Genomic DNA, 268,444 nt, shown 5'->3' on the forward strand with positions numbered 1-268,444 from the left:
AATCTAACTCACTGAGCTATCCACCCAGCCTTTGGCCTTCTTTAATGTATATTAATTGGTATAATGATTCTGAGCCTTTTTAAAAAAAATCTCATGTACCATCACTTACTTTGTCAAAGAACCTGGATTCTGCCACATCAGAAAATAAAACCTGTGTTTTTCCAAGAAAAATATTCACATGTTTACAGCTATTCTGTTGCCATACTTGGCTTTTAGAATTAATTTCAAGAACTTAAAAACCAAAACAAAACTGCAGGACATTGTTCAGAGTAAACACAAATAAAATTAATTAATTACAGATTTAAGCTTGCAAGCAGCTATTTGTCATTCTATGAGTGACCCATATCTTCATCTGCCTTTTTTTTTCTGTAGCAGTAAGAGCCATACATTTGAAGTCTTCCTGATGCCAGTATAAAAAATCTAGAGAAGGAGGCGCAATGGAAGTATGCGGGGTGGGGGGGTTTGAGGAGCTTGAATGCAGCTTTTCATTACGATTACTCAAATTACAAGCCGGATGAGTATACGGGAGACTTCTTAGCAGCAGAGGCAGAATTCTACAAAGCTGTTGTAATCCAGAAGCCACTGATCTAAGATCTATAGCCAACTGACTCAAGAGTGACTGGAAATAGTGACAGAGCTACAATGTGGCTTCCTTGGGAAGAGTGACGCTCTCCAAACAACGAAGAAAGATGTGATTTTCAAGGATATTTTAGGTCAGTTCTCTTAAAGTCATTGCAAGTAAGATGCAAAGGAAATGGCTGAGTGTGCAAGTGAGCCTGGGTGAAGTGGAAGGGAAACACATTTGCAATTCAAAGGGGAAACTATGGTTATCTAAGCTCAGGCACATGAAAAAAAAATAAGTTATTAAAAAAAACCCATCAATTCCATAGGAAAGGACTCTTGATCTATAGCATGCAAGTCAAACAGAAACAAAAAATGATTGTGATGTGTGGGTTTTGGGTTCAGAAAGTGTTTATACCCATTTGGGAATTTATGAACTGAAACACATTCAGAGGTATGTTTCAACTTTTTAAGGTAAAACACTATTTTGCGCTTGGCAACTAGGGTTCATTTTCCAGCTCCCATATACATGTGAATATGAGACCTCTTGAAATCAGAGTATTTTTGTCCCTTCCCCCTCTCCCCCCCCCATTGTCCCTGATACACAGACATATATTTTGCCCTTATCCTTCAAAATGTTTTCAAAGAGAGTTTTGTGGATACCTTGGACAGCAAGATAAAAGGGTCCTAGATCAAATCAAGCTTGAACTAAATATCTTGAGACAAAAATGTTGAAACTGAGGTTGTCCTACTTTGGACATGTCATGAGAAGGTAGGATTTTCTGGAAAAGACAATAATGCTGGGAAAAGAGGAAGGACATGGGAAAAGAGGAAGACTGAATATGAGATGGATTGACTCCCTAAAGCAGTGGTTCTTAACCTTGGGTTACTCAGGTGTTTTTGGACTGCAACTCCCAGAAATCCCAGCCAGCACAGCTGGTGGTGAAGGCTTCTGGGAGTTGCAGTCCAAAAACACCTGAGTAACCCAAGGTTAAGAACCACTGCCCTAAAGGATACCACAGGCTTGTGTATACAAGAGCTGAGCAGGGCTGTTGAAGACAGGATACTTTAGAGATCTATCATTCATAGGGTCACCACAAGTCATAGGTGACTTGTAGGTGACTTGTCAGCACATAACAACAACAATCTAACATTTGAATAGCACATCTGAGTGTTCAACAAAGTATTTTCCATCTCTTCTCTGTCACTCTACTCTTACAGCAACTTTACAGGTAGGGTAAGACAGTATTATTACCACCTATATTAGAGATAGGGAGACTGAAGCTAAGAGAGAAAGCAACTTGCCTAAGGGTATATTGTGAATCCAAGGGGCATGGTATATTTTTCTCCACAAATTTCCTGATTCATAGTTCTGTTCCTTAGCCTGGGTTCTATACCACATGGCAATAAGCCATTCATAGCAATGGTTTGTTAAACCATGCCCTCTCTCATAACTGTCTCTGCTCTCTTTCTTGGTCATACGGCCTTTACCAAATTCTTCTTCCATCTCCTTCCCAGTATGTTGACACAGCCCAGTTCTTCTTTTTCTGAACACTATAATGCTCCATTGGCTTCCTTCCTGTTTCCTTTGCTGACATTTAAAACATTTTGACTCTATTACCATGTTTCACCGAAAATAAGACTGGGTCTTAAATTATTTTTTGCCTCAAAAAAACACGTTAGGTCTTATTTTCAGGGGATGCTTTTTTTTCATGTAAAACCATCTACAGTTATTCAAGTACAGTCATGTCATCTTCTGGTTGCTGCACAATGGTGGTGGGCAGGGCTTCACTTCACTGGGGCTTATCTTTGGGGGTAGGGCTAATTTTTGGGGAAACAGGGTATTATCATTAGTAGTGGTGGTGGTGGTGGCATTCTGATTTGTCCATCCTTTGCTGTGACAGGAAAAACAGAGACATGAATGCTTGCAAAGAGGCAACAAAATAATCCAGTGCATCTTCTTTCTCAAATTCTTGCAAAAAGGAAATGAGACACTTCATTTTGTAGTTAGACTACATAGTAATTAAAGCAACAATAAAATGATTTTTAAAATGACCAAAATACATAACAATTTAACTTACTACAAATGTATCTGGAAAAAAAGTATCTGGAAACAGAAAAACACTGGGAAGTTGGTTCCAATGAGCTTCCCTGGAATGGACATTCTATAATAGTAAATAGCAGGTGTCATCCAGTTGATTCTGACTTCTTTTTAGACTCACTTCAACAGTGACTTCTGGTGGTGCTCCAGGACTATGCTGCTTGCCCAAGGCTACACAACCTGGCTCTTCTGTTGGGAGGCACAGTGAGGAATCAAACTCCTGACTCCTTGCTTGCATTCTATGTGTATTGCAGTGGCCAGTGGCTTTAAGCAATAAAACTGTTCACACTTTCCTGGTGTGTGCACACTGGTATGGACTGTGCAAGCCACATTAGATCACCTTCTGTGGCCACAGCCTTTGTGGCAACCATGCCATTCATGCCACATGTGGCATAGGTTCATGCCAGTTTGGGTGGTCTTTCCTTGATATAACACTTAAAATAAATGCAGATGTTTCTGGTTTATTTAGAGCTTATCTACAGACTACTGTGGTCAGTTTGGAATGACTCAAAATTATTCAGTATTGCCATTAAATATACATAAACCTAAGTGCTAGGTAAAGGTAAAAGTTCCCCTTGACAATTTTTGTCCAGTCGTGTCCGACTCTAGGGGGCGACGCTCATCCCACTCTTCAAGCCATAGAGCCAGCGTTTTGTCCGAAGACAATCTTCCGTGGTCACATGGCCAGTGTGATTTAGACACGGAACGCTGTTACCTTCCCATCGAGGTGGTTCCTATTTATCTACTTGCATTTGCATGCTTTCGAACCGCTAGGTTGGCGGGAGCTGGGACAAGAGATGGGCACTCACTCCGTCATGTGGATTCGTTGTTACGACTGCTGGTCTTCTGACCCTGCAGCACAGCTTCTGCGGTTTAGCCCACAGCGCCACCACGTATTGCCATTAAATATACATAAACCTAAGTGCTAGGCAGATGCAAATTCCTGCACTACCCAGCTGCTGCAAAAGCATTTCCAGTTACACCTTAAATAAAAAAAACCAAAGCCCAGGTGCATTGGACTCATCGGAAATGCTGTAGCTTGATTTTCCAATTTGGTGACTGTTAAAAGATATCAGTTTAAATGTTTGTTCACTCTTCATCTGCTAGGCTTTGCCACAAATAAGCACATTAAAAACTCTCATACAAGAGAGTCTCACCTTCACAAAGATGAGCACTGGAGACTCCTTGTACTTGTAAGGCATGGGTGGCCAACCATGCCCCTCCAGATGTTCTTGGGCTGTAAATCCCACCAACTTTTACCAGCATATCCAGTAGTGACAATTCTGGAGAGTTGCAGTCCCACAACATCTGGAAAATCACAAGTGGCTCACCCTGCAATAAGGAAATTGTAGGGAGCCTTCAAGTGGGGAGCCTTCAGGTCATACCAATGGCAAAACAGTGGCCCAGGTAGAAGAACAGAGGACCTAAGAATTAAGCATCAGAATGTATCAGAGTGTCCACTTAACCCAAGAATCTGTTATTAGTATCAGGGCCAAATGCACAAATCCTTAAAATCAGACATCTGTTCCTGGTTTCCCTCCTAGTGTTTCCCTCCTACCAACCTAATTTAAGGTTAAGAGAAGTTTTACTCTACTACAGTGGTGCCTTGCATTACGATGTTAATTTGTTCCAGCGAAATCGCTGTAGAACGAAAACATCGTAAAGCAAAATTAAAAAGCCCATAGAAATGCATTAAAACCCGATTAATGCGTTCCTATGAGCTTGAAACTCACCGTCCACCGAAGATCCTCCATAGTGCGGCCATTTTCGCTGCCCGTGCAGTGAGGAATCTGTCCCAGAAAACAGCGGAGGGTCACTTTGTTTACCCAGTGGCCATTTGAAACCACCGATCAGCTGTAGGAAAACCGTCATTTTGCAAGAATCGGTTCCCGAAGCAGGGAACCGATCATCGCAAAGCGAAATTCCCCCATAGGAAACATTGTTTTGCGATCGCAAAAACTTCATCGTTATGCGATTTCATTGTAAAACGGAGCGCTCATCTTGCGAGGCACCACTGTATTTCTTTATACACCATGGAAAAACAGAAACCCTTGCAGATCAGCTGCAAATCATCCAGGAATCTATCAGTACATTCCAATCAACCTTCTGCCCCCTTCAGGTGTACGAACCTCTGGGTCAGAGCATTGTTAGAGTTGGCCACAACTGCAAGGTCTTGGTAGCACCAGCTTTTAATCGGGCCCAGTGACACTTTTGTTCACTCGTTTGGCTTCCTTTCAATAGCTTCTTGCTTTCACAGCTACAAGGAAGAACATGAAAACTTTGTCTGCTCCCTTGTGGTCTTGCCTATGGAGGAGAAGGGGAAGGGAAAATGGCAGGGGGAAGCATTATTCCCATTAATAAAAATTTACAACTCCCGTTCTCACATAAGGTTGACACAGTTAGTTAGTTAGTTAGTTAGTTAGTTAGTTAGTTAGTTAGTTAGTTAGTTAGTTAGTTAGTTAGTTAGTTAGTTAGTTAGTTAGTTAGTTAGTTAGTTAGTTAGTTAGTTAGTTAGTTAGTTAGTTAGTTAGTTAGTTAGTTAGAGGACCCACTTCAGGGACTCAAGGTGGCTTACAACAGATAAAGCAACATATTTAAAAACACTATACATCATATTTATTTTGCTTGACAAAGATCAGTACAGTACTTTATTTATTTAAAATATTTAACACCACCTTTCTTCTCAAAAAGGACCCAAGGCACCTTACATCATTAAAAGACAAAATTTAAAGCTTAAAAACAGTAAGTATACAAATACTTAAAAAATACTAAAAAGATCAATTAAATACCACATTAAAAATGATAAACAAAAGCAGCAACAAAACCACATTCAAAGCCGTAAAGCACAACAATCCATTTAAAAACCCTACTTATGTAGGCAGTCGTTAAGGGAAAGCTTGCCTGAAGAAGAAAGTATTTGCCAGCTTGCGGAAGGACAGCAAAGATAGGGCCAGCCTGACCTGTGGGAGGGAGTTCCAGAGTCTGGCAGCAGAAACAGAGAAGGCCTTCTCTTGTGTCCCCACCAAGTACACTTGTGAAGGTTGTGGGACCAAGAGAAAGGCCTCCCCTGATGATCCTAACACCCGGGCAGGCTCATAAAGGGAAACACAAACCTTGAGATAACTTGGACCCAAGATGTTTAGGACTTTATAGGTTAAAACGACCGCTTTGAATTTAGCTCAGAAACTGAGCAGCAGCCAGTGGAGCTGCTGTAACAGGAGGGTTATGTGATCCCTGTGACCAGCTCCAGTTACATCTGGCTACAGCATTTTGGACCCACTGAGGTTTCTGGACATTTTCCATAGGCAGCCCCATGTAGAGAGTAGAGTGTATTACAATAATCCATCTCTGATGTAACGGTCACTGTGGCCAGAATAGACCTCTCCAGGAACAGGCGGAGCTGATGCACTTGTTTTAATTCCGCAAAGGCAATCCTGTTCATCACCAAAACCTGGGCATCAAGGCTCAAAGATGAATCCAGGAGCACACCCACCCACCAGTATTGGAGCCTCTTTGTATGTAAATAGAGCAGCAACCGCTATTTCCAGGACATGTAGGTTGTTTGATAGCTAGGCAGAAGAGGAAACTAAGGTTCAGATCCTAGCTGGGATGAAAATTATTGGGCTCCTGTATGATGCTCATTGGGTAGCCTTGAAAAATTACTCTGATCCTAATCATACTTCAGAGGGCTGTGAAATGGAGCTATAGTTCCCAAATTTGGGGCCCCGGATATTCTTGGACAAAATCTCCCAGAAGCCTTCACCACTAGCTTTGCTGCCCAGGATTTCTGAGAGTTGTAATCTAAGAACATCTGGGGACCCAAGGTTGGGAAGCACTGCAGAGAGACATGGATGCAGAAATCAGTGAGTAGGGTAGATATGTAGCTGGTCCTCATGAATATTAGGAGCTTAGAAATGTATTTTTAAAAGACTGCAAGCCTCAGAATTCCTCACCCAGCATAGCTCATTCTGGGAACTGCATTCCAAAAACAATCTTTCCAGGTTTTGGTGCATAGTCACTTGATCTGAGTAACTGGTGATATATATATATAAACCTTTATTGGCATTAAAAAAAGTATGTGTACATCAGTAACAGTTGGCACCATACTATAGCAAACAGAAGGAAAGCAATCCTGAAGGTACGAACTAGGGAGGTTATGCAGGAGGGGATTGGGGAAGGAGTTGTGGCTTGGAGACCACTAGTAGAAAATCCGCTACCAAGCTGGAGATGGTCGCCGAGTAGTCACTTAGAAGGATAGGAAGAGGGTCAACGAATGAAACAAAGAGAGAAGACAGAAGGGGTTCGAGGATATTGTTTCGTAGGTATTGGTGAGCCGGGCAACGGAGTAATATGTGATCTAGAGAGTCTGGCTCTGATGAGCAAGAGGGGCAGAGTCTGTTATTGCGTGGTATGTTAGCAAATCTGCCAAAATGAACAGCTGATGGAAAGATGTTTAGCCTTGCTAACATAAATGCTCTCCTTTTACTGGGATTAATTAATTTACTAAAATAATTGGAGGGTCTACCGAGAGAGGGAGAGAGACCAAAAAAAAGGGGGGAACAAGTAGGATTTAAATTGGGAAGTAAAAGGTTGAGTTCCTGTTGCCAGAGTTTGGATTTGATGATTTGGTGCGCTCTATAAAGGTTGATGTCTGCGAGGGATTCGGGGGAGAGGTCCAAAGGTTCGAGCTTGGCATCGAGAAGTTTAAACCACTTGGATGAGAAGGGATCTTTTAATAGATCATTGAGTATGGAGTCTGGGTGAGTATTGAGGTGGAGTCTAAGCCAAAACTTGAAAGTTAGGGACCAAGCGGTGGTAGAGGGGAGATGAATGCCTAATTCAAGTATCAATGTGGATAATCTAATTAGGTTAGGGACCCCAAGAATCCTTCTAAGGAAGTGGGCCGCTATTTTGTCAAGGTCTTGATTTGCAGCCTCAATCCAGATTGGGGCTCCATATAGCAACTGGGAAAGAATTTTAATTTGAAATATATGGAGAGCAGCGGGGATGTACTGGTTGCCGCTGTTGAAGTGGAATCAGGCAATTGCATTTAAATGTGGCAAGGCTAAGGAAATGGCAGATTTACGGTGGTGGATCCAGCTATGTCGAAAGTGGAAAGTGATCCCCAAATATTTAAAGGTCTGGACTTGCTGGAATGATAATTTACCAATCTTCCAGACAGTCAGGGCCCAAGATTTCGAGAAAACCAAAATTTTTGTTTTCTCAGAATTAATTGATAATTCATTGGAAAGACAGTATTCTTGGAATGAAGAAAGCAGATGACGAAGGCCAAATTTGGTGACTGACAACAGCACCGTGTCATCTGCGTAGAGAAGAATAGGGACGGGGACACCATTAAGAGAAGGAGGGGAGTTTCCTGGACTAGAAAGAAAGGAAGGCAGATCTGCAAGATATAGGTTGAAGAGGGAAGGGGCAAGTATACAACCTTGGCGGACTCCTTTATTGATGGGGATTTCATCAGTCATAGAGCCTGTGCCATCCAGGCGAATCCGGCACGAATTGGAAGAGTGAAGGCATTGAATCAGAAAAAGAAGGCAGGGGTCGATCCCCCAGTTGGCCAGTTTCTTCCACAGTATGTCCCTATTGATTGAATCAAACGCTCCTCTAAGGTCTATAAAGGCAGTATACAGTTTGACTCCATGGTGATCGGAGTATTTTTCAGCCAAAAAGGATAATGTGAAGGCGTGGTCAACTGTGGAGGCACCTGGGCAGAAACCTAATTGTTCTCTGCCCGGTAGGTCTTTTGAAAGTGCCCAAGATGTAAGTCTGTTAAGTAGATATTTAGAATAGAGCTTCCCAATGAATGAAAGGAGGCTTATTGGCCTGTAGTTGTTCGGGATAGCAGGATCACCCTTTTTGAAAATGGGTACAATAATTGAAGACAGCCAGGAGTGGGGGAAAAGACCTGAGTGGTTGATTAATGTGACCACCATGAGGGGTTGCTTGTAAGAATTTCAGTTGGCATATCGTCTGGACCTGGGGCTTTCCCAGGTTTCAAGGTATTGATGAGCTCTTCCACCTCATCCGGGGTGACTGGTGGCCATTCCGGTGGGTCTGGCTGATGCAGGGGAGGATCTTTATGTGTGACTGGGGCTGTAAAGATTCTGGAAAAGTGAGTAACCCAAGTAGGAGCAGGAATGGGGGAAGGAACATTACAAGCTAGGGGGGAGTTTGTGCGAGAAACAAGGGTCCAGAAGTATTTGTGGTTGTTGGAAATAATTCCATCATGGAGTAATTGCCAGTTATGTTGGGCGAATGAGTGCTTCTTTTCTTCTAGAAAGGATCGGCATGCTTTCCTCAGATGGAAGTATGATTTTAGAAGGGCCGGGGAAGGGTCACGGCGGACTAAAGAAAAAAACTGTCTAACACACTTCTTGGCATTCCAGCATTCTGTATCAAACCAAGAAGGAGCATGTTTATGAGTGTTAGTAGAAAGAGATGATCTAAGAAACTGAACTAGTGCCTTAGAAAGGGACTCATAAGTCGCAATGGCAGTAGAAGGTGAGTTGGTCTCAGTCAGTTTCAGAATTAGATTGGTAGAGTCTTTCATTCTAGACCAAGCATTGAAAGCTTCCTTGGTCTTAGGGGACCATTTGAGGCGAGGTATAAATTGTGGTCGGGGGTACTTGGATATCATGTTGGGGAAGGGAAGACTTAGAACAAGATGGATGGGCAAATGGTCACTATCAGAGCGAGAATCAACAGTGAAGTCTGAGAGGAAGGGCAGGACAACTGAAGAGGTGAGTGCGTAATCTAAGACGCTTGTCCCCCTAGAAGAGAAATGAGTTAGTCTACCTGGAATGTCGTTAGCGATGGAACCATTGAGTATATTTAAATTGAATTCCAGACATAAGTCTACCAATTGTGAAGTATAGTTATTGAATGCAGAGTCTTGAGAGACTCTTGGACCTTGAAACTCAGGTGGAATCAGTTCTTCAGAGTCCCAGTTCATATATTGGGACAGGGCTAAATTGTTGGAGCCCAGTCTAGCATTGAAGTCGCCCAAGAATAGAAGGGAGACAGATGGTTTGGACACCAGGTATTCCGTTGTAAAAGACTTCACCTCATCCCAGGGGGAGGGGGTAACTGTATGGGAAGGGGGGATGTATATATTAAGAACTAATATCTTGGAGTCTTTACATGAAAGCAGAATAGCTTGGAAAAACCTGGATTGGGAGACAAGGGGAGTTAGAGAGTACCCAGAAGAAGGTCTGGACAGACAGCAGAGACCAGCGCAAGGGCGGCCCATTTGTTTAGATTTAAAAGCTGGGAGATGGTGGGAAGTGAACCCTGGTATGTATGGAGGGGTTAGGGACCAGGTTTCTTGAAGAAGAACGATATCAAAAAACGATAGATAGTTAATGAAATCGGAATCAGTTGTTTTTTTCCCCCACCCCGCTATATTCCAAGAGACTAACTTAAGGCAGGATACTGGGATTGAAAGGGTCTGAGGGGGTACAGATAGTCAACCGGAAAGATTGGAGTTGATTGAGCAGGAAAGGGTATCAGTATTAATTGAGTAACTGGCGGCCCCAGAGGAAGTTTTATTGTTAACTAGAGAGGATACTCTCATGGTGTTCCATCTAATTGGTGGGGGAGGGATTTGGCAACGGTGGCCGGCAGGGAGCAGGAAGGGGTTAACGATGGAGGCTCCATAATGCAGACCAAATTATCCCCCTTGGTGTCGGGGTTAATGAAATTGAAATTAAGGGGGGGAACAGGTTGTTTTGAGGCATCCACTAAGAGAAAGGAACCATCAGGGGAGTGTCTATCCACAGTGCAGATGGGGAATAAAGAAGAGGGGAAGCTGCTGTTATCAGGGATCAGAGAAAGGGTTGGGTTTTCACAGTCAGAGGGTATCCCTGGGGAGCAATTGGGGACCCTAGGTTCAGAGACGGGTTCCAAAATAAGGGGGTTGCAATTGGAGGAGGTTCCAGTGGATTGATCAGCTGGGTTCATCTGTAACTTTTTCTGACAGTCAGAGTTCGCATCAGCATCCATCAGAGGAGGAGGAAGGTCAGTTGGGGGTGACAAATCCAAAAGGCAATCCTGGAAGGCGGGGAAAGTATTAGGGCTCTGGCCCATATTGGGGGAAGATACTGGTGCAGGGGCCGCCGTCTTGAGGTCTTGCAGATTAGGCTTGGGCGGTAGGAGGCTCACGATGGTAGTATTCCTAAAATGTCTTTGGGGGAAGATACCAGTTCTTCTCAGAATACCTGCACGTGAAAACATCAGTCCCGGGATGCGGTTGGAGGTGAAGTGCATCAAGAAACGGTCCATAGAGTAAGGAGAGGTCAGTTTCTCAATTTTGTATAGATCAATAGAGGAGGAGGCTACTTTAAGTAGTATAGCCAGATGGATTTTGGCATGCTTTATTCTTGTCCAATCAGAGTATTTCCCTCTGCTCAAAGATACTGAAATTGCTGCACAGTTGGGTTCGTAAATTAGATGAGCAGTTTTAGGAGCATAGATGGGAGTAGAGAAATTCGTACATGAGAAGTTAGCAGCAGTCTTCTGGGGTAGACAGGAATTAGAACCTGCATGAGGACTAGGGTTGATTGGTTGCATTGCAGGAATTATCCGGTAAAGACCATTTAGGAGTTCGACTACCGTAGCTAATTGGGTAAATATCTGGTTAACCGTCTGGGCAGTCAAGAGGGAGTGTTTCATTAGCAAATTGTCAGGCTCCTGGTCCAGGAAAGTTCCCTTGTCAGGCGTGGGAAGTTGTTGTTTATTCCCACAAAGGCTGTTGAGGGGAGTAACAGACTCCAGGGAGGCCAGTTGGGAGGAAGGAGAGGGAGGGCTTGGCAATAGTTCGTCAGACGTTAGGGGTTGAGACAAAGGGAAAAAAGCCTCCAGTTTTGTCTGTTTGAAGTTGAGGGTCACATCGACTTCCGAATCCCCAGGGGATAATGCTCTTTTCTTCCCCATTGGGCCAGGGGAGAGAGATAAGGAAATTTGCTAGAGATACTCACTCACAGTTCAGAAGAAATGGCGTCTTGTAAGAGCCGGCCAGCTGGTCCTGATAAAGCCCTTGTTTGTCTTATTTATCTTGAAGGACGAGCAAGTTAGACACAGCAAGTTTCCACGAGCTGAGGAATTGTTCAGATAAGTTGTGATAGACACAGGAGAGAAATAATCAGTCCAAAACTTAAAAGGGAACAAAAAGGGCTAAAAGGGTGGCGGAGCTCCAACTCCTGCGTCTTTCGGCTTGGACTCTCCTCCTCAGTTCCTTGATCTGAGTAAAGCAAGGGCTGAGTTGTCACCCACCACTTCCAAAACAGAACCTCTGGTGCAACCTTGTCCTGGTGGTTTATTACATTTAGACACTTAGAATCATTTCATTGGAGAGCAGCAAACAGCCAACTGGCAGCACTAACAAAGAGGAAGATGCCGAATTGATTTTTGTTGGCTATAGTGTGTGCCTTTTAAAGATGGTGTGAAACTCAGTTGCGTGAGATCAATAAATCTAGAAGCAAGCTTTTCCAGCTGACATATCAGTCAGGCAGAAGAGGGTAAATGGGGATACTTACTTTAGTACCCTGCCTGATGGCTGATCAACCAGAGGCTCCCAAAGACCTCTTATAATATTTTATTGATAGGATGATGATACTGTATATGAAACAAGAGTATTTTAGAAAAGATGAGCAAAGTGTGGCTTGGATCCTGATGGCTGCAAGTTAACTTCTACTCATGAAATGGGTCTAGTTGCCTATGTTTTGTTTCCCTAAACAACCCTAAACTACTGATGGGCATGAATCAGAAAATGGTGATTCATTTTGACAAATTACAAATTTATGATTTTTTTCTGATGAATCAATGAAGCAATTTGTCAATTCATTTTTTACTTTAAATCCCTATAAAATGCCCTTTTCCCAAAAAAATACCTAGAGACACCAAATGGGCAGAGAAACTCTTCTCTACAAGCCCTGCAATTTTGGTGAAGTTTGGGTTTCTAATATCTGTGTTATACACCCACAAGAAGGCCCCTCCCAGGAAGTTTCCTCCAGGCATCTAGAGATACCAAAATTACAGAGAAGCTTCTACAGACTCTCCTCTACAATCCTTAAAAGTTTGGTGAAGATTCCAGACATCCAAATTATAAACCCACATAGTAGATGCCCCACCCCCCAAAAGTGCTCTTTAACAACTAGCTTGGGGAGTACCCAATTGTCACCAAACATTTTGAGTTGATTCCATCCATTAAACCCTGACCATGGGTTTAATTAATACTTCAATGTTGCGTGAAAAGAACAGTCTCCAAAATAGCCTGCTAGCATGTGTATGTAATGCCTGGATTGACTGCTAAGGATCTTACTAAAATTAATAAAAAAGCATAAGATGAGGAAGGTTTATTTTGGACAAAATAGAAGGGATTTTTTCTGAAATAACAAATAGCTACAGAGAAGGTGAAGATAAGTTTTTGGATACAATAAAATATCTAGGAGCAAAAATTAACTTTACTTTTTTATTTAGCTACAGAGATGAAGGTAAGTTTCTGGATGTAACAAAATATCTGGGACCAAAAATAGACTTTACTTTTATATTTCTTTACCACACAAATGCACACACTGTCTCTCTAAACAGACCACTCCCTATTACACAAATACCCATCTGCCTTTAAAAAGACTCTCAAATCAACTGCCATCAACTGTCACTCATTCTTTCCAACCAATCAGCACATATACCAGTGTTCCAACATTCTTTCTCTGTGCGCAGTCCCAACCCGCATATACACACATCAAACCCAAACTGAAATCCTCCACACTAGAGATGAGGATAACATTGCCCACCGCATGTTGTTGAACTGCAAATCCCACAATCCATCTTCACTGGCTATGTTGACTAAGACCATTGGAAGTTGTAATCAGACAAAACCATGAAATATTACACATTCAACTCTGCATTATGCCAAGTTTCCTCATGAATGTTCATGAAAGTGGTAGTGATAACTATTGATATGTTCAAAATAATGTAAACAAACAGGAAATATTCAAGGAAGAATTATAGCAATGTTTAGTGTGACTTATAACAACAACAACAAATCACGTTTCACTGTCCAAATTAACATCCAACTTGAATATATTCACACAGATTTCTTTAAAAAGAAATTGCCAATTGTTTCATGCTGAAGTTGCTGCACCTGAGCCCTAGAAGAGGCTGAAGTAACTCCACTACAAAAGGCTTGGTTCCAGGATGGAAAAGCTGCTGGGAACAATGCCAGGGGCTGGCTCATGGTTGCCCAAAGCAAAGTGACTGCCTAAGATGAGAAAATGTGCACATACAAATTCTCCTAGGTTGTGTAGCCTAGCTTGTCGCTTCCAGTGTGGTGCAAGATGCTATGCCAGCCTAAGCACTGAAGTAAATGTAAGACCCACTCCAGACAGTTCTTTGGCACCTGCCCTACTATTAGACAGAGCAATGCAGCTGCCTCTGATAGCAGGGTGCTCGGAAGGACAAATTGCACTGCTTTTCCTCCAGGGTCCCTCCTAGTCATATTTTGCACTGTTGTCATGTCCACTCCCATGTATGGCACCCTTTGCCATAGAGTGGCAGCTGCTTTTTCCTCTCTGGTACTGCTGCCACTATGACAAGAAACCGGGCCTACTCAGCGGTGGCGCCTTCCCTGTGGAACCAACGACCGGTTGAGCTGTGCCTGGCCCTCTCCCCGCCTCCCTTCAAGAGGCTGCTAAAGACAGAACTCTTTGCCTTGGCATTGCTGTTTTGATTCTATTTCATTTCATCATTTCCATTACTTGCTTGTTGATGATTTTAGCTTGTTAACCACCTAGAATAGTGCCCTGACACTAATGAGGCAGTATACAAATGAAGAAAATACATTAAAAAACAATTAACAACAACCCCCCTGCTTCCTTGCACCAAAGAAGCAGTCATTATAGCTGACACTGGTCTCTCTCTCTCTCTCTCTCTCTCTTTTCTGCCATCACTGCTACCCTCCCATTGGGAAGGACACCCTATTTACCTCAGAGAGCCACTGGGAGGAGGGAGGGAGGGAAACAACCAGAGGGGAACAGATGGCAGAAAGGGGCTGTCAGGTGGGAAAGCGCAGAAGGGGTCGAAGGTGAGGATGATAGCAAAAGGGAACCCAAGGGGCATCAAATATAAACTTGGTAATGTTGTAGTAAGCTGGGTGGTGGCAAGGAAAGCAGCTGCAGTGTGTCTCCCCCAACCCCATCTCTCCTCCCACCAAGGAGGGGAGAGTCAGGGTAGTGCCTCTCTTCTCTGTCCTTCCTCCTCACAAAGGAACATGCCATGGTCACGGGCTTTGAGGAGACCTCGGACAGGGAGCCGCCCTGAGGTACACAACCAGTTCCCTGGCAGAATTCCCAAGGGTGGGGCTCCCCGGGGGAGGAAGCCAGTCAGGGAGGCAGTGGAAGTGGCAGGCCATACACAAGTGGCAACAGTGGTGTTGCGGCTTCTGTCTCAGATGGCGAGGGGGGGGAGATCTTCCCTTCTCAGACAGCAAAATCTCTTGGGTCAACCCCGACAATGACCATGTTTGCCTGTCCATCTTTGAGTAAAGCCCACATAAACCCAAGCATTTAACTTTGGTATATTTGATCACACATCATGTGCTGTGCCCCAGATGTGTTTGCATCTGTGAAATTCCTGGCTGAAATAAATGTACTTTTTTTTTAGTGCAGTGGTTCCCAAACTTGGGCAAGGCTAGATTATTCATAAGGCTGACTAGACTGAAGCCTAAGGGCCCCACAGGAACTAGGGACCCATCTTTCTTTCTTTTTCTGAGATGCCCCAGGGCTCCAATGATTAAAGGCATTTTGCACTCTGTGCCATAGGAATACATGTACTGTACATACATATTTATCCATATAAACATGTATATACATATAAATATGTATGTTGGATTAACAACATTGTCATATAGTATGCTTAAATAACAGTAATAGTGTAACAGTAATAACAGTAATACAATAACATGCATATATAATAACATATATATGTGTCAGCTGTAGTGAGGTAAAAGATTTAGATGCCAAAATGGGGCTGAATTACCTGAAAGCCTAGGGGCCAAGCCATGAGTTAATATGGCCCTGACCTTGGGTAAATCCAGGTGTTCTTGGACTGCAATTCCCAGAAACCTTCACTACCAGCTGTTTCTGGGAAAGGGAATCACTGGTACAGCGGATGGAGTAATGGACTAGGACTTAGGAGACCTGGGTCTGAGTCCCGTCTCTGCCATGGAAACTCACTGGGAGTGTGGAACCAGTAAAGCCGCCCCTTAAATACCTCACTCACTTTGAAAGACCTATTATGGTTCCTATAAGTCAGTTCTGACTTGATGGCACATAACAACAAATCAGAAGAACTTGTACCTTGTGTGTACAGACAAATATGCACGTGAGCACACACTCTTATATTTTAGCTACGAACAACGTAAAATACATGGATATTTTCCTGAGGGTTTCATTTCCGGATTGACAACAATATTTTGCAGTAAACAGCCATACAGATCACTTCCAGGAGAAGAGGGAAAGGCTTGGTGAAAAATTTTCTTGTTTAATTACTCCTGGTTCTGTTGCTTTGCTACAACACAATCTTTTTTTTTAATGCATCAGCTCAGAATTTGGTGCATTGAAGCCAGTACCTCAGTTAAGTGGTTTCAAGATGGCAGCCAAATCATCTCTCTCTTGCCACAAATTGTTTGCACTGTAAGCAAGTGTGATTCAGGAAAGACAGTAGCATTCTCTGCCCCCGCCCCCATACACACCTCTGTTGTCAGGAAATACTTTATTTCCCAGAGCAGAAGATGACCAGTGTGCTAATATATCAGTTATACTATGTCCGCCACTCCAAAAATTTAAAAAATGTTACTTACTTGAACAACACTTTCCTGAATTTCCTACCTCACATAGCCCAATAAGTCATGTTTCCAAGTCCTGTCACTTTATGGGTGCTGTCTGAATAAAAACATGCTGAAATAGAGACAACACCTGGAAAACAGCAGTACTGAGAGGAGTGTAGGAAGCTGTTTTTATACCAGGTCAGATTATTTATGTCTCTCTAGATGTGTGATTTCCAAACAATGGGTCCCCAAAGGTTCTTTACACAGCTAGTGATGAGGATATCTGGGGACCCAAGTTTAGGAACCACTGCTGTAGACCAGTGTTCCCCAACCTTGGGCCTCCAGATGTTCTTGAACTACAACTCCCAGAAGCCTTCACCACCACCTCTGCTGGCCAGAATTTCTGGGAGTTGAAGTCCAAGAACATCTGGAGGCCCAAGGTTGGGGACCACTGCTCTAGACCATTACCGTGTACTTTTGACTCATCCTGGCTCTCTCTCCAAAATGTTAATTTTCAAGTGGAGTTCTTCACCGACTCCTGTCTATTCTGAACACAGGAAACTGCCTTGTATCAGGTTGAGCTATCTGTCCATCTAGGCTAGCATGGTCTATTCTTGGTTGGCAGTGAATCTCAAAGGTTTTGAATGGGGGGGCATTTCCTCTCACTTGCCACCAGGTTTCTTTTCATTGGAGATGTTACAAATTGAACCTGGACCTTCATGCAAAGTATATGGTCTGCTATTGAGCTGTATTTCCTCCCTCAAAGAGAGCTGCTATATTCTTTTTAAAAAATTGGCCACTCTGCCACCTGAGATGATTATCTCATTCATGGTAGAACCTGCCCTGCCAAGCTACTTGGACTAGTATAGTAGTTAAATCTGATTCAAGCAAACACATAAACATATCTGTCATAGGTTTCTTCATGTGGATTGATCCTCTTTACTGCAATGGCATCATGAACATTAGGTCCAAGTCAGGAACACCAAACTTCTGCCTGCTTGAGTGAAGGTCCCATTTTGTACCATTTCCCCTTTAAGACAAGTGGAAATGGTTTCATGCAGGAGAATGTTTATGTTTATAATGTTTGCATTTATAAGAAAGTCAAAAATTCAAACTTCCTTCCCCCCCCCCCGCCTTTGAAATATATATTTTCAAAGTCAGTACTGGAGCCCCAGATGCCTGGATTCCTTCCAAATTAAAATTTAAAAAGTAGGGTTGGGACTAACCATTCTCTTTCAAGATATGATGTTGGGGCATTTGATCTGTTTTAAATTTGCAGACAGCAAAGGGTGCCAGTGTCTACTTGGGGTGGTTGTGGTAAAACAGTTTTACCTTTTAAAAAAATCATAACTCAAAAAAATCATTTGCCCAAACGTCCCCAAATTTGGCACAGAACAAGAGCAGGCTGTCTGCTGATCTGAGGTCCAGTTTAAAAGTTATAATTTTTTTTAAGTTGGCTTATCGAATGCAGAATTGAGCTGTCAACACAATATCTATTGCTGCACTCTCATGCAACAATAATGCAGACGGTTAGGCATAATGGAGAATTTCTCCATTCTTTCTCATCCTGAAGGCATCTAAGGGAGGTGACAAGCTGGGGTGGGTCATCAGCAAGGTCTCATTAGAATAGACAGGTAGTTGAAATCATTGTAGCTTTTATTGATCATCCAGCAGAGTGAGTTTTTAAGCAACACACGAGCTTGCATGGCTGGGACATTCTGGGAGCTGAATTTTTTTCAGGCTAACATAAAGACTGGCATTGTCTCACAGGGCTCCTGTACCTGAGAAATCTGCATGGCTAATACAGGAACACAAGATTCAGCTCCTCTTGTTGTTGGATCTCCATACTGAGTACTGTTCCCCATGTTCCATGACTCCCTGACTGAAAATATGCAAGATCTCTTCTAGAAAGAAACAACCCCACAAAAGGAACCTATGGCTTTTTGTCATCCCCCTCCCCGACTCTCCCCTCCTGGCCACTTGGACATTGCTGCTCCTTCTCTTGCAGGCTTCCCTTCTGTTTCGTATAGTACTGAAGATTTCTCCTCTCTGCATGTTCAGCGTCTGCCTGGTTGCCTGTGGAGAGACAGGAAAAATAAGGGGTGGGAAAGCGTAGCGGCTGCCATGGATAGCTCTAAACTAAGGAATTCTTGTTGAGTGAGAGGTCGAAGGAAGGCCCTAGGCCTTCCATTCCACATGCTCCCCAGTCCCTCTCTGGTGGGCCATTTGACATAAACATTGGAAAACCAACAGCGCTCACTATTCACTGGCAAAAGTGCCTTCTCTGTTTCATGGTGGTATTGGAGTGGGTAGTGACCATACTGCACAGGGACATGCCTTCCACGCTGGAGACGACGCTGCTTCTTATTGAGTCAGCGCCAAGGGGGAGTTGTTAAGGCAATATACAGTTACCCTTATCTGTATGCGGTAAGAGAGGAAAGACTCTTTGTGACCATGACTTTTGGAGTACCCTGCATATCCATTTCTTTCTTTAGAGGGCTTGGAGGAGATATGGGGGTGGTGATCATCAGTCACACACTTCAAAGCACCACATTCTTATGAGCACCCCTTTGCTGTTGGAGTTTTATCTGCAACCTTGCATGGTGTCTGCTCTTTGCGTGACTGGGAGGGACATTTCTCAACTGAGTTGATTATCTATTTATCCAGCACTAACCAATCATTCTTTCCAGCCTTGAATTCAAAGAGAGACCTGCCTTTCTCCTGAGAGCTTTTATTTCCCTCCCTTTCCTCTGCTGGTAGCAGTGTTGTTTGTTTGCTGTTGACTGGTTCAGTTGGTTGCTAACTATGTGTGCAGTAAACAAAGCAACATTCACAAGTTTGTAATTGAAGCTACTGTAAGTGTTTTTATGCTTTCTCTTACAAATGCCTCAGAGTGAGTTATTGAGACCTTAAGTGGCAGTTAATGACAAAAAGATGGACTCTGTGGAATTTGACACTGTTCTCCTCTGTTCTTCTACTGCAGGGGTGGGCAATTAATTTCTATAAGGGGGCCACATGAAAAATCTGAACTGTGTTCGGGGGCCAAACCAACTTTACTTCAAAATAAAATGAAACAGTGATGTTATGATTGTTTTTATTTTAAACTTGTTAATCTTCACAAATACTAAAGAGGTTATTTGCGGTATGTTAAAGATAAGCAACTGATCAACTTTAGACAAAAAAACTATAAATGGTTTTGATGTTCAACTTGTTCAGTGAGAGAAATCCAGTCTGTCTTGGGCTTGAACAAGTGCTTGAACACTGGATTGGAATGACAACCGGTGGGCTGGGCAGAAGCGGCTCGCGGGCCGTATGTGGCCCTCGGGCCGCACTTTGCCCAGGTCTGTTCTACAGTGTAACAAAAGCAATTTAACCAGAAGTTCAAAATTCTACAAAATTTATTCACCTCTGAACTTTGAGTTTGTCCTTCTAGCAGAGTTGCAAAAGTCAAGCTGGGGTTCTTGTTATCTATGAGTAACTGAGATAGCAGAGGACATTTTAGGTCTCCGAAGCAAGGTAAACGTTCTTTATCTACCTGCTACCTGTGTGGTTCCCTTTCATGTTGGTAGCTTTGCCTGCCAGTTGTTTGTGCTCATCTTCATCAGAGTTTGTACCTGTTGTTCCCAGAGAAACATAGTCCCAGGTTTTCCATTTCTATATGACTTGTGTGTATCTGGGACTGATAGTGACTTTCCAGGATTTCAGATAGGACCCCTCCTTAGTCCTATCTGGAGATGCCAGGGATGGAACCTATGGCCTGTTGCATGCAAAACACAAACTCTACCACCAAGCTATAGCTGCTCCCTCCAGCAGGAAGAAGAAAGCAACTTCATAATGTCATTATGGTATGCTGCAGCAATCAGCGGGGAAAAGTCACTTATTGGAAATATGAAAAAATGGGGGGGGGAGGAAATAACTGGAAATTCAACAAGACATTTTTTTAAAAAGATTATCCTGCATTTTTTTTCAAAATCTTCCTTAAGAATGCAAGATGTATGTGAAATGGTATGTAAAATAATCCTCACTTTGTAATAAAATCTTAAGCAGTTTAGAGGCTTTTTAAAGTTTCAGTAAAATGACTTTAACAGGAACATGCACATTGGAGATACTGTATTTAAACTGATTGATAGTGGAGATAATGTGAATACATATACATTATTATATTCCCTTCCCCCCTTTTTTCATCTAAACACTAAAATAAAACCTTAAATAACACATACAAAAACACATACAAGAAATCTTTCCTTACGCAACACATAATTTGACTTGTCAGACTCATAATCTCAAAACATAACAAATGCCACAACAAAAGACTTTTAAAAGGCTAATATTCCATATTCAACTAATTCCCAGCAACCAACTGCTGACCACCATTTCAGTCCATCTTGAGCTTCTTAGGGCCATTTGTGTGGCTTATTGTCACCAAATACATGGACTTTTGAAGGCAGATCTCAATCTGCTTAGAGCAGATCCAATGAAATCAGTGAAAACTTAAATTAGTCGTGGCGAACTGAAGTCTCATTGATTTCAGTTGGTCTACTCTGACTGTGACTAAGTCCGAATCCAGCCCTATTCCTGTTCCAGGGAAATTCTAATTCTCGTCTCATATAATTTGTTACTTACATTTAAGAAAATACTCACAGTTATATATAATATGAATTAATTTTTTCCCATTTCCAGATTTTGCAGTTGGGGCTTAAGTTCTTCTTCAAATGAATTAATAGCTTCCTAATTTTCACACCTGGATGTTAAATTGTTCTCCAAACAGATTTCTCTTTCTTTCTTTCTTTCTTTCTTTCTTTCTTTCTTTCTTTCTTTCTTTCTTTCTTTCTTTCTTTCTTTCTTTCTTTCTTTCTTTCTTTCTTTCTTAGCCATTTACACTAGTGACAGACTAGGTAAGACATGAAAACACGATGTTGACTGGATACACAATTTTACCCAGTAGCAAAAGTCCATATAGGTTGCCATCAAATAAAGCCAAGCCAAATAGCAATGTTTCTTTTTCCTTCTTTCCTTGGTGTTTCTAGCAGATAAAATGCCAATGTATTCTAAATACTATAACTAACAATCCAGGAAATTCTCAGGTGTTTATCTATGGAAAATAATTAAGAAAAAAACATCCATGCTAACAAGAATAATTGCCAGAAACATAGCCAAGTCACAATTGCACATGGTTTGCAAGGGCACACAAACCTCTGTTGAATGTATTCATTTAAATTAGCAAAGCATGCCTACACCAACACAACGTCACACAAATGACTTTCTCTAGCAGTGGTACATTTACTTGCACTGTTCTGGACTATTTATTTAACCATAATTTAGGAAATTCGGTTTCAGAAAAAGCAAACCTGACCTTCATTCCCTCCTCCTCTGCCTTCTACTCACCACCACGAGAAACACAGGCAAACAGACCTCCTTCCTGACTTTGTGTCAACGTTGCTCGCGCTAGCGATGGCGATGCGGTTCTTGAGACAATGTGACACACATCCTGTGAGGTCCACTGTAAGGGACAAATGCAGCATTTGACATCTGCCTGGTGTTTCTGAGGCTCCTGTCTCTCCTGGCCATTCGTTCCACAGGAAGAAAGGCACCAGCTCTTTCGAGCTAAATCTTGCCTCTTCTCCGAGAACCATCCGAGGGGGAGGGGAGAGCCAGAGAGACTGAGTCCGTGATCTTCATGCAAACTACCAGCTTGCTGCCAGCCCTTGCGCTACTACTGCCGGGGATGACATTCAGGATAGAGCACGGGCTCCTCATTATGTAAGGCAGTCTAGGTCAAGTGTAGGAGAGAGACGACCGGCTTGAATGGACTAGTGAGGTTCCTGCTTCAGCGTAAGGCTGCATGGGGGCATGGAAGTTGGATTATGACCTTTTGCTGCATCTACTTGGGTAATCTCTTTTCTTTGCATGATCTAATGGTTACTATGCTGAGCGATTTCTGCACACTCCCCCACCCCCCCACCCCCCACCCCCATTAAAAATGACTGTCAGCCATGCAGTAAAATGTGAAGAGGAAAACTAGTTTGGAAAGAAGAAAATCGGATCCGATAAGCTTAGCGTTTCGGAGTTGTCTTTTCAGCTTTTCTGAACACTCTGCAAACTGATGAATAATATATTAGGGTTTGCTTAACAAACATCTTCTCTCTCCATTGGGGAAATTACCATTGATTTGACTGATTAAGCATTAAAACAAATCCATTTCCTTTGAGGTGTTGTGGGGAAATGTTTTTGGGGAGGGCTATTAACTGTGAAAGATTTACTGCAATTTGTGGCTCTTTTCCCTGCCTAGGACTCAAATGTATAAATCTGCTTCCTTCGTTTAGACAATGACCGCTTTATGGGTGTGTATGGGTGTACGAGTGAGTATCTTTATTTGTTGTTTCAAACCACAACAAAACTGAGAAAGAGACTAAATACCAATCACTATCTGCCTATGTATATCTGTATGCCTAGAATATACATGGTGGTGGCAGCGGCGGCGGTGTGTGTGTGTGTGTGTGTGTGTGTGTGTGTGTGTGTGTGTGTGTGTGTGTGTGTGTGTGTGTGTGTGTGTGTGTGTGTGTGTACTGCGGACAAGATTAAGTACAATGACTGCTCTGCAGAGGTCCAGATAGACTATTGGTGGTGATTACAGCAGGTGATTTCTATAGGAAAGGGGATTCAAAAAAATAGGCTGAACTGAATTCGAACAGCCCAGGGGAGAAAATATCGATCCCATAATGGGATTTTATTGCTGAGTATGTTGTAGGGGATGAGAAGTGGGGCTGAATGTTAGTCGTGGGTTGCAGCAGAAAAGGCCTGGGTGGGAAACAGCACAATACTGATACAGCTGTCTTGTGGAAGGGATTTCAGACCAACGAGCTCATTTTGTCAGAGTGTTACTACTTAATGAGGCAGTGTGATATGTTTGAAAATACCCTGAGGCTCGGAAGCTCTGTACAGTACCATGGACAGCGATAAAAGAACTAGCCCATTGTAAAATTTACAGTTCAAATATACTGTTTGCTCAAATGTCTGGTTTATTTTTTCTGAAATTATTTTTTAAAACATACCTACAATTGCCCATCTTGGAAGGAGAAATGTCCCTGGTCAGCAGGCTGACTGATTACACTCTGCTAACTAGCTACCAGCTTCTAGAAAGGATACTATATTCACATACCACTTTTCTCATACTAAGAAGCTATACAGATATGTCAAGCAGGGTGCTTCTAGCTCAGATAATGCATCTTCATTCAGATTTGTTTCTTTGCTGCATTGCTCTCATATTCATGGGGTGTGAGAGAGTTGTTTTATTGACTTTATCATTTCGAGCAGAAAATGATCTATTGTGGCCATATAGAGATCCTTGTGTGCTGGAGGGAATACAAGACAGAAGACAGAAAGTGCACAATGCAAACAATTAGCAAGGGTTCCGGAAGTTAAACTTTCACTCTGATCTTCAATATTTCTCATTATGTGATTTTAAAAGGGCGGTTTCCTCTGTCTGGAATGTATCTGTTAAAATAACTGATTCCAGTGAATCCCATGGAACGTTCTCCTTAAACCAGCATGCACAGAATAGCAATTTTAAGACAGAACAGGAATGCGGCTCTGTACAGCTCTACCTGTAAATCCAATTTAACTCAGTGGAGTTTATAATAATAACCATCGCATGCCATCAAGTCAATTCTGGCTTATGGTGCCTCTTTTCAGGGTCTTCTAAGTAGAGCATATCAGAAGTGGTTTGCCATCCCCTTCCTCTTGGGTCATCCTCCAAGTAAATGGTTATAGGATTGTAGTCTGAACCTTTCTAAGTCAGTTTACATGCAGTGCAATTCTGTGCTTGTGTAAGCAGAACCAGTGAGCAGAATCCTATTGTCAATGTACACTTGTATAACTGAAAAGGAATAGCTGTGGTGAAAAAGTCCAGCCAATTAACAAGGTGCTGGTTACTTTCCTAGAAGTGCACTCAATTGATTGGGCAGTTAACCTTGCTAACTGCCACTAAGATTTCCCTTATGCAAGTGCAAATGAGCAACAGGATTCAGCCCAATGAGTTTAATGAGACTGACACCTAGGTAAGTATGCATAGGATTACCTAAGCTAGTTTTTCAGTGCAATTCTATACATGTCTTGTCTGAAATAAGTTGTCTTCAATGTGGCTTACTCCTTGCGAAGTGTATATATTGAATGCCACTGGTGGTTTGTGCAGAATAGGTCTGTACTTCGGATTCACTGAAGCATCCACTTAACAATTCACTAAAGGAGTGTTTCTAACAGTGTCCTGTCATTTATTTCACATGTGTTAAACTTTTTGCATTGTAAAACCTATATAAAACAGGACTTTAAATCTAGTTTAGGGCAACAAAGGCCCCAAACTTTGTCAGCCATTCTCCTAATATCTTGCATGCCATACACACCAAGGAATCATTTTGGAAATTCAAGTGACTAATACAAAGGGGAAAAATCTTTGAAAGTAAATTTTATAGCCCATTAAAAAGAGGAAGTATGTATAATAAACAATACTGTAAGCAGGGTAGAAGGGAATGCTAAAGATGAAGAAAAAATGCCTAAACCTGGTAGGAGTGATGGGAGGTGTTGCTGTAAGATATCCAAAATGGACCAGATTGAGTGGATTAAGACAGTGCAACTCCTATTCAGCCACTTTGGCCTCTTCCCTCATTACCCATGCCTCGCACCATCAATACAAACAAAAAGAGGTGGCCAGTCCTGTCTCCCACTCACTTTTCTTGTTGAGTTGCTCAAATAGGTAGCAACAAGTCTGTAGAAGAGAGGTTCTCAATTGCAGGTAGGCTCTACGTATGAGCGAGAAGCTTGAAAAATCTGGGTCTCATTCATGAGCCCACTCATGACCCTTTTCCTCTTCAGATTTGTCTCTGCTCAAGCAAGAAGGTGTGGGACTAGACACTTTTCATCTGTGTTGATGGTGGCAGAAAAGGGCATAGGGCTCTACTATCTGTAGTTCTGTAGGGGGCTGACCAACATCAGTGAAACTTAAATGGCAGGAGAAGAAAGAGCCTGCTGTTAGAGCACTCGCTGTCCCTTCTGCAGAATTTAAGCAGAGGGTTCTGTTCCCTGTTTATGTTTTATGGGTGCACTCTGTCTCTAGAAGGAGAGAAAACAGAATACTGGTTGCTTAGTCCTTCCGTTGCTTCTTAAGAGCCCAGAGCAACACATATGAAGTTTGTGTAGCCCATGTGTGACCTGTGCATGTGAAAGAGTGGGTCAGATAGGGTGCTAGGTGCTCCATGAAGAATAGGAGGGAGGTGGCCCTACATTGTTAAGGGCTAGAAGAGGAACGATGTAAACGAGTTCTGCAAAAGGTTCCATAGTTTGTACTAGGCATTGCTAAGTGGGTGCCCTACAGATATGTTGATAGTAGCTCTCATCATCCCAATGGCCATTCTAGCTATGGATAATAACAGCAGAGTATAACATACTTGGAAGGTGCCAGGTTGGGGTAGGGCTGGTCTGCACATATACACAGTTGGATAATAAAGAAAGACATGCACCATAGTTATAAGAGATGTGCACCAATCACAATGTAGGGTTTAGACTTTAATTTGGCACATTGTAAAACTGCCTGATTTGGCTCCGACTGTTTCAGAGACCTCCAGATTCACCCTGGGTCTGAATCTGAACTGTGATTTGGAAATCCAGATCTTTGCATTATCAAATGACTCTCTCTAGAAATGAACAAATGTTTAACCTTTCCTCTGCTTATCAATACCAAATAATACTTACAGGAACATTAAACCTTTTGAAGGGGGCTACTTCTGCTAGCTATCAGACCAACAGATGCAGGGACTTTTATATTTTATACCTTGAAATGTTGCTTTTACTGAAAAGGAAACACCCAATCAGCTTGGAAGACTCAGCTGATTTTTGCAAGAAGAGTTGTCTTTCCTAAGAGGGTCAGGTCTACAAAGATTTGGAAGTAAAAACACATAGAGTTTTGTGACAGAGCAGCTTTTACAGCTTGGGTTTTTTCGCAGAGGATGCATTTATTCCCCTAGAAGTTTTTGTGTGCAGTCGTGAAAAATCATGGCACTTTACACAGACTTAAAGAAACATTTTAGGATAGGTGCAACGTTTTTTGACAGTCTGTCGAGCTCAGAGTTTGAAAATAATTCAGAGGCCAAAATTCTATTAGTTATGCTGGTCAGCAGAACTCAATCAGTGTAAATTTCAGCAGCAAATTGCCACAAGTTAAGAAGTCATTGTAGGCTTTTGCTGTCACACACTGAGGCTGTGACTACATGGTCAAATATTGCAGGATTTGCTGCAGGTGTAAAGTTGATGCATTTGTTGTTGTTTTTACTGATCACATGAACCAAAGGCCAATTTGAATCATTCCAGCCCTTTGTGCTCCCAACAGAGTGTTTTTCTCTGCCATTGGGGCTTCTACTGTTTTCAAACTGGAACAATTTGAAAGGACTTTACCCCCTGTGATCAGTTGTTTCATTCTCTAAAACAACGGTGGGAGGGCATGACTGTGGGTGACATTCTGGTGATTTACTAATTGGGCATAATATTTTGAACGTCAGGATCACCCACCCTCGCAATCTTTCTCTCTAGTTTCCCTTTAAAAAAAAACAACTACCAAGTTCAGCACTAGGTCATTTTATCACTACACTGATATACTAGTTTAGCACTAGAGCATCTTTGTGCAGACAAAAAAAAATAGAAATTGATATGAAATAGAAACAGCAATGGAATGTGGTGGCACTGCGGGTTAAACCACAGAAGCCTCTGTGCTGTAAGGTCTGTAGATCTTCAGCTGTAAGATCGAATCCACGCGACGGAGTGAGCGCCCGTCGCTTGCCCCAGCTCCCGCCAACCTAACAGTTCGAAAGCATGCAAATGTGAGTAGATAAATAGGGACCACTTTGGTGGGAAGGTAACAGCGTTCCATGTCTAAGTCGCACTGGATATGTGACCAGAAGATTGTCTTCGGACAAATGCTCACTCTATGGCTTGGAAACGGGGATGAGCACCGCCCCCTAGAGTCGGACACGACTGGACAAAAAGGGGAATCTTTACCTTTACCTAGAAACAACAATGAACTACAGCAGTCTACTATTTTTCCATGGTGGGTGTGTTTGTATGTGATGGAGGACTTTGAAAAATTGTTCCTTTTCCCTAGTGCTATGCCGCACTTTAAGCAGCCCGCTGGCTTCACAATGAAATGTAAATGGAGAGCTGGGAGTTGGCAGAGGGCAAGGTCAAAGGAAAGGGGGCTGTGGTGCTGACCAAATCACATCAGACTGAGGGCCCCGTGTGGACACTGGCACCGAAACAATCTCCAGTCTCTCTGTGATCTGTAATCCAAGCGGAAGAATAACATAGGATGAAAATCAAGCCACAGCAAAGCCAAACTGCTCCGTTTTGGCTCAGCAGTGTAGTCACAGCCTATGTCATCACTGGAATGTATGCTCATGGAATTGGGCTCAACTCAACTCAACATGGTGGGATCTTTAAGGCTGGATTTTAAAGGTGAACCTAGTCATGAAACCTACACTTCAGAAGCAGAAGTGCAGGTGCTAGGGAATAATGAAGACTTAAAGGCAGTGTAAGTCTTTCTTTTCTTTTCTTTCACCTAGATAGCACTAAAACCACAGAAAAGGCATCGGGGAAGGGCTTGGTGGTGGGTACAGAGCATGCTGTGTGAGCCTAAAGGACATGAACATCCAGCATTTTCAAATCTGAGGCACACCCCAATTTGTTATGATTGTAATGAACAGGAACACACAGTATTTCATTCTAAAACATCACAGTGAAGGTAAACATAATGAAATGAGTGTGTAATCAAGGGAAAATGCAATTTCCACTCAGTGAACACAGAGATGTGGATTATTATCTCTTTGTTCACCCATTCTTCATTCGCAGCCCCCAACTCCACACTTCCCGTCAGTCTTCATTTATATTTTTATTGTAGATTTCTACATATGCTGGTTTGGGGGTAAGCTATGTTAGCTGTACTTAGCTCCCATGACTATAAAGGGAACATATATGAAATCATGGCTATATTTCCTATGGATTTTAGTGGGAGCAGGCTGCAAGTAGCCTAGTCTTCATTCAGCCCTTTCCAGAGGGCAGTAGCAAAATAACGGGTAGTCCATTAGTCATTGTATATTTTATCCAGTATAATAGAGCCTATGTCAAGATTTGCCTTTCCTTTAAAAAGATGAAAGTAAAACTCAGAGCCCAACTCCTATTTTATCTTCACGACAATCCTGTGCGGTAGTTCGGGCTGATATACTAAAGTAATAGTCCAAGGTTACCCAGTGATCTTCATGGATGTTTGAAATTCCCAACTTGGATTTTGCTATCTTAGTCTGACTGTGTAACCACTCTATCTTACTGCCTCCTGGAAAGAATGATGCTAACTGGGATTGGGGGAGAGAAGTCGTAAGTTTACCCCACTTAGAAGGGAATGCTAGCAAAGCAGAAAGGATGGGAGAGGCAAGGAAATGCACTTCTCAGTCGCACCCACCGTATTTTCTGCCTGTTTTCACTCCTGTCATTTCCAGTGGCAGGGGTATTCATTATGCCCGCTTGTCATGGGCTAGGTGCTGAATCCTGCTGCCATGTCCCCAGATGGAAGGCCCTTGGATCCAGCAGATGCAAGACCACCTTAGCTAACTTGATTGGTTCCCACAATACTCCACTTAGAGGCCTGTTGCCACTGGGAACACTGAGCAAAATCCTGTTACTGTAAAGTTACATTATGTAAATGAGATCTGCTGCCAGGAATATTTACTTTAAATGAATCGAAAGCTTCCTATCCTGCCCCCTTCAGGCTCCAAGGCACACAAAGGAAGGCTTTGTGAATCTCAGGATGGGGTGAAGGCTTTAACAGTTTAAAAAAAAAATCTGCAGCCAGATCACCAATTGCTGTCTCAATCCCAGCAGCAGTAATCTGGTGGCTTTTTTATTTTATTTTATTTTATTTTATTTTACTATTAAAAGCTTCTTTCCCATCCCATGGTCCCCAAAGGCTTCCTCAGTCAGGGCAAAAGGCAGCCCAATGGTACCTCAGAACCTGAAAGCATTGGGGATAGAAATTTTTCAATTAATTAAAATTAAATATTACCCACTATTGCCAGGGCCAGATCCTGTTTATGGTGCCTAACTTTACAGTGACATGACATGCCTACCATTGGCCATATATATTATGAATTTGCCGTTGTCGAGTATAGCCCAAGACATTTTGCTGCCTGAGGCAGAGAAACCAAAGGAGCCTTCTAGTCAGCCAAGTCAAGGTGCCTACTGTCAAAAGCCCAAGAAAGGGGTTTTTGTTTTGTTTTGTTTTGGCACAAGAGGGAGAAAAATCTCATAATCACGCCTCTGCATCTCCATGTGGTAAGACCACTATACAAAAGTAAATAACTCACCATTTGCTGTCCTTTCATAACACTGGCTGCCTGCAATGGCTTCTTCGTTCTGCCTCTTACTAAGAGCCAGCCCCTAGCCATAATGTTTCGGCCTAACCTATCTTTCATGGTTATGATGTAAATTCCAATTTCTAATGGGAATGTGGGTTGTGTGTGCTGTCAAGACAATTTTGACACGGCCAGGATTCTGCAGGTATAAAGTACTGAGAAGGGGTTTACCATTCCCTTCCTTTGGAGGGCGCTCTGGGATGGTGCAGCTTGCCCAAGGCCAGAACCGGCTGGCTCTTCTCTCAGAAGGCACAGTTGGAGAATCAAACTCCCAACCTCTGGCCCCGCAACCAGTTACTCCGACTCACTGAGCTATCCAACCAGCTACGTATATGAGATAGGAATTGAATAAAATAAAAATAGAGAGGACTGGCAGGATATAATGATGATGGTAATGACAAGGATACCTGCAGACTCAACACAACCAGGTAGTGTTTGGTGGCAGGCAGAGATCAAGCAGATGTGCGGCCACCGCTGATAAATGGCCTGCTGGGACTGTTTCTCTTGCTGGGGCTCTTGGGACCAACGCTGAACACCATCCTGATTACTCATGAATTGTGCAGGGTGAGGCAAGTCTTCCTTGCCTACATGCTGCCGCACAAGCAAATATGTGCTTTCACAATAGGCACAGAGGGTGACATTGTGTTGATTCTCCTGGAAAAAATTCATTTGATTGTCCTGCTCCTTCCTACAGTTCAGAAGGGGGGGGCGTGTAGGTGGGAGGATTGTGGCCTGCGGAGTCCAGCCATTCGGCAGGGTTTCTGGAAGAAGGTGAACCTGACTGATCCAGCAAGTATTTTTGGCGGGTTTACAGTGTTTGCTTGCTTGCTTTAGCTATGAGACCCTTTCCTCAGCAGTTGTTGCATGTAGAGCTATTGGTACTTTGAGGGGAGTAGGCACAGAAATATAGTGCTGCCTGATGGAAGAAGATATTATATTCCCTGTAATGGTACTGTAGTGGATTTTCCACCTATGCACAATCTGCCATGCTAGCCCCAGACTTTGCCCCTGAGAATCTGGATTCTCACGGTGTCAACCTTTGGACCTGGAAGCTCAGCAAATGGGGTGCCACAAACCTGGCAAACCTCATGGCTTCAGGACAGGTCACTGAGACATGCTCAGAAGCACCCTTGTGGGTTTTTTAGGTTTTTTTTTTTTAAGAGCTGCTACTACTACTGGAATTTGCATGCTGACCTTTACATTCATTGATCTCTATGTTTTCTGTCACTCATATACTATTTTGCAATTGTTGCTGAAAGATCTGTTCTCATGGCATCCCAGGGACCTGCCCCCATAAGTGTGAAATGCTGCAGACTTGGTAAACCTGGGAACCGGCGCATGTTTTCCCTCATGGCGGACATGCCCCCCCACAAGGTAAATTGGCAGGGAGCTCATGCTGATGGCGATCAGGCTAAAGGCGGCAGTGGGTGGGGCCAGAACCACACATTGCTGTTTTGCTTTGTGCCACCTCTTTCCTCTCTGTCCCCCCCCTCTCTCTCACCTCCAATCTTTCCCAGCCCCCTTCCTCTGAATGCAACAGGCTTTCTAAGAACGAGAAATCACTCCTGCCAGAGATTAAACTAGTTGTTTCAAACAGTTTTGAAATTAGGCAGAGAAGAGCATAAAATTAGGCTGAGGGCTGCATCTGGCCCAAAAGTCCATACTCCTGCTCTAGCAGGCTTACAACAGTATATCCTACCCCCCAAATAGCTGTATTAGTCAGTCTCGGCATGGAAAATGAAGACAAAATAGCAAAATACTGTGGCCCATTGAAAACTGTCATATCTATTTCAATGTGAACTTTCACTTCTTAAGATACACAGAGTGCAAATACGATGTCCTCTATATTTATCTTCATGGTGGTGAGAGAAAAACAATAGTGCAGCAAATATGTTTAGTGATACTGTACTATAATAAATACGGTGCAGATTTATGGTTTTGGCCTACAACTCCCAGAATTCCTCAGGTAGCATGGCCAGTCTGCTCACTTCTAATAACTACTATTTCACCCCCTATAATATAGCACTATCAATGCTTAAGGGAGGGGAATATTTGCCAAAGACCTGCTGATGGTAGGAATTCAATGCAGTTGGGTTAGAATTTAAGCCAATCATCTTGACTCAGTCAAGATGAAGAAATTGATAAACGTGTTTTAATTTTAAATTAGTCTGTCACCTAGGATGTTTGACCAGGAGAAGGGTTCTGGATTTAAGAAACTAAACTTCTGTGTTGAGTCTCATAGGCAAATTGTAGCAAGGCCTGGTGAGTTGAACTTCTGGTATCTTATATATATATACTGCAACACACAACCTCATGATTACCCTTCCAAGGTGTTTTTGTCCTCCATAAAAAGGATAAGATACCTTACTTCTCTCTAAGACAACTGCAAGCGGGTGACAGTGGGTGAAGCAGACTGAAACAGAAATGCCTCTTCCAGGGCATGAAAGGCAGGCATCTATCAAACCCTACACCCCAGCGGTAGGGGGTGGTCCAATTCTCCTCCTTCCCACTGGTCCCTGTAGAGCTAGCTGCCTTTTCTCAGCATGTAAGGAATAAGAAAAAAATGAGAGAGAGAGAGTAAGAGAGAGAGAGAGAGTCTCTAATTTTTGTACCTTCCTTCTCTGGACAGTGATATGTATAACCCTGAGGGAGACAGTAAGGAAATGAGCCATGGTGATAGGATCAAACAGGAAGGCCCAGAAAGGGTATTCTGTCCAAAGCCTGCCCAAAATCTAGAGATAGGAACACCATCTCTACACAGAGTAGCAAATAAGTACACTACGGGGCTTCTAATCCAGGGGCAATTCATCCAAACTAAACAAACTTTGGTCTGATCAAATAAGAGCATTTACAATGGTGAGTCAAACCCTCAGTGCTTCTCCTCCCTCAATCCTTGCTTGCTCCCTGATCTCGATCCATTTTTGCTCCCTCTCCACCATCTTCCTTCCCTTTTTTTTGCCTTTCCTTCCTGCCTCCTTTCCCTTCTTAGAGCCAGGCGTTACCAGCGTGTTGCTTAGTGAGATTGCCCATGATCGCAGGCACCTACAGGCTCTGGGGATCCTTCAGAAATGGGAATTAGGGCCTGGTCTCAGTCAGAGAGCAAGGTTAATCAGAGTAGCTACGACAGCTGCCATGATGGACCTCTAGAGGTGGGAGTAGAACGGCACAAAATTCCACTCCACCACCTGAGATGGCTGCTTCTGCCCATTGTATGGGCTAGTCCTGGCCATTTGGTAGTTCTCATGACTGTTATCACTGACAACTTGCTAGACATTGTGGCCTAAACACACCCTGATGCTTGCATCAGCATCTGGGTTTTTGGCCTTTCTCCGTTGCCGCCCTAAACACATGCTGTGGGCTAGTCCACGGGCACAGTGACTATAAAGCCCTTATGTTTCTTTTTCTTTCCTGTCTGAACACAGAACATTGACAGAATATTGTCAACGTCTAAGAAGCTAGACAAGAACTTTATTTGTATATAGAGACTCTAAAGACCAGGATAACAACAGGAAACTCCTGACTCTACTTAGATGTAACTAAATCCAGTGGCCTGGATCAATTTGCCTTGTTACGTTGGTGTAACATTTGCAGGTGAACTGCCTTAAGGTATCATCACAGACATTACTGGTTGTATTGCTTTTTAAGAAGGCTATTCAGGACTGTACAGTAACAGAATATGCTTTAGGTCATGAGACCTTCACACCAGCAGTAGGGTACTTGTGTTGATGTTGTTCAGCTACAACTCCCGTTAGTCAGGATGGCTTGTCCTGGTAGGAACTGGAATCCAACTGTATACCCTAGCCTTGCCTCATGCCATTCAAGTTGGAACATGAGGAGCTTGTCTTGTGAGCTGAATGGCTCCGGGGAGGAAAATATAAAATGCTGGGTTTTCCTCATGCAAACCAACCTCAGCACTAGGGCCCCCAAAGCATTATCTGAGCACATAGGTTGCTGACGCAATGCATATGGAAGGCAACCCATACATTACTTCCTACTATCCAGTCAATCTCTACCAGGGCCAAAGCTTATCATGCTTCTTGATATCCCACAGTTGTCGCATACAGATGCAAAAAAGTGCAATATTGGCCAGGGTTTTCAGACATACTCAGCATTCAGTCTTGGAGGAAGAAGCAATGTGAAAAGAAAGTGGAGAATTTAAAGTAGTGCTGATAAAATTACATTTCCTCTCAGCGTGGTAGCCTACAGGAGAAAAAAGGACTAAATCTCATTTTCACAAATCCTTTTCTTTCTTTTTTTTAACGTAAGTGATACATAAAACATATTCATGTTATATTACCAGGCAGCAATATGGGAGTTTGGAAAGGTGAAATAAAAGTAACTTACTCCAAGCAAGGATGCATGATACACATAAATCGGTCTCTACATTCAGAGTACTGTTCTGAATAATCTAGTGCACAGTCAAAAGTATGGGAAGGGGGAGAGCATATGTAGACTATTATACAGATGATGTGATGCTGATCCATTTGTTGCAGGAGGAAGGAACTGAGGCCAGATAAGTGCTTTTCCTCTCTAAGAAAAAACACCTGACATAATAATCTATAATGGTGATATTCTTTCCTGTAACTGTGAGTGTGAATTTCCCAGTTCTTGCCACTGATTTCTGTACTTAGTGTGCATTTAGATGCTTTGATAATTATCAGATATACAGTACAACTGTTTGTAACTTCTCAGTTTGACAAAGGCCTTGAGTACAATGACAGACAATTTGATAAACTGATGGAAGCACAGATTTTTTTCCTCATGGAAACCTGAGGCCTGGCTTCCAATTGGAAAATATACATTTCTAAATATATTAGGGGAATTCTACAAATGTCTACTGAGACATAAGCCACTCAGGGTCAATGGGGGCTTACTCCCAGGTAAAGCATTGCAGCCTGCATAGTGGGATTATGCAAGTGGCGCCCTGGTTCTTCATTTCAGTTTTTATGTTCTCTCCATAACTTAATAAATGTGCAGGAATCACACACTGTACGCGTATTCTCCTTGATACAGCCACAGGCTTTATGTTTACAAAAGAAGCCTTGCATGTAGACATGTAGGAAGCCAGTTGAGGAACGGTATGTGCAAATGTGGCTTTATCCTTCTGGCTCACCTGCTAGAGCTGTGCACCCGAAGCCTTTTGGAACAGCCATAATAGTACCAATCTACTCTTTGCACAGGATTTCACAGAGATTGCAGATGCTGTACATGTGTTTACATATTGTAGGGGTACCATTCCAAGGTTGCTAAGCCACATGGGTGTTCTAGTGAGGGAAAACTCTCCTAGCATCCTGTGGCTGCTTCTGAGGGAAGGAGCTGCCATCATTCTCCCTCCTTCTCATTATCATAGAGAGCTTGCCATAGAGGCCTTTCCTTAGGTCAATCAGAGGGCTTGATTAATTGCCTTGCTCCAGACCAACCCTAATGTAACCATTGTCCTATCTGGACCCTGTCTACTATCTGTAATGCTGTGACTACCTGTGACCTTGTAATGTTAATAAAAGGACAGTCTCCTGGGGGCAGAGAGTCAGAACGATCCAGATGACTTCTCATTCTGCTTCCTTGCTGAGTCGCCCACCAGGAGTACTGCTGGCAGACATCAATCTGTATGTGTGGCTGACTTCTATCTATTGCTAAGAAACTCTTTGCCATTCTATTACCTACCATGTGGTGATCACCACAAAGCCCATTAGCCTGCTCTTTGCCTGAACCCCAACAACATATGTATCATTTTGTGAAAGCTTCCAATGTATGAGGTGCCCCAGGAAATTATTCAGATATCACTGATATGCAGGACAGCCAGTTGAAACAGTCAGGATACTTTTGCAATAACTGCACACACCAAGTAGTGGTGGTATTTGCCCTACCTGGTGTTAACACAGAAGTGGCTGGAAAAGTTTCAGGTGAAATTCTATGGTCCTGGAACTAAATCCCATTGAGCTCAAAGCCAGCTAAAGTGTTTTTTTTTAAAGAGTCCTACAGCCCCTTACAATGCTAACAAAAGTATGTTAAATCTTTAAATTGGGACAGTACCCTGTTATTTTTGCTGCAACAGACTTAACACATTTAGCTTTGCCTGCCTGCGTTTGGAAAAGCATATTTTATGTATCTTTTGCCACATAATTCAGCCATGGGAAATCTATTGTTAGCAGCAGATCTATATATGTAGCGGAGCCAGGTTTCCTGGACTGCTGTTGAACTGGGGGGATGTCATATGAATGTAGCCAATGTTCTCCCTGGATATGAAGAGATAAGGTTCTAGCCTAGCCTCCTTTTCAACCCGCAGAATACTGTTTTTAAACGTGGCATTCCCCCACCTGCAGTCTAATGTGGAACAGTCCAGAAAACACAGCATTGCATGCTTCCACTGCCTGTGCTCATTGGTTCTGATAGAGAGCCAGCAGTCCTAAATGAAATAGAATGGAAGTACCGTGTATATTTTTACAGAGAGCAAAAATTCTTAAATCATCTGAAGAGTTAATTTCACTCATACGTACTTGCGGCATTGAAGTGGTGAACAGAATCTCTTCAAATAATGGAAATGGGGGTGGGGGGGAATCCTGAAAAGAGAAATGCAAAGACTCTGGATATGTTATGGTTTAATAACCGCTTTCAGTTTGGTCTCTTCCTAATTAATCTGGATTGTGGCCCACTATGGCTATTCATAGACTTGGTAAAAATGCTGTTCTGCTGAAGAAGCTTTTATAAATAAATATCCAACACAGAGAGTTTGGTTCATTTGACCAGTAGATGGTGCTGTCTTGTAGAAATGATGGGCTCTCTTCCCCCCCCCCCCCTTTTTTTCTCCCCACATTTTCTTCTCAAGCTATTTGCTGATTTGTATTAGATACCATGGAGTGAGCCTCAGAACAGGAAGCCGAAGCCCAGGCTGAAAGCTGAAAGGATACTGCAGAGGTCTCTCCCTCCTTCCCTCCCTCCCTCCCTCCCTCTCTCTCTTTTCCCCCTTCCCTACAATGAAAATGCAGCAGTTTTGAATATTTAGAAATATTTTCGGGACTGGGAATCAGAAGAAGTGGATTAGATGGCATTTCATCCTGACTGCCCACCTTGGATCTTTTCCCTTCTTTCTTTGCTTTCTTTCACACAACACGTTTATAATGCTTTTTAAGGACCAGGTAAGGCAGCTGAATGTTTCCTTCTTACAGACTTCATCTGTTCTGATTTCTTTGTAATAACCGTACGGAAAGGCTTGTTTCAGGCATAGAAGAAAAAAGATGATTGATTTGGTCAAATCTGACAGAAGCTGAAATGAGGTTGGTTTCACAGCAGAGCATTTTCTTGCATACCTTACGTTTTCTGGGTGCGTGCCAGTTCCTCAGGTTATTTGCTTATTTTTGTTGTTGTTGTTGCTGCTGCTGCTATTGTCACATTCTAGATGCTCCGGACTGTCATGTAGGAGTGCTCTTCTTTCATTTTTGAGGTCATATTGTTCCTCATTGTAAAGGATATTCTGGAGACTTATTTTGAAATCCACCAGCTAGGCAGAGCCTAGCACTGCAGGGGTGAAAATCTCTCCTCACCCTCATTTCTCCCCCCCCCCAAAAAAACAGGCTGTGTTTCACAGGCCCAATGTCTTTTCAAGGTGCATTCGTTGCTGTTGTCCCCTCTCCTTTTTTCTAGAGGCACCCACTGTTTTCCTGGGGTGTACAGAGGACAGCCTTTATTTCAGCATACAGGATGTTAGAATACAAAGTGCCGCAGATGCAACTGTTCATAATCGGGGGGGGGGGGGAGAGGCTCTTTTAAACAGTGCAGAAAAACTGGCAGGTGAACCTCAAGCCCTCCTTTCAGCATCTTTGCTAAAATGGATTTGTCCTCTGCTTCTTGTCTAAGGTATGTGCCTAAAACTCACAACTCACAAATGTTTACCTTGACTGTATCTCCCTCCCCCCTACACACACACTTTTAGCCTGGCAAAAAGGTATTTTTCGGCTAAAATATGTAGATATTTTGATTAGCATACTGCTTTAATGTTGTAATTTCACCTGGACGTTGAGATCAGGATTTCAGACCTGTGTCCAAAGTCATTGATTTCACAGGTGTGGTGTCAGTCAGTCCTATAAAACTGTCAGCACTTCACCTCTGAAAAGGAGGGTCTTTTCTCCTGGGATGTGTCAGTTGCTGATGCTGTGGCCAACAGGGCCGTCCCTCTTGTTAAGCAGAGTGAGGCAAAGGCCACAGATAATAGCAGGTGCTGGGACAGGAACAGCCACCACCATCCCGGCCATTTCTTCTGAATCTTCCTCCTTTCTTACAGGGCAGAGCTGTGGATCCCACACAGTCTCCCTAGTACCTCCAAAGTAGTCTGCTGCCCTCAGATATGTCAGAAGACACTGCTTTGTTGCCAGTACTGAACTGGTAGTCCTCTTCATTTCTGTACTTGGACCAAGGCTGGTGCCATTATGTATTTGCTCCAAGCGGCAGAAAGAAAAGAAGAAGAAGAAGAAGAAAGGCTTATGCCAGCCCTGATGGCTAGTCATGTACATGCAAAGCAAAATAAACAAACACAGACTGTAGAACCTTGTTGAGATTCATACCATTTAAACAAACAAAGAACACCTTCTTGCAAACCTTTAAAGAAAAGGATGATGGGTCTTCCTTTGCTGCACTAATGTACAGATCTAAGACAGGCTGCATCAGTGTCAGTCACTCACTTGAGTAGACTTTATGAGTTACCTAATGCTTGGATTCTAATGTCTTCTACTATTGTATAGCTTAGAGCAGTGGTCTCCAACCTTGGGCCTGCAGATGTTTTTGGCCTTCAACTCCCGGAAATCCTGGCCAGCCAAAGTGGTAGTGAAGGCTTCTGGGAGTGGTAGTCCAAGAACATCTGGAGGCCCAAGGTTGGGGACCACTGGCTTAGAGCACTTCCCTTTTAAGTCCCAATAAGGCCTGCTTTACATATCTTATGCCTACGGCAATCCACTTCCACATCGCACATCTTGTTGACTGACAAAATGCTCAGTATGAGTTGCCGTTTGGAAGTTGCTGGCTGTATGGAAAGTTTCCTCTGTTCTGCCAGATGTTTCTAAGAATATACACTGCTGGCAAAACCTCTGTCTGACACTGAGTTTCCACATGGTAGGTCACACTAGACCAGACTTGGGCAAAGTGCAGCCCTCCAGATGTTGCTGAACTGTAAATCCCAACACTCCTCACTATTGGCTGTGTGGGCTAGGATTGCTGGGAGTTGCAGTTCAGCAACATCTGGAGGGCCGCATTTTGCCCAGGTCTGCACTAGATCAGGGCTAAACAACTTGTGGTTTCTTCCGCTCCCCCTATCACTGATTGTGCTATCTAAAGCTGAAGGAAGTTACAAACCAACAACATCTGGAGGGTCACACATTGTCCACCACTCAACTGGCCACTCACAATATGGTAGTTATACATAAGGAAACATCTTGCATGGGAGTAAGTGAGGCCAACTTTGTCTTTCAGCTTGATCAGGAAGAAGTGTATAGACAAGTAGGGTTCATACTACCATGTGTTATCCCTTGATAAAGGCCTGTTGATGTGAAGGTGAAGCATTATAATAGATGACAGATTGGTCATATGTAACTGACCATGCATTTGGATGACTGTGTACTGTGACATTCAAGGCATGAAACTATTTTATTGCATATTTTCTTAACTCAGCTGGCTATAGAACATTGACTTCGAAGAGTTTTTAGGTGTTTTCCTATAGGTGTTTCTTTTTTGATCCTTGATTTTAACTTCCTAAAATTATAATAAAGGAGGTATTTTGTAGGTTCAAAACATCTGATACTCATTATGAGCAGTGACATCTCTGGATCAAACTTGCTCAAACTTCTGCCAACATCTGCTTCTCTAAATTCTCTGTATTCCTCTATATCTAATGACTTGATTTTTAAAATATAACAAATACAGTATTTCATTTCAAATAAAACAGAGAAAAAAGAATGCTTGATTAGCCTTACAGTTTTGTGTGCAAATAAGGTCTTCATACTTACTCAAATCACTCTTATAACATCTTCTGTAGAAAATGTACCCATGGGGGACTTTACTCCATGGACAAGGTTTTTTAAATGCTTCACACTGTGTTACTGGTGATTCCCTTGGGATAATCGAGTTGTTAATGCCAGCTGGAGTTCTTCCTGTTTGTCTTCTCAGGAGAGCTTTTCCCCAACAGACTTGTCTCCTCACTCCTTTCACCAGTTGTGTACTCAGCACTTGCAAATGGTTCTCTTGGTCCACATTCCTTGATTTCAGGTGCGTTTTGCTACCTTTCTCCTACATTCTCCCTGTCTCCTCACTTGATGTGACAATGGACTTACAGCTTAGTGCCCTTTCAACTCCCTCGTTTCCCCACTTCATCTCCTCAGTCTCTGTTAATGTCAGTAGCTTCCTTCTCAGGAGCAGGAGCCTCTGCCATCCTTTCTGTTTTCTTTCTGTTTCTCCCAAATAAATGTATCCCTGTACAGTGTTGTTCTATAGCTACTCCTGGAGAGGCTGCAGTTCCCACCATCTCTCACCACTGGCAATGTTGGTTAGAACTGTTGGGAGCTGTAGTTACATGGCATCAGGAGGGCCACACACTCCCCATCTCTTTGCTATAACCTCCCATTGGCCAGCCACTGCAACAATATATTTTGAAACTGCCACAGTTTATGGTCATTTTCTATATATATTTTAAGTACGATTTCAACAGAAGCATGGCCCTCATGACTGAAGAAGGGTCATAGGTCTCTTTGCTATTTAGGTATTACTTATATTTCTATTTCACCCTTCCTTCAGTGAGATGAATGGATTCCCTTCCCTTTTTTATCCTCACAACACAGGTCAGTGGATCAGAGCTCTTAAGAGATACATGTAGGCAGTATTAAGCCAGATGGATCATTGGTCTAACTTTTCATATGATTGTTTCCTATGTTCCCTCATGTCCAACCTTAATGCATTATAGATATTTATGGACGAGAGCAGACCCATTTCCATTGAGGAGTGGAAGGAATTCATTTTTGAAAGATGGATGAGGTTTCCTTCTGGAGAGGGCTGCTTATACTACATATCCTGGCCCTTCACTAAAAAAATCTTATGATTGGAGGGGGGGAATGAGGGGTCTGCCACTGAAAGATTCAGTGTAATATAGTAGTCAGCATTTTGGACTGAGACTTTGGGAGATTCAGGTCCAGGTCCTTGGAGGCCCATGAGATTTACTGAATGACCTTGGGCCCCTCACTTTCTCAGTCTGATTTACCTCCCTGAGCTGTTGTGAGGAAAGAGGGAAGGGGAACCATTCAGCTCATTAGAGGGAAGATGGGATATAAATGTCCCTAATAAAGAAAACCTGAAAACCCTTACGTGTAAGCAGAACACAGCAGACAGTGATTGGTTCTCAGACCTGGTAAATGTCAGACTAATAAGTAATATCTTTCAATACCCTCCTGTGTTGACATAGCCTTCATTCTCCGAGCAATGGAATTGTCTGAGATGGCAGATTTGAACTAATACAGCACTAAATGTGGTACAGTACCCCAAGTCAGCTTCACATATATATTATTTTATTTTCTCACAGTTCATTTTGAATTTTGCATAACAGCAACAAAACAGACACAAAGGTAATTCTGCCTATGCAGAATTTTCTAACTTTACAAGAAAGATACAACTGGTGCAGAAGTGACTTCTATAAGGCCTAGACAATGTACATTTTCACAAAATAATCCTATGCATGTCTACAGAAAAATTTGTTCCATTCAGTTTCAGAGCTCTTCCTCCCAGTTTTAGCAGGTATAAGACTGCAGACGTATAGAATTCTGTAACCACTTAGCTGGGCACGCGTCCCACTGAATTCGGTGGGGTATGCTTCTGAAGAGGCATGTACAGGGTTGCAGTGTAGGTCTATTCCATTCCAATAGACATTATCTCAAACCAGTAAGAAAAAAATGACCCGTCGTGATTGGAAAAAAAAAGAAACGTGGAAAGATAGTTGCACATTCAGGTTATAAGTGATAACTCAAATTATCACATGAATAATGTAATAGGTGAACTTGCTCTAAAGTCTCTTTGAAGGTATTTAAAAATGCATGGTAGCAGAATGGATTCCAAGTCTCCCATAAGCATCCTTTCATGTTTTTTTAGCACTTCTTGGTAACACTTGGCCCACTCTGTAAAGGGATCTTCTGTTTTGCATTTTTAGTTATTTTTTACACACTTCAGTCTAATACAAATCTATAACAGGACAATGATTTCTGAGGATGAAACAAAACATGAGGAGAAAGGTGTTGCAAAGATAGCAATCTTCCCTTCTAGATTAAAAAGTGCAAAGAGATGGAAATTAGTAGGTAATTCCCAATGGCTAGCATCCAAAGAAGCTCATGCATAGGTTTTGCCTGTCTCTTCCTCTTAAATGCATCCTCTGGAAAGCCATTACTGAGAGTCAGAGTAGTGTTTTGGCATAAGGTGTGGTGCAAGGGTCACAATGGCGGAGAATTAAGTGGACAAGCAGGAACAGTTTTTGGGGAAACTGCAATGGGAAGATGTTAGGAGATGCTATGCGCACACAATTGTGAGCGCTTCAAAGAAGATGACCCAGAACTTGGGCACATTACTTATTTTGTATATCATCCAGAATTCCCCAGTGAGTGACCATAAATGATTGGGGATTCTGGGAGCTGTACTCCAAAAAATTAAAATTTTTGCAAGCTTTGAAACGGTCGCTTTTTCTATTGGAAGGATTTCTGCACTGAGTCAGAGGCTTCAAGTGGGGAAAAAAACTTTCAGAGGAGAGAGGCTTTGGATACAACCCATTGCTGTTCTTCTTTTGAACTGCCCTATCCTAAAAGAGAATGTTCCTCCACAGAATTATCAAAGTAGATGTTGCAGACTAACATCATGCCCTATAAGAAATTACCAAAGACTCTATTAAACTGTCATGCACACACACTCACACACTTTAAAAGATGCTTGGCTAGTATTACACTATAGTGTATGTGTGTCTGTTCAGTTGTATATACAGTACTTACTTTATTCCTGCAGCATGGCAATTAACATGAAAGCTCTTCAGATGTCAGACTAACCAAGCATCTTGTAAAGGCAACTATAGTACTTTAATAGCTAGTAATGTGCATCGATGGGAAAGCATACAGTAAAGAGCTTTCCAAGTACTGCATAATTATTTAACTGAGAAGAGGACATTGCAAACAGAGATTCTCATATTACTGTACCCATCAAAGCAAAAAGGTAAACATACAGAAATACATAATAAATGACTGTAAAATTATCTTTTTTCAGATTTAAGGGAAAGTATTACATGTATTATATTTCTCTTTAACCTGTAACAATATATATATAAAAATATAAGGAATGTAGGGAAAATGGTAAATTGTAGAATCAGGTCAGATGGCTACATACAATAAGCTCTGAAGAAAAATAGAAACCTATCTTAGGGACAAGGTGTTTTGAAAGGCCTCCTTATACAGTTCTGTTTTTGCAAGTTTGTCTGAAAGCAACTGGCAAATGGCACCTGGCATAGCTCTGATGGTAGAGAATGGCAGAGGAACAGGGCCACTACAAAGACGGCCCATTTCCTGATTGATGGCCTCCCTCAGTTTTGGTACTCTAAGAAGCCAGACCTGTGAGGAGTGGGTGACACAAGTAAAAGTTCTTTAGGAGAGACAATCTGACAGGTACGAAGATCGCAAAACATTGAGGGCTTTCTAAGTCAGCATTAACACCTTGAATTTGGTACAGAAGCATTTTCCTAATATATTCCCTTTAGAATAATCATGCTAAATGCCTAAATAAAGAGGATCAAAAGATACATTGCAAAAACCAGTTTAGCTCTGTGTCATAATCCACCTTAAATGCATTAGGAATGACTCTTTACTTTCATATAACACCACACTTTTGAAGAAGACCTTAAAAGAAACAAAAGACCACTTGAAACCAAACATTAAAGGTAAATACCAATCTGGATTAGAGGCAGAACTTCAAAAATTTAAAGCACATTGGAAATCATGGAGTAATTTTATTGATATGTAGCCTGGTGATGGGGATATATCTTTAAAAATGCTCATAAAGTGGGCCCTTGACTGAATGGTTGAGGCAGACCTGTTTTATCTTCCCAGATGCCTTTGCTACTTCCTCCTTCTTTTGGCTCCAGCTTCCTCTCCATCTACAGTATCCTTTATACATCTTGTCTCTCATCTTCTTAGCTCAGGCTTAGGACTACTTATCTCTCCTCTCCAGTCTCAGTTAGATATAGCCTATGCTTTTGGCCATGTCAGTAGATGGCATCCAAACCGATAAGTGTGTGTGTGTACAGAAGTAGGGCTATTTCTCTTTGATCAAGTTAATGATATGTTCTTATTTTTCATGATACAGTCTCACCTGCTTTCTTTCTTTTTAAAAAAAATCTGCTTTTTTATGGATACTATTTCCCACCCCACAGAATACAGGTTTGTATAGGTTGCTATCAGAACTGTCATTGCTGCTGGCTTTCATTTTTACTAAATTCATCAGATTCTGACTTAAGTGTTATCAAGCCCAGAACTGGAGTTCAGACTTTTCTGTCATCCTAATGCAAAGAGGTGAATTGGTTGGTATATTGGCTAGTGATGTCACAGTCAGTGTTCTTGGCATTAGCACCTGGCATCCTTGAGAAGCTGCCAGGGCCACAGAGCCCCGTGTGCAGCCTATGTGCAGCCGATCACTGATGGCTGGCTTGATTTAAATCCCTTTCTCTCTCTCTCTCTCTCTGTCTGTCTGTCTGTCTCTCTCTCTTTCTCTCTCTCTCTGGGTCCATCTTAGTTTTTGATAATACTCCCAGAAAATGACTCAGGTGTGGAAACCAAGCCATGCAGCCATTGAAAAATTTGGCAATATGTCTCTCTATCCACTCCCATGAACCCACTTCCAGTAGAATCTCTTGTGTAGAATCCAAGGCTCTCATCCAACATAACACCGAGCAGTTGGATTGTGCATGCTGTTGCTCGCTAAAAACATGAAAAGAAGCAAAAACCAGCTGTTTGGCAAGAATAGGAACCAGGCTCTGCTGTCCCTCCAGAACAGCTGAAGGATGAGATTTAAGCTTTGTTTAAAACTCCAGCTACTGGGTTGGCAAAGCAAACTAAATGCATGGAACCTGATTTTGCAGGCCTCTTTACCCTGCTGTGAACAGATACTGTACATGGAAAAATCTGCTTTCACAAGCATATGTTCTCTTTTAGCTGGATTGGGAATCGATGCCTAGCTCTGGAGCATTACATCAGTTTCTAGTGCTGTGTGTAAAGAAACTGATGAAGAGTTGTTATTGAAAAAGACAACCAAGAGTTTTGATGCACATTAATGTATAATACGTTTTATGCAGCATAGGCTTTCATAAATTGCAGCCCACATCTTGAGATGCAATTTTTCTTGTATCTCTCAAGCAATAACGTATATCAAATAAAATTTGTTAACCCTTAGGGTACCAAAATACATTTTTTCGTTGCTGCAGTTGAACTGCAGTTGGGTCCTTTTAAGGAGAAAGGCAGGGTAAAATGTTTTAGATAAAGTAAATAAATCAATAAACATGGCCACCTTTCTGGAAATTATTGAAAAAGAAATTTCATTTAACTGATGTGACAAGCTATCACCTGTGTGCTTTCTTCTGAATCTATGGAACTTTATGCTATTGTATACCAAGTCCTTAATCTGACTCATTTTCTTTAAAGGTTCTTGATAGCCTTGTACAATACAGTTTGCCATAAGATGGCACATTATCATTTGGAATGTTTTTTAACAGTAATTTATAACATGAATAATACCATGTTTCCCTGAAAATAAGACAGGGTCTTATATTAATTTTTGCTCCAAAATGCATTAGGGCTTATTTTCAGGAGATTTTTTTCATGTACAACAATCTACATTTATTTAAATACAGTCATGTCATCTTCTGGTTGCTGCACAATGATGGAGGGTGGCGGGGGTTCACTTAGCTGGGGCTTATTTTGGGGGTATTATATTATGATATATTATGAGCATCTTGAAAAATCATACTAGGGCTTATTTTCAGGGTAGGTCTCATTTTCGAGGAAACGATATCTGTGGAAAGAATATTGTTAGTTAATTTGTTGCTCTCTTGGGGGGAAAAGTTTACAGTAACAGTTTCAAAGAACTGTATAAAAGAAATGGCTGCAGTCAGAAAGTTCTGAAGGGCTTTTATTTGCCTCAGCCAAATGTTTTAAGTACATTCTGGCAAAATTCAGATTTCCTTATACCCATCCTCAAATTATATTCATCACAGTTACCCAGTTATCACCTCAGCTTTTTCTCAGTCGTTTACTAAGACACCTACACACAACCAACTATTTAAACTAGAGATGGGTGTGAATTAAAAAATGAATCACCAAATTTGTTCAAAAAATCACTAATTTCTCCATTTGTCTACGTACAAAGCAATGCACCAACAAATAAGTATCAATGAATTTTTAGTGATTTTTCATTTGTTGATTCATTTGGCTATAAAATGCCTCCCCATATGGTTAGAGACACAAATATTGCAGGGAATCTTTATCTGGCTCTCCTCTACAGTTCCTCCAAGTTTCGTGAAGTTTGGGTTTCAGACATCCAAATTATATACCCACAAAAAGCCCCACCCAGGAAAGTTTTTCCCCAGGCCCCTAGATACATCAAAATTACAGAGAAACTTCTACTGACTTTCCAAATTTCCCTGCAAATTTGGTTCTCTATGTGCTGTGGGGGGCTTTTTAATGGGTTTTAAAGTAAAAAAGCTAATTGACAAATTGATTTGTCAGTTCCTCGGGGGGAATCTTAATTCATAATACCTTGACGAATTTATGAATCCAAATTAATCACAATTTTTCTAATTCATGTTCAACTCTAATTTAAACTGTAAAATCTTCAGCCAATCAGATTCTAAAGCTTCTCAGAACAATCACAATGAATTTTCCCAGTTTAGGCCTCATCTAGGAACATGAAAACAATTGTCTGTCTCCTTTCAGAACTGGTCACCAAGCAGTCAGTACCACATAAACAACACAACAAAAATAAACATTTCTCCACAATCACTTATTATGCTCCAGGTTTTCAGAGCGTGTGACTTAAATTGACTTTTTGTGTGTGTGAAGAAAGGATTCAAGAACAGCAAGAGAAAAAAAAATGAAGGTTGTATTCATGTATATCCCAGAAGGCAGAGAGACAGGGATTCAGGATCTATGGAGGTTACCTTCTGGGCATTTCACACACAAAACCCTATTCCCTCCCAATGCAGTCATATAGCTAGCTATAAATTTACGTATAAACATAACAGAGACTGGAGTATTGACACCGGCTTTTTTTTCTTACGCCATAAAGTCTGAACATTAGAGCTCTGATTTTCATAAAACATTGAAGCAGCTTTAAAATGTTGTTGTTTAGTTGTTAAGTCGTCTCCAGCTCTTTGTGACCCCATGGACCAGAGCATGTGAGGCCCTCCTGTCTTCCACTGCCTCCCAGAGTTGGGTCAAATTCATGTTGGAAGCTTCGGTGACACTGTTCAACCATCTCGTCCTCTGTCATCCCCTTTTTCTCTTGCCCTCACACTTTCCTAACATCAAGGTCTTTTCCAAGGAGTCTTCTCTTCTCATGAGATGGCCAAAGTATTGGAGCCTCAGCTTCAGGATCTGTCCTTCCAGTGAGCAGTCAGGATTGATTTCCTTTAGAATTGATAGGTTTGATCTCCTTGCAGTCCAGGGGACTCTCAAGAGTCTCCTCCAGCACCACAATTCCAAACCTTTAAAATACTTGGTTTTAAAACTAGTGTTTTCCAACTCAAGTCCTTGTGTTACAAATCTAAAAAGATCCCAGAAACAGAGATAGCAGCAGGAAGAACAAAAAACAAATACAGTACCTTGGTAACCATCTTTTACCTTCCAAAAGTAATGAGAAAAATACCTGAAGTTCAAATGTTATCAGACTAAGGTTCCTGCACCTCCATGTGGTAGGCCTGCCATCCTGCGCTTTTCCTGAATGGCTGCTGATCTAGCAAACCAGGGGAGCAGTTTTCTTACACACTACAATTTTATTTCCTTGCTTCCGATCCAGCAGCTTATTCTGTGTATCTGTCCACTGAATCTATGGACTGAATTTAATCTTCTATGAATTTATAGAAATTGTTGGGGAGTTCAGCATGTCAACTGGCAAGAGGAAAAATTCACCCAGAGTATCCCTTTCTTCCTATCTTTCAATTTATCTATCCAGCTTAACACTGCTTATGCCAAATTGTTTTTCTTTGCTTATTTTCTGCATTTTTTCTCCTACCATATGCTCCTGTATTTCACAGGAATTTGGAAATAAGACAGGTTTTTAAACTATAAAAAGGACCTAGCAACTAAGTACTGTATGTGTTATCCTGTTTGGAAAGCCTCTTCCTTTGAGAGGGCCATGAGTCTGATTTGACACTTTTAAAACATTTCATTTACGACCAGTTAGTGTAATGGTTAAAAATATGAGAAGCTATACTTTGTTAACAGCTTATGGTAAGCTACTAAATGGAGCATCATTCTAGCAAATATGCTGCTTTCTTTTGTAAAGAATGAGACTCATTGATTGAAGGTCAGTAATTCTAAACAATTTTCACTGCATTTCTTATACAATAACAGCTTTATCCTGTGCCACTTCATTGTGACTCTTCTCTGTGTTTCATATCTTACATCTATATCACATGTCTGGCTTATCCTATTAGATTCCTGTGACATATGTGTACAGTCCCCACCCCCAAAGTGTTAAGACACATATGACAGTTGTTCACATCTAAAACTTTGGTAGTCTAATGCAGTACTTTCCCGGAGTAAGGTGACTCCCTCAGGCAGCTGATTTTAGGTGTCATAAAAGGACAGCATACTGATAATACATAATTTATTTATATTGCATTTTTATTCCCAGGTTTCAGAAGAAGTTCCACAAGAGTGGGTATTTTGGTATTGCTTCAATACCCAAATAACATGATCAACAGTGGGGACTAGAAACTTTGACTTTAGGGCGTGGAACCATTTTTTGTTCTAGTACTGGTAGCAAGAGATCTCGGGCTAAACACTGAATACCAAAACAAGCAGCTAATGATTCCTTCAGGCATATAGATGCCATCCTGGCTGTGACAGTGTGGCAGTGCCTTTTGTGACCACATGGAAGCAACCAGGCCATATAGTTTCAGCCGTTCTAACTCCCAAAATGATCCCCTCACTTTTCCAAGTTTGTGCCACAAAAACTGGGATGGCTGCACATACTCAGTCCACTTGGATAATTGTACAGAATGTCCATGCCATCTTAGTGCTGTTCCAATATGTTCCAGTGCGGGTGATCATATCAAAGCTGGCACATCTTCAGAATGACCTGATCTGATTTATTGATTTATTGATTTATTTGATTTTTATACTGCCCATCTGGCCAAAGGCCACTCTGGGCAGTTTACAACATGAAAATAATAATAATCACAACACAACTAAAAATTTTAAAAATATCAAAATAGTACATTTTAAAATGCAGTTCATGGTCTGTAATGCTTTCATATTCATGGTCTGTAAAGTTCATGGTCTGTAATATGGGGCTAATGGATGAGGGACATTTATTTATTTATTTATTTATTTATTTATTCATTCATTCATTCATTCATTCATTCATTCATTCATTCATTCATTCATCTTGTATGCCGCCCGCACTCTGCAAGAGTTGCTCGTGCTGTCTTCACCATTTTCGGTCTCCCGGCCTTTCCTCAAATTGTTGCAGCTGCTCATGGAATGTCAGATGGAGGCATACCTCTGGATGAACCTCAGCAGTTGATATGCTTCAGAAAGCCACAGGCTGGTATGCATTATAAAGAATGTCAGGCAGAGCATGGCTCAGTGGCTCAGTCCTTCCCCCACACAGTGGAGAAGGACCACACTGCTCTTCTTGGCCATGTGTTCAGTCTCACCAGCCACTAGGGTGATATATGGGCTAATGTCTTCCTACCTGGGAAATGGCAGACCTCTACATACTGCCTCATCCAGACCTTCTTCATGGCATGGATCACACAGCTGTTTTGCTTTTCTAGGATCAGCAGCTGGTTATTGGCTGTGGTGGCATCCCTGATGTACACAAAGGGAGTGAGCTGCACCATCTTGCCCCTTTTCTTGAGTGGCTGGACAGTGAGGAATGACATCAGGAGAAATGGGTGGCTGAGGTATCTCTCCGCCCTCCATTGGCTGCCAAGGATGCTCCTGTGGTAATCTGTGCACCCTGGGGGGGGCTGTCTCAAAAGGGCAACAGATTCCCATCTCTCTCCTGACTAGAGCTTTAGGTGTTGAACTCAGGCACCCAGGATATGTGCCGTTTGGAACCCCTGCAAGTGAGGGAGAGAGAGTCCATTGTGGATGTGGGTAGGTGAGTTCTGCTGCCATAGCAACTGTGGAGCAGCTGCCATTTTGTCCTCATTGGTTCCAACCTAGCTCAGGCTGCTGAGGGAAGGTCGAACCCTCCCTTGTTCATCAGGAATGGGCTCCTGAAGCCTCCATCTCCTCCTCCAGCTGCCCGGCCATTTTGTGCCCATTTCCAGGCCTGCTTGACCTTTAGAGTATGCCATGAATCGCCATAAATATGACTTGAAGAAGCTGTCTTAGAGGGTCCATCTATTTTATGCGTCTTGCCCAAGTTTATCTGCTCTGACTGGTAGCAGGGTCAGCCTTTGTCATCACTTTCTACCTGGGATCCTTCTTAGCTAGAAGTGGTGGAGACTGAATTTGGAACTTTATATGTACAAACTGTGTCATCTGCCCCTAAGATATGGTCCTTCACCACAGAACATAGTGTTGTCAAATGTACAGTATCTAATTTCCACTATGTATATTTGTGTCCTTTTTTTTGTTCGGCAGTGCTAATCAAAACCACCATGAGATTAGCATTCTGAGAGAGACCATGAGGTAAAGGAAGCATAAAGGAACATGGCATTTATCTAAGACCGTTGTATTATTGTTAGTAGACAAGTCCTATATGAGATATATTTGCCTATCCACATTCATAAGGAACTATTTATTTATTTATTTATTTATTTATTTATTTATTTATTTATTTATTTATTTATTTATTTATTTATTTATTTATTTATTTATTTATTTATTTATTTATTGGATTTTTACCCCGCCCCTCTAGACCATGTCTACTCGGGGCGGCTTACAAAATAAAACAAAACATTATTTTATATGTGTGTGTGTGTGTGTATATATATATATATATATAACATCATTTAAAATCATAAAAATTACAGTTACAGTTTCAATTAGAACAATTAATTTAAAGAAAGGATTACCAAAATGGAATAGCATAAGAAAGGAAAAAATAAGAAAGACTTAGTTGACTGCTTGAATAGACAAGTTTTTAACTGGCTTTTAAAAACACCCAGCGAGGGTGCCAGCCGGATTTCTGTTGGGAGGGTGTTCCACAGCCAAGGGGCCACCGCCGAGAAGGCCTGGTTTCTTGTTTTTTCCTTCTGGGCCTCTCTCGGCGTCAGGCCCCTCAGCCGTCCCTGCTGGCTATATAGTGTTGAGCTGTGCTATTTATGACTTATCCTAAGCATTTATCCAATAATAAAATTTGTTTCTTATTGTTCTTTTGTTTTATATATATAAAAAGATGCTGTTCTCTAATTTATTGAAGAAGAAGAGATATTGGGCTGGATCCAGATTAACTACGGGCAGAACTCTGCTCACAGATCTCCCTTGCTGGAGGAAGGGAGTGATGTGAGTTTCTTCCTTTGAAGCTCCCTATGTTCACTTTAAACCTGCTTGGAGGGGCTAGGGACTTTCCAGAACACTGTGAGTGTGATTGGGGGGGGGGGGGAGTGGCACTGGACTACTATCTTGGCAAGAGTCTATCTTCGAAGCCCAGCTTGATTGTCCAAAGCATGTTTAAAAAGAAATGGCTTTACCTGTTGCTGGAAGGACAAGAAGGAATAAGCCAGCCTAGGCTCCCCAAGGAGGGTATGCCACAATGACGGAGCAGCCACAGAGAAGGCACTTCATCTTGTTTCCACAAAATGTTCCCGTGAGGGCAATGCCTCCCCTGAATATTTTAGGAGTTGAGAAGACTCATAGACAGAGGTAATGGTCTTTCAGATAGGCTAGTCTCTGTTTGATTTGGTCAAAGTGCAGCTTTCCAGATACTATTGGACTACAACTCCCACCATCTTCATCACTGGCTCTGATGTCTGTGGCTGATGAGAATTACAGTCCAATAATGGGAGAACCACGCTTTGTTTATCTCTGTCTTAATTCCTCCATAGATTTTCCTAGGAGTCCCCTTGGTTTTTGTCGCACTTTCAGAATCACATTTTAAAATTCTGAGTATTTAGAATCTGGAATACCAAACAAGACCTCCCTCTATTCTCTGTTGCTGGTGGTCCACCTACTCATTTACTGCTATCTGGTCTCTTCCTTTCTTTCCTAATCTGCCCCTTTGGGGCACTTACCGAAAGCTGAAGCTTTCCTATTTTGGAGGTGTCATTTATTTGTTTTATTTAATTAGAATATTTATAGACTGGTATTTTAGGGTATACAGGTAACAGCTGTAAATCTGCAGCCAATAAATAAATAACAAAAATCATAATAAAATGTACCATTCTTTTGGGAAGCCTAGTCTCAAACCATTTAGAACCAAAAACAGAACCTTACATTGAATTGAGAAATGTGACCGAATCAATTCCTTAATAGAGCTATTGTTTTCAGACAAGGTAAAGTCCCAACAATCACTTCCACCTGTGTTTTCACATATAGCCCCACATCCAAGAGAACCTTGAAATGCAAATATGGTCTTTTAGGGGAATTGCAGCTCCATTTAGGACCAATTGTGCACAACTACCCAGATTAATCTTTTTCTCCATCTACAGCACTTCTGTCTGTCTGATTAAGTTTCAGCTAGTTTGCCCTCAGTCACCAAGCTGAGAGTTCTGCAGTTTCCCAGGGATGAGTGGATGCCCACCTGTATGTCATTCACCTATGGTGATCAGAGTTTGAATGATGTGTTAGGTGTAAATCTTTTTAAAATGTTATTCTTTAGCTGAGTCAGCCTGGAAACAAAAGTAATGATTTTAACATTAACATGTTAATTTCCATATTGTGTCAGTGACACTGCAGCCAAAATCGCTAGATGTCTCCCAGTGGTTTCATGAAAATGTTGAATAGCATGGAAGACAAAACAGAATCATGTGACGATACATAAACCAGAATCCTTTGGCTGGGACAAACTCTACCTGCACCACTTTCTGAGACCAGGAAAGACCAATACCACTCTTGATGCCATGATTAGGTTGCTCAAAGTGATCTTATGATGTGTGGTATCAAAAGCTTCTGAACTTTCCATGAAAACTAATACAGGGACACTTTTCGTCCCAATTTTCTAGTATAGCTGAGGCAATTCCTGCCACAAATCCAGGCCAGAATGTGCCTGAAATATATCCAAATGATTAGCAGTATCCAAGAGTAGTTGGAGTTGAGAGGCCATCAGGCACTCCGACAGCTTGCCTCAAAGGAAGATTAGAGAATGCCAACTACATTTTTCCCCTCTTGGAGTTTGTCACTCAGAACTGTGCCCAGATGTGGCAGACTCTGCAGTTGTCATTCTTTTATATTTTAGGTGCTGCCCACATTCCTCTGTCTACCTCCAACATTTAATTAGTTCCAGGACACTACAGGCTACTCACATATGCAGGTAATGCCCTGCACATTCCCACTTCTGCCTGCTATGGTACATAGTGGCATTTTGCTAACATGCTCCTGCTTCAATTACAGAGAGATTGACTGACATTGCTAATACTGAGTGCCTTAAGAAAGACACTGATCATTAGGACTTCATGATGATGATTCCCAACAGAGAAAAAGAGGAAGTTACTACTGTGACTTCATGCTACCCAGATGCAGGACTGGTCTGCAATATGATGCCATCATAATAACTTTTTCTGATTTGAGCTGATCTGTGTGAGTCTCTAGCTGAGACCCACTTGAAATTGTCCATGATGCTGGCTTAAACCTGAATGAACATCTCATCTGCTGTGACAAGCACCTGGAACAGAGCAAAACTAAAGCAGAGAGATCCCCCTAAAACTAAAACCACAAGTAGTTGGTAATTAAAATGTTGCCTCCTACAGACACCTAATACCTCAGCAGACTTTCTAGAGGGACAACAGGCCGTTTATGATCCCCCAGATGTTGTAGAACTGCAACTCCCATTACTGTTAATGAGCATATTCAATGGCAATGGATGGTGGAAGCTGCAATGCAAAATCTGGAGGGCCACAAGTTGCCCATTGCTGTTATCCAGAATATATGAACTTCTGTTTTGCTTCTGCCTGTTTGTTTGTGAAACAGATATTCATTGAAATTTACCTTGGGAGTTGCACTATTAGTCACACAGCTCCTGGATTATCACAGAAAGAAAGCAAGATTGAGTTTAGAGCAGTAATGATCATCATGGCAGTTCCTACAAGAAAAGAGAATGGTTCAAAAGCAACTCATTAACACAACTTAGGTCAATAAGTTATTAAGTGTTCATGAACTGTTATCTCCTGCCCAAAGAAACAAAAATAACTTGTTGGCTGAAATCCAATAGTAAGTCACAACACAAGTAGATCCATAGAATCAATGGAACTTGTGGTGGATTTGACTTACAAAATGCCTGTCAATTCATTTGATCTACTCAACTTGTGACTTACTGCTAAATTTCAAACATATAATATATATATCAGAAGACTGTTCTCGAGACACATTTTCCAAATACCATCTCTAGATAGTGTGACCATAATATTGCCTAACAAGTGGCTTTATATTAACTGGCTTCATAGATCAAAAGCTATCCCATTTCTTGGTTTCCTTTTCTCAAGACAGAACCTATGGATTAAAGGAACCATTAGTGAGGTTGCTTTATATTCTGCAACTCTTCATAGTTGTCACTTTGAATTGAATACCACAGCTAAACCGAGGGGGAAGTAGGCTGAATGGTATTTGACAGCCATGAAAACTCAGCATACACATCATAGCACTGATTGACAGTTTTTAGACTGAGATTGAAGAATTCAGCTGGGTTTTTCTTAATAAACATCAATGTCCTATTTTATAGCCTTTATCAGATTTCATTGAGTATTTCTTAGTTCACCATCTACAAAATCAGAACTTATTTGCAAGCTGCAGGCTGACATCAGATAGTAATCATTAAGAGGTTTCTGGAGACTGAGTATCAGATCTAAAATTACTCTGAAAATCCAAACGACATATCAAAGCACAATTTGTATGGTTTGTAAATCGATTCCAAAAAGTGGGTTCTAATACTGAAGTGATGATGGAAGCATGTTGTGTTTTGTGATGGATGCTGGCGAAAATAACAGCAATGGAAATAAGTACCCATTTGCTGCCCTTCCATGAAACCCAAAATCTACTACCTGAGGTGGTTGCTTCCATCTGCTTAATGGCAGAGAAGCAAATCAGCATCCAGCACTGTGAATTGCATACCATGATCTGTGAAGACAACATCACACTAAATCAATGTTTAGTTTCATTAGCCATGATTAGGCATAATAAGCTAATTTGGTCACTATATTTGTTTCCCTTTCCCCCCAGGTATTCCTATAAATAGGGTTTTTTGAAACAATCTAAAATTAGTCAGCCTGATCTTATCTTCTCCTATAATTGCTGCATTGCTTACAAATGCTTGTCTTCTTCTTCATCATCATTCATATCAGAAGCAATACAATGGTGCTTTTGGAGTGGAAGTATCAGTCGACAGACTTTATCATTGACCAAATGTCTTCACAATCTTCAGGGAGGCTCCATCTGTGTCTGCCATCCTTGAATTGAAGATCTACGATAGTAACTTTCCTTCACAAAGCAAATGAATCTAGTAACTTTCCTTTTCTCTATCTCTGCATTTTCTGAAATGTACCAGATTCATGAGACAAAATCACTGGTAGCTACCAAGAGAATATCCTGAAACTTGACCTTCAGAGAAGTCAGAACAGAAATAGCTTTGTAATGCTAAGAACAATGATCACATATAATGCAACTAGAGGGAATAGAGCCGCAGACAGCTTTGTGCGCTGGGCTCCCATAATTTATCCTGAGCAGTTTGTATACTGTATCTTGATACAGGATTGTATTCTGATGCTTGTGGTAAACAACATTATTTCTGTTACGTTTGAAATGTAATTAGCACTATAATAACTTTACTGAGAATACCAATTACAGGTATATGCCATCAAGTAGATTTCAACTTACAGTGATCCTTCCAAGGTTTTTCTTTCTAGGTATGTAGTACTCAGAAGTGGCTAACCATTCCCTTCTTCAGAGTACACTCTGGTATTGTGCAGCTTGCCCAAAGCCACCCAGGCTGACTCTTCTCGCAGGAGGCCCAGTGGGGAATCGAGCTCCCAACATCTGACTCCACGGCCAGATACCTAAACCACTGAACTATCCAGCCCTACTGAAGTAGTGGGACATATGTCCTTCATTGCATGCATTAGCATACCGTTTCAATGTGAATCCCAGAATCAAAATTTGAAGTTATTCAAAAAATTCTAAAACATGGTTTCAATACCTTGGGTTCTGCCCCTCACAAGCTAAAGGTACAAGTTAAAGTCATATTTTCAGCTTTAAAACACCTTGGTCATCCATACTTGAGCAATGTTTTCTACTGCCTAGTAATAAAGGCTATGTCATTCTCCAGTATAAATTCCTGAAATTTAATTTAGTCTTGGGAAAACTCCTGCAGTTAACTCATGATAATTTGCAAGTGTGCATGTGTGTTTGTTTTTAATGAAATGCCTTATCAATATCCTTGGGAAAAGTTAATTTTTGGAACTGCTATACGCAGAAATCCCAGTCAGCATGACCTTGTTCTGGTTAATGCTGATCACCCGTTGTGAGTGGAGATTTGGCTCAGGCATCTTTTCTAGTTTTTCTAAGAGTATCAACATTGTAGGGACTTTTCTGAATCATGATAATGAATAGAATACTGTTAAATAATCAAAGCACCTATGCCATTAGAGAAAGGAAGTACTCATTAGCCATCTAATTTGTCAAATGTCTGACCAGATAGTACAGTACTTCATATAAATAAAAAAAACATATTACTGTATTCTGATATACATTTTGGGAAATTATATCATTTAATGTCTATTTCTTATTTATTTATTTATTTATTTATTTATTTATTTATTTATTTATTTATTTATTTATTTATTTATTTATTTATTTATTTATTTATATCCCACCCATCCAGACCAAGGGTCTACCCTGGGTGGTTTACAAATTTAAAAATAATAAAACCAAAAACATGTAAGTCCAAGATGGTGAAGTATAAGTAATTAAGATATGGCTGTTAAGAAATGGCAAGAGGGAAAGCCTGCCCAAATAGTCAGGTTTTAACTTTATTCCTGAAAACACCCAGAGAGGGAGCCAGGCGGATCTCCACTGGCAAGTTGTTCCAAAGGCAAGGGGGCCACTGCTGAGAGGCCCTACTCCTTGCTCTTTCCTTCTGGACCTCCCTTGGCATTAGACCCCTCAGCTGCCCGGCCTGGCTGGAACAAGTGACTCTGGCAGAGCTGGATGGGAGAAGGCAGTCTGCCAGATATCGAGGTCCTAAGCCAATTAGGGCTTTACTCATATATGTAATCATAAGAACTTTGAAATCAATTCAGAAGCAGATGAGAAGCCAATGCAAGGTAGCCAGCATGGGGAAAATATGATGGTACCTTTTCACCCCAGTAAGAAGTCTGCCGCATTTTGTACCATCTGAAGTTTCTGTGTCAGTCTCAAAGGCAGCCCCACATAGAGTGCATTCCAGTAGTCTAATCTTGAGACTATGAGCGCATGGACCAACGTAGTGAGCGTCCCCACATCAAGCTAGGGATGCAACTGGGCAATCCGCCAAAAGTGGAAATGTGCGGAATGGACCACTGATGACACCTGGGTCTCCATGGTGAGCGCCGTATCCAGATGTACACCCAAACTGCAAACCTCACTCTTGGTGGTAAGAGTCATCCACCCAAAGGAAAGGGAGTTTCCCACACCACTGATATCTGGGACACCCACCCGAAGGACCTCCGTCTTGCGCTGGAGAGGGCGTTTAGGTACAATCGTGTCAACAGCCCTGGTGGCAGCGACCAACCAGCTATAAACCAGAGCCTCGACAGGAGCGCCAGTCAAATTGGCCGGAATCCCTATCATGGTGTCTTGGAATCCTATAGGATCCAATAACCTTCCAGGGCGAACTGTTAAAACAGGTTCTTGCCCCCTGTGGGGATGAGCCACTGCGAGGTTGAATTTATTTAGGCTATGATCCAACCACGACTAGGGGACAGACACTAGGCCAGTCACCATCGGAGCACACTCACTCTGCTCAGTGGAGAACACCAGGTCCAGTGTATGGCCACCCATGCGGGTAGGGCCGCTGACATGTTGGGACATGTCCAAGGAGGCCATGGTCTCCAAGAACTCGAGAGCTGGACCAGGCATTCTTCAAATGTTCATTTCTTGTATCTTCAATTTTTAGGAAATGGACATACCAAACATTGTTGAAAAGCAGTTGCAGTTATTTCTCAGATTTTTAAACGTATATTGCTCCTGAAAGACAACTGACAATTTATTGGGGAAAAAACTCCTGTGCACAATAAGATTTATAGTCTTCAATATACACTGCAGATCACAACACCAAGACTCCTTATATTTGCAAAGCTATGTCTTCAAAAACAAAGTCAGCTTACTACAATACACACCACACAGGCTAACACCACAGTGCATTGCCCAAGAATAAACTCAAGTATAGCAAAAGGAGGTATTTTGCTTTGCTTACAAAAAGCTGAGAGCCGTCTTGAGTCAACAGCTGCCAAACTGATGCATTTGCTCAAGCCAGTTCCAAGCTACCTTCTTTCTCTGTAAGCCTGATGCTTTTTGAAACAAGGCATCCACAAGGTGTTTTGTTTTTTTCAGTCCAGGGAAATAAAGAGTTATGCAAAGCAACTGTATCACCCAGCATGGCTTCCCCACTACTAACATTGCAGCCAGCAATGGGACATCTATGAATGAAAGGCCTCTTAGCTTATTCTGGACCAGATATTTTTAGTATGAATTAATCATTCATATCTAAGACCGAATACTAGCACCAAATTAGGTAGTTAAAGCTTTTCACATCATTGGTTATCTGGATGAAGATGAACTTAACTGATAGAGCTTGCTGTTTAAAGACACAGGAACTGGGCCATATGGATGGAGTGGCAGCTAACATTTGCAAGGAACAAGAGTGTGTGTTTAACTTTGGAATCTCAAGTTTCTTTCTTTCTTTCTTTCTTTCTTTCTTTCTTTCTTTCTTTCTTTCTTTCTTTCTTTCTTTCTTTCTTTCTTTCTTTTCTTTTCTTTTCTTTTCTTTTCTTTTCTTTTCTTCTTTTTTGTTTTTGGTAGATCCAGAATAATTTTCTTTTTAACAAGCCCTTAATAAGACAGACTTGACATAATCAATTGATTAGTCCTAGTTATAATTCTTGTAGTAATAATAATACCTTGAAATGAGTCAATTGGACTAATGGCAGGGCAAAACTCATAGAAGAGGTACTGAAGTCTTCTGGCTCAGGTGAGGAGGTGCAGCTGGGAACACTTGAAGATATGGAAGTAGCACTACATGGTTGCTATTCAACGGAAGCAGGAAAGCAGAAGCAGACTAGAGATCACATGAACATTCTCCTCTTTGGTCATGTCCTCTGTGAATTGAAAAGGCACAGATATGCACAGGAGTAGCAATGTAAAATTCAGTAAGGTAGGGATATTCCTGTCTGTCAGATCTATACATAGTGGATGGAATTTTACCATCTGAAATGTGGTAGAGAGTTTTTGCAAGTCCTATCTGTACAGAGATTACCTGTTTCATGGTACCTGTATCTGTACTTTGCTAAGATACTAATCCATACAGGAACAGTAGGGTATGCTACTAGTTCATACAGGTCTGTGATTAGGTGTGCAAGCGCTGTCAGGTCACTGAATTCAAGTTGATTTAGCTAGGCTTATCCCTTCAGTCTCATGTGTACTTTGGTTTAGTCCAATAACAGAAAAAACATTCCTATTGACTCCACTCCTTTTTATTCTGAAATTCAAGACATGATATACCAAGGCAGACCGCACCCAGTATTATGTATTCTCACTGACTATAGTTCTCCAGGCCCCAAGCGGATGGGCCTGGTCCCATATCTGAGACATTGCTTAATACTGGATGCCAAGGGAAAAAAAACTGGGACCTTTCCACATGGAAGGTGTATTTTACCACAGATTTTTCCATTTTAATTATGACAGCATAATTAAACACAAAGAAAAGATATGTAGCTATTGGATGGTGAGAATTGCAGCTTAAGTCATAGAACAGTGAAGTTGGAAAGGACCTATAAAGCCATTGAGTCCAACCCCCTGCTCAGTGCAAGAATACAAATCAAAGAATATCTGCCATGTGGCTGTTTAAAATTCTCTTAAATGCCTTCAGTTTTGGAGCACTGATCACCTCTTGAAGTAATTGGTTCCATCGTTGTACTGCTCTAACAGTAAGGAAGTTTTTCCTGATACTCAATCAAAATCTGGGCTCCTGTAACACGAGCCCATTGCTGCATGTCCTGCATTCTGGGATGATCAAGAACAGATGCTGTCCCTCCTCTGTATGACAACCTTTCAAATATTTGAAAAGTGCTATCATCTCAGTCTTTTTTTCTCAAAGCTAAACATGCCAAATCTTTCAGTCTTTCCTTATAAGGCTTGGTTTCCAGCCCCCTGATCATCCTTGTCACCCTCCCCTGGACTTGTTCCAATTTGTCAGCATCCTTCTTGAAGTGCGGTGTCCAGAACTGGAGACAGTACTCAAGGTGAGGCCTAACCAATGCTGTATAGAGGGAGACTAGCACCACGTGGGCTTTGGAAACTATACTTCTATTAATGCAGCCTAAAATAGCATTTGCCTGTTTTGTAGCCTCATTACACTGTTGGCTCATATTCAGCTTGTGATCTACAATGATTCCATGATCCTTCTCACTCGTAGTATTGCTGAGCCAGGTATCCCCCATCTTGTAACTGTGCATTTGGTTTCTTTTTCTGAGGTGCAGTACTTTGTACATATCCCTGCTGAATTTCATTCTGTTGTTTTCAGCCTAGTGCTCAAGCCTATCTAGACCATTTTGAATTTTGTTTCTGTTTTCCAGGGTATTAGCTATTCCACTCAGTGTTGTGTCATTTGCCAATTTGATTAGCATTCCCTGTATCCCCTAATCCAGGTCATTAATAAAAATGTTGAAGAGCACTGGGCCCAGGACAGAGCAATGGGGTACCCCACTTGTTACTTCCTTACATACAGTTGGGGAAGGCACCATTAATAATCACCCTCTGAGTACAATTCTGTAGCCAACTGTGTATCCACCTGACAGTTGTGCTAGAAGGAAACCAACATAGTCAAATGAGCTTTGGCCCCTTTAAACTTGTTAAACAGACTGTAGGTTCTGGAACAAAATGTTGAATATTTAGGAACAGCAAGAATTAAAGCAAAGCCAGTGGAAAACAAGTGCCCCATCCACACCCTTGTTTCACAGTCATGGTGAATCATACTGAGAAAACTGCATTTTGGGCAGCTACGTAGAATGTCCAGAAGCCTACCGGAGTCATGCAACACAAGCAAGCAGTTGGGCAAGTGAGCTTGTCTGTGTTGCCAGATGGTCATAGTGCTTCTTTGTTAAAGCAGAAAGTGTCTATTTGGTTCTGCTAATAGATGGCAAGGCAGAAGGAAAAACTACTGCCCTATCGCCCTTGTGTGTGGAGTTTTTCCTAGTAAAATGTTTCCTAGGTTTGTTTTCTTTTGTTTACTTTATTCACTCCTTAGCCTTGTTCTTTTTCCTTCTTCTTTTAAAAGCATATGCTCTTGTCTGGGATAGAATTTTCATTATATTACAAATTAGTAATGTAGTTCTGTAAACTCAAGAGCTTTTTCTGTTTTCCCCTAAATAGACATGTTCTCTTTGCCGGTCCTTAAATGGGTAGTGGGAGGAGGAGAAGAAAAAAAATCCCTCTGTCACTAGTGCTGTAAGGCTTGTTGGGGGTCAAAAATACAAATTGTACAGCACTCGCTGAAGAGCATTACAGTGGCAATGAAGTTGCATGCTTGCTTGTCTTTATTCGGAAGAATGCAAGCATCGCTACCTTGAAAAGCTCTCAGGCACAGCTTCTTTCCACTGCAGTCATTTACTGCAGGAGGAGGACTGCAGGGAAACGCACATCAATCTGGCGGCGGCAGCAGCATCAGCAGTAGCCCAGCCCTGGGTAAATGCAGCTGCTCAGATGCATGAATGCTGGTGCAATGTGCTCTTGCCCACTAATGCATTTTTAAACATAGCTAATAGTAATAACACACTTATCCGATGAAGGGTACTGCTCCATGTTTTTGGCACCATTGCACATTCGGAAAAGCACACTTGTTATATATATTAAGGACAGATTCTCGTAGATTTTTTGATGGGGAGTATGTTAAGACATGCCTAAGACATAATTTCTTGTTTTCATTTCTACAGTGCTTTGCAATGCCTTCATTTTCTTCAGTGCCCTCAATACATAGACCGTGGCAATGCAATGCATCCAAACAAGTGCCACAATCTTGGCAGCAGCGAAAGCTGTGCCGGCAGCCAAAAGCGGCCCCTATAAGCATGGCTGCGTCAGTGGCTGCCTTCTTTGTCTGACTCAGCACAGCATCATTCACCTCTGTTCCCTATTAATGTACCAAATACAGCCCTTCGTTTCTTCTGGTTCTTGTCCGTGATAACTCGCTGTTCTTATTTTTGTCTTTTGGCTAGAGTTGTCATTTGCCAAGGTTCAGTTCTGTCCCCAGGGTTTTTAAAAGTGACATTTTTGTGTGGAGAGTTGGCGATGCATTTTGTTTCTGATGTGTAGTCATCAACACTATGGAGCACGGTGCATAAGACCAACTTGCAGAAGCTGAGGGACATTTTGAAATGTGAACGCGTACGGGCATGTTTTGCAGTCGTACCTAAACAAAGAGTCAACTGAGCTCAGCACAAAGCAAGCCATGTAGATCTTTCATGAAATATAAATTGCTAAATTGCTGAATTAGCACTACTGAAAATGCTGTGCATATTTATTTGGAGACAGTTATCACTGCATTTTGTGGGGGCTTTCTCCCTAGCAGGCATGTTTAGGACTGCAGCTTAAGTGATATAATTAATTAATTAATAAGCAAGTCTTAAACATACTTTTATCCTTTTGCTGATAAACAAAATCATGTCCACTCCTGCAAGTGTATCATTTGTGCATGCACGGACACATGCACGCATGCACGCGCGCACACAAAATAGGGTTTTTAGTTATGGCCCACTTTCTTTGCCAGAAATGAGTGGAACAGAATTACCTTTTGACCTGTGCTGTCAATCTACAACAGGACTGCAATCCTAAATGTACATTCAAAAGACTTGGCCTCATTGAATACAACTGGATGTACTTCTGTTTAAGCAGACATAATGAACTATAATGCTGCAATACTATGATAATTGTGACAAACCCAGACCTACTGGGATCTGCCACACGTTAACTAAGCTGCCACCAACCATTCCCTATAAGAAGTCACACAGACCAGGGATGGATTTTTAACAAATAAAGGAATAAGGTTTATTCAAAACAACACACAGGGAAAATAAAACGATCAGGTGAATAAGATATAGTAACGTGGCTTAGTCTCATTCATACATGCATACAGTTTGGTTCACACAGAACCCTTAACTTGAAGCACAGACCCTGAACCTATCAGTCCTGGCTAACCAACAGACACCTGAACCTATCAGGTTGGTACTCTGACACACAGTAGTACCCTGTCTGACACACAGACTCCCACACCAGCTTCTTCTTCCCAGCTGCTGCTTCTTCACATCCCAGCGTCTCCACTTCACCACACAGGCTTCACATATATATACAGTACAGCCCCTCCTCCTGATGTCCCGCCTTCCACTCCCCATAGGATGGAACTTTCCCTCCAAACCCATGACAGACAGGTAACATCAGTGCTGTATGTAACACCTCCCCTCTTTATAAGTTCTTTTGTAGGGGGAAAGCTAAGGTGCTTTTTCCCAAAAAACAACCTGGATAAAATACACAAAACCAGTTATACATACCATATCATACTTACTTATACTTACATTCTAAGTTAACCATAGCAATTAGGCATTTAAACATTTACCATATACATTACATCAATTTACCTTTATTCATACAAACCAAGTTCAAAAAACAGGTACATTTAACTTTTTGTCATCAATATATATACATAGTCCATGTTTCTTTCGCCGTCTTCATTCTTCAGGTCTTCTTGACAAGGCATCAGCAACACAGTTCACTGACCCTCTGACCACCTTCACTTCAAAGTCATAGTCCTGTAGGTTTAAAGCCCACCTCATAAGTTTGCTATTGTGGGTTTTCATTGTCTTTAACCATTGCAGTGGTGAATGGTCAGTGCACAGAACAAAATGTCTTCCCCAGATGTAAGGCTTGGCCTTCTGGATCGCGTAGACTATGGCCAAACACTCCTTCTCCACGGTTGCCAAATGTCTCTCACCTTTTTGAAGTTTCCTACTCAGGTAGGACACTGGATGCTGGTCACCATTCTCATCCTCCTGGCACAGAACTGCTCCTACCCCGCTGTTAGACGCATCGGTGTAGATGATGAACTCCCGGTCGAAGTCTGGAGCACGCAGCACTGGATACTGGACGAGCGCCTCCTTCAACCTCTGGAACGCCTCCTCACAGTCGCTGGTCCACGGGATGCGGTCATCAGCCTTCTTCCTCGTCAGATCGGTCAGCGGAGCCGCAATCTCGCTAAACCTCGGGATGAACTTTCTGTAGTAGCCCACCAACCCAAGAAATGATTTGACTTTTTTCTTGGTGTTGGGTCTAGGCCAATCATGAACAGCTTCTATTTTGGCCTCCAGGGGTTTTATCACTCCTCCCCCTACCATGTGACCCAAGTCTTTTGTTTCTGGGCTACCCAGCTGCAGTTTGCTCTTTTTGCAGGGCCTGGGCCAAAGCACTCCCTCCCCTGGGTCAAAGTGCCTCTCCCTGGCTTTCTGGTCATCCCAAGCTTTCTTTCTGACCTTTTGAGCTTGCAGGGTCTCTGCTGCTAGCTCTAGGTTTCTCTTTAGGTCCTTCCTTAAAGAGTCTATATATGTCACAACGTCTTGTGGGTCATCCTGGGTGATCTGCTCCCAATCTTGTTTGACCAAATCAAGGGGCCCTTTCACCCTTCTCCCAAATAAAAGTTCAAATGGAATGAACCCGGTACTGGCTTGTGGCACTGATCGATAAGCAAACAAAAGGGATTGCAGCTTCTGGTCCCAATTGTTTGGATTCTCTGCCAAGTAAGCCCTAATCATGCGCATTAGAGTCCCATTGAACTCCTCAGTTAACCCATTACTTTCAGGATGATAGGCAGTGGTTTCCTTGTGCTTAATTCCACAGATTTGCCATAAGCGTTTCATGAGCTTTGATGTGAACGATGCGCCCAAATCTGTGATTATTTCTGAGGCAAATCCCATCCTGGACATATACCCCACCAAGGCATCTGCCACTGTGTTAGTTTCAATGTTAGTCAAGGGAATGGCTTCAGGGTACCTCGTGGCATGGTCCACAATGGTGAGAATGAACCGGTTCCCCCTCTTTGTGGCCTTGGGCAAAGGTCCCACTATATCCACCCCTATGCATTTGAACGGAGTGTCAATCACAGGCAAAGGGCACAACTTTGCTTTGGTCCTGTCGCGGTTATTCCCCTGCCTTTGACACACATCACATTGTTTACAGAACTCCCTGATCTGCTTCCCTAGGTCAGGCCAGTAAAAATTCTGTGTGATTCTCTGCTGTGTTTTGTTCACCCCTAAGTGTGCAGCAAACATGTCAGAGTGCCCCCTTTGTAAGATCATGGGGCGATACTTTTCAGGTACCACCAGCTGACTTCTGATCCCATCTCCCCCTTTTGAGATATTCCTCAGGGTCTCTCTATACAAAATCCCCTTTTTCTCCAGAAATCTCACTGGGGTTTCAGGTGTTAGCTGGGCGTCAGTCACCTGTTCAAAACACTTTTGGAGAGTGGCGTCTGCCTTTTGCTCTTGTCCAAATCTGCTGTCTGTGGTTAAAGTTTCCACCACAGCTTCTGAACTCCCCCCACCTGCTTCCGTCTCGGGCTCATCATTACCCCCCTGAACTGTCCCCGTGGTGGCTTGTGAACGTGTAATCACTAGCACCCGTTTCACATGTTCAGCCAGGTCATTTCCCACGAGCACGGCTGCTGGCAGAGTCGATGAAATTGCTAGCCGCCAAACTCCCCTCCAGCCTTGAAAGTTGACCGGTACCTCCGCTACTGGCAGAGAGATTACCTGCCCCTCAATCCCTGCCACCTTCATGCTCTCATTTGGGATTACATACTCCCTAGGAATAATATCTGGATGGCACAGGGTCACCTGGGAACAAGTGTCCCGCAGCCCCCGATACTGATGGCCAAGTATTCCTACGTCCACCCCTGCTGTTTCAAACAACTGGGAATCTGTTCTCACCAGTAGGCAGCGCCTGACCTCTACAAGAGGACCATTTTCCTCAGCCTGATCAGCAGATGTAGCTGTTTCAGATTGAGTAACCATGGCAACAGGCTCCCTCAGTGACAATGAGCCTTGCTCTTTCTGGACACAGAACACAGCTTTTGGCTTGGTTCCCCTCGAATCCTGAGGCACCATTCCTTTTAGCTGCTTTAATTTCTCACACTCTGAGATTAGATGGCCCTTTCCCTGACAGAAATAACATTTTCTGGTGTATTTTGAGTCTTTCTCATCTTGTTTTGGTTTTCCCTCCAAAATCTGAGGTCTTAGTTTCATGTCTGAGGGCTTCCCTTCACCATGGGCCCCTCCCCCTTGCTGGCTTTTCCCTGGTCCCTGAGAGTACTTGCTGTAGGTTTCTTTTGGTTTCAGAATAGTTTGTGGCTTTATCTTTCTTTCACACTCATAAACCATATCCACTGCCACTTTGGATTGTAAATCTTTTCCCTCAGAAAACTCATCTATGCCGTATGCATCCTTAAAAACTTGCCTTAATAGAGTAAACCCAGACCTCTGTTTCTCTTTCAGTTGTTCAATATATCTATTTTCCATTTGCTTAAATATATTGTCAATATTTTTCATCTCTTCCATATACCTATCCCAGTCATCATCCCTCTTGGATTTTTCCTCACTATTTATTTTCATTTGGCAAGTGGTGCAGCTTTGACAAAATTCTTTTATTTCTTTTCCCATTTTTGGCCAGTAGTACTTCTGGGATATTTTCTGCTTAGTCTTTGCCATCCCTAAATGTCCCGATAGGGTGTCTGTGTGACATTTTTCCATTACTTTCTTTCTATATTTAGAAGGAACTGCAAGCAATTTTTCCTTCTTGGAGTTTATTAAGATCTCCCTACATAAAAGGCCTTCTTCTTCACAATAATATCTCTCACGGTTCTCAGGGGTTACTGGACAATTGCTAACCATCTTAAAGCACTGCTGCAAGGTTGGATCTAGTTGTTGATCCCATTTGCTAAACTCAATAGAGTCCTCCCCCTTTGAGTTCTCCATTTCTATTTCTAACTGCCTCATTTGAACTTCATGCTGTTGGGCTATGAGCATTTTCCTGAGTTCTGGGTTCTGCTCTCCCGTGCTGTCACCCTGCACTGAGCCAAATTCATCCTCAGAACCTTGGTCAACCTGGGGGTCTTTCACTTCACCCATTTCTGCCATCTGGCTTCGAGTCAAGGGCATAATCCCCCCTCAGAACAGGCTGCTTTAAAAAGTCAAGCCTCAAAATAAAACGACCACTTTTTTTTTTCCTTCTTTTGCCTCAGAACCAGCTTTCCCTCTAGATTGCTGCTGTCCTTCAGCACTACTTGCAACTGTAGCGAGTTAAAGTCTACCCCCCTCTGCTGGGCCTCTCAGCAGGCAGGCTAGATCACTGCTATTACACAGTTTTGCCTCAGCTTTTTTCCCGCCAAAAACAGGCTGCCTCAGAGCACCCTAATCTAGTCTCCCCAGTTGGCACGTTCTTCTACTAGCGCACCTCCCCGTGAGGTACACCTAGAAGATTACCTACGCGCCTCAGATTGTCCCTGACTAGACCCCCCTTGCTCTGGGCACACTTGCCAAGGCTTTGCTGGACCACTGGACAACTGGACCAGTCGTATCCCACACGCTGGACACCAATCAATGTGACAAACCCAGACCTACTGGGATCTGCCACACGTTAACTAAGCTGCCACCAACCATTCCCTATAAGAAGTCACACAGACCAGGGATGGATTTTTAACAAATAAAGGAATAAGGTTTATTCAAAACAACACACAGGGAAAATAAAACGATCAGGTGAATAAGATATAGTAACGTGGCTTAGTCTCATTCATACATGCATACAGTTTGGTTCACACAGAACCCTTAACTTGAAGCACAGACCCTGAACCTATCAGTTCTGGCTAACCAACAGACACCTGAACCTATCAGGTTGGTACTCTGACACACAGTAGTACCCTGTCTGACACACAGACTCCCACACCAGCTTCTTCTTCCCAGCTGCTGCTTCTTCACATCCCAGCGTCTCCACTTCACCACACAGGCTTCACATATATATACAGTACAGCCCCTCCTCCTGATGTCCCGCCTTCCACTCCCCATAGGATGGAACTTTCCCTCCAAACCCATGACAGACAGGTAACATCAGTGCTGTATGTAACAATAATTTCTTAGAATCATAGAATAATGAAGTTGGAAGGGGCTTATAAGGCCATTGAGTCTAACCCCCTGCTTGATGCAGGAATACAATTGAAGAATATCTGCCAGGTGGTTGTCTAAGTTTCTCTTCAATGCCTCCAGCACCGCAGAAATACACAAATTTGGTGATGAGCCCGTGGGTCCTGGTGCTGGTTGGGAAATGGGTGATGGGCCTGAAGCCACCTCATATACAAAAATGAAACTTTTCCCTTTTAGTGCTGCTTGCCCTGAGATTTGCCTCTCTGCCTGGGGACCCCCCAAAGCATAGCATTTTACTGAGACTTCAGCTATTGCCCTGATGAGATCTGGTAAATATTGACCATAGTTGGATTTACTCCTGATTAAATGTATGTAGATTTGCACTTTAAGAATTTACTGTTAGAATCTTGGCTTAACATAGTTGTCAGTACCTTGTGTTTTCATTTTTATACTTATAGATTAAAGGGGCAAGCACATCGGCATTGCACTGAGTCACACAATATAAGAGGAAGTGTTATATATTGTAGGATTCCTGTTGGACACTATTATTGATGTGGATAGTGCATTATGGTCAAATAACCATGATGAGCTAAACATTTTGTGCTTAGCAGTGGTGCAGAATGCAGGAGGAACAGTACTAAACAACCTTAGTCCCAAAGGGATGATCACCTTTAATAATGATCAATGGCAGGAAGATTTTCAGTCCCCTTACTTTTCGTGAGACTTGCAAGACTGAGGTGTGTGTTTTTTTCCATTTAGTATTTGGGAGGAGGAAAAAAAAACACATGCAGATACAGCAGGAAAGGCTCTGTTAACTCTGGCACCGGGTTTGGTCTTCTAAGAATTCTTACTGTTGTTTTCTCGGAGGGTAGCAAAGCAAAAACAATAGACAGTCAGAAATGGCTTTCTCTACTGGGAGAGATGTTGGTGATCTGGGTGTGCATGAACTCTGTAGTTCTGCTGCCATGGACAGATTACTACCTGGTGGCGTTCAGACTAATTGGAACTCATAGCTTCTACGGGGCTGTGGGATTTATTAAGATTGACGGATCTGGATTAGAGATGGGGGCATTCATATTCATATACAAATACCCCACACAGGTGGACATAAAAAGGGTCCAGCCTCCTAGAGCAGGACTGTCCACTCACCTCTCTGCTGTTCCGCACTCCCTTCCAGTCATTCCGGAGCTCGCAGTTGACTAGCCACTCGTTAGCCTGGTAGGAAGCCTTGTCTTCCCTCCTTCTACAAATACCCCCATCTCTGGATGCTTGCCTGAAGGCTCTTGGGGGGAGTTTCCTGTTACTTCAGCAGGCGATTCTGTTGAAGTCCTGGTCAACTTCTGGAATGGAGAAATGGCCAGGGCCATTGACACAATCATTCCAAAGTGTTCCCAGCCACAGAGTGGAGCCCAACTAGCCCCCTGTTGTACAGTATAAGGGAGATGACAAAGAAGAAACAGGTGGGACAGACTAGAACAACAATGGCAGAAAACTCTGAACGATTGTAACTGAATGCATGCTAGACCCCATTGGAAAGCCTGTTGGCAGTGGTGATGGCGAAGAAGTCATTCTTCTGTGCCACTGCTGCATCTCCAGAGAGTTGTCCTGTGGATATCTCTTACGTGGCCAAGGGTGCTGTCCCACTGGAAGGGAACAAAGACCGCTCTGTAGCCAGCTAGTTGGGCAAGATTTCAGCTTGCTTGCAGGAGGCAATAGTGAGACCGTTGCTCAAAAACCCTCCTTGAATCCCATGGATCGGATACTTACTGGTCAGTTTCTAATGTTCTGTTTCTGGGTAGGGCATTGTAGGTAAAGGAGGCTATTTTAAGGCCCATTCCAAACAAACCAAATTTAGCACTGGATGATTTTAATAACTCTAGGCCCATTGCTAATATACCTTTGGCAAGTTGATTGAGAGGGTGCTGGCCGACCAGTTGCAGGCATTATTGGAGGGAATGGATAGTCTAGATCAGTGTTTCTTAAACTGGGGTCCCCAGATGTTCTTGGTCTGCAAGCCTCCACCACTTGCTGTGCTGGCCAGGATTTCTGGGAGTTGCAATCCAAGAACATCTGGGGATCCCAGTTTGAGAACAACTGATCCAGGACTAAAATTCCCAGAAGTCTTGTAGAAGCTAGTGGTGAAGACTTCTGAGAACTTGAGTCCAAGAACATCTGGAGGGACAAGGTTGGGAACCACTCGTCTAGATCCATTTCATTCAGGGTTTAGGGAATGCCATGGAACCAAAACTACATTGGTTGCCCTGCAAGAGGACCTACTAAGGGAGGCTGATTGTCCTGGATTTTTCTGTGGCCTTTGATACTGTAGACCAGCGGTTCTTAACCTTGGGTTACTCAGGTGTTTTTGGACTGCAACTCCCAACTGTGCTGGCTGGGGTTTCTGGGAGTTACAGTTCAAAAACACCTGAGTAACCCAAAGTTAAGAACCAGAGTGCTATAGAGCACTGTATCTTTCTGAGATGGTTATTGAGTCACTTACAGCACCATTCTTTGGTGGTACCAGTCCTTCCTCAAGAGTTGTCCTCAGAAATCACAGCTTGGGGTGGTGATTTCTATCCCTTGGGATGTCTGTCCTGGAGTCCCTTGGAGATTCCCTGTTTATCCAATGCTTTTGAACAACTATATGAAGCCACTGGGAGAGGTCATACAGAGATTTGGAGTTTGTTGTCATCAATACACAGATGATACACAGCTCTGTCTCTCCTCTTCATCTACAGGTGATGCAGTGCAGGTCCTTCAGTGGTGATAATAAACTGGATGAGGGCCAATAAATTTAAACTGATTCCAGACAAGATGGAGATTCTACTATTAGGGGGATCATCAGATTGGTTTGAGGGACATTTTCCTGGTCTCAGTGGGGTTACACTTTCCCTGAAGGATCAGGTTCCCATTTTGGGTGTACTCTTCTACTAGCTCTCTATGGAGGTGCAAATACCTGCTGTAGCCAAGAGTGTTTTTCATCAGCTTCAATTGATTGCCAGCTGTGCGCCTACATGCAGGAAAAATGCCTAACAACAGTGCTTCGTGCTTTTGTAATCTCCAAAGTAGAGTACTGTAATGCTCCCTACATAGGGCTGCCCTTGAAGTTAGTACAGAAACTTCAGCAGGTCCAAAATGTAGCAGTCAGAGTGATCTTAGGTACCAATAGATATGACCACATATCTCCTGTCTTGGCACATCTTTATTGGCTTTCTGTTAGTTTCTGTGTTCAATGCAATGTGCTGGTCATCACCTATAAAGTCTTAAATGGCTTAGGACCTCGATACCTGTTGGAATGTCTCTCCTACAAAACAGTTACCCATCCCTCCCACCCTTTGCAATTCAGGATGTAAAATAAACAGTACCACCAAAGGAGGCCAAAAGAGTGAACATCAGGAACTGGGCTTTTTTGGTTGTAGTTCAACATTTCTAGAATAAACTTCTAGCAGAGGTTTGCCAGGCACCTTCCTGCTCAGTGTTTAAGAAGTTAGTTGAAATGGGATTGTTTAGCACATCTTTTTGTTAGTGGTGGTTATCTGTGATGTCCAAAGTCATTTTGAGTTGTTTGTTTTTGTGTCAGTCAGTTTGACTAGTTCAGTGTCTTTGTTGATTGGTAATTTTTATTGTTTGGTGATATATGTATTTGTATTGTGCTGTGTTATTTTCCAAAGTTTGTATGTTAATGATGTGAACCATTAAGAGAGTATTTTGCACTATGGAGTGGCATGCAAGTTGAAATAATAAATTAATGTAGTAGCTTCTCAACTCCAAGGATTGTTGGATTAGATTAATTATGTAGATCCATTTCAATCCATTTCGGACCTGGTTATGCTTTGATTTCCTTAGTGGATGGCCTATACTGGGAACTGGACAGGAGGAGCACTTGGTTGATTGGTTGTGCTGGTCCTCTTAGCAACTTTCAATACCACTGACCGTGGTATCCTCCTGGGCTCTCTCTCTCTCTCTCTCTCTGGGATAAGACATGGAAGCACTGTTCTACAGAGCTCAGAAAGTGTTGCTGGGAAACTCTTGTTGGATGCCCTGGCCATTGGCCTTTGATGTTCCTCAGAGTTCTGTTCTGTCCCCTATGCTATTCAGCATCTACATGAAACCACTGGGAGAGGTTTTCAGAGTTTTGGGGTTTGGTGTGACTAGTATGTGGAAGACAACCAACTCCATCTCTCCTTTCCATCTAAATCTGAGGAAGCTATTTTGGTTCTAAATTGGAGTCTGGTATCAGTAATGGATTGAATGAGTGTGAGTAAACCAAAGTTCAATCTAGAAAAGACTGTCAGTCAAAAGATAAGAGCATGGAATTGGTCTTCAGTCTGTGCTGAATGAGCTTAGGTGTGTTTCTAGATTTGGCTCTGAGCCTGGATGTCCAAAGCCCTAAATGACTTGGGTCCGAGTTATCTCAGAGACTGCATCTCCTTTATAAGTCTGTCCAGGTTTTAAAATAATGCAAGGGGAGGGGGTTGTCGGACTCACCACCTTCACAGGTGTATTTGGTGAGGACATAATAGAGGACCTACTCTGTTGCTGCTCCCAGGCTATGGAACTCCCTGTCACAAGAGGCCAGACTGACCCATTTGGCTTGCCTTCCACAAGCAGGCAAAAGCCTTTCTTTTTTCCTAGTAACTGGCTGCCTGTAAAAGGGACTTTTTAATGTTATGCCATTAGATTTTAAATGTGTTTTTAAAATTATTTTAAAACTGCTATGTACTAGTTTTAAATTGATATTGATCTGATATTGGTATAATTTTTAATGTTATTAACACTGGATTTTTAGCTTCTAAATATAGTCTATTTTAATATTGTAGGCTGTCTTGGGTTCTTTGGGGAGAAAGATGGGGTATTAAACAAATATGACATTCTTCAGTTTGAACTGAATTCCCATGGTAGAGAGGAACTGTGCTAAACTAGAAAAGACAGTGGAACACAGGGAGTTACTTTATACCATGTCAGACCAGCTGTCAAACCAACTTAGCATAATCTGTTTTCTGGGTTTGAGATAGGAAGAGTTTTTCTTAGCCTGTCCTCCCAATTTGAATCTGGGACTACAAAGCTACAACTCTTCCACAGTAATTCAAACGGGATGTACCTAAGGCATTGTCCTTGTGCAAAGGACAACAGGAAATTCCCAGGAACAATCATGATTTAATAGGAAATTTCCTATGGTTCAGATGATGCATCAAATGAAATCTAGGAGCAGAGGCTAGTAAAGCATGCCTTGGAGAAACTGTGGTCTTCAGCACAACGTCTGCCTCATTGCCTTTTGTGTTAAGTCACAAAACGATTCTGCTGAGTAGTGCTTAGAAGCACCAAGCCATTTCAGAATGGAGTCATGTGGGCCACTGTATGAAAAATCAGATCAATGACTTTTTTGACTTTTCTACTTTGGGAGCTGTGATGTTAAGATGGTTTGATTTGGACCTACTTCCTTAAAAAGGGATGCTTTGCAGTCTATTATAGTCCTACTATTTTTTTTCTAGAAGAGCAAAGTTTTGAAGAGCACAGTTAATGGACTGTTTGACTTTTGATGCTTGAATGCATGTTAGAGAAATGGCATAGACTTCTCTAAGTAGACATCTGAAGTGGACAGCTCAAAAACCTTAATAGTTTTGGTGGTACATCCGAGAGCACATCTTGGTTGTTGATCAGAATACTGCTCATCTCATGGTCAATGGGAATGACAGAACTATCCTCTGCCTCATTGTCACCTTTCATATTCAGTAGTGTGATGCTGTAGTGCTGTTTTTAACTGCATGATGATTTTATATGGTTTACTAGTATTGCCAATTTCTGTACATTGATCCAGTAAAGAGAACAATATCTAGAAGCAGGCCTTTCTGCATACAAATGATGCAGCAGATGCACATGCATCATTATGTGCACCCAAATCTCATTGTATTGGCTGGTTGCGTCTTTTAGTGTACACAAGAATGCATGTGCCCTATTCAGTTATTGTGTACTAGGTAAAGGTAAAGGTTCCCCTTGACAATTGTCTTTTTGTGTCTGACTCTAGGGGGCGGTGCTCATCCCCATTTCCAAGCCATAAATCCAGCATTTGTCCATAGACAGTTTCCGTGGTCACGTGGTCAGCCATGTGCATTCCAACTGTTCATCTTACAACCTTGCAGCCCAGAGGCTTTGCGTTTTAACCCGCAGCGCCACCCTGTCCCTATTGTGTACTACTGGTTGCTTATGCCTAGACTTGGGTTTGACCACTGTTCCTATCTAGTTGCTATGATCCTCTTCAAAGACCAAGAAAGGACGGATTACAGCATAGGAATGCAAACATTTCTTTAAAAAAATAATAATCAAGAGATGAAGGTGGAAGGAACAATATAGCACAATATTTAAACCATCTGTATGATATTGCTTCAGAAACTAATTTCTCTTGACTGAAAGAAATACAGCACCCTCCCCCCCCCATACCGCTCTAAGCAGAGATAACCATCACTTAGGAAATGGCATATATGTCTTTATAATGGAAACAAGACTTCAGTATGGCTGTGCAGGACATAACATTTTCCACTTGCTATATTTTAGCTTCAGTGCTGATTTTTGTATGATTTTGAAATGTTGGTTTTCTTTCCCATTAGTTTCAGTTCCCATTTATTATCTATGGGAGTAATTCGAACCTTTCTCTGTTTCATCTCTTAGCTTCTTTCTCATCCTTATATTGTTGTTGTTGTTGTGTGCCATCAAGTCATTTAAAACCTACGGTGATCCTAATCGTGTGTGAAGGTGCATGAGCTGTTCAAGAAGTCATTTACCATAGCCATCCCAAGTGAGTTTCCAAAACTCAGAAAGGATTTGAGTCTGTCTCCCAAGCCGATGGAGGAAAATACTTCTAGAAATGACTGGCAGGTTAACACAGCACAAAGACTGTCACTGAGTAGAAATTAAAGGCATTTGAGAGGATGGGTGAATAAGAATCATGTCTGCTCCAGAACAGAAAGGATGCCTTTCCCATTCCATCTACAAAACCTGACGAGAGGAGCAATTCACTCTTTAACATCGCTGGGGGTACCATGTCTGTCATTGCATCTGAAGACAAGAGACTAGTTTATGGGACAAGGGGCAGGGCATGTAGCATGCACATAGAACTTTGTTCACCAACCACCTGTCACCATCTGTTGTCTGCTCCTTGGCATCTGCTGCCAGAAGCAACCACTTCATTCTGCTTTTTACAGAGCCACCCTGTGTGTTCACATCAGCATTAGGTTACAATAACTACTCTCTCTCTCTCTCTCTCTCTCTCTCTCTCTCTCTCTCTCTCTCTCTCTCTCTCTCTCTCTTTCTCTCTCTCTTTGTGAAGTAGCATCAACAAGACATCACAACGGCCAACCTCTCTTTTTGAGGCATCCAAAATTAGCAGGTCAAGTCTCTATCTGTGTTGAGCAGGCAACAGCAGGAACATTCAGTGCTTTGCCTCCAGACTGGTAGCACTAGCTTATGGTCGTTGCTGTGAAGAGGACAGCAGCGTGCAGTTAGAAACATATCAGAAAGCCCTGGAGGAAAGACAACAGTTGGAACCACACTTGTTACAAGGTTTCAATCAATAGACCCCAGGATGGCCTGGCACGAGGTCAGGTGGATATAGTAGAGGTGGCACATAAATGTTGGCACTATCCTAGATGCAGTGGGATATGAATGTGCAACGCCTACTGTGCTGAGCATGGTTGGAGAGACAGGTTTCTGTCCTCTTTTGCCTCCATCTTCCGCACCTCCTCAGCAGAATGTTTGGACAATCACAAGCAGTGTGGTGCATTGGGAACAAAGTCTTCCCAAGGGTCACCACACTGACCGTAAGCACTTGACAAGACCCCAGTTCCCAATTAATACCACTTGCTCATTCCTGGTACTCTGTCTTGTGACTGCAAATCATCAGGGTTATTATTTCTCCCCCTTCCTCTAGCCAAAACCCTTGGTACAAGTTTTAAGAGTGCAAAGAAGGCTCTAAATTCAAATTTAAGTTTATCTAGGTTTGATGGCACATAGGCCATGGACCATGTCAAGTTTTAGAAGAAAGCTCCAGGGAAAGGTTCACTCCTCTTCCGATTCCACTGCCAGAAACAGTACTGTCAGTAGGAAGACATAAATAGATATCAATTGTACTCAGTGGAAAGAAACAGATGTCATTTGCTGCTTGGAGTGTATATGGAAAAATTCTCTCTGTTTTGGAATATATTACTGTGTATTATCAGAACACAGCACATTTAAGTAAATTAATTAATTTTATTCCCTAATGCTTTCGTTTAGAAATATGTACAGTCGAGTATAATGGTAACAATATAGCCTTGGAACTTTCCTTCCTTCCTTCCTTCCTTCCTTCCTTCCTTCCTTCCTTCCTTCCTTCCTTCCTTCCTTCTCCCCAAAGCCTCTTATATATAAAACACACCAATAACATATACTATTAAAACAGAACATAAAAACTAAATGGGGAGTATTCTCGAAGGCTAACGCGGCTGGGATCTGATGGTGGTTGTGGGTTTTTCGGGCTCTTTGGACATAGTCTGAAGGTTGTTCTTCCTAACGTTTTGCCAGTCTCTGTAGACAGGACAGTGGACTGTGGACAGTCTCTGTCCTTCAGAGGACAGGAGTCAGAAGTCTCCCTCTGCTCTGGTGCAGTTTGTTAGGATAGTTGAGTATTTAGAGCTGTGGGATCAGCTTTTGTCCTTTTCAGAAAATGGGTGATTGTGGTGATATCTTGCAGTCGTGGCCAGCAAAACATTATGAAGAACAACCTTCAGAACATGGCCAAAGAGCCCAAAAAATCCACAACAAGCATAAATGGGGAGTGTTTCTTATCCTAGGGAGAGAGAAAACCTCTGCCCAACTTCATGATGTTAGCACTTTTCACTGTTTATTTTGACATCATGTTGGGTCAGCAGCTATTGTTTGCTTTTCATTAGCCCTGATTTATTAAGATTTAGCCAAAAGGGGAAAGTATGTTATCAAGCAAGGGCAAAGCAAAGGTTAGAGATTAAAATCTTGTTTTGTGTAACAGATTTCTGCTGCTCAAATAAACCCCCAGTGATCAGTTTCAGGTGCAAGAGACACTGGGAGTGTGAGGTAAGGGCAGGTGAAATGATTCTTAGAGATAAGAATGAGAGATGAAGTTATGTGTATACTGCTGTAGTTTATATTTGTGTTGTCAGGGAACATGTCCTTGTTTTGTATGACTAGTTTCCTCCTCTTTAGATACATTATTTTAAGCTTGAATTTTGCACTGGGAGAATGGAGGAGAGAGCTAAATCAGGCAAATCAGCAATTATAGTCACTTTTCAAAGGGAATGAGTCACATGAAACAATTGTGGGCAATGGGAAGCAATTAGCAAAGGATCTCATACTTTGTTAGACAGCAAAGTGCTCATCCATACAGTGGTATCGCCTTTATCTTTCTGGAGTTGCTCTGGGTCATTCCAGAAATTTTTGTTACAGATTTCAATAGATCATTTGTATCCACATGGGGGAAAGTTAGTTGTTTTTCAATGTGCTGGGAATCACTGGGTTGTCTCAGTATCACCTGTCCATACACATCCAGAATTGCTCCTTGACATCGCTCTCTCAACACTCCCCTTTTACCTGTCTTTTCTGTTCCAACCCTGGGTGAGAACAAAGTTCTCCTCCTCATAACTGTCCTGAGAATATTTGAAATAGGGATAGGCAACATCCAGATGTCCAGGAGCCATAACTGCCCATCCCTCGAATTTGGAGAGCTATACTCATGACCTGCCTCGCCTGCCAAATTTTTTAAATATAGAAAGATTTGACCCAATCTTTCTCAAACAAAAATATTTGGGGCGTGTGAGATGGCTGGAGAAACCAGCGCAATTTGAAACCATTTTAGAGCCAGTCTTAAGTGTCCTTCCCTGATTTAAAACAAGCCTCTACTTTGCAAAGTATTTATGAGCAGACTGCTGCTTTCAAATCTGAAACTTTTGCCATAAGGTATTCCATCAGGCTCCAACTGAGAGGACGATGAGAAACAGGACCACTCCATCTGCTCTGCTGAGACACCGGCTCCATTTGGCTCCTCTTCTCCCTGAACAGTTTCAGTTCAGGATCGTCATCACAATATGAACGCTGAAATTTTAAGAACCAATCATTGGTTTTCATCCTTTTCTTTTCTTTTTTCTTTTCTATTTTGTGTTGTGTCCTTTAGATCATGAAGCCTGAGGGCAGAGGCTGTCTTTTCTTACATATTGATGTTCTGTTACATATTAATCTTAAGGAAAGTGCTCTGAGAGTTTTTTCAGCTGAAGATCAGGACATCTTGCTAAAATATTATAAGTAAGTAAAACTTGATTAATGTCTAGTCTGTGGAAAAGCCTCAATGGCAGTTAAAAGGTGCTGTTCACATCCTGCATAAAAAGATACAACATACCCTATTGGTTGACCAATAAAATGTGCAGGTGGCTTTTTCACAAAAGGATATGCTTTCATAGGAATTCTGAGAATCAAGGTGGTAAGTGCACACTGTGTGTCCTAGATGTAAGGAATAACAATACATTTGGCAGGTAATTAGTGTTCAGATGCCAAGTATCCTGTAGATTTTTCTGAGATCAGATACTTCACTATGACTTATTCTTAGCATCAGCAATGATAGGAGTGGAGAGCTGAAAATACCATGAAAAAACATAGCATTGAATATTTGCTTCATTGTGCTTTACTGGAGCCTTAATTAACTCTAGCATAAATGGAGTTTAATAGATTAGAATAGGTTAGAAAAGTTTATCAGTTTCATTCTTCTGGGGCAATCTACAGTTAATTTACTTTTCCTCACTTCTGTACAATGAGGAAATCTATTCCTGATATTATATGTAGATCTTTTCTTCAGGTTTCATAGAAAATGCTGCTTATAGTACTTGGATTATGCTATTTCGTAGTCCTTATGTTTATGGATGTATTTACTACGTATGCACTTAGGATTCGAATGAATCCTAAACTAGACAAGACTGATGGTGAGAAATTCAAGAAATGTCCAAATCAAGATGCGCCTTCTTGGGTGGACTGAATCTGAACACATCTGTTAGCAATCTGAATCTGGAGGGATAGAGAGACTAAGACATTGTGGAGAGAATCCTATTGTGTTGCTTCCATTGTTTTTCTTGTAAATAAAATGAAAACATGAATGCTGGGGTGGTGGAGTGGATCTATTTAATTAAATGCAAGCCATATACAAGGTCATATCTGGTTATGATAAATCATACAACCAGCCCCTTGTTAGTTAGCTTCTGTTAATCATCACTGCTGCCATGTTCTCACTTACACCTATATGAAAAACCAATAGGATTCTGGCCAGTGTCTCAATAGAATTCTGGTCTTATGCTCAAAAATTAATGTATTTCAGACCCTCCATATAAAAACAACTTCTGGATGAGAAGGGAGAAGAAGAGGGTGACATTTTGTCACTAGCTGATCTAGTTTATAATCACAGGGAATAATTTTACCAAGGTTTTCCATCTTAGTGCTTAAGGAGAGGGCTTGGGGGAACATATCATATGACTGATTTTGTATCCAGTGCTTTTTGATGTTTTTCTGAAATAGTGGTAAGGCTATTCTGGTCAATGCTGGCCACAGAGACTGGAAGAACGTTAGGAAGAAAAACCTTAAGAACATGGCCAAACAGCCCAGAAAACCCACAACAACCATATTCTGGTCAAGTCTGTGAAGCTTGTGAAGGATGTAGCTTTTGGTCCTTGCTTGGAAAATGGTGGTTCTTTAAGTCCTTCTGTCTTCGCTGCCATATGCCCCACATCCATCATTCACCTGTGCCCCACTGTGTTCTCAGTGGTTTAGGCAACAACTGAGCAGGGGAGAGTTAATTCTTCAGTTGCTTCTTAGTCATCATAAACTCTTTCAAACATCTTTCTGACACTTTGCAGATTTCTCACCTAGGAACATCTATATGAAACATGCAGTTTCATAGATGTCACTCAAACAAAAATGTGGAAAGAGTGAAAGGAAGCAAATTACATCAATTGAACCTACTTTTAGCTCTTCATCACTTGTTCTGAAATTTTGCACAGTTTTTAATTAGGTTATATTCTATCTACCATTTTTTGAAGCAATTGCTTATAATAAACCTACAGAGAAAAGTGCATCCTTAAAAATAAAATAAAAACTCTTATACCAAGCACCCTGTACCTAAATGAAACATGCAACCTGAATTCCTTAGAAGAGGCAACAATTCTTACAAATGTCGTCCAAATCTGAAAGTTGTCTGTAGTTCTCTTACTTTAAAAAGTCAGGATTTAAAGGTGCATAATCTAAAAAGCTTTGCATCTATTTGTTTTGAATTTGCCAGGTATAATCATTTCCTAAGGGACTACTGTGCCTCCAAAATCTCCTGTTCTGCCAAGCAGAATAAAATGATACCCATTTTATATAATGGGTGTCAATTCAAAGGTTGAAAACATTTATTTGCAAACCGTGATTCCAATTTAGACTCTTAATTGAATCTAGTGGCCTCCAAAATGATGGGAACTGAAACAGATCATTTTCTGAATCATCTGCTCAGAGTCTGACTACATATTATGATCAGTTAGCTCCTCTATTGTTTACCTTAGTATATGCCAACTTCTAAGTCATTTCTAAGATTTTCTAAAAATTCAGTAGCAAAATAATGGAAATGGTTGTAGAGCTTTGAATTCCTGGTAAAATTCCCTTTTTGCTATGCAGCAGAAATACAGAGATTCACAGAACATAATAGTTAGTCTCCCACGAGTCCATTCCTTTCCTATCAACGGGCACTTAAAGTCTCAGTAATTCATTCCGAGACATTTGTAGAAGTAAATATATATATATTTTACTTAAGTTGCTTGAAATTACAGACTTGTGTATACACACATATTTAGCAGCCAATTGAACAGATCAACAGCAAACCACCAACAGACCAAACAGAAGGAAAAGAACACTCAGCAGAGATCCAGGGCTCTTTAATCTCAAAGGCTGGTAGGAAGTATTGGCTAGTGCTCGATAGAGAGGCAATCACCCCAGCCCAGAAAAGTCCCTCCTGGTCACACAAACCATAAAAAGCATGTGAGGTTGCAAACAAAACTCAAACACCCCTTTTTCAAACTCACATGGAGCGACCCTCGTGTAGCCCCGTCTTGCTACACGATTTCCAGAAGCCATCCCTCAAAAGAGGCTTGGTCAGGATGTCTGCTGTCATCGTGTGACGGTAGTCATCACAAAGACACATTTCTCAATCAGGCCATGCACCAAGTAGTAATTTCACACTGGTGTACGATTTGGTATGTGCATTCATTTCCTTACTTTGTGATAGAACTGATGCAGCTCTGGTTGTTTTATGATCACCTGGATTGACATCTGTTCCTTGATCCCAGAGTCATTCAACAGCTTCTCCAGCCACAGCTGTTCTCTCATGCTTCAGCTGCATTAATGAATTCAGACTCTGTGGAAAATAAAGCTCTAACATCTTGTCTTTGACTAGCCCATGAAATAGGATCATCACTATACATAAACAGGAAACCAGAAGTGGACTTACAATCTATACGTTGCTGTACCATCCTCTGCCCAGTCTGCATCAGTGTACTCTATAAACTTGGGGTTTTTACTAGCTGGCAGTCTTAGGTTAGAGTCCATGGTCTCTTTCAAATATCTAGCTGTCTAATCACTCTGTGTTGGCCAACTAACAGGGGTGGGGACTTGCATCGTGGGACTTGCTGTCAAGTTGGACTTAAAGTCACACCAGCAACTTGACTCAGACTTGACTTGGGCTTTTTTCCCAATGACTCAGACTCAACTTGCAACTTGGAACCCAACCACACCCTCCCTTTTTTTCTGGGGAGAAAGCTTATTTTTAATAAGGACTTGGACTTGGAGCTTGAGACTCAAGACTTGGTACGAAAGACTCAAGACTTGAGACTTGGACTCAATGGCTTGCCAACATCCCTGCCAACTGACTCTTCTGCTTAGTATTCCTACAGCAGTAGTCTGGTAGTGGCTGTGAGGTACAAAAGCTTACCTACAGCTTTTCTGTATATACTATTATTTAGTGGAAGTTTACTTCCCTCCTTGTTTTTCAGAAAATCTGTTTCCGTGGGTATTGTATCACTGTTGGCATCCTAGAAGCCTAATGTCTCAACTGTCTTTTGTTTCTGATTTAGCAAATATGACCCATCTGCTTCCTTTTGATTTTAATGCTCAAATAATGTGTTGCATCCCCTAACTCTTTGATTTCTACCTCTTTGTTATTTCCCTTGAAGAGCTAAAATTAAACCAAGTACGTAACTGTTTATTTTGATTTGATGTTAGGGTTGCTTGTTGCAGGGGACTAATTACAGTATTTGTTGGTTTAAATTGTATGTTGGCATTGTACTGTGTATTATTTCAGCAATTTTGCTGTTGTAACCTGTTCAGTGAATGTTATGTACTATGGAGTGGTATACAGGATGGATGGATGGATGGATGGATGGATGGATGGATGGATGGATGGATGGATGGATGGATGGATGGATGGATGGATGGATGGATGGATGGATGGATGGATGGATGGATGGATGGATGGATGGATGGATGGATATACAGTGAGAGATGGGCATGAACAAAAAAAGAACCAGGAAATTTGTTCAAAAACATTGGTTTTTTGGCTTGGCTGAGTTCGGGTTTGTCAAAAGCAACAAAATAAAACAACAAATATTTTTAGTGTTGTTTGTTTTTGTTCATTTACCCATTTTTCTCCCCTTGCCCCTGGCAGCCTGCTTCTGTCCATCAGAGGCACTAGGCAACCCTGGGAGGGACCTTGAGACTATTGGATTAGCAGGCCAGACAGCCGAACATGTGGTTGAATGAGCCTTGTGACACAGTGGTTAAACCGCTGTACTGCAGCCAAAACTGTGCCCACGACCTGGGGTTCAATCCCAGGTAGCTGGCTCAAGGTTGACTCAGCCTTCTATCCTTCCGAGGTCGGTAAAATGAGTGCCCAGCTCACCGGGGGGGGGGGCAATGTGTAGCCTGCATAATTAACTTGCAAACCGCCCAGAGAGTGCTTGAAGCGCTATGGGGCAGTATATAAGCAGCACACTTTGCTTTGCTTTGCTCTGGAAGAATTGCTTGTTCTTATTTATAAGACCGATTAACAGGAGCTATTATCACCTCAGAGCCACTTCTGCTAGTCAGAGCAACCTTCTACCTTGGAACCAAGTTAGTTAAGATCTCCAGCAGCATGTTGCTTCCCTTGTCAGGCAGCCTGTCTCTCCCTCCCTCCCACCACTGACCACACAACAACTTTCCTACCTCAGCTCAGACCTCCAGCGTGGCATTGTCCGAGGGGTGTGGGTGAAAGGTGTTGTCCTTCCCCCGTCCACCTCCTGATGAGCAACACCCTGTGTCAGGTTCCCTGGCATGAACTACTGCTGAATTTTCCCCATGCCAGCTACTAAAGGGACCTTCCCCAGGGGGGATCTGCTTTGAGGCTGTATAACTCAGATGCTTGAAATCCAAAACTGCATCAAACTTGGAGGGGGTATAGAGGAGAGTCAGGAGACACTTATATGCCTTTCTGGTCTCTCTTAGTAGTGGTGGTGGTGGGGCTCTTCTGAGGCTCTGGAACTTCCAAACCAAACCAATTCATGGTTCATTTTTTCCAAAAGTTCTAGAAGCTCATGGTTCGTGGACTTGAACAAACCACAAACCACATAAACTGCTGTTTTTCTGATTCATGTCCCCCCCTCTCTCTCTGTGTGTGTGTGTGTGTGTCTGTCTGTCTGTCTGTCTGTCTCTGTCTCTCTCTCTCTCTCTGTCTCTCTCTCTCTGTGTGTGTGTGTGTACAATATGGAGAGAGAGAGAGATGCGAGAAAAAAGGTTAAATGTCCATGTCTGCTTCTGGCATACTAGCACTGATCTGCATCACTTTGCTTGAAGCCGTGTTGCAATACCATCTTCTTCAATTTCTCATTCCAGGCCTGAGCAGCCTATTTCAATCCATAAGACCTTTCTTTAGTTTGGATACAAATCAGGATATTTCTGGTTGGTGAAACCTGGTGGGTACGCCATATACAGCTCCTCTGCAATCTCTCCATGTAGAAATGCAGTCTTAACATCTGGGTACTCACCTTGCATCTGTTTGGAGGCTGCTGCACTCAGGAACATTCTTATAGAGCTGGGCTTGATAACACGAGCAAAGTTTTTGTCAAAGTCTTCTACCTATTTCTGTAGGGACCCTTTTGCAACTAGTCTTGCCTTGTAGCCTTCTGCTTCTCCGTTTGTACTTTGTTTCAGCTTGAATACCCACTTGCACCGATGGTTTTCTTGCCGGGTAGTAGCTTAGTCAGTGTCCATTTATCAGTCTTGTGCAGTGCTTGTATCTCTTCTTTTGTAGGTTTTCTCCATCTGGCAGCTTCAGGTACTGGCATCTGCTCAATCTCCTCCCAGGTCACTGGCTCATTTATCTGTGATGACCTTGAGAGGTAGGATAGGCTAGTAGCTGGTACACCTTTGTTGGGTCATGATGAGTATCTGATGGCTGGTTCTGGAACACCTTATGGTGTCTCTTTGAGTTCAACAGCCTTGACATTTCCATCTGTGTCCCCTTCTCTTAGTGTACAGTTTGTGTACTTCACATCTGTCTCAGGTTGTGGAGGGATTGGCGCAGCTTCATCTAGGAGAGTTCCAACATACTGATCTTCCTCTTAAAAGCTCCTTTTTTTGTCAGCTTTCTCTAGTGCATCAAAATGAACCACATGTCTTATCCTGATTTCACCTGTTTTTAAGTTCATCCCTTTTTCTCTACCAGGAGGACAGTCAAGAAAAATAGTCTGTTAAGTTTTAAAGGTTAGTTTGTGTCTTTTCTGTTTTGGTCAAGGTTCCCTCTAAGGTGTGCGACTGTGTGAGTGTGTGTTGTATAACTCCATCCCATCTATGCAGCATTCCTCTGTGCACCCACAGTGATAGTTTCCAGCCCCTTTGGTTCTATTCAATTATGGAACCCACATGGGTGGCGGAGCTGAAAATGAGAGAGAACGTTGGTTTCAATATATTAGTACATAGCAGGCTTCCAAAACCTCTGATATGTTCTATGTTTGGTAACCAGTTGTTCCATAGCTCAAATGATGTTTTAGTGGTGTCTTTGGCTGGCAGTCTGTTTCTGGAAATGTGTTGTTGTCGTGACTACATCACCTCAAAATTTGTTGGCCAACTTTGCACCCACACTCATGCATCTTGTCATCTCCAGAACAGATCTCAGCTTTCTTTCAGCTACATCTTAGGCATACAGTGGTGCCTCGCAGGACAATTGCCTCATGGGACAATTAATCCACAAGACGATGCATTTTTGCGATTGCTGTTGCACTTCGCAAAACGGTTTTTCCTATGGGCGATTTTTGCTAGACGATGTTTGGGCCCGTGCTTCGCAAGAAGTTTTTTTAGACCGATGCTTCGCAAGACAGTTTCCCCCCCCCATTGGAACGCATTAAATAGATTTCAATGCATTCCAATGGGGAACTGCGTTTTTGCAAGATGATGTTTTCCTATGGACGATTTTCGCAAGATGACGATTTTTTCCCCATTGGGACACATTAAATAGATTTCAGTGCATTCCAATGGGGAACCGCATTTCGCAAGATGATGTTTTTGCAAGACAGCGATTTTCACGGGACGAATTAACATCGTCTTGCGAGGCGCCTCTGTATAATGTGTTTCACTCTACTCCTTCAGTAGGTAAGTGACATAGTACCTCATTCACAAATATTAGAATGTATATATTATGTTCCAGCAATGGGATACTGAGTGGCCCACAACGTCACTGTGTATCAGATCTAGCACCCTGGTGCGTCTTCTCTCAGTCCTTGGCAGGAATGAGGGCCTAACCCTCTTTCCTGTGATACAGCTTATGTTGGTTGCCTCATATGGATTTATCTTGATACCTGTAGCCGGTTTTTGATTTTTCACCTCCAGAATTGCTTTTGGACCTGTGTGCCAAGTGACAGTGACACCGCTCCATTATGTTGCCATCTTCTCTCTGAACGTGCATTGTATTGATCTGTTGCTCTTCATCTAAAACAGTGGCTCCAACCTTTGACTGCACCTCCCAGAAGGCTTCACCACTAGCTGGGCTTGCTGGAGTTTCTGGGAGCTGCAGTCCAAGAACACTTGGATTATCCAAAGCTGAGAACCACTGATCTATAAACTGAATGTTTATAGATATTCAGTTTAACTGTTTATATTTCATTGTGTTTCATTACTGTACACTGTACATTTTCAAAATGTATAGGGAACCCTTTATCATCCAAAGGTGATATAATTAACATGTTGCATTGTAGTTCAATACATTACTCATAATATTCTCACTTATTTTATCAGGCATTCACATTGCAATATGCCAGTCCTTTTCCTTCAGTATTCATGGAATCATCATTACCAACTTGAATATTTCCATTGGATCTTTTAAGTAGACTTATAAAGAAATATTTTTGATGTGTACAGTGATTGGTGCATCATCCTGGATCAATTGTCAAATAATTTGATTTTTGGTTGTTGTGGGTTTTCCGGGCCATGTTCTTAAGGTTTTTCTCCCTAACGTTTCGCCAGTCTCTGTGGCCGGCATCTTCAGAGGACAAGAGTCAGAACTCTGTCTGTGCTCTGTTGCAGTTTGTTGGATAGTTGAGTACAGTATTTATAGCCACGGGATCAGCTTTTGTCCTTTTCAGGAGATTGTGATTATGGTGATCAGTGTGTTTTTTTGTTGTGGATGTATTGTTATGATAAGGGGGAGAAATTATGTGTCACTGTGACTGATAGGTGTCATTAGCTGGAACAAAAAAAATTCATTTTTGTTCAGAACTATGGAGTATGCATAAAAAGGTAAAGGTAAAGGTTCCCCTTGACAATTTTTGTCCAGTCGTGTCCAACTCTAGGGGGCGGCGCTCATCCCGCTCTTCAAGCCATAGAGCCAGTGTTTGTCCGAAGACAATCTTTCCGTGGTCACATGGCCAGTGCCTTCTGTTTAAATCTCTTTCCAGCCTTCCTTTCAACTCTCTGTTAGAGTCAGGATTCACATATTTTTTGGGATTCCTTTTTTATTATTATTTAAAACTAGTACAGCTTCATTGGTTGAGAAATCTCTTGGGAGTGGGCAATCCTTTGCCATGTGATTCATCTTCTGACAACTCCAGCAGCTGCATGATTGACCGTGAGATGCACCCCTCCTGTTGCCTTTCACATACAGCATGAGATTTGATTTGAGATCTCGCTGGATCTTTTTTGGTCTATGTGCTCTTCCCTCTAACAATACAAACACTCATGGAAACCTAGCTGTTTGCTATACTAGAAAGATATAAAAGCATCAAAACATTCGCCCAACAATGCTGTAAGAAATTCCGCTTTCTGTCTATCAATTTATCTGAGAGGCTTTGTGAAATTATTGATTTTCCTATATAATCCTCATTATCTCATTTAGATTTGCCCTGTGTGTCTCTTGTTTTGTTGTTGTTGTTGTTGTTTTGAAACAACAATGCATCTTTAAAGTTCTGAGGTTAAACTGTAGCCTCCCTTTCCATGGAGAGAAATTCAGATAATTCCAGAGAAATTCAGAGAATTAACTCTGGAAGCTTCCAAAATAATGCCTTGTAATTAAGATTCATTTTTCTTCTTTCTCTTTCTGAGTAAATTTGGTTTGGAATCTCAGAAAAAGAAACAACTCTTACTCTTCAGCAGTTATGAGATGGTTTTGGTTAAAAACATAGAAAGCAGGGAAGAGGAAAAAGTGCAAACACTTCAGAAAACAACAATGCCCAAAAATATTTTAACGGTCTGCCTGTTTCTCTGGGCCTGTGACCTGCTGTAGAGTTTTGAATTTCTGGTAAAATTCCCTTTATGCAATAAAAGTACCAAGATCTACAGAGGAGAATAGCTACAGGTTCCCCAGAGTCCACCCCTTTCTCATTAGCTGGCACTTAAAGTCTTAATAATTCACTCTGAGATATTTGTAGGAGAAAGAATAGAAAAAAAATTATTTACTTGCATTATTTGAAATTACAGACTTTTCTGTGCTGCTTTATTTACCACACATGTATTTAGCAACCAACTGAACGGATCAACAGCAAATAACTCCCAGCAACAGACTAAATAGAGGGTAAAAGCACTCAGCAGAGGCTTCGTTTTGATTCAAAGACTGGAAGGAACAATTGCTTAGTGCTGGATAGATAGGCAATCATCCCAGCTCAGAAATGTTCTTCCCAGTTACACAAATCATAAACAGCATGCAAGGTTGCAAAGAAAATTCCAGTGGAAACATGTCCCTATAAACTGACTTGTTCGTACTTTTCCTGCATTGTTTTTTATCAAAATATATGAAAGCATAATGAAAGCAACTACAGTGGACCCTTGACTTACAGACAGCTTGACTTACAGACTTTTTGAGTTACAGACTTCTCTGGCCGCAAAATTTAGGTTTGACTTGCAGCCTGAGAATTGACTTACAGACCAGAAAAAAACCAAAATGGAACAAAACCAGCCCGTTACGGGATTAATCGGTTTTCAATGCACTGTAGGTCAATGGAGACTTGACCTACAGACTTTTTGACCTGCAGCCACCATTCCAATACGGATTAATTCCGTAAGTCAAGGGTCCACTGTAATGCTTATTTGTTTGAAACAAGTGTGTTGCTGCTTTTACTGTATATGTATATATGGTGACTAGCACAGATATGTAGACCAAATGGGTGTCTATCACCCACAGAGCTTTCAATCTGAATCAGAGGATTAAGCAGAAGTTATATGTATACAGTACATTTAATGTGGAGGTGATCTTTGCAAAATAACTGTTGTGGCGGTTGAATTTCACCTCCAAACCCTGCTTACTATGGGAAAGGCAGGCTAGGAATTCTGATGGATGGATGCAATGCTTGCTCCAAACAGTATTGGTCTTATATAAGATTGGAAGTGGCCAGCACACATATAGGTATTTCACATGTCTGGTAAAAATTCTAGGGCATCCTTTGCAGTCCCATGGTCAGTGAGCAGTGGTGAGTACAGAGGTTAGACTATATTTTTAACGAAAGCTCATGTTTAATTTGCTGGTTTCTAAAACAATGTTTGAGATTATAATGCACTTTTCAATATTTAGCCAAAAGCAATCATATGTCCTAACCTACACTGATTCCTTTTTTAAAAAATGCATCTATTATAAATGAATTTCTAAAACAATTAATAAATGTAACTGGGTTACTTTTTGGGACTGCAGAACTCCTAAAGCAATATATAGGCTGCTACCAACAACTGCTGTCCCCTTTTGAAAGGTTAGTTCAGATTACAGATTATGATGAAGGTCAATGTGCCGTGCTGGCTTTCACTCACAACATCTGGAAAAGTTATTATTGCCATTCTGGATGGGATCCCTCTAAGTATTTCTTTAGGTCTAGATTCAGAAGTTAAACCTGAAGTATATGGAGATTCATCCAATGAACAGATGTCATCAAAGCAAACCTTTGAAATGCATAGTTTATTTACTCTGCAAGGGTGTTAAGAACCATTAGGGTATTAAGAAACTATTAGTGAGCTGTTTTCTTGTTTTTGTTTTTTTGCTATTTTTGCTACCATTAGACAAATCTCTCCCTCCTCTTCTCAAAGACTTGTGACTGAGAGAAATTTTCTCTGCAAATTGTTGCTATTGTTGACATGTTAAGATAGAACAATGTTTTCATTACTAGGAAGGGCAGTTTTCTCTCCCACTCAGTTTCTTTTTCACACTTTGCTTCTGTGACCTTTCTGTGTACAGTTTTATATTTTTTTCATTGAGTGATCCATTTATTGTTTTTTTTAAAAAAAAAAACTCCTCTCCCATAAAGGTGAAAGAGGTCTCTCCTTTTTCTCCTTCTCTTTCCCTCTTCCTTTCCTATTCCTTTTTCCTCCCCTCCCCTCTTCTCCCTGGTCTCCCCTCTTTCCTCTTCTGCAATGCCACTCTCCTCTTACCTTCCCTTTTGCCTCCCAACTGACCCTGTGCTCTCTCCTAATAGCCCACGTTTCTCCCTCTGTGTTCAGGGTATCAGTCCCCCTTCTTCTCGGCTCTTGCTTTTACACTTCTCCACCATTCTTCTTTTCTCCCTTTGCCCAGTGAATTAAGTCTGGCACTAACAATCACACAGCCCTCCTTCAAGGCACCCTGCCAATGGGTGGAGATTGCAGGCGCTTCGCTTTTGTGTCTGTAAGAGAATTGTGTGTGTCCACATGCATGCCTGCGTGTGGATGCATGTACACACTCTCTCTACTCTCTGTCCAGATACATATTTAGAAATGATGGCTACAAACGTCAGAAAACCATTCGGCAGCACAAAAGATGCAGCATTTGGGCTTCTTTCCCTCCTGTCTCATTGCCATGGTGATTTTCATTGTATTTATGACAATATTTCAAGTCCATATATTCCTCAAGACATTTCTGAAACAATTCAGGTACCAGGAAATTAAAAACATATATTGCTTTTGATTATTATAGTGAGCAGGTATGCTTAGAAGTACAGTACCAAATTATAGGAGTTCCATTGGATGGGGGGGGATTTAAATGAGATTAGTGCAAAGGTGCTCTGCCCCATCACACCGCTATCAGCTCCTATTCCTTCCCATCTGCGGTTTATACAGTAAAAGATAAGGGAACCATTTCTGGTTTTGCTCTGACCTGATTCTGAAAATATCATCATAGGATTCACCTAGCTGAAATCAAGCACTAGGATAAGTTGCTGATTGGGACCCTTTTGTAATTAACCAATGTGTTCCCTTAAGACTCTGTACTACAACAATTGCCTTATTTTTCATAATTAATAAAATGCTGCTTGCAATAAAATACTTTGTCTGGATGCCCTCCAGTAGGAACATTTTGGCTTGTTTGCATCTTTAAGAATGAATAAACAGCTTATAAAATGAACCAGTGCTTTAATGTAAGTAGCTGGCTTATCAGGAAGCAAATGAGTTTTTATTTTAGGACTCAATCTATTGTTCCTAGCTGTTGGTCAGTCTTCCCCACTCATTTGAGTGGGCTTCGAAGAGGATCTTGCTGGTAAGGTTCCCACATCTTTTGACAGTTGCACAACAAGCAAAAATTCGGAAAGGGATGCTTTCTCCATCCTTGACTCTGCATGCCAGGAAAACCTTCAGCTGATCAATTTTGGCTGGTCATGCCACCATTAGGGTACAGAAGCCCTGCCAGAAACAAATAACAACCCTAACCTCAGACAGCTCTCACTGAAAGGGATAGAGACAGGCCTGGCCCTACCATTAGGTGAACAGAGGCAACTGCCTGAGGGAGGAGAGGCTGAGGGGCATTTGCAGAAGCCTCCCCAGCCCTTGCTCATGATCTCCCTGGTCTTCCCTCTCTTTTGGAAGAGAGCACTGGATAAGCCCTAGGGCCTGTCCTGCACCTCCTAAATTAGCCTATTGCCCTCGGGTGCAGTGAACGATAGCACTGGCACTGAAGTAAAAGTCAATGGCCCATCCAGCTTCCTTCTGGACATGGAAATGGGGGAGGACATCTTGTCTTTTGCCTCAGGTTTCAATATGTCTTTGCCCATCCTGGAGCAAACTGCTCAACAACAATGCCTGCTGATAGATGGTGCTCCCTTAAAGTCTTTATCATTTTCAACAGGGCAGCATATTTGCATAATATTCACGTAACCAATAAAAATCAATAAAAATGTATTTGTCCCTTAGTCATGTCTGTTCTTAATCTTTTTCCTTCTCTTCTCCCCACCTCATCCCCCCGCACCTTTCCTTTCAGTACTTCCTTATGCAAAAGAATAGCTGGTAATTAAAATGTGCAGGATGAAAAGATGGAGCAACCACCAGTGCTTGTACCACCAGGACCGGACAGCTTCCACTACTTCACTAGAGAGTCTCTCGCAGCTATTGAACAACGTATTGCTGCAGAAAAGGCAAAGGGAGTCAAAAAAGACCATAAAGACGACGAAGAAAATGGCCCAAAGCCAAGTAGTGACTTGGAGGCTGGCAAAACACTGCCCTTTATTTATGGAGACATACCTCCTGGAATGGTGGCTACTCCTTTGGAAGACCTGGACCCATATTATATTAATAAAAAAGTGAGTGTTTCCTATCAAGCACTTTATTTTGTCCCTTTTCTACTGCAGTATCTGTTCTGGTCTCTCCCCCCCCCCTCCCGCCGCCCTTTTGTTTGTCTGCAGTCAAGTATACAAGCTACACTTTGCAGAAGCCTCCTTTTGAAATCTCTTACCTATGATCTGTCAGGTTTGAAAAATAAGTATTTTGGGGTGAGAAAAAATGCTTACACTGCATGGACTGTTTCATGTATGCTTTAAGGGAAGTTGATGACTAAAAATCACTGAAAACCTGTATTCCAGCAATTCTTTTTTGAGAAAAATCATCTGGGAAGGGGCGGACAAGGCAAAAAAAAAAAAAAATCTAAAATAACACTTTAAAGTATCTGAATTCAATCACAGTATCTTTGACATTAGCCAATATGTAAATTACGTGCTTTGACTTTACATTGTGTCAGATATGCTGAAATGTGATGTATCCCATGTTGCTCCTTCTGTAAAGGCCACTTATTCTGGTGGTTTGATGAACGTGAGCTGGGATAACCTGGTGATGATTGCTTCCCCAAGAACACAGCTTGCCCTGTACCAACACTTGACTTTTGCTGCGCTGGACATGTGTACTGAAGCTGCACATCATGTTTGTAAGAAAGCAGTCTCATGATGAGTCCAACATGACAAAGCTTGTTCTCATTCGTTTGATCAACCTATGCTTATTTAGCTGTATGAATGGATTGGTCCTAAAACAGGCCTATGTCATATCACAGATGTCATTGTAAGTCCCTGGAATAACAGGATAGAAATGAACAGTGTCCCTTGGATTTTATTATTTGATTGTAGTAATAACCATTGCGATTGGCAGTGTACCTACCTGCAACCTATGTAATTTACAATGTGATTTATTCTTCCATGGACCAGATCCTGCCATTTACTTTGGCTTTTTTACCTTCTGTTTTTAAAGTTTCCCAGTACTATTGATCACCTGAATGGCTCTATTATTTACCAACAACAATTTTTCTGTATAAAGGCAAGATGTTTCCATGCATTGCTTGTTGATTCAGGAGTTCCTGTCCAGTTCGCTGCTTTGACACAGGCAATCAGATATTCATATCTTGGAGCTGCTTGGTTTGGTCTTGGTAGGCAGTTAGCAAGTGTTCTGTGCTGATACAGACCTGATCTTCAACCTTTCTAATTGGCATGGGTTCCTGTGTCTAGGTCTTGCCCTGTTCCATCAAACAGATGTCATCCTTCTCTGCTCATACAGACCAGCTTCATATTCCAGATATCCTGGAATAGACAATAGTTCATTTTCGACCTTATCACCAGCAGAAGCCCGGTGTAGCTTCCACTCTTTCAGAACCTGGAGATTGTGCCTATCCAGTTATTTTCCATCATCCTGAGAGGATTTCACTTTTTAATACCTTTAAAGACATAACCAGGGAAAGCTTTGAAAAGCGAAAAGAGTAAAGTCTTCACATTAAATTGTTCCCATAGAGGGCAACACCTAACACAAATGATTATGGGCTTGTCCTGGGCTGTTTATGTAAAGATGGAGCTTCCTTAATCCTTATTCAAATTTCTCAATGTAAAATAGGTAAGCACAAATTTCTAGGAAAATACTGGTCTCTTAAATAAAACTTTTCATCAATATACAACCAATGAATAGAGAGAAGCAAAACCAAAAGGCAGGAGAATAACAGTAAAGATTTTGCCTGCTGGCAGAAAGTGATTAGGAAAAGTTAAACAACTCCTTTTAGGACTGGAATTTTAGCCCCAGAGGAAGCCCTCTCTCACATCTATGCCAGACATACCTTGAAGAGCAGCAGGGGGCAGAGGAAGGGCTCTTCTGCCCAATTCAACTTCTGGGCATGTTCCTATTGGACAGCCTTCCTCTACCTACGTAGTTTCCTCCAGACATGTTGGTCCAAGGAAGGATGAAAAGTGGTCCTTCAGGTAGCAAGGTCCTAGGCCAAGGTTGGTAAACCTTTGGCACTTCAGATATTTTGGACTACAACTCCCACAATCCTCTATCACTGGGAACACATGTAATAGATTCTGGGAGTTGTAGTCCAAAAAAAAAAATCTAGAGTGCCAAATGTCTGCCACCTCCATCCGAGGAGATTCCAGTAGACGAACTCTCTCTTGGTTCCATTACGAATCATTTTGTAAACGTTCTCAGGCAACATTCAGAAGAAGTTCAGGATAAGTGGAAACACAAAGTACGAGAATTAGCCCAGCTAAGGAAGATACCCAAACAAAAGGCTATGAGGCCTGGTGATCTGGTCAAAGAATGATTTCAGGAAAAAAGGGGGTCCTGTTTTGTTCATGCATCTACAAATCTGATGGCTTTGAGTAAATGGTCATGCACATGCACCAAATCTCTTTTGATATTTGAAGCAACAGAAGACCAACTGGGGAGGAAAAGGCCTTGCTTTATCGTACAAGCTGGACAGCTCCATATACCAGATTAGGTCATTATGAATTTCAGTACTGTACCTTCACTGATTGCACATAGAAGAAACAACTATGCCAAGGAGGCTCCTGAATTAACTATTCCCTTCATAATTACTGTTGTTAAATCCAAGTTGAAATTTTCAGAGAGAAGAAATTTCTACTCCTTGGGAAGAAGAGAAATATTTCTGTTCATCAAGGTATAAATTTTTTTAAATTAATATTGTGACCTTGAAATGACAAAGAAACATTTCAAATGTAACTTTACAGTATACATTGGTAGTATATTTGCTACAAAGGTCTCATGTAGGTACGCAAGAATAATTTTGAAGGAAACAAGCAAATATTGTACTACAATCAGGTAAGTCATTACACTTAGGTTTTCTTATTATGTTTCTTAATAGAAAGGACACTTGTAGATTAATTGCATTTTAATCACTAAATAGAATTTATAAAGAAAAATGAATGCTGAACTGCACAAATGCTAAAATAGTTTTCATGTTTTCTTTTTTTCTTCCAGACTTTTATAGTATTGAATAGAGGGAAGGCAATTTTCCGATTCAGTGCCACCCCTGCCCTATATATAATAAGTCCTTTCAACCTTCTTAGAAAAATAGCTATTAAGATTTTGGTACATTCATATCCTTTTCAAATAATTATTTTGAAATAATTCTGTTGTTTCCTTAAGACAGGAACTGAAAATTATGATTTGTTCAATTATCTTTTGACCACAATTATTTCTCATTGTTCATTGTAATGCACAAGACGGTGACATTTCAAATAATTTGATGGTGGTGGTGATGCTTTCCATATTTTCTGGAGTTACCATGCTGGCAAATTTTAAAATATAATCATCATAACCCTGCCGCAAAAAATTATAGAATCCACTTGCTTACATCATATACTATGCCTTGCCAATTTCATTTCTGTAGGTGGGAAACACTATGACCTGCATAAAGAGCTCTGCCATGAACAGATAACACAGATCTCGGTATCAGCAATAGCTTTAAAGGCAGGCATGCAAGGTCCTCTGGACAAATTGTTCTCAAATTGTGGTCCCCAGATGTTCTTAAACTGCAATTCCGAGAAGCCTTCAACACTTGCCAGGATTGCTGGGAATTGCATTCAAAGAACATCTGGGGGACCCAAGTTTGTGAACCACTGTTCTGGACAAAGATGATTTCCATTCTTTATGTACAAGGTCTTGTTTTAAACCAGTAGAATGTGAAAACTTTCAACTGTCTTTGTATTTCTAGACTATGGTAGTACATGATGCTGTCACCCAGCTATTTGTTTGACTTCACACAAAGTCAGTGTGGAATGCTCAGGTGCTTGGTAATTAGTTTTTTGTCTAAAAGTAGAAAATTTAAATATTTAAATACAAAGGATCTTGACAACAGCTTTTATTTAGTTAGTGTGGCCATCGAAAGAGCAATCCTTTACATATTTGAAGAAAAGGAAGTCCAGAGTTAGTTCAGTGGTACTTAATCTCAGGAAGGAGACTAAACCACATTGAAGGATTACAGCTTAAATGATCTGGGAATGGGTTCAATTACTTTTTAAAAAAATAACCTGGCATTTTAAGACTAGTGGCAGGGGCTATCCTACTAGCAGCTTTATCCTTTTGGGTTTATATGAAAGGAAACGAGACAAAAAGAAGCTCTTTTATCATTTTCATGTTCATTTCAGTGATACCTGAAAGAACGTGAGACCTGAACGACAACCTATAAAACACGAATAATTTGTATTAACGGAAGAGTGATACACAAATGTTTCATGCCTTTTCATGTTTCCTTCTTTTGTTTAAACTTTTTTTTCACCCTTTGTCTGTCTAACCTTTCTTTCACCCTTTCTATGTTACATCACCTGATACTTTTTTTCATCCAATAATATTACAAGGGCTAATGCAAAGACACGATGGTGTGACGAAGGAGGACCGTCAGCAGCCAGTCATGACATCCAGAAGAGGAGGGCGTGCAGAATTTTTGATCTATGTAAAGACTTGGAACTTAGTGAGGGGTGCTCTTTCGTTTCAGTCCTTTTTCTGGGTGGGATTGTTGTGTGCTGCTGAGCTCCTGGTGCCTACCATTTTCTTATGCTATCTGCTTGCCTGATTCTGTGCATCTGTCTTGAATCCTTTTATCTTTTTTTACACTTTGAATTCGTTTTTGGAGGATTTTGCCCCAGTTCTTTGGATTGTTTTTGCTGATGTCTCCTGCTGATGGTATTTGCTGAACCCAAGAAAAGTTCGCTAGTGGGGGGGAAAATGTCACCATATTCTAGTGTTTTTGGTTAGGGAGTAGCCTTGGTTGTATTTCTTGTCTTTATTTGCTTCCTTGCTTTTCTCAGTTTTTGGAAGAGTTTTGTTTTTTCCTATTTTTTCCTTGTGTGGCTGTGTGCTTTTGCTGTTGATTGCTTTCTAAAAATTGTTAATTTACTGTGTGTTTATACTATTAAAGGTGTATATTTTGGTGGAATTATTTGCTTCAGGGGGAATGGCCAATGGGGTGGACTTTGTGATGGTGCCAGTTTGCTACTGGGCTGTGTAAATGTAATAATATAAACGAATACCTGTGATTTTTCTGTCCCATGTAGTGTTGCCTCCTTTTGAAGTATATTGATTTGGTGGCTGAAATCTAATAGTGAGTCACAACTAGAATAGGCTTGTTGAATCAGTAGAGCTTACAGAGGAGTTGACTTACTGATTCAATGGGCCTACTCTAATTGTAAATTAGTACTAAATTTCAGCCTCTGTTGCCTCGCCTTTGCTTTTTTGGAGCAATGTTTAAGCATTCTGTATGGCTTAATTTGGGCTAGAATCCGAAAATGCAACTGGGAAACCAGAAACAGAGTGACATGAAAGAGGATTTCCCTTTTCCTGTTAAACAAAAGGACTGGCATGCTAAAAACAGAGAATCAAAAGAGGCACTGTGGGAGTGGGGGTGGGGGTGACAAAAGAAAATAAATCCAAAAAAATTTGGCCACACACTTTCCTAGCTCCATCAATCAGTCATCAGCCTGAGTTGGAAACATAGCTGCAACCACCACCCCTAAGTCATTAACAGGAGTAACCCATTACATTCCTATTGCAGTAGAGAAGACCTCTGTTTCACAATGAATTATGCCAGTAAGCAATGTCAGCAACAAACAGGTGTTGATCAACTCACAGGTAGACTCCTCTTGGGATACAGCAAGTCTCAGATACTTCCTAAGGGAATGCAGGACCAGAACGAGGTGGGGCATCTTTGCTCGTCGTCTGGCATTGCTGGCAATCTGCCTTCCTCATCTCTATTTAAATCTAAGAGAGCAAGGCAACATGTGAGGGTACGGAAAGTACATTGTAAGCAAGCACAATTTCTGACACGGCACACTCTCGTTCCCGCTTGCCCAGCATGTATATTGAACCGTCACGCCTAGGGTGCCCTAGCCAGCAGAAGGAAGTCTTAACTATCGGGTTGGACTGGCAGGTTTTCTCATCCTTGAATTTTGCTGATTTGTAAGAGAAACTTTACTATATTATTCAGAGAGGGAGCACAAGCAAGAAAACACAAGCTGCTGTCTGGTAGTTGTCTGCAAATGGACAGACAGGCTCCTCTAGGTTCAGCCAGGCTTACTGTGGAGTCAGCAGGCAGCAGACCCTCTTTGCCATCCCTCCCTCCTCCATCAGTGAACTGTCTGTCGGGCACAGTGGCTCCCTCAATCTTGGATGGGACTTTCTGGTTACTGGAGCCTCTCTGTCAGAACACTGGTAGGAGAACTGCACCAAACATGCTAGATCTCTGGGATAACAAGACCTCATTGACTTGGAATGGAGCAGGCTGCTTAATGCATAATTAAAACAAACCACTGCTAATTTCCTTTAACTTGTTTGCAGGGAGAGTGACAATCTGAGTTGTGTTTGTGTGCAGACTCCCTCTGCTGCTCTCCACATGATGGTCGTGACATCAGAGGGCCTGGGGCTAGAACACGTATATTTACTTAATCTACTTAGAACACATGAATAGAACTATATCTATAATTTATATACACTGCTTCTGCACAGATGTGCTGATTTAATCATACGCAATGTTCTGTTGTACGTGTATTCGTGAGGAGTTTCTGGATGATTGTCGGGTAAGTTTTTCCCCACCAAATAACATTGTTAAAGTGGAACAGTGATAAGATAATGACTATTGCACCTGCTCCATATTAAGGCTTCTCACTTTACAGTGGAAAACTATAAAAGTTAAGGTCAGCCTTTAAACAAAAGTTGAGAGGAGGGGGTTCAGTACATCAGTTATCTGTCACTTATGAGATGCTAAGCTGCCTCTTGTTTTGGGCTACACATAAGGTTGCAGTTTTCTGCTCCCAAATTTAGACAGCCTCATTTACATACCATGCAAATTCATTGCTCGTTCTGCAAACAATGTGATAGACAATGCATACCTGACAACTCCCCATTCAAAATAGTTTCTTCTAAACTTTTGTTTTAGATAGACAACAGAAGGTGGGATTTGTATTACTTACATGCACTATAAACATGCACACAGCATGGCTCACAGGTCGCATCTGCCTACCCGAGGTGGCTTGTGTAAGCCCCCATACGAACACATCACTTCCACTGTCTTCAGTTCATCTTACATCAAGATGACTGTTCTTAAGATGGCAGGTTTAGTAACCAAAGAATATGTATTATGAAGCACTGAAACAGGTGTTACAGATAACCTGAGAACAGAAAAGGAAAATCCTTTAGGCCTATTTAAGTAGGAGCATCAAGAGTTTCTTTCCCTTCTAGGACATGCAAATTAACTTAGTGTTGTGACTAGTCTTGACACAGGATTCCTGTGCAGTCTATTTTTCAGATGAGAACGACTGCCTCAGTATAGAAACAGTTTTCTCATGTGCCCTGATCAGCACTCTCCAATATTGTCATATCTTCAGCTCTAATTATGTGCTAACAATGACATCTGATTCTTTCTTGAATGTACAGGAATTGATCCTTGTTTATGAGTAATTCATTGACATGAAACAGGATTGTTGTTTTTGAATCTGTGGTCACTGTGAGATTACACAAATTACTGAAGAATCTAACCAACATTACACAGTACAGTACTCGTACTGTATGCACACACACATATGTTTCACCAAGATCAGTGAAACAGAGTTAAGCGTATGTATTATCTTTCTCTTCCTGATTAACAATGCTGTTAAATGAAATGCAACTATACAAATCTTTGCTTTTGGCTAGATTAACTTTAATAATATAGTAAAATATTTAGAATGACAATTGCTTTCTTTACCTTCCTGCAGTAGTCACACGCACACACACGCACACACACACACACATACACTTCAAAATGCAAGTCAATAGATATGTTACAAGGCAAATTTATAATATGCATTAAGTATGTACTAGTGACACATATTTTATTAATACAAATTATATCATGCTGCTTATTAATAGGATGCAAATGTAATTAGGAAAAGCATAGTTTGATTAGAATCCAATGTTGCTCTAATGTATTTCTGCTGATACAGTTGGATTTTCCTTCTGTCCTCCCTCCCGCAGTCTTCATTGCCATCTGGACATTTGTTTTAGAGGGTTTCCCTGCCAATCAGAGCAGACTTTAGGGGCCTGTGGTGGGCTGCAGTGGGGGAAGAATGTTCTCCTCCTTATTCCACTGATGGACTGACTCCTGTGTAGTTTGATGGCTCTGATGTCAGTGTAGCAGTGAATCCACTCTGTGTTTTAGTCCAGACTTTAAGGAGCTATCAAAAATGTTGATCGTATTTTAGAGATATGCTCAGCACCTTGGATAATCCCTTTAAAGTTCAGACTAAAAGCCAGAACAGATTCACTAGCACTTCATTTATATTAGAGCTACTGGCTTCACTGACACCTTTGGATCCTGGCTTTTAGGATCCTGAACAGGACACATTTTGCAGAATAAGGTATGATTGGTTTGGAAGTTATAAATTTGTCTTGCCATCACATGATCATATTTTGTGTTTGGAGATAAACAATTCAGTTTTAGTATTACAGTAATTGAATTTGAAAATTTGGCGGTAACTTGAACCAAAAGAGATCTGACTCCAGGTATTTCTGGTTCTATTGTGGTTCACACACATGGTGCTCCTCACTTTGTTACATCAAGCATCCACACACAGATGGCAGCACTTTGCAAGGAAATGGATGGCACCAATATTGCACAGTGGACATGAGTGTATAGCACAGCTTTTCCATCAAAACAGTCTCTGTTAAACTACTGTGTTATGCTCCTTATCTTCTTTTTAGAAATCCCTAATAGTGAGACTGCACCCTGGCACTATGACAACAACTTTTAATTATGCTACAAAAAAGAGTAAAGTTATCACTTTTCAGGTTGCAGTTGTAATATTACTTAATTATTTTTTAATTATTCAAAAATAAATTAATTACAAAGAACTTATTATCTGCAACATTACTTCCAAGCTTTGGAAAGCTCGATGCTTAGCACATAGGTCTCAGATTTAGTACTTTGACATCTTCAGGTAAAATCGAACAAATCTCTCTGGAATGTTTGAGAATCACTACCAGGCAGTGCTGGTAACTTGGCAAGGTAGACTAATGGTCAGATTTTGTGTAAAGCAGTTTCTTATATTCACATGCTAATAAAATCAGCATCGAATCTGTCAAAGTAAGAATAACCTAAATCAAGTTAAATTGGGGACCTTGGGATTTAAGGGAGGTAAAAGGCCACCAAAGGCTTCCCTAAGATGAAAAGAACCCTTAGGGAGCCTTGAAACTGAGGGTGGGGGTGGGATTGGAAACCTTTAGTTAGTGAGAATAGGCCATGGCTGATGGCATCAGAGTTTCACATGTGGAGTTACTGGTATGCCAACAAGATTTCAGTCGTTGACAAGTGTATCTATATAATGAAAACAAAGCTGCAATTAATTTTCTGGTTTGTTCATCGATAGCTGTATCATTTCTCACTGTATATTCCTTAATGATATAACCTACATTATTCAGCATGCTCATTATGTGCACTATTTTGACCAACTGCGTGTTCATGACCCTAAGTGACCCTCCAGAGTGGACAAAGAATGTAGAGTAAGTTGTATTTTATTCTTAAATGGCATGTTTGAGTGTTATTTAGTGGAATTAATTCTATTAGAATGGATATAATTTTTAGAATACTTATAATCAGTTAGGGACTATGCTGAATCCAGGAATTAGTCCTGACTAGAACAGAGCTACTGAATCGGTGGAACCTGTTTATCCAGTGAGTTGAGTCTAGTTGGACTTTAAAAATTGCACGTAGTCCATGGCTTTCACTCAGTGATTTAATATGAGGACAGACCTACATGCGTCCAATTCAACCTTCATTTTATTTGAAAGGCCAGCTACTGGAAACAGGATGAATTTGCATTTTCTTGCAATACTAAAATTTGAGGTCCATAGAATGACATTTACTAATAGTGGGCTTGGGACTGACAAGAGGATGCATTTCTTCACAGAACATCTAATTAATACCACAATGTTGTGGTGATGCCACTAGCTAGACAGTTTTGCAGTAGGCAGTAAGTCAATTAATTAAAGATAGATCTATCAAAAGACATTATCTCCATGTTTAAAATTGTTTCACATTTCAAAGTGAAAATCCTGGGCACAAATAAAGAATGCTATTATCTTAATGGCCTTCTTGGAAAATGAATGATGAACTAGACTGGATTTAGTCCTTCTTATTGGGAACCACAACAATATATTTTATGCAACCAGGGTAACATGAGAAGAAGATGGCCATGTATGGGTAGACTACAATATTGTTTGGCCACCGCTCCCTACATCATCTCTGTTTCTGGACAGTGGAACATGCAGCATGGGCTTGTTCCACACTGAATGCTGTTTCACTTACCCACCAATTTGGGAAGGAGGCACATGGGTGAAGTAGAAGCTCTGTGCAACCCTAGAAAGGGGCCCTTGGTGAGATCCAGTATAGAGCTCTTAACTCTGAGAATGTTTTTTTTTTAATTCATAATTTTAATGAACAATGACTATTTCATCTGCTGTCTTCAGGTATACATTCACAGGAATATATACATTTGAATCACTTATAAAAATAATTGCAAGGGGCTTTTGTATAGATGGTTTCACCTTCCTCCGGGATCCCTGGAACTGGCTTGATTTCACTGTCATTACATTTGCGTAAGTTTTATGTTCTTTCCTCCCCCGTGCCTTTCTGATTGCATGGGTTAATTCTATGACGTATAAATGTATGGAAGTAAATGTACATTTAGTAATCAGAGGTTGGAGACTATAAATCCTTCAATGAGCAATGATTGGATGTGATTCACTATCGCTGTCTCTTAGAAAAGCTAGATCCAATTCCATCTCTATTTATTTATTTGGTTTTTATATGTCTAGGTACTAGCATATTTTTAAGTCAACAACACATAACTTGTGTTTTGGGTAAGAGTGAACATGAAGCACGTCAGATAAAAGGCTGTTCTGTGACCGTGTTGCCGTTTGTAACTACACACTCAAAATGAATCAAGATTGTTTCTAAAGAAGTTCATGTGAAGAAACTGCATCACTTACTGCACCTTTTCGCCTGACTTTATTATAATGGTTACATTGGATTTGTTTCTCTGTGAAATATGGTGTGCTAGTAAAGGAACTGCTAGTTACTAGTAGTGTGGCATGCCTGGTATACTAGTGGTGCAGGTACTGACATAGAAGCTAATTTCCAGTCTTACACTTCCCCCCCTCCTAGAAGACCAGCCTTGCCAGTTTAGTTACATAAGTTACTTTAATTAGAACTTTAATAGTAAAATCACTGTGGTTCATTTGTCCAACACCATTTTAATGTTAATCAATCACTGCTGAAAGATCTTAATGAAAGTCAAACTTCAGTGAAAGGTAAAGATCTGACTGTTGCTATTTAATTTCCCACTAAAGTTACCCAGGGGGGCCTTCATGAAGACCCTCAAGTGAGTACATGAAGTCTGCCTCAATTCTGAATAACTGTGATTTAATTCTACAGGTATGTAACAGAATTTGTAAACCTAGGCAATGTTTCAGCTCTTCGAACTTTCAGAGTATTGAGAGCTTTGAAAACTATTTCTGTAATCCCAGGTAAGAAGTAAGTGGTGTAAGATGTTAGGTCCCTTGTACCTCCCAACTGTTCCTTTTTATCCTGTCATTGTGTTTGTGTGTGAACTCCCCTATTACAGATATGTGACAGAGTTTGTGGACCTGGGCAATGTCTCAGCGTTGAGAACATTCAGAGTTCTCCGGGCATTGAAAACAATATCAGTCATTCCAGGTGAGAGCGAGGTTAAACACAGAGGCTGACTCTCAGACTCCATGGAAATTCCAACCACATTTCTTCACCATAAGCCTTGTTGCTTGCTCACTCATCTAAAAAAGAAAAAGCAGGAAAAGCAGGAATCATGTTTTGAGAGAAATGAACATTGTGATCCTTTGCTTTTTTGCCATTTGCTTATTTACTTTTGAATTCAGCCTTTGCGTTTAACACATTGTTGCATGAGATGTTGCAGTATATAGCGTGTGTTATTTGCATCATATAATGTCAAGCTTTGAGGTCAAGCTATGACAAAAGCACAACTATGACTGAAGTTTTTTTATCTGTATGTTTTTTTTACATGAAAGATATAAAATTGAAGTTGTTTCTGGTATTTTTGATGGACAATAATATCTGAATTTTATTGTATGTACTGAAATATCTGGATCACTATTGAACATAAAACAATTAAGATAATAATTTTAAAAATTGCATGGGAAGTTTATTATCTTTCCTAACTACCTATACTCACTTAGCTTTGAGCCCTATCATGAGTTCTATCATGTTATAAAAGATTTGGGGTGTACAGTGTTGGTAATTTTGGAAGGGAAAAAAAACCCACACCATAACCACTTCAAGTGTGTATATCAGAGGCCTAATTACATTGCTTTCAGTGACACTTCCTTTTTATAACGTTTTTAAGCTTGGGAAGAGTTCTTCTTTCTGTGGGGGTTTAATAGAAAGCATGATGATAACAAAGTCACTTGTTTTATTATTAAAACAAGTTGGTATTTAGCTAAGCGCAATACATTTTCATGCACCAGTGCAATGGACATAAACTTCCAGTGACTTCATCTTCACAAGATACATCCTCACGAGTGATGAAACCATATCAAGCTCTTGTTCACAAAATATCAATGCTATTTATTTGGGCTTCTGCATGAGGTTGGGATCAGGTGGGTTTATGTTGCTTGAATCAAACTGGGCTCAATACAATTGTTAGTCTCAAGAAGAGTAGACCAATCGAATGAGTGGAATGTGTTAAGCACCATTTGCGCAAGTCCCGTTGATGCAGTGGGTCTGCTTTAGATGAGGCAAACAGTTGAATTTTAGCCCATGGTATTTTTAAAATTACATTATTTTCATAATCCTAACCGTGCTTTTCTGCTTACAGGCCTGAAGACGATTGTGGGAGCCCTCATTCAGTCTGTGAAGAAGCTGTCAGATGTTATGATTCTGACTGTATTTTGTCTGAGTGTATTTGCTCTAATAGGGCTTCAGCTGTTCATGGGAAACTTGAGGCATAAATGCTTGTACTGGAATCCAGACAATTCTACAAATGATACTTACCTATTTAATAACACATTTGAAGACAACAGTACACATAATAGCACACAATTTGACTGGGATGAATATATAAGCATTGAAAGTAAGAATAAAAATTTGTTTTTTTTTCTAAACTAACACAGTTGCAGTCTGTGATGTGTGATAAATATGACTTACATTTTAATCGAAGTATTCGTGTCACACTGAGGATGAAGGTTCTGAAATCCTTTTTACAGAGAAGCTAGCTCTTTTGCAGGGTTTTTTTAGCTAGATCATTTGGAGACATCTGGCTAAGTCAGTGGTTCCCAAAAATTTTTTGACTCATGTCTTGCTTACCTAACTGGCCACTGGCTATGGCTCTCCCAATATGATACTTTGGGTGAGAGGAGGAAAAGGGAGGGGGGAAGTCTGGCCTGAAGATTCTGTGGTGCTCCCAGCTGGGTTTGGGGGGCAACCTGGTGTGCTGCGGCACACTGTTTGGGAACCACTGGGCTAAGTTATATACTACACCGATGGAATTCTGTCTCTGTGGAAACTAGTGAAATCTGCTCCATTGCATTGATTAATTACTTTTATGACATTTATACAAGCTCTTTATAGTTTTTTTTCCCCCAGGGAAGTTTGCAATGCAGTTTTAAATCATAATCACAGCAATAAATTATGAAATAATAGAAGTTTAACATAAAAAATGTACACAATTGAATCCATCTGAATCAAACAAAAAACTGGAGAACTGTATTTGTTAGTACCTGAAATATCACCATAATAAAATGTCTGCAGTATCTAAACCTGATGCCTACAAGAAAATAAAGCCTTCATTGGAGAGAGTCTTCCACAGCTAGGGTTATCCCCTGTTTAAAAAGCTGTCTCCGTTGCTGCAATCAACCTGATCTGGGATACAGTGAGTTGTTAACAGCACCAAGTCAAGAAGGTAGCCTTTAGGATACGCAGGCCCAAAGGAATGTATTGAACCAGAGCATTGTTTTCTATTTCAACCCCATTTTCGTCCTTTCATCTTTAATACCTTTTCACAGTCCATGGCCATCTTCACTAGTTTTGTCTGATTCTTTCACATTAATCAGGCTCTGACTAACAAGTATTCCTACTTGGCCCAGCTGACAGTTCGGGAACTGTGCCCTCAAATGGATCCTTTTCCCACTTTATTTACAGCTGCCGGGGGGGGATGGACTTTGAATTTTACAAAGTCTTAACAGTCACTGGGGACAGATCCTGTTTCTGCAAAACAGAAGTAGGCAACAAGGTCTCTCCCTGATATTTTTGGACTCCAGTGCCCATCATTCTATGCCTACTGGAATTGTTTGCTGGTCAGGAATTGGCTGCCTCCTCCTGATTTTAGAAATGTGTCTTGTTCCTAGAGTCTTAAGATTTTTCTGTGATGGGGTACTTCAAGCAATCTAGCTCCAGTTTCCCTTTTTTTCAATCTCCTACCAACACAGCAGCATAGGCCACAGAGCCTCTGCTTTAAAATCTTTGCCTGTGACAGGGTGAAATTTGCAGAGTACTGAAGGGAACTGTGGAAATTGGTGCCAGCTTCCATTTTCCAAAGGCGCCAACAGTCACATCATTCTGGGAATATGTTGCTCAGCCTGAAGAAGAAAGCATCTACCAGCCTGTTTTTACTGACATAGTGAAGAAAAAGAGTTTTGAGTATCTTGTTGAGTATTTTGACCTTATTGCTGTGATAGAAATAGTGCCTTCTCAGTAACAGAGGACCCTTGCCTGTTTTTTCTCATAGAAACAGTGGGGTATCAGGTTGCCTAGCAAAGGTATAAATAGCCGTGTACCCAGGTTCCTCAGTCTAGTACAGAAACAGGCAAGAATTGAGGATCTGGGAGGCCATTTTTAGCCCCCTAGAGCTGGAACTCCTGCAAAAGACAAAGCAAGAAGTGACTGGTTGTCCACTTCTGCTTAGGTAATGCTTCCTTCTGGGGTTTTAAATAAGGCACTGGAGAGGGGAGCTTACCTTGTTATAAAGGAGGATTGCTTCCCCTGGAGGCATCCAGGAGTTGCCATTTTTTCTTCCTTCCTTAAAAATGTGTTTCAGCAGGAGTAATTTTGGGGGTAATACAAATGGACATCTCTACCTATAGCCCACATGCCATGTGTTCCCTACCTTTGGTCTAGTAAAATTCTGGCTACATAAGCCCTCTTGCTAATGGAGTCAACAGGGAGAAAAGGTTGGATTCTGTTCGTAATCCCATGGTGTTTCTTCCCATATGGCTTCAGCATGCAGAAGTGGCCTAATCTGGTTACAAAGTGAAGTTGCTCCCCCAAAAAAGAGCTCCCCTATTATGCTAATAAGTCAGAAAGTGGGAGCTGTAGTCCAAAAATAGAAATATGTACATGAAAACTAATCTGGTTATCTATAGGACATGAGAGTTTATAACTTTGAGTGCTTGCTTAGAGGATGCTGCATGTTCTTGTCCTTCTGCCTCTGCCAATGTATGTGCCACATTTTTCATTCACCCCTGTCTATGCTATCTTTTGTGGCTTTGGTGCTAAGTGACCAGAAAGACAAAATGTTATATGTTTTTCTCCATCACAACTAAATCTGCACCAGTCCTTCTGAAATGTTGAATGTTTCATGCTTGGTGCACCACAGCAAATCATGTTTCAAAGTTGAACAATTTCTAATTAGAAATGTAAAAAGGTCTCCCCCCCCCCCCCGGGTCACTTACATTCTATATGTTATATCCTTCTGAATTTTTTATACACACAAAAATGTAATGAAATAAATGTTAGGATTATTTGGTATTTATGTTGGCAGAGCGCATCAGCCTTGTGCTGAGCTTGTGATTACTGAAGAGAAATAATCACTCTAGAGTGAGACTTGTATTAGGTAAAATGAGATAAGCGTACACTTTATTGTTTAGGAAATGTGTTAGTGGATAGTGTAGAATGAAAAAGATCGGTAAACTTATTTACAGAAACCCCTAGAGCTGGTTTCTATGTCTGCTGGCCTACTGGTAAACATTAGGGGAAACCCGTGGGTTGCCTGCCTGCCTCTAGCTGGGAGGGAAGCAAACAGGAAGTGCTTTCAAGGCAAGAGGAAAGAAGAAAACAGGCCCCAAAATAACGATTTATCTTTAGTCCCTCAGAAAAGATACGGATGTAGGCATTTTCCTCACCCATCCATCCTTTCAGGTGATTTTGCTACCTGTGTTGTTCTGTTTCCAACCCTAAGAATATCCACTTGTTGAAACCCCCAAACTGTAAAGGCTCTCCCTGCATAAAACACACAGCACATATTTTCTTATACCTGATGGGCTTTATCTTCTTGAAAGGTACAGCAACCCTTACAAATTTCATCCATGTCTGCAAGAAATAAATATTTTCAGCAAAAAAACAAAAAGCAGTTTGCTCTGAATTACAGTGTCAAGACTACTTATTTTTAAAAAATCCTATTCCTATGTGTCTAAAATTTTACATATATAATCACCTCGCAAGGGGCTACTATGCCTGAAGGTTAATCCTGAAGAATGGAGACCGCTTTTTGGCACCTGCACATTATCAGTGTGATACAAAAACCTTGTTGTTAGCCTGGCTAACAACAAGGCCAGTGGAGGTGATGACATTCCAGTTGAACTATTTAAAATCTTAAAAGATGATGCTGTTAAGGTGCTACATTCAATATGCCAGCAAGTTTGGAAAACTCAACGGTGGCCAGAGGACTGGAAAAGATCAGTCTACATCCCAGTCCCAAAGAAGGGCAGTGCCAAAGAATGCTCCAACTACCGTACAATTGCACTCATTTCACACGCTAGCAAGTTTATGCTCAAAATCCTACAAGGTAGGATTCAGCAGTATGTGGACCGAGAACTCCCAGAAGTACAAGCTGGATTCCGAAGGGGCAGAGGAAATAGAAACCAAATTGCTAACATGAGCTGGATTATGATAAAAGCCAGAGAATTCCGGAAAAATATCTACTTCTGCTTCATTGGCTATGCAAAAGCCTTTGACTGTGTGGACCACAGCAAGCTATGGCAAGTCCTTAAAGAAATGGGAGTGCCTGACAACCTTATCTATCTCCTGAGAAACCTATATGTGGGACAGGAAGCAACAGTTAGAACTGGATATGGAACAACTGATTGGTTCAAAATTGGGAAAGGAGTACGACAAGGCTGTGTATTGTCCCCCGGCTTATTTAACTTATATGCAGAATGCATCATGCGGAAGGCTGGACTGGAGGAATCCCAAACCGGAATTAAGATTGCCAGAAGAAATATCAACAACCTCCGATATGTAGATGATACCACTCAGATGGCAGAAAGTGAGGAGGAATTAAAGAACCTTGTAATGAGGGTGAAAGAAGAGAGTGCAAAAAACGGCCTGAAACTCAGCATCAAAGAAACTAAGATCATGGCCACTGGTCCCATCACCTCCTGGCAAATAGAAGGGGAAGATATGGAGGCAGTGACAGATTTTACTTTCTTGGGCTCCATGATCACTGCAGATGGGGACAGCAGCTCCGAAATTAAAAGATGCCTGCTTCTTGGGAGGAAAGTGATGACAAACCTAGACAGCATCTTAAAAAGCAGAGACATCACCTTGCCAACAAAAGTCCGAATAGTCAAACCTATGGTTTTTCCTGTTGTGACGTATGGAAGTGAGAGCTGGACCATAAAGAAAGCAGACTGCTGAAGAATTGATGCCTTTGAATTGTGGTGCTGGAGGAGGCTCTTGAGAGTCCCCTGGACTGCAAGGAGGACAAACCTATCAATTCTAAAGGAAATAACCCTGAGTGCTCACTGGAAGGACAGATCCTGAAGCTGAGGCTGCAGTACTTTGGCCATCTCATGAGAAGAGAAGACTCCTTGGAAAAGACCTTGATGTTAGGAAAGTGTGACGGCAAGAGGAGAAAGGGATGGCCGAGATGGCTGGACAGTGTCTGCGAAGCAACCAACATGAATCTGACACAACTCTGGGAGGCAGTGGAAGATAGGAGGGCTTGGCGTGCTCTGGTTCATGGGGTCACGAAGAGTCGGACACGACTAAATGACTAAACGATGACAAAAACCTACAGCTTTCTGAAATCAGATTTGGGCATGAGTCAAATGAACCTCCAAATATATTAAGCCCACTTAGGCTGTTTTCTGCATTACCCAATTGAGGCCCAAGTTGAGTAATATGGCAAGTGCATATCTCCACTTTCTTTTTCATTATGGTTCCACAAAGACAGGTCTGTGCCATGAGCACATATATTCTCTTTCCTTACTTCATCTTCCAGTTTCTGTTTTCAGCTATCTAAATATTGTCTACTTCCAGCCACCTGACCAAATTCAGAAAGAGCATATAAATGTTCTTGGCTCTGTTTTACCAGAGTACTTCTCGTCATAGTTATGTTTGGATTTGTGTCTATTTCAGTGTACCTCAAACTTCCAAGGAGACAAGGAGAGTGGAGAGGACAGGATGACACAGCCGATGTATCATGAATACAGCATCCTTGCTTTGATTAGGATGAATCATTTAGCCTCAAAACAAATTCAACCCCCCCAAAAAAAACCAAGCCTTCATATAGTTGCATCCAGCATTTTAGAGATCACAATTAAATTTCTATAGGAAAAATGATTTTTTTGTTTGTTTGTTTAAGGGAGCTTGATCTTTGATCATTCATCATACTACATAGAAAGAAGGGCATTAATTTCCCACTTTACGATTAGCATATCAATCAGCTTAGATGCCCTATGCTAGCTGACCACCCTCCTGGAAAGGAAGGTGTTGCCCAGGCATCAGTGTGTTAAAATAAAATTAAACTACCGGCCCAATCAAGCTTTTGTACATGGATTGGGGAAGGGGAGATATATTGTTCTTCACCTTAGGAAATAAAATGTTTTGTGTTGATATGTTATAAGAACACATAAGTGACAAATTTGTGATCTGTGACATGGAGTAAGTTTGCTGGGGGATTTAAAACATCCCTAAAGAAATATGATTCTCCAAGACTCAGTTTGGGAGTGTTTTTCTTATATAATTCATTACTATATTTAATCCTTATGCACCAGTAAGATGAAATAATTGTGTTGATACCCAGTTGATTATAAGGAGTTAGCTTGGCCTCTTCATGTGCTGAGACTATATTAAAATAATATTGTCTTTTAATAAGCTAAGCTGCCTTTGGTCCTTTTAAGGAGAAAGGTGAGGTATGTATGTGTGAATGAATGAACATTGTTACCAGGCTACCCCGTATCCAGTTATACACCTACAAAGAGCCTTTCCCCAGGGAAGTTTCCCTCAGGCACCTACAGACACCAAAATCACAGAAAAGCTTTCCATAACTCTCCTCTATAAAGTCTCCCAGTTTGGTGAGGACTGGGTTTCCCCAAACCAGCTGCTAAAGAGCACTTTCCTGGGGGAACCCACTTTGTGAGTGTATATATAGCTTGGATGTCTGAATTCCAATCTTCAGCAAACTTGGAGGGATTGTAGAGGAGAGTCAGTAGAAGGTTTTCTGTGAATTCATAAATTTGTAATTCTTGATTCGTCAACCTTGACAAATCATGAATCAGAACAAATCACAATTTTTCTGATTCATGCCCATCTCCAATAGTGATATTATTTGCAATGATCTAAAGAAAACACAATGCTTTTGCAATATAGGGGCCTCTTTAATATCCAGTTAAGTTGCCATGGCGTCTCTTTTATTTGTTCTTTCCCTGTGTTCCCTCTGTCTGTATAGTTTGTCAGGATAACCCAGTGCTATTGCCACTCTGTTGCTTCTTGCTTTAGAGTTATTGGTAAAATTGTGGAATTGCAGGAATGCCATTCTTAAGCAAAAAAAATGTTATTATTTCATTATTAAATTGTGCATTTTTAATATCTTGAAAACTTTTTTTCCACATAGGTCATTTTTATTTTCTAGAAGGACAAAATGATGCTTTGCTTTGTGGCAACAGCTCGGATGCAGGGTAAGGTGCTCTCCCATCCTTAGGTTTTTAAAAATAAAATAGAATTCAAAGTAGCAGGAAGTTTGAGCTGTTTGGACAAAGCTATTTTGTTAATAACTTAATTCTAATTGATTATGTTCAACTGGACATGGATAGGAAGAAACACAAAAGAGAGAATTAAATAAAAGGAAGCTTAAACAAATCTTAGCTTACTGGGTCAGCTGACCCTTGTCTTGAATTGGCATGAGTTAAAGATGAACATGAGGCAGTTGATGGATCAGCATCCCAAGAGAAGGACAGAAAGAACAAGGAAGGATGAAGCACTGACAAAGGATAGTTCAGATAAAGCTAATTTGGAAAAGAATTCATATTTTGTACTCTGCTACCTATTCAGCTGTGGGTGTACTTGTATCCCCATGTTATTATTATTGCTTTGCCCTGTATATCACTTCATAGTGCTAGAGCACATCTTGGGCAGTTTACAACAAATTATTCAAGCAACACTTCACCCACCAGCAAGCTGGGGATTCATATAACCAACCTTGGAAGGATGGAAGGCTGAGTCAGACTTGAGTCGGCTACCTGAACCCCTTAAGAACAAACTCAGGTTGAGAGCAGAGACTTGACTTCAGTACTGCAGTTTAATCATTGTGCGACAGGACACCTTGGAAGGCGTTTTACTAGCATGAGTTAATGATTGACAGGGTTTAAACATCTAATCACCCTCTCTTTCTGTCTCTCTTTTAGTCAATGTCCAGAAGGTTATGTGTGTATAAAAGCTGGTAGGAACCCAAACTATGGTTATACAAGTTTTGACACCTTCAGCTGGGCTTTTTTGTCCCTCTTTCGATTGATGACTCAGGACTTCTGGGAGAATCTTTATCAGCTGGTGAGAGAGAATAGTTTGGATACCATAATCTTAAATATACTGGTATCACAACAAAATAACCTAAACACAAATATAGCAATGTTGTACAATAATCACATTACAGTGATTTTTTAATAAACTATTATTTCCTCTAGACTCTGCGTGCTGCTGGCAAAACGTACATGATCTTTTTTGTTCTGGTGATTTTCCTGGGCTCCTTCTACCTGATCAACTTGATCTTGGCTGTTGTCGCCATGGCCTACGAAGAGCAGAATCAAGCCACTATGGAAGAAGCTGAGCAGAAAGAGGCCGAGTTTCAGCAAATGCTGGAGCAGCTGAAAAAACAACAAGAAGCAGCTCAGGTATCTTTCTGATGTGGCAATGACTAAACTTAGTTTTAGCATAGCTTTATGACTATGGCTATGATTGAATGTATCAGATCAATGGAAGATAACAGATAGTTGCCATCCCTCAAAGTTGTAATCCTCATGTCAACTAGTTGCCCACAAGGTCTTGTGAAGAGAAAACAGCCTGGGTATTCCTTTGTTTTACCCAGTCACCTATTTAGACACCTTACAGATGGGAGAGGAGTAGTCAAAAGAAGGTAACTTTCCAAGATTCAGCTTTAATTATTCCCCAGTTCCCCCAACATAGCATCACTTCAGAGTGACATGGCATAAGGAGGGGGATTGAAATGGTGCCTGCCTCCTCATTGCCTGCACTGCAGCCACTCGGTTCTCCTATCAGTGCCGCTGCAGCTGCCATTTTCTGGAAATGATCCTGCATGCCCCTCCCTGTTAATGCCACTCCTCACCGCTCTTGATACATTCATTGGAGGAAGGGAGGCACCAACAGGGGTTGGGAGCTGATACCAAGGTCTTCAGATTTCTGAACTTTCCTCAGTTCAGAAATCTGCATTAAAGGACAGATCCACAATATGGCTGAGGTTATTTTTCTTTATTTATATTATTTTATTAGATTTATACCCTGCCCATCTAGATGAATGGTCTACTCTGGGCGGCATTACAAAATTTAAAAACAATTGAACCAATAAACATGCAAAAATCCAAGATGTGAAAATGTAAATATTAAGATACAGCAGGAGGGAAAGCCTGCCTAAATAGCCAGGTATTGACTTTTCTTCTGAAGACACCCAGAGAGGGAGCCAGGCAGATCTCCACGGACAGGTTGTTCCAGAGGCAAGGGGCCGCTGCCAAGAAGGCCCGGTTCCTTGTTCTTTCCTTCTGGACCTCCCTTGGCGTTAGGCCCCTCAGCCGGCCGGCCTGGCTGGAACAAGTGATTCTGGCAGAACTGGGTGGGAGGAGGCACTCTGCCAGATATTGAGTTAAAGTAGGTAGACTCTTCATAGGCACAGAGCTGGGGAATACGATGTCCCTGAAGATCTAGTTGGCACCCTTATTAGTGTACCTTTGGGACCTTTTAAAGAGACCATGTCCTTCAGCAAATGTTCTCAAGCTCTGTGTCTCCATTCTTCATCGTGGTCTGTATGATTCAAATGATTGGGTTCTCTGCCTGTGTGAACACTCTCTGTGGAACTTCCCAGTGCTTTAGCCTCAAGGCTTTTTCGCTTATTTTTATGGCACGTGCTCCGCCCATTTACCTCAGTCCTATTTTTGTCCGCCACAGGAATAAGAACCTCGGTTTGCTCCAGAACTCAAAAAATGACATAATCTTTTGTAAATAGTCCTTTACAAGTCTATGTACAAAATAGCCTTTATCACCTTTCCTTTCATTCTTATTACCTTTAAAAAAAAGTGAAAATGTATTTCCTGTTTTCTGCTCTTCCCCCCCCCCCTTGTCATCTAACAGTTGAATTGCTACGGTTTATAGCCTCAGCAGTCTTAATGAAGTACTGTTTTTGGCTGTGGTACTAAAATTCCTCAAGCAGATGGACATAACTGGTGTTTATTTTGTGTAAGGAAATGTCAGCTAGTGAAAAACACTGTGCTATCTGTAAAGGATTTCCTAAAATGACATTGAAATATAGTCAGATCTGTTTAAATATTTTTGGACATACATGACCACCCACAAAAGCAGTATTTAATGTGACGGGGGCATTCACATTGCCCTGCTGGCTTCTTTTTAATAAAAACACTTGGTTTGAGGTAAAAAAAGAAGTGGGCTTTGTTGTGCTTTATGTAGTCAGGGTTTTAAAAATTGGTTTTAATTACGCAAAACCTGATTCAACAGCGATTCTTATTGTCAATGTAATTGTGGCCTTTCATCAGTTAAAGCCATCCATTCGAATAGTAACAGAGGCAAGGGAAACCAGATGGGGTGTCGGGATCCGCAAGATGAGAGGAAGTAGGGATCTTGCAGATGAAGCCTCAGGGCAGGGATCTTTCTCCTCAACCAGCAAGGAGACAGGAAAAGAGACACGGGACACTCAGAGTGTGGTTTTCAGGATGGGATCCGGATGAATACAGAACAGCCTGCCGTGAGGCACCTGTTCAGTAGGAGTTCTTTTCTTCTCGATCCGGCCTCCCCTCAGTTTATTGTATCCCCTACCTTTGAACAAGTTAATCAATACAGAGGTAACTAATTTCCTGAATACACAGCCAGAATAACCAGAGTGCTAGTAAACAGAGACAGCTAATTTCCTTGAATACAAAGGCATCAGTAAACACAGTGGTTGGTAAACAGACAGGCTGGTAAACAGGCACAGATACCATCCAAATACACAGACAAGTTCCTGAATACACGAACACTTTAACTACATTATCCAGAGACAATAGACAGCAGGTTAATGATCATCCTTACTGGAAACTAGTGACTTGCAGTTTTAGCATGAGGCCTGCCATTGTCATAGATATACATTTGCTACTGCCACAGACATATACATTGTAACAGCATAACAGCATAAATTTTCCCCACAATGGGGAGCACATTGCCAAAAGAGAGAGGTTTATTTGATGTGGACACCTCAGGAGAAGGAACGTCACATCCATTTTCTATAACTTCTTCCAATATTCAAAGCAATAAGACAATTCAAAAACATGATACCCTGTTTTCCCAAAAGTAAGACTGAACCTGAAAATAACCCCTAGTATGATTTTTCAGGATGCTCCTAATATAAGCCATACCCCCCAAATAAGCCCTAGTTAAGTGAGACCCCACCCTCCACCATTGTGCAGCAACCAGAAGAAGATGACGTGACTGTATCTGAATAAACATAGATTGTTGTACATGAAAAAAATAAAATATCTCCTGAAAATAAGCCCTAATGCATTTTTGGAGCAAAAATTAATATAAGGCCCTGTCTTATTTTCAGGGAAACATGGTAGCTGTCCAGATAGGAATGGATAACATAACAGCCATGTACTATGTAAACAAGCAAGGAGGAACAAAACTAATGAATCTTCCCTACATCTGAACACTTTTGTGGGAATGGTGCATTCTGAATTATATTTTCCCAACAGCTATTCATATCCCTGGTGACAACAATCAGAAAGCAGACTCATTGAGCAGAACATTAACACAGACACACAAGAGGGAAGTTTTCTCAGCAAGTTTTTGCAGTACTTGTAAAGAGATGAGGAGTGCCAAAAAAATAGAGGTGCTCACTTCTTACAACAGGAAATGCAGAATGGAATTCCCCAGGATATGCACTCACAATCTACAAACTGCTTTTAAGTTTCTCCTCCATTTGAAGCAGTTAAGGATGGTGACTTTCATATTTAAAAGTCTGCTTAACTGCAACCTTCGCACATTGACCTGAAAATCACCTATCATCATAGTTATTTAAAAATTCAATTCTAAATAATTTTTTTAAGGATTAAAGAAAACTTGTGCCAACATAAAACCACTTCCAGCACCAGTCTTTGTCCTCGATGCTGACTCAGTTCACAGAAAATCCTTTTGAGCTTATGGCAACAGCAGATCTCAGGTTTATGACTTCCTAAACAGCATTTTTAATTGCTGTTACTTCTGCAGGAAGAGCAAATGAAATCTGTGCATTAAGGTATGATCCTTCTTATTTTCCCTCCCAAAGATAGCATCTTCATTTCGTATGTCTCAGCCACTGATATTACCAACTTTTTAATGCAGAACCACAGAATGAATTAGAAAGATGTTGCTTAGCTTATATGGGAAGAGGGTTCTAACCTTTCATTTATTGAGAACAAAGAAATTTAGAAAAACATGCAGACTCCTTGTATGCTGTCAAGGGCCTAAAAAGGGTTATTCGGTATCTTCACATTTTCCCAAATAGGTGATTAATACAGTAAGATTGGCTTATGACATTGCCAAAATAAATTTGCCATTAAATATCAAAGATCATTCAACCAGCTCAATGGCTTCTTCTACAGCCTTCATGAGATGTATTAACATACCAAACATCTGTATGGCAGCAACATGATCTCTAACCTTTGTAAATACTGTAATTATAGACTCGATATGAGAGCTCAGAGAGATAATTCATGTGGTAGAGCAGTCCTGTCTTCCGTTCTGGTGTGACAGCCCACCTCTAATAACTGAGCTCTCTAGTCACCCAGTTGTGTGAATCGTAGAGACCACAATGAAGAAGGATGGGTTGCTTACCTCTAACAGTGGTCATCTATGTGTTTACACAACCCACCCATATCCCCACTTTTGTCCTGCCAAATGCAATATACTTTTGTGGTAGACATATGGGGACTGAGGTAAATGGGTGGAACATGTGCAGTAAAAACAAGGAAAAGAGGCCTTGAAGTGCAAGCTCTGGAAAGTTCTGTGGAGAGGGTTTTCACAGGTACAGAATGCAATGGTGAGAATACATAGAAGACCACTTGAAGAACCACAGTTACAGGTGAGTAACATGTCTTTTTTGTTGTGTTTTTTCTACCATTCTGTCTCTGTCTCTTTTTGTGCCACTGTTTTTCCTGTATTAAGCTTAATACTATCAATGTTTATCTTTACTTATATGGTTATCTACCATGGCGGCCTCAGGTGGAGAGGCAAAGTGCATGTTTTCATCAGGGAAATAAATCAATAAAACCAAAATACTGCTATGTAGAAGGGTAGATGTCAAGGCGCAGGACAGATTTCATGGCAAAGAAATCTGAGATATGTGATTCCTAGAAATTTGAATTTAGTTCCATCACCCCAGGATTCTTGTTGTTATGGACTTTTTAGGTGTCTAAGTTCTTTCTATGAAGCCACTAAAATGAAACCAATTTGTGATGCCTTATAGCAGGCTGCAGAGGCAGCTGCGACAGCTTCGGCTGAGTCCAAAGAACCCAGCGGAGGAGGAGGAGGAGGAGTGGGGAGGCTCTCTGAAAGTTCTTCAGAAGCATCAAAGTTGAGTTCAAAAAGTGCAAAAGAGCGGAGAAATCGAAGGAAGAAAAGGAAACAGAAAGAACAATCTGGAGGAGAAGAAAAAGATGAAGATGAGTTTCACAGATCTGAATCAGAAGATAGCATCAGGAGGAGAGGTTGCCGATTCTCTATTGAAGGGAATAGGCTAACTCTAGAACGGAAGCACTCTTCGCCCCACCAGGTAGACTGCTTACAGACTTATGAAAGTAAACCAATTGCTAATGCCGGGAGGGGGCCCAAAGGGAATCCCCCGAAAGGAGGCGTTGCCTTTGCCAACCTTCCCGGATGCCACGCGAGGCTACAGGACTTGCCCGAGATCAGCCGAGGGGTGTGGGCTGAGCAGGGCATATTTAAGGGGGCAGCCACGTTGGTAGCTCCCCTTTTGTTCTTGTGAGTGGCATCCCACCCGCCCGCCCTATAAGCTAGTGTGGATTAGCTGGTCCCCCTTTGCTGGGGGCCGGATAGGAATTTTTGACCCGCCTCCTGATTGGCAGGTGGAGGCGGGGATTTTTCGCCTATCCTGCACTAATTTGGATTAGTTTTAGTAAGGGCATTGAATTTGGTCACGCAAGGGCGGGTAGTGCGGATTCGAGTGGTATTCGAACTTGGATGATAGGTTAATGACGGAAAAGGGAGCGCGTCTCAGCTTGCAGCACTGCCAATCAGGTGATCTCAGTGCTGGCAAGCTGGGATGTGCTGGGGATGCTCCCGGACCCAAGGTCGGCACAGAGAGAGTGAAAGAGGGTCCGGGAAAATGGAGGCCGATAGTGATGCCATTTTAAGGAAGAAAGGGATGACTGAGGCCGGAGCACAGCCGGCTGGCTGTTAAATTGTCATTTGATGATCAACAACTAACCTGAATCCGCACTACAGCAGGACCCCCCTTTTTGCCAGGAGTGGCAATGTTTATGAAAACGGAATAGATTCCAAATAAAGCGTGGCCCGTGATTTACCCACAAACTTGGTCTTGCGTGGTTATTCCGGGTGGGAGGGCAAACAATGTTGTGCAAAGCTACAGCCAGACTGCAGGCCTTACCCTGGGCTGTGTGATCTTATTAGAGGAGATTTGTGGGTTGCTTTTTTTTTACAAAACAAACAAGTGACTGGGCTCAGAATAGATGGTATATGAGCAAATGTTTTTCTCAAAGCCAGGATGAGCATCTGAGAGAATGGAGTTAGTTATGAGGAAGGAGTACATGGCAAAGTTCTACAGAGTTTTTAAAATCCATTAGAACTTAATTCTTTCTATGTATTTCTATGTGCTTCTTCTTGATCTGATCCTGACATGCCTACTTAGGGAACAAAAGCTGCAGTACCTTATAATCCCTGATTTTAAGTAAGCCCCTAATATAATCAACTGCCTCTTTTACTATAACAGTTTTCAGTTACAGTAATTGCAACAAATGAATGCAATATACATACTGTATATTGCATTCATTTGTTGCATACATATAGGTGTGTGTGTGTATATATATATCCCTAATTGTCTGTTTTAGGAGAAAATAAGTAAGATAGTTTAGGGGGGTACAGACATTCTTTGTTGTTGACATATCGCAGTAGAGGCTGTGAGATTTTAGATAATCACTGTCTTTTTCTGTATTTCCTTGCAGTCTTTGCTGAGCATGCGTGGCTCCCTGTTTTCCCCAAGGCGCAACAGCAGAACAAGCCTTTTCAGCTTCAGAGGTAGAGCAAAGGATATAGGATCAGAGAATGACTTTGCTGATGATGAGCACAGCACATTTGAAGATAATGATAGCAGAAGAGATTCCCTTTTTGTGCCGCGCAGACATGGTGAACGGCGCAACAGTAACATTAGTCAGGCCAGTAGGTCATCCAGGATGCTGGCAGTGTTTCCAGTGAATGGGAAGATGCACAGCACGGTGGATTGCAATGGGGTGGTTTCCTTGGTTGGTGGACCATCTGTTCCTACATCGCCTGTTGGACAGCTTCTGCCAGAGGTGATAATAGATAAACCAGCTACTGATGACAATGTAAGGAAGTTTTAAATAGTTCAGGCATGGTGGCCTTTTCTTAATGCACCAGCCAGTGTGTCTACAGAATGGAATCCCTTGGGAATGATCCTTGGTTGGTCAAGCTGTGAATGCTCCTGCATCGTGTAATATCTTTTCTATACTAACAAAATCTAGTTTCAAGTATAACATTTGCAAAAGCAATCCGTGAAAAACTATCTGGAGAATGTACAAATTATATTGTTTTGTGTGTTTTATATTCAGAAAACCTTGCTGGATCTTACTTTATCTGGCCGTGAGTTAATTGCTATTTGGTCAGATCCAATAACATATTATCTTACTCCACAACTAGAGGAAGTTATAACATTTGATACCATATGGATTCTGATACTGCCTTGGTTGTAGACAAATTTGATTACATTCTGTCTCGTGAACATCATTACAACATACAAACAACGTGGCTAGAAGTTCTGGTTCCCCAAACATTGGTAAAATCACTCCAAAATTTCATTTTATGTATATTTATTTAGCATTTTCATGCATCTTTCAACCCAATTTTTCAATCATCTTTGGCTGACAAATTAATATAATTGAGATACCACATTGATACACAAATATTTCTGATAACAAATATATGTGGTCATGTGTACTGCTACATACATACACTATATTTCCTAGCTAACATTCTTAAAATATATTCCTAAACTGAAATATATTCCTCCCTGTGGTGATTTGGAAAAGCATGACAATGCTGGATTTCTCCTCCTTTTCTTCTCCTTAAGGTTGAATGAAAAGCTTGCTTTCCATTTTAAAAACAGATGAACAAGTAACACGAACATGCCATTTTTTTCTCTCATCCTTCAGTTTTTTAAATTTATAACCTGGAATTTATGCTGTAATCTTATGTGTGGGACCTGCTTGCAAGTGAATGGTTTTAGGGTTACAGCTGCTGACTGATCAATTCCAATTTGCTTCTTTTCCCACAAGCTGTACTCTTTAAAAAGGAATGATGTTACTGAACAAAGCAAAGATCCCAAGTCTGGTGTGGTGGTAGAGGTGGTGGTGGTGGTGGTGATGATATTTGACAATTGGTAAAGTCCAGCATGCTCTCCAAGGCTGCAGTCCTGTACATCTTTAATTGGAAGTAAATTTGATTGATTTCAGTTGTACAGGTCTAAAAGTATGGAGAACTGAGATTTTGAAAAGCCACTGAGGAAAAACAAAGCCGTTTTGAATAAACCAACAAGCCTCAAACAATCATGGGACATTTCCTGAGAGCCATTTGGGATGTATAAAAATAAGGTCATTGTGATGAGGACAGCATGTTTCTTACAAATCCTGTAAGAGATTTTAAAAATGCCAGGTTAATAATACAACAAACAGCAAAACATTTGGCATGAATAACTAAGCATAAAAGCATGACGCATGTATACCTTCAGATCTGGACAGTCTTCATGTATGGCATTACAGTCAACTGCTATTTACAGAATAATCTTATATTTCACTCTCTCTTTTTTTGTAGGCCACAACTACAGAGACAGAAATGAAAAAAAGAAGATCGAGCTCTTTCCATGTTTCCATGGATTTTCTGGAAGATCCTACTCTGAGAGATAGAGCCATGAGTATAGCTAGCATAATCACAAACACGATGGAAGGTATGTGGAGAGAGATTACTTTCAGAATGCTAAGTCCATTGTCCACCACACTATCCTCTAATGGTGACAACTCTGTTGAGCAGCACAGCTAGTTCATTACCAGCAAAATGATACCTGAGAACAGTCACGAAATTCATGCTATGAGATTTTGAAACAGGCAAAACAAGAATTCAGAAAGAAGAGGTCAGAATGAAAACAAAAACAAAGATAGCTTGCAAGGGAAAGGGAAAAAATAATTTTCCCAAAAGGTTGGCTAAGGAGTTTGGGTTGACACCGACACACACAAACCTGTGGCACTGTGAGGTGAAATTAGCACAAATTAATACAAAGCAAGTTTAAAACAGACAAAAATAGACACCTCCATTGTGATAATCAGTTCTTTTCATTTAGAATTATTATGGTCTGGTGAGTCAAGTACAAGATTGGATGGTGCACATGTGAATAAGATAATAGGTAAAATTCCAACCCAGTGGCTATTTTGCCTTTTTTTAAAAGTCTATTGTGAGAAAAACTGGAGGGACCCCCTACCTGGTTGTGAGCTGCCTATGCATGCCTGCCTTTCTCATCAATCAGCCTTCCCATGTCATTGGTTCCTGTGTTATGTTTGAGAGAGTAAAATGTCTCTCTGTGTGCTTTCTTTGTGATTTTATAGACTTTAACCAAGTTCTCTCCACCTTTATCTGCCATTTACTAAAGTAATCTTCATCCTAAAGATGTAACCTTTCCTTATAAGTTGCTTCAAACCTCTAACAATTTTGCTGGGCCTCTTCTGCACCTCTTTCTACTCAGCACACAAAGGGCAGCTCTCTGTCCCTATTCATAGCAGAAGTTCATTCAGTGTGGACATAGAAGTCATGATCTCTGTATTGTTAGTGCATGAAAGGATACCTTTCTTCTTACAACTTTCATATTCCTTTTGAGGGAGGCTGATGGGGGCAATGCATCCCTACTGGTCCTCCTCAATCTCTCAGTGGCCTTCGATATTGTCGACCATGGTATCCTCCTGGGGGATGTTCTTGGGGCTGGGGATTGGAGGCCTGGCTCCGGTCCTTCCTCAAGCACTGTTCCCAGAGAGTAGAGCTGCATGAGAGGCTCTCTTCTTCCTAAATTGTGGAGTCCCCCAAGAATCAATGAGTTTCCCCCTACTGTTTAACACCTGTATGAGACTGCTGGGAAAAGTCATCCAGAGATTTGGAGTTTCACCAATTTGCAGACCATACCCAACTCTATCTCCCTTTCCATCCTTCTACAGTGGATGCTGTCCTATCTCTTGAGCACTGCCTGGAGGTGGTCCTGGGATGGATGAGGGCTAACAGGATGAAATTGAACCCAGACAAGATGGAGGTCCTTTGGGTGGGGTTTCATGTTGTGTGCCGATTGGGGACCTCCCTCCCTTTTGAGGGAGCCACTCTCTTTGCTAAGGATGAGGTCCGGAGTTTGAGCATCCTCCCGGACTCTGCACTATGGACTCTCATATAGTGTCTGTGGTCCGGTCTGTCTATTCTATGACCACCAGAAGCAGATTGCCCAAGGAGGCAGAGCCCCTACCTTGACACCTGGTCTACGCTCTGGTAATCTCAAGAATAGATTACTGCAACGCACTCTATGTGGGGCTTCCCTTGAGACTGATACAGAAGCTCCAACAGGTCCAGAATATAGCAGCCAGATTAGTGAGGGGAATAAATAAGTACCATCCAATCTTCTCAACACTGGCCTCCTTGCATTGGTTACCTGTCTGCTTTCTGTATCAGCTTCAAGGTAATGTTTTTGACCTATAAAGCCCGGAATGGGTTGAGACCTCAGTACCTGGCAGAGCACCTATTCCCATCTAGGACTACCCATCCCACTTGCTCTTCACAGGCAGGTCACCTGAGAGCGCTGACCCCGAGAGAGGACCCAAGGGAATGAACAAGGAACCAGGCCTTTTCGGTGGCTATATATATATATATATATATATATATATATATATATATATATATATATATATATATATATATATATACACATATACACACACACACACACACACACACACACACACACACACACACACACACCGTGGAATGACCTACCACCAGAAATTTGCCTGGCTCTCTCTTTCATGGCTTTTAAGAAACTTTTAAAAACATTTTTATTCTGGCAGGCTTATTAGAATCAGCCAACTTAAAATCCTATTAGAGTACCAGCCTTTTATATTTATTACCGTCTGTTTGGTCAATTTTTAAATTGTTTTTAATTGGCTTTTTAAAAATGTTTACATTTTCATTATTTAGTTTAAGCTAGTTTGATATAGAGCACTTTGCTATATTATGTCTATGTATATTATTTTGTTGTGTACCACTCAGAGTGAGCACTGGTCAGGTGGGCGATATACACATTGAATTAATCCTCATCATCACAGAAAAATTACTTAAGGAAGTGAAAATGGAGAATATTTTGAAAACAATAGAAATAAAGGCTCAATATAAGAAACAACAATTTGAAAATAAATTAAACAAGTGGAAAAATAAACCAGTACATGGACAATACCTGATAAATATTGATGGAAAGCATGATCATAATTCAAGATGGGCATGGCTAAAACTGGGGACCCTTAAGAAAGGAGCCGAAGGCTTGATTTTTGCTGCATAAGAACAAGCACTCCAAACCAATGTGATGAAAGCTAAGATTCAAAGAATTAGGGCTAGCAGCACATGTTGACTCTGCCAAGAAAAAGATGAAACTGTGTCACATCTCATCTATGAATGTACAAAGATTGCATAAACAGATTACAAAGTTAGACATGATAGAGTGGCAAAGGTCATTATGCAAAAAATATAACTTGCCAGCTTCCAAAAACCCATGGGAACATTAGGCAGAGATGTCAGAAACTGAGGAAGTAAGGATCTTGTGGGATTTCTGGATCCAAACAGATAGACACCTTGAACATAAGACACCAGACATAAGAGTAATAGAATGAATAATTGTCTGGATCATTGACATTGTAATTCGAGGGGATGCCAGAGTTGAAAATAAAGAATTGGAAAAACTAACAAAGTACAGAAACCTGACAATTGAAACATCTTGCCTCTGGAAGAAACACACTTAAGTTGTCCCCGTAGTCATTGGGGCTTTCGGAACAACATCAAGAAATTTCACACAGTATTATAAGCAGTTGCAGATCTCAGAAATCACACAATCAGAGCTACAAAAACCGGCAATATTAGGAACAGCATACATACCGCGTCGATATTTATCAGATACTTAGGGTTTTGGTTAAAACTTGTATCTGTTATATATTACCAGTCAATGTTTTTATAATGTTGACTATGCCTGATGATTTTGAACAACAACAACTAACCCTGTATTTTGAGATTGTATGTTTTCCACTCTTCCATCGTTCCCCTTTTATTTCTTTACCTCTGTACCCAGGTCTCGAAGAAGATGAAACAGTTCAATCACCACTGTTTCATTTTGTCTTAGCCATGTTCAAGCCAGCATTTTGTAAATCAGGATGAACCAGAATGACATAGTTATCCCTCTTCCTCCTTCTTCTTCAACAGAACTTGAAGAGTCCCGACAGAAGTGTCCACCTTGTTGGTACAAATTTGCAAACATTTTTTTGATCTGGGACTGCTGTCCATGTTGGTTGAAAGTAAAACATTATGTTAACATATTTGTGATGGATCCATTTGTTGATCTTGCCATTACAATCTGCATTGTTTTAAATACGCTCTTTATGGCGATGGAACATTACCCAATGTCGGAGGAATTTGAAGCAGTACTTAATGTCGGAAACCTGGTGAGTCATTCTTTGGATATTGCTTCTTTAAATAACCTTTCTTCTGAAGTGTGACTTTAATTATTAACAGGAGTGGGAAGCATATTTTTGCTTGTGGTTCTTTTTTCTTTTTCAACCAAAATTGCTGCTTTTGAGCACTTTTTTTTGCCAAATGGGAAAATACAAAGATCTCTACTCTTGATTGCAGCTTTCTGCTGTTACAACTAGCAAGGTACCAAATACCCACCAAAAAGAGTAAAAATGTATTGTATAAAACAATGGTCCGCCACCTTTTCCAAACCATGGACCAGTTGCGGGGGCCTGGTCTATGCATGGGGGGCGGGAGATTTGTCTCCGCGACCTGGTCCTTCCAAGGCCATGGACCGGCACAGGGCCAGAGACCAGGGGTTGGGGACCCCTGGTATAAAACATTGCTACAGCTGCCATAAACAGTTGCTAATAAGCAGTTTATGAATAAGCCAATCAAATACCTGATAATAAATAATAGCCAAAATTGTGTTATTTAGCATATTAAATTACACTAGCCTCACTGAATCAATGGGGATTTGATGAGTCAGCTCCTCTGTGAGTTCCATTGAATCAAATGGGCCTACTCTAACTGTGACTTACTTTAGCACAGTAAATTGCAATTAGAGTAATCCCATTTGAACCATTTGGAAATTACAGAAGAGTTAATTCACTAAATCTCCATTGACTGTGGGCTTATTCAATACAATTTACTACAACTAAGAACTATACCATCAAATACCTTTAGATTTGTGTCACTTATAAAACAGGTGAATTGAAAATATTTTTTCTCAGCCCCCATGATGCAAAGGCTGAATAGCCCTTTTTGCTCCTTTTCTCTCCTGCCTAGGTGCTTCTATTTTTTTCCTTGATGAAAAGATTCGAAAGGGCTTTTTTCTATGTGGATGCGGGGGGGGGCGTTGTTTGTAGAGGAGGAGGGGGAAAGAGCAGAAAGGACAATAAAAGAGAGCAGGACGTGGGGGTTGAGGGGAGAAATGGGGGAAGGGAGTGTGCACATGCACACACAGAAGCCAGGGATGTTGGCAAGTCTTTGGGCCTAAGCCCCAAGTCCGAGTTAGAGGCTTTGCGCCCGAGTTTCCAAGCCCCAAGCCTTGAGTCTGAGTCTTGAGTCATTTGCCCTGCCCTCCTGAGGCTTGGGACTCAGATAGGGTTGCCAGATACATTGGTACCAAAGGGAGGACATAGAAAGACAAAAAGGAGGACAAAGGAGGACATATTGAATGTTTCATTTGAATCCACATTAAACCCACAATCAATACAATTTTATTACAATTCCTGCCAATAAACGTCTCTTAGTGAACTGACCAAGAAACAGTCATGTTAAAAAAATAAAAATAAATTCAATGGAGGTTTTTTTCAAAATACCAAAGAACATTATTTAAACAGCTAATTGTACAATTACTACCTTGAAATACTTGCTGTTCTCAGCAGAGCTAAATGCAATGGAGATTAAATTTTGCAATGTTCCTTTTTTCATGGTTTTATGGAAAAGTCAAGTCTCTCTGTGTGTGTCTCTCTCTCTCCCTCTCCCTCCCTCTCTCTCTTACACACAAACCCTTCCTCAATGTTCAAACAATCAGTTGCTTCAGTTCACTATGTCCATTTCCTCTCATGTCCAATTCCACCCCTCCCTCCCTCGCACCTTTGAGCCTTCTCTCCCGTGCAGTCACAACCTTTTTTCATGGTTTTATAAAACGAAGTCTCTTTCTCACTCACATACTCCCTCCCTCCCTCCCTCCCTCTGTCAAGCCACCAGTCGCTCCTTAATTGAAGTTTTACCTCGTGCTCTCAGTCACCTCTCCCGGAAGCAGTCATTGATTGCCCCAGGCTTTGTTGCAGAGCGGTGACCAATTAAACTGGCTTATCTCCCAGTCCGATCAGAACAAGTGTGGAGGATTTAGAAATGCCTTACAACTAAGGAAGGAGGGAGATGTGATTTACATCTTGAGGTTTGTCTGCAGGGGAAGGGAGTGGAGATAGACATTTTAAAGCTTTTTAGCTTTGCCTGCCGGACACAGGATTTTAGCTTCAAAAGGAGGACATGTCCTCTCTTTGCCGGACGTCTGGCAACCCTAGACTCAGAACCCGGACCCAAAGACTCTGGGCACACATGCAGGGATCAGCCGATAGGCCGGCGTATGTGCAGACTGGGACAGCAGGCCTCACTGCCTCCTGCTGCTGCCAGCCGCCACCACCTTCTTCAGAGGCAGGGGAACCCCGCTTCCCTTGCACGAGCCAGCGGCTGCCTCCGCCCACATGTGCGCCGCCCAGCTGACAGGCTGGACAAAGCATGCCCAGACACAGCAGGCCCACTTCCGTTCTCCGGAACTGGCCCCTGCCTCTGCGCATGTGCAAGTCTGTCAGCTGGGTGGCAGGTGCCCGGGTGGAAGCAGGTAGAGAGGCCCATCAAATGGTTCCAAGTTGTGAGTCGAGTTGCAAACCCCCTCCCCGAAACCCTCCAGTCGAGTCTGAGTCGTGTCGCCAGTGTGACCTAAGTTGGATTCGACAGCACGTTGTGACTCGTGAGTTCCCAATCCCTGACATAAGCGGTGCCAACACTCTCTCTACAAAACTTCTCTACCCAAAGCCACATATTTTTGTTTTATCCAACTCCCCTCCCTCATGGACAGTTCTGTTTATTCATTCATTTTTTTATTATTATTTAAACAGCTTCAGGAACTCTCTTGCAGGAAAGATAAGATAGGGAAGCTTTCATATCTTTTGAACTGCGCCACCTACAGGCACTTCAATTGGAACTGCAAGTAGAAGGCTTTTCCCCTTCTCTGCTTCTGTGGCCACTTACATTGGAGAGAACCGAATGCCCCACTGCAATTCCACAGCGAAAAAAAAATACAAGTTAATTCGCATTTCCTTTGCTGTGTCATTACAGCCTAGGTGACTGGATTTTATCCAACTTAATGAGTGGAGATAGAAGCCCCCTGAAACCGATTTTTAGAAATGAAGGCTACAGTATTTTAAAAACTTTATTTCTTGCAGCTATCAGCTTCTTCATTGCGAAAATCTGAAACGCTACGGTGGCTGTCATGCTAAACTTTTGCAAACTGATCAATCTGCATTTTACATTTAGGTTTTCACTGGAATCTTCACAGGAGAAATGCTTTTCAAACTAATAGCCATGGATCCATATTATTACTTCCAAGAAGGCTGGAACATTTTTGATGGCATTATTGTCACTCTTAGTTTGGTTGAACTGGGACTAGCAGATGTGGAAGGACTATCAGTTCTCCGCTCATTCCGATTGGTAAGTTGTCTCTATCAGCAAAATGTTATTGCATTTTTGTAAAGACAAACCTAAACTTGGAGCTTTTATGTTTTCAGGTTGCCTAAAGTTAATTCATTGTGACATTAATCTGTAATGCAGTCCTTACATTTAAATTAATTATATTGATTAATTTTCTTTCTTTGTGCAATATTTAAAGCGTTCTAGGGGTTGTATCAAAAAATGGCCTCCGCTGATCAAAGGTTCTTCGATCCAGTGAAGGTTTCATTCACAAGAAATGCAGAGGGGTGAGATTTTTGCAATTCCCCTTCTCCCTGTCGCTTCCTCATTGTTTCATATTCGCCCCAGAAGTGTTGGGTGACCTTTGAAAACAGCTTGGGGCTGCAAAGAGAGAGGGAATGGACAAAAATTGCTTTTCTCTCCTTCCACCTGGAGGAAGCCCCTGCTAGAACAAAGACCCTGCCCCAAGCTAAGAAATCACTATAGAGTAGACATCATCAGTTGCAAGTTGAGTCACACAACTCAGTATATGACAGATAACATGTAGAGTGATTTATTCACTTAAGGCAATTCACGTCCAAAATTTATACCGTTTGTGTTACACCAGCACAAATATGCAAGAGGATCTGGGCCTTTGAATGGTAAACTTGAAATATATAGTGTTCAGTTTAGTAAAAGGTAGTTGGTTGTGACTAAATTCCACAGAAGCAAATGAAACAACTTTCATTTATTCATTTTTTCCCCACTGGTTTAACTGAATCTTAATCCTGAGAAAATGTATTGAGAATAGTAGTTTTCTAGTGCACTTCTAAGGACATCTGGCTGGACATAATGACTTTATTAATAATTCTAGATAACTACACTTAGGACTGCAGCATTTGTTGTGATTAACTAAAGTCACTTCAATGCCACTGGAACTTTGCTGCTTCTTAACAATACTTGATCTGTCCCAAAACAGACACACTTTGCCACTTTTTTTTCCAGCTGCGTGTTTTCAAACTGGCAAAATCCTGGCCAACTCTAAACATGCTGATCAAGATTATTGGCAACTCCGTGGGTGCCCTGGGGAACCTGACTTTGGTCCTGGCCATTATTGTCTTCATTTTTGCCGTGGTTGGAATGCAACTGTTTGGCAAAAGCTACAAGGAGTGCGTCTGCAAGATCTCCAGCGACTGTGTGCTTCCACGCTGGCACATGAATGACTTCTTCCACTCTTTCTTGATCGTCTTCAGAGTACTTTGTGGCGAATGGATAGAGACCATGTGGGACTGTATGGAGGTTGCAGGTCAAGCCATGTGCCTTACAGTCTTCATGATGGTCATGGTGATTGGAAATCTAGTGGTAGGTAATTTCCAATAATAAAACATTTATACTAGAACAGAGTTCTGATTTGAGCACGAAATGAGATAATTGGTGCTGCCATGTCAAATGCATGCCTCTCAATGGGATTTTGTTGGTGTATACGTATATCAATCATTGTGCTCAGATATTGTGCTAAGTGGCTAAAATTCATTCCAATACTAGAAGCGATTGGTAAGCAGAAAGACATTTACCAGCTCATACAAAATAATTTACCCTTATATACATCTACAAACTACTCATCCAAACAGATTAGCCACTCGCTTAAGAGGTGTGGCTTCCTACAAAGCGGAAATCTGCTAGGTTTCAGATCTGAGCAGGAAAATTCACACCAGTAGAAGGAAAAACAATATTGTGCAGATAATCTAGATCACTGGTTCTTAACCTTGGGTTACTCAGGAGTTTTGGACTGCAACTCCCAGAAGCCTTCACCACCAGCTGTCCTGACTGGGGTTTCTGGGAGTTGCAGTTCAAAAGCATCTGAGTAACAAAGGTTAAGAACCACTGATCTAGATCAAAGGTGATTCCAGCTACATAGATCAAAAGCAGCTGCTTAAGATCAAACTTGGTCTGGTGCTTCTTAGGTTTGCGGTGGAGTCTTGCAAGACGCTCACCTTGTGAGGAAAGTGAGCAATTATTAGCAACAACTCTTCCTCCCACCTTGTAGGCTTTTGTGTGGATGTAAAGTCCTGTAAAGGCCTTGAGTAGAAATGGCCAGGCGGCGGCTCTATGGGACACCAGACTGTATGGACGTGCTAGTGGGACACTTTTGCTATGAGTATGGATGGTCTCCAGTCTTTTCCCTTCTTCAAAGTTGAGAATAATTTAGACATTCAACTATTCCTTCTGCATATCCAGGATTATGTTTGCATACTATGCTACAATATATGTCAAATGCCTTATTCAAGTACATGATATCTACTAATGCAAAAGCTGAAAACATCATCCGCCTCCCTCTCTCCAGGTCCTGAATCTGTTTCTGGCTTTGCTGCTGAGTTCTTTTAGTGCAGACAACCTGGCTGCCACGGATGATGACAATGAAATGAACAATCTCCAGATTGCCATGGCACGAATAGATAAAGGCATAGCTTATGTGAAAAGAAAGCTCCGGGAATTCATTCAGAAATCCTTCGTTAAAACGCAAAAAGCTTTAGATGAAATCAAGCCCCTGGAGGAGCTAAACAACAAGAACAGCTGCATCTCTAACCACACCATAGAAATTGTCAAAGACCTGGATTATTTTAGAGATGGAAATGGGACCACAAGTGGCATCGGTACAGGCAGCAGTGCGGAGAAATACGTTGTGGATGAAAGTGATTACATGTCATTCATAAACAACCCAAGCCTGACTGTGACTGTGCCCATTGCTCTCGGAGAATCCGATTTCGAAAATTTAAACACTGAGGAATTTAGCAGTGAGTCAGATTTGGAAGAAAGCAAAGAGGTAAGCCTTTATCCAGTTCCTGGGGCAGGAAGGGGACTGTGAGCTACTTCAGAGCTAGTTGTTGTTGTTTTTTTAAAAGGAATTAAGCCATGTGAAGAACTTTCATGCATAGGGCTCAGAATACAAAACCATTTCTCCAAGGCAGCAGTGATCAGGCAAGACGGATTTTTCATCTTTCTCTCTGATATGGAGACTCTAAATTACTTCTTGTCTTCCTCAGTTTTTCTTAGTCCTGTCCCGCCTCATATATTATAATCTATTTTAGGTGTTTTGTGGACGTAATTGTCATCATCACATCTTCATACCTAGGAAAATGAATTGTCTGAAATGTTGGCATATACATAGGTTCTCCCTGAAAGTGACCATTGTAAAATCCCACCTTGAAATCCCTCGACAACGATATCTTTTTTTCTCTCCTTAACAGAAGTTAAATTCTTCTAGCTCATCAGAAGGAAGCACAGTCGATATTGGGCTTCCAGCGGAAGAACAACCAGAAGCAGAGCCTGAAGAAGTTCTTGAGCCTGAAGCTTGTTTTACAGAAGGTCAGGGAAGACTATATTAAGCATCAGATAAGTTAGTTTGCTTGGCTTTTGTTTAATTCTGTTGCTGGAAGAAATCAGCTTGGTAGGAACGCAAACCAAGAATAAATGCAGGATAAAAGCTGACACAACGATAACGGTTTACTAATTCAGATGTTCGCTGGGGAAAATGTAAAGCTGAATTTTTATTTTTCTCTTTTCAAAATTCAATGTATTTTGTAGGCTGTGTACAAAGATTCAAGTGCTGCCAAGTTAGTGTAGAAGAAGGGAGAGGAAAACAATGGTGGAATCTTAGAAAAACCTGTTTCCGAATAGTTGAACACAACTGGTTTGAAACCTTCATTGTCTTTATGATTCTTCTGAGTAGTGGTGCTCTGGTAAGTGAAAACAGGAAAGATTTATTTAAACTGCTTTTTGAAATGCCTTGTTTGCATTACCAGTGCATAATATCACATTGAAAATTGCTAAATGGCAGTTACTCTGAATGGTAATTTTAAAAATGAGAAAGTCTTTGAACCTGTAGTATTTATAATTTTATTCGGTCCATATGCATGCATATGGGTACAGTATAAGCCTCTGTTAAGGAGCGATGTGGCTGGGGAAGCAATGGAATCAATGGACATTGCTACAGTATTGGCAGAATGCTGTTTGGTCATGCAAAGGCTCTGTCAGCAGAATAGGGAAGGAGGCAAGTTTTGGTGCTACTCCCTTTTTCTCCCACAATCCTATGCGCCACCTCCCATATAGTTCTTTAAAAAGTCCCCTATGGATATAGGAGAGAAGGAGAGTTGCCAAATGTCATCTTCCTCATTCCACTGGTGCGAGCAAACAGCCTTCCATTAGCAAAGTGAACCTTAAAGTATATAAAAAAGATTTCTGCCCTGTGGTTACAGTAATAGAACTGTAGCAATTGCTAACTAGAAATTAAGGAAGTTGTTCTTAACCTATGGTTTATTGCACAGAACCCTACTGATGTTCATGTAAAGTTAGCACAACTTACCATGGCTAATTGCAACACATTGACAAAGTGTTGGGGTGTGTCTTGGTTGCATGCATGCTCATGTGCCCAGGTGCACAACCTAAGACATGTTTTGGCACCGCATCAGTTAGCTGCAATTAGTCATGACAAGTTAGAACATCAATAGGATTATTACAATCATTATTGTAATTGTTATTACATAAACTTACATTATTATGTAATTTCGGTATGTGCTACAAAACTGTACATACTGTGTTTCTTGTCCATATGAGGAAATAATCAGTGTATGGTCAATAATGGGGAAAGGGGTCATTTTCTTGTATAGTGGAGCTGGAAGAACTTCTGTAAATGAAGTTTACCAAAAATGTGTAAAGAAGTTTTTCACAAAAGTGAAAATAACTTGAGAGGTAGGGCTTTCTTTCACTTATTCTTCCTAAAACACTAAACTACTGAGAACTATTTACAGGCCTTTGAAGACATATACATTGAACAGAGAAAAACTATCAAGACCATGCTGGAATATGCTGACAAGGTCTTTACATACATCTTCATTCTTGAGATGCTGTTGAAGTGGGTGGCATATGGATATCAAACATACTTCACTAATGCCTGGTGTTGGCTGGATTTCCTGATTGTTGATGTACGTATCATATAGGCTAAGTATGATTTACAAAATCCTGCTGTGTTAGATGCTTCTGTTCTGGTTACCTATCAGCCATGCTCTCCTCTAGGGTCTTCCTTTGTATTACTGCCCTTTTCTGTTATTGGTCGTTGGTTTTTAAAATTCTCTTTCCATGTTCTTTGTCAACTGAGGGTGTTCACTAGTTTTTTCTGTGAATCTTCAATAGGTTTGGGGTGGGTGGGTTTCTACCTTCATCTGTTTTGTACTTGGACAAATCTTGGGATTTCCCCTTAGATCATCAATACCACTCTCCTGTGTGTGGACACTGACTACACAAGGATCCACACATAAAAAGTTCACTATTAGTATATGAGATCACTGTTATTCTGATATTGTCACTACAGATTTATCTCTGAAAACCACATTTTATTGTTCATTTTGAAACACACTCTATACAATCATCCCATTTTGTAACACCTTATAGGAGTACAATATCTTGCACTCACCGGAGAGAAAAATAGAATCCACTTTATGGACAAGTCCTCATAGACATTATGTGGATAGTTACTTTCCTCATATTGTTTCTACCTTAGAGGACTCAAAATATGGTACAAAATATTCAAAAAAACCCTTACTTTGGAAAAAAGCCTTTCTTAAGTAAGATGTTGTGAAAAAAACCTTATAATATATGATTTATTATTACTATACTAGCAAGACTCCCAATAGAGTTCTAGTCATTCAGATTACATAGCAACACAATGCTGAGAAGCACCATCTGCTCTCATGAATAAAAATCAATGGCCAGTTTCCCCTTACAGACTCCAACTGCACAGCAGGAATGACATCACCAACAGGAGCAGATTTCTGCTCATTAAAGAGTTCCTTTTTCAATTCCAGGCTGTGCGTAACTTCATATCACTCATTGTACATATATCACATGGCTTCCCAAAATTGAAAAAGAAACTCTTTAAGTAGCAACCAGCTGCTGGTGTCAGTGAGATCCTTTGCTACATTGGTAGAACTCTGCAAGAGGAGACTGGCCACAGCATTTTGAATGTCCTCTTACATTTGTAGGAAATTCTTTTTGCATACTTGGTGGAATTTGAGTTCCAGGTTCCAAGGGTACATTAACAAAATTCAAACTGAATAGCTAGATAACTGTATATGTATGATTTGTGAAAAAAGCATCCTAAATTTCAAATGACCATTCTCTCTAGTCTTTGACTGGTATTACCTATTTAACCAGTATGTCAGATTTTTAAAAGAGAGTATTTTTGTACAATGTTGTTATGTTTGACCCCGCCTTATATTTTAATCTCTCACCTCTGCCCACTTCCATACTTGATTAAACTAGCCTTTAAATGGGTACTGATACAGCACCCTCCATGTCATCTGAGAAGAGCAGGTGAGCTATGGAAATGCACGGTAGGCTATATATATATATATATATATATAGCCTACCGTGCATTCCCATAGCTCACCTGCTCTTCTCAGATGACATGATATAGCGCTGGCCTCCAATACCTCACTGCTACCTGCCTCTCAAAGGCAGTTGCCTCACTTCTTCCAACGGTCATCGTTTAATCGTTCAGTCGTGTCCGACTCTTCGTGACCCCGTGGACCAGAGCACACCAGGCCCTCCTGTCTTCCACTGCCTCCCAGAGTTGTGTCAAATTCATATTGGTTGCTTCAATGACACTATCCAACCATCTCATCCTCTGTCGTCCCCTTCTCCTCTTGCCTTCACACTTTCCTAACATCAGGGTCTTTTCCAAAGATTCTTCTCTTCTCGTGAGATGGCCAAAGTATTGGAGCCTCAGCTTCAGGATCTGTCCTTCCAGTGAGCACTCAGGGTTGATTTCCTTCAAAATGGATAGGTTTGTTCTTCTTGCAGTCCAGGGGACTCTCAAGAGCCTCCTCCAGCACCACCACAGTTCAACGGTACGGCTGGCAATTAGCTTTTTAAAAAACTGATCTGGAGGATTTTGATTGAACACGCCAAGAGAGATTCAGCTGTCCTAGGTTACTATGCACATGCCTAGAGTGAATGGTGGAAGAGATTTTGGCCACTTTGATGCACTCATACTTCTTTCATGTGCACAGAACCGAGGTGTGAAGCAGCTTAATTTAGGGTAGGAGGTAGAACCTGATGGTCTCTAGATGACCTCTGGCTCTGCACTTTCTCCAGACAACATGTTCCTGAACGCATGCAGACTTCCTAGAACACTGCACAGATCATGTGATGCAAATGGATTTCCCCCCTTTTTTTCTTTTTCTTTTTCAGGTATCATTGGTTAGTTTAACGGCAAATGCTTTGGGTTATTCAGAACTTGGTGCCATAAAGTCCCTTCGGACACTGAGAGCTCTCAGGCCTCTAAGAGCCTTGTCAAGATTTGAAGGGATGAGGGTAAGATGAAATGAGAGAAAAGTTAATCATGATCAAAATGCATGCTAAAATAGAAAGAATGTTCCATGCATGTCACATAAGGAATGGTATATTCATGCAGAAATGCTGCCCTTTCATTTTATTGCATATTTATCAGTAATAAATAAGCAAAAGTCTTCATTAGCTCTCCTTAATTATTCAGTATCACATAATAGCTATATGCATTTATATTACTTTACTTTCTAGCCAATTTGAGGAGTTTATCATAAATGTATTTAAGCAGATTTGCTAAAAGGTGAGTAAATTTTATGTTCCTCATAAACAAATTAAATACTTTACTTCACAAACCTACCACACAGGTGATTAAAAGAATGTGTGGCTATAATAAATCCAGCTTTATGTGTTCATTTTATTTAATGGGAAGGAAAGTGTGCCCCCATCCAAAATGATGACACAAAGGCTTCAGTTTAAGATATGACAAAGCAAACCAGATTATATTATTATCAGGACTCCAGACAGGGGTATGTTTCCTTTTTGATGCTGAACTGCTTAAACATACTGGCTTACAAGGACAGTTAGTAATAACTTTTTAGATAGTTACGGTAATTAAATTTTAATTTTAGTATGGTTTTGTTAATTGGACAAAATCTGTTTAAATATCTAACTGGACCATTTGATTGATAACCCCTCCCCACCCCCAAAATAAGCAATAATTTGCAACAGAGGTAACATAATTCCATCCAGTCCTCAGTATTATCGACACAAATCATGCAATGTTTTATGTTTGCTTTCAGGGATAAAACATAATCCTATTTAAACTTTATCTCAGAAAGATTCTTTACACTATATCCCCATTTTCTACTCTTCCTTAAAGTTATTGGGTGAGTTTGTGACGATATCAAAGTCATCAACCGAACTCCAAAGACCGCACATTAATTTACCCTCTGTATACAACCTGGTCCAAACTGCATGTTGTTCAAACCTGTTATATTTAAAGAATGACTTTTGCCACTTCATGGAAACATAAGAGGAAGCAACTTTTGGATAATGATAAAAGAAAGCCTATCTAGTGAGTTGGACAGCTGATAAACAGACTGTCAAAATGATGTTTAGCTGTAAGTCACAACAGTGCCATGAAATGAAATTCAAATAATTGGAGCTCAGTTCCTCAACTTGTATCCATCAGGTTGCATATCTTTTCTTCAAAAATTCTAAGAAGAAATATTGTAAATGGAAACTGACTCGATACATGAATTTCAGGTGCATCTAACCACCCCTTAATTTCAACAAAACCCTTTAAACAAGAAATTCATGAATTGAGAAGTCAGCAGTGGAATAGGGTAAGAGCTGGTCAATTCCTGTAGTGTTCACGAACATTCATTCAGTTTTCAACTGACTGTTTGGTTTATCCATGTTCATATTTCTTTTTATTTACTATTCATGAACATTCTTGCAAATATGTTTTTGTTGGCACGAATGTTTCAAGAACTGTTGTCCTTTGTACTCCTTCCTAAATAATTTTCAAGAATGACACCGATGCTAAATGTTCAAGTAATATGAGTACCAAGAATGTGGCAATTTGAAATTTTCTTTCAGTACACATCTGGTTCAGATGCGAAAGATACATAGTTTCATTTGTCCATTCACAAACTATTTCCATTGTAATTTTTCTAGTTAATGCTATTTAGAAGGAATCAAGGAGCCATCTGTACACAATGGTATCAGTTATTCACCATTTCTTACGCATTTCCCCACACATGAAAGTTTTCTGTCATTGAGCCGAAAAGTAAGAGAAGCAACACCTTACTCTGGTCATCTCTTAACACAAAGTCAATAACAGACAAACTAACCTACCGTTGACGCAGTGCGCAAAACAAAAACGCCAAAATTTAGAAAGAATATACATTCACAGAAATAAGTGTCTGCTAATGAATGATTCGTGAACAGGAAAATAATTCATATTAAACATGGAAAAACACAACTGACCAGCTCTCAGCAAAGTCACTGATGTCTGAATCACACTCTTTTGAGATAGTTTTCATTTCAGCAGCTTCGTTCTGACAAAAGAAATAACTGTGAGTTTGGGGTGAGTGGCAGAGATTATTGCTGATCAGTCATAGCAACCTGCTTTCTTTAAGAGAGGGCAGTGTTTCAGTGACACATGCATCACAGAAGTAGGGTTCGACAATTACAGTATACCCACTAGGATGCCACTGAAAGTTTGGCTTTCTCACAGAGGACATTTTGCTCTGCGATCACATCTTTATATATTAGGCGTGAGTGATCTTTCACAAGGGTACTCTGTAGCCAGGGAGAAAAACAAAACAGAAGCAGTCTCCTCAATAGGCCTTATGGGACCTTCATGATCAGCTTCTGCCACAGTATCATTTGTTCCTCTCAGGCAGTGAACAATGCCTAGTTTTGAACTGGGCCTTTGTGATTTCCAATTCTGTGGTAACTCAAGAGCCAAATAGAGCTGAAGGTCAGTTCATTTTTGTCCTTACATACTGTAAGACATTTGCAGCTCTGTGACTTCGCAGTTTAGTACATTAAACTGAAGATATTTTTTTAGAAAGTAGACTAGATGGTACTGCCAAGGTGCGGAGAACCTTCGTAAACATGACTACTATTATATTTATTGAAAGCATTTAGGTCAGGCTCTGGGTTGACAGTATGAAGTAATCTTCAACCCTAACTGAAACTTTGGTTGAGTGTCAACAGCTTGTGCTACCAAAAAAAAAAAAAGTTTGGTTTTGTTCAATTAATTGAAAGAAGGTGTGATCCAAATTTTAAATAATCTTTTCAGTCTTTTTCCATGTTTTTAAAACTTTGCATACTTATCTTTAAATGTGGAGCTTTAAATTAACATCATATGATTTCTCCATTCAAAAACCAGTAAACTTATTCCTACACAGAAGACAAACCTGAGACCTAAGGACAATGTAAGTCTCTGAGTTATAACTCAAATGTTTCAACAGTCATAGTATAATCCCGTATGGATAAGAGGTAATTTCAGCAAGGTGGAACATTTGGGGAATTCAAGTCTTGTGTTTTTCTGAGTACTGTTTTAATATATTTAAAATAAATTTCAACAATTATAACTCCACATAGGTGCTGGAAGGCAAAGTAAATATCTGCTTTCATTTGAATTAAATCTGCTGTAGATTGAGAGCTATATTCTGATCTCAGTGCATGTTGATACATTCTTGTAACTACTTGCAAAATGAGATCCGAATATACCTATTGCTTTATACTTATCATTTAAAATATGTCCTGTAATATAATGCTCTTGCAGTAGTTCCAAATATGTATATTACAAATGTAGAAAACTCAAATCCATTGCTTTGCTAAATTTAGAAGATTGATTTCTTAGCAAGAAAGCATGTGTTCATGTGTAAGCTCACTAGAAGAGAGCATGTTATGCTGTGCTTGATATTTTTCTCTTAGAGCAGTAGAACAGAAAAGGAGCGTTTTTAAAAATTAATCCACCATGCAGTTTTAGTTTTGCATGTTTTATGCACATTTCTGGCTGATTGCTTTAAAGTTTTATATTTCAAATTTCCAGTCCAGTTTGTGAGACAGAATTTTTTTTAAAGGACAAAAAAATGTTTATATCCTGCCTAATAGTCAGATACATTTTATTGATGCAATCAATAATAATTGATATTGCAGTCAACAACATCAGAAACTTATTGTTAACATTAACTGGTCTTATTAAAGATCCCTGTTTAGCTAATTTATTTCTTATGAACGGCACTGACCACTGACTCTTCCCTTCAGTTGTTATTTTTCACAGCTTGACTGTTTCATGCTGATTTCATCCATTAATTTTTTTCAATATATCATTGCCATAATGAGGAAAAAGAGAAGAAATATGCTTTGAATGTGATTTGTAGTGGGCGCATAAAGTGTACTTTAATATAGTGAAGGCATCATCCACTTTCGAAGGGGCTGTTTCATTTGAGCTATGCAAGAAAGACGAAACTAAGGCTGCAATCATTCTACACCAGGCTAGGCAAAGGCAACGTTTGGCCCCTACAGGTTTCTTTTTAAAGGCATCTTAGACCCCCACAGACCAACTCCAAGATCAATTGCCAGGAAAAAAAACCTCAAAGTTAATTTCCTGCTCCTAAAAGCATTCCAAAACAACAGTTTTGCATATGCCTCAGCCTGCAAAAAACTAACCATCTTAAACAAACAAAAACTCCAGAAATGGAAAATCTGTCCACTTCCTCTTTAGATCAGCTACCTTTGCATCATTAGAATTTGCCCTTTCAGTCTTATACAGAGCTACAGTATTTTGGGAATAGTTCCATGGAAGGTGCTTTACCTTATGTAGATATATGCAGAATTATTCATGTTTACTCTCAAGCAAGTGGTGTTCAGTGTGGTCTATAGAACACACTCCCAACTAAGTGTGCATGCCAGACCAAATCCAATTATATTCTTCTGTTTATACAACTCCTTTTTCCAATCATGTTGAGCCATAGTTCACAGGTAGTACATGTTTCATGTAGAAGTGTAGAATGTCCAGTTTCAATCCATGATATGTCCAGGTGGGCTTGGAAAAACTCTTGCATGAAACCTCAGGCTTTCTCAAAGTCTGCTGATTCTCCCCCGTCCCCCATTCCTCCCCTTGCATTATCTATAGATGGAGCAGTTTGGCTAAATAACAAAATGACACTTAGAGGGATTCTGTGTTAGTATTTAGATTTTATTCAGCCACCTGACAGGCAAAGAAGTGGATTGCATGGTAGTCACATGACTTTGCTGCTGCAATACCCAAGGTTTAGAATTATTGAAAGTAAGCCCTTCTCTTAGAGGGCAGAGCCTGCCTCTGAGATCATCCTATCCCACCATCTTTGACCATCTAGGACTATTGCCAGCTGCATGACTTAAGCACTTTAAAATAAAGTAGTTGGAACACAACAGAGAGATCTCGGTTTACTGACAGTTCCCAAAGGAACAGGGGAGAAGGGCCTTATGAGTCAAACGTTTTGTGGAAGAGAAAATACTGCTGCAGTTATTAATCTGAAGCCAAAATGATGAGCAATGGCTATTTAATCTAATCTAGGGACAGGAGAGTTACCTTAGAAGCTGTAGTAGTTCTAAGGGGCGTAATCAGCCACAACATATATTTAAATGGACAAGTCTATTTAGAAGTCACAAATTCAAGAGTAAAACGGCACAGGGAACAGTGGGGCAAACAATCAAGATTGGGCTTCCATGTTTTTCCTAGAATTGACCTGTTTATTTTTTAATTGTGTCTCCAATATCTATACATTGTTAAATTGTCCCATGTTATTTCACATAACATCTCACCTTCATGTCTATGTTGAAAGAAAAGATGTATGCTGTCCAAACCGGTGGATATAGATACTTTGTACTAAAACCAGTCCCTGAACTGAAGTTATCCCAGCCTTTCAAACAGGGAGGTTATGACAATACTAAAACTTAAAGGCATTAAAGTCAATGTCCACAGTTCGATTACATCACCATCCCTGATGCAGTGATGTTGTGTTTCCATTTCTTTCTAATGGTAATAACTTACTGTTTGTACAATGGCAGTCCTCATATAAACGTACTCTCATGTTGTGATGGCTTATGGCTTCTGCTAACACTTCTACTCAGCTATCAGACCTATTGGGGTATTTGATTTGCTGTTGGACCTGTTTCAAAATCACCACAGCTAGGTTCATCCCTAAGATGTAGTTGAAAATGGGCAGTGGTTCTTCCCCTCAAACAAATCTGATCTAGTGGTAAGTGAACCATAAGAAAGATACAGGACTTCACTGAAAGGAAAAATGGAAGCAATCTTGGAAGTAGGGGACAGGGCAGAAATCCAGGGATAAGTCACAATGTGAGTAGACCCATTGAATCAGTGAGGATTTGTTGAGTCAATTTCTCTGTAAGTTTCATTGATTCAATGAGCCTACTCTTGGTGCGACTTACTACTGGACTTAAACCTTTCTTTTAAGAAGGAATTGGAAGGGCCCTGTTCCTTGAGCCCTGCAGTACTAATGCTATTAACTATAAAAGCTGTATCTTAACCCATCTGGAAAGCAGCTGGTTGAGGAAGGATCCCTAGGCCTCTCCCTTGCCAACCAACAGCATCAAACTACAATGCTGATATTATTCACAGTAAAAAGACTGATTTTCATCCCTCCCCAATAGTGTACAGTATTTTAAAGTTATGAGGCATTATATAACCCCCAGATTTCAGGTATAACACGGAGACGGGCAAAGTAATCCCTTGGAATGTTTTTGGGCACCCAAGCTCCATCACACTCTTGGGCACTGGGGGCGGGGGGGGGAGTATTTTCCACCAAGAAAAAGGGAATTGCTATTCCTAGAACCTTCTTAACACAGAAACGTACCCTTTTTATAGGTTGCAGGTCCCACTCCCATAGTGTTGAACTGAATAACTCATTTAGAAAGAAAAGGGCAAGTTGTGTGGTGTACATAGTTTATTCTTCAGTGTTTCAACCCAAAGGGAGTAAGCACTGTTTGTCACTTGTTGATTGGCAGGTGCAGTTTTTGGTTCTTGTCCTCAAAGAAATGCTTCAGGCCCTTGCTTTCCAACGCAGCTGTCTCTCTGCCCAATTTGTTGCATTTTGTTACTGCAATTGAATGGTGAAAAAAATATTTCACCTAATCAAGAAACCATGGCTGGGAAATTTCCCTAGAATACATTGAAATTCATAGAATTATTAACCATAACCCAATTCAAAATTGTACATGTAGTTTCAGTGATATGCATGAAGCTCCTTGTGTGTTCAGGTTTGCCCTTCAGTCCAACAATACACGCAGTTTGACTGCACACAAAAAGCACTTTTTAAGAAACATGACAATATCACCAACTGGGGGGAAAGTTGTGGGGGTCAGGACACACTTTTCTGTTCTTTTCCCTGCAAATCCACTAATAGTTGGAATGTAGCTTTTGGGAAAAGGCAAAATATAAGTGTGGATAATCAGTTCATGTTATGTTGATTCAGAGCTGTGCTGCATATCTGTGTAGAAAAAAGGAGAGTCTTGTATTAAACATGCACCCCTTCCCTCATTCCAATATTGTTACAATTCTGGGTAAGGCAGAAACCCTGGATTGGAGTCATTCAGAGAAGTCATCGTATTAATAACTGAAAAGCCTTTGATTAGAGATGGTGATATTCATATTTGTAAACAAATATGCATATCCCCATCCCAGGTGCCCCTAATGTGGGTCCAGTCTTTGGAGCCATCTGTCCACTCATGCATCACCGTGCTGCTAGCCTCCTGCTCTTCTCGCCAATCGTGGAAATAACTTCGCTGTTTTCCTTCTCTTCTGGCCACTCAGGAGACTTGTCCCCCCACCCCCTGCCTGGAGTGGTCAGCTGAGCCAGGAGACAACAGAGCTACTTCCATGATTGCCAAGAAGAGCAGGTGACTGGCGGCACAATGGCACATGAGTGGATGGGCCGGCTCTGATGGCGATATTCGTCTTCGTTTACGAACACCAGTATTGCCATCTCTACCTTTGATCCAGCCAGCTCTCTCTGTAATAAAAGGAAAGAAGATGAATTCCACTGAGTTTTCCTTGATACTGTAGTTCCCCTACAACACACAGGCACGCATACACATACAATGCATGCACACAGATATTTTCAGCAGTTTATGGGAGAAGAGGCAAGCCTTAAAAACCGCACACACTTCCTATTACCAGGTAGCAAGGGCACAGTTTTCATAAGCAGAACTCTGCTATGGAATCTTAGGATCCATTCTCTTACATTTCTTGATAGGACTTGTTCCTAGCCATGTTTTATGTGGTAAGCAAATAAAGGTATAGTGATGAGGGGATTAGGATAATATATTACTTTATTCTGTGTTTACATGTTTTGGATCCCTTAAACACTTCCCTATACTAATTTATGAATTTTTCATCCATTTATTTTTTAACAAAATGTTTAATTGAAAAAAATGATTCATTTACTTAATAAAGACTGGAGCTTGAAATAAACAATGTGACTAAATAAGCACATCTTGCAATACTGTCTGGCTTTCTTATGCAAAGAAATTAATCTTTGTGATAATAATGCATGATTACTTGTACATTTTAAGATAAGCTTTTTACTTGATTTTCTTAACTTTCTTGACATTAGTGTTTTTTAATTTTACAGAAACTCTACAATCACTTCAGTTTATAAGGAGTAATTTATTTCTGTTTTTATTTTCTGTAAAATATTTTAACACATATTTCCTTTTTTACAGAGATCAACAACCTTCATATCAGTTTTTTTATTTTTATTTTATTTAAATATTTTAGTTTTTTCATCTTTGTTGTCTTGTTGAATATGTGAAAGTGTGCCATTTAAAATAAACACTGACTCTGTTGCAATCAAAATTGTGGTTACCTGTTTTAGAATTTGCTTTAGTAAAAAATAGAATAATTATGTATTGGTTCAACAGAGCAATTGCACTAGTGCTATACAAATTCTTACACTGTTTTCTTCCCTCCGCCCCCCCCTCCCTGCTGTATTTGTGTACTAGGTGGTTGTGAATGCCCTACTGGGAGCAATTCCATCCATTATGAATGTGCTTCTCGTTTGTCTTATATTCTGGCTAATTTTCAGCATCATGGGAGTAAATCTGTTTGCTGGAAAATTCTACCACTGTATTAACACCACTACTGGTGACATGTTTCCTATTGACATAGTTAACAATAAGTCTCAATGTGAAGAACTCATTGAAGCGAATCAAACAGCCAGATGGAAAAATGTGAAAGTTAACTTTGATAACGTAGGATTTGGGTATCTTTCTTTACTGCAAGTGGTAAGTGAATACTCTTTAAGCCTTCTTTCTTTGTTTAAAAAAATATTAAAAAGTTGATGGCATGTTTTTTTTCCTTGTCATGTAGTCCAATTTGATGCATATTTGCTAGAAACTGATGCATACTTCCTAGAAGCCCCAATACTTTCCCAGTTGAATGTGCATAGGACTACAGTCTTAGACACATGTCTGAATTATACCAGTGCACACACAGTGTTTGCTTACCTTTTCAGCTTGTAACAGGCTGGGAATTTGTGTTTTCCCCTCTTTTCTTTATCTCTTATTTACAGTTTGAATAGAGTGAGGATCATAACATGGATTGTGCAGTTAAACGTGGTAGCAGTACTGATAATACTGAGACAGACTACTAGGGTCTTTTGACATAGCAACTGAGTGGAAGCAACTGTTTGGGGGACCACAGATAGCTGAGCTCAATTAGCATCCTTCTGAACATTCTGCAGGTTTCCCCCACCCCAGTACAATCATATAGACGTCTACATCTGTCATCCTCTAATAAATCTCACAACTGGGAAATCATAAGATTGTAGGCTTCACTCAAATAATCCATTAGTTTGGGACTTTCTCAGAATATACTGCATTTTCTAGTTTTGTTTTATGTTTTGCCTCCTCTAAGCTGGGCAATAACTTAGCATATCTAATCTGCCTTCAGCAAATTGCCACCCCAACAGAATTTCTTATCTGAGGAGATGGCTGCATTGACAAATACTACAGGAATTGTTCCTGGATTGGAATGATCTGATTTACATGCAGATTTTATTATTTTATCGATTACAGTTGTGCCTTGACTTACGAACTTAATCCGTAACGGAATGGTGTTCGTAAGTCAAAACATTCATAAGTCAAATCAGCATTTCCCATAGGAATGCACTGAAACCCGATTAACCCGTCCTGGCTGTTTTTTGTTCTTATGTCATGGCACGGTTGGTAAGTCAGAGCATTCATTCCCATAAGAACTAATGCAAAGCCTGTTAATCCGTCCTCTTCCACTTTGTTGTTTAGTCGTTAAGTCATGTCCGACTCTTCGTGACCCCATGGACCAGAGCACACCAGGCCCTCCTGTCTTCCACTGCCTCCCAGAAACAAAAGGCCTCTACCACTAGGGGGAGAATTTTTCTTCTTTTAACCTAAGATGAACTTAGGTTTAAAAAAGGACAGGGAGGGAGGGAACAATGGGAGAAAAAGAAAGAAAGAAAGAAAGAAAGAAAGAAAGAAAGAAAGAAAGAAAGAAAGAAAGAAAGAAAGAAAGAAAGAAAGAAAGAAGGTCATCACTGGGGCATACAGATCCCTCAGACAAAGATTTGTGCTTTTAAGCACAAAAAAAGAGGAGAGAGAGAGAGAAGACAATGGGGGGGGGAGAGACAGTTTGGAGTCTAAAACACATTTTAAACCCACACATTTTACAACAACACATTTTAAACCAAACCAAACACCTTTTAAACAAAACACATTTTAAACACCTTTTAAGCCCACCCACCAACACCTTTTAAAACAAAAGAGAGGTCACGTCACAGTACACAAACCCTAGGAGCCGCAGAATCCAGCAACCATTATTCCAGCAAACAGACCCCCTCACCACAAAAAGAGAGCAGAGAGAGAGAAAAGACGATGGGGACAGGAGACTTGCGTCTAAACTGCATTTTAGAGCAAACCAGCCAGCACAGCCCCTCACAGAATATTTTCTGATTTTAAGAAAAAAAGACTGTGGAGGCTAAACTGCATTTTAGAGCCTGCCTGCACCAACAACCAGCAACCATTATTCCAGCAAACAGACCCCCTCAGCATAGAGAGAGAGAGAGAGAGAGAGAGAGAGAGAGAGAGAGAGGCCTGGTTGCCAGATGGTGCGGGGTATCAAACAAACAAACAAACAAACAAGACAGTTGGGGGGGGGGAGACTTGAGTCTAAACTCCATTTTAGAGCAAACCAGCCAGCACAGACCCTTGCAGAAAGGGTCTGCAAAACCCATCAGAGCAAAAAGCAAGGGAGGCATGTAGGAACCATTGCAAATGTACAGAAAACTAACGCAGATCAGATATGCACAAAGCAAAAAGCAATGGAAGCATGCTGGTGATTCCTTGTCCCCCTCCACACACACACACAATCACTAGGTATCCTAGCACTAGGACAGCAAGCTTTTAAAAGAAAAAGAAGAAATGAAATGGAACGGAACGGAACGGAAGGAAAGGAAATCAGGGGGAGGGAGAGATGAGCAAGCATACCCAGGCACCACATTTGGTGGGGAGAGGATTCAAATGGCAGCTGGTTTCCCCACAGCCCTGCCTCTCTTACCACTACTGTAGCCGGGTGCATTGACATCAGACAGGACAGGGACAAGCCCCTTCGCCTCAATTCAAGTGATCCCACCATCTGAACTGATTCAAATGCATTTGATTCCCAAAACGTAGAAGTTCAGCAACAGAGGAGAAAAGGTGGATTTGGAACTGGGGGAGATGATTTGCACTGACTTGTACATCATGTAGCCAGCAGAAAATAATGCAAATCAGATTGACTCAATCCGGAAACCTTTCCCACATTATTTGTCAGTGTGGCTGCCCCCTCAAACTGATGCACTTAGTTCCCGTTGAAATCAATGAGATTTACTTAATATGTGTTTTATCCATTTATTTTAATGGGACTTGTACACCTACTTGGAGTAAGGCTCGCTGAATGCACTGTGACTTCTTTCTAAGCATCTATTGGAAGGCATTTTATATCTGGATCTAATGCATGTAAAAGAAAGATTTTAGTCTGAGCACCTTCTCTTTTATTCTATGATATATATCAAATATTTCTATGACATTGATTAAAACAAATATGATAGAAAACAGTGAATATCATCATGTGTTCAGAATTTTATATGTTAAATATTTTCTGGATACAGGCTACATTTAAAGGATGGATGGATATTATGTATGCAGCGGTTGATTCAAGAAATGTAAGTACAGTAGTTTTGCTTTCTTTGCTATGCAATTCAGTAGATTTTTGTTTATGAAATGTACTTTACACTAATAAGAACTCAAAAACCACCTCTATTCAAATTAAATGATATCTTTAATGATTTGTTAACTGAAGGAATTTAAGACCAGTAGAAAATTTAAACAATTAAGGAGATAGGCCTGCCTAAATGCAACGTAACACTGCCAAAACTGTGCCCTAGCTGGTTTTTCCATTGGCACATGCAGCATTGTGTGTGTTCTTGTAGTTCCCAATAGTGCTACCATTCTGCTTCTGAACTGGTTGCTCAGCCAGCTGCCCAGATAGAAATAACATTGTACCAGCTCATAGTTCAGAACACAGCAGCTGAGAGCTCAACATCAGAATTCTAGTTCTAATCTCCCGCAAAGACATATTTTAAGCCAATGTGCTGCCCTGCAAGTTTTAAAAATGTGTGGCAGATTTTTTAAAATAATTATATTTGCCTTATAGGTACTGCAGCAGCCAGTCTATGAAGACAACCTTTTTATGTATCTTTACTTTGTTATCTTCATAATCTTTGGGTCATTCTTCACCCTAAATCTGTTTATTGGTGTCATCATTGATAACTTCAATCAGCAAAAGAAGAAGATAAGTATTTTATATGTATCTTTTTTTAAAAAAAAAGGCACATGAAAGATGTGACCAATGTACAGTGGTGCCCCGCATAGCGAGGTTAATCCGTTCCGGATTAACCTTCGCTATGCGGAATCGTCGCTAAACGGGTAGGGAAAATGTATCGAAACGCATTAAACTTAGTTTAATGCGTTCCAATACCTTTCTTACTTACCCGTTCAGCAAGGATTCCAATTGCCGGCAGCCATTTTTGCGCCCTCGCTAAGCGAGGGCACGGCGTGAAAACGGCTGCTGGCAGCCATTTCCGGGCTTCCGGCGGCCATTTTGGAGCCGCCGAACAGCTGTTCGGCGGCTCCAAAATGGCCGCCGCAATACCCGATCTTCGCAATGCGGGTTTTCCCCATTGCGAAGATCGGGTATGTTTCCGTATAGCGATCCCGAAAAAGGGATCGCTATACGGAAACATCGCTATACGGTGCACTCGTTAAGCGAGGCACCACTGTATTTCTAAATGTATGACAAAACAGTGGACAGGAAACTGTCCACCATTGAATGGAAGAAAGGGCATTGTGATTTGCCACAAGCTGTTGGGGTCTCTCTTCTCTTCTCTTCTACTTTTCTCTATAAACACTGTGTGTGATCCTCTCCAGCCCCAAATTGTTGTGGCATCTGAGGCGCTAAATCAGGGTGGGTAATTTCCAGAGGCCTGAGAGTCACATCCATGCACTCCTGGACTTTAGAAAGCCCTGACTGGCCACACTACCTGCTTACCCCCAAAATACTGTTGTCATACAGGATTTTTTTAAACTGAAAATATTCCTTCACACCCTCTAAGGACCTCCCCCACCCCACCCCCCAAAATGTCAACATTGCCTTCCACAACCCCGAAGGGATTTTCTGAATAATTTTTAAAAGAAAACATGGAGGGGATGCATGCATCTTGTGGGGCACACTTTGCCCATCCCTGCTGCAAGTGAAAGCCTTCGTTCTTACTGAATCCAGCTTATTAGTGAAATTACACTTTTATTGTACTACTCATTAATGATTACGATTATTTTGGATGTGGCACTTTGGGCAGTCCAGATAGTTGACAAATCTGTAGCAGTGAAGATTGTGAAAACAGCGTTAGTCTGGCTGTTAATATGGGGAAAATGAAACTGTGTTTAAAGGTATGAGAAACGGATTGTAACCAGTTTTCATATCATGCCCTTACTTTGGAGGTCAAGACATCTTTATGACAGAGGAACAGAAAAAGTACTACAATGCGATGAAAAAGTTGGGGTCTAAAAAGCCTCAAAAACCTATACCCAGACCAGGGGTAAGTAACTCTTTCCAGTGTATTCCACACATAATTGGAATGTTATATTTTAAAAAGAACTTTATTGCATTACTCGTTATGTCTTAGCAGCTAGGTTGCCTTTATTGCTGTCCTTCCTTCAGTCAACACATTGTTAGTTGTGTTGCACACTATAAGCACATTACATTGTCTTACCAAGAGGGTAAGACTGGAAAATACTCTGATTTCCTGTCGTGACCAATCTTGATACAGTATTGCACCTTGGAAATATTTATAGAAATGCAATGGACAGACCCAAATAATATTTCTCTTGCTATTTAGGGTAGAACCTATCAAAATGCATCCAAAAATCTCTTAAAATGTGCTTTAAAGGTAACCTTTGAAAAGTAACTTTTGAAAGCATCCAAGAGCTGCTTATACATCTGAGTAACTTGGGCACTACTTATATCTGAAAAGCAACTTTGCAACTACTAGATGCATCACTATTTATATATTTAAAAAGTAAACATGCCATAAGTTACTTCTAAGTAGTTACTTCCAGTCTTTATTCCAATTTGTTCTAGACTGGAATTTTCATTTTAAAAAGAATAAATGAATGAGACGGTAGGGACAAATGGATTTCTGCTATCAGTGAACTGTCAATAGCCATCAGTGTTTGACTACACGTACATTTTTATTTCTTCCCCTCAGGACCATTTGCCACCTGACATACTCAGTTTGTATTCAAATACTACACATGTGCCTTCATGGGATACCATCTCCCTTTCCCTTTCTCTTTATTGTCTTTTATTTTTATTTCAGAACAAATATCAAGGTGTGGTCTTTGATTTTGTGACGAGACAAGTGTTTGACATCAGTATTATGATTCTTATCTGCCTTAATATGATCACCATGATGGTAGAAACAGATGATCAAAGTAAACAAATGGAGGACGTTCTATACCGCATCAATCTGATATTCATCGTCCTTTTTACTGGAGAATGTGTCCTCAAACTCATTTCCCTGCGCTATTATTACTTCACCATTGGATGGAATATTTTTGATTTTGTAGTCGTCATCCTTTCTATTGTAGGTAAGACCAATTTCAAATAAAAGGAAACAAATATCAACATTATTTATTATTTATGTTTAATTTAATACACTGTATTTTCTTTGTTTCCTGACGATACACTTGTTCAGCAATATTTATTTTCTTACAATATGTAACCTACATATAATTCTTGTGTCACACACATTTTGGCTACTTAAGTGTATTTACCATAATTTGCTTAATATTTGTTGTATATATGGTATGCTGTGTAGATAGTTATCCATCTATCAAGTCAACTGATCACATATATACATCTCTCTATAGGACACATATAATAGAGCTTTTTATGAAAATTGTGTTTATTGCATGTGCTCATATAGGTTTTACATATGTGTGTATCATCTGACAAAGGGCATTCTAAATAAGTTGCAGTCTCAACTTGCTACATCTCAACAAGGAAGATTTTTCTTCACCTACCTTTATTTAATAGTTATTAAATTTAATGTTTAACCATTATTTAACAACTAGTAGAAATACCCAGCACTACAAGAGTTAAAAAGCTTTAGTTCCTATCTCCTCAGTTTTTTCTCTTTTCCTTCCCTCTACTTTTTTCCTTTTCTGTATTTGTACTTTTTCCCTATTTCACAATGTTCAGACTTTTTTTGCCCTCCCCTCTAACATGTACTAGATGGCAAGAGTTTCTCCTTCTCCAACCTTCCCCCTCTTCTAAAGGCATGAAGAATTTAAGGACTTGCAATGGAGAAAAATGGCAGTTTCTAGCCCAATACTATTTCCTCTCTTCTCAGTTAAAAAATGTATAACATTTCAGGGCTCAAAGATCAGGATGCATGGAACTTTCTTCCAGGGTTGCACATAGGATTATAGCTTCAGTCTTTCAGAACTCATTGAAGTGAGCAGGTAAGTGAAGATGAGATACCAACAATTGTAAACAAGTAGCTCTGATGCTATTTTATGTTATTTTTAACAGGTATGTTCCTAGCAGAGATCATTGAGAAATACTTTGTGTCACCCACCTTGTTCCGAGTGATCCGCCTTGCCAGGATAGGCCGGATCCTGCGTCTGATCAAGGGTGCTAAAGGGATCCGCACCCTGCTTTTTGCCTTGATGATGTCCCTTCCTGCCTTGTTCAACATTGGGCTCCTCCTTTTCCTAGTCATGTTCATCTACGCTATCTTCGGAATGTCCAATTTTGCCTACGTGAAGAGAGAAGTTGGGATAGATGACATGTTCAACTTTGAAACTTTTGGCAACAGCATGATCTGCCTCTTTCAAATCACCACCTCCGCAGGCTGGGATGGCTTGCTCGCCCCCATTCTCAACAGTGGACCCCCAGACTGTGATCCTAAAAAGGACCACCCAGGAAGTTCGGTCAAGGGAGACTGCGGCAATCCTTCTGTTGGGATTTTTTTCTTTGTCAGCTACATCATCATATCATTTTTAGTGGTAGTAAATATGTATATTGCTGTCATTTTGGAGAACTTTGGTGTGGCAACCGAAGAAAGTGCAGAGCCCTTGAGTGAGGATGACTTTGAGATGTTTTATGAGGTTTGGGAGAAGTTTGACCCAGATGCAACCCAATTCATGGAATTTGAAAAACTCTCCGAATTTGCAGCTGCTCTGGATCCTCCTCTTCATTTACCAAAGCCAAACAAGGTCCAGCTTATTGCAATGGATCTTCCTATGGTAAGTGGGGACAGAATTCACTGCCTTGACATCTTGTTTGCTTTTACAAAGCGTGTACTGGGCGAGAGTGGAGAGATGGATGCTCTCCGCATACAAATGGAAGACCGCTTCATGCAGTCCAATCCTTCCAAAGCCTCCTATGAGCCCATTACAACTACATTAAAGCGGAAGCAAGAGGAGTTATCTGCTGTCATTATCCAACGGGCTTATAGAAGTTACCGTTTAAGAAAAACAGTACACCAAGCTTCATTTATGTATAATAAAAATAAAATGGAAAGGGGGGCTGGCCAGCGTATCAGAGATGAAATCCTCATTGACAAGATAAATGAGAACTCGTATACAGAGAAAACGGACTTGACCATGTCAACGGCAATTTGTCCGCCATCCTACGACCGTGTCACCAAGCCCATTGAAGAAAAACATGAAAAGGAAGGGAAAGATGTACGGAAGAAAAAATAAAATGCACGCTAGAAATTCCAATTGGGGCATAAATTGTTTACAGCCTGTGTGTGTGTGCGTGTGCGTGTGTCATGTAGTTGGACCCACAGAACTCCTCTAGGCGGTATATGCCAAATGGGCAGTTTTTACAAATCCACTGTATTCTTAAGGTCAGTGCCTATAACAAGACAACAACCCCTTGTCATCAGACACGGGACTGCAAGGCGTGGGAAGCATGACAAGAGGTTACTGTTTTCATTACCAGCTGACACTGCTGAAGAGGAGGAGGAAAATGGCTAATCAGACTGTAGGGACCAGTAAGGGGTTGAATAAAAAAGAAAACCTAGTATTTTTTGTGTGTTAAACATGAAACACTTAGTACAGTCAGTGTATCCACTGTTTGCATTTCAACTGCCACATTTGTCATCTTTCTACAAAATCTGTGTTGGTGGATTCATCATCTTCTTTTTCTTTTCTTTTTATTCACACATGGTGACTATTTTTGTAAATGGGGTTTATGTTGGGGAAGGGGATAAGTGCTACTTTACCAGTATGAGGACCAGGTGTTCTATTACACGATTCTCTCTCTCTCTCTCTTATATGCACACCAAAATGATTTGCATGGAGGCATGCTGCACTTATAGATCATGCATGGGGGGAAACATTTATGTTATAAAGGACGACAGGTTTTCAACAACTCTGTTAACGGCGAGGGAAATACTTAATTCTGAGGTGCTTAACAAAAGTATCCATGTTGTGTTACATCCAGACCAGGCTTTAAATGCCTCTAAAGTCCTTTCTAATCCACAAGAGCAAAACCAGTGAATTATTTTTGAACAATTCTTATCGAAAAAGAGTTGGAGTCAGGAATAACCGGTTTTAATATCCTTCTCAGTGTTCTCCCCTGTATGGTATACTTGAATCAATGTGCCCCTAAAAATACACTAGAACTGACCAAAACCCCTTATGAATTTGTTCTGCTTTATCCCGCAGCATTGTTTAGCCATCTTCAGCTCTCGGCAGGGTTGCCAATGTATGTGTTCAAAAAGAGCTCTGTTTGTTGTGTAAATAGCAATTTTACCTGTGGTGCACGTTTGAGCAAATGAACAACGACCTGAGCACATTTATTGCATCAGATATGTACCACACTAGATTTAGTGCGCAAGCTTTCAACAGGTAAAATGATGTATTCTGTACCATTATAGATAGCTTGGATTCTATCAGTGCATGTTTTATATTGCCTCTGCTGCTCTTCCTTCAAGTGTCCAGAATCTTAAGTATGGGAAGCCATAGGCCAGAGGTAAAGTGATTTAAAAAAAGTGTTCAACAAGACCTCATTCCCTCATATCATTAAGCAATATTTGCTGCTACTTGAGAGATTTTTTTGTTTGACATTTTAAAGATTTTAAGTGGAAAACAACTCATGTATAGCCAGACTGTACAGACATGTTACAAACTGCTAAACCTGTTGAAAATAGTGGTTAGAATTTTATAAGCAAATATAAATACTGTAAAAAAAATCATGTTATTTTATTTTTGAGCATTATGTACATAAGAAACAAATTTTATCTTGAGATTGATGTTGCGGCCTTTTGGGTTACATTCTGTCCACAGCACTTTTTCCATGGAAGAACTTCAGAAAATAAGAAACGGAGACGGGTAATTGTAGCTTTTCTGCTTTTAAAACTGTGTTTGCAAATATTTTCAAAGTGCAATAATTCAATAATTTGTGAAGGAAAGATTTACAATGTGCTTGCTTCCAAACAGCTATTCTTTGCATTTGGAAGAGGATGTAATATTTTGTTTAAAATACTAGCAGTGCCTGCATTGGAAATGTAGCCTCTCTCTTTTTTTTGATTCACAGAACCATGTTTTGATCCCCACCCCCACCCCCTGTTTTTATTCATGCCAACTGTCTTTATTTATTTGACTCCTGCTTTAATAGAACTGTTACAAATATATCTTGGGTCCACTGTATTTTTTCACAGACAATACCAAAATTATATAACCAAACACATCAGGACATTTTATGTTTCTTACACAGGATATGTTACTTATAGAATATTTCTTTTAATAAACTATCAACTTATACTGTATTGGTGAACTGCATGCAGGAAATGCTACTAATATTCTAAATAATGCTATACATCATTAGTAATGTGCAAAAATAATAAAGATTAATTTTTTATTGTAATTTCCTTGGCTATTTTTCATATCTAGAAGAATATGAAATTCAACCTCTGATGTAAATAGGAACATAATTAAAGTGGTAATGACAAGCATGTTTACATGGACCAGTGAGAAAATCATCCTAATTCAGCAGGTAGATTCCAATTTTAAATTAAATACCATGTATAAATCTTCATCCGGCCAGCTACAGAGATTATATATTTAATTTTCACAGAGGATGGTTTTCATTCAGATGCCTTCATCAAGTGTTCAGTATTTTGACTATATTGAAACTCATCTACTAGTCAGGATGAGGCTGCCTATAGTAGCACCATTTTATCTGATCCACAGGAAGGTTTATACTGATGTGCATATACATTGTTTTAAAAACTGGAACGAGTGATCTAAATCCAGCTGTTAGGGCCAGCTGTGGCACTCATGCACTGTTGAGTAGACGTTGTCTAGAGGGGTGGTGTAAAAATCAAATAAATAAAATAAAATAAATTTACCAGTATGTGCCATCACCGAAAGGTCAACCATTCCTCAATCTTTGCAATTTGTGGTTGTCATTTAATTTGTGAGTAGGGACTCGTTCTTCGAGATTATTCCTATCACCAAACCAGGCAAATAACCGGTGTTTCCTTTGCACTGCTGTTCAAGCACTGCCGCAGCTATGGGCGGCTTTAAATTGCCCTATTAAAAGAGTGAAACAAGTTGTAGTTACTTGGTGGTACCATGTAAACAATGTGTCCCAGCACTATGCAGCAGTATGTGTAGGTATAATGTCTTGTGACTCCTATCTCTAAAAATAATAATAATAATAATAATGAACAGGGCTTGTAAACCAAAAAGAAGTTTATTCATATAAAACATCATGCTGCTATCAGCTTTTATTTTACTTCTTTTTAATTTTAAAACACTTTCAGTTCTTTATGTGCCCATAGACAATTGCCTGCTTTGACACAAGTTCCAATGAGAACAATGATTTTTCACAACTTCTCAACACAAAAATAGACAGCTCTAACAGCACAGCTTTTCCTGAATTCTAATGAAACCTCTATCTTGCTCTTTCTCCTTCTCTCTCTTACACCTCTCCTTATATGTGAAACAGTGGCTGATATCCCGGCACCAGAAATCAAAACTGCATAAGGCTGATGACATAATTCATGGCAACAATTTCTGGTTTCTCCCCCAAAGGTCACAATGTACTTATGGAATCTCCTTCATTGTTGGGAACCTGGAAGAACCATGGGATAAGGGGAGTGTTTAATGATCTAAAATAGCCAATGCTGGGATGAATATTGGTGGTGATTTTCAGCAATTACCGTATTTTTCGCACCATAGGACGCACTTTTTTCCCACAAAACAGGGGGGTGGAAAGTCTGTGCGTCCTATGGAGCGAAGAAAACAGATTATATTTTCCTGTTTTCTTCTCCTAAAAAATTGGTGCGTCTTATGGAAAGGTGCGTCTTATGGAGCGAAAAATACGGTATACTCCACCTCAGTTCTGACACACACCCAATGGCTTGCCAAGATCAAAGGGATTCTATATGGGCCCTGGAACCTTCAGGGGAGAAATTAAAAATGTTTTATTTCTGAAAAATTGTCATAGCAGCTGGTGGCATCATCAGATTTATGCAGCATAACTTATGTGACAGGGTTTAAGCCAACATCTCCAGTCAGGAATAATGAAACCAATCAGCTCATCTGAATATTTTTTCCACACCTCTCAACCATTTTAATTGTTTTAACTATCTCTCCTGCCACACATCCACACATCAATCAAACCCCAGTCACCATGCATATATATAAGAACCTATATACAAAATTTATTTACAGTATGAAATTTCCACAAGACCCTTTGAACAAATAGGATTTATTCAGTCAACATTATCGATGGGTCCATTGATTGTGGGTCTACTCCGCTTGGGACCTAATAACTGGATTTAGCCCAATGTGTTTAAGGTTTTCTGCCCTAGTAATTCTGAACACTATATTGAATTACCCTCTCTTATTGTGCTTCATTATAGTTGGATGACACTTTTAAAAAAATAACTGATTACAGTTAAATCCAAAGTTCTAAGCTCTTCTTCAAACTAGTCAGTTGCCATTATAGTTGGACATTTAAAAAACTATTTGCATTCTCATTATGCAGAAGTAGCTAACACTTTTGTTTTTAATTACATTTTTAAAGGAAGTCAGAATATTACAAGCCACTGGCCAGTGATAGAAAATACACCCATATAATACTTCCATTCTGCTATAATTAATTAACTAAATAAACCAGTTACTGTTAACCACTGTTTTAAAGAAATTGGGGTATTTTTATATTAATATTTAAGGTCTGTGGTAATTAATTTAAAGACTACCTTCTGAAGGAAGATTTCCTTTGGGGAAGAGGACAGAAAAACGGTGAGAAATCCGGCTTGCCAAGGTGCCGAGGCACATCTTCATTATTCAATTGTCCAGGGGGCGAGGCACTCTGCCAAGATGTGCCACAGTGCTTTGTCAATTGACTGAGGCAAGTTATGCAAACACCAGTAGGATTCTGGCCATCATTTGCATATCTAATTTCTAAATATTTGAAAGCACACACAGGAGGAATACAAGATTTTTATATGCAAATTGGTGCTAGATATGGACTGGGAGATGACATGAACGAGAATATAAATAGTCTGACATTTGGTGCTATTTTATATGCCTGATTTCTAGCTGGAATTTGAAACCTGCCTCAGTAGCACCTCTGACCGATATGAACAGTAGACCACACTGCAAGGCTGTTGTTACCTGCCATCTCACACCCAGAACCCCACTATTTCCCCACATGTGCAAGAAAGAGAAAATGGGTTGGACTGGCATTTGTAGGGTAATTTCCCCCCCCCCCCCAAATATTTGAAGTTTAGAAATGAAATTTATTTTTTAGAAAGCAGACAAATATATTAGTTTCTGGGTAGACATGATGCTGCCCAGTCGTGGCAGGGCTAAAACCCTTGGATGCCTTCATTGTTTTCAGCGGGCAGCTCTTCAGTCCCAGTGGAGAAAAATTAAGGGGCGAGTGGGAAAGTGTCAGAAGGAATGCAGAAGTTCTATGTTTATTTTCATCAAGTGAATTCTCTAAATATGTTCTCTTTTTAAAGCTGTTGGTATTGTTGCTGCCATTGTGTTAGTAAAATTTAGTTCACATACTGGCTTACTGGTGGGACACAAAGGCTGCAAAAATGTAAACAATGGCTAAGAGCCAACAATTTGAAACTTTTTGTTAACAGGTAAGACTTCAGAAGGATAAAAGCTGTCGTTACAGGTTTTCTTATGACGGAGACACAATGAATTTTTCCAGAATGCAACTGTCTAAAGAGAGAAGTTCTGGAGAGAATATTTGGGTTCCAAAGATAATAAAAGGTACCACATTTCAATAAAGAAGTCTATGTTTTCCATACTCTTAGAGGTCAATCTGTAGGTCAATTTCTGTGTTCAGCCCATTGTCCATAGCCTGTCCATCCACTGTTGCTTACTTATTGCTGATTTATTTCTAGTGGATCAGCTGTAAGCAGCATGAAAAACAGGGTGCTGTGCTGTATGTTTTCCATCTCTTTCATAAAGATGGACAATTAGAATGACATCCTTCATATGCATAGTCTGACATATTTCAATTACAGAATTCCAAAACAGTGCTACAGTAGTACAAGGCAGCCGAGTAGCATTTTCTTCACATCCTCTCCAACAAGTAGAGGGATGGCTTTGTTAATGCAACTGATTGAGTAGGACTAATATGTAATGCTGTCTATGCATTGTTTACATTGTGACTTTTTAAAGCTGAAGGTTTTGGACATGATTTGAATTGGTACTAAAATCAATATACTTTCCCATTGGCTACTAGTAATTGTATACCAATTCTGTTTTGCTAATACTGCTGGGGGAAAAAACTAGCATCTTGATTTGTTAAAGAGATAAGACTATAAGCACCTGGATCTGTTATAAGTTTCAGAATTACAGTAATATTATTAATGAATATTTCCAGGATGAAATATTATTAAACAAATACTTCAGCTTTGATAGCAACATCTTTTAAAAAGTTTTATAATATTCTGTCCCTAATCCATTTATCTTTGAGTTTTTTCAGTGTTTAATTTATTAATAACATCTTCTATCTCTTCATCTCTAACCATCTGCTCCATCAATTCTCTATCTCTTGCAATTTGTCCCCTACATTTTTCCTTATACACACTTCAACTTTATCCAAAGGCAGCTTCTCACCTGTATATATTTTATGAAAAGAAATATAATTTAATCTTTATTTTGTTAAATTACAGTTTGCACCATTTTCATCTATAATTACACCTATTAAACTCTTAGCTTTTTTTATTGTGTGCTTCTAGTCAACATTCTTAAGTCTTTATTGTTAAATACAAAATATTTTCTTTTCATAGCATAATTCTGTGAAGTTTCTTTGGCCTGGGAGGGGTTAAAAGGTTAGCTAAGTTTCAGCTAATTATGCTCTGATTGATAGGGTAAAAAATTCAGATGGCCCTAGACATGGAGCTGCTTTCTTCTTTGAAAACTTATGTAAAGAGATAGTTTGATCTCAGAAATCCTGAGATTGTCTACTGAAAATACATGGCAATGCATCCCCTTTTTGAAGGACTGTCACTCCATTACTTTCTTTAAAGCAACCTGGTTTTTTTTTTTATTCTTTAAAGAAAGCCTAACTTTTCAGTCTGTTTCTATGACCATTCTCTCTAAATACCCCCCTACACATGAATACAATGTTTCATTTTGTGAACCTCCTGCTGGCTCACCTGTTTTATCCATACTTCATCATATAACAAAGTGGCTGTTTCCCCCTTTTGAAGGATCAATATTTCAGTCCTTGCAGCCTGGATTCTTTTCAAATAAAAAAAAGCAGGTAGGATCAATCTTTCAAGATCAGCTTTTTCTCAAATATTGGTTGTGTTGTGCTCCACTCTTGATCATAAAAGAACATCGGCCTTAACGGAACATGGCCGAGACTTCTTTCACAATACAGATAGCTGGGTTTACTGGGCACTGGGTTGCATGGGGCAGAAGCTGTCTAGATCCCTGTAAAATCCTTGGGGATTAACAATCCAGTACTTTTGAGCTGCACAGACATGTACTTTGGCAGCCGCAGCTAATCAGAAAGACACATTTCCTCAAGGCATTTTGATTACTTTGCAGAACACAAATGGTACTTATGGGCGCCATCTGAACCACCGTTGCAGATTTATTGTGGTGCACTGGTTAATCTGCAGTACTGAGTCACAACTCTGTTCATTACTTGGGTTCAATCCCAATAGCAGGTTCACTCAGCCTTCCATCCTTCCAAGGTCAGTAATTTGAGTATTGAGCTTGCTGGGGAGGGGTGGCAATGTGTAGCCTATATAATTACCTTGTAAACCACCTAGAGAGTGCTTTCAGCAGTAGAGAATGATAGACATTGTATAAGCAGAGCACTTTTATTACATTCTGTAGCCCTGATGCTTCTTCGTTCTTCACCACAGGGACAGTATCATCCACAGATAATACATTGTTTGGTAAAAGTTGACCAATCACAGTCACACTGACTGAATTGGCTAAAAAAAAAAACTTCCAACTAAAACCTTTAAAAAGCGAAACCTGTGAAGTTTTTTTGAGCCAATTCAGCCTGTGCGACTGGGATTAGTCAACTTTTTCTATGATGCTCCAAGAAAGGAAGACAGGTTTTCGATATATTGTTTATTTATATGCTCACATGCAGAACAAAACAGATGAGAAGCATTAAATTCATCGGAGCCAAAAGGGCTATCCTCCCTCTGCTGAGAACGGTCTTCCCAATTGTGCTACTTTAATGTCTGTGGTGGTGGCAAGTTTCGGCGTCCTGCCCGCTCTTGCTTGCGCGTTACTCCTTCGCCCACAAACTGCAACTTCGGTCTCGGCGGCGACAAGGTTTTGCCGCAGCATCACGTCGTCTTCTCAAGCCCTCAAAATGCAAGTTTGCGATATCCCCTTTAGCCAATGAAATCACGCCGTTTCGTCGTATTACCATGGAAACGAACCTCCAGCCAATCAAGCGGCAAAACTCGAAAGCAGCTCGTTCCTCACCTGCTCGGATAAGAGTATTGGGATCAGCCAATAGAAAGCCGTGGCAAAGTTAACCCACGCCCCCTTTTTTCCCCGATTGGGTCACGTGGCAAGGGAGAAGAAGAAGGGGGAAAACTAAGGCGAAAGCGCAGCCCTGCATTTCCGGCTCCCGATCGATGCAAAAGAAGTTCCCTGGGTGTCGATATTCCAAGGAAAAGCAGACTTAGCCTAAGGCTAAAATCTCGGTGTCCTCCAGTTGAGCTGGCCTCGGAAGTCGAGCCAGTAGGGAGGGCAAGTCTTTGGAGGGGAGAGAACAGCAAGGCAGAAGTCGGCCGGCTCCACCTTTGCGGAGAAAGAGGGGGGGTAGTGGTGGCAACGTTTGGATAAGTTAGGGTGAGCTGTACCATTTTGGAGGGATCTTGGGGAGATTCACCCTTTTGGTTCCTCTTCATGCAGCTACATTATCCTTCCAATTACAGTGCGAACACAGCTGAGAGCAGTTTGGTGTGAAAGAAGGGGCGCGGGGGGGGGGGAGAGACTTTGGCATTCCCTCTGCCAGCCTTCAACTCCCGGCAAGCCTAGCTGGCAGAGGGAATGGTGAAGGATCATGGGAGCTGTAGTTAAAAAAAAGAAAGAAAGAAATCCAGGCATGCCAAAGCAGGCGACAGGGGTGAGAAAAAGCAAAGTTGGAGGCTGGGGACCAGGAATGCCTAGAAAAAGGCATGCTTGGAACGTTGAACAGAGCAATTTGTCAAGTATTAGAAATGGAAACGAACCAAAGGACTCCAGGTGGAAGGGAAGCGACTTACAAAAAGGAAGAACGCCTGATAAAAGTCCCCAATGCACTTGGCTTAACAAGACCACCTGTGTCATTTGGTCATGGTCACAGAGCTGCAGAAGAGGCCTTAGGGATCCCTGTCAAGGGGGAATCGAACTCCCAGACTCTAGCTCCATGACCAGATGCCTTAACCATTGAGCTCTGTAGTCCTTACCCTCGGGTAATAATGAGCAGGATTTCAGATGCCTCCCTGAGATGAGTAACCATAAATATGTGCTAACCTGATAGCTGCCTTCCTAGCGCTGTCTAGGTATAGAAGAAAGGTTTGCCAGCTTTCCCTCTGGTGTGGCACTCTAGGACCTTAAGGGTGGCAGGGCCCAGGGCTGGCTTCTCTCTCCAGCAGCCACTGTGCAGACTCAAACTCAGGGCACTTTGTTATCTGTTGTCTAGTTGCATCTGATTTATATATGCGTGACCTCAGAGACTTTTGAAGGTATGTGAGATATTTGAAGAGGGATTGTCACACACCCAGTGGGTTTCCATAGCCCAAGCAGTGGGTTTCCATAGCCAAATTCAGACTCTGAATCCTAGTCTGCCATTCTGTCTTCTGTATATCCTGGCATCTGGATGCTGGGGCTCAATGGTGTCCCAACTGAATTAACCTACTAACACACTGGTTCTTAACCTTTGTTACTCAGATGTTTTTGGACTGCAACTCCCAGAAGCCTTCACCATCAGCTTTGCTGGCTGGGCTTTCTGGGAGTTGCAGTTCAAAAACACATGAGTAACAAAGGTTAAGAACCACTGTACTAACACAATGGCTCGTTTGAAATCTATCATATGGTCTTGACGTAAGAACCCCAAAAGTGATCTGTTGGATCGGACCATATCATGTACCCATTCCAGAGTTCATTTTCCAAATATTCAGCTTAGTATTTCTAGGGAGATGTCACACAACAGCCCTCTAATTGCCCCAGAGTTAGACTGCCTCTGAATACCGAATTTGTTCATGCAATGACAAATTGCTGCTGATAGATTCATCTTCCCTGAATGTATCCAGCACACTTTAAAAACCATGCACACCTTTAGTGGCTAAAAGTTACTATTTTATATTTTATAACATTTAATATTTTATTGTGTGAAGCACTTTCCTGTATACACTTTTTATTCTACCTCAATTGATTTCATTGGATTAAATTCATAACCAGACAAATTTACCCTTCCTATCAAATCCCTTATGAATACACAATGGAAGTGAAGAACAGATTTAAGGAGCTCGATTTGGTGGACAGAGTGCCTGAAAAACTTTGGATAGAGGCTCGTAACATTGTCCAGGAGGCAGCAACAAAAACCATCCCAAAGAAAAGGAAATGCAAGAAAACAAAGTAGCTGTCCAACGAGGCTGTACAAATAGCAGAGAAGAGACGGGAAGCAAAATGCAAGGGAGATAGGGAAAGTTACAGAAAATTGAATGCAGACTTCCAAAGAATAGCAAGGAGAGACAAGAGGGCCTTCTTAAATGTACAATGCAAAGAACTAGAGGAAAATAACAAAAAGGAAAAACCAGAGATCTGTTCAGGAAAATTGGAGATATTAGAGGAACATCTGTGCAAAGATGAACATGATAAAGGACAAAAATGGGAGGGACCTAACGGAAGCAGAAGACATCAAAAAGGTGGCAAGAATACACAGAGGAATTATATCAGAAAGATTTGGATATCCTGGACAACCCAGACAATGTAGTTGCTGACCTTGAGCCAGACATCCTGGAGAGTGAAGTCAAGTGGGCCTTAGAAAGCCTGGCTAACAACAAGGCCAGTGGAGGTGATGACATTCCAGTTGAACTATTTAAAAATCTTAAAAGATGATGCTGTTAAGGTGCTACATTCAATATGCCAGCAAGTTTTGGAAAACTCAACAGTGGCCAGATGACTGGAAAAGATCAGTCTACATCCAAATCCCAAAGAAGGGAAGTGCCAAAGAATGATCCAACTACCGTACAATTGCACTCATTTCACACCCTAGCAAGGTTATGCTCAGAATCATACAAGGTAGGCTTCAGCAGTATGTGGACCGAGAACTCCCAGAAGTACAAGCTGGATTCCGAAGGGGCAGAGGAACTAGAGACCAAATTGCTAACATGCACTGGATTATAGAGAAAGCCAGAGAGTTCCAGAAAAACATCTACTTCTGCTTCATTGACTATGCCAAAGCCTTTGACTGTGTGGACCACAGGAAACTATGGCAAGTCCTTAAAGAAATGGGAGTGCCTCACCACCTTGTCTATCTCCTGAGAAACCTATACGTGGGACAGGAAGCAACAGTTAGAACTGGCTATGGAACAACTGATTGGTTCAAAATGGGGAAAGGAGTACGACAAGGCTGTATATTGTCACCCTGCTTATTTAACTTATATGCAGAATACATCATGCGGAAGGCTGGACTGGATGAATCCGAAACCGGAATTAAGATTGCCGGAAGAAATATCAACAACCTCCGATATGCAGATGATACTACTCTGATGGCAGAAAGTGAGGAGGAATTAAAGAAATTTGTAATGAGGGTGAAAGAGGAGAGTACAAAAAATGGCCTGAAACTCAACATCAAAAAAAACTAAGATCATGGCCACCTGGATCACCTCCTGGGAAATTGAAGGGCTAGAGATGGAGGCAGTGACAGATTTTACTTTCTTGGGCTTGATGATCACTGCAGATGGAGACAGCAGCCACGAAATTAAAGACACCTGCTTCTTGGGAGGAAAGCGATGACAAACCTCAACAGCATCTTAAAAAGCAGAGACATCACCTTGCCAACAAAAGTCCGAATAGTCAAAGCTATGGTTTTTCCTGTTGTGATGTATGGAAGTGAGAGCTGGACCATAAAGAAAGCAGACCACCGAAGAATTTATGCCTTTGAATTGTGGTGCTGGAGGAGGCTCTTGAGAGTCCCCTGGACTGCAAGGAGAACAAACCTATCAATTCTAAAGGAACTCATCCCTGAGTGCTCACTGGAAGGACAGATCCTGAAGCTGAGGCTGCAGTACTTTGGCCATCTCAGGAGAAGAGAAGACTCCTTGGAAAAGACCTTGATGTTATTAAAGTGTGACGGCAAGAGGAGAAGGGGACGACAGAGGATGAGATGGCTGGACAGTGTCTGCGAAGCAACCAACATGAAATTGACACAACTACGGGAAGCAGTGGAAGATAGGAGGGCCTGGCGTGCTCTGGTCCATGGGGTCACGAAGAGTCAGACACGACTAGACGACTAAACGAATGAATGAACGATCTTAAGATCAAGTCTTCTCATTCAGCTCAGAGATAAGGGTGTGAAGCCATATACAGAATCTAATTTACAAATATATTTTTACAAACCAGGACTGGGTTTCTCAGGAGTAAACATGGCAAAGAAATTCAGTTCCCTATTTATGTGGAAGTTGAGTCATGGCAACTGGACTTCTTACTAGGTTGAAATGTTTTGCTAGTCATCCAAGTAGCTTCCTCAGTCTGTTCAGAAAAGATTCAAGAATACTTAGAAAAGGCAAAGTTACCTAAAAATCCTAAAGTTCATAAGGAAATATTAAACACAAAAATTACAATGGAAAAAATTACAGAAGCAATTAAAAAAAAGGAAAAATCACCAGGGCCGGATGGATTACTATAAAATATTTTAAGAGATCCTAAGTAACCCCATGAAATATATCTATAATGAGGTTTTACAAGAAGAAAAAGCACCAAAATCCTGAATGGAAGTATATATTACTTTCATTCCTAAAGAAGAGAAGGAACTAGAAGCAATAGAAAACTAGAGGCCAATGTCACTATTGAATGTGGACTACAAAATTTTAGCGACAATAATGGCAAATAGGCTGAAAAAATATCTAGGAGAGTTTATTCATCCAGATCAAAATGGATTTTTACCTAAGAGACAACTGAGACATAACTTGAGACATAATGGATATCTTTGAGTACTATGAAACACACCCAGATAAACAGATGGCCTTATTATTTCTGGATGCAGAGAAGGCTTTTGACAACATAAATTGGAAATTTATGCGGAAACAACTCAAAAATAATGGACTTTGGTCAATAGTTCATAAATATGATAAATGCAATTTATGAGCAACAAATAGCAAAGATAATAATCAGTGGAGAATCTACAGGAATAGTTGAGATCCAAAAAGGAACTAGGCAGGGATGTCCCCTATCTCCACTGTTGTTTATTTTGACGTTGGAAAGACCAAATAGAGAGATGAAGAAATAAAAGGGACCCAAATTAAAAATGAAAAGTACAAATTGCAAGCCTTTGTGGATGATCTGGTCTTTATATTAGAAAACCCATTAGAGTCAACTCCGAAAGTACTGGAACAGATTGAAAAATTTGGAGAAATAGCGGGATTGAACAGAGGGAAAACTAAACTAATTGTAAAAACCATGACAGATACAATTTTTCTTGTAAACAGAAAAATCTCCTAACAGAGAAGACCAAGCTTCAAATAGTCAAGAGAGTTAAATACTTGGGAATTTATCTGACAGCCAGATGCTCAACAATAAAAAAAGAGAATTATGGGAAGCTATTGAATGAAATAAAGCAGGATCTGGAAATATGGGAGAACAGACAGCTATCATTTCTAGGAAGGATTGCAACTATAAAAATGAACATACTACCAAAAGTACTCTTTCAAACAATTCCAATAAAGCTTAACCAGACATATTTTGAGGAACTGCATAAATTAACCCTAAGATTTGTTTGGTCAACAACAACAACAACAAAGCAAGGATAAAAACCAAATTCCTGCAGGAGGCGAAAGAAAGAGGAGGCTTTGGGCTACCAGATTGGATACTGTACTACGTAAAAAGCTTCAGTTCATGGTTACCTTTATTGCAAATTCAATTAATATATAAAGAGAACTCTAGAATCATTACTCTCTACAAAAGATAAGCTAATTAAGAATATCTATAAATTCCTCTTAGAAATAAAATAGAAGATGAACAAGTGAAAGAAACAATGATACACTGGGCTAAAAACCTTAGTCATACAATTCAGCTAGAAAAGTGGCAAAAGTTATGGAGTGATAATCATAAATTAACCTTAGCAACAGCATATAAAGAAAATTTATACAAAATGTTTTACAGATGGCATTTGCCACTGACTAGAATAGCAAAAATATTCCCAAATGTTTCCAATAGGTGTTGGAAATGTAAAAAAAAATATATATGAGGGAACATATCATGTATGGTGGACTTATGAAAAAGCAAAAAAAAAATTGGGTTAAAATGCACTGTTGGATTAAAAAAATAATTAAACTGAATATAGAACTCAAACCAGAGCTGTTTTTATTGGGTATTATGCCAGAGAATATTAACAAACAAGATAGCTATATTATATCATATATATTGATGGCAGCTAGAATAGTATGGGCTCAATTTTGGAAAAAATGAGATCTCTCCGTTAGAAGAAATAATTGTACAAAAAAATCTTAAGATTGTGCAGAGATTGATAGATTGACAATGACAATTAAAGGGAAAGAGAATTCGGAATATTATCAAAACTGGAATAAAATGTATATATATATCCAGTGAACATGACGAATGACAATTGAATTGTTTTTATGTGTTATAAAAAATTTTTAAAAACAGAGAGAGAGAGAGACCATGCTCTCACCAGCACCAGTGTTCTGCAGCAGACAGGGGGGAAGGAAGGCTAGTCTGTTTCTGGTTTCCATGCAGGCAGAGTCAAGTCATAGCTAAGTGATTTGTTAATATATTTATGATTTTTAATCTATTGTAATAATTTATTGGTTTGTTGTTCTGACTTGAGGTCACAGAACACATACACACCCAAGGAGACCTCAGACGGGGAAGGATGACATCTTTTGTGATGCTTTTCAGACACCTTTGCTCGTCTATGTAACCTTTGCTTTTTATGTAACAATGTCTCCTTCACCTTTTAAAAGACACCGCCCCACACATCCCTTCCAGAAATGCATACATGGTTGCCCTTTTTCCTTTATTCAACGCGGCCTTGAGAAACCGCCGGCCCTTTCCCTACCCTCCTGGTCAAACGCAAGTCAACGGGGTCCGGCCGGCCCTCTGAGCGTCCGGCAGAGCTTTTCAGGCCAGCCTCCTCAGGCACGCCTTCGACCTCCTTCGGCCCCTCCCGGACCCTGACGCTTCGGGGGGCGAGGCTGTGGCCTCCGTTGCACTGGCAACGCCGGGCCGCGGGCTGGGCTGGGCTAGGCTGGGCTTGGGGCGGTGGCGACCATGGCCATGGAGTCTTCCCTCCTGCAGGTTTGTTCCAGGGCGCGGCGGTGGCTCGTTCCCCTCCCCAACCCCCGACCCCCTTCTTTCCTCTGCTCGATGGGGCGCGGCGTGGCGGCTTCGCTCTCCACTCGGGAGGCGATGCAAGTCCCGCGCCCGCCCCCCCTCCCGCGTCTCGCCTCCCCTCCCTCTTTGGGAAGAGCCCCCGAGATCCCGGGAAACAAAGCGACGAGGAGCCGGGCGCGAGAGAGGCCCGCTGCCACTCCTTCCTTGCCAGGCTTTCTTTCTCTCTCCCCCCCCCCCCTTTCTTCCTTCCCAAGGTTTCCGAAGTGGAAATGGGGCTCGGTTTCCCCGCGGGAGCGAGAGGAGCAGCCGCCGCGAGCTGCCGGGGTGGTACCCCCCCCCGCGTGGAGCCCTTGTGGGGGGAGTCGGAGCCCCTCCTGATCCGAGGACGGGAGGGAGGGAAGGAGGGAAGGAGAGGTGGCTTTTCTCCTCAGGCGCTTCCTTCCCATGGGACGCTTCAAAGCCGAGACCAGCTGAGGAGTGGGGCATTTTCCGCTGGTGGAGCTGGGCTCCCCACGACTGGACGGAGGGGGGGGGGCTCCCGAGTTGAACGTCTGCACCCCTGCCTTGTGTTTGCGTGTCTCTTGAAACACCAGCCTTGGAAAATGCTGTCAAGAGGGCAGCACCATTCGAAGTCCTCCTCTGGAAGTGCCCTTCAGCGGCATATTGGGTATACTGTATATTGTTTTCCAGGACAGCTTAACATTTGCATCAGGTGCTAATGAATTTTCCTGTCCAGTGTTCAGCTGCAAAAGGGTGCTGTGTTCTAGGATGTACCACATTTATGGAAGATAATAGTGAGGCCTTTATTTGGCACCTTTGTTTGCCTCAGAACATTCTCAGAACCCTTGGTAAAACATTGAGATAGGACAGGTTTCCTCCACAGACAGATTGATGTAGTTTTGGAGAAATCTCTTCTGTTTTCTACTCTTACCTCTGAAGCTTTGACTCCCTCTTTCAAGGTTGCCCAGGGTGGTGAAAATTGGGTTGGAACTGAAATAAAGATAATTGGACCTGCCAGCATGCTAGAACAAAGAGTAGCTAAGTAAAATATGAGGAAGGAGTAAAGAGAGAGTTTGAAGGCAAATAGTGCTGTGGGGTTCAAAGCAAATATCAAAAGTCAGTCCAAAGACAGAGGTGGGTGGCACCTTTAATAGACAATTTAAAAAAGCACAAGTAGAAGCTAGCTTTTGACCCCTTGGATGTCTTCATCAGGGTGGACATGACAAAGTTGTAGATGGTGCTGGAAAAACATACACATTCCAAAGTGTTGTTTGTCCTGCACCATATACACAGAACTCTGGTACCCAGCTTAATGAAAACCTGTACAGGAATCAAAAGTTAGCCTCTCTGATTTTTTTTTAGTGGTCTAATAAAGGAATAGACTTCAACAGATGGGAAACCTTGACATCTAAGTGTTCAGCCTGGAGGCAGGCAGTGCATCACGGCCTCTCCCAATTTGAAGAGACCCTTGTCCAGCAGGCTGAGGCAAAGAGGAAGTCACAAAAGCAGCAAAACCAGGGAGTTGGACAGGGGACAGATTGTATTTGTCTTCAGTGTGGAAGAGATTGTCACTCTCGAATTGGCCTCCTCAGCCACACTAGACGCTGTTCCAAGTCCTCCATACAGAGCACATTACCATAGTCTTTCGAGACTGAAGGATGCCTAACTAATAAAGGTATTACCCACTCTTACTCTTACCATTGAGTTGTGTATGAGGACCACATGGTTTATTTTTCTTTTTTTAAAAAGTCAAGGTTTTGTTACCTGAAACAAAGAATATTATGTTTTCTTTGTGTACAGCAGCTTTGGGGGAACATGCGACTTCATACACAGTATAGCCGTGGTATAATTCCCATCATCCCCAAATATTGGCCATATTGGGCAGGCTGATGAGAATTGGAGTCTAGTGACATTTGGAGAGCTGCTGGTTCACCACCCTCGTGTAAAGGGACAGTGCATCAAAGCAAGACGGCCATAGGATTTTTGTGATATCAGTTAAACAGATTAGGTGTGGAATGCACCAGAGGGCCTGGAGGAAAATTTTCCACAAACACTGTGGAACTACTTTGAGCCACACCACTTGTTCCCATCCAGACTGAAAGAACAAGGCCACGTGGGGGGGAAGGTTTGCTCTGGGCGCCGGGTGGGGGGTAATTAGTCTGGTTCTCTTATTTTTACTTATTTATTTACTTTTCTTTTTTACTTCAATATTCTGATCAATTGTATTTAATTTACGCTTGTTTATTTTATGTTTATTATTTATATGCACTAGCTTATTGTATATGGTTAATATTTATGTGTTTTATTATTATTTTTTCCCTTTTTGTTTAATTGATTCACTTGTATTAAGTTAATTTTGCTTATTATTTTCTCCTGTCTCTTTCTATTTCCTGCCCTTTTCCCTCCCCTTTTTCCTCCTTCCCTCCCCCCTCCCTTTGATGGAATGGAAGGCCTGCCCTCCCAGCGAGGGGCCCCAAAATATTTCTGTGATCACGGGTAGAGGTAGATATGGCTTTGGCCCGGTCCCTACTCGTGTAAGAAGAACGACGGACAGATGTCTGAAGGCTGTCCGTTGTTCTGAGACTGGGACCAACCCTCAGTATCGAAGCAGCCAGTTCAGTCATCCTTCTACTCTTCGCCTGGTGTTGTTGAATGCCAGGTCTGTATCCAATAAGGCCCAGGTGATTTACGATCTTATCCTGGAGGAGGATGCAGACCTGGCATGCATAACCGAAACATGGATCGGCGGAGTGGGGGGTCCCCCCTTAGCACTCATCTGTCCGCCCGGTTATGCTGTCCAACACCAGGGTAGACTGGAAGGACGGGGGGGGAGTCGCCATTGTTCACAAATCCATCTTGGAGGTTACTAGGCACTCCTCGGTGGTAAAACCAGGTCTGGAGGCCCTCCACGTGTCGATTGGGGCTAGAGACGGTATTGGGATCTTGCTGGGCTACCGTGCTCCCCGCGACCCAGCCATTTCCCTACCGGAGCTGGTGGACTTTGTCTCTGCGGCACTACTGGTCTCCCCGAAGCTGTTGGTTTTGGGGGACTTCAATGTGCATGCGGAGGCAGAGACTTCCGGACCAGCTCTTGAGTTCTTGGAGACCATGGCCTTCTTGAACATGTCCCAACATGTCATCGGCCCCACCCACGTGGGCGGCCACACACTCGACCTGGTTTTTTCCTCCAGTTGGAGCGAGAGTGGTCCGATGGTGACTGACCTTGAGTCGGTCCCTCTGCCATGGTCGGATCATCACCTAATAAAATGTAACCTCAACATGGCCCTCCCCCCTCGCAGGGAGCAGGGACCTATTGTTATGGTCCGCCCTCGAAGGCTACTGGATCCGATTGGATTCCAGGATGCCATGAGAGGTGCTATGGCAGACCTGGCTGGCGCTCCTGTCGAGGCTCTGACGGACAGCTGGTTCGCCGCTGCGGTCAGGGCTGTAGACATGATCGCACCTAAACGCCCTCTCCAACGCAGAGCTTGCCCGGCGCCATGGTTTAACCAGGATCTCCGGGCGTTGAAGCGGATTAGGAGACGGCTAGAGCGCAAATGGAGAAAGGACCCGACGGATTACAATTGGATAGCTGTTAAGGTCGCCACTAACCTTTACCTGGCTAAGGTAAAGGCTGCCAGTCGAGCATACTTCGCTAACCGGATAAGCGAAGCGTCCAACCAGCAGGCGGAATTATTCCGTATAGTGCGCGACCTATCCGGAATTGGCCCGGGTGATGGGCCTCCCCCTAGTCTTACACCGGACCAATTTGCAGCATTTTTTAAATCTAAAGTGGAGGCCATCCGCCGGGACCTGTCTCCTTTTTTGAATACAGTGAGTCGAGCTGAGATGTCCAGCGCTCCGTCTTGCCCGGTAATTTTTGACACATTTCAGCCTGTCACGCCTGATACTGTCGCCAGGGTGCTTGATCGCTGTCGTGCCACCACCTCCTCCCTTGACCCCTGTCCGGCCTGGCTAATCAAAGCAGCCAGGCCTATAACAACGGAATGGGCCACTGCAATAATTAATGGGTCTTTCCTGGAGGGCCGATTTCCATCTGCCCTCAAGGAGACACTCATTAGGCCCATTAGGAAGAAACCAAGTTTGGCGGCGGACACAATTGGCAATTATAGGCCCGTCGCCAATGTTTCTTTCCTAAGTAAGGTGGTGGAGAGGGTGGTGGCCGACCAGCTTCAGGCGCACCTGGACGAAACAGATGCCCTGGATCCGTTTCAGTCGGGCTTCAGGCCGCGCCACGGCACAGAAACGGCATTGGTCGCCCTGTGTGATGACCTACTGAGAGAGGCCGACAGGGGCAACGTGTCCCTGCTGGTCCTCCTCGACATCTCAGTGGCCTTTGATACCATCGACCACGGTATCCTCCTGGGGAGGCTCTCCGAGTTGGGAATTGGGGGCCTAGCACTGGCCTGGCTCCGTTCCTTCTTGGAGGACCGTCCCCAGAGAGTTCAGCTTGGGGAGAGCGTCTCGGCCCCGTGGAATCTCAATTGCGGGGTTCCACAGGGGTCGATCATCTCCCCAATGTTGTTTAACATCTATATGAGGCCGCTGGGTGGGGTCATCAGGGGGTGTGGAGCTCGGTGTCATCAGTATGCTGATGATACTCAGCTCTACATCTCATTTCCACCTTCCGCAGGAGATGCCGTTCTGTCCCTCCAGTGCTGCCTGGGGACCGTACTGCAATGGATGCAGGAGAACGGGCTGAGGCTGAACCCGGACAAGACGGAGGTACTAAGGGTGGGCGCCCCCACAGTCGGGAGCTTGGGAAACTCCCTCTCTTTTGGGGGGGTGACCCTTCCTGCTAAGGATGGGGTCCGCAGCTTGGGGATCCATCTGGACCCGGCGCTCACTATGGAATCCCAGGTGGCGTCGGTGGTCCGAACCGCCTTCTACCATCTTAGGCGGGTAGCCCAGCTGCGGCCCTATCTCGATGTTGGGGCGCTCACCACTTTGGTGCATGCGCTCGTAATCTCAAGATTAGACTACTGTAATGCGCTCTACGTGGGGCTGCCTTTGAGGCTGTTGCGGAAACTTCAGGTGGTGCAGAATGCGGCGGCCAGACTCCTCAGCGGGGTGTAAAAATTCCAACACATCTCACCCACTCTGGCCGCATTGCATTGGCTGCCCATCAGATTCCGCATCGACTTCAAAGTGTTGACGCTTACGTACAAAGCCCTAAACGGTTTAGGGCCTCGATACTTGGCGGAACGCCTTCTACCACCAAGATCTACCCGTGTCACTCGCGCGAGCCAGGAGGTGAGGCTGAGGAGCCTAACGCCGAGGGAGGCCCGGAAGGAAAAGACAAGAAATCGGGCCTTCTCGGCGGTGGCTCCTCGCCTCTGGAACAACCTTCCCCCTGATATTCGCGCGGCCCCCTCGCTCGGTATTTTTAAAAAGCAATTAAAAACATTGATGTTTCGGCAGGCCTTCCCTCCTAGTTAATTCCTGATCCCCTTCTCTTTTCTTTCCTAATGTTTTAACCCAATGGTTGAAAGTTTTCTATTATGTAACTCTTTTGTTTTTATAGTGTTATCCCATGTTGTAAGCCGCCTAGAGTGGTCTATCGACTAGATAGGCGGGATATAAATAAAATAAATAAATAAATAAAATAAATAAGCGTGCAGGAATTTGTTCTGATTTTTTTTAAAAAAAAAATTAATTCCCCTTTTTAAAAAAGACAATAACATATGTAGGTCATTTAACATGTCAACAGCAACTGTTTTCTGGGTGGCTTGGTTCAGGGATTCCAGAAACACATGGGAGGCATTTGTGCCCTTGAGCCATGGGTTGTGAACGCACAAGGAAAGAGACAAATCATTTGAGGGGGAGGGCTGAGTACCAGTGGACGCTCATCTCTTAGGCAAGTGGGTTGGTACCTCCCCCCCCCCAGCCTCAAGCTAGCCCTGGCTGACCCACTTCTGCTCACAGATGGTTGTGGCCCTGCTCCTGGGTGCTTCCTCCTGAATTCCCTGCCTGGCACTCTGGGTATGAGAGTGTGAGAGGAAGAGGAAGCAGGAGAGAAGAGAGAGAAGCAGGAGCAGAGGGTATCCCTCCTAATTCAGAGCAAAGTGTGTACTCCCTACTTCTGTGTGAATTGCTTATCTCTATGGGTGAGCACTTTGTGTCTCGTCTGCAAAGTACAGGCACCAGTGTGTCCGTCACCCCTTGTTCTGGCTGCCATCAGCTACTCTGCCTCCCACCTCACTAGCACAGAGTGGACACCAGACACCATTGTGCTCTGAAGGTGACCCTAAAGCTTCACAAAGGAGGAGGACAAAGGTCTTTCTTTCTTTTTTCCAGGCAGGAGAGGAAATACCACTGGACCATCACCTTCCCAACCTCCTTTTCCTCCCCCCTCCTTTCCTAGTGTGCTCGTTTATTTATTGTGTTAACCTAAATAACCACTTCTTTTTAGGCTTTGATTAATTACTACTGCCAGGAAGGATACTATCGACATGTTCAAACCGTTGCTAATGAAGGCCTTAAGACGTTTGGCAGTGACCCGGTATTCGTTTTCTATCGTATTTATGGGATATTGATGGAAGGTAATCATTTAGTAAATGTCTCCTGAAAGTTGTTCTTCTCCAAAGGCAGGACTGCTGTTCAGATTGCTTTTGCGGAATTGATCTGATTTTTAGAGTTCAGTCTTAATGCACATTTATTTTGAAGTAACTTCCCTTCTTGTGACCAAATCTTGATCCCAGCAAAATGGTGATATGGTGGCTGTCTCCAATTATTGCATAGTCATTGCCCCATGTTAAATATTTCCCATGGTAGTATATAAAAAGGAAAAAGAATATTTTGTCCTAAAGTAAAACACCTGAACATGGTATTTTGTGGCAGGTAGTAGGTGTGTGTCATTCACTTTGTTTGAATGGGAACTTACAGAATTCTAGAATTCCCCAGCCAGAATTCTGGGCGTTCTAACCTAAAAACACACAGCTAGAGAAATGTTTATTTCACTCACTTGGACAAGGCTGAAGCTGCTTTCTAGGCCTTCTTTTCCTGCTGTACTGCTTCCAGGGAGGAAGCTGCTGCGGTGTTTCCTGGGGTGGTAGTCTCATTTGCCCTAATGGTCTATAGAGTGCACCACTTGAAGAACCAGCACCAGGAAGTATTGCAGCAGGAAATGAAGGCTTGGAAGAAAGCCTTGAAGGAGGCCTCAACCTTGTCCAGGTGACTGAAATGAAGGTTTCTGCAAGTATGTTTGTGGACAGGAATTCCCAGAATTCTGCGTGGGGCATTCTGGCATAATTCTGAGGGTTGGCATCCAAAACAGACCACACACAGCACAATCCCACCCCTATTATGTAGTTTCAGGTCGTGGGTGTGGGGACACCAACCCTACTGTCGCTTAGTCTATGGAATTCATTGTGGGAGGCTTGCTTTTAACCTGCTTTCTTCCTTTCCACTTCCATCTTCACAAGAATCCAGTGAAATAAGTCAGACCGAGATAGAGTAACTGATGCAGGCTATACTGTTGGGATTTGTGGCTCTGAGAGGACTAGAACTTGGATCTGCCAAGTCCCCACTGAAGGCCTAAATTCAGTTACTCAACTACAGTAGACTCATAGGATGAATACAGTTTATGTAGGTGTTGAGCTGTCATTCAGTAATGAAGTCAATAGACCTGGTTTGTACTGGCAGTTGGATTGAGGCACAGCACTCTGATCACTATACCACACTGGCTCTCCTCTTCTGTCAGGTTTATAGAAAATGAGGTATTATGCAACCTGAGAAGTTTATGGAGTTATTGACAAATGCTTGGGAATAACATTTGTTCGTGTAGATATCTATGTATAGTATCAGTATATGGAGTGAGAAACTGGTAAGAGTGATATTAAAAATACTTAAAAATTGAGTTGAGTACACTGCCTGAAGTGGATATGAGAAATAACACCACATACTGTCTTGAACTTGTTTCCCCAGGACACATTGAAGAAGCTCTTCTTGATCTCGAATCTATTAAAAACAGGCAAGAAATATCCCTTTGCACTCTAATGGCATTGATCTATGCCCATAAAAAGAAGCCAAATCCAGGTATAGTTCCTGTCATTTCTATGATTAATGAAGCTGCGCAGACCCTGAACAGCAACATAGTTGTGTGCAGTGAATTGTTATACTTCCTTGTTTCTGTTCCCCCTCTCCCCCAGATTAATATGAAAATCTTAGAAGGAACTGCAACAAAATGTTACCCCATGTCCTAAATGTCCTGCTTAGTTTGGTAATCTGAGGGTGGGTTAAAAGACTTTTTGTTGTACTTCGCCATGAGTGTGTGGATGCCTCCCTGCCCTATGTTTCTCTGGGACTTTGTAAGGACGTCATTTCTTTTGGCTCTGATTGTTATTTGAGGAAGTGGTTGTAACCTGTCTTGAGCTTTGTGGGTTGGGTGCACTCCAAAGGGGCTTTGGGGTGGGTGGGTGCAGTCTAAGCGCTATAAACATTGTAGTCATCTGCTGCAGGCAGACACAAGCCATGAACATTCGAGCAATTGTATTTAGTCATCCACAGTTTAGAATAAGTCTTGAACTGTAACTCCTCAAATTCTGTGACCAGTATGGTCAATATGGGCTGTGAGTTTCTGGGTCTTGCAGTGGAAAGAGGTCGTTTCTCCAAAATCTGATTACATTTGCTATTTGGTTGTGCTGCCTCTCCCCTTAGTGACAATTCGCTGCCCTTTCCTTGTTCTTTGTCAATTGTGTGGTCCTTTTAATGGGGCAGATTTGGTGTGTGGAATATCATGCTTTCTGGCTACTAACCAGAAATTCCACTTCTCCTTCTGGAATATTCATCTGCTTACCTTTAGACAATCTTGTTGGATGTGACACTGCCTTGCAGAAATCTTGATCCTTCTTCCCAAAAGCTCTGATCTATCCAAGGAGTTATAGGATCCTTTGGTCTATGACTAAAGATGCACATTTCACTGGTCCAGCTGATGGGATCCAAGCTGTAAGCAGTCAGGTTTGACATATAGGAAGGAGATTTTTGACTGTACACTAGGAAGAAATTCTTGGTGGCATGAGCTGTTGCACAGCTTGGATGGCTGTCTTTCAGGGCAGCTGTGACTGGGCATTTCCTGTTGTAGTGGTTACTGGGCCAGGTATCCCTTCCAGCTCTGTGATGATGTGATTTACTTTCCTTGCCTGCTAGCATTTTGGTTTTTTTCTTATGTAACATTTTGCAGCCAAACTGTAGTAAACTGACAGCGCTGTTCGGTGATGGCCCGTTTCTGGAAGCAAGCTGCACGATTTGTATCATCGTAACATAAAATGTCTGTGGGTCTGTTTCAGATCGAGAAGTAATCTTGGAGCTAGATGCCAAACTGAAAGAGCACCGTAAGACTGCAGGACAGGAGGCTTTGTATTTTGCTGGCTTATTCTTGTGGCACATTGGCCGCCATGAGAAAGCCCGTGAATATATTGACAGGATGATCAAGATCTCCAGTGGCAGTAAAGAGGTAACCCATTTCCCATAGTCATGCTTCATATTTGAAAGTCGGGTTGCTGTAAAGCGAGACTTGCTAGCCCTTAGCTATATGTTGAGTCATCCTACAGATCATAGCCGATTATGAGTGCTTCATTTAACACTCAAGAAATCTTTTGGCGGAATCAGTACTGTTGAAAACTGGCCTGATGGTTTTCTCTTTAGTTAGCTGCGAAGCATGTCTGGTTCATTAAGTGAAATGAGTCACTGGCCAGTAGCGTTCTTGGAGGCAACTCAACGATCTAATGGCTCTGGATCACAGATGTTTCCTATGCTTTCTTTTTATGCTTAGATAGAAATGTCTCAATGGTACGTTCCATGGTCATATCTAGCAATCGCTTTGCCTTAGTGCAAAGTGCCTCCATTCATGCAGTCTAATTTGGGACAGCTGTTTTTTCACTCATTTCTGTCCCTCCCACCTACAAGAAGCCTCTGGGCCTTACTTACATCCTATTCCATTCAGAGAAAGAGATTTATGTAAGTTTTGGAAAAATGCTGACTGTATTTTTTAACAAATCTAGAATGTTTCTATACATGAATGAGCCCCACTGAGTTTTATGAGATTTGCTCTCAAGAGTGCTTCTATGGGTTTGTAACCAAAGGCATTTGAATGAAATTATTTCATCATTATTGCTGTTCTTACAGGGAGTGATTTTGAAAGGATGGCTTGATGTCACCAGTGGGAAAGAAGCAAGTATTAAGAAAGCTATAAAATATTTTGATGAAGGGTTGCAGAGTGGATATGATGTCTTTGGCTTGATGGGTAAGGTAAGGCTACACTGAAATTAGCTTTTAATCCTATCCCTTTACACAGCAAACACCTAGATATGGAATTTTCAAGTCCTATGAGATTACTCACCTCCAGCATGAGAGTGAGACAAGAAATCTCCCATCAAGTTTTTTTTCCAATTTTCACAAAAAAAGCCTTTGGAACAGTTTATGTAAAACTGATGTATTTCTCTTTAAGAGAAAGAGATAGATAGATAGATAGATAGATAGATAGATAGATAGATAGATAGATAGATAGATAGATAGATAGATAGATAGATAGATAGATAGATAGATAGGTAGGTAGGTAGGTAGGTAGGTAGGTAGGTAGGTAGGTATATATATATATATATATATATATATATATAGAGAGAGAGAGAGAGAGAGAGAGAGAGAGAGAGAGAGAGAGAGAGAGAGAGAGAGAGTGTACAGAAGGACTAGGTGAATATTTTCAAACATTCATGGAGCCCATCTGATGCTCCACATTTCAAAAGTACAGTGGGGTCTCGACTTACGAACGACCCTACTTGCAAACAATTCAACTTACGAACCCGCCCTATAGGGGACATAAGGACTCGACATACAAACTTCCCTCGAGTTACGGACAGGAAAAAAAGTGCGCCCTCCCTCCCGTTAGAGGCTTCTGGAGGGGGAAAAAGGGTCAGAAACTTAATAATAAATAAAAGAAAGTCACTTACCAGGCCTTGGTAGCCCCCAAACAGCAGGAAAAAGAGCAGGAAACAGCTAAAAGCCCACACCAGAAGGGAGCCTGGCAGCCATTTTGTGCTTTTCCCCGCTCCTGCACCCTTCTCTCCCCGCCTATCAGCTGATCGGCTGGCTCTGAAGAGGCTTGGGGAGGCTTGCTCAGCACCTAAAAAGCCTGCCTGTGTGTCTTTGTGCTGAAAAAATCAGCACAACATGCTTTAAAACATGATTTAAAATTGGCTTCGTTGAAAAAAAAAAGATTTCTAAAGTGCTTTGCAAACTGTTCCCTGCCTCCCCCCTCCTTTCCTGAACCTAAGGGGAAAAAAGAAAAATATCCCCCCTCTAGTGGCACCAGGCGGAATAGCAGCTTCCCATTAGTTTCTAGGGATGGAAAAGAGCAGATACAGATTAAATGGTTTTCAATGCATTCCTATGGGAAATCCAGATTCGACCTAAGAACTTTTCGACCTAAGAACCACCTTCCAATATGGATTAAGTTCATAAGTCGAGACCCCACTGTACAGGAGACCACACAGCAGCTATTGCAGTTTTACAATTTGCGTGGGTTAAATCTTTTACTCAGATTATTCAATTTGTGTAGAATTTGCAAGTCAAGAGCACCAGAACACATAATTCAGTGTCACAAGGTGAAGGGGGGGGGATGTACCTCCTTATTCTTTCCTGTGAAGAAAAGACTAGCATCTCTGTCATTGATGCAAGTTAATCCACTAGAGATCCCTGTACACAAAGTCTGAGGAGCTTGATGTGAGTCTTATGATAAATGGATGGAGTTAAGTTATGAGGAGCACTTGACAATGTTTTGGATGTCTGCCCTTAAAATCCCCCAGTGGCCATGCTGGCTCGAAAAGGCAATGAGCTGTAACCCAAAAAAGTAACTTTGCCAAGCTTGGGTCCTGAGCATAGAATTTACTGTTGATTAAATAATACACGAATGTGGGTCTAAACAGTTTTCACGTAATTCCAGAATGTATCCCAGCCTTTTTCAGTAGTCTAGTTTTGATGATGAGTATAGATGCAGAATGTAGGCTGCCTTTCATGTGGAGATCTGCCTTAGATTAATTTTCAACCAAGATCCCATGAATTTGTCCTTCTTTTTGCCAACCCCATATCGGTTCTTTTTAGTTCTTTTTGCATGTCTGCTTTGTTATGAACACTGAGGGTGGCAAGCAGCATTTTAGGTGTATATTTGGGTCCTTTAACCAAATGTATCCCAACAATGAACTGTGCAGGTATCACCACGTGGTCTTCAATGATGATGAAATATTGAATCACAGTGTGGTGTGCCATGATCTCCTTACCAAGCGTGGTGGGAAAAGGAGACATTTTGAAAGATCTGGGGTCAGATAAACCCTTAGTTACTATAGTGAAAGGCATTATTTATTTCACATTTTGAAAATACATTCACTTTGATAGGGTTTTTTTGCAGTGATTTTGTTTTACTGAAGAAAGAGAGTTGTGAATTCATTGCTGCTCATCTTTAGTATTATCATAATTATAAACTATTTTGTGTCTCACCCTTCTTCATTAGAGTCAATGATGGGTATTCGTTTACCTTAAAAACACACACAGTTAAAATACAGGTTACAGATATTTTAAATGACACATCCAAAACCACAGATTACAAACCTCTAGAATTAAAAATATCTAAAATTTAGGTCACAGCATCTCCTAAAATGATAGCAAAAGCAGTTGTTGTTTAGTCATTTAGTCATGACCCCATGGACCAGAGCACGCCAGGCCCTCCTGTCTTCCACTGCCTCCCGGAGTTGGGTTAAATTCATGTTGGTCACTTCGATGACACTGTCCAACCATCCCATCCTCTGTCGTCCCCTTCTCCTCTTGCCTTCACACTTTCCCAACATCAGCATCTTTTCCAGGGAGTCTTCTCTTCTCGTGAGATGGCCAAAGTATTGGAGCCTCAGCTTCAGGATCTGTTCTTCCAGTGAGCACTCAGGCTTGATTTCCTTTAGAGCGGATAGGTTTGTTATCCTTGCAGTCCAGGGGACTCTCAAGAGCCTCCTCCAGCACCACAATTCAAAAGCATCAATTCTTTGGTGGTCAGCTTTATTTATGGTCCAGCTCTCATTTCCATACATCACTACTGGAAAAACCATAGCTTTGACTATGCGGACCTTTGTCAGCAAGGTGATGTCTCTGCTTTTTAAGATGCAGTCTAGATTTGTCATCGCTTTCCTCCCAAGAAGCAGGTATATTTTAATTTCGGGGCTGCTGTCCCCATCTGCAGTGATCATGGAGCCCAAGAAAGTGAAATCTGTCACTTCCTCCATATCTTCCCCTTCTATTTGCCAGGAGGTGATGGGACCAGTGGCCATGATCTTAGTTTTTTTGATGTTGAGCTTCAGACCGTTTTTGGCACTCTCCTCTTTCACCTTCATTACAAGGTTCCTGAATTCCTCCTCACTTTCTGCCATCAGAGTGGTATCATCTGCATATCTGAGGTTGTTGATATTTCTTCCGGCAATCTTAATTCCGGCTTGGGATTCCTCCAGTCCAGCCTAGCTGGGGGAACAATATACAGCCTTGTCGTACTCCTTTCCCCATTTTGAACCAATCAGTTGTTCCATAGCCAGTTCTAACTGTTGCTTCCTGTCCCACGTATATGTTTCTTAGGAGATAGATAAGGTGGTCAGGCACTCTCATTTCTTTAAGGACTTGCCATAGTTTGTTGTGGTCCACACAATCAAAGGCTTTTGCGTAGTCAATGAAGCAGAAGTAGATGTTTTTCTGGACCTCTCTGGCTTTCTCCATAATCCAGCGCATGTTAGCAATTTGGTCTCAAGTGCCTCTGCCTCTTCGGAATCCAGCTTGTACTTCTGGGAGTTCTCGGTCCACATACTGCTGAAGCCTACCTTGCAAAAGCAGTACGGGGAAGCAAAAAACAAAGACCACTCTTGCTTATTTGCTGAAAACCTGTAGAAAGAGATATGTTTCTAACTGGTATTTTGAAGACTAATTTGTGGAGGATGGTTAGATTTCTGACAGGAGTTCTATAACTGAGGGCCCATCATTGAGAAAGCTTTGCAACTGACGGCAGTCATGTGGGCCATAGTACGAGATAAGCAGAGTTTCCTCAGATGGTGTTAAATCCCAAGAGGTCTGGTAATCAGTCAGGTAGTGTGTCATGTACCTGGGTCCAGAGCCACTTAGAAAATTGTCTTAACAGCTTGGATTCAGTTTGGTGGCTTACGGACAGACAGTGCTGAGGTTTCAGAATGTAACATCCTTGGTCCTAGCTGCATCATCACAATGTCCTCTGCACCATCATCAAGGGAAAACCCATGTAGGATGCATCACAGTAGTTTGATCAAGAAGTTATTAGCAGATGGCAGATCAATCTTAGCTGGCCATAAGCACTCTCTGTCGCTGAGGCCCCCTGTCCTAGCATCTAGGAATACTCTTTTGAGCAGGAACAGCAGAGCACTTGGCTTTAACTTACTTCTTCAGATTACAAAATCTATTTCTATATGTTTTAGCCCTGGAATCATGCTGTGAACATAGAAAGAGCTGTATTCTATAGGAAATATTTCCTTTCCACTTGAAAATGTGCCTGTTCTCCCAAAAAGGAAGGTGATAAAGTGATTACGTCCATCTTTCATCAGGCGCAGTATTTTGAAGTGCGACAGAATTACTCAGGAGCCTTGGAAACTGTGAACCAAATCATAGCCAATTCCCCACATTTCCTACCTGCTTTTATAAAGAAAATGAAGCTACAGCTGGCTTTGCAAGACTGGGAACAGGCAATTGAGACGGCACACAGGTGGTGTATAATTTCTCTTGTTTAGATTAATTAAAATTCCTCTAACATCTGCGTTGCAAAGGTTTTGAGACTGGTTTGTAAAAGGCAGGATGGTACCATCTTGATTTTGCTAGTCAGCAGCTATGGTGCTTATGGAATTTCCTTCCAGGTACATTGTCATAATTAAGTGCCTGTCCTTTTTGGTAAAACAAAGATCAAACCAACAAATGATTGTTTTACTTAATCCACTGTCCCTTTGAATTTGAAGAGACAAGCCGAGGCCAAGAGGCAGTCCTGAAACCAGCAAAATCAGGTTGCTGGACAGGGGACAGATTGTATTTTTGTCAGTGCGGAAGGGATGGTCGCTCTCGAATTGGCCTTCTCAGCCACACTAGACGCTGTTCCAAGGCCTCTATTCAGAGCACGTTACCAAAGTCTCTTGAGACTGAAGGATGCCTACAATGTCCCTTTTGGGGGGGGGGGGGACAAACAGAGCTGCTCATTTTTCCACTTTCACATCATGATTTTTCTAATTATTAAACAGGCAAGATTGACAGATTCCAACTTAACATAGTATTTCAGTGGCCCATGGCTATTTTGCAAAGTTTTGGGACTAGGTTCCCAGTAACAGATGATATGGAAAGTTTGAGTAGATCAGATATGGTGGGTGACCAGACATGGGAATTGGTGATGAACAGGCTTTTTTTTTAATGGCATCTCTTTGATGATGAACAGCTTGCTGACAGTAGGAAAAAATAGTTTTCTATGACAATTTCTCTTTGGCCTTGAAATAAAGATTTCTCAATGAATGGGAATTCAGGCATTTTGAACCATCCTTGGAAATTAGGCCATCTTCTGTCTTGTTGCTCCCCGTTTATGCAGCCTGACAAGCAGGCTCACTGGCCCAAAACATGTTCTGTTGTAGCAATAGGCATGCTTCCGGATGGGGCTTTTATTCTGCAGCCACCTTACTTTATTCTTGGAATTTTATGATGTGTCCATGCATCAGTGGCTTCTGTTTGTAACCTTCTTAGGTTTTATCTTTCCCCAGAAAATATCTTAAAGAGGGAAGTATGTAGTCCTCTAACATTAGCTTACAATTAGAAGTGCTGAGGTCCCGAGGGAAGTATCGTACTTCTGCCTGTGATATTATTGTGTTTTTTTTGGGGGGGGTTAGCAATTAAAAATAATTATAATCCTAATTATTATACAGTGGTACCCCGCTTGACAATTACCTCTTTATACGACGAAATCGCTTCATGACGATGTTTTTGCGACCGCTATTGCAATTGCAAAACGATGTTTCAAAGGGCTTTGTTCGCTTGACGATGACTGGTCCCCTGCTTTGGGAACTGATTTTTCGCTTAACGATGATCAGAAAACAGCTGATAGTCGGGTTTCAAAATGGCCACCTGCTGTGCAAAATGGCTCCCCGTTGAGTTTAGGAGGGCTTTTTCGCTTTACAGGCACCGGAAAATGGCCGTCCTATGGAGGATCTTCGTTGGACGATGAGGTATTTCACCCATTAGAATGCATTAACCGTTTTTAATGCATTCTAATGGTTTTTTACTTTCGCTTGACGACGATTTCGTTGTACAGCGATTTTGCTGGAACGGATTATCGTCGTCAAGTGAGGCACCGTTGTAGATAATAATTCATTATTATTATCTATAATAATAATGCTGGGATGTGGTGGCGCTGCGGGTTAAACCACAGAAGCCTCTGTGTGTTGCAAGGTCAGAAGACCAAGCATTTGTAAGATCGAATCCACGTGACAGAGTGAGCTCCCGTCGTTTGTCCCAGCTGCTGCCAACCTAGCAGTCCAAAAGCATGCAAATGCAAGAAGATAGGTACCACCACGTTGGGAAGGTAACGGCGTTCCATGTCTAGTCGCGCTGGCCACATGACCACGGAAACTGTCTATGGACAAACACTGGCTCTACGGCTTGGAGATAGGGATGAGCACTGCCCCCTAGAGTCAGACACGACTGAACTAAGTATCCTTTACTATAATCCTAAATCTAAATCTTAAAAAAGTAATGTCCAAGCTTTGATTTGAAACGTGGTCATCTCTAACATAAAACGGCAGTGATCATGAAGACACAGCTCCTGTTAAGTTGAGCCACACTTTGTCCTGCAGCGCAAGATGTTTTAATGGGAAATTCTTCTGTACCAGGTTGCTGCAGAAAGATGCTCTGAACCTGGAAGCCATAAAAATTGAGGCTGTTTACCACTTGTGCCGGGAAGGAAAGATACCTGAGGTGAGGCTTTGATATATGATTTTTTTTTGTTGAGAGTTGAATTATTGTAGATAATTACTAAATGGCTATTTTGTAGGGTGCTATGAATAAATGAGAAGTATGGATTTTCACTTCCACACTTTTCCATTACATTTCTTCCCTGTAAAATAATGTTTCTTATCTGCTAATGCAGAAAATGATCACTAGCAGAACCATTGTTTACACACCTATTCAGAACGCATCTTGAAATAAACTGCACATTATTCAAAGAAGACTAAGTTATGCTTTAGCATTGCATGCAAACTGTCCATTGTACATTCATGTACAGTCATTTATTGTGTGGGGGTTTCGAAATCAACAGACTCTCCCCTGCCCAATCTGATATTAAGGTTAATGTTTTGCTTTTCCCCCTAGGCTTCATCAAAGTTGGCAGATCTGATTAGCGCATTGAATCAGTTGGAACCCCAGAACCCTCAGCTTTTCTGTAAAACAGCACTGGTTTTTAGCAGAACAGTGAGTAGACTTCTTTTTCTGTTTTTAAATTGTATGCAAGTACCGTGGCCTACATGTCCTTCAGGTTCAAGCCAGTAAGCACTCCATGTCGGTTGTGATATTTTGTTCCTAGCATGGAAGGCCTCTGTCTGTCACAGGCACTTTGAACTGCGCCTTATAGGCATAACTGTGCCTTCATCTAGGAGTTCAAGTATCATTTTACTGGGCCTTTAGGCATTATTAACTAGGTGCTACATGGCTCTCATAGCAAAACTGGGAACAGTTCAGTTTTTGAATTACCGTTTCTGGTCTTCTCTAGCTCTTGTGGCTACTTTTTTCTTTCTGAAGTTTAAGTAGTAGCCTCCAGTCTTTTAGCATAGGGCGGATTAAGTTTCGACATAGTAAAAAAATGGGCATATCATAAATTTATTTTCCCTTTTTAAAATGGTCCCTCTGTGATGATGGCTGCCTGATTGTGACAAGTGGGTAACTTGATTCATTGGCCCCAAGCAAAGCATTGAGCTGTGTGGTGGCATATAAACGAAGGTTGTGCTATAGGCAAAAGGGACGGATGATGCATTTGCCCTGAGCAGGGAGATGTCAGGGCCAGAGAAAGGGAAAAGTGGTGAAATGGCTGCAAGCAGGAGAGTTGCAGGCAATGGCCTTTGCTCTAAATACAGCGGCTGCAGAGCCTGGCCAGCAGATCTGGAAAACTGCTTTTGTCCCCCCACTCTGTGCTTTCAGTCATATTTAGGGATACAAGGAAGATTCACGCAGATGGTTATGTAAGTTGTAGATCATGCAGCAGAGCTGTTTCAAGGCTCAACAGTTAAACAGATCGGTTGGTTGTTTAAGAATGGATGACTGCCCCCTAATAAAACTTCTTTTTAAGAATTGTGAAACTGTTAATTTTAAATCTGAAAGCATCCCTGTTGGAAACTGTTTTTAACTCTAGTGCGGCCGCAACCCACTCATCCTGCAGCAGACTCAGGCTTTAGTAGAGAAAGCTTTCCATTTAGCCTCCCAGAGTGCTGACATTGCCACGGAACTAGGCTACCAGATGATTTTGCAAGGGAAAATAACGGAAGCTATGAAGTGGTACAAGGCTGCCATGGCTCTCGATGAAACAAGTGTTCCTGCGCTGACCGGTATGGCTTGAAACACATATAATGGTTTCGTGAGGATTTAAAACTTAATTTGGTTTTTTCCCGAGTATTCTTTTATAATACAGTGGGGTCTCGACTTACGAACGACCTTACTTGCGAACAATTCAACTTACGAACCCGCCCTATAGGGGAAATAAGGACTCGACATGCAAACTTCCCTCGAGTTACGGACAGGAAAAAAAGTGCCCCCTCCCTCCCCTTAGAGGCTTCTGGAGGTGAAAAAAGGGTCAGAAACTTAAAAATAAATAAAAGAAAGTCACTTACCAGGCCTTGGTAGCCCCCAAACAGCAGGAAAAAGAGCAGGAAACAGCTAAAAGCCGACACCCAGAAGGGAGTCTGGCAGCCATTTTGTGCTTTTCCCCACTCCTGCACCCTTCTCTCCCCGCCTATCAGCTGATCGGCTGGCTCTGAAGAGGCTTGGGGAGGCTTGCTCAGCACCTAAAAAGCCTGCCTGTGTGTCTTTGTGCCAAAAAAATCAGCACAACATGTTTTAAAACATGATTTAAAATTGGCTTCGTTGAAAAAAAGATTTCTAAAGTGCTTTGCAAACTGTTCCCTGCCTTCCTCCTCGTTTCCTGAACTTAAGGGAAAAAAACAAAAAATATCCCCCTCTAGTAGCAGAAGGCGGAATAGCAGCTTTCCATTAGTTTCTATGGACGGAAAAGAGCAGATACAAATTAAATGGTTTTCAATGCATTCCTATGGGAAATGCAGATTCGACCTAAGAACTTTTCAACCTAAGAACCACCTTCCAATACGGATTACGTTCGTAAGTCGAGACCCCACTGTACAGTGGTGCCCCGCATAGCGACATTAATCCGTTCCGGATTAATCGTCGCTATCCGGAAACATCGCAATGCGGTCGAAAACTCACCGTTATGCGAAGATCCTCCATAGCGCCGCCATTTTCGCCGCCTTGGTAAGCGAGGAAATTGCGCAAAAATGGTTGTGGCGGCCATTTTGGGCACCCGGCAGCCATTTTGGAACCGCCAATCAGCTGTTCCGCAAACATCGCAATGTGAAGATCGGTAAGCGAAACGCTTACCGATCACCGCAATGCGATGTTTAGGCTATTAAAACATCGCAATGTGATTGCATTAGTGATCCCAAAAAATAGATTGCTATGCGGATTCGTTGTTAAACGGTGCGCTCGTTATGTGAGGCACCACTCTACATATAATCTTCAGACTGACTTTTTTTTTTAAAAAAGCATATTCCTTCTCCCAGCCCTTGTGTTTAATTCCCCCCTTATCACTACTGTGCTCCTAGAGTGCATTTTTGTGCAGTCTCAACCTAAATTCAAAAGCTTTCTTCAAAGGGATCAGTCCAGACCTCTGACCCATGTTCTGAAATGAATAATTTTAGTTACGTTTTTCCTTCTGCAACATGCTGTAAGGGGGCAGGGAGGATGGGGGGGAAGAATGTGACAGAGAGAGAGAGAAAATTGTGGGAGGGGGAGCACTAGCATGTGTTCCCTAACAGGCTTTCACTACTGGTTGTGTACCTTGAGAGTGGAATGGTTTCTCACTCTTGCAGTAGCATTTGAAGGCAGAATTAACAACAACAAAATTATACTAAACCAAAGATTCTAGGTTGAGAGACACTGAAAGGAGATGACTTTGCATTACAGGTATTATCCGAAGCCAGCTGATGGAAGGGAAGTTAGATGATGTAGAGCAGCAGTTGGAGTTCCTGAATGAAATCCAGCAGTCTATCGGGAAATCAGCAGTAAGAGAGTGGTCCTTTCCAGAAGTCTTCTGATTCCAATCTGATTGACACTGCAGTTCTGATAATTACTGTCTTTGAATATTTATGTGGAGTGAAAGTTCTTAACTGAGGTCTCCCATTTTCCTTGTTTGCAGCGTTTGGGCTTGGGGCTCCCAAAGCAAGAAATAATTATATTCAGAACTCGGCAGGGCTGATCCTACCATGAGGCGGAATGGGGTAGTTGCCTCCCAGAGTGAATACTGGAGGTGGCAACCAAGTTTTGAAAGAGAGTGTGGTATGCAGTGCAGCTAGTCTGCAGTCTTCAAGGGTGGTGGTGGGAGACGTTGTTCCATCGCCCATGCTGAAGTTGACTTTGATTGTCAGTCCTGTCAGTTTCTCAGCATGGAACACGAAAAGGTTGACATTTTATTCTCTCCTTCAGGCAGCAAAATGTCTTGGGCAGGTGGAATATGAAATGAAGTGACTGCATTACAGGAATTATCTGGAGCCATCTAGTGGAAGGAAGTGTATGGGTAGTGTTTTGAATGAAGATCTTAACATACTTCAATGAAGGTCATTGAAAATGGAGTCCAATAAAACAGAAATGATAGCAGCTCAGTTTTTAAAAGTTATCACATTTATCAGACATACAAGGCAAGAAATACAATATCTCAAATGTGTATAGAAATGGAATTTCTGTGGTCAATCTTTATAAACTAAGTTTATAAATAAATTTGTTCTAAGTCCAGTTTGGAGAGCAGGCACATCTGAAGCTCTGCTGGCTTATTGAGGCCAAGGTAAGAGATGAGACAGCAGCTTTATTTATCCCCACTATCACCATTACTTCCCCTTCCATTGATTTCAGTGGGAAATAATTTTAAGCATCACCTCCAGAGCTGAGGTTGGTTTGAACCCCTTTCTGGGGTGTTTTGAAATGAGAAAGCTTAGGATGTTGCAGATCCATGGCCTTCACTAACATACTGCTGGAACACTGTGCTTCTGGTGTCATTTTTAAGAGCACTGCAGAACAGATACCAGGGAATGTGCTACGGAACAGAGTTTCTGAATTAGTGACCTGGTCTCTTGAGGAAAATTCCTAGTTAAAGTGGTTCCAGTAAAAATAGGTCTGCAAGTCCAGTAAGTTTACAGCTATGCTGCATAATATTCTGTTTCTTTTATAGGAGCTATCTTACCTGCGTGCAGTGTTGGCTATGAAGAAACATAAAAAACAGGAAGACGTTATTACTTTACTGAATGATGTCCTTGATACTCATTTTTCATCTTTGCAACGTTTACCACTTGGTGTAGAATATTTTGAGAAATTAAACCCTGACTTTTTAATAGAAATTATTAAGGAGTATCTTAATTTTTGCCCTGCACAGGTAAGACGTTCAGCTTCTTGGCCTTCTGAAATCAAGATGGATTATTATTAGTTGGTTTATAACTATTTGTGCTCACATAGTGTTCATATTGAAGAGAGAATAGTTTTGAAAAGAATCACCAAGATTCTAAGCATTACCAGGTATAAGGACTGAACAATGATTTATACTGGACTAGCCTCCAAAGTATTAGGATTTTTAAAATACTGTTGGTAAATAAGTCTAATTTTTAAAAAAGACCGTTTATTAGTAAGAAAATTACCATAATACAAGTTAGATATACTGTATGCCATTAAAAAGGTGTAATGGAAATGCATAATTTATTGACATAGGAGCTACAAACATGTTCTTGGTTCTTGTATGACAAATGTATGCTAACATGTATTTGGGGGTAAAAAATAAAAGGTGAGCAAAAGATGATGGAAGGGATTTATGACAGAATATGCAAACCTAACATATGTCCTTGCTCATCTTGTTCTGAATTTTAAAAGGCAAAAACCCAATCTATATACTTTCAAGGATAAAGGTATCTGTTAAATTGATTTCTCAGTAGAGTTTGTTGGTTTGTTTTCTAGCCTGCAGGTCCAGGCCAGCCTGTGTCTCCACTTCTCAAGCCGTGTGCGTCTGTCCTGGAAACTGTGGTAAAAACAGTTCCTGGTCTCCTGCAAGCTGCCTATTTAGTTGCAAAGGTTAAATATTTGGCAGGTAACACCTGATTTTGAACCTGTGTAAATAACAAAGTTGCTTTGAAAAGACGTTTTGTTCCATGAAATCTGATCCTTCAAACCCCATTTAAGACAGGAGTAGGGAATGAAGCCCTCTCAAAGGAAGTAGATATAAAGAGTGATGAATGGTTAGTACTCATAGAAGGAGGTGATGGACAACTAAGACTAAGAACAAGAGAAGAAATGAACCAGATATAACATGTCAGTGGTTTCCATATAGACAGTTATCAGAAAGAATGAAAATGGATCACAAATTAATAGGAGTGGTTAAAGAATCTACAGAACTAGACAATATGGGGAAAAGAAAATCACCAAATTGCAAAGTTGTATAAATTATTATTGGAAAGAAATATGGAACAGGAAGTAGGTAAGGAGAATATGATAAAATGGATGCAGGAATTAGGTAGAAGAATTCAAACAGAGGATTGATTTAGAACATGGAATGATAATAAAAACTATTAATAAGTACAGATCTGAAAGAAAATTATATGAAATAAGTACAGATCTGAAAGAAAATTATATGAAAATTTTCATATAATTTTCTTTCAGATCTGTACTTATTAATGGTATATTAATGGTATATGACACCAGAGAAATTGGCAAAGGTGAAGAAAAATAAGAAAGATAAATGTTGGAGATGTGAAACTACAAAAGGAACACTATATCATAAGTGGTGGGGATGCAAATCTATTAGGAAATTTTGGAAAGAAATAGAAAAAATAATTAGCATAGATTTAAAAATAACAATGGGAATGAAACCTGAAACATATTTGTTAAATATGATAACATTAAATTTGAAACAAGAGACAAAAATTTACTTCTACATATTAGGAGCAGCCAGAATACAAGTGGCAAAACAATGGAGGAAAGACAAGGAGGAACCTTGGTGGAGGATTGTTTAATAAAACTACAGGAATTAATATTAATGGATAAATTAACAGACTCATTGAAAGGAAAGAGTAGAATGGAGCACGAATCCCAGTGGGGGAAAGTAAAGAGTTATCTTGGAGAAAAAGGGAAGAAAGATTCCAAACCTTTACCAAGTGACTCAGACATAAATTAGATGTAGAACTGCTCTCAACATTGGTAGAGGTAAAAAATGAAGTAAAGTAGATTGTTAACATAGATACATAAAATAAGAATTAAGAAAGGTATTATTAAGATTGTGAAGAAAATAAATGTCTGGTGGAAAATTATTTATTTATTTATTTATTTATTTATTTATTTATTTATTTATTTATTTATTTATTTATTTATTTATTCCATTTATACCCCACCTATCTAGTCATTGCGACCACTCTAGGCAGGAGGTAAAGATGTTAAGACTTACTATTTTGCGTAAGAGATAATAGAAAATTATCTTGGTTATGTGCTTACATTGTGATAATTATTTACTTTGTTCTCTTTTTTTAATGGCAATAAACTTTTTCTTAAAAAAAAAGGTGTAGGGAATATGTGGCCCTTTAAACTTTCTTTGTATTATAGCTCACACTGGCCCTAGCCAGCATTACCAAGAACAAGGGATGGCCTGGGAACTGCAGGCCAGCAATATCTGGAGGGCTGCCCCTTCCCCCATTGGTAGGATACGCCAAGTAGTTGGCATACTGCCAAGAACTTAGGTTGACCTTAGAGACTGGGCTCTTTGTAGGTAAGAGAGAAGGTGCCATCTGTGATGGTAAATTGTTCAGTGGCCAGAACAGCATCTGAAGGTTTCAAGTTTCTCTCTCCCACCTTTTCTTTTATCCTTTGTTCACCTGGAGCAGGAAATGCAGAAGCATCCCAGGATATCCTGCAGCACTGTATAGAACAGGATCCTTCATATGCAGATGCTCATCTCCTTATGGCTCAAGTTTATTTGTTGCAAAACAACTTCAAGCACTGTTCCCAGTCCCTGGAGCTCTGCCTCAGCTACAACTTTGAGGTAAACTTGAGTGAAAAGAAGAAGAAGAAAAAACTAATATTGTATGTCAAAGTTCTCTGTTTTAATTGCACCATGCCGTGGAAAGAAATCCCATCCATAATGGAAAGAATGTCTAGTCAGACATCACAGTAGCATCTGAGCCAGATTTAGTAAGTGGCAGGTGCTATACAGCCAGGAAATTGTCATTTAGTGCTATGGCGGGAATCTGAAAACCCAGTTTAGAACCTTTTGATATGTTCAGCCACAGCAAGCAGAATTTGCTGATGGTCATGTGGGACCTGGGAATACAATTTGTGAATTTTCAGGACACCTAGTTGTTAGTCTGCTGTATTTGAATAAGTAAATCGTGTCATCTCTGTAAGTTATCTGTTCATTTATGATAATATATCTGATACAGCGTCTTCGACCTTGTCAGCAATAAACACCATAATCATGAGAAGGAGTAGGAGTAGGAGGAACAATAGTTGAAGTTGCTCATCGTCTCCTTCTCTTGAATGGACTAAACTCTGTACGTGCTGTGCTCTCAGGAATACAACAAATAATACTAAGGCACTTGAAGGAAGGGGAGGGAAGAAAAAAGGCAGAATTTGACCATGCCAGGAAAAACAAGTTGGCGGGGTAATAGACCTTTATATACACGTTTAGGCATCGCCTAAAGTTGGCATGCTGATTTTTCCTTGCTTGTGTTTTTCCTCCAGGCAGAAAAGGAGTTCATCCTTCCTGTGGCATCAATGATGGGGCAAAAACTAAGGTCATAAAAATAGAGAGCCATATTGGTCTCCACGCCAATTGTACTGAGCCTTAAGAACAGTGAAGATAGCTGCCCTGGTTTATTCTTAGTGGCATGACCAAAGATGAAGGGCTAAATCCAATTGTTAGTCCCAACTAGCAGAAACCCTGTGAATGAATGGGATTCGTTAAGTTGACAGTTCTATAAACCTCATAGATTCAATGTGTCTACTGTATTCAGGGCTAACAATTGGAAGTAGCCTTCCTGTTGAAACGTAGCCACCTTTGCTCCTAGGGTCTAGAGCTCATGCTACGTGCAACGCTCAGTTTCTCTGAATCCTTCTGCAGTTTTGTTAACTCTATAATGATGTTTGAAAGATTGGAGAAAACGGCATCTGGGGTCCTGTTACGAAGTTCAGCCATTCTATAGTGCAGGGATGGTGAATATATGGCTCTCCGGATGTTGGGCTGAGCTCCCATTGCCTCTCACAGCTAGGACTAATGGGAGTTGTAGTCCAACAGTATCCAGAGAGACACATTTCCCCATCTCTGCAATAATGCTTTTGATAATAGCTCAAAACAATGTACATATCAGCCAGAAAGATGAAGATGATTTGATATGATGAATGATCTTTCATATTTTCTTTTATTTCTTATTTTTAAAAAAATCCTGAACACAGATGCTGATTCTTTACTTTTTACCAGGTTAGGGAACATCCTGTATACCACTTAATAAAAGCTAAAGCCCAAATAAAGATGGGTGAAATAGCAGAAGCCGTTAAAACCTTGCAGATGGCAATGAATTTACCAGGAATGAGAAGTGTTCCTTCTTCAAAATCAAAAATGAAAAAGATTGAAATTGATGGAAGTGATCGTGTGTCTGTCTATCTAGAACTGGTAGATGCTCATCGTTTAAATGGAGAGCAGGTATGACAAGATGATGCATGCAGATGTAATGCTAATATAATCTTCTGGTATGATTTGCCAATTCGAGACACAGGTTATCATCTTTGTAATTTGTGGAATCCCCAAAAGATTTGTGATTGTCCTGCTAGCAGTGACAGATTGATTTCATTCAGCTATCATGCAGAACTTTTGTTTAGTGAAATGTGAATGAGCCTAGCCTCCCCACAACTCACATGCTCCCTCTCCTCTTAGCTTTTATAGAAGCTTTTAAGCAAATTGTGGTTCACGTTTAACTATGGTCAGCTCCAAAACAAGCCAGCTTTATTAACCATGTTTTGAACATGGTTAAAACTTAGTATGTTAATATTCACCACCATTTTACTGACAAAGTCCAAAATAGAGTAGTCCTAGATCAAGCTGGAATTTTTAGTATGTATACATTACTGAAACAGTGAGGTCTACGCTGGCTTGGGCATGTTCTGAGAATGGCTGATGGTCGGATTCCAAAAGATCTCCTGTATGGAGAATTAGTGCAGGGAAATTGCCCCAGAGGGAGACCACAGCTAGGATACAAGGATATCTGCAAGCGGGATCTGAAGGCCTTGAAAATGGGAAACCCTGATATCTGAGCATTGAGCCTGGAGGCAGGCGGTGCATCACGGCCTCTTCCAATTTGAAGAAACCCTTGTCCAGCAGGCCGAGGCAAAGAGGCAGTCACGAAAGTAGCAAAATCAGGGAGCTGGACAGGGTACAATTGTATTTGTCCTCAGTGTGGAAGGGATTGTCACTCTTGAATTGGCCTTCTCAGCCACACTAGACGCTGTTCCAAGTCCTCCATGCAGAGCACGATACCATAGTCTGAGACTGAAGGATGCCTATATATGTTTACTGTCTTGGACACGAAAAACAGAGGTTAATCAAAACCTTTGGAATTCCTCTTCATCCCAGCCACTAAGAAAACATAATAAGCTGCATTGCATTAGAAGCAGAAGCTTCCAAACTCATCTCTGTCTTGCAGAAGGAAGAAAGGAGGCAAGCCTGAGCAAGGGTAGATCTGTTGGTGTCTTGCTAAACCAGAAGTTGGAAACATCTGAACCCAGCCATTTAAAAGAGGGCAAAAGGTTTCCCAACTCCCCACACATTTGTGCTGGATAAGATTTATTTGGAAACAAGAGAAAACAGTCAAATGAAGTATCCCATGTAGTCATTTTTGTCACACTGGTAGCTTTTAAAGCAGTGATTCCAAAAGTTTGATCTGATGTGTGTTCTATGTAGTTTGTGAAACTACTGTGTAAACAGAAGAAAAATAAAATGTGGAATACCTTTTAAAGATGCAGATGCAGCTCCTGTATTCCCACACAGCTGCTCTGTGAATACTCGGGAAAGAAGATACACATGCTTGTACTAGCTCTGCCTCAAGATTTTTGTGTAATGCTCCCTCATTTGATTGTGCTAGTCCTCACTGTTGTGTTGCCTTGTCTGATTAAGTGTCTCACGACACAGAACCTGTGCTAGCCATGTTGTTGTATTAAATAGAAGGCGCTTAGCTTTGGACAAGAAAGGAGGCAGTCAGCTTCAGAAAGCCTTCTTCCAGGTCATAGAAGGGCTAAGTCTCTCAATGTTCTTGCTTTTATCCAAGGCTTGGAGAAGTTACTTTTTTGGACTGCAGTTGGTAAAGTCCCTCAGTTGATCCCACCTGCATGTTGATTGCACAGATGTTGAATGCATGGATAGGGCTAATGAGAATATCATTCACAACAGATCAGCTTCCCTGAAATACAATTTGCTCAGTGCCACCAGTCTTCCTTGCCAGTGCAGAATGGCAGAAATGTATTGGGTGTATTTTAGGGTATACTATTCATCCAAAGCAGTTATGAGCCCCATTGTGTTTGGCTCAGCCTTCTCTTGAACCAACTGTTTATCTTAAATAACATCCTTTTCTTATTGTCTATGGTGTTCAGTACTCGCTAGAAGTTAAAATGATTGAATTGATGTTAATGCGCTTGGGACATGATCTTGAGAAGAGAAGACTTGCTGGAAAAGACAATAATGCCAGGAAAAACAGAAAGCAGTAGGAAAAGAGGAACACTGAAGATGAGATGCATTGATGCAGTAAAGAAAGCCACAGGTGTGAGCAGGGCCATTAGTGGCAGAACCTTTGCAGATCATTCATTCATAGGGTCACCTTAAGTTGGAAGCAGATTGACGGGAGGTAGCAGCAAAAGCGCAGTGTACGACCCCAGTACACTGCACTCTTGTTACATGCCATCAACAAACTAATTGATCTTGAAGGGGATCCTTGGAAGTACATTGTTTTGAAATTAAAGTTTTATAGGAATGTTTAAGGCACAGAAGCCTACATTTTACAAAAGCTCTGTTTATTTTTGAAGCATGAAGCAATCAAAGTCCTCCAAGATGCCATCAATGAATTTTCTGGCACCCCTGAAGAGCTGAGAGTCATGATTGCTAATGCAGATCTAGCTCTTGCCCAAGGAGATATAGAAGGGGCATTGACCATGCTGAGAAGTATCACACCAGAGCAGACCTACTATGTTCAAGCCAAAGAAAAAATGGCAGAGATCTATCTGAATTACAGGAAAGACAAGAAGCTATATGCAAGCTGTTACAGGTAAGAGCTTGAACTGCCAAAAGAATACTCTATCCTACTCCTTTTCTGCTTTTTCCCCCGCTGCAAAAATAAATTGTGCCACTCAAAAGTGCTATAAATAGATATTCAGGATGACATTCATTTGAAAACACTTGCTTCATGTTGCTAGATGTAAATAAGGACATACAGTGGTGCCTCGCTGTGTGAAAACATCGCTGTACGGATCAAAAAAAGCCATTGGAACGCATTAAACTTAGTTTAATGCATTCCAATAGCAGCTTTACTCACTGTACAGCGATGTTTCTCCGATGGCCGGCAGTCATTTTCGCGCCCTCCCCTCGCTTAACGAGGGCGCGAAAACGCTGCGTGTGGCCATTTTGGGGCTTCCGGCGGCCATTTTGAAGCTGCCGAACAGCTGATCGGTGGGTCACAAAGCGAAGGTCGGTAAGCGAACCGCTTACCGACCTTCGCTCTGCGATTTTGATCCATAGGGGCCGTCGGTGTGCGATCGCATTTGCGATCGCTAGAACGGCCCCGTTGTGCGGATTCGTCGTTCTATGGTGCACTCATTGTGTGAGGCACCACTGTACACAAACATACTATTGCCTCTTTTTAAAAAAACACCAAGTCCTTTGACTAACAACTTCATTTAGTGGAGCACTGAAGATAGTTTGCAGTAAGGCACCCTGTTTCTCAAGGAACTTGAACCAAAGGGCTCTAAGCAGGCAGGAGTCAGAACCATCTGCGCTGACCCCAGATTTGCATTATTTCTGCATGTGTACAGAGGGCAGGAGGGCTTCAAAACTGGGACTCCTCTGGGGTGCAGAGAGGAATCAATTTATGGCCACCCTGTCACTCTGGATCTTATGACTGAATGGTGTTTGGGGTCACTCAGCTTCTTCAAACCAGACAGCACGGAGAGGACAGTGGTCTCCATGGCTCCCACATGAAGGGCAAAAAAGCTTCCTCCTATTTTAATTTCTTTCTCCTGATACCTTTTGTTTTGGTTAATGATGGTCCCTTTTGCCTTCTAAGCTCTTTTTTACTTAATATAACTGCATGTCGACATCACACATAGTGATTACGAGCATTAGCCTAACTATCCTTGTGTGCATTTCCTCCTCTGGTATGCCTGTGAGGAAGAGAGCACAAATTCTGTTTCCATTTTGAGTTAACTGCTGCATGCCTTACCATCTGACTCCATAAACTATTGTTTGAAGTTGGCTTGTTCCTTATTCTTTTCTGGAAAGATGGAACTATTAATCAAGAAAGGAAGCAAACACTTCTACACTTCTCCTCAGAGGCTCACCAGAGAATGAAAGAGCAGAGCAGAGCTTGGAGGGAGGTTAGATATATTGTGATCATGCTGTGTTTTGTCCAAGCCAACCTGGTCTTTTCCATGATTCCCAATGGCTATAGCTCTGCTGCCAAAAAACGACAACAAAAACAAGTGGCGTGTAGGTTTAGACATTTCAAGTAAACAAAGATTTCCATGACAATGACTTGTCTTGTTTTTTTCCCCTCTAGTACATGAAAGTTATCTTTTCTTTCTAAACTGAAGTTTCTGAAGAGAACACATACATGTTTATTGCCTGTCTGTTCATAAACAAAACCCTGGGGCACAGAAGCCTAGCTTACTTCACCAGCAATAACACCAATTACTTGTTTCATTTTTTTTTTCTTTGTAGAGACCTGGTGGAGAAATTGCCAAGTTCTCACACCTTTCTTCTCCTTGGTAATGCATATATGAATATCCAGGAGGTAAGCACCTACAGCATTAAGGTGCTGTTTATCGAATGAACATAATTGTTGTAGACAATTGTCTATGCAAGGACATGGTCTGTCTGAGCTCAGTAACAGTGCCGAAGAGGTTGCCACGGAGCTCAGCAAAGCCTTGTACCATCCTCTGTCCCCAGAACTAGTATGGATACCTATACAGATACGTACCCCCAATCTGTCTCTCCTGACACTTGGTTTAGCCTGTGTGCAAGTGATTGAATGAGGATGCAGCAGATACACATACCTTCCTATACCCATAATAGCTCAGCACACGGTGAATAGCTAGATAGCTCAGTGGATTAAGGCATCTGGCTGCCTCAGTTTCTTTGCTCTGCCTTCTCCGAGTTAGGCTCTCCTTGCTTACTTCCTCCTCTGCCACCTGGCTTTGCTGCTGTCCAGATCAAAGGCTGCTGAGACTTCTCTGTAGTTTTTTCTCTTCTGTTCTCCTCCATTCTCAACTTTGGGTGCTTAGTTTAATTTTTAAAACCCTCTCTTCCCTTTATTTTATACTGCTTCTCTTTCTGCTCTTCCCTACCTCAGCATGGCTTCCTGTGCCCAGGCCTTAAAGAGAGAAAAGTACAAAAGTCTGTGTCAAGAATCCAAGATAGTTAAGGGCTCCCAAGATGCCAAAGTTTTATTTCCGATATTGCCGGAGCCAGTGACTGTACTACGTCAGGCACTTTTTCAGCTTCTTTGAACCTTTATTCTCTGAGCCAGTGATTGGGTGTTGCTTTCCTAATTCAGGTGCAACAGATGCTTCCAGGCAATGTTCTGGTTTATGAAAAAGTAAAGGTTTGTTGCAGTTTTTGATCTAGGATTGTTTGACTCCCTGCCTTGAAATTCGGGTTCTGCTGAGCTTGGTCACAGTTTGGGACAACCACTACTACCGATACTTGTTTTCAGCCACAGTAAACTTGTACAGGGTGTTTTCAAGCCTTTTAAATATGATTGGTTTTTACATTCTTGACTTTCTGCACCCATGTTTTAGCCTGAAGAAGCAATAGAGGTTTATGAACAAGCTTTGAAGAGGAATCCTAGAGATGGCACTCTGGCTCGTAAAACTGGGAATGCTTTGGTCAAGACTCACAACTATTTGAAGGTACACGAGGAAGAGTTTAGGCCAGACTTTCTTAAGTGATAGCTTTCAAATGTTCTAGCTTCTGTTCACTATCCTTTCATGGCTGTGCTGGCTGAGAATGGCAGAGGGTGTAATCTAGCAAATCTGGAAGGTGCCTGTATAATCATTTTTGTGATATTCCAGGGGAAAAAAATAATCTTCCCTGTAGAAGAGGACACATTTGTGAATGTTAATGTGCCCTCAGACAGTGAAAAGCAAGCAAACAATCCTAGCAGTGCAAAGAATTTCGAATATCCTGCTTTGACATTACTAGTTTCTCTCCCCCCCCCCGCCCATCATGTAAACACGTAGGTTTTTCTGCGAACATGGAAGTAATGTTCAATTCCTCTAAAAATGAAGCAGGTGTTATCATTCTGACCAGGATATAGATAAAAACAGGCCAAATTGAAAGAAAGGGGAGGTGTTTAAGTGTACAAAGAGGACACCCAGATAAGTAGTGCATTCCCTTTAACCCTCATTTCTTCTAGAATTCTTTAAACTTCTAAGGGATAACCTCCATAAAGTGTCTTTGTGGGATGGTTCGGACATCAAAGAGAAAAATGTTTTCTCACCAAGGATCATTAAAGTTGCAAAGAGCACGTAAGAGTTTATAATCTTCTGGAGATGGGGGGATAGGAAGGTATCTCCTAGCAACTATCAGAACAAAATAGGGAAATATTTAGAAAGTATCTTCCTTGATCTTTGCTCCATTGTTTACAGTTATTAATCTGTGTAAGAAATGGACAAATTCCATGATGTTGTAAAGGTGTCTTAAGTTTCGAAAACATAGTTTTCCACTTGTAAGTCAAGTGTTTTTTCTTTCTTTCTTTCTTTTAATCTTCTGCAAATGCTTTAGAAATGTCAAGTGTAAGTTTGTTGGTTGGGGATTTTTTTCTAGGCAATAAATTATTATGAAGCTGCTCTGAAAACTGGACAACAGAATTTCCTTTCTTACGATCTGGCTGAACTGTTACTGAAACTGAACCAGTATGAAAAAGCTGAGAAAGTCCTCCACAAAGTTTTAGATCATGAGTCTGGTATGTATGCATGTACGTACAGTAGTACCTCGGTTTACTAACGCCTCAGTTTACGTAATTTTCAGTTTATGAACAGAAATCTGTTGAAAATAATGTCTTGCTTTATGCTTTCGGGGGGTTTTTTTTGGGGGGGTTGCGAAGAAAGTTTCCCCAGGATGCTTTATGCCTGGAGGTTTGTAGCGCCGCCCCTGTTCCTATGGCAATCCGCATTTCGGTTTGCGAATTTTCCGCATTACATAACATTCCGGATAACGCATTCATTTTGTAAAGTGAGGTACTACTGTATGTATTTAATTATTCATTAAATTTTTTTTGCCCCACCTTTCTCTTAGATTCAGTGTTTTCTTTTTAAATTCACAGATTGGTGCACATAATGTGACCAAGTAAGAAACCTTTCCAAAAGTTAGTAAGAAATTACTGACATCCTGTTGCATAGCTCTGTGTGCACAGCAAGAATAATGTCATCAGTGTGTGCAGTGGGAATGGCAGCAGCAGCAGCTGTAAATCACCACTGATTAAAGATTCCTTTGGCAATTTCAGGGGTGCATGCAGCTAGTGCACAATGCATCAAAGTCACATGTACCAGGAATGACAGGAATAATCATTGGTGATTTACAGCTGTTGTTGACATTCCCATTGTACTTGCAGAGCTGCACAACAGGATTTCAACCAATGTACATTAATCATTTTACTCCATTTGCTTCAGGGATATGTATTTTGTGTTGGCATGTGTAAGAAATAGTTGAACTTTGGTGCTTTTGCATATATTTTGATGGTAAACATAAAATAAGCCATGTTGGATCAGACCACAGGTCTGTCTGTCTAGTTCAACCAACCCCCCCCACACACACATATAGATAGATAGACAGACTGACCGACCGTCTTTCAAACCCCTGAAGAAAAGATACAGTGGTGCCTCACATAACGGGCGCCCCGTTTAACGACGAATCCGCATAACGATGATTTTTTGCGATCGCATAACGATGTTTCCTATGGGGGGAAATCACTTTGCGATGATCGGTAAGCTGTTTCGCTTACCGATTTTCACATAGCGATGTTTTTTCCCCAGCTGATCCGCGGTTCCAAAATGGCCGCCGGGTAAAACAGGGACAGATTCCTCGCTTACCGGGCAGCTAAAATGGCCGCCATATGGAGGATTTTCGCTTAAAAGGTAAGTTTTAAGCCCATAGGAACACATTCAAGGGGTTTCAGTGCATTCCTATGGGCTTTTTAATTTCACATAGCGACGAATCTGTATGGCAACGATTTTTGCTGCACGGATTATCGTTGCTATGCAGGGCACCACTGTACTTTTCTGTTCATGGAAGAAGTCTATTCATAAACAACATTCATTGAGTTCAAGCTCTTAGTTAAAATGGTCAGGGTGTGTGCGTTGTTCTGTTGTTTATTTGGCTAATATTCACCATTGCTAATATTCACCATCCTGTTTTGGAAGATATCTTAACAGAGGGGGGATTGACACCTCCCTCTCAAAAGACCAGTTACATAATCCATTAGTATGTGCAAGGAATAGCCTTTCTGCTAGTGGAATTCTGCTCAGTGCATCTTAGGATCTATCCTACCAATAAAGATATACAGTATAATGTTAACCCAACAACTTTGGACTCCTTTTCCATGGCTATTTATTACATTTTCCAGCATTGACTTGTACAATATAGAGCTTAAACAAAACCATATATTAGACAAGTCAATGCTGCTTGTGGAAGCTGAGCTGAGACTAAGCCATGAACAGCATGAGGTTGATGGAGACTAGAAATGTGTCTTAGGTTTGATCTCTTCATCGGGGTCCTGATGACTTTGGTGATGTGAAAGCCTATTTTTAAATGGGTTGACAGAAAACAAATATCAGTGACTTTGGCTGAAATCCTGTTGCTTAACATAGTAAATTGCATTATAATAGGCTTATTGAATCAGTAGGGATTTGTTGAGTCAGCTCTTCTGTTGATTCAAAAGGGCCTACTCTAGATGCGACTTACTTTAGTCAGAACTAAAGTAGACCCATTTGAAACAATATAACTTACAGAGGATCCCATCCTTCATGTTTGTATTTCTTTGGCATCTCTTTGTGTATTCTACTGTGATGCACAGTGAGATTTGTGCAAGCCTGCTCCCTTAGGAGATACATCTCCTTCTTCACCACAGCAGCAGTCAGTGAGTCAGGTTTAACATCAAAAGGTTTATTTGCATTAACAAACACAGGGTCTCTCAACTTTAGTCAGAGTAGAACTTAAGTTCTCCCCTTCTGGACTCCAATCCTCTTTCTTAATGTCCTCTGAGCCTGAGGTATTACCTTGTAATAAACTAGCAACTGGTAACAAGAAGGACACATGCCAACTCACCAGTGGGCTTACTTGTGGAAAATCCATCCCACATTGGGTTCCTATTGCCTGGGTCTCTCTGGATTCTGGGTGGCATTTGTTTTTCTCCTGTTTTTTCCTGAAAAAAATGTTTCAGAAATTTTACATCTCTAGGAACACCGCCTGTTTCTACTTGTTTCACAGTGTGTTTGTGTCATGCTCAGCTTCTTAATCTTGAAGAATGAGAAAGACACATGTTAAATTTAGCGTCACTCTATTGGCGATCTTTTGGCTCTGTGTTATTATGGCTCTTAGCTTTTTCAGTAAGGAGAAAAGTGTGGAGAGTGTATTCAGTCTTAACACCCTCCTTTGGAAAAGTGGGGGGGAATGATCTGCGTGGATGCTTCTTGGCCAAAGGAGACAAAAACATTTTTCTTTGCAGTCCATGCCTTGGTTTGTTTTTAGAGATGGGGTATTCGTATTCATATACAAATATCCGCGCACAGGTGGAAATAACGAGGGTCCCACCACATGGGGCCGGACTGTCCGCTCACGATTTCACTGCAGATGCCAGCTCCGCAGAGGCTTCCTATCATGCTGTTCTCCGCAATGGATTAGCCACTCTCCAACCTAGCAGAGAGGCTTACCATCCCGTCTCCTGCCAGGACTGGTTAATCGATTGCGGACAATGGCGCGATAGGAAGGTCTGACGAGCTCGCATCAGTGGCGAAATCGTGAGTGGACCGTTTGGCCCCATGGGGCTGGACCCTCGTTTTTTCCACCTGTGCGCCAATATTCGTATACGAATACCCTCATCTCTGTGCCTTTTGTATGCCCTGTGGAGCTACGTCTCCATATATCTGTCTCGAAAGAGCAGAGGATGGGGAGGAGAGGGGAAAGGAGGTCTCCAAAATGCAAGAGGCATGGAAAAGATCTCTGTGCTTAAGTGCAATGCGTCCTCCTTCCTCACCAACGCCAGTTTTAAAGGCGAAGCCTGCAAGATTTTCATTTTCCAGCAGAAGTGACCCTAGGGGAGGTGCTGCTAAAGAGGAAGCAAGGGAGTGTAACACTTCGGTCACCTCCTTGATCATCAGCCTAGATTAAATGGTTTCTTTTGGAATGAACTGGGACATATTTTTTTTCTAATTCTTCTGTAAATTTCCTGGTGGCTTTGTTTGCCTTTTGACCAACCCCCTTTAAGGCATCTCAACTCATTCCTGCTAATTTGGAATACTAATTTGTCCAATTATAATCTTTTTCTTCCCAAAGTAAATGATCTCTCTTCCCTGATGGAAGATGTCCGTTATCAGGTTCTCCTTGCGAAAGTTTACAGCAAAATGGGGAGCACAGAAGATGCTGTTGTTTCATTGCAACAGGTAAAGAAATATTAAATTAAGACCAAATACCTGTAATTGAAATAGTAATGTACTCTCCCCATGGTTACCCTTACTTCCATGCTCTGTTGTTTTCCTGTGTCCATTCTAAGTGGTAAGCCCTCTATTGAGATGTGTCACAACTGTTCTTTGTAAAGCACGACATAACTACATGTCGCTCTGTAAATAAATGAATTATTTTTAAAAAATGTAAATATGCAGGATCTTTCTGTTAAAGTAGAATTATTATTCTCCACTTTGCTTCCACAGTAAATTTGGCCTCTTAGTGCACCTGAGTGAAATTACATTGCTGAAGCTTGAATCTCTGTGTACAGGTTGGACCAGGAAAAACCCTGGCCTTAAAACCTGGAGGGCAAATCATTGTAGGCAGCATGTGGGCTATGGCTCCCTCGTGCCCTCTGGAGCTTGCAGGGCAATTTTGTCAAATTTTAAGGCCTCATGGCACCACTGGATTCCCCCCCCCCCACAACCCCTCCAACTTGTTTTTAAATTAAACTCTTTGCCCACTAGAGGGCACCAGGGGACTTTTTCAGATGAGAATTGGGGTTGTTTTTTTCTTTTTGTAAGGAGAGATGGGCCTCGTCCACCCTGACAGAACTGAGCTTGATAGACAAACAGTCTATGCTGGTATAAGCAGTTTCTTATGGACTGAATCCAAAATTAATCCCAAATAAAACAGATCCATTAAACCTGTAAAATATGCATGATGATTTACAAATCCCATTCACTTCAGCGGGCCTATATTGTTTGGAAGTAGAATCGGATTTACCTCAAGAGAAGGCCATCCTTTTAGAGTTTTGATCAGGGAGCCAAGACTGTATTGCTTTGTATGGCCTTTGGTATTTAAAATTGGTTTTTAAATTGGCTTTTTAAAGTATAGTAAGACCCCATATCTGTGGAGGATTGGTTCCAATTTCAACAGCTCTGTGGCATTTCTTTTTCAAGGACAATTAAGAATCAATTTCCTCATTTGCCAGGCATCTTAAGGAAAGAGCCGGTGGGAAGGCAGGAAGGAGTGGGAGATGGAATAATAATAGCAATAGTGGTGGTGGTGGTAGTAGTAACAGTAGTAGTAGCAAATTCTGGATTTCTAGAAATAAGGAGGCCCTTCTGAATTGTGTGGCTTATTCAGAGTTTCTCACCCATGTTATTTCCTCCTGTAAGCCATTCTTTTTGCTTTCCTGTCAGGCTCGGGAATTGCAGACCAGAGTCCTGAAACGGATTCAGATAGAGCAGCTGGATGCTGTGCCTGTGCAGAAGCAACTTGCAGCTGAAATCTGTGCCGAGATAGCAAAGCACTCAGCGACCCAGCGGAACTACGAGAAAGCAATTAAATTTTACAAAGAAGCTCTTGTTCATTGTGAGACAGACAACAAGGTCAGCTGCGTATCAGGATTAACCATTTCCCTTCAAGTCTTGCTTTAAACGGCCTGGATGTCAGGATGTGTGCCATGAACTTCAAATAACGTCAGATAGAATAAATGTGTATCTATCCTTTAACCTTCAGGTGATGCTGGAACTTGCACATTTATACCTTGCACACGATGATGTAGATTCGTGCCAACGCCAATGTGCTCTCTTGTTAAAGAATGATCCAGACAATGCAGCAGCTACTATGGTTGGTTGATACCCATGTTGTCTTGAGAAGGGTAATTGGGTTGAATTATGTTTTATTTTTTAAATATAAAGATAACTTCTGCAACATGTTTATGGATACATTCATTGTGTTCATGCATTCTAAATTCACTCAAAGTAGGGTGCTAGTAAAAAACTAAATAAATGTCAAAGTAGTAACTAATAAACAATTTGTAAAACCACTTCAAAATATGATGCCAAAAAGAAGCAAAACTCCTACAGTGTGACAATTAAAGCAGTGGAAAACTTCGATTATGAAAGCATTCTTGTTTGCAGCATAAATTATGTAAAAAGATTGGTGAATCTCCCTGGGTTTGGACGTTCCAGAGTGAAAACCACTGGTCCTGCTCCATGCCCCAAATTCGTGGATGACCTGGCAGCACAGGTCTGGTGGAATGTGGCATTTGGAATTAGCCCACATTTGCAGTCTGATAGGAAAAGTCTCTGTGGGTGACATTGTATGCTTTGACTTTTGGAAATAAAGGGATGTTTAGGCATGGCAGAATGTGAGAGTTACATGGAATGGTGCTGGAGGGGAAAGAGCTGGATGTAATGAAGAGATTTTATGAGTGGGAGCTTATAGCCTTGACATAGTACAGAAGCTGTGCAAGAGAGTGACAATTGGAAGTATTGTTGGTGCCTCTGAAAGCAGGCAGGTTGAGTAAAAGCATGATAGCGACGCTTAGTAAGGGACATTTTTAGAAGGTACTTTTTCCCCTCCACACACACCCCCAATTTTGGGGTTTTCTTGAGCAGTTGAGGGTGTGGCCATTATGTAGATATGTTTACCTGATCTTGCAAGATTAAATTGCTGTGGATCACCTTTGTATTGAATTCTGTTTAGTTTGCATGTTGCTTTATGTCTATAGATGATGGCCGACCTTATGTTCAGGAAACAGGACTATGAACAAGCAGTATTTCATTTCCAGCAGCTCCTGGATCGAAACCCAGGTGAGCTTTGCCCTTTTTGTTGCTCCTTTTTTTAAAAAAAATGATTTTACTAAAATTATTCATGTTGATAGGCACAAATGTTACAGAATTTGGAGGGCAGTGCATTGTCCACACTTGTTCTTGTGTGTAAAAAAGTGTCACAAAAGCATGGTCAAATAAGGAGCCATTTCCCAAGACAAGAAGGGGTGAAACCCACTGTAAAAGCAACCAAAAGATTGTATGGGTGATATTAAAATGTCAAAGAGAGAGAGGAAGGAAGGGAGGGATTTGCTTTGGTCTTCTTGCTTTCTCCCAAAGCATCAGTATCTAACCAGGAGAAAGAGATTCCACTGTGGGATGTGAAGGAGGCCAGTGGTTCTGCAGATTTGAAAGGGTCTGAAAGTTCAAGCTCAATAAAGGTCATGTAGCTTCTTAAGATCAAATTGTGGTTGGATTGCAGGGTCCATCCACTTCAGCCACCATAACCAATGGATGGTATCCATTGCAGATCATAAGGAGGAACAGAAGTTGTCCAACCTTGTTTTAAGCTTACAGATAATATATTCATGGATAGTTTTGAGTCCATGACTTCTGATTGCATGGTAGGCAAGGATGCTACTCCTAGTTGTCAAACAAGTCATGTTTAGCTGGAGTGAGGACTAAGGCAAAGGACAAGAAAATATTGCGCCATTTTTTAGGATGCCAGAATGCATCTTTGTCACTGGTGCAGGAAGAAAGCATCTTTGTTTCAGTCTTCCAGGTATAATTTGTGAAAATCCTTTCTTAATGGCCAAGATCCTGTTGCTTAGCAACAGTACCATTAGAGTAGACCCACTGAACCAATGGAACTTACAGATGAATTGATTCATCATATCCCCACTACTTCAGTGGGCTCATTCTAGTGTGACTTACTGTGCTAAGCAACAGGGTTTCAGCCAATACATGACATTTAAACCATTTATTAGCCTGGTATATTAGGAGAGATTGTATCTGATAGGATAAATTATTTGAAAAGCATAGGAAAAGAATGTTTAAACTAGAGATGAGCACGAACCAGTTCATCCCAGTTTGTAAAGGTGATGATGCTTCTCTGACCCGCCTCTTCTGGCTCAATCAGCCACTCAGCAGGCCCAGCATGCTGGTCTCCTGCACCTCCTCAACAGATCTTCCAGTCCTGGCAAGAGCTCAGGCTTCTCTGCCCCTCCCCTCGTGGTTGAACTCCCACTCAGACAAAAGGGCGGGGCAGAGACATCTGGGCTCTTGCTCATGACTGGGAGATTAGCTAAAGAGATGGGGAAAACAAGCAAGCTGGGCCTGGTGAGGGTCTGGTCGGCTGGATGTGCTGGAGGATTGTAGGAGTGCCTGGCATGTATCTGGGCCACTGGGAGCCACATACAGGCTACTGGCTATATTTATCCCAGCCCAAATTTGCCCACATGAGCCTAAAACCAGTACTTCCTGTTAGAACAGCTTGGTTTCCTAAATGTTCTTGGATTAAACTCCCCAAAATCTTAACCACTAGCTGTGCTGGCCAGGATTTCTGGGAGTTGTAGTCCAAAAACATCTGGTGACCCAAGGCTGGGAATCCATGGAATACAACCGTTGAATCCATGACCATTTGATGAGTCAGTACTTACATAATTTACTGATTCAGAGGGTCTACTTTAGTTAGGACTGATGAAAGGATTTAGGCTTTAGAATCTTACATTTGATTGTAGTGCAGATTTTTAAAACCACGGTTGATTTCTACAGTGCTGTGAATATTTATGTTGACAGATAATTATGCAACACTGTCACGTTTAATTGACCTTCTGAGAAGAGCTGGGAAACTAGATGAAGTTTCGAAATTCCTAACAATGGCTGAGAAACATTCTCCTAGGACAAAACTTGATGCAGGTTTTCACTATTGCAAAGGATTGTATCTTTGGTAGGTGTGGTAAAGTACACTAAATTGATACTGCCCAAAAAGATTTGCTTTACCTTTATTTTCATGGAGCACCAACAGTTTGACACTAGTCTTAATGTCAAGTTCTTTCTACTCAGTGTGAGTAAATGAACTGCTCACCCCTCTTCATGCCAGCTTAACATCCCCTGGTTCTTCATTCTTCCACAGCTCCCTGACCGCTTTTCTGCCCCCTTTTTCTGCTAAACAGTGCTTTCTGTCTCTAGCTGAGCCATTTCCCCAAACCCACTTGCCTCTTATGTATGGCAGCATGCATGTTCTTTTATTGTTCATTCCTTCACCAGCCATTTCTTTCTTTCTTATCCTTTCCTTCCTGTGGTCCAAGACAAAATTCTGTTGTCATAGAGATGAACTAATTCATTTGCCAAATGTCATGTGAAAATATATATGTAATTTGATACACTGGACAGGCTTAAAGCAAGATGTCAACAATTCTGCTTTGACAACAACTCTTGTCCCTTCTTCACCTTATATACTTAACTGTCATTCCTCCTAGGCTGCCTTTCCTTTTAGCTATGCAGAGCCCAACCTTTCTGCTCTCCTCAGTTCTACCTTACTCCTAGTAGCAGAACAGAGCATTTTCCTTCTCTAGCCCCCTGTGAGAGGATCTTTCCTTAGCCATTAGTACTTACTCACAATGTGTTGCCTGCTCTTTGCTCCTCTGCAGCTGGAAATTTAGTACTGTCACAATAGGTCCTCTAGCATGTAGGGAATATCCATCAATATTCATTTTGAAAAATACTGGAGGAGTTTTAAAAATTGTGTTGCTGATACACCTAAATATAGACTTGGATGGGTCTCAGGGTTACATTTTCCTTTTGTTCTAAGCTTAATTAGTACCGGTTCTAAAGTACATTTGATTGCCTCTCTAGGTACACCGGTGAACCAAACGATGCACTTCGGCATTTTAACAAAGCAAGGAAGGACAATGACTGGGGACAGAATGCTGTTTATAATATGATTGAAATCTGCCTAAATCCCGATAATGAAACAGTGGGAGGTGAAGTGTTTGAACATTTGGATGGTGACACAGAGTGAGTCATGATGAGACGTTTATGACTTCTGGCATTTTAATGTAGTACCTTATTTTGACAGATCGTCAGTGATGCTCTGAAGACTTCCTTCAAATTATTTTTGGGTACCAGCGGTGAGGGTCAGGATGCTGAACTCTGTCCCCATTGCTTCCTATGCTCGTTAGAGAGCCATATGGTTGAAGCAAGTGCCTGGTGGAGAAGAGCCAAGTTCAGAGGTCATAATTTCCACCCTTTATTTCTCTTGCAATCAAGGCCATGAGACAGCATTCAGAAAGCTATGACGGGAAGTTCATTGAGCGATGGAGGGTAGACCAGATTTGTGCAAATCACACCATTGTTGGCTGTACATTTCTTTTGCTATTATTTATTTATTTATACCCCACCCCTCTAGACCATGTCTACTTGGAAATGAGGTCATCATCATTTGTTTCTCCTTTCAAACAAAACAAGGAAAGACCAAGCCTACCAATCAACAGAATATTTTATCCTACCTGAGGTAGCAGTATAATACATACTATGTGACAAAGGGGCAGTAGCCTTCCCCTATGTCTCAGGCTATCTGTGATTACTTCTGTATGATCAGACATGTACCAAGGTAACCACAATAAGGGGTATGACAATAGTTGCCAATACTGTACTTTCCATAATTTGCTCTAGAACACACCCGGGAGTGTGTCTTGCTGCCCCTTTTCATTCTTATGGCTCCCAAAGACACAAATGGTGTTCCCAGCACTATAGCGGAGCCAAGGCTCGCAGGGATGAAGCCTGGGGACATTCTCAGGAACAGGGGCTGTGACATCATCTGCTCTACAGCCCAGCCCAGGTTGCCCTGTTCCCTCCAAACAGTTGCTTGCAGAGAACCTGATTTTTCCAGGAATCGTACGTACATTGCTGCAGTTGTAATGTCTGGTCTTAAAGGAACAGCCAAGAGCTATTAGTTTACAAAAGATTTGTTCCTCATTTCCTCAGTGGTTCATATGAAGCAACAGAGCATTTGGGGATTTTTCCTTGTATGGACAAGTAAGTGGCTATGGGACCTGCCATCATGAGTAAACTCCCCTTCCAGATTTCACAGGACGCCACTGGATACTCCTTGCGTTTGAAGATGTTTTCTTTTTCTCCCCTTGTTTGTAGTATTTCCACAGAGAAACAAGAATCTGTACAACTGGCTGTGAGAACAGCAGAAAAGCTCTTAAAGGAACTGAAGCCTCAGACGGCTCAAGGTCATGTACAGCTTTGCATCATGGAAAATTATTGCCTTGTGGCAACCAAGCAGAAATCAAATGTTGAGCGAGCACTAAATGCCTTTACAGAAGTTGTTGTTAATGAGGTGGGTTGTTCAAAATGTCCGTGCAGTTGAATCTTAGAAACAATAGAAGCCAGGGGGGCAGGGTGCACACATGGCAAAATGGCCCCCACCCTCTAGAGGGCAGAAGGGGGCTTCTCTAAGCAAACACTTTTAAAGGAAATGTTATTTTTTAAAAAAATATAGAGGATCCCCACTTGAGAACTTTCTATTACTACTGAATGCTCAAAATTGCCTGTTTTTCCTTATCCTCCAGCTTGCCTGTTATTTAATGCCAGTGTTGCCCCTTCACATAAAAAGTGTGCTTATGTTGGGGAGAGGGGAAGCCATCAGAGAATTTACAGACATGAGAAGTTCAGTATTTCGCTAAAGTAGTGGTGGAGTTTTCAGTTGTTAAAACAGGTGATGTACCAGCTCATGCCAGGAAAGTCACTCACATGAGAGGGTAAACTCCGTAGGAAGTAATGTATGAATCCTTTTTCCGAGACATAGCTGTAGGCATTTGACTTTTATCAAAGTATGGCTGTTCGTGCCAAAGCAGAAGTCCTCGTGGGAGAGAAGCACTGCCTCAGCCAGTCTCAGCAGCAGAACAAAAACAGTGTTTGTGCTTCTCTGAAAATGTTTACTTAATAGGGCACGCCTTTGCTACCGTGGTGTTACAGATAACATCTGAACCTGGCTACTCGAGCGTCTTAAAATGACTGGCCAGCCATTGGTATCACTTCTTATGTTTCGGATGTGTATCTCCGATCTCTCATTTCGCTATGGTTAAGGCTCTGGGTGGTCCTTAACGGTGACATTAAGACACAAGAAAAACATGTTTCAGTCCAAAAGCCGCAGCAACAACCCTCCCTGCATGGATCAGTATGTTGAGGGGTTTTGTATGTGAGAGAGGAAGGAAAATAATTCCTCCCCACCCAGCAATCTAGTTGAGCTACTGCTTGTGGAAGAGTCTACAGTGGAGCAGAGAGCAGCCTGGCTGCTTGGCCCAGCCCTAGGGATCCTGCTGTGCATTCAAAGAAGGCCTGTTCTTTCTTCCTTACTCTTTGGAGGGGCTGGTGCTGCTCAATTCACACCTCCCATCTTTTCCTAGAGAAGGGTGATGGGCTCTGGGTTTTTGGCCATTGTAAATCTCTACATTAAGGCTGCACTTGCTGTCATCAGTGTCAAATGCATCTTCTTGAGAATATTGGTAGCTGCATCAGGTTTTCGGTTTGTTGTCTGAATTGTGTCCTGTGTTGTTTTGTTCCAGAAAGATCACGTTCCGGCCCTTTTAGGGATGGCTATTGCATACATGATTTTAAAACAAACCCCACGAGCCAGGAACCAGTTGAAACGCATTTCGAAAATGAACTGGAATCCTATTGATGCAGAGGAGTTTGAGAAAAGTTGGCTTCTGCTAGCTGACATTTACATTCAGTCTTCCAAATACGACATGGCTGGTGAATTATTAAAACGATGCCTCCGTCATAATAGGGTAATTGACAGGCCAGAATCTCATGTCCTATCAGATGTCTTAATGTTTTCCTATACTTTTTAGACTGCTAATATGACCAGTCTTGTGGAGAGCAAGAGGTACAAATGCATGCTTCAGCCTTGGGGTGTAATTTGTGTAGACACTGCTCTTGGCTGTGCAGGGAACTGTGGTACTTGCCATTCCCTCTACAGTCTAGTGAGGATGCTGGTCATTATTTGCATTCTTCTGTTTCTTTTCAGTAGTGAACCGAAAAGGTCTAAAAAAATTTAGCTTGCCGTTTTAAAGAGCTGAAAAGACTGATTTAAAAGTGAATTGGTATAAGAAGTTTCCTTTTCTTGTTTGCTTTAGTCCTGTTGCAAAGCTTATGAATATATGGGGTACATAATGGAGAAGGAACAAGCGTACAAGGATGCAGCTGCAAACTATGAGATGGCCTGGAAGTATGGAAACCAAACAAATCCAGCAATAGGTAGGTTTGGTGTTAGCTCCTGCCCTCTGGTGGTCCGGGAGGAACCATAATTTTCCAGATTGAGGGAGGTCTTTCCCAAGTATATAGGCAGGAATAGAATGTAGGAAACGAATGTTATACTGGGTTAGACAATTCGCCCATCTAGCCTAGTGGTGTCATCTCGGATTAGCAGAGTATCCTTATCTTTGTGAGAATCACTTCACTTGATCCCTTGGATCTGGAAAAATATAGGAATCTCAGACCTTTTGCTTGCAAAGAATATGCCGTTTTCCCCATGAGCTGTCTCTTTTCTATAACCATCTGTCAGATCTACTTTGATTTCGATTCTGGCATTTAGCAGGGGGGTTGGACACAACGGCTTTATAGGCCCCTTCTAGGATTCTCAGGTTCTATAACCCTTCATGATGGATCTCAGCACATACCTGACCAGAGGTGACAGTTTCTTACAGCTCTTAAAACTCTCTTGCCTTTTTTAAATGGTCGCTTCTTTAGCCAGCATATGAAGATCTGCACTCAGCTTGATATTTTAAATTAAAAACACCCTCCTTAACAGAATAGGATTTTAGTTGTTTGATTGTGCTCACCTACTATTACTCACATTTACGAAGACTCTCTAGGTAGATTGGAAGTTAGTAGGACTGTTCCCTGCCAAAGAACAGCAATCCTGAACCTGCTGATCTTGAAGCTGCCTTTTCAGGATATATGTGCAGGGTTCTGTTAATTGTTTAAGTATGAGTTTTCATCAAATGAAAACCACCTGGTTCAAGCTGCATAAACTTTCAGGTGAATCAAAACAGTAAGTCTGAAGGATAAGGCAAATCTCATATATTTTAACAGAATACATGGCATGTGTCAGAGTAAGAGCCGCCTTAAAAGGCCAGCTCATCTGTCCGTGGGAGAAGGCAAAATGGCCCTTCTAAAATGGTGGCTGCTGTCTGGTTTTATAAAGACTTGCTACAGTAAAAACAATAGCTGTCCACTTAAGGGAGTGTTTAGTACATTAAAATGTGGTAATAAAGTAACATGTGGTGTCATTAAATAATTAATCAAAATTAATTAGCTACACATTGCAACTTGTCCCAAAATAAATAACAGAAGGTTCTCAATGTGACAGACCTTTGTGCAAGACTGACTTGGGCATTGTTCTGTTCTTCATATACAGTATATAATTGGGGCCACATACATGACATAGGATTGTCACCAAAAGAAAGAGGATGGAGTATTTCCCTGAATGTATGGGAGACTTGTCCTATTTTCCTGTGCAGGGGAACCATGTATTTTGGACATGGCCTCCTGCCTTTCCCCAGATTGATGGGGGCCAAGGCTGTATTTTCAAGGTGACCTCAGGTTCCCAGAGGATGTTGGCAGCAAAGCAGAATGTAGAGTTGCTGTCTGTCAGCCAGGGCCACAGAGTTAGACTGAAGGAAAGCCACTTGATTCTCCATGATGGGACGCAATCTGCCTGAGAGGAAGCAAGCCATCTTGTGTACATCTGACAAGCCTCCTTTTCCTGCTCCTATAACCTTTTAAGATGCGAAGGCGGCAAGAATATGCCCCCAGTTTTAACTTTTGTGGAGTGGGAAAAAACAGGATTTGGTTCCAGACACACAAACACTCTCAGCTCAGTTCCTCATCCTGCTTACATAGGGGTCAGCAACATGGTCCAGAGGTTGTAAGACTACGACTCTTAAAATCCCTGACCATGGGCCATGTTAGCTGGGGCTTCTGGAAGCTCTAGTCCAAAATATCCAAAGGGCATCAGGTTGTCCACCTTGCTCTTGACCTCTGGTTTACTACAAACCTTCATGCTGTCTGTAGGAAGTGAAAGAAGATGGTTAAAATGTCTGCCCTGATCTCAGGCCAGTGCTTCCATTTGAGTCGGGGGAATCAAGTGGTGCTCTTTTCAGATTGGCTTTGAATCCGTATAATATACAGTCGTGCCCCGCTTAACGATTACCCCGTATTATGACGAATCTGCTTCACGACGATGTTTTTGCGATCGCAACTGCGATCACAAAACAGTGTTTTAAATGGGGTTTTTTCGCTTTGCGAAAATCGGTTCCCTGCTTCGGGAACCGATTCTTCACATTACGATGATCAAAACAGCTGATCGTCAGGTTTTCAAAATGGCCGCCGGGTACTCAAAATGGCTCCCCGCTGTGCTTAGGGACGGATTCCTCGCTATACAGGCACTGAAAATTGCCACCGTATGGAGGATCTTTGCTGGACAGTGAGTTTTTAGCCCATTGGAATGCATTAACCGGGTTTTAATGCGTTTCAATAGGTTTTTTATTTTTGCTTTATGACGTTTTCGCTCTACAGCGATTTCACTGGAACGAATTAACGTCGTTAAGCGAGGCACCACTGTATTTATATGAACACTACACTGCCCATTAAGACCTTGGATGCAGGTGCTGTATAGCAACTGCTGTTGTCTAACCTTTCTAAGTTGAAGAGATGAGCAAAGGAAATGTCTTGGGTCCCTTTGGCCTGAGCACACACCCACACACCACCATCTGATAGCTCCAACATTAGCTACTGTTGCAGCCCCGTTGCTGCAGCCAGCAGCTTTCTAGCCTGAGCAAACTCAGCTTTGTGGAGACAAGCCTGGGGAGATGACCAGTCCATGTAGTTTTAAATAGGATTGTAGGCATAGCTGTAGCTGAGGTAGACCCATTCTAGTGAACCTGTGCACTGACTAGCTTAAATGAAAGCATCTGTGGCCGATGTCTGCCAAACTGGCTGCTGGAGGGGAGGGGAAAAGGGAGGGGAGGGATTTGTTGTCTCCTTCTCTCCCTGCTCAGTTGCTGCTGCTACTGTTGCTGCTGCTGTGGTTGTTGCTGTAAGCTCCTGCTTATTTAACTGTACAGTACCTGCTTTAAAAAGGTGTCAGGGATCTCCCTTCTTATTTTATGAAAACAACCACAATACAAGTGTCTATTCTAGTCTGTGCTTGGAAGCTGCCCTCTAGATTCCCTCCTCCTTTCAAAGAAGACCAGGGCAATAGTTCTCATTTATCTCCTGTATCAGAAGGTGGGAGCTCTCGAAGTGCAGCCTTTGAGAGAGGGGCAAGTCTTAGAGAAATGCAAACAATGGGCCATCTGTGCCTTTTCCCATTCTAGAATTTATTTGGCTCTTTTCCAACATAATTGTTTTTTTAAAAAATATTTATTTATTTAAAATATTTATTACTTCACCAAAGCAGCTTGCATCAATTAAAAAAATGTAAAGAAAAAAAACCACTAAATTATGTAAATATTTAAAAATAATTAAATGAACATTATATTAAAAGTGTTGGGTAAAATCAGATTTGAAAGGAACAAAAATGCAAACCATACCATTTTAAAGCCTCTCTTAAAAGACATGCACAAGCCACATTTGCTGCTTGCAAAAAGAAAAGACTTCTTCACATAAAACCTTTAAATGTTCCCTAGTGCAAAGAATGTCACATACTGTTTTATAGGTTTCAAGCTGGCATTTAATTACCTGAAAGCTAAGAGATACATCGACGCAATCAGTGTTTGTCATAAGGTAAGGTATTGTAAATATAAAATGATTAATTGTGACTTCGTGTTTTGATATGGCATTTAAGAGTTACAGCAAAGCAAAGGCAGTCACAAATTCTTCATTTAAAACTTAAACTCTGTGGGTGAGTGGGTATATATGAGAAAGAGAAGATGCTGTATGCATATGCCATTTTTCATGACAGAAGCTAGACATGCAATTTCCTCCATGTTTATGTGTTATTTTGGTACAGTACATCTGTTGTTGTGAAATACCCTTGGGTATATATATCAATGGAACCGACAGGTAACCTTCAGCTCAAATTTATAATAAGACAAAACATTACTGCTGTTTTACTACGAGCATTGTTTCTTTCAACAGGTTTTAGAAACTCATCCAAATTACCCGAAGATCAGAAAAGACATACTTGATAAGGCACGCATATCTTTAAGGACTTGAACATTATTGTGTATGTTTATCTTAATAAGGGGGGGGTATTACAAAGGGGGGAATGGGCTGCGAAGACATCTGTTTAGTTTGGGTGATGCTGCATGCCCCACCTGTTTCCACTGGAGGATTTTTTAAAAATGAAGAGAGACTACTTAGATTTATCTCCCCTCTGGAAGAGGATGTTTCAGTACTTAAGATTCAGTAAACGCAAACTATAATTTGATGTCTGTTACTCTCCACCGATGGGTACCAGCTGCCATCCCAATAAATCACTTCAGTGTAAAGGAAGGACAGAGGTAGGCGGAACCCCCTTTGAAGGTCTCTCTCAGGCAGAGAAATCTTCAGAGAAAGTTTTCCAGCTGCGCTCATAGTTCCTTCATATAGAGGTGATTTATTTGGAGTGAGATGATGGTTTTTAAACAGTGTATAATCAGAATCCTCAAAGGCAATAAAAAAAGAAAAAGACAACACAATTGCAATGCTTTATCTGTGTCGTTAAGTTTTTATGTACTATTCTGGTTTTGTTAAGATGTTTTTCTAAAAAGAAAAACCAAGCAAATTAAAGAACCTAACAAATTATTGTTTTCTAAAGCAATTCACTTTGCTGCTGACTAAGTTATTTTACTTTTTTATGGTATGCAAACATAAATAAAGTATACGTGTTCTGCTGGCTTTCTAAAGATGGCCAAAATCCTGTTGCCATGCATGTAGCATAAATTGATCCGTGCTGCAGTTTCCAGGGAGTTACACCTAGCAGAACATCATTGCAGTGCACAACTTAATTGTGCAAAGTATTGTACAACAGTGCCTGTGAAACTGCTTGCAGAGTGTGGTTTCTGCCATTACATAGATGTTGCAGCCATGTGCGCAACAATACCAGCCTAGCTATGAAACAGGACTTGGCCAATGCATGTACATAGATGGCACTGGTATCTTTCTTCTCCTTCAAAGATGCTCAGAGTTATATTGTAGCCTCATAAGTAGTCTGCAAAATGGATTTGGTTGCGAGACAATGCCCTTCTTCAGTTTTGGATGGGGACTTCAGTTTCCTACACCCAAGCCTCGCACTTCAGTCGTTTCAACAAACAGTGATCAAATATCACATTGCCGGCACCCCACACACACACACACACACAGAGTTTCATACATAGGAATATATTTCTGTTGGAATGTCTAATTTAAAAATGTCAGCTGCCTCTCACCATTTACCCGTTTGTATCATTCATTCATAAAGCAATTATGTCAAAGAGCTTGTCTTATTAAGCCAGCATTGGTGGTGTAGCCTCTGGAAATTCTCAGGCACTTATTTTTCAGAGAGGTCTTAGTCTTAGCGACCTCTTGAACATCTGTGGTCTCTTATTCAAAAGCAAAACTGCAGAAACAACAAGGCATGTGGGATACACATGCCTTGTTGTTTTTGCAGTTTTGCTTTTGAAACCTGGGCCCACAGCCACTCGGTCCTCACCGTGCTCCAACAGCTGTTGTGGACATCCTATTTTAGAAGGGAAACCACTGCAGTGCATGTATGTCATTTCCTCCAGTGTTTCTCTTTTAATCTGGATTGGTGGGAGGTCTGGATGGGGTAGTCTCTTAAAGTTTAGGAACAGAGAAAATCAACATAAAGAGCTTTTTATAGATATTGTGTGTTTCAAACTTTCTGTAATGAAGTGGGTGGGCAGCTGTTGAGCATACAGATGTTTTGGATAACACCAACAATCCCTGACCTGGGTGTACTGGGCAAGAATGATGGGTGCTATAGGGCAAGACACTTGGTGGGCCACAGATTCCCCACCCATGCTGTAAAGAGACAGGTGCAAGAAGGCCATATTGTTTTCCTGCTGTCCCACTGAATCAGTCATCTCAGTTAGGAAGACTAGCACTATTGGACCACAGTTCCTAGAAACCTCCCAGCCAGTATGTATGTGCTGGGGGAGGGGGGAAATTATGGGAACAGTAGTTCAAAAAAGCACTTTTCTGAACTCTGTCAGATGTACACACTCACACCTTCCCCCATGTATTGTTTCAACCTTCAGGCCTACCAAGTGGTTGTGGCAGAGCTGGAAGTTTGTCTTGTCTTTCAGTTATCAAAAGCTTAAGTGGATCTCAAACCAGTCCTTGGATGCTGTGAATTTTTCAAAGCCACCTTTGTAGTCTTGTGATGGAGTTAAAAGCTGCAGATGTAGGGCTGACCAAGAGTAATCTGATGCTCTTATTCCTTTGATGATGATGGTGTTCATGTCCTGTACCGGACTAACAATTCTTAAGAATCTCTAACAGGATGGCATTAAAACTTAAATTTTCCTTCCTGTACCTTGCTAACATTCTTGCATATTTACTTTAGTAAAAAATACATGTACTCCCCTGTAGAAACAAAGCCCAGGGGAAGATATTTATACTTCTCCATGCTAGCTGTAGAGGGGACAAGGGCTTATAAATTCTAACTATTAACCCCTCATATTTGCCCACCTCCAGATCTGTACCACTTCATCACTAGCTTAGAACAATGGGGCCTGTATCCAGTGGTGTCACTGCAATGACACAAGATTACTTGTGCAGCCAGTTATGCATTTACAGAATTAGCACACAGGCCATAACTGGTGCCATTGTTGTTCTGCAATGTAAACCACAGCCTTCCAGTGACACTTCACTGTTGCTTACACATTCCATTGCAATTACACTACTGGGGAAATTACTGTTGAACTTTTAAAGTTGTTTTTTTCTTTCATTTTTATGTTTTTTTAATCATACAGTGCATTCGGTTGTTTTATAGATTATTGTAATCTGTATATAAGCTGCTTTGAATAGTTAATTGAAAGGTATATAATAAATATATTGAAGAAAATAACTATAGACTCCTCAATCTGTTTTTATGGACCCATATCCCACATTTCTGTATTTTATTTATTAGCGGCTTTTTAACTTTCCTCCTATGATCAGGGTAGCGTATGTGGCTCTCCTCCTTTTCAGAACAACCTGGCCAAGGGTCACCCAGTCAACTCACAATCAAGTGGGGATTTGAACCTCGGTCTCTCACCATATTAACTGTTGCTCAACCAATTGCTTTCAGGCACATTTTTCTTGTTGGACCCAGTAGAAAAATACAGCTTTATCCCACAACTTGGAGACAACAATCGCAATAAGGTTACCATATGACTCATATTGTTGTACAATGCTGCCATTTTTAGCCATCTTGAAGTTGATTTCGGCTTCCTGAGAATGATGTTAAGGTTTCATCATTATAGCTCTTGTGGTTGCCTGCAAACTCCTTTATTTTCTTTTGCTCTTGTATCCACATCCTCTGATTCAGATACAAAGCCACAGCTTCTGTCACTACTAGTCTTTATTTACTCCTTCTGTAGTTGCCTTTTTTAAAACTTAAGGATAGAAGACAAACATAGATTTGAAACACAAAGTACTTTAATGTTTTATCTCAAATTAAAACTGTAATTTTATTTAGTTAATGGTATTTCCATCATTTTTCACAGTGCCATGGTGTTAATATCAACAAAGAAGTTGAATCTAATTGAGTTTAATAGTTTTAAGTATATGTAGGCTGAAATCCTGTTTGTAGAGTAAGCCAACTCGTAACTTTCCATCTGTTCCTCCCTGGTGAACAAAGTACTCCTGCCACAACTCTCAGAAGGGGTGTATATGCATGCCTGATGCAGGCATACATGTATCCTGAAGAATCAAGGTGGGGATGCCTTGTTTAGCAGGTAGGAATAGACAGCACTAGGATTGTAGCCTCCTTTGTAGGTTTCAGCACTGGGATTGTAGCCTCCTTTGTAGGTGGCAAGCTCTTACTCTGAAGCCTTCTTCATCGTTGAAATATATTTCTGTGTATGGAACCGTCCCAAGAAGCAGGCATGTTCTGAAATACAGATGTCTCTTTTGAATGTTAGGATTTCCACCTGGAGATTCTCTTTATTTTTCCTCAAACAAAAACCCAGTCAGAATCCTGTTGGTGATGTACACATGCATGAGGAGGACAATAGCAACACAGGCTCAGCTGTGGGCTGGTCATCTCACTTTCCTCCTTGTTCCAGGAAATTCCAAATGGCAAGCTTCCCTGTGGACCTTGGAGACTCCCTCTGGGCAGAATGGGTGCCATGGCTAAAGAGGCCGAGGTACTAAAACAAGGAACCCAGATGGAGCCCCAGAGAAGGAAGTACCCCCCTGAGAACCCAAGCAAGGAAGTGTGGCCCCTAGAGGAGAGGAGGGAGAGACCACAGGAGCTGCAGGATATGGGGGGGGCATTGGAGGCAGAGGGGCAGGAGGTGTCATAAGGATAGAGTAGGTCATGGGGTCAAGAGATAGGACCTGCTGTCAGATGTGGTGGTAGAGGAGATAGAGGAAGCCTAAGGGATGACACCCTAGAGCAGGGATCCCCAACCCCTGGTCTGCAGCCCGGTGCACGTGCGTGGCCTGGGCGAGACTGGGCCACGGAGACAGATCTCCCACCCACCCCGCATGCACTCCTGCCCCGCACAGCCCCTTTGCGCATGCAAAGGGGCTGTGCCCCCCACCCCTTTGCAAGTGTGTGCGAGTGTCCCCCGAGCACCCCCTGCCCTTCGCGCATGTATATAAGCTCCTTCACACATGCGTGCGAGCATGGGGGGCTGCCCCACCTTCCCCAACCAGTCTGTGGAGTTCAAAAGGTTGGGGACTGCTGCCCTAACCAAATTGCCTAAGATGAACCAGAAGCCCTGGGTGACTGGGAATAAATACACAAAGAAGGACCCTGGACCAAGGTTCTAGTACAACTGAGAGTGCCAAAAGAATAGATGGCGGGGGCACCTTAAACTTCAACCTCTCCACAGCCCCAGCAGGAGCCTCGTGGCGCAGTGGATAAACTGCTGTACTGCAGCCAAAACTGTCCCCACGACCTGGGGTTCAATCCCAGGTAGCGGCTCAAGGTTGGCTCAGCCTGTCTATCCTTCCGAAGTCAGTAAAATGAGCTTGCTGAGGAGGCAATGTGTAGCCTGCATAATCAACTTGCAAACCACCCAGAGAGTGCTTGAAGTGCTATGGGGCGGTATATAAGCAGCATGCTTTTACTGAGGGGAACAGAAAAGTCAGGCGGAAAAGCACTGTCCCTAGGGATCCGGGGCTATGAGGGCCAACTGCCACCCGGCCACGTTGCTGGAGGAGACAGAGGCAAACCCTGGAGAGACAGCAAGAGCAGAGAAGCTGGGACTGTCACTGTTGCCCTCGTTGTGTGCATATAAACTCTCCTTGCTGCAGGCCTCCGGATGCTGGTCAGCACAGAGAACCCCACTAAGAGTCAAAGGAGTTGGAGGCCTCCCAGTGATGCTAAATGGAGGGTCCTCAGACTGAACCCGAGAGAAGTGCTGGGCACTGTTCCAAAGGCTGTTACAAGTGATTTGTCTGTTTCTCCCACCCCAGTTTACATTGAACTACCTTTGGTGTCATTCATGGATTCGGGGATGGAGGAAGGCGCTCCCACAGACATGGCTAGGCCTCCCAGTGTACATACGCTAACTTGTTTAAAGTTGAAGTTGTTGCTAGTAAAGTGCTGATCCATAGGATTCTGGCCATTAGATCTTGAAAAGGAAGTTACAATCTTGAAATGCCAGCTGCATGTGGTCTTTCTAGTTCTGCACCATACTTTCGAACATTTCAACTGTTTACTTTGCCTCAGTGCAACTTACATTTTGTCTTTTCATTCTCTAATGTTTGCACTTGCTGGAGCCTGATTTGCTAATGTTTCTAAGGAGGCAGCTCACACTTAAGTAAATAAAGGGCAATCCTTTGGAACCGTCCACAAGCTGTTTTAGCCTTGTTATCAGCTTCCGTTTTAATACTACAGCAAACAATCCAAATGCTACAAAGAGGGTGGAGCTTTCTGCAAAGAAGGTGGAAAAGCTTATTTCTTTCCTTCATTGAAAGATACTAAAGACTAGAAGAGGTTGAAAAATTTGGGTTTTTAAAAAGCAATTAGCCACAAATTAAAACCATAATTCACTGGAGTACTTCTATTTCTGCCAGAATTGGTCACACCACACCTGGGAAACCTAGAGCAGATTTTTGGCACTACAGAAAGATGTATCAGGACTGTGAAGAGAGGAAAGTTACAGTGCTTTTGGATTTCAAAGCCTCAGCTGAATCTTGACCATAATTCCAAGGGAGAAAAAATATATAATTACCCCTGTAATTGCAGCATTTTAAAAACAACAACAACACTTTGGTTTTAAGTAGTAACTCTGGCACTTGGTCCTTAAAAAAAACCCTGAATGCTAACAAGCCACTGATCAGCAGTGCAGTATACCAAATGCACTCTCCTCCCACCCAGCTCCTCATTGCAAGAACCATATATTCTTCCTCCAAAATTTAGGGAGGACACATCCCTGGGACCGCAAAAGTAACTAAAAAGTATATAGACCACAAAAGAAATGAAGTCACAATTTCACGCATCTGTAATTTAGATATTTGAAAAAAAGAGATTCAATGCAGGGAAGGCATTAATTGTAAAAAAAATTATTTCTGAGTTTTGAGCTCTACATAGTAACATCACTTGGGTCTCTTAAGGTGATGAACAAAAAGAACAGTGTTAACCATGTATACAGGGTGGTTAGAGTGGCCAAATGCAAAACAAAAATAAGACAAATTGGTTTTGTGATGGTATTTAACACCAGTGAAATTGAACTGTATGGACAAACAATATTCCAAGGTATGCGGGAGATGTGAGCAGGAAATAGGAACCTACTTCCATATGTGGTGGGAATGTGAATAGAACATGAAGTTTTGGAAGATGATTTTTAAAGAGATAAGCAAAATATTAAAGCTAAATATAGCATTATATCCTTAAATAGCACTTTTAGCAATATTTGAGAGCGAACAATGGGATTGAGAAATGAAAGAATTGATTAGAAATTTAGTAACAGCAGCTAAATTAATAACAGCAAAGAAAATGTGATCTCCAGTTAAATGAATTGTATAAAGAATTATGAAATAGAGCTATTAATGATCAATTGATGCGTAATATAAAAGTAAAAGGATTTTTAAATAAGAATATATTTATAGATATATGAGGAGAATTTATTGATTTTGTACTAATAAAGGGGAGGGTTGTGTACCTTCTCAAGAGCCAATACAGTATATTTTTGAAGGGGAATGGGGCTTGATAAAAGGAAAGGAATAGAATATCTCAATTGGTCCTGGTGGTGGGGATCACATTGAGTATATGTGTGTTGTTGGGGTTTTTTAGTTTAGTTTTGCATGTAATTAATTAAAAAGAAGAAGACACTGTGGTTGCTGTGCCTTTAATACGAGGGGGTGCTGATAAAAATAGAGCCTTTCCAAGAAAAAATTGAGCTGGGAAGCTATATATTGCAGGGTGTACTGGCCAATTTGTCTGTATTCAATGGTGCAAAAATCAACTACAGCCGTGCTCCACTTAACGCTTTTCCTGCATTACGACGAATCTGCTTAACGTTGAAGGTTTTGCAATCGCAAAACAATGTTTTAAATGGGGGAATTCTGCTGTGCGATGATTGGTTCCCTGTTTCGGGAACCGATTTTCACTTTACGACGATCAAAACAGCTGATTGTCGGGTTTTCAAAATGGCTGCCGGGTGAACAAAATGGCTCCCCGCTGTGTTTAGGAGCCATTTTTCACTGCACAGGCACCCAAAAATAGCCGCCCCTATGGAGGATCTTCGCTGGATGGTGAGTTTTTAGCCAATTGGAACGCATTAACCGGGTTTTAAGGCGTTTCAATGGCTTTTTAATTTTCACTTTACGTTTTCGTTCTACAGCGATTTCGCTGGAACGAATTAACATCGTTAAGCGAGGCACCACTGTACCTATGATTTTAACTTATCTTTCGTGTTCAGGTCCAAAGTGAACATGGCAGCACCTCCAGAAAAGTTCAGTGTGGAAGAGCATAGAACCATAATCAAGTTCCTGTTTCTTCAAGGGAAAGGCACAAGGCAGATCCATGATGAAATGTCACAAATAGTGACCCTTCATATGCAACAGTTAAATGTTTGGTTGTCAATTTTAAAACTGGCCATTTTGGTGTTGAAACTGCGAAACCCAGTAGAAGGCGTGTTTCTGTCTCTGTGCCTGCAAATGTGAAAGCCATCCATGACACGATCATGGAGGACTGCTGAATATCAGCCAAAAGTATTGCTATGTATCTGAGAATATCACATGAGAGAGTTGGTGCCATTATCCACAACTGCTTGGAAATGAGAAAGCTGGCAGCAAAGTGGATCCCCAAACTTTTGACAACCGAACAAAAGAGGAAACATGTGGGGTCATCGGTGGCTGTTTTGGAACATTTTGCAAGAAATGAGTCAGATTTCCTGGGCAAACTGTTAACTGGTGATGAGACATGGACCTACTGTTATGATCCTAAGACAAAGGAACAGTCTAAGGAATGGGAGGCACAGTGGTGCCCCCAGGCCAAAGAAGTTCCAGGTGCAAAGGTCGGTGCAGAAGCAAATGGCAACAGTTTTTTGGGATAAGAAGGGAGTTCTGCTGGTGGACTACCTCCAACAGGGTTCAACCATCAATACAAAATATTACTGTGCTTTATTGATGAAGTTGAGGCAAAACATCAAGGAAAAATGTTGAGGAAAGCTCTCTAAAGGTGTCATCCTGTTTCATGACAATGCCTTGTCACACACTGCAGGTGAAACAATGGCAAAACTGACGTCCTTAGGCTTTCAATTGATGCCCCATCCACCCTATTCTCCCGACCTGGCTCCTTCTGACTATTATCTGTTCCCCAAACTCAAAGAACACCTAAAGGGACAACGATTTGGGAGTGTTCTGGAGGCAACTAATGCTGTAAGTGAGTGGTTACACCAGCAGTCAGAAGAATTTTATTTGCAGGGACTTAAGAAGCTGCAGGACAGATGTCCCAAGTGCATTGACTTCCCGGGGGGAATATGTAGAATAGTGTGGCAGTTACAGCTTCCTAGCTCAGTTTTTTTCTGGGAAAGGCTCAATACTTATCAGCACCCCCTCGTAGTAGTATAGAAACGAAAAACTCATGTGCTACATGTCAATTCCTTTTCCTACAAAACTACAGTACTCAAAAGTGCAGGAGCCATGTCTTTTTTATATGTGGCCACTCTAAAGAACTTGTGAGGAAGATTCTGTGTTGCAGTTAATCCTGACACAGAGACATACTGTATTGATATTCCCCCCTCCCACCTGCCCACCCTGTTGTTTGGGTTTATATGTGTGATTTTAAGCTATCCCTGAGCTAAAAATAAAACAGTGGCGTTCTTTTGTTGTTACAGTTAAGGAAAGACTCCATTTGAGTTTTTAACTATATTTTAAATGCATTTTAGATGCTATCCTGTTTTTCTAATACATGGCCTTTGAACTGAAAGGACTCCAGGGAGAGAGGTCAGTTCAGTTATGTTAATGAAAAAGAAGTCCAGTATTCAGCATGGTGTTGCCTAGCAACCTTCTCCTCTGCCTTTGAAGGAGGAGGGAGGGGAGGGAGACTGTATTTTCTGTTGCCTTATTTACTTGCACTGGGGAGTTCAGCTGCCCAAGGCTATAGCAACATAGAGTATTGTAGTGATACCTCTCTCTCCAGGTCCATCTGTCTGTCTTTTAATGCACAAGGTGCTTGAAACATGAAAGATGCTCAACAGTGAATTGTGTATTTAGGGAGCAGGGGGTCTTGGTTTAACTACAAATCTTTGATCCAAACTGCAAGAACCAAACCACAACTACCTGTTCTCTAACTTTCAAATCTAGGCAAATGCAAATCCCACTTAAGTAGCTGAAAGATAAATATAATCCCTTATGAGCTTTGTTTAGACTTTCAACAGAAAATCTGATCAGGGCATTCAGCGATGAATCAAGAACAACAAAGATACCTGACAATATCAGATAGCAGTTTACAAAGTGAAACCAGAAACAGGATTTAAAAATAAGATTGTTACATTTTGTTATAATCAAATAGTATTTGCTATGCACTCCAGAGCCACTTTATCAGTGAGAACTTTGCCATTGATTTGATATCTGTGAGAAATGGGTAACAACAGACATATCTAACAGGATCAAGTACTGGGATGCAGTATCAGTGTATGATTTTTGTTTAAAAAGCAGCAACAAAGTGTAGAATATTTTTAAAATTCTAAGGTTGGGTGGGGACATGTTTACGAAATAAAACTCCACTGATAAATTTTCAGTTTCAATTTGCCATCAACTAAGCAAGGAAATAATTACATTAAAAATTTAATAATATATGTGTTGGAAATAGGATGAAAATAACCACCACCACATCCAGTTTTGCAGTTCTACAATACGCCAGGTGCAGCAGTGGCATTGACTTAGCAAATTGTAGTAGAAAGCAAGGGTAGACAAATCGCTGCCTTTCTGATGTTGTGGAACTGCAAAACTCCTCTTTTCTCACCACTGGATATGTTGGCTGGGGCTGATGGGCAGTGCAGTCTATAGCAGCATCTGGTTGGCCATCTGTGCCCCCCTCCTAGTACAAAATAGAATAAGGAAGAGTAATCTGGGGGGAAATGAAGCCAGGGAAAGGTTTGAGCAATTCGATTCTCAAAAATCTCCTGAACCACCTTTCCCAAAAGGGGCATGGGGTTCAATGTGTCTAGTCTTCCACCTTCTTTTTATTTTTTAAGAAATCATTGACAAGATCAGGGCCTTCTGACTATTCTGTCCTTAAAAATTAAGACCTATAATATATTTAAGTGCAACAGAGGTATCCATGAACTGGTTTAAAATATACTGGCGGGGATAGCACAGATTACGGTTCAAATCTTGGTGGATTTAGTCGTCATTATCGCAGACATTGGCTGCATTAACTGGTGCTGATGGAATTGAGAGGTAGGAATTCTCTGTCTCAGGTTCCTAAATGCTCATATAGATCATAGTCTTGGTCCAGATAGTTATGATGACCAAGACTCCAGTCCTATATGCAACATACATAGCAATAGTCTTCCTTCTGAGGAAATAAGCATGGGATTGTGCTCTGTAACATCCCCTTTGAAAGTACCAGGAACTAAGTTGGTCATTATTTGTCATATTTATTTCGGTCTTGATCGTGACAAAGCTTAGTAAGCTTTCCTGATGGGTGGACTCTCATTCTAATCATCCTCAGCCAGCCTGGTTAGGTTGTAGAATAACTACAATATCAGAAACAGAGAGTCGCTAGTTATATTTGAGTCAGTGGATAAGTTAGAAAATGAAGGGTGGAGAGCCTTGCCCAAATGAAGAAAAGCAGGGAAGAGCAGAAACTAGCATATTAAAACTTGCACTAAATTCAACAAGGAATGGCTGATTGCTTAAGGTAATCCTAAAATACATCTGCAAAAGGAATGCAATGATACACTCCAGCTGTTATAAAGATGTAAGAGATGTGTGGGGTTTTGGTTGGTAAATGGCAATAGATATGGCACATTTGTCCAGCAAAAGTTGAGGGGAAGATGCAGGTCAGTTCCTCTCATACCCATATGTTGGTGCTGTGTTGACCCAGAGCAATCTTTCACACAATCTGCTCAGAAGGAAATTCCATGAAGCACCTTGAGATTCATTTCCAACAAACGACAAAGGATTGTACCTTTACTCTTAAAAAACGGAATGATTTCCCTTGCAAATTGTGACACAGTCTTTGCAAGTAAAATGGTCATCTAAAGGTAATTGCAACCTGGATATTAAGGTGCTGGATTACCTCAGCATCTCCTGCCACTTCTTCGAAATGTCTCCCGTAGCCAAAGTCAAGTATCATATCAATATTTCGATACCTGAACGGCAGATCGGGGGGGGGGGTAGGGAGCGTCTAAGCGACGTCCTGCCAGTTGGGAGCTGTTTCTCAAAAGCCGCGGGACAGACAATATTTGTGTTGACTACCGTTCGTCCTGGCCTTTTCCTGGCAGGACGAAGGGGCGCAACGGACAGGTTCTCCGTGCAAAACGTCCCGTGGGTTTTGCACTGGAGACCAAAAACTAGACTGAACGATGAGCCAGTCCGAATGCCCGCCTTCGTCGAAAAGCGAGCAGGAGGAATTTTTAGCAACCACCTGCTCTTTCTAAAGAAAGCAGCCGGCGCCGAAGGAGGCGACACCCCACCCGGCCCCACCCTTGAAAGTTGTGACTCCGCGTCTTCAAGCAAAAACAAACAAAGAAACAAACAAAAAAGCCGGGTTGCGGCATATCCTTTCCTCCTTCACTGTGGAGCGAAGAAGGAGGAGGAGCAGCCCACGAATCACGCGAGCCCACGCCGGGGCTGAGGCTCTCCAAAAGCCTCGAGGGCTTGGAAGACGACGACGGCGACCCCCACCACGAGCACCCGCCGGCTTTCTTGGCCAAGGAGACGCGGAAGGCCGCCGCCAAAGTAAGAGAAGGCGCTCAACCCTCTACGCTGGTGGCGTGCCGGATTCCCCAGGCCTTTCCAAGAGCGCCACGTTGCCATGGCAACAGCGCTCCGGGGAGAAAGGGGTGGGGGAGTGGGGAGGGCGAGGGCGGCGGCGGCGGCGCCTCCTTCCTGTCACTCAAGAATGCCGAGCGCCCCGCCAAGCAGACCCGGCGAGGGCGCGAGGAGGAAAGGAAAGCCGGGCAGTGGGGGGGATGGCTGGCGGGCGGGCGCGCGCTTTCCTGCCCTCTCCCCCTCCGCCACGTGGGCCTGTTGCCTTCCGTTGGTGGAACGGAAGGAGGAGCGCCGCCGCCGCCTCTACCTGAGCTGCCCAGGTAAAGCCCGGGCGCGGAAAGGAGGCGGGCGAGTGGGCAGGCGGCGTCCTCCTCCTCCCTCCTGCCTTTGCCGCTCACCTGGGAGGCGGTGTCGGCCAACGGCTGCCGGGGAATTAGCGGTGGCCTGGTCTTTCTGGCCGTGAGGCGAAAAGCGGGGGCGGGCGGGGGGGGGGAGGCCGAAGAGATCCGCCACTACCACCACCCCCAGGTACCCCTTTGACTCAGGCACACGTACACACACACACTCGGCTGGTGTGCGTGCCTTTTCCTCCTCAGCACACGCCCTTGCCCTTGCCGACACCCTGCTGCTCATCCTCCCTCAGGTAAGCGAAGCGAGGAAGTACTATCGTTCCGTCCAAGGGACAGCGGCGGAGGGCGAGGACAACGGAGTCTTGAGGGTCCGGTCCTCCTCGCCCGTGAGGCGTTAAGGCCAGGGAGGGACCGGTTTCCTGCGGCGGAGAGGCCTGTGCCCCCCCCCTCCGAAGAGGGCGTCGGGAGCCTTTGGGTGGAAGGAAGATTCCCCTCGTGCCCCCCCTCTCCGTCCGCTTCTTTCCATCCTGAGGGGACCCCAGAATCTGAGTCCCTGACTGGATCCGGCCCCGACTGCTGAGACCCCCACCCCGACCCGAGTGCCTTGGGTGCCCCCCCACTCCCGTGGCCGTTGAGGGGGGGGGGAGAAAAAAGTGGCCGTGGGCGGGTTGGTCTGGCTGAACGGTTGTTAAATTATTCGGCTTTATTAATTATTCGCCCCTCGCGTCGTCTTGGCCGAGATTTGGGGCTGGGCGTAGTGGAGGCCAACCTGCCGGCCTCTTCAGCCCATCCAGAAGCAGACGAAGGTGTGGAAAGCCTGGTCGTTTTCTTCTGGAGCCCCCCCCCCCGTGCCCCCTGTTAAGGGCGGTTTGGGGCGCGTTCAAACGGGAGCGGCCGAGAAGGCGCGCCTGTGCCTTAGGTGTCAACCAGCGAGTCGGTTCCGTGTTGTCCTTCCAGGAACTGCTGCCAAGGGTGATGTGGAAGGTGGCCGTTTTCAGACAGATGTTGACACAACGAGGGGAAGGTGTGCCTAATTTCCATGACTCAACAGAGGCCAGTTCTTGGTCAGTTGGGCCATTGAGGTGGTGAGCTTTCAGCTGTGGATAGATACCACCTGCAGTATCAGCTACCTCTGGTATATAAAGAAGCTGTAATTTCTGTAGCAATGTATTCAGATGCTGGTGCCTAATTCTCTGTGTGTACAGTATAAGTTTACATCATTACAAAGCAAGTGCCTAGAAATGACTGGTGAGAACAGTAGGGATGCACCCTGCATTGCCCTGTTAAAGTCTGTTGAGTTCAACTGATCTAACTCCACAGGAAATATGTTTAGGAGTGAAATATTGGAGCGATTTAATAGTTGAGGAGAGGTAATCATGTTTCTGACAGAAAAAAATTCCAGATGAGAACATTAACAATATGGGTTACTATACCTTGATACTGGTTGGTATCAAGGTGTGTTTGTATGATAAAAATAAATTCAGCCAGCAGTTTACAGCTATTATGGTTTGTACCATTGGTATACTGTCTGTTAGAGTTGTCTATCATTGCTTGTCTTGTCATCTCACAAGCATGAGTAAGCCAAAATGCTGTATTTTCCCCATGATGGGCTAACATACTTTTTTGATACTCTTAAGAAGAAAATGAACCTGAGAATGCTTTTTGTGCAAAATGATGGTGGCTCCTGCTTTGTTACATGGACTTTTAAGGATTAGAAATGGATGGATATCTCTTTCTGAACCGTCACCTTGTCATTCTGTGCTTGCTTTGTCCCTGTGTTTTTTGATTCTCAAGGGAAAAGACATTCATTTAGCACAGGAACACTTTGTGCAAATTACAGAGACCCTTATGGGGAAAAAGTTACACTCCTGGTCTCCCTCTCCAAAGGCAAGAAATCTCCAAAGGCTTGAAGTGTCTTGTGAGTCAAGGCAATTAACTTAACAAATGCAAAGATCTTATCAATTATATTTGTATCTCTTTATCAGTACATAAGCACTGTAGTTAGAATATATGAAAGAACAAATCATATAATTTGTAATACTTGATCTTCTTTCAACCTAATGTTGCTCTTAACTAGAAGTCAAATATAAATTACTGTATAATTAATAACAATATATAGTGGTGCCTCGACTTATGAACTTAATTGTTCTGGAACTCCAGTCGTAACTCGAAATGGTTGTAAGTTGAAGCACCATTTCCCATAAGAATGCATTGAAATGCAATTAATCTATTCTGACCGAAGGGAAAAAAATCATCAAAAAAACCACTGCAGGACCCATCGGAAACGCGATTAATCTGTTCTGGCTGGGGGGGTGGGCAAACAAACTGTGCAAGACCCTTTGGAAATGCAAAAAAAGCAAAGCAAAAAGCAACAAACCCTGCAAGACCCATTGGAAATGGGGGGGACCCAAAAAACAAACCCTGCAAGACCCATCGGAAATGGGGGGGTGGAACCCAAAAAACAAATAAACCCTGCAAGACCCATTGGAAATGGGGGGTAAAACCAAAAAAACAAATAAACCCTGCAAGACTCATCACAGCATAGAAACATAAACCCACCACCCAGCCCCAAACCCACCCAGAACAGTTTTTATAAAGCAGAAAGCACCACCTTACCTTACCAGGCAGTCCGAAGCCTTGATTGCACATTCTCTTAACAAGTGCTGGGGCGAAAGAGCTACAAAGAAACAGCCTCTTCTCCACCAACGGTTAGCAATTTGAATTCCTTGCCTTTTTCCTCTGCCTTTTTCTGGTTGTAACTCGAACCTCCGGTCGCAAGTAGAAGCAAAATTTCGTAACTCGAAATCGTATGTTGGGACATTCATAAGTCGAGACACCACTTATGTTGGGATGTTCATAAGTCGACACCACCACTTAAGTCGAGTCCCATTCAGTGTTGATTAAGGCTTCTGTCGGGAGAGCTACAATTGGTAAACAAGTAATATCCATAATTTAGGAAGTGTTTTCAGTACTGATGATATTTGTGACCATATGCAGGACATTATTTTCTGTGATAATGGGTACAACTCCACGTCTTCAGAAGTTTGTGAATTTCTGCTTTTTGGTATTCTCAAACCTACTCATGTGATCATACAAAAACAATATGAGAGAGTGATATGTTGGTAAATATATTTCTGTTTGGAAAACACGAAATGCTATCATGGTGAATGGTAGCAAGAAATATCACTGTCTGCAGGATAGGGCAAGGTGGCCCTCCCCCCCAGCCCTAGATTTCTTACTTTAATATACACCAACAGATGCATTATTTTGTACTACAGTGGACCCTCGACTTACGAACTTAATCCGTTCTGGAAGGATGTTCGTACCTCGAAAAGTTTGTAAGTCGAAGTACCATTTCCCATTGAAATGCATGGGAACGGAATTAATCCATTCCAGCATTTTTTAAAAAATACAAAAATAAAAAAAGCAAGTCCCACGTTGGGACTGCAAAAACTCACACACACATACATACACAAAACCACAGAAACATAACCACCCAGTCCAAACCCACCCTCCAAAACCCCACAGAAAAGTTTTTTTAAAGGACTTACCAGTCCGAAGCCTGCCAGTGTTCCGCTGCCTCCACATGGCCGGGAGCGAGCAGCCAAGCACCCGGCCAGCTCTAGCCTCCCAGCACTGGGAGAGCTTTGGTGGCTCCGAAGCCAAAAAGGCAGGAGAAAGGGCGGGAAGTTCGAATTTCCTGCCCTTCCTCCCTGCCTTTGGAGCTTTAAAAAGGCTTCCTCTGACATCGAAGTAAGCTGTTTGAAACCTCTGGAGCCAAAAAGGCAGGGAGAAATGGTGGGAAGTTCAAACTCCCCGTCCTTTCTCCCTGCCTTTTTGGCTTCGGAGCCACCGAAGCTTACCCAGTGCCGGGAGGCTAGAGCTGGCCGGGTGCTTGGCCACTCGCCCCCGGCCGCGTGCAAGCCTTGAGTGGTGGCGTGCAAGCCCTTGGAGACCTCCCTGGGGAGGTGCCTTCAGAGGTTTCAGAGGACTTTTCCCCGACATCGGAGGAAGCCTTTTGAAAGCTCCAAAGGCAGGGAGGAAGGGCAGGAAATTCGAACTTCCCGTCCTTTCTCCCTGCTTTTTTGGCTTCGGAGGTTTCAAAGGGCTTCCTCCCATGTCGGAGGAAACCTTTTGAAAGCTCCAAAGGCAGGGAGGAAGGGCAGGAAATTCAAATTTCCCGCCCTTTCTCTCTGCCTTTTTTGGTTCGTAACTCAATCTGCGCTTGCAAGTAGGGTCTGCTACTTGAGATGAGATCATTACCCGACATTCGCAACTAGGGCCATTCATAAGTCGAGGGCCCACTGTATTGTATATTATGCATCTGAATTAGATTAACATACCCACAGGTGGCTTTGTATGTTTCTTCTCTTTCTCTCTCCCTTTAAAAAACCATTTTTATACAAAATCTAACTGTAGGTGGTTGCACACACTGAACACTCAAAAGAAGTTGGATTGTCAAGCCTGAATTGTCATATGTCCAATTAACTGTGGTAAGAGTTCTCCCTCTTTGTGAGAAAGCTTCTCTTAGGGGAACTAGAAGAAGGTATAACAAAGGTGGCCAGGTGGCCTGGTAGGCAAGAAGAGGAAAGGAAAGGAAAATGTGTCATATATTCAGTGAGGTTTTTCAGAGGATTCAGATATTTTAGTAAATATAGAGAGATAATTTGAACAAAATTGGTAAGAATACTGTCACATATATTGATTTTGCTTCATGTCCAATGATTATTGTGATTCGTTAAGATGTACTTGTGTGTAATTTTATGTATTAACATAGTTGTTTTACCAACAATTGCAGGTATTACTCTTTTAGCCAATTTCTGACTACCTCCATGATGAAAAGATAACTCTACCTGAAGGACTTCTACATGTGGACTCTCCACGATGGCTTACATAAGAGTGCTAAGGAGATTCATAATGAAACAATTGTCCCAATGGAAGCTTTGGAAGTTTACCTTCATTTTTTTAATCTTTTTAATCTTTTTGGTTTTGTTACAACGAGAAATAGGTATTCCAGATTTTAATGATGAGCCAGGAATACCATCAAAAGATGGGAAGATAACTAATGTTCTAGGTCTAGTCTTAAAAGCTGTGAACAATATTAAGGCAGCAAAGCCAAAAATGCAGATTAAAGCACCTATTAGGCAAACTCAAAATGCTGGAGAGAAGCGCTGCTTGCCAGGATCCTATACAGCAGCAGAATTGACGCCTCACCTGGATCGACCTCCTCAGGATCCTAATGCTCCTGGGGCTTTTGGTAAAGCATTCAGAACTGTCAATTTAAATGCAGAAGAGCAGAAGGAGAAAGACCTTGGGGAAGAAAAACATTGTTTTAATGCTTTTGCAAGTGACAGGATTTCTTTACATCGAGATTTAGGACCAGACACACGACCTCCTGAGTATGTTAAAAGTGCATTTGGATTTGAGAGCAAACATATTCTGGTATTTAAATAAATATACAAAATAGCAAAAAATATTGATTTTCAATCTCCCATTTGCTTTATCCCATTTATTTGTGGTTTGTGATCTCTGTCATTAGAACTATAGCTAGCTTATTGCATCTAAATGTGTATTATTATTATTATTATTATTATTATTATTATTATTATTATTATTATTATTATTATTATTATTATTATTATTATTATTAATTGTATTTATACCCTGCCTATCTAGTCATTTCGACCACTCTAGGCAGCTTACAACATAAAACATAACAAGTTCAAGAAAAATTTATAACAATTAATTAATTAAATGATTTTGTAATGGAAAAATACAAAATAAATCAAATAAAGAGAGAGAAAAAAGGAAAGAGGACAGGAATTAACTGGAAGGGAAGGCTTGCCTATACATCCACGTTTTTAGTTGGTTCTTAAAAGTACCCAGTGAGGGTGCAATGCGAATCTCCGGAGGTAGGTTATTCCAGAGGCGAGGAGCCACCGCTGAGAAGGCCCGGTTTCTAGTTCTTTCCTTCTGGGCCTCCCTCAGCGTCAGGCTCCTCAGCCTCACCTCCTGGCTAGCGCGGGTGACACGGGTAGAGCTAGTTGGGAGTAAGCGTTCCGCCAAGTATCGAGGTCCTAAACCGTTTAGGGCTTTATATGTAAGCATTAACACTTTGAAGTCAATGCGGAAACGGATGGACAGCCAGTGCAGCATGGCCAGAGTAGGAGAGATATGTTGATATTTTCTCATTCCAGTAAGGAGTCTGGCCGCCGCATTCTGTACCACTTGAAGTTTCCGCATCAGCTTCAAAGGAAGCCCCACGTAGGGTGTGTTACTGTAGTCTAATCTAGAAATTACGAGCGCATGTACTAAGATAGTGAGCGCCCCCATGTCTAGGTAAGGTCGCAGCCGGGCAATCCGCCAAAGGTGGAAAAAGGCGGTGTGGACTACCGACGCCACTTGCGTTTCCATGATGAGCATCGGGTCCAGGTGTACCCCCAGGCTGCGGACCCCACTCTTTGCGGCCAGGGCCACCCCCCCAAACATGAGGGAGTTTCCCAAGCCACCATCCACAGGGTCACCCACCCTCAGAACTTCCGTCTTGTCCGGAAGCGCTGGAGGGACAGGATGGCATCACCTGCAGTTGGTGAAAAGGAAATGTAGAGCTGTACTGTATTTGCTGGCGTATAAGACTACTTTTTTGTCCTGAAAAACATGCCTCCAAGTGGGGGAGTCGTCTTATACATTGGGTGCACTTCACCCGATGTATAGGGTCTATCTATGGGATAGACATATCTGCCCATAGAGGCCTTCCGATGCTCACCCGGTGCCCATAGTAGCTTCCTGATGCCTGCCCACCTCATTCTACATACCGTCCAGTATCACGTGGTATCCAGCGCGGCTGCGGCGAGCATCAGTAGCGAGCCAGGGGTGCCAGCCTTTTCGACGTGACCGGCCCCTTCTGCTCGGTGGGAAGCAGCGGCGCTCCGCTCCGCCCCTTGTCTATGCAGAGCTCACACATGCACACTAGTACCGGTCACAGGGAGATGCAGGGGTGGGTCGGAGGCACTGCGGTTGCCCTGCAGCCGTACAATGGTGACAATGAATAGCACCTTTTATTTGGTATGTGGAAAGTGTGCGGAAGAGGGGGTAGTCTTATACGGCGAGTATATAACAAACTGTATTTTGAGTGGAAATGTTGGGGGTCGTCTTATACGCTGGCAAATACGGTAATTTGTGCAAGTGTACATTACCTTCTAAACTAGCTATGATAATAGCAAATTATGTATCTGAGAAATGTTAACAAATCCTAATGTACGGCAAGGAGTTTCCCCCCACATAATTCTTTGAAGTATCTTAATTAAACAAAAATAACATCTGCAGCTTTGATTGAAAAGATTCTCTTGCACTAGGTGTTGTTTTTAATCATAATGCACATTTTTGTAATTTTAGTTTAGAATATATTTTTGCAAAATATTAACATTTCTCTCATGATTTCGTATAGAAGCCTGTCATTGTATTATTATAATTATTGTGCTACCCTTATCCTGGAACTTATCCTTTTGTTGTAGTAAGAGCATGTTTGGTGAGATTTATACTGGCATGGGGAATTTTAGAAATTCTGCTGCAGATGCCAAGGTCACTATATCTTTAAAATTACTGTGCCCATGACAGAATTGTGGGAGTAGCTGCAGCTATGTATTCTGATCAGGTCATGATACCAAACCTCACAGTTATTCCTAATTTCAATAAGATACTGATCCATGTGTAACAATATTGTATTACGCTGCACGGTATTGCTCATTTTCAGTTCTATAAACTCTGGTTTTTTCTCTAGATGCATTGAGCAAAAATTTAAACGCTGTCCTCCACTACCTAGTACAAGTGTTATCATAGTTTTTCACAATGAAGCTTGGTCTACTCTGCTAAGAACAGTTCACAGTGTTATGTATACTTCCCCTGCAATACTACTGAAGGAAATAATTTTGGTGGATGATGCTAGTGTAGATGGTAAGAAATTATAATTCCTGTTTCTATGTGTGGCTTTTCACATTTAGTTTTCTTATTCTGTGCTGGAAACAGAATCTATTTTTTTCTGTTAAAAACAAAGAAGTAGCAAAGTATCTTAGAGGTTGGATAACTTTATAAAACAATGAAGTGCTCTTCACTTGAATGGGCTTCTTCATCTGGCAAATAAAGAATTCATGTTTGTATTGTGCTTTCTCTTTTGCTGAGCAGACATCATGCCAAACCACAGTTAAGGAAGTTTAATTACATCCTGTGTTGCCTCTGAAATGGAATAATTTCTGAACAACAGCTAACTAGAATCGGAAATCATATATTGAAGTGTATTTGCAAGTTGTTCATGGTGCTAATTGGTTTGATTTCTGAATTCATAAATCAGAATTACAGCTACTCCTGTGCCTCCAGACCCTGGTGCATTATGGAGTATAGAGCAAATTTACAAATATATTAAACTAATGCTAATAGGCGAAATATATAGTGGATGAAAAATTTCAAATCATATATTGAATGACTGAAAGTTTAAACTATAGTTGGCAATGATATCTGAACTGAGTCTTTGCTTTGTTAGTGCCTGTTATCCGTGTGCATCAGCAGTTCCCTTTCCCTACTAACTTTTGTGTCTGCTAAAGAGAGCAGAATTCTGGTTCAGCTTCTTAGCAAATTGGGAAAGAGGACTGAATTATATTGGAGCCAAGAGACATAGCTACAACCTGATTGCAGTGAAAATGGCCAGAATTCTATTGGATATTTATGCCAGCATAAATGTTTTTGGGTCAGTTGCAGTGGCAAATTGCCACTAATTAGTCAGTTGCTGCTTACATTCCTAGTTGTGTGACTGGTATGTAACCAGGAACACAAGTGGCAAATTATGAATTAGCATCAATCCACTGAGTTCACTTACACTGGCATAAATCTCTAGTAGGATTCTGGGCACTGTTTCTGAGTATGTATTTGCTTTCCAATAAAAGAGAATTATAAACAATTAAAGCTACTGGTGTTTTAAAACTAATGTACAGTGGTGCCTCGCTTAACGAGTGCCCCGTATAACGAAAAAATCGCATAACGATGGCTTCGTTGCCATCGCTTTTGCGATCGCACAACGATCTTGCCTATGGGGAAAAATCGCTTTGCGATTTTTCCCCATAGGCACCATTTTCCCCCAGCTGAGCGGCGGGAGCTTTGAAGCCCCGCTGCTCAGCTGGGGGAAAATGTCGGCAGTGGGCTGTGGCCTCGGAAGGACCCCGAAGCCACCGTCCCCTGCCGACAATTCCCTTCCGAGCTCCGGGGACAGGCTGGGGGGTGGACCGGGGAGCTTGAAGCCTCTCCGCGCCGCCTACCCCCGCTGTTCCCGGACTTCTGGAAGTCCGGGAACAGCCTGGGTAAGCAGCGCGGAGAGGCTTCAAGCTTCCCGATCCACCCTCCAGCCTGTCCCCGCCGCTTAAAGCCTCCTTGCGCCGCCTACCCAGCCCGTTCTCGGACACCTAGGTGTCCGAGAACGGGCTGGGTAGGCGGCGGGGAAGGCTACCGGCATCGGGGACAGGCTGGGGGGTGCACCGGGGAGCTTGAAGCCTCTCCGCGCCGCCTACCCCCGCCGTTCCCGGACTTCTGGAAGTCCGGGAACGGCGGGGGTAAGCAGCGCGGGAAGGCTTCAAGCTTCCCGATCCACCCTCCAGCCTGTCCCCGCCGCTTAAAGCCTCCTTGCGCCGCCTATCCAGCCCGTTCTCGGACACCTAGGTGTCCGAGAACGGGCTGGGTAGGCGGCGGGGAAGGCTACCGGCATCGGGGACAGGCTGGGGGGGTGCACCGGGGAGCTTGAAGCCTCTCCGCGCCGCCTACCCCCGCCGTTCCCGGACTTCTGGAAGTCCGGGAACGGCGGGGGTAAGCAGCGCGGGAAGGCTTCAAGCTTCCCGATCCACCCTCCAGCCTGTCCCCGCCGCTTAAAGCCTCCTTGCGCCGCCTATCCAGCCCGTTCTCGGACACCTAGGTGTCCGAGAACGGGCTGGGTAGGCGGAGGGGAAGGCTACCGGCATCGGGGACAGGCTGGGGGGTGCACCGGGGAGCTTGAAGCCTCTCCGCGCCGCCTACCCCCGCCGTTCCCGGACTTCTGGAAGTCCGGGAACGGCGGGGGTAAGCAGCGCGGGAAGGCTTCAAGCTTCCCGATCCACCCTCCAGCCTGTCCCCGCCGCTTAAAGCCTCCTTGCGCCGCCTATCCAGCCCGTTCTCGGACACCTAGGTGTCCGAGAACGGGCTGGGTAGGCGGCGGGGAAGGCTACCGGCATCGGGGACAGGCTGGGGGGTGCACCGGGGAGCTTGAAGCCTCTCCGCGCCGCCTACCCCCACCGGGAACGAGGAGGCTTTAAGCGGCGGGGACAGGCTGGAGGGTGGATCGGGAAGCTTGAAGCCTCCCAGCGCTGCTTACCCCCGCCGTTCCCGGACTTCCAGAAGTCCGGGAACGGCGGGGGTAGGCGGCGCGGAGAGGCTTCAAGCTCCCCGGTGCACCCCCCAGCCTGTCCCCGATGCCGGTAGCCTTCCCCGCCGCCTACCCAGCCCGTCCTCGGACACCTAGGTGTCCGAGAACGGGCTGGGTAGGCGGCGCAAGGAGGCTTTAAGCGGCGGGGACAGGCTGGAGGGTGGATCGGGAAGCTTGAAGCCTTCCCGCGCTGCTTACCCCCGCCGTTCCCGGACTTCCAGAAGTCCGGGAACGGCGGGGGTAGGCCGCGCGGAGAGGCTTCAAGCTCCCCGGTGCACCCCCCAGCCTGTCCCCGATGCCGGTAGCCTTCCCCGCCGCCTACCCAGCCCGTCCTCGGACACCTAGGTGTCCGAGAACGGGCTGGGTAGGCGGCGCAAGGAGGCTTTAAGCGGCGGGGACAGGCTGGAGGGTGGATCGGGAAGCTTGAAGCCTTCCCGCGCTGCTTACCCCCGCCGTTCCCGGACTTCCAGAAGTCCGGGAACGGCGGGGGTAGGCGGCGCGGAGAGGCTTCAAGCTCCCCGGTGCACCCCCCAGCCTGTCCCCGATGCCGGTAGCCTTCCCCGCCGCCTACCCAGCCCGTTCTCGGACACCTAGGTGTCCGAGAACGGGCTGGGTAGGCGCCGCAAGGAGGCTTTAAGCGGCGGGGACAGGCTGGAGGGTGGATCGGGAAGCTTGAAGCCTCCCAGCGCTGCTTACCCAGGTCGTTCCCGGACTTCCAGAAGTCCGGGAACGACCTGGGTAGGCGGCACGGAGAGGCTTCAAGCTCCCCGATCCACCCCCCAGCCTGTCCCCGCCGCTTAAAGGGTAACCGCAGCGGCTACCCCAGCCATGGCCGGACTCTAGGGAGTCCAGCCATGGCTGAGGTAGCCACCATGGGTCAGATCCAAGCCGCGGGGGGAGGGAAAAAACCGGATAATCCGTTCCAGTTGGAACGGATTAACCGGTTTTCAATGCATTTCTATGGGAAATGGTGCTTCCCATAACGATGTTTTCACATAACGTTTTTTTTTCTGGAACCAATTAACATCGTTATGCGAGGCACCACTGTATATTGATTTTCTATTATTAAGAAGCTAATTCTGAAAAGTAAAATAACAGTGGTTTTGTTAAACAGGCAAGAACTGACTTGCTGTCTTTTCAGAATACTTAAAAGATGAACTGGATGAGTATGTGAAGCAATTCCATATAGTTAAAGTAGTCCGACAAAAAGAAAGAAAAGGACTCATAACTGCTCGATTATTAGGCGCTTCAATAGCAACTGGAGAAACCCTCACGTTTTTGGATGCACACTGTAAGTATCTCCTGATCATAATAGTATTTCGTTAATTGAGTAGCATTAATGAGATCCTTGGTTGTCTTAATGTCTTGTTTAGACTGTTCAATAGTTTTTTTCCACTTGCATGTTTTTTCAAACACAGATATATGCCATTTCAAAATATGAAACTGAAAGGATGGGGGATCATGTTTTTATAAGTTTAGGATAGCTTCTTAGTGGCTTAGGATTGCAGCATAGATTCTGTAGTGTCTAACAAGGCACTTTTCAAACTTAAGAACTTTTTGAAATAGCCACCAATTCCATACCTTTTTCAATTTCTCATCTTAGAAAAGACCAGGTTTCAGCATCCCAGTAGGGTGGGCTGGCAGGCAGTGACAGCATCAGTACAATCTGGATTCAAACATCCCATAAACACAAAGTGGGAGCTAAAGTGAATGCAAGCAGATTATGGCAGAATGACATGAGCTGGCAAGCCAAGTGAAATAGATTGATCTGGTTTTACAACTGTGGAACCATAGTAAGTGACTAGATCAGTAATTCATTCCATGGTAGAATGGATCGACCCCAAAATACCAGTATCTATCAAAGCAATATTCTCACTCTCCACACACAAAAATTTAAAGAACAAAACCATAGCTCAGTGAGTGGGGGTATTATTTCTCACACATATTAATGTATCAGTATGTCTTTCTTTAGAACTTAAGCCATTGCTACAACTCTGTTACTAGCTGCTCCAGCGAGTGAACACACATAGTATTCTCTTCCCTTTCAGAGAACAATTTATTCTTTCTTTACCCCTTCAGTTCTCATAAATTTTTATGCAAACAGCATCTCGTTATAAGCTCCCTTTCTTCTTAGAGGTAAGTTCTTCGTATACTCCTCCTGCAACTGAATTTATGCTAGAATGTGCAGGAGCTCTTCCCAGGAGTCTGTTGTCAACACTAGTGGGAGATAAGGAGAAAGCTATCTAGAGCATATGTGGGAAGAGCGAAGATAGACAAAGATGGATTGAGAAGAAGGAACAAGCAAGACATCAGAAGATAGATGGAATTAGGATGTAAGGTGGGGGGGGTGTCTGCTGTAATGCTGAGAATTTTGGCAGGAAGGTTCAGAGACATTGCCAGTTTCTTTGCTATCCTTAGTGAGAACTTGCAGTTGTATGACCTTTAATAGGTTTGTTCAAGATGTAATCATAATTAGGGTAGGCCCACTGAAATCGGGGGGGGGGGGAATTTACTTATTCATGAATAAGACTGTTTCCAACCTTTTTGCATCACTATATAGTAAAATATACAAAGCACAGATTTCTGTACAACTTTGATAGCCAATGCCATTGTATTGTCCATGCTCTGGGGACTCAGCTATCTTAGGTGTATGAAGAACAAGACACAGAGAAAGAAAATTAGTTGCTTTAACTTCAGCATCTTGAGACTTTCCCCAGGACAAGTGCCAGAAAATGATGGCTGTCCTGGGTTATTTTGGATAGTTGGAGAAAATTTAATATTTCTGTAAAAATTTTCATTTCAGCAGGAAATGGGATAAATTCTCCTAAATTGAGAGAAGTACTTAAATGCATTACAGAATTTAGTTTCTTTTTTATTTTTAAAAAACAAAAAAATAAAATATTTGGTATTAACAGAAGAGGTAGAGGCCTTAGAATCCAGAACCACACTATCTTTTTCCTTGCCCTGTTTATGACTTCTTTTATTCCTTTCCTTTTTTACTACACTGCTTTTACCAAAATACATTTTGAGTTCTATTGAAAGACTAGAAAATTAAGAATAATGTATTTGTTACACTCAGCTGCATATGTTCTAAAGAAGTTATTCCTTAACAATTTCAGGCATCTTTCCCATTTTTATTTCCTGATCAGGACCTTGCACGGTTTCTTCATCCTCTTTCCTTTTGGTTACTTTTAATCAAGCTAGGCAAATTATTTCAAAGTGTTATATTTCCCCTTAATTCTGGATGTGAGGGCAATTTGGTTGCAACACTTCTCATCCCACTGATTGCGAGGGTTGATCCGGCTGACTAGGTGGGTGTCCCTTCCCCACTCATTGCTGCTTGTACATTGCAACTGAAGTTGCACACAGTGGAATAGGACAGCCATCCTAGACAGAAAGAAATACTGTGCTTATGTCAATAGTAGACAATAGCTGCACTCCCCTGCTAGAACCATAAACACATATGCTTTAGTGATAGTTGTCTATAAAGAATGTTGCTTGCCTATAAACTAATAATTCATTAAACATCGTGATGAAACTGATAAAAGAACATACAAATGATGATATCTAGTCCTATCTAAAAATAATTTCACTGAGTTCAAAGTTACTTACTATGGTCTTGCATGGGTAAGGGAGTGCCAAAAGGACCTTAAGGAAGTGACATAAACACTGGTCATTTGGGCTGTTTTCATTTTGGTCCTTTATTGCAGACAACTGTTTACAGGATTTATGGCCAAGAATTCCATCTGAATCTTTCCAAGTCTTTGGGCCTGGCTCAGGAGAGAATCCATTCACAATGCTTGGGCTGTGACGAGTCCATGCCAGAGTGCCTCTCACCCACTGAGTCTGTACAGTTCTCTGTAGGGCTCCCTCTGGCATCCAGCCTTAGTCCAAGCCTTCCACTTGTGACACCATGCCTCTTCCGGGTAAAATAGGATTCTTCCTCTGCTCCAGGTTCACAACAATGTAGTATGGCACCTTCCACAGGGGCCAGTACCAAGGGAGGTCAAGAAACACACAGTCCACTCCCTAAGGCGCCTCAGTCTGTTCTGCTTCTCCTAACCCCATCTTGCTACTTGTGTCATCACCCACTCCTTTCTCCAGGATGTCCTCCTTTGTAATAACCTAGTTCCTTCCTCTCACCCAACACCCCCATGTGCTGGCCTCATCTTTCTCATGCCATTATGCCTTCCAGTCTTTGGCCCAAGTTGTGTCTCCACTGGGGTTTGAGGGGACAGCTCATCTGGGCCCTTCTCCAAATGATCATATCACATACCAATTCTGCGGTACAGGCATCTTGAGAACAGTGGTGGGAGTCATGGTGGGGTTCTCTACACGGGCATGTGCATAGCATTTCAGTGTGTCTAATTAAAATGTATTTTAACACTTTTTAATGGAAGTGGGGAAATCCAAAGCTATAATCATGATTTCATTCATTTCCTAGGTGAATGTTTTTATGGCTGGCTGGAGCCCTTGCTAGCCAGAATAGCTGAAAACTACACTCGCGTTGTAAGCCCTGATATTTCATCTATAGACTTGAATACATTTGAATTTAATAAACCCTCTCCTTATGGTCAGAATCATAATAGAGGAAATTTTGACTGGAGTTTGTCCTTTGGATGGGAATCTCTTCCTGACCACGAAAGCAAAAGAAGGAAAGATGAAACCTATGCTATTAAGTAAGTAGTAAAACTTTAATTTGTTTAAATTTGTTTGATTGGAAATATTTCTAATGATATATTATCATTGTTTGTAAAAACAATTCATAAACTATCTTCTTTTGTGGATGGAAGACAGCAACAAAAGAATAGATTCTTTAATTTCTTTGGCATATAGCATTCTTTTGATGTAGTACTCCAGGGTTTTATATATATTTCAGAGAACTTTAAAGTTTTAAACCTAACTAACATTTGTACAATTAAATGCTTGATACGAAATGTTTGAAGTCAGGTAACAGTAGTAATGTCACTGCATTGGAGTGTACCACAGCAAATGGAAGAGAAGTCATTGTCATCAGATATCAGAAGCATTCTTTTTTTTAGCACACTTGGTTATTTTACTCTTCTTGGCTTTGAAATGGGGATACAAACAATTGCTTGCAATGATAATTTCTTCATAAAGTCCAAATTGTAGTCAACTGGATGGGTTTTATTTATTGTTGGCTACTCACTTATCCTTACCTGGTCATAGAGTACTACCTGGCTCATTTCATCATGTCTCCTGGAAGAAGAATGAGTTCTGAAATATTACAAGAAGAATATGAAAAGTTTCAGCTAGATGGAGAAATAGCTGGATTCATAAAAACATTTTTCCCTTTTCAGAACACCCACTTTTGCAGGAGGACTCTTTTCAATATCAAAGGACTACTTTTATCATATTGGGAGTTATGATGAAGAAATGGAAATATGGGGAGGAGAAAACATAGAAATGTCTTTCCGAGTAAGTTTAGAGACAAAGAGTTCATGCACCATTTGTTGGGCAAGTGTATATACTGTGATAAAACCTACAATTCATTTTTTGATACAGCTGGCAGAAATAAGTAGTCATTTGAATGTGGCCTCAAGCCAGTAATGGCCTAGGAAGGGAAAATGCTGTCCAGGACATGGTATATCTAGGTCATTGTCAGCTCATTATTGAATGAAATACAGTGGTACCTCTACTTACGAACTTAATCCGTTCCGGAAAATGTTCGTAAGTAGAAGCACCATTTCCCATAGGAATGCATTGAAAACCAATTAATCCGTTCCAGCTGAAGAAAAAAATAACAAAAATAAAAATAAGAAATAAAACACTGCAAGCCCCTGGGGTTGCAAAAAACAAAACAAAGAAACATAACCGCACCAGCCCAATCCCACTCTGCAAAAGCCACCCAATTTTTTTTTAAAAGCAGCACCTTACCTCCACTGCTGTGACTGCCGCTGCCAGGAGGCCTCCCAGACTCCAGCCACCACTGCCGGGCCACGGCTTCTCTGCCACCATCGCAGGCTTTCCCAGGGTTCGCTGCAAGCGCCACCTTTCTCCGCTGCCATCCACTTCCCGGCCAGGGTTTCCACGCCATTGACACAGGCTTTTCCCGTCGGTAGACCAGCTCTATCAGGGGAAGCCCTCCCCTGGTAGGGCCGGTCTACTAGCCCGGGAAAGCCTGTGTTGGCGGCACGGAAACCCTGGCCCGGCAATGGATGGCGGCAGAGAAAGGCAGCGATTGGGGCAAGCCCCAGGAAAGCCTCCCATGGCGGCAGAGAAGCCGCGCAGTGGGGGAGAAAGGCGGTGCTTGCGACGAAACCCTGGAAAGTCTGCGGTGGCAGCGCTGGAAGCCCGGGAAGCTGAGCCCAGCCAGGATGGTCCAGCGTCTTGCCTCCCAGTGGCGGTAGCAGCAGCGCTGGCAGCCTGGGAGGCCGAGCCTCCTTTTTCCTAACTGTTGGGGCGAAAGAACTACAAAGAAGCAGCTTCACCAACAACTGTTTGAATTTCCCGCCCTTTTCCCCTTTTTCATTCGTTTCTTGAAGCTCCAGCCGCAAGTAGAAGCAAAATTTTGTGGCCGGAGCTGTTCGTAAATTGAATTGTTCGTAGATAGGGACGTTCGTAAGTAGAGGTTCCACTGTATTTTTAATTGATTTTTACTCTTCAAAATTGAAACAATTATACCTCTCTATATATCTGTCTTCCCCCCTTTCTCTCTTCACACACACACACACACACACACACAAATAGGTGCAAATGTTTTTTTTTCAGTATGCTCTCATGCATTTTATTTTGGTGTTCTGTGTGGGTTTAAATTTTGAAACTACTTTCAATAAACACATTCCTATGGGCCTAATAATAACAGCTGTTTTTATTAAAGCAGAGTTTAACATAGTGCACCCACCTGAACCCATCCCCATGCCCCCTGAAAATGGTGGCAGAAAAAAAGTATTGTGAATGTTCATAGGGTGAAAGAGAAGAAATTCTTTAAGTAGCAGAGTACTGTATATACTCGAGTATAAGACTAATTTTTCCACACATTTTTTTGCTGATAAAGCACCCCCCTTGGCTTATACTCGAATCAGTGTCAAAATTACATGTTCTCCCCTGCAGTGCGGGTGCTCTCCGGACTCCCCAGCTCATCTACGGGTGCCTGCAGCCTCTGTGGGTGGTCCAATGACCTGGGTTAAGTACATTGCATTTCCGCTTCCAGGACACTCCCATCCTCCTCCTCCTGCATATTCTATGTACCCACCTTCCTCCCACCTTCCTCCTCCATTCTCTGTCTCATTCCATATTATTATGCAGCAGTAGATAAGTGCAGCATCTAGTATGAGTCCTTCCTCCGCAGGCAGTGAAGTATGTCTCACAGCTCAGAAGGGCAGCATCTTTGAAAACATTAAACCTACTGATACTTAAATTGTAATTTTATTGGTATATATTTTTATTTTTGAAATTTACCAGTAGCTGTTGTATTTTCTACCCTTGGCTTATACTCGAGCCAATATGTTTTCCCAGTTTTGTGTGGTAAAATTGGGTGCCTTGTCTTATACAGTGGTGCTTCGCATTACGACGTTAATTTGTTCCAACGAAATCGCTGTAGAATGAAAACGTCGCAATGCGAAAATAAAAAGCCCATTGAAATGCATTGAAACCCCTTCAATGCGTTCCAATGGGCTGGAAACTCACCATCCAGCAAAGATCTTCCATAGGACGGCCATTTTCGGTGGCTGTCTTGCGAGGAATCAGTCCCAGAAAACTGGGGAGCCATTTTATTTACCCGGCGGCCATTTTGAAACTGCCGATCAGCTGTCCAAAAATCCTCGTTTTGTGAAGAATCGGTTCCCGAAGCAGGGAACTGATCATTGCAAAGTGAAAAAACCCTATTCAGACCATCGTTTTGTGATTCTAATGCGGTTTCGTCGTAATGCGGGGCAATCGTAAAGCGAGGCACCACTGTATTCGGGTTGGCTTATACTCAAATATCTACGGTAATTCCTGTTTTGACATGTTGGCTGTTAGTCGCACAATAAAGAAAATGAACGCTGTTAAAACAAACAACTAACTTTTATTAAGAAAGTTACATTCAAGATTGAAAAGCATAAACCCTAACAAGATGACAGCTGCCTTAGTAGGGTCATGGGAACGGGGTAGAAACATCTCTGCTACTTAGAATGTCAGGAAAAGAAGGGAAGTGAGACTGATAGGCAGACCCCGAGAATATCTATCTATCTGTCCCTCCCTCCGTCCCTCCCTAATATATATACCGCTCATCTAGAACGTGTCTACTCTGGGTAGTATTATAGATGGAGGAGGAGGACCTAGTGTCTAAGGACAGGCAGGATCCCAGACTTGTTTATTCTCAGGTGCCCTGTCTGTCACCTGGGCTGGAGAGACTATAAGAGGCAATGTTCAGAGGACTCTGGGCCAACAAAAATAAGCCTCAGGATTGGGAAGTTCCATTTAAAGACATTTGTGGGCTGGGCAGGCTGATTCAGGTGCAGCCCACCAGGGTCTATCGAAGAGCCATCAGAGGTTGTCAACTCTATATAAAAGATAGATTAACTGAACTGCTATATTTCAGGTGTGGCAGTGTGGGGGACAGCTGGAAATCATACCTTGTTCAGTTGTTGGCCATGTATTTCGCAGCAAGAGCCCTCATACTTTCCCAAAAGGGACTCAAGTTATTACACGCAATCAAGTTCGGCTCGCAGAAGTCTGGATGGATGAATATAAAAATATATTTTACCGGAGAAACACTGAAGCAGCAAAAATTGTTAAACAAGTAGGTGGCGGTGGTGGTGGTATTAGAAATCAGTTGCTGCACTGAAATTCTTGGTGAGCAAATATTTATTGTGAAAATATGTAAACAAAAGTAGGCTGTCTATATCCAATTTGCTTTGCTTGGCCACATAGATACAGCAGTACCAAATATAAATTTTCATTTAATCCTTTATAGTCTGTTGCATCCATTGTCTTCTCTTAGCATCGGAGGAATATGTCTCAATAATTTTCCTTGAATGTTCTGTTTCAATACCTTCAGTTAATTAGGAGTAAATATAAAGCATGATTGCAAAAGAAATCAATTTTACTTGTCATATTTATTGTTATGAATCAATGTATTAATAACAATAGGGGTTGGGACCGCCAGGTAGTCTAGTTGGTTCCTCCGGTAGGTCAGTCTGGAGATGACGATGATATGCTTGAATGTGCCAAAAAATAACTCTGTGGAGGGAGAAATTCCTGCTTCTAAACTGTCCCATAGCCAATTTATATGTGTAAGAAAGGAGACAAAAGGAAGAGTGTGTTACTAAAGAAGGCAGCGATTGGAACATACTATTAGACCTTTGGAATAATGAACTATTAATATCATATTTTGAAATTAGGCAACACCTAGTGTTAGCGATGTATATGCAACCTGTGAGAAGGGTGGACAGTCTCAGTAGGGCATTTTTCAGATTTGCCAGGAGCCCTAGAGGTGTGGCTAAATTCAGAGGCTACTGTGAATTTTTTTGTTGTTACATATTTTAATAGTATAGTTGGTGCACCATAAAGGTTGTTATAATGAGTCTTTGTCAACCAAAAATCATTTAACTAGCAAGCTTCTTTAAACCACACAAATTCCCCTTGTGCTCTCTAATAGTGAAATGTTATATTTTTAAAAATCAGGAGTATGGGATAGCTGTATAGCTCAGTGAGTTAGATACCTGAATGTGGAGCCATTGTTCTGAAGTTCTGTTCCTCACTGTACCTCCTGGGAGAAGAGCCAGCCTGTGTGAGCTTGGTCGAGCTATGCAGTCCCACATCACTGACAAAAGGGAGTGGGAAAATACTTCTCAGTTCCTTATACCTAGAAAACCCTGGAAAGTTTCACCATGAGTTGGCGTCAACTTAATTTGTAGTTTAGTCTTATTTCCAGGAGGTTCCATGGGCCTGAGAACCCCTTGAAAGATGGCACCATTGCCCTCCAGCTACATAGAGAGGAGAATGGGGCTTTTCTTAGAAAAGCAAATTATTTTTAATCAATTTTTGAATGGGCTGGCTGGGAGCCTCAGGGATTCTGGAAGGCACATAAATGGCCCTAGAGGACTACATGTGGCTCAGATGTTGTACGCTTCTGCCTTATTAGAAGTGCTGTTGAGGCCTCATCAGCCTAGAATACAAACTATATAGGATTGCTGAGTGTGCTGTTGAGATATTTTTGAAGGCTAGGATGTTCATAGAATGGGAAGGACAATCATTTTGAAATGCATACTGTCCAAACTCACTCTCAGAGAGAACAATATGAAACTTCCAGGTTAAGAAATAGTTGCAAGTTACATGAACCAGTGCTTTTATTTGGGAAAATGACAAATGTTGAAAAGAAATCTTAAAATGTTAAAGCTTTGAATAACTAACATGCCAATACAGTGGGGTCTCAACTTACGAAATTAATCCATATTGGAAGGTGGTTCTTAGGTCGAAAAGTTCGTCGTTCGAATCTGCATTTCCCATAGGAATGCATTGAAAACCATTTAATCTGTATCTGCTCTTTTCCATCCATAGAAACTAGTGGGAAGCTGCTATTCCGCCTTCTGCCACTAGAGGGGGATATTTTTTCTTTTTTTCCCTTAGGTTCAGGAAACCAGGAGGAAGGCAGGGAACAGTTTGCAAAGCACCTTAGAAATCTTTTTTTTCCAACGAAGCCAATTTTAAATCATGTTTTAAAGCATGTTGTGCTGATTTTTTCAGCACAAAGACACACAGGCAGGCTTTTTAGGTGCTGAGCAAGCCTCTTCAGAGCCAGCCCATCAGCTGATAGGCGGGGAGAGGAGGGTGCAGGAGCGGGGAAAAGCACAAAATGGCTGCCAGACTCCCTCCTGGGTGTCGGCTTTTAGCTGTTTCCTGCTCTTTTTCCTGCTGTTTGGGGGCTACCAAGGCCTGGTAAAATGACTTTCTTTTATTTATTTTTAAGTTTCTGACCCTTTTTTCCCCTCCAGAAGCCTCTAAGGGGAGGGAGGGGGCACTTTTTCCCCTGTTCGTAACTCGAGAGAAGTTCGTACAGTGGGGTCTCGACTTAAGAACTTAATCCGTATTGGAAGGTGGTTCTCAAGTCGAAAAGTTCTTAAGTCGAATCTGCATTTCCCATAGGAATGCATTGAAAACCATTTAATCCGTATCTGCTCTTTTCTGTCCATAGAAACTAATGGGAAGCTGCTATTCTGCCTTCTGCCACTAGAGGGGGATATTTTCTTTCTTTTTTCCCCTTAGGTTCAGGGAAGGCAGGGAACACTAAAGGCAGCACTTTAGAACTCTTTTTTTTTAAAAAACGAAGCCAATTTTAAATAATGTTTTAAAGCATGTTGTGCTGATTTTTTCAGCACAAAGGCACTCAGGCAGGCTTTTTAGGTGCTGAGCAAGCCTCCGGAAGCCTGCTCAGAGCCAGCCGATCAGCTGTTAGGTGGGGAGAGGAGTGGGGAAAACCACAAAACGGCTGCTAGCCTCTTTCTGGGTGTCGGCTTTTAGCTCTTTCCTGCTCTTTTTCCTGTGGTTTGGGGGCTACCAAGGCCTGGTAAGTGACTTTATTTAACAGTACAGTATTTATTTTTAAGTTTCTGATCCCTTTCCCCCCTCCAGAAGCCTCTAAGGGGAGGGAGGGGGGACTTTTTTCCCTGTTCATAACTCGAGGGACGTTCGCATGTCGAGTCCTTACTTTCCCTATAGGGCAGGTTCGTAACTCGAATTGTTCGCAAGTTGGGTCGTTCGTAAGTCGAGACCCCACTGTATGTCGAGTCCTTATTTCTCCCCTATAGGGTGGGTTCGTAAGTTGAATTGTTCGCAAGTAGGGTCGTTCGTAAGTCGAGGCCCCACTGTATTTGCAAAAATGTTTATGTTAAATATGTCATCACTCTAGTTTCTGACTTGCATGATTTTGCTGTCATAGTGAAGCAATGCTTTGGTTTTGGATGAGGAAAAGAAGTAATAGCTATTTGCTTGGGTACAGTGTGCTAGAAAAACAACAAAATGTATAAAAGGACTATTAGAAGCCTGCAAAAAAAGTTCACGCAAAACTCTTGATAGGTCGGTTCTGTAGTGGCTATATTTCTAGCTGTTCACAAGATTGCACAGGAAGACATTTTTGGATTCATTATTACTTCTTTCCTTGGTGCTCTACCAGAAAGTGTTACATGAGCAAAACACACGTTCTGCCATGTCAGAAGGGCACATTTGGATCCAGCTCACTGGTTTGGAAAATGACAGGTGCATGGGGAATAGGGGATATCCTCAAAGGCTCAACATACAAGATGCCTTCTCCTTAATAGAAACATACAGTTTATATGTGTCTTGTTAGAATCATTAATTTACCTTCCCTTTTGCACAGTGTTGCAATTTAAAAACAAAAATAGAGGACAGAACTCTTCAAGATCTTATTCAGATTGTGAATTGCTGCAGCATAACTTCCTTGTTACAGCTAATGACATTGTCAGAGCTCTTCTGTGAAGCAGCTGTTACTGGGTTTTTTTTGTATCACATATAAACTAATAGGCAGTGTATTGAGTTTTCTGTGTACAATGGTGCCTTGCTTGACGATGTTAATTCGTTCCAGCGAAATTGCTGTAGAGTGAAAACATTGTCAAAAGAAACGGAAAAAAAACATTGAAACGCATTGAAAACCGTTCAGTGCATTCCAGTGGGCTGAATGCCTGCTCGTCCAGCGAAGATCCTCCATACAGCGGCCATTTTCGGTGCCTGTAAAGCGAGGAATCCGTCCTAGAAAACAGCAGGGGGCCATTTTCTTCAGCCGGTGGCCATTTTGAAACCCAACGATCAGCTGTTTGCTGATCGTCGTAAAGCGAAAATTGGTTCCTGAAGCAGGGAACCAATCATCGTTAAATGAAAAAAAACCATTTAAAACATCATTTTTGCGATCACAAAAACTTAATCGTATAGCGATTTCCTCGTTAAGCGAGGCAATTGTTAAGCGAGGCACGACTGCAATGGCTGTGATTCAGTGAGGCTGAATTTAATATTCTTTTGTGGTGAAATGAGCTATGAGGATTGCTAGCGACATGACCTTGCAGGATTTCTTGTAGTGTTCTTGCCTTTGCTTCAGTGTAAAAACTCATTGTTTTTCTCCATCATGCTCTTTCATAGTTTCAGTCTGTGGCAGGATGCCAAGAAAACATTTTACCACTTTAGTCCTGTTATCATCACTTAATATATTGGTATCAGTTGAATTACACAATTTAGCTTCATTTGGCCTGCTCAACATTCAGAGGCTTCGATTTGAGAGAACAGGATTTATTTTAGTATGGGATCTCCTTTACAAACATTGGTCAAAATCCTATTGGTTACTTACACTAGCATAAGGGCAAGGATACAAATTGCAGTGGCAAATTGCCACTAGTTAACCATTTGCCACTTGTATCCTATGTTGTGCACCAATCTAAACAACAGGATAGAAGGTAGAAGATACAGTGGTGCCTCGCTAAATGATTGCCTCGCAAAAACAAGGAATTCGCTAGACTATGACTTTTTTGAGCGATGTTGTGTTTCACAAAACGATTGTTCCTATGGGCAATTTTCACTGGACAATGTTTGGGTCCTTGCCTTGCAAGATGGTGTTTTTTTAAAGGTGTTTTTTTTTACCCTGTTTCGCAAGACGGTTCCCCCCCCCAATTGGAGCACATTAATTACATAAGACCTACTTTTTTATCCCAAAAAATGGGGGCGAAAGTGTATGCTGCTGTTTTTCCTGGAAAGCCAGAAGCATATACTTTCTCCCCCACTTTTTTGGGATAAAAGTAATATGTTTCAAAGGGGGAAAACCATCTTGCAATGCATCACCAATGGGACTGTGGCTGCAAATTTAAATGGTAGAGGAAGGTGAAAGCAGTCAAGAACCAAAGGCTAAAGAGATTGTAAAAAAAAAAAAAACCCAAACAAAACAGAAATCACAAACATAACGCCCCCATTAACACAAATTATATAATTGAATTCCCCACATTTGGGGAAATCACGGGTCAACAGCACACCCAAAGTGTAATGGATGAGCCTCTCCCTGGAAAAACCATTTTGACAACATGGCATTTCCCCTACAAAGTATGAATTAGAACGGCCCTCACATCTCCTACCCCCTTCTGTCCCCTGACCCCCCAAGTTATGGTGACCCCCTGGCTGCACCTCCCACTCAGTACAGGGCTGCACAGCCTCAGTCCTGCCAGAGGCCAAGAGAGCTCAGTGTTTTGGGGTGCCCTGCGGGACCCCCATCAGGGGCTAGGTGTTCCTCCCACAGCTAATACCTGTGCACTAGAGGATTGTGGGGGGAACACCTAGCCCCTGATGGGGGTTCCGCAGGGCACCCTAAAACACTGAGGAGCTCTCTTGGCCTCTGGCAGGACTGGGGCTGTGCAGCCCTGTACTGAGTGGGAGGTGCAGCCAGGGGGTCACCATGCCTTGGGGGATCAGGGGACAGAAGGGGGTTTGACTCCTTTTAACCTCTTTCTCTGTTGCTGGAGAGAGAAAGATGGAGAAGGCTATCTGAGACCCATTGAATTTCCAAAAACAGTGCAGGTGAGGGGATTGCTTTTCTCCAATATGGTATGGGGAACTGTGTTTTGCAAGATGATGTTTTCTATGGACAATTTTTTGCTAGACATTGATTTTTTTTCCCAATTGGAATGCATTAAATGGATTTCAGTGCATTCCAATGGGGAACTGGGTTTCACAAGACAATCTTTTCACAAGGTAGAAATTTCCATGGAATGAGTTAAAATTGTCTTGCGAGGCACCACTGTATTTCTAGAAGGTGTGACTTTTGTCATTTAACAGCAGGACTGGAGAGTGAGACAGTATGAAAACGACAGTATGATAGTGTGCCCCCATCAAACAGTGACTCCAGCTCTGCTTTAACACAAGCATTAAACTTTGCTTAACCTAATGTAATTTACTTATACTTTTGTTTCTGCTTTAAATAGAAGGTTATGTTTTAATGACACATCATTTCCACTGGTGGTATAACATTTATTACTCTTGTTTCAACAGAAATCTTTTGGTGATCTCTCAAAAAGGCACGACTTAAGGCAACGATTACAATGTAAAAATTTTACATGGTACCTTAATAATGTTTTCCCTGAGGTGTATGTACCAGATTTGAATCCTCCATTATCTGGATTTGTGAGTATCCTTTTCTCCTGAGCATAAAGGTATAGGCTTTTGTGATGCTATTGTGCACTCACATGCCCATTTAAATTATTCTGTTTAGTTAAAAAATGTTGGAAGAAGAGCCTGCCTGGATGTTGGAGAAAATAATCTTGGTGGCAAACCACTGATTATGTATACATGCCACGGACTTGGAGGAAACCAGGTAAATGTCTTGTTTTAGTTTTGTGTATCTAATTCATAATTTTGTGGGGTTTTTTCATGCCAAGACCAAATTCTTTAGGATACACTGAGTGATCAAGCTGCTTCCATCCATGGACTTGGGATGGAGGCTATTGGCCCTCCTCCCTTCAGCCCCCCTTTGGTCCCCAGAAGGCTACTCTGTAGTTCTGGGAAACTTCTAGAGCCAACTTTCAGGTGGTACACAGGGCTTCAAGGGGGGGGGAGAGAAGTTTCTCACTGTGGCACTGCACGTGATAGCACACAACTGGATTTAGATCCAGGTTTTAAATTTAACAAATTCCCAGGGCTAGAACGTTAGTAATGTCAAATCACAACCACACCGATGACTTGTTTTCTGCAGTTGTCAATGTTATACAGTCAACCCTCGACTTATGAACTTTTTGATTTATGAACGGCTCCATTGGCAAAAATTGGCATCGACTTGCGAATGGAGCCTTGACCTACAAACGAGGTCGAGGCTCCATTCGCAAGTCAATGCCATTTTTTGCTAACAGCTGTTCGTAAATGGCTCCCTGCAAAAAGGCAGGGAGAAAGGGCTGGAAATTCGAATTTCCAGCCCTTTCCCCCTGCCTTTTTCCTTTTGAAATGCTGGAATGAATTAAGTCCATTCCCATTATTTCAATGGGAAATGGTACTTCGACCTACGAACTTTTTGACGTATGAACGTCGTTCCAAAACGGATTAAGTTTGTAAGTCGAGGTACCACTGTACTGAGATGCACAACTCCATCAGTGTTAGTCTAATATGTCTTTTCATATCTTTCAAGGTGACCCACCTCTCCAGTAGCATGTTAACATTTTCTCTGGAATGAAGCTAATATGTTCATGGGGAAAGGATTGCTCAGATAAAGAAGTCTGAGTTTATATAACATGTTAGACATATAAAGTAATATTCCTGGTATCAATAGTGTTTGAATTATTTTGTCAGTATTCATGTACATTTTATTCATCTGATGAAAGAAAACTGTTCTCTGGCTTGTTATAAGAACTGCATATTATTCACATATCCAGTAGTGCAGCATGTGCATACTTAGGTAATATTAAGCAGGGACCCTCACAATGCTTCTAAACAAGAATATGGCTTCCACCCATTTAATTATATAAGCGTCTACTGTGGGTGTAACTGAAAATGCAAATGAAATGAATTGTACATCCCCAAATGCTAGTTCCAATTCCCCAGGCCTGATGCTACTTGCAGTCCCAGATAACCACTCCTTTTCCTTTGTCTTGACTTGAAGTCAGGGCAGATGCAAACATCATTTTAGTTCCCACACAGTGTTCCTGAAGTTGACATAGATAGCGTCACATGGTGACAAGAGGGAGCTGGGGGCATTATTCAGGAATTAAAATATCAGCCAGAACAGTGTGTTCTGTGTCACTGTCAGCATGGCAATGGTAAACCACCAGCAAACCATTGCATCCTGCACCTTCTGGCTACCAAGGTAAGGAGAGTTCCCCTCCCCCAGCATTGCCAACCTAACTCTGCAGTGTAAGTATTTATCGGAATACTGTAGTTTGATACATGCTTCTTGTGTATAGGATAAGCATTTCCTGTCACGTTGTATATCCTGAGTATAGAGAGGGAAAGGTGTAGAACTCAATCTAAATATTGCTTCTGAGTTTGAATACATTTCTCGTTCTTGAATCCATAAAACACATATTGATATCTTGGATAATGTCTCCAGTGTTATTTTAGCTGTTGCACTGGTTTCTGACTCTCTGCTGTGTGCCCTTTGTCTCTTCTTCAGCTTTTTGTCTGTCCCTTTCTCTGTTCTGTAGGAACACTCTTCATTTCTATCTTGATAATTTAACTCTTCTCTCTCCCTCTTTCCTCTCCTGCTACTTTTTCCTTTGTTTCTAGAACTTTTGATGTCAAGGAAGATACCGATGGGTGACTGAGCAGCAAGGCCCGAGTCATTTGTCCTGTCATACTTAAAGCCTCATGCTGGGAGGTCAGAGTGGTCTTCCCTACACTAAAAACTAGTTACCATTTTGAGCCTATCTGAATCCCTAGAGAAAACTTGTAAACACATTGCATGAAACAGGGATTGTTCGGAACTTACTTCATCATCTTAGCTTTTGTACCTCTGAAAATGTCACTAGACATACCAATCACTAATAATTTTATTAAATCTGCCTGCAGTGGTAAAATAACACCAAAGATGAAAGTAGTTGCTGTCTTATTATGTAGCCTTGTTACAATCTGTCCTTCAAAAGATGTTGATAATAAATTTATTGATTAACCAGTGATACCTAGGAAACTATTTTAGTAGACTTTCCTACCAATTTCAGAGTAGAAGAAAAATGATGTAGTGCTTTCAGACAAGCTGGTTAGTTTGAATACTCTGTTGTCAAGGGTACTGTTCTAACGGTCTTTTATCTGTGTGTTGAAGCCAAGGCAATCTACTCTGTGCAGTTAAGAGATTGCCAACATATGATAACAGGAAAGTTGCTTCAACTTTGTGTAAATAAAGGCATCTTGAGTGCAATGCAGCCCAAGTTAAGCAGGTTTCCCTTGTTTCAATTACAGCAAGCTAATCTTGTGCTTAATTCTTCCTTTGAAATAATTTCGGCTTAAAGAGTGCTTAACTTTGGTTGATTACACTTCTTTAGTTCGGCATTGCTGTGTAGCTGGCCCACAATTTTTTCCCTTAAAGTATAGGCACAATAAGTATGTTAACAAGGATTAATAGACATTGTACAAATTTTCTGTGCTAACATTGCTTTCCACAGATTTGTTTTATTGGAACCCTGCCTTCTAGTTGTCCCTCACCCCAGTACTCCTCTGTTTTATGTATTGAGATGAAATGAAATCCAGTATTTTCAGTATTCATTTTTAATAGCTTGTATTATATTCCATTACATTTGCCAGATGTTGTTGTGTGGTGTAATATACCTACAAATATTAAGTTTGCAAAACTTAATGAATTTGTCTAAACATTAATTTGAAGTGAAGTTGACACTATTAAGTTGTATAATTGCATTTGGGGTGATTTTTATTTTTTTGACTGGCTGGCCTTTGTTTATGCAGTACTTTGAATACTCTGCACATCATGAAATTCGACACAATATCCAGAAGGAATTATGCCTACATGCTATTCAAGGAGCAGTGGAACTCCGTGAGTGTGGCTATAAAGGAAAGAAGAGCAGACTTCCTATAGAAGAAAAATGGGAGATCAGAGAGGTATTTTCTTCCAAACAATTTAGTTTGAATGTATAGATCTTTATATGTAGGCTTGTATGGTGTACATTGTGATTCCACCACCCACAACCAGGTGCAAAAAGCATATCCTTAGTTAGAATTGATGCATTCTCAGCTTAGCTATTTATGTATCAGAACTGAATTCAGTCATTCCATACAAAAATCAACTGTTAGTTGCCCTCAAGCTTTCTTCATTTTTTCGGTACAGTTTATGGCAGAAAAGAAATTATTTTCTTCTTTTAGTTAGCAAACTGGAATTCAAAAGTCCACAGCTCCACAAAGCAGCTGCTGGTGAAAAATATATCTTTTCCTCCCCCCAAATTAATTAAATTTAGGCACTAGTTAGCTTTTGCATGCCTTAACCTTACAGGTCATTCCTACCCAAAGATGCTCAAAGGAGATGAGAGGTCCAAGCATGTGCAGAGCTTCCCTCCTACCTACTCCTCTCATTCTTTAGAGCCATACTTTCAGGTATTCTTTGTAGTACAGCGAAGCCTTCTGTAAATATAGCAGCAACTACATCTAGATAAGGGACGTGGTGGTGCTGCCGGTTAAACTGCAGAAGCCTCTGTGCTGCAAGGTTGGGAGACCAGCAGTCATAAGATCAAATCCACGCGATGGGAGCTCCTGCCCCTTGTCCCAGCTCCTGCCAACCTGGCAGTTCAAAAGCATGTAAAAATGTGAGTAGATTCTCCCACCTAGATCTACTTGAGTCACTCGCTATAGCCAACAAAGACGGCTGAGGGGCCTGACGCTGAGAGAGGCCTGGAAAGAAAGAACAAGAAACCGGGCCTTCTCGGCAGTGGCCCCTCGACTTTGGAGCAGCTTGCCACCAGAGATCTGCCTGGCACTCTCGCTGGGTGTTTTCAAGAGCCAATTAAAAACTTGGCTCTTCAGGCAGGCCTTCCTTCCTGCTATTTGATTTCCACTTTTCTTGGGTTTTTTGTTGTTGTTATCTTCCCACCTTGATTATATTATTATAGATTTTAATTGTTGTTTTAAACCCGTTTTGCGCACAATATATTGTGAGCCGCCCTGAGTAGATTCCTGTCTAGAAGGGCGGGATAAAAATCTAATAATAAAATAAATAAATACATAAACAATACATCCCTCAATTCCCAGCATACCAAAAAGAACATAGACTGACACATTAAATTAAATAATAAAAAAAACAGAATCTAAGTATAAAACAACTGATGGCTTCCACAGTCACCTAATGGGAGGATGTCACAGAATGCTTCCCTGAACAGCTACGTTTTTGTTGAGCATTTGAATGTGTTCAAGGAAGGGGCTGGATGAATCTCTAGGGAGAGCCTGTTTGATAAAGATTGGGGTCACAGCTGACAAGGCTCAATTTTTAGTCATGGCCTTTGATGCTTCTCTAGGAGTGGCTACCCACAGTAACAACCTTGCCTTGAGAAGATTGGGTGGGGCAAGCAGAGGTTCTTAGCTGGAGGCATTCCAACATGTAATGAGATCCCAAACCATAGTTTTCTGTTCAGCCTACTTCAGGGTTTTATAGTGAGGATATAGTGGAGGTGGAGAACCTCACATACCACCCTAATCTCCATGGGCAAGGAGTGAAATTAATATTTTGTCTTTTTTCCCTCACACTCATTCCAGGGCCAACTGCTGTACAACGCAGCGTTAAAAATGTGCCTGACAGGAAACAGAGAACATCCAAGCATGGTACCGTGTAATCCCTCTGACCTCTTCCAAAAATGGATTTTTGAACAAAATAATTAAAACCACCTTTTGGCAATTAAGAGATGTTTTCTTAAAAAATAATAGCATCTCTTTCAAACTTAGAGTGATTTAACTGAAATTGTGCACAACTAGGTGGCTGTAAACTATTTAAAAGTGTGTTCAGTTAACAGTAAATCCAAAGAATACTTAGGTTTTTCAACTGCTGAAAAAAATGTTTACATAACACTGGAATTTTCCAGTATAAATTGCTTATATAAAACCTCTGTTCTTAAGATGTTGTAATTCCCTGTGGTTTGGGGATAGTTTGTAATGGTTTTAGATACATATATTCTTGTTAAAAACTTTAGGGACACATAGAATGAAGAAGGGGAAATAATGCAATTATTTTTCTATAGTAAGTGAAAGAAATATAGTGCCTTATCAGTATCATTTTTCATTTTAAACTGTGATGATTTTCTTTTAATGGCCCACTCTGTAATACCAGACTGCACACTTGTAAGCATGTCTTAGAAATACCTTCTAAGTATACCAGTTCTTTTGAAAGTACTGTATATAATTCTCCTACCACTGCTAAATTAAAAGCAGTCCCAGGCTATACTGTTGATCTCCAGGTATCGTTGCTGTTCTCTTGAATCTCTGTATGCTGTGGTTTTGCTGTTCCTTTGTTCAGTGTTTACCAATATTGAACTTTTAGATTCCAAAATTGTTTATAAAATAGTTATTTGTTGATATGAAAAATATTCATAATTTCTCCTGATGTTACGCATTATTTGACCATTCTTGTGTGTGTTTTTAAATATTATGTACATATTCCAGATTTCTATATTTGCTATTCCCCTTTCTTCTCTTAAATTTACTATTTTTTGTGAAATCATTTCAATTCAGAGCTAATATAAAACAGTGTAAATAAAATAGTGTTTTCATCAGTAACATGCAACACTGATGTAACATTCTGGATGTATGCTTTTGATTTCCACTTGCCATGAATTTTAGCTAAATGTCTTGTTGATCATAAATGCTGTAGTACAAACCTCATCCTCATAATTAAAGCTTAATGAACACAGCAACAGAGCCCTATGACCAGCGTTGAATAAATTGTTTTAAACTTTTGCAGGCAAAGTATAGTTGTGTTGAAGGTATTTGCATTGCACATCCCATGGGTGTATGTATGTAAAGGAATGGACATCCTGATGATCACAGTGAGAATAGGAGAACAAAGGCAAAACCAGATGTTATAGGTAATGTGTACCTAGCTCGTTTGTAATGTCAGTCCAGGCAGAACAGTCCTTTTAAAAAAAGTCTAAAATTACTTGTCCTGTTTATTCAGAATGGATTCCCAGTGTGGTATAGTGGACAGAGTGATGGACAAGGATTGTGGAGAACAGGGTTTGAATCCCCACTTGACCATGGCCTTGATGGCACAGAACACACACACCACACACACACAAACACACACACACCGATTCAGAAATGGATGTTCTTCCGCAAGTGGGCTACCCAAGAAATCTGACTAGAAGCTTCACTTAATCCTACAGTATTCAGAGCTTATTTTCATACTTTTACTCTGATCTTGCCCTCTTCATTCCTGTGGATCAGTCTCTCCCATCCCTTTTCTCTAGCCTTCTCTCCCTGTACCTTTCATTTGCTGCTTTGGAGATCTGGCTCCCCCTTCCTAGGTTCTAGTCCTAAAACACTTTCATTTCTTGACCCCTCCTAAAAGTCTGAGCAGCTCAATTAATGGCAGCCAATCCTCCCTTCCACATCTCCCTGAATTGTCCTTACAATCTGCATCCATGGTACTCCTAGAGTTCATAATCATCCTTACATGAAGGTAACAAGCAATTCCCAGGAGATAGCAAGGGAACCATGACTGTTAGGTGATATAGATATGCTCTCAAGAAGGCTTATTCTGAGCTGAATGGAAAAATTGGGGATCTCAAACAAGAATGATGGGTGAGATGAAGAAAGGTTAGCAAAATGGGGGTACAACTCATAGATGAGATCCTTCCCATCTTTGAACAGTATACTGTATTGAATTTATCTGATCCCTTTACATATCCATACATTTCCATTTGACAGCAGAGTCCATTTGTTCCTTTTGCATCACTCTGTATAAGAGATGTCATACATCCAATATTATGCAGGAAGGCTACAAGTTTCCAAAATACACCATTTTGTCATGTGTCAGCCCTCAAATATTTTTATTGATGTGTAGATTTTTTTAAAGATGCACTAATAATGCAAATTAAATAGTGAAAGGATAACAGTCTTTGCTTATGAAAGGAACATACTATTATGCAGGTTACTAGATTAAATGAAGCAATAGTTTTTCAAACTGCTCGCTTTTGAAACACTTTAAATGCTGATTCAGTGAATTAACCAGCAGAGGATGCTATTGCAAGATAATTTTCAACAGTGTGACAATGCCTTTCTCATCTCTGGTTCTCATCAAAATTTACTTGATAAGGAAGGGTGGTTATGCTTATGAAGAGCAAAACTTTCCCTCCTTGTGCAGTGAATGTAATTGCAATTACTCGTGGAAGTATATGATTGTGTGTTCTGAATACACAAAAACAAAGGCAGGCAGGCAAAGAGTGCATGTAAAGCAACAGAGGGCTTAGCCAGATGGGAGTTTATTCTGGAGTTGTGGGAGTGCAAGCATTTCCAGAATCTGTGTCCAGATCATACCACTGCATTTTCAGAATACAAGTATCCAGACACCCTTTCTCTTATAGTGATATTATGACTGCCTTCCCCTCAGGCTACACCATTAACTCTATAAGCTGCAAAAATGAGGTACAAAGAGATAGGACACAAAAGGAGGAAAATGTGAGCCATTGAAAACACTATTTTTCTTCTACCTCCAAGACTGTGTGTGTGCGTGTGCGTGTGCGTGTGTGTGTGTTTTTAATTCTCATTGCCTTATTCTGCTCCAATTCTTTCCTGCTATTTGTTCCAAAATATGTATATGTCTGGGGGGGGGGGAACCAGGACAGGGAGCTCTATTATATTTGCATTTTTAAATTCACATCCCCTCCCCCAAATGGGATAATCACAGCAGTTCTTAATTTAAACAAAATAAGTCAACAACTGCATGAGCAAGAGACTTCAGAATAGAGCCAGATATCAGAAGCCATCTCGGAAGTTATTTTTTTTACCTTAAAGACTTGTTGGAAGCTTACTGATGGATTCCTATTACAGCAAAGCACTGAAAATGCTTCATCTGATGAAGTACTGCAAAAGACCGGTGAAGACCCAATACAATACAGACAAAAGGAAATCGTGGTATTGAAACAGATACCTTGGAGAATAAGAGAGGGGAGGAAACAATATCAATTTTTGACTACCAAACTAAATAGGAAAGGAGTGAATTTTAGATGGCTGGTACCTGAAGGGATCCTGATGAATTGGAACTCAAGAAGATTTAGGCTTGACTCCATACATAAAGCAAGAGAATTCCTTGAAAAACATATAACTTTCTTTGAAGAAGAAGCACAGGGATAAGATAGAAATGAAGAAGAAAGTAGAAAACAGAGAGACAACACCAGAAGAGGAGAGTGAACTAAGTGAAGAGAGTAGGAAAAAGGATATTGGACAAGATCTGAACAAAATACAAAGAGAAAAAAGGAATACCAGGGCAACAAAACCTAAATATAAGTAAACAAGATGGAGAACAAAATTGGGATCTTCTCAGTGAACATCAACAGCCTGACTGCACCAAGAAAAAGGAATCATGTATTTTCAAAATTACAAAAAACTAAAACAGATCTAATCAATATATAATTCAAGAAACACACATTAAAAAGCAGGATTACAAATATTTGATTTACCCGAAGATTGGGAAACTCTACTACTCAGCTCTACAATAAAAGAAAAGAGGGGTAGCTTTATATGGGAAAGAAACGCTAAACTCTAAACATATCTATTCTGACGAAGAAGGGAGAATCTTAATGGTAGAAATAACAATAAACTAAAAAAAGATTTTTGATGATAGCAATATATGTACCTAATAGTAAACAAGAAAAATTCTAGAAGCACGTAGTGGTGCTTTGCTTGACGAGGATAATCCGTTCCAGCAAAATCGCTGTAGAACTAAATCGTTGTCAAGCGAAAGTAAAAATCCCCTTGAAATGCACTGAAAACTGGTTCAGTGCGTTTCAATGGGTGAAATACCTCAGCGTCTAGCGAAGATCTTCCATAGGGCGGCCATTTTCCAGTGCCTGCAAAGCGAGGAATCAGTCCTAAAACACAGCGGGGAGCCATTTTACACAGTGGAGGGCCATTTTGAAAGCCTGACGATCATCTGTTTTGATCGTCGTTAAGCGAAAAATCAGTTCCCAAAGCAGGGAACCGATCATCGTGAAGTGATTTTCCCCTATTCACAAAAACTTCGTTAAGTGATTTCCTCGTCTAATGAGGTAATCGTCAAGCAGGACACCACTGTATAGATTAAGAGCCTAATAAGTATTGCAGTTGTATTAACAAATGATTATAAACTGAACCCAGGTGACACAGTGTTAATTAAGCATGGATGGATTTTATAAATAATAATAATTTTAAAAAGAAAATTTTAAAAAAGAAAATAATTCATCTGATTTTCCCTCCCTATATTTTATTCATCTGGGAATAATCCTGAGCATGCACATTGTGGCTTTTGTACTAAGCAAAAGGTAACTCTTGAGATATATTAGCTGAGCGTTGTAGCCACAATGTCAAAGAAACCAGACATAAAGTTGAGTGAAATATTAGGCATGGCATTCTGTTAGCAGGCGTGGACACAGCTCTACAACAAGCCTCTCCCAATGCTGGTTTCTTCATTTTTGGAATTTGGTAGTCCAAAAATATGCACTTTAGAAGAACCATATTTCCATGGCTCAATAGGGAACCAAATTGGTGATAGGACCTACAATTCCCATCATATTAGTTTGTTCAGCTGATTAGTTCGATGGGAGACAAGAAGTTGCCAAAAAAAGAAGTCAACAGTATCAAGAGGCTAGCTAGATTTACATGTTACAGACATGCCACTTCAAGAACTTGACAACTGGATGGGCAGAACATAGAACAGGTGGATCTCTTGATGATTTGCATTATACTGTACTGTTCTCAATTTTAGTTGTCTAATAAATAGAAAAGATTTTTTCCTGCCTCAAGTAAGCTGCTGAAATAAAAGACTGGAGTGTCAGGAAATGGACTTTTGTCTGAAAAGACTGAATTAGTTCAGATGCTGAAAGTGAATGCATTGTCTCAGGGGATATACTCAGAAGCACCTTGTTCTTTGAGTGTTTGTATGTTACGCTTGGATCTACTGGTGGACCTTAGTAAAACATAGCAGATAATCCAGCTAGATGTCTACACGGAGTTCTTTGGGATCTGAAGAAAAGGAATTGTTCCTTTAACTGTCCCTTCTGATTTTGAGCCATGACTGGTACTTACTTACAGCCTTAACAGTACTTCCTTATGGCATTTTGGAGCAATGGTAATGTGTTATTTAAATTTCCCATCCCAAGATATGATGTGCTACTGTTGTTCTGGATAATGGGCTACTAGTGCTCCCATTTTGCGTTTCCCATTAAGATATCCCATTATGATAAAGTGGTCCCATCTTCCGAGTACTTGCACCCAATGCCCATTCACTTTCTTTACAGATTATGGGGGCTCCCTTTAGTTACCTCTTCTCCTAAACCTGGTCATGCAACGGGATGGATCAAATACAAACTGGATATGCAATGAGTTTAGATTTGCACCTAAACAGAGAGTACGAGGATCTGAATTTGTAATTGTTTGTTATCAAACAAATGTGTTGGGAAATCTCAACATTCGCCATGTCAAAATGTGTAGTCTTGGTGTGTAAAATACTAAGTAACAGGTCTCGCTTGAGCTTTCTGGCAGTTGTAGTTAAGAAAAACAAACCCAATTTCTGGGTAACATTCATGCAGGGAAGGTCACAACCCATTCCCTAAAGGGACAGCACTAGTGTCTTTAAAGGTGGCTTGTGTGTCACAGACATTCAGCAGTGGCAACATGGGGGCTCTGTTTGCTTGTTTATGGCACTGACTGACTGATTGTTTCTGTACCATTTGCACCTCTTGTGAATTTTCTGCTCCTGTTCAGCTGCACTAATTTTTGCACCATCTGGGCTTAATGCTGGTTTCAGGCGGTTGTTTATGTTATGTTATGTTTGATGTTTTAATGACAGCTGCTTTTATGTAAACCACTCAGAATGGTGCTGTGCACTAATGGGGTGGTATATACCAGAAATAAAATAAATTTATAACCCAACATGGAATTCTATTGCTGGAATTTTAGTTAGAATCATAGAAATGTGAAATTGGGAGGGGCCTACAAGGCCATCAAGTCCAACCCCTTGCTCAATGCAGAAATGCAATCAAAGCATATCTGCCAGGTGATTATCTAAGTTAGAACATACAGGACAGGTGAACTCCCACCTGTTAAAAAACACAATGTGGATTTTGAGATGGTGCAAATGGATAAGCCTTAAATGGGTTTCAGCTTATTAAATAATGAGGAATAATACTTTATTCCTTATGCTGTAACTTCAAGAGGCATTTAAGACACCCACCCACCCCCAATACAGAAGAGACAGGAGCTCATGTAATGTAGAAACCTGATTTACTCTGTTGCAAACAAAGGGACAATAAATATATATTGTACAATATATAGTAAAAATACAGCATAATACTAGTGCCACTAAGAAAAAAAATAACCTACTTTTAAGACTTATAAATGCTTATTTTTTAATATATACATTGCAGAAATAAGCCACAATAAATACATCAAATTACATATCATTCATCATAAATACTGAAAATATAAATACAGAAGGATACAGTTAAAATAAAGATTACAGCATAAGGTCCAAGTT

At 41.6% G+C, this 268,444-nt stretch overlaps 3 protein-coding genes, 4 long non-coding RNA genes and 1 other non-coding gene across 21 annotated transcripts; 3 read left to right on the forward strand and 5 right to left on the reverse strand.

The window, feature by feature from the left end:
• Positions 1 to 18,146: 18,146 nt before the first annotated feature.
• On the reverse strand, positions 18,147 to 22,170 carry LOC140702450 (uncharacterized). Its single transcript, XR_012081613.2, has 2 exons — positions 21,894 to 22,170; positions 18,147 to 18,584 (listed from the first exon to the last, which is right to left on the reverse strand). It is a non-coding gene; the product is annotated as an uncharacterized LOC140702450 (long non-coding RNA).
• Positions 21,758 to 155,950, forward strand: LOC110076882 (sodium channel protein type 1 subunit alpha). 11 transcript variants are annotated; one of them, XM_072982048.2, is made up of 27 exons: positions 21,758 to 22,397; positions 92,491 to 92,809; positions 95,754 to 95,871; positions 102,215 to 102,305; positions 103,272 to 103,400; positions 104,239 to 104,330; positions 105,674 to 105,928; positions 112,688 to 112,751; positions 113,478 to 113,619; positions 113,754 to 113,960; positions 118,790 to 119,095; positions 120,525 to 120,905; positions 122,407 to 122,539; positions 126,082 to 126,320; positions 129,436 to 129,609; positions 130,573 to 130,929; positions 131,912 to 132,391; positions 132,816 to 132,933; positions 133,153 to 133,307; positions 134,376 to 134,549; positions 136,816 to 136,938; positions 145,441 to 145,722; positions 148,620 to 148,673; positions 149,165 to 149,302; positions 150,501 to 150,605; positions 151,386 to 151,656; positions 152,603 to 155,950. In XM_072982048.2, the coding sequence occupies exons 2-27, from the start codon at positions 92,543 to 92,545 to the stop codon at positions 153,775 to 153,777; spliced, it is 6,030 nt and encodes a 2,009-aa protein (XP_072838149.2). In that variant the 5' UTR covers positions 21,758 to 22,397; positions 92,491 to 92,542; the 3' UTR covers positions 153,778 to 155,950. The 11 variants fall into 11 exon arrangements, with proteins under 11 accessions (XP_072838149.2, XP_078250727.1, XP_072838150.2 ...); XM_078394601.1 differs by having other exon boundaries at positions 120,525 to 120,872; XM_072982049.2 differs by having other exon boundaries at positions 118,793 to 119,095.
• LOC144589606 (uncharacterized) lies at positions 93,988 to 98,520 on the reverse strand. Its single transcript, XR_013545824.1, has 2 exons — positions 98,401 to 98,520; positions 93,988 to 94,069 (listed from the first exon to the last, which is right to left on the reverse strand). It is a non-coding gene; the product is annotated as an uncharacterized LOC144589606 (long non-coding RNA).
• Positions 155,951 to 161,640: 5,690 nt separating the features above from the next.
• Positions 161,641 to 162,517, reverse strand: LOC140701764 (uncharacterized). The gene is made up of 2 exons (XR_012080748.2): positions 162,405 to 162,517; positions 161,641 to 162,021 (listed from the first exon to the last, which is right to left on the reverse strand). It is a non-coding gene; the product is annotated as an uncharacterized LOC140701764 (long non-coding RNA).
• A 6,393-nt stretch (positions 162,518 to 168,910) lies between these two features.
• On the forward strand, positions 168,911 to 218,734 carry TTC21B (tetratricopeptide repeat domain 21B). The gene is made up of 29 exons (XM_020789420.3): positions 168,911 to 169,065; positions 175,535 to 175,664; positions 177,049 to 177,159; positions 178,410 to 178,576; positions 179,248 to 179,370; positions 183,717 to 183,874; positions 186,030 to 186,114; positions 186,508 to 186,606; positions 187,541 to 187,733; positions 189,382 to 189,479; positions 190,640 to 190,840; positions 191,413 to 191,542; positions 193,326 to 193,483; positions 194,918 to 195,139; positions 197,509 to 197,747; positions 199,415 to 199,487; positions 200,494 to 200,604; positions 201,521 to 201,659; positions 205,247 to 205,353; positions 206,560 to 206,748; positions 206,879 to 206,989; positions 207,876 to 207,957; positions 209,713 to 209,863; positions 210,772 to 210,933; positions 212,068 to 212,263; positions 213,492 to 213,716; positions 214,065 to 214,185; positions 217,649 to 217,716; positions 218,071 to 218,734. Exons 1-29 carry the CDS (start codon positions 169,039 to 169,041, stop codon positions 218,146 to 218,148), a joined length of 3,954 nt encoding a protein of 1,317 aa, XP_020645079.3. The 5' UTR covers positions 168,911 to 169,038; the 3' UTR covers positions 218,149 to 218,734.
• A 2,804-nt stretch (positions 218,735 to 221,538) lies between these two features.
• LOC140702417 (uncharacterized) lies at positions 221,539 to 233,791 on the reverse strand. The gene is made up of 2 exons (XR_012081569.2): positions 233,487 to 233,791; positions 221,539 to 222,010 (listed from the first exon to the last, which is right to left on the reverse strand). It is a non-coding gene; the product is annotated as an uncharacterized LOC140702417 (long non-coding RNA).
• GALNT3 (polypeptide N-acetylgalactosaminyltransferase 3) lies at positions 230,352 to 262,680 on the forward strand. Of its 4 annotated transcripts, XR_013545814.1 has the most exons (12): positions 231,026 to 231,163; positions 235,669 to 236,269; positions 238,651 to 238,823; positions 242,450 to 242,599; positions 245,753 to 245,987; positions 246,630 to 246,747; positions 249,854 to 250,054; positions 256,294 to 256,425; positions 256,514 to 256,615; positions 258,514 to 258,604; positions 259,684 to 259,836; positions 261,478 to 262,511. XR_013545814.1 is itself a non-coding variant. In XM_020789423.3 (11 exons), exons 2-11 carry the CDS (start codon positions 235,755 to 235,757, stop codon positions 261,598 to 261,600), a joined length of 1,902 nt encoding a protein of 633 aa, XP_020645082.3. In that variant the 5' UTR covers positions 230,352 to 230,487; positions 235,669 to 235,754; the 3' UTR covers positions 261,601 to 262,680. The 4 variants fall into 4 exon arrangements, 3 of the variants coding, with proteins under 3 accessions (XP_020645082.3, XP_020645081.3, XP_020645080.3); XM_020789423.3 differs by lacking the exons at positions 231,026 to 231,163; positions 258,514 to 258,604 and adding an exon at positions 230,352 to 230,487 and having other exon boundaries at positions 261,478 to 262,680; XM_020789422.3 differs by lacking the exons at positions 231,026 to 231,163; positions 258,514 to 258,604 and adding an exon at positions 230,703 to 230,840 and having other exon boundaries at positions 261,478 to 262,680.
• LOC140703518 (U1 spliceosomal RNA) lies at positions 255,197 to 255,359 on the reverse strand. The gene has a single exon (XR_012082868.2). It is a non-coding gene; the product is annotated as a U1 spliceosomal RNA (small nuclear RNA).
• Positions 262,681 to 268,444: the final 5,764 nt, after the last annotated feature.

This window comes from Pogona vitticeps, chromosome 1 (assembly GCF_051106095.1).
Source record: "Pogona vitticeps strain Pit_001003342236 chromosome 1, PviZW2.1, whole genome shotgun sequence".
Taxonomy (NCBI): domain Eukaryota; kingdom Metazoa; phylum Chordata; class Lepidosauria; order Squamata; family Agamidae; genus Pogona; species Pogona vitticeps.

Coding starts and splice junctions, on each gene's coding strand:
- LOC110076882 (XM_072982048.2), top strand. CDS start 92,543: ATGGAGCAACCACCAGTGCTTGTACCACCAGGACCGGACAGCTTCCAC. Junction 113,961..118,789: donor AACAACAAGAAGCAGCTCAG/GTATCTTTCTGA, acceptor GATGCCTTATAG/CAGGCTGCAGAGGCAGCTGC. Junction 148,674..149,164: donor CAGCGGTTGATTCAAGAAAT/GTAAGTACAGTA, acceptor TTTGCCTTATAG/GTACTGCAGCAGCCAGTCTA.
- TTC21B (XM_020789420.3), top strand. CDS start 169,039: ATGGCCATGGAGTCTTCCCTCCTGCAG. Junction 178,577..179,247: donor TCTCCAGTGGCAGTAAAGAG/GTAACCCATTTC, acceptor CTGTTCTTACAG/GGAGTGATTTTGAAAGGATG. Junction 191,543..193,325: donor AAAGGTTAAATATTTGGCAG/GTAACACCTGAT, acceptor CACCTGGAGCAG/GAAATGCAGAAGCATCCCAG.
- GALNT3 (XM_020789423.3), top strand. CDS start 235,755: ATGGCTTACATAAGAGTGCTAAGGAGATTCATAATGAAACAATTGTCC. Junction 246,748..249,853: donor ACATAGAAATGTCTTTCCGA/GTAAGTTTAGAG, acceptor GCTATATTTCAG/GTGTGGCAGTGTGGGGGACA. Junction 250,055..256,293: donor CAGCAAAAATTGTTAAACAA/GTAGGTGGCGGT, acceptor TTGTTTCAACAG/AAATCTTTTGGTGATCTCTC.